The sequence below is a fragment of the Equus asinus genome, chromosome X, assembly GCF_041296235.1.
Source record: "Equus asinus isolate D_3611 breed Donkey chromosome X, EquAss-T2T_v2, whole genome shotgun sequence".
Lineage (NCBI taxonomy): Eukaryota > Metazoa > Chordata > Mammalia > Perissodactyla > Equidae > Equus > Equus asinus.
Genome location: NC_091820.1, coordinates 18,912,276 through 19,182,272, shown reverse-complemented (window position 1 = coordinate 19,182,272; position 269,997 = coordinate 18,912,276). Strand labels below are relative to the sequence as shown.

At 39.5% G+C, this 269,997-nt stretch overlaps 5 protein-coding genes and 2 non-coding genes across 16 annotated transcripts; 3 read left to right on the top strand and 4 right to left on the bottom strand.

Annotated features, from left to right (window-relative positions):
- The first annotated feature begins 6,435 nt into the window (after nt 1-6,435).
- On the top strand, nt 6,436-6,538 carry LOC123282758 (U6 spliceosomal RNA). The gene has a single exon (XR_006522999.1). It is a non-coding gene; the product is annotated as a U6 spliceosomal RNA (small nuclear RNA).
- Nucleotides 6,539-39,554: 33,016 nt separating this feature from the next.
- Nucleotides 39,555-55,340, bottom strand: EIF2S3 (eukaryotic translation initiation factor 2 subunit gamma). Its single transcript, XM_014867882.3, has 12 exons — nt 54,930-55,340; nt 54,313-54,376; nt 53,245-53,372; nt 53,034-53,155; nt 51,016-51,110; nt 49,591-49,749; nt 48,145-48,279; nt 46,856-46,950; nt 46,292-46,436; nt 44,331-44,500; nt 43,790-43,962; nt 39,555-39,968 (listed from the first exon to the last, which is right to left on the bottom strand). Exons 1-12 carry the CDS (start codon nt 54,996-54,998, stop codon nt 39,905-39,907), a joined length of 1,419 nt encoding a protein of 472 aa, XP_014723368.1. The 5' UTR covers nt 54,999-55,340; the 3' UTR covers nt 39,555-39,904.
- Nucleotides 55,341-66,825: 11,485 nt separating this feature from the next.
- Nucleotides 66,826-100,587, top strand: KLHL15 (kelch like family member 15). 2 transcript variants are annotated; one of them, XM_014867870.3, is made up of 4 exons: nt 66,826-67,258; nt 67,435-67,493; nt 79,006-79,717; nt 95,285-100,587. In XM_014867870.3, the coding sequence occupies exons 3-4, from the start codon at nt 79,013-79,015 to the stop codon at nt 96,392-96,394; spliced, it is 1,815 nt and encodes a 604-aa protein (XP_014723356.1). In that variant the 5' UTR covers nt 66,826-67,258; nt 67,435-67,493; nt 79,006-79,012; the 3' UTR covers nt 96,395-100,587. The 2 variants fall into 2 exon arrangements, with proteins under 2 accessions (XP_014723356.1, XP_044619193.1); XM_044763258.2 differs by lacking the exon at nt 67,435-67,493 and having other exon boundaries at nt 67,122-67,258.
- CXHXorf58 (chromosome X CXorf58 homolog) lies at nt 96,271-159,906 on the bottom strand. 7 transcript variants are annotated; one of them, XM_070503059.1, is made up of 14 exons: nt 159,773-159,906; nt 157,249-157,384; nt 156,111-156,210; nt 154,232-154,344; nt 153,694-153,805; nt 148,281-148,412; nt 143,439-143,668; nt 140,366-140,528; nt 136,286-136,364; nt 113,072-116,795; nt 109,361-109,462; nt 109,146-109,280; nt 106,816-108,023; nt 96,271-96,408 (listed from the first exon to the last, which is right to left on the bottom strand). In XM_070503059.1, the coding sequence occupies exons 2-10, from the start codon at nt 157,362-157,364 to the stop codon at nt 116,770-116,772; spliced, it is 1,071 nt and encodes a 356-aa protein (XP_070359160.1). In that variant the 5' UTR covers nt 157,365-157,384; nt 159,773-159,906; the 3' UTR covers nt 96,271-96,408; nt 106,816-108,023; nt 109,146-109,280; nt 109,361-109,462; nt 113,072-116,769. The 7 variants fall into 7 exon arrangements, with proteins under 7 accessions (XP_070359160.1, XP_070359161.1, XP_070359162.1 ...); XM_070503061.1 differs by lacking the exons at nt 96,271-96,408; nt 106,816-108,023; nt 109,146-109,280; nt 109,361-109,462; nt 113,072-116,795 and adding exons at nt 135,559-135,590; nt 136,472-136,579; XM_070503060.1 differs by lacking the exons at nt 96,271-96,408; nt 106,816-108,023; nt 109,146-109,280; nt 109,361-109,462; nt 113,072-116,795 and adding an exon at nt 136,472-136,579 and having other exon boundaries at nt 135,453-136,364.
- On the top strand, nt 159,796-227,855 carry APOO (apolipoprotein O). 3 transcript variants are annotated; one of them, XM_014867889.3, is made up of 11 exons: nt 159,796-160,300; nt 183,083-183,190; nt 184,333-184,452; nt 187,263-187,317; nt 190,608-190,703; nt 196,453-196,544; nt 199,856-199,936; nt 211,803-211,868; nt 215,224-215,738; nt 216,439-216,581; nt 227,793-227,855. In XM_014867889.3, exons 1-8 carry the CDS (start codon nt 160,292-160,294, stop codon nt 211,836-211,838), a joined length of 597 nt encoding a protein of 198 aa, XP_014723375.1. In that variant the 5' UTR covers nt 159,796-160,291; the 3' UTR covers nt 211,839-211,868; nt 215,224-215,738; nt 216,439-216,581; nt 227,793-227,855. The 3 variants fall into 3 exon arrangements, with proteins under 3 accessions (XP_014723375.1, XP_070359165.1, XP_070359164.1); XM_070503064.1 differs by having other exon boundaries at nt 159,916-160,300; nt 217,239-227,855; XM_070503063.1 differs by having other exon boundaries at nt 159,916-160,300; nt 217,190-227,855.
- A 20,889-nt stretch (nt 227,856-248,744) lies between these two features.
- Nucleotides 248,745-252,195, bottom strand: SAT1 (spermidine/spermine N1-acetyltransferase 1). The gene is made up of 6 exons (XM_014867871.3): nt 251,521-252,195; nt 251,226-251,277; nt 251,056-251,139; nt 249,527-249,628; nt 249,396-249,436; nt 248,745-249,269 (listed from the first exon to the last, which is right to left on the bottom strand). The coding sequence occupies exons 1-6, from the start codon at nt 251,584-251,586 to the stop codon at nt 249,099-249,101; spliced, it is 516 nt and encodes a 171-aa protein (XP_014723357.1). The 5' UTR covers nt 251,587-252,195; the 3' UTR covers nt 248,745-249,098.
- A 15,645-nt stretch (nt 252,196-267,840) lies between these two features.
- LOC123282749 (U6 spliceosomal RNA) lies at nt 267,841-267,947 on the bottom strand. The gene has a single exon (XR_006522990.1). It is a non-coding gene; the product is annotated as a U6 spliceosomal RNA (small nuclear RNA).
- Nucleotides 267,948-269,997: the final 2,050 nt, after the last annotated feature.

The following is a 269,997-nucleotide window of genomic DNA, read 5'->3' as shown; positions in this document are numbered from 1 at the left end:
TTTCGCCACAGAAGGGCTCCAGTTGTTTTTGTGCCTGTGCTCGCCCTGGGATCCATCACAGTGGCCAAGAGGATGGAGTAAGATAATTGGCCAGGGGCCGCCGGTACTCTGATTAGAAGTCCCGCCAGAATTAAAAGGTTGGCGTGAGAAAAAGTAAACATACAAAAGGGAGCAAGGATGGTTTGGCCAACAAATGCAAAGGGTCCAGGACAGGGAGGTCTATGAGTTGCCCCACCTTACAGATGATGAGACAGCATGGATTAGAGAGGTCAAGGTCACACATCTAGTCGAGGTTGAAGAGCCAGGATATAAACCAAGGCAGTCAGAGCAGAGCTCTTCACCACTATGCTGTAAGGCCACAAAGTGACTTTGGTTTCAGACTTCTCTGCAGCATCCGCTTTCAGAAGAAAATGGAGCAACAGCTAGACTTTTTAGAGAAAAAGATTGTAACCAAAAATTCGTACACTCTGCCAAATTGTCTTTCATGATAATAGCGAACAAATATTAAACACAAAACTGTGTGACAGGCACATTTCCAAGTTGTAAGAGGACCTCTGCACTACTAGACTCGAGCTGGGGAGGAGGGGAGGATGGTGGCCCACTTCTCCCCGAGTGACACAGCTGCTCTACAGGAGGGTAACTGGGCAGGGATGGTAGTCCCTGGTCTTCTCATCTTGCTCCTCTGGATCTGGAACCTCTGCCCTCTGAGCAAGCTGGAGCAGGAGTGATCGGGGCCCAGTACTACAGCCTGTCGCACGTGTAGTAGAACTTCTGTCCTACTGTGGAGGCTGGGCAGGGGAAGGGAGCTCCAGTCCTCTGCCCTGCACCTGCCTGGACGCAGCTTCTGCAACACAGCGCTAGCGGTCATGAGAGATGCTGATGGCCTGCCCTTCCCGGAGTGAAACCATAGCCCTAGACTGGGAGCTAGGAGGAAAGGGAGCCGCATCTTCTTGGCTGTATCTTCCCAGAGTAGGGCTTCCGTCACACTGAGCTAGGCGGTGGGAAGCAGTTTGCGGCTCAAATGCCACAGACTCCCATTGTTCTTAATAAGGTTTGGTAGTAGATTTTCTTGAATAAATGTTTCTCTATTTGCTATATGTCCTTAGGGCAAATTCCAGAGACTTTAAATGGTTGGGTTTTTAAAATAATTTTCACCAGTTAAATGGTTGTTTCACTGGGGAGAGTGTCTACCACTCTCCTCGCCCCACCATTTTGGAAGTCCGCTACGTCCATCAGGTCTTTTTAAAGGTGAAAAATAAGTTTCTTTGGCAGATTATAAACTCATGATTCAAACATATTCCATGTGTTTCAACCCACTGCAATTATTTTTATTGATGTTCAAATTATCCCAACTGTGGCTAGTGGGAACTTCTTTAAATTGGCTCCTGAATCCCTTTAACATGACCCTAATGGTTGTTGACAGCTTTCTTGCTACTGAAATACTGTGTATATTACCTTTCCCCAGACCCATAGAATGCTTTTGAAAAACTTAAAGGTCACACTTACCAGTATCAAAAGGAATATACATGCCTTCCGAAGAAATGAAGAAGATAAAAGCAAACACTCAAAAGGGAAAAACAAACAAGTTAAAAAATCATAAAAGAGATAAAAAATGATAAGGAAACATTAACAATAGTATAGGAAAATATGACATGAATGATAAAACAAATGCATTAGTGATCATGATAAATGTAAATGGAATCTACTCCCCTATTAAAAATTAAGACTTATAAGTTAGATTAAGAATTCAATTTTAGGGGCTGGCCTGGTGGCACAGCAGTTAAGTTCACACGTTCCACTTCCGCAGCCTGGGGTTCACCAGTTCGGATCCCACATGCAGACGTGGCACCGCTTGGCAAGCCATGCTGTGGCAGGTGTCCCTCGTATAAAGTAGAGGAAGATGGGCATGGATGTTGGCTCAGGGCCAGTCTTCCTCAGCATAAAGAGGAGGATTCACAGTAGTTAGCTCAGGGCTAATCTTCCTCCAAAAAAAAAAAAGGAATTCAATTTTATGTTATTTAAACGAAGCACAAAATGAAACAAAAAGATTAATGGGAAGGAAGGGGAAATATATAAAACAAATGCAAGTGAAGAGAAATCAAAGATGAAAATACTTAAATTTTGTAGAATTTGACATTAAAAAAGTGACATTGAGATGTATAAAGCCAAATATGAAGGATAATCACTTAATAATATGATTAATAAGTCTTGCTTAATAATTTCCTGGAAAGAAACATATACACTAGACAATATACCTTTTTTTTCCCTAGTGCTCATGCAACATTTACAAAAATTAAAACATAGCTTCTCTGACGGTGGCACTTAAACGGGGTTCAATTGCTAAAGAAGACTCATAGGACCCAAAATGACGAAGCTTACAAATCTACAGTTTGTTACAGAGAAAGGACACACTAGAGCAAGAGCATGGAAGTCAGAATATGTATATCACAGCATTTGACTCACAGCAGGGGTCTGGAGAGGCCGGTGCAGGCTCCTATTGTCCTTTTCTTCTGGTCCTACTAGATGTTCTGCACTCTTCTTGTATCTTCTCTGCCCCAGCCCTAGAATCAGCCATTTCTTGAAGGAGCCCTGGTCCTGTTTATTGGAGAATGGTATTTAGAAACAAAGATCTGGATGCAAGCTGTGCTCATGACTTCAGGGATGTCACTGCTTCTAGGCCATCTCAGCAATCAGAGCCAGGAAATATATCTAAGTACACTACCCTATGTAAACATGCATCTCTATATCTCTGTATCTACCAGGTAGAGTATTTATGTACAGTTCTTTCTGTCATTATCTAGTTAAATCACTGTTTTTCTTTTTAACTCTATTGTCTAGTCAAAATACTGTTTCTTTTTTTATTGAGGTATATTGACATACAATGTTATGTTAATTTTAGGTGTACAACATAATGATTCAATACTTGTGTACACTGTGAAATGATCACCACAAGTCTACTTAACATCCATTGCCATACATAGTTACAGAATTTTTTTCTTGTGTTGAGAACTTATACGATCTACTCTCTTAGCAACTTTCAAATATATAATACAGTATTATTAATTACAGTCATCATGCTGTACATTACATCCTCATGACATTTATTCTATACTTTAAAACATTGTTTTTCAAAGTTACTCAGCAATTTTTTCTCCTATCCTCTTCAGTGAAGTTATATCATACGTTTTCTAATACAATTAGATTCTTTTGTCACAATCTGCAGTCTACACTGGGATCACTGACAATTGGGTTGATTTTTTAAAATTTTGCGTACAGTAAAGTCGTTCTTGGTGGTGTACCGCTCTATGGGTTTTGACAACTGTAGAGTCATGAATCCACCACCACCCTTTGCAGCCCATTATGTTACTCAACCCTTCCCTCTCCCCCATCCCTGGCAACCACTGATCTGCTTTCTGTCCTGTGGTAGACTGAATAATGACCCCAAAAGATATCCATGTCCTAATCCCCCCAAACTGGGGAATGTCACATCATATGGCAAAAGGGACTTTGCAGGTGTGATTAAGTCAAGGATCTCGTGATGGGGAGATTATCCTGGATTATGCAAGTAGGCCCTAAATGTAATCACAAGGGCCCTTAAAAGAGGGCAGCAAGAAAGTCAAAGGAGGTAGTAAGAGACATGAGGATGGAAGCAAGAGGCTGGAGTAATGTGAAAAAGGAGTCACAAAGCTGAGGAATACAGGTGACCTCCAGAAGCTAGAAAAGTCATGGAAACGAATGCTTCCCTAGAACCTCCAGAAGGAACCAGCTCTGCAACACCTTGACTTTAGCCCAGTGAAACTGATTTCAGACTTTCTGGCCTCCAGAACTATAAGAGAAGAAATTTGTATTGTTGTAAGTCACTAAGTTTGTGGTAATTTTTTATAGCAGCAATAGGAAACTAATACACATCTCTATAGTTTTGCCTTTTTCAAAGTGTCATGTGAATGGAATCATACTATACTATTGGGTCTTTGCAGTCTGGTTTCTTTCACTTGGCAAAATGCATTTAAGATTCTTCCATGTTTAGATTGGCCCCAGTGGCCTAGCGGTTAAGTTCAGTATGCTCCATTTGAGAGGACCAGGTTCAGTTCTCAGGCGCGGACCTACACCACTCTATTAGTGGCCATGCTGAGCTGGCAGCCCACATACTAAAAAATAGAGAAAGATTGGCATGGATGTTAGCTCAGGGCTGATCTTCCTCAGCAAAAAAAAAAAAAGAAAGAAAGAAAAAAAGAAAAATTCATCCATGTTTATGTTACGTATATTTTACCACAAAAAAAAGATTCATTCATGTTGTTGAGTCAATCAATAGATCTTTCCTTCTTACTGCTGACTAGTATTCCACTGTATGCATATACCAGTTTGTTTATCCGTTCACCTGTTGAAGGATATCTGGTTGTTTCCAGTTTTTGATGAATAAAGCTGCTGTAAACATTTGCATACAAGTTGTTGTGTGTACATATATTTTCAATTCACTTGTCTATTGAAGAAAACTCATAGGTATTCATAGTTTTTAGGACATGGAGATGTCAATTTAAATATCATTACCAGGGAAACACATTATTAAGTAACACAAACAACAAGAGTTACAAGCTTTTTAAGGCCAAGGTTACATTCACAAAACAAGCCATAAGTTCTGAGTTCCAGATATCTTACAAGATCCCTTTTGTTAGAAATAACATTTTCAAGGACGTTTTAAGAAACCAGAAAATCATCTTCTTATACTGTTGCTGGGATTTCTTACACCAGCCGTTAGGGGGGTCTGTGGTTTTCCAGACCACATGCTGAAATTCCATTATTTAGAACTAAGAGAAATAGAGACCTAAAAATATTAAAACTTACTACGGAAAGGAAAGGGGCAAAATAGAATTATAAACAATCGGAATATGAGCATGTAGTATTATCCATCTACTGTGTGAATAGAGAAAACATAATAAATGTTTGAATTTCTGCCTCATTATATTGGCAATCGATTCACCCCTAGTTCTTAGTACTGTTTGCTATGAAACTTTGTGAAAAGTTTCATGAAATCGTTAAAACTTACCTGTTTTTTCCAACAGATGTGCCGTGACACCTCTGCCAGTGGAATTTTGCCTGAACAAAGAAAAAAGTCATTCAAACAGAAAAGTGGAAAAATTTTTCCCTAAAGGACCAAAACTACAGAGGAATAATTCCAAATTGCACCCCTCAATGCACAATCAGGGACAAGTCACATAATAGCCAAAAGGCTCGTAAAACCAGCTGTAAAGTATATACCAAACATTTGTGGGGATGTGGGATTTTCTCCTACTTACAAGCTAATGAGTTAGCCTGCTACCATTTCCTGGATGTCAGCAGCACAGTAAGCAGCATGAGCATCATCAGCCTATTTGCATGGGTTCCCCAGTCCCCAAGACCCACAGGGGCCATGCGGAGGGTCCCAGGGGGACACACTGTATACACGATGCACATTTGACAGCTGGGGAACACTGGCCTTGGGGAATTCACATCTTTTATAGTAAGCCTGCTCTTTATCCCGGAAGGAGCTATCACCTCATCCCTCAAGGGAGCTCCCTGCAAATACAGCCCTGAGAATGGCCCAGGTAACTTCCTTGCATTCTTGGCACACGAAACAAGAACACGTAAGGACACTCTAGGCTGTGACAGACTGTATCTCCCAACAATATGATGCCCAGAGAGAAAATAGATCATCTCTCTTTCCACATGAAATGGACAATAAGATACACTGCCCAGAGTTTTGCCCCTAAGAATATATATTCCTTCACCACTGTCTTTTGGGGGCTAAAATGCAGCTATTATTCATTTTTAGCTGGTGCCAGCAAACTGTGCATAAACCAGGCCTGTGCTCTTTTTCTGTTAACCCATTATAAAGAACTCTCTGGGAAGCCATAAATGTGGGTTAAGGGAGAAGTAAATCAGTGGGAGCAAGTCCCATGGGAGTTTAAAACTCCTCTTCATGCAGTTGACTTGTGCGTTCTGACCAGCTGGGCTCGACTATGTATGTAACATTATCGTTTTCTAATGGAATACTGTCGTCATATCCAATTTTATGTTTCCATGGATCAGATAACATCTAGTTCTTGATGGTCATTTCAGGTAGCATAGCTCATTCTCCCTTCACCTTCCAGATCTCCTGCCCATGCTTTCTATTGAGTGAACCGACCCAGAAGCTGGAGGGCAAGGAAATCTGTTGATACAGTCCCTTCCCAGGGCGCAGAGGAGGTAGAGAGGGTGGAGTGAATCTGGAAGGGCAAATGGAAGATATCCAGCACAGCCCATAAATGGCATTGATGTCATCTGTGTGATTTTCTAAAACATTAAACCATTCTTGGTAAAGTTCCAAACAAAACAACACACACTCCTTTCAATTTACACAGTAGTTCTGTTCCTGGAAAATTCCAGGATATTAAAACCATGCAAAAATACCCTGAGTTATGCTCACTCCGGCAGCAATACACTAAAACTGGAATTATACAGAGAAGATAAGCATGGCCCCAGAAGAGTGACATACAAATTTGCAAAAGCATACTATATTTTTTAAAATAAATTTTAGAAAAGGAAAAAAGTACTTTGACTTTACGTGTGAAATGAGGTTAGGTTTAGGCTCAGATAATTACAAATAGGTTTTTCATACACATGAATGTCTAAGGGGACATTTGAAAATTGGGTAAGATGTAGGAAAATTCATCCTTGTAAGAAAGTCACATGCATTGAAGGACATATGACATTCTTGGCTCCTGCCCACTAACTGCCAGGAGATCCCTGCCAGGGGATTCCTGTCAATCACTGTAACAACCAAAATAGCCCCAGGTGTTTTCAAAGCAGACCCATGGTACTGCCCCAGTGAGACCCACATTCCTAGGTGAAACATTCAACCTTGCAGAATTTGAGTTTCATCGTTCATTCACCGAGTCTCTAGGGGCAGCACTGAATGGAAGAAAGGACCTCTCAATTTATGGGTCCTTGTTCCATCCAATATACAAAAGTCTCTGACCCACTTACCAAACACTTGCTGCCATTTCTGGCAACATATAATTGTGAATTGGAATTGTCCGATTTAGTAAAAATAAAATGTAAGAAAATAACTGGATGTGAAACTCAAGCTTCACAGGAAGCCAAATAAAAGTTCATAAATAACCACATTTCATGTCATTTGATATTAAACTACAATATTTTTCTACTTCTAACATATATTTTAAGTATATACATTTTAAGTAATATATACGTATCACATAAAACTACAAAGCATAGACAAAAGTAAAAAGTAAAAACATCCCATTCTGTGGTAGACAGAATAATGGCCCTCCTCAAAATCTCTGAAACCACCCCTCCCAACCTGATCCCTGAAGCCTTTTCCGTGGCGAAAGGGACTTTGCAGATGTGACTAAGTCAAGGATCTTGAGATGGGAAGATCATCCTGGATTGCCCATGTGGGCCCAATGTAATCACAGGGTCCTTATAGAAGGGAAGCAGGAGGGTGAGAAAGCAGAGAAGGCGACGTGACGATAGAAGCAGATGTTGGAGTGATGCAGCCAAGGAGTGCTCGCAGCCTCTAGAAGCTGGAAGAGACAAGGAATGGATTCTCCCCCGGAACCTCCAAAAGGAACAAGCTTTGCAGACACCTTGATTTTAGTCCCATAAGACTCGTTGCATACTTCTGACCTCCAAAACTGTAAGAGAATAAATTTGTGTTGTTTTAAGCCACTAAATCTGTGGTAATTTGTTACAGCAACAATAGGAAACTGTAAACATTTTCCCACGCAGAGATCCACCACTGTTAGCACCTTAGTACCTGTAGTTCCAGACCTTTCCCTGTGCTATAATGTGTGCGCGTACTTTTTGGATCACAGTGTGCAAGCTATTTTATAACCTGCTCTTTTAAGTCAAAAAACTCCATCTGTCCATTTCATCAAATACCTAGACTATGTTAAAAATGTCCCAAATGACACAAAAATGCCGTTAACAGTTGTTTGGTCCAAATCAGGATCTGTTCGAGGACCACATATAGCATCTGATTATTAGGTTCCTTTCGTTCTGATGTTGGCTATTGAAGAGATGGTCCTACAGTTGTTCTGAGGAATGTGCCACCTTCTGGGTTTGTTTAGTTACTACCTTTGGGGCTGTTTAATTTGTTCTTCTATTTGTTATTCCCTGTTCGTTATTTTTCCTGTAACATTTTTATTAAACATTTTTGGCTAGAATACTCTATAGGTGATGAGTATTCATGTTGAATTGCATCAAAAGACACATAATATATGGTTAATCCATTAATGATGTTAAGATTGATTTCTGGATTAAGGTGATGACTCCTAATCCCTCCATTGTACAGTTATATTTTTGCCCTGAAACTAGGAAGTGACCGTTGTTACTTTTGCATTTTAAAAATACCCAATGCCATTCATCCATTTTAACACCAATTGATAAACATTATGACGAGGATAATGGTCACGGTAATTTCAATAAAGTTTGTGAAGTGATGTTTTTCAAAATCTATCATCTCTTCTACATTTACTAATTGGCATCCATCTGTGAAGTAGAGCTTTCTCTCACCTATTGGGGATATTTGGTTACCTGAAATACAGATTCTACTGGAAAGGCAGGATAAAATGCTTAATTCTTTACTACTAATTACCAATTTTCATAGTAAGTAGTTGCTTTAATAGCTGCCTCAAATGGTGACAAAAATTTTCAGATTTTCTCTATTTTGAACATCATTGTTAAATCATGGATTTTTGTAGATTCCATCTGTTTCGATTCATTGCCCCATTAGTCTTTATGATGCCCTAAATGTCATGACTGTGGCCAGTGGAACATGACTCCATTGATCTTTGAGAACTTTGGTGATATCTAGCACAACAAAATATCCCTGACTCTTCTTGTACTTTTCCTGTCCCAGCCCTGCAATAAGCTATTTCTCCAGAAGGTTCAGCTTCCGGGACCGGCCTTGTGGCCAAGTGGTTGAGTTCACATGCTCCACTTGTGCAGCCCGAGGTTTCACTGGTTTGGGTCCTGGGCACGGACCTGGCATCACTCATCAAGCCATGCTGAGGCGGCGTCCTGCATAGCAGAACTAGAAGGACCTACAACTAGAATATACAACTATGTACTGGGGGGCTTTGGGGAGAAGAAGAAAAAAAATGGCTCAGCTTCCCTTTAATGGGGAGTGGTTTTCAGAGACTACAACCTGAGCATTAGGGGTGTTCATTATTACGGGAGTGACGTTGCTTTTAGGCCATTTCAATGGACAGAGCTAGAAAAATATACATATTGTGGCAGACAGACTCTAGGGTGGCCCCCATGATCCCTACCTCCTGATGTTCATGCTTCTTTGTGCTCCCCTCCTCCTGAAAGTGGGAGAAACCATGAATTGCTTCTAGTCGTAGTGCATGGCAAAGGTGACAGGATGTGCATGATTGCATATAGAAGATTATAGAATGTATGACTAATGCCAGTCTCGCAAGGAGACTATCTCCCTTACTGGCTTTAAAGAAGCCAGCTGCCATGCTATAAGCTGCCTACAGAGAGGGACACTTGGCAAGGAACTGAGGGCAGCCTCTGGCTGATGGCCAGCAAGAAATTGAGGCCCTCAGTCCAGCAGCCTGAACAGTTGCTGCCAACAACCACGTGAAAATGAAAAGCTGCCAACAACCACATAAGGTTGGAAGCAGATGCCACTGCAGCCCCGGCCAACACCTTGGTTGAAGCTTTCTTAGTCCCTGAAGCAGAGCATCTAGCTAAGCCATCCCAGGCTCCTGACCCACAGAAAGTGTGAAATCATAAATGCGGCTTGTGGTAAGCCTCTAAGTTTGTGGTAATATTGCTATATAGCAATAGATAATTAATACACTATTTAATCATGGATTTATTTGAATATTTTCAATTCAATTTCAATATTACAGTGTTTTTCTTAATTTCTTGGATTCTATCCTAATATTTTCAAAAATAATGGAACTACTAGTCCTATCCTCTGGAGGACCACACATCAAATTGTGAATAAAAAACTGAAAATAAGGGATCTCCTCTCCTTTCTTTTTTTAATTGAAGTATAATTGATAAACAAGATTATATTAGTTTCATGTGTACAACATGGTGAATTGACATTTGTATGCATTGTGAACTGATCACCACAATAAATCTAGTTATCTGTCACCATACAAAGTTAACACAGTATTATTGACCATATTCCCCATGCTGTACAACACATCCCCATGACTTATTTATTTTATAACTGGAAGTTTGTACCTCTTGATCCCCTTCACCTACTTCATTCCCCCGACCCCTCTCCCCTCTGGCAACCACCAATCTATTCTCTGTATCTATGAGTCTGGGTTTTGTTTTGTTTTGTTTTGTTTGTTTTGTTTTTTAGGTTCCACATATATGTAAAATCATGTGGTATTTGTCTTTCTCTGTCTGACTTATTTCACTTATTATAATTCCCTCAAGGTCCATACATATTATCGCATATGGCAAGATTTCATTCTTTTTTATGGCTGAGTAGTATTCCATTGGATATATACCACATTTTCTTTATCCGTTCATTTTTCAGTGGTCACTTAGGCTGTTTCGTTATCTTGGTTATTGTAAGTAATAGCGCAATGAATACAGGGGTGCATATATTGTTTTGAATTAGTGTTTTTGTTTTCTTCAGATATATACCCAGAAGCAGAATTGCTGGATCATATGGTAGTTCTATTTTTAATTTTTTGAGGACCCTCCATACTGTTTTCCATAGTGGCTGCACCAATTTACATTCCCACCAAGTGTTCCCCTTTCTCCACATCCTTGCCAACACCTGTTATCTCTTGTCTGTTTGATAATAGACATTCTGACAGGTATGAGGTGATATCTCATTGTGGTTTTGATTGGCATTTCCCTGATGATTAGTGATGAGCATCTTTTCATACACATGTTAGCCATCTGTATGTCTTCTTTGGCAAAATATCTGTTCAGATCCTCTGCCCATTTTTAAATCAGTTTGTTTGTTTTTTTGTTATTGAGTTGTGTGAATTCTTTATATATTTTGGATATTAACCCCTTGTCAGATATATGACTTGCAAATATCTTCTTCCATTCAGTAGCTTGCCTTTTCGTTTTGTTGATGGTTTCCTTCACTGTGCAGAAGCTTTTCAGTTTGGTGCACTCCCACTTGTTTATTTTTGCTTTGGTTGCCCTTGCCTTTGGAGTCAGATCCAAAAAACATCACCAAGACCAATGTCAAGGAGCTTACTACCTATGTTTTCTTCTAGGAGTTTTATGGTTTCAGGTCTTACATTCAAGTCGTTAATCCATTTTGAGCTAATTTTTGTGTATGGTGTAAGATAGTGGTCTAGTTTCATTCTTTTGCATGTGGCTGTCCAGCTTTCCAGACACCATTTATTGAAGAGACTGTCCTTTCCCCATTGTATATTCTTGCCTCCTATGTTATAGATTAATTGACCACATGTGCATGGGTTTATTTCTGGGCTCTTTGTTCTGTTCCATTGATCTGTGTGTCTGTTTTTGTGCCACCATACTGTTTTGATTACTATAGCTTTGTAATATAGTTTGAATTCAGGGAGCATGATACCTCAGGCTTTGTTCTTCTTTCTCAAGATTGCTTTGGTTATTCAGGGTCCTTCGTGGTTCCATGCAAATTTTAGAATTATTTATTCTAGTCCTGTGAAAAACGCCATTGGAATTTTGATAGAGATTGCATTGAATCTGTAGATTGCTTTGGGTAGTATGGATATCTTAATAATATTAATTCTTCCAGTCCATGATCTCCTCTCCTTTCTATTTTTCCATTCTTCCTCTCTTTGAAGGAGAACATATATTCATTCATATTTTTTTCTATACTTCTACATATATATAAATATATTTCTATATTTATATTTCTATGAAATCACTCCACAGTAATTTTAGCCCTAGGATTCCTTTAAATTGTTATTGCAAATTATAATATTTCCTGTTACTATTGTACTTCATGGTTTAAAACTTTTTTTTTTCTGCTGAGGAAGATTAGCCCTGAGCTAACATCTGTGCCAATCTTCCTCCACTTTATATGTGGGTCACCACCACAGCATGGCTGACGCGTGGTATAGGTCCACGCCCAGGACCTGAACTCTCGAACCCAGGCCGCCAAAGTAGAGTACACTAAACTTAACCACTACACCATGGGGTCAGCCCCAAAACTAATTTTTACATGTATAAGTTTCTCTAATAAATTTTGAAAGAGCATTCAATTAACAGAAATTTGATTTAGGCAAAATTGTCATACAAATTATTTGCTTCTCACTAACAATGTTTATTTCCCCAAATAAGGCACACCTATGCTTTTAAAATGTTTTTTTAAACAGCTAAATACGTAGTTTGATTCTCCATATTTTTAATAAACATATGCAATAGAAATTCAAAGTCCAAGCTCTGGACAACCACTTATGATGAACAAAGATGACCCTAACCTCAACCAACTACTTCTTTTTTTTTTTTACTATTTAGTAACACATATTTATTAACTTTTAAAATTATACAAGTACATTTATTTTTCTATTATTTCTGCTCAAAAATTAAATGGTGTCAAATGTGCACTTAAAATGATATTAATACTGATAAAAGAAAAAAATACTCAGATTCATTTTGAATACTTGTTTATTACTTTCAGGTTTAGCACAAGATGTTATAGAACAAATAATTCAGCCTGACAAAATAACATTTTCCAAAATTACTATTTCCAGTAACAATTTCTCTATTGAATGAGACTTGACAGTAAATATTGTGAAATATCTCACAACCGCCCTGCACATGGGTCAATAAATATTATAAATAATGTATTTTATAGGAAGCAGCAGCTAGCTTCATAGAAGCTTGAGGAACAATGGTCAAGTTCTCCTGACCAAAAATATCATACTCACTAAGAAAGAGATTAAGTTATTTAAGTGAAAGGCTTTTCTGGCACAGCTTCACATATTCCTTAAATCTCTGTTTACGTCATGAAACTGTTTTCTCTGGATTAATAATACATTGAAGAGGCTGACAGAACCTTGAGAAAAAAGGTCTGGGTTTTATTTCTCTCTCTGTCCCCAGGTCTAGTATAGAACCTGGCATATTAACTCAATTAATGTTAAATAAATAAATGAATAATTGGAGGAAGGAAGGAAGGAAAGGGTGCCAAGGATCTGATGAGATGGCCTTAAGTGGCTTTAAGTGACTTTGAAATATATTTAAATATCTTAAAAGGAATAAAGAAATATAAAGCAATGAAGGACTGAAGGAAGTTAGGCAAAACCTAAGTGAAAGCTGCAGATTGCCACGAATCAATGAAAGAAATAGTTAATAGGCTATAAACCCAGAAATGAGGATTATGTGGACTGCAGTTACAACCTCTACTTTGAAATTTTGGAATCCACGTCATTTTGTCTATAAAAAGGGGATTAGTCTAGCCTTAGAGATCATGAGAAACTGGAGATCCACAACCCACATTTCACAACCCAGTTAGTGTCTGGCCAAACAGCAATCTCAGTCAAGAGATAGCAATTGTCTCTGGGGTGCTATGGGCTCAACAGGGGCAATACTGCCCTCTAGGGAGAGTTTTGGAAGTTTGTGGGTACTTTTTTTGACACACTGAAGTGAAACTGCAAAACATTAATGATAAAGGGAATCTCAAACGCCACAAGAGAATAAAGGCATTACCACTAAGAAATGAAAATCAGATTACTAGCAGACTTTGTGTCAGCCAACAACTGATGACAAAAGACAATGGAATGATATTTTCAAAGGGAAGTTATTACCAACGTAGGATTTTATACCTAGGTAAATTACCATTGTAGAGTAAAGGCAAAATGGAGACATTTAGAGACAAACAAAGAAGTAGTTTACCACTCACAGATTCTCACAAAAAGAAATACTGTGGACATATACTGATTTCTGGTGCCAGCCAAGATGGAGTAAGCCCACTACAGTCTCTCTCTCCCACTTAGAACAACTAAAATCTCTGGGGAATAAAAGCAACTACTTGAGAACTCTGAAAAGTAAGCAAAAGCAGGTGGATTGAGAAGGGAAGTAAAACCTTGAAGAAGTGACTTCTACGGGGGTGAGTTACCCATATTTTTTATGTACTTTCTCTCCCGACATTGATCAGAGAAGTCTCCAGCAGAGCTGCTGTAGGCAGTACAAGGAGAAAAATGCTAAGGTCTTCCACACTTCTGGCCAGAGGACTGAGGAAATGTGCCCCTGAAAGCTGAAAAATGTGAAAGGAATCACAAAGAGGAGAGAGCTGGGGAAGGAAATTCTTTAATTCTGTGTATGAACCAACACAAATCCCAGGCTCATCTCTGAGCTGAGCATGCATGGGGCAGACCCAAAGCAACACAGTAAAGACTTTGAGAACTGAACTACAACATAAAACACCACTCAAACTAACCTCCGAGTGGAGCATATGTGGGATAAGACCAAGTATCACAGCAAAGGCTTTGAAAACTGAACTGCCATTGGGACCAGGGCACACAGAAGGTGATCTAGAACTTGTAGTCTGAACCTAGCCAGGTTGATTGCCTGCTTTAAAAAAATCTCATTCACCAGAGGATTTAACAGGACCCAGATTTTTAGAACATAAGATTCAAAATATCCAGTATACAATCAAAAATTACTTGACATACAAAGAATCAAGAAAATATGAGTAATTCCCAAGGGAAAAGATATTCAACAGATGCCAAATCCAAGATGACTCAGATGTTGAAATTAACAGACAAAGACTTTAAAGCTGTTATAATTATGCTCTGTGAGATAAACACACCCTTTAAATAATCAAAAAGATAGTTCTCAGCAAAGTAAAAAGAAACCATAAAAAATAACCAAATGGATATTTTGGAGGATAAAAATACAATATATGAAATAAAAAATTCACTAGATGAGCTCAATAGAGGTAAATGTGTAATATACATAATATATATATTTATATATGATATATAAATATGTTTATATATGATATATATTAAATACATAATATATATAAAAAACGAGGATTATGTGGCCTGTGGGTACAACCCCTACTTTAAAATGCTGGAATCCATATCATTTTGTCTGTAGAAAGGGGGTTAGTCTAGCCTTTGAGACCATGAGAAACTGGGATCTACAGCCCAGATCTCACAACCCTGCCAGTTTCTGCCCAAAAAGGCACCTCAGTCAAGAGACAGCAATTGTCTCAAAAGTGCTATGGACTCAACAGGGACAATACTGCCCTCTAGGGAGCATTTTGGAAGTTTGTGGGTACATTTTTTTGACATATTGGAGTGAAACTGCAAAACATCAATTACAAAGAGAATCTTTTTATATCTATCTATCTATCTATGGAGAGATTAATTTTAAGGAACTGGCTAATGCAATTGTGGGGGCTGGCCAGTCCAAAATCTTCAGGACAGGCCAGCAGGCTAGAGATCCAGGGAAAAATTGATGTTGCAGGCTTGAGTCCAAAGGCAGTTTGGAGGCAGAATTCTTTCTTCCTCAGGGGAGGTCAGTCTTTCCTTTCTCTTCCGGCCTTCAACTGATTGGATGAGGCCCATCCACATTATAGAGGATAATCTGCTTTACTCAAAGTCTATTGATTTAAACGTTAATCACATCTAAAAAATCCCTTCACAGCACTATTTAGACCAGTGTTTGACCAAACACAGAGTGCCATAACGTAGCCAAGTTGACACACAAAATTAACCACCACAGATGACAGAGGAAAGAGTCAGTCAGTATAAAGGTAGATCAATAGAAATTATCTAGTCCAAAGAATGGAAAGAAAGAAGACTGAAGAAATTTGAGGGAACCTCGGGCCTGTGAAAAAATATCGAAAGGTCTATGATTTGTGTCACTGCAGTCCCAGGAGAGCAGGAAGAGATTAGCGCAGAAAAAATATCTGAAGAGATAATGGCTGATAATGGCTGAAATTCTCCTAAATTTGGAGAAAGATGAAAATATATAGACTCAAGATCAGCAAACCCACACCAAGATAAACACACCAACAAGAAAAATTTGTTGATTTTTCTCAATTACATATGAAGCATTTATAAAAAAAAATGACCAGATATAAGTGACAAATGGTCTCAACAAATTTCAAAGAATCAATATTAAACAGACCTCATTCTCTGATAGAAAAGAACAATAAAAAGATATTTGAAAAAAATGTTTAGTCAATTATATCTCAATAAAGCTGAAAAAAGATGTTTAGAATACTAAAGTGCTACTAAATAACTCATGAGTTTAAGAGTAAATCATGATTTGGCAAAGGATTCTTAGATATGGTACCAAAAGCACAAGCAACAACAACAAACAAACAAACAAATAAATTGGACTTCATCAACATGAAAAACTTTCGTGCTTCAAAAGACACCCTCAAGAAAATGCACAGAAAACCCATAGAATGAGAGAGCATATTTGCAAATAATAACTGGGATAAGAGATTCGTACCTAGAATACAGAGAGAACCCTTACAGCACAATAATAAAAAGACAACCCAATTTTAAAACTGAGCAAAGGATCCGAATAGACGTTTCTCCAAGGAAGATATACGAATGGCCAATAAGCACATGAAAAGATGTTTAACATCAGGGTATTAGCCATCAGGGTATGCAAATCAAAACGAAAATGTGGTATCACCTTCACACCCACTAGGATGGCTAGAATCAAAAAGTCATGATAAGCAACAGGAAGTCTCCTTCATCGCAGGCGGGAATGCAAAATGTACAGCTGCTTTGGAAGACAGTTCGGCAGCTTCTTACAAAATTGAACATTCTCTTATCATGTGATCCAGCAATCACTCTCCTTGCTACTCAGATGAACTGAAAACTTATGTCCACACAAAAATCTGCACATGAATGTTTATAGCAGCTTTATTCATAATTGCCAAAATGTGGAAACAATCAAGGTGTTTTTCAATAGATGAATGGGTACACAAACAGTGGGACATTCATACGATGGAATATTATTCAGTGATAAAAAGAAATGAGCCATCAAGCCAGGAAGACATGGAAGAACTTTAAATGCATATTGCTGAGTAAAAGAAGGCAAGCTGAGGGCCGGCCCTGTGGCCAAGTGGTTAAGTTCGCGTGCTCTGCTGCAGCGGCCCAGGGTTTCGCTGGTTCAGATCCTGGGCGTGGACATGGCACCGCTGGTCAAGCCACACTGAGGCGGCATCCCCCATGCCACAACTAAAAGGACCCACAACTAAAAATACACAAATGTATACCGGGGGGCTTTGGAGAGAAAAAGGAAAAATAAAATCTTTTTTTAAAAAAAACAAGGGAAGCTGAAAAGGCTACATACTGTATGATTCCAACTATATGACATTCTGGAAAAGGCAAAACTATGGAGACAGTAAAAAGATCCAGGGATTCAAGGGGAGGAAGGGAGGTATGAGTAGGTGGAGCAAGGGAATTTTTAGGGCAGTAAAACTATTCTGTATGATAGTGTAATGGTGAATATATGTAATTATACAATTGTCAAAATCCGTAGAATGAATAACACAAAGAGTGAATCCTAATGTAAACAATGGACTTTAGTTAAAAAAAATCTGCTGTTGGGGCTGGCCCAGTGGTGTAGTGGTTAAGTTCACATGCTCCCCTTTGGTGGCCCAGGGCTCGTGGGTTTGGATCCCAGGTGCAGACCTACACACTGCTCATCAAGCCATGCTGTGGTGGCATCCCACATACAAGGTAGAGAAAGACTGGCATGGATGTGAGCTCAGGGACCATCTTCCTCAAGCAAAAAAAGGAAGATTGGCAACAAATGTTAGCTCAGGGCCAATCTTCCTCACATACACACAAAAAAATCTGCTGTCAAATAAACAATTTAAAATAAAAAGAAGGTAGCCCAAAGGAAAAATGTCATAATAACAAGTGTTGGTGAGATGTGGAGAAATATGAATCCTCAGACGTTGCTGGTGGGAATGCAAAATGGTGCAGCCACTTTGGACACAGTCCGGCAGTTCTTCAAATGATTAAATAGAGTTACCATATGACCCAGTAATTCCACTCGTAGGTATATACTGGAGAGAAATGAAAACATGTGCACACAAAAACTTCTATACAAGGGGCCAGCCTGGTGGCACAGCGGTTAAGTGTGCACGTTCTGCTTCGGTGGCCCGGGTTTCGCCAGTTTGGATCCCGGGTGCAGACATGGCACCGCTTGGCAAGCCATGCTGTGGTAGGCATCCCACATAGAAAGTAGAGGAAGATGGGCATGGATGTTAGCTCAGGGCCAGTCTTCCTCAGCAAAAAGAGGAGGATTGGCAGTGGATGTTAGCTTGGGGCTAATCTTCCTCAAAAAAACAAACAAACAAGCAAACAAAACTTGTATACAAATGTTTAAAGCAGCATTATTCATAATAGCCAAAAGGTGGAAACCCAAATGTTCATCAATGGATGAACGGATAAACAAAATGTGGTATCTCCATACAATAGAATATTATTCAGCAATAAAGAAGAATGAAGTACAGATAGATGCTACAACACGGATGAACCTTGAAAACATTACGCTTAGTAAAGAGTCAGTCATATGGCATGATTCTAGTCATATGAAACACAGAACACAGAAATGTATAGAAACAGAAAGCAAATTAATTAGTGGTTGCTTAGGGCTGGAGGGGGGTGCTTGGGGGGAGGGGGATGATAGCTAGAGGGTACAAGGTTTCTTTTTGAGGTGATGAAAAGGTTGTAAAAATTTACTGTGGTGATGGTTGCACTTATCTATAAATATACTAAAAATCACTGAATTGTACACTTCATATGGGTGCATTGTATGGTATGTGAATTACATTTCAATAAAGCTGATTTTAAAAACGGAATGAAGTACTGATACATGCTACAACATGGATGAATCTCAGAAACATTATGCTAGCTGAGTCAAAGAAGCCAGACACAAATACCACGTTATATGATTCCATTCATATGAAAGTCTAGGACAGAAAAATCTATAGAAACAGAAAGTAGATTAGTGGTTATTAGGGCAGGAGAGCTGGAGAACAAGAAAATGGGGGGGTGATAGCTAAAGGGTATGGGGTCTCTTTTTGAAGTGATTCAAATGTTCTAAAATTTACTGTAGTAATGATTGCACATACCTATGAATACACTAAAAATCATCGAATTGTACTTTTTAAGTGGGTGAATTGTATAGTATGTGAATTACATCTCAATAAAGCTATTTTTAAAAAAGATTAAATCAAAAAATTACAAAATATTTATATCTGAATTGGAATGTAAGTACTACATACCAAATGTATGGAGTATAGCAAAATCAGTATTTTAAGGTAACTTTTTAATTCTTAAATGGACTAATTTTAAATAAAAGAGGAAAGCCCCAAAATGGCTGATTCCAAATGTGGAACAGAAACGTACAAGACAAACCTGGGACAACTCACAAGGATGCTACCAGGAGGGCACAGGAGCCACCTTGAAAGGGCCCCACTGGCCAAACAAAGGATAATTTGAGCATCAGAAATAATGACTGTGGGGCCCGGTGGTGCAACAGTTAAGTTCACACATTCCGCTTGAGCAGCCCAGGGTTCACCGGTTCGGATCCCGGGTGTGGACCTATGCACTGCTTGTCAAGCCATGCTGTGGCAGGCATCCCACATATAAAATAGAGGAAGATGGGCAGGTATGTTAGCTCAGGGCCAGTCTTCCTCAGCAAAAAGAGGAGGATTGGCAGCAGATGTTAGCTCAGGGCTAAACTTCCTCAAAAAAAAAAAAAAAGAAAGAAAGAATGACTGTAATTGACTGAAATACTTAAAATATATAATATACATGAAACCACAGATTTTAACACAGTAATTTTAACAAACCTCTCCATGCTAGAGCGCTATCTCATAATATTGCAAATTGATAAAGAAAAAGAATCGAGCATTTATCCTGGCGTTCTTGTCCCTAGGCAGGACTCCAAGATTACCAAATAATTAATGTAGGAAATTTCTTTTTCATAGAAGAATTCCAGCCAAAAAAATTAAGAAAGAATGAGAGGACTAGAAAATCAACATTTTGCCACCTCTAGTGAAGTTATAGCTTTAGGTTACAATTATCAGAACCTCTAGATGGGAGGTGAAAGGGGAATGTTATGCTGGAAGGATCACATTGAGAACACCTGAACCCCGCAGTCAATTTTAGCCCATTAAAACTGGGACAAGAAGAGGGCATCTATGACAAACACACAACTCACATCATACTTGACGCAGAAAGATTAAATGCTTTCTCCCTACAGGCCAAGGAGCGCCAAAGATTGCCAGCGAACCACCAGAAGCCAGGACAGAGTTCTGGACCAGATTCTCCCTTACAGCCTTCAGAAGGAACTATCCCGACTGACACCTTGATCTCAGACTTCTGGCCTCCAGAACTGCGAGAAAATAAATTTCTGTTAAGTCACCCATTTTGTGGTATTTTGTTATGTCAGCCCCAGGAAACTAATACAAGTACTGATACAGGCTAGCACACAGATGAACCTTGAAAACATTATGCTAAATGAGAGAAGCCAAGTGTAAAAGGCCATATATTATATGATTTCCTATATATTAAATGTCTAGAACAGGCAAATGCATAGAGACAGAAAGCAGAATCGCGGTTGCCAGGGGCTGGCATTGAGAATGACTGCTTGGGTATGTATGGGGCTTTAGGTTCTGGAATTAGATGGTGGTGATGGTTGCACAACTTTGTGAATATACTAAGAACTGCTGAATCATGCACTTTAAATGGGTGAGTTTAACAATATGTGAATTACACGTCAATAAAAAATAAAACAAAATAAACTATACCCTGAGCCTAAGGAACAAGATAGGCCCAGTGGCCGCCTCTGCGGAAGGGGCTTGATTTTCTTTTAAAGTTGCAAAAACAAAAATAGGAAAACCTGAAAATAAATGAGTTACATATTCAATTCAAGACCCTAGGGTGAAAAAAGTTAACTCAAAAGAAATAGAAAGACGAGTATAAAAAAATAAGAGCAGATGGGCTGGCCCAGTAGCATAGCAGTTAAGTTCGCATGCTCCGATTCGGCAGCCCAGGGTGCATGGGTTCGGGTCCCCAGCACAGACCTACACACCGCTCATCAAGCCATGCTGTGGCATTGTCCCACAAACAAAAGAGCAAAATTGGCAAGAGATGTTAGCTCAGGGCCAATCTTCCTCACCAAAAAAATTAATGAATAAAAGCAGAAATTAATGATAGAAAACAAAATAGCAATCAATAAAACCAAAATCTTGTTCTCTGACAAAACTACTAAAATAGAAAAAACTCCAGGAAGTCTGATCAGAAAGAGGAGAGAATGAGAAAATAAACAATATTAGGAACAGAAAAGGAAATATAACAAATAACGGTAGAGATTTTTAATAACATATGAGAATAGTATGAACAACTTTACTCCAGTACATCTGAAAACTAAGAAGACATGGAAAGATTTCAAGAAAAATATAAATTACCAAAATAGGGGGCCGGGCCAGTGGTGTAGCAGTTAAGTTCATGCGTTCTGCTTTGGTGGCCCAGGGTTCACTGGTTCGGATCCTGAGCGTGGACCTATGCATTGTTTGTCAAGCCATGCTGTGGCAGGCATCCCACATATAAAATAGAGGAAGATGGGCATGGATGTTAGCTCAGGGACAGTCTTCCTCAGCAAAAAGAGGAGGATTGGCAGCAGTTAGCTGAGGGCTAATCTTCCTCAAAAAGAAAAAAAAAATAGGAACTGATAATCAAATGTCTCTTATGATAAGAAATACCAAGTCCACATAGTTTTACTAAAAAGTTTTACCAAATCTCCAAAAGAAAATCCCCCCCCCAAAAAAAAAAAAGAAAATCTCCCTATGTGAAATAGTATATTTCAGAAAACCGAAGTGGAAAAGTTACTCAGCCCATTTTATGGGCTAATATAAACTTGATATCAAACCCATAAAACAGTAAAAATAAATTAACATTTTAGATCCTTCTCACTTATTAATATGCATGCAAATCTTCTAAATAAAATAATAAGCCAAATTTAAGCAGTGTATTAAAAAAGGTAACGTGGTACAACCAAGCAGAATTTTTTTTCCCAAAATATAAATTTAATTTTTTCAGGTGTACATCATTATATATTTCGTTTTCTGTGTAGATTGCATCATGTTCACCACCCAAAGACTAATCACAATCCATCATCACACACATGTGCCTAATCACCCCTTTCTCCCTCCTCCCTCCCCCCTTCCCCTCTGGTAACCACCAATCCAATCTCTGTCTCTATGTGTTTGTTGTTATTTTTATCTTCTACTTATGAGTGAGATCATATGGTATCTGACTTTCTCCCTCTGACTTATTTCACTTAGCATAATACCCTTGAGTTCCATCCATGTTGTCACAAATGGCTGGATTTCATCGTTTCTTATGGCTGAGTAGTATTCCAAAGTGTATATGGTACCACATCTTCTTTATCCATTCGTCCCTTGATGGGCACCTAGCTTGCTTCCAAGTCTTGGCTATTGTGAATAAGGCTGCGATGAACATAGGGGTGCATGTATCTTTATGCATTCGCGTTTTCGTGTTCTTTGGATAAATACCCAGCAGTGGGATAGCTGGATCATATGGTAGATCTATTCTTAATTTTTTGAGGAAACTACACACTGTTTTCCATAGTGGCCGCACCAGTTTGCACAGCCACCAGCAGTGTATGAGAGTTCCCTTCTCTCCACATCCTCTCCAACATTTGTTGTTTCCTGTCTTGTTAATTATAGCCATTCTGAAGGGAGTGAGGTGATATCTCATGGTAGTTTTGATTTTCTTTTCCCAGTTAGTGATGTTGAACATCTTTTCATGTACCTGTTGGCCATCTGTGTATCTTCTTTGGAGAAATGTCTCTTCAGATCTTTTGCACATTTTTTAATTGGGTTGTTAGTTTTTTTGCTGTTGAGACATATGAATCAAGCAGAACTTCTTGAGGACTGCATCAAGAAGAGGTCAGCATCAGAAAACCTAGTAATACAATATTTTATAGATTAAAGGAAAAATATAATCATCTCACAAGATACAGAAGAGACAACGAACATTTATTCATTATTTAAAACAAAACAAAATAAAAACCCCTAAGAGAATTAGAATTAAAAGGAAACTTCCGGGGCCGGCTCGGTGGCCGAGTGGTTAAATTCATGCGCTCCGCTGTGGCGGCCCAGGGTTCGGATCCTGGGCGCAGACATGGCACCACTTGTCAGGCCACGTTGAGGTGGCGTCCCACATCCCACAACTAGAAGGACCTGCAACTAAGATATACAACTATGTACGGGGGGTTTGGGAAGATAAAGCAGAAAAAAAAAAGAGGAAGAAGATTGGCAATAGTTGTTAGCTCAGGTGCCAATCTTTTAAAAAAAAAAAGAAAAAAAAGGGAAACTTCCTTCACCTGGAAAAAGAAGTCTATTTTTTTAAAAAACTATAGTAGAGGTGAGACTTCCAGGGAAGGTGGAAGGCAAATCCTTTCCAAGAAAAGTAACTATAAAGTTGAATACAATCAATAAAAACGACCATTTTCGTGTTCCAGAAATCGACCAAAGAGGAGAGAGGGAGCAAGGAAGGGAGAGAGAGAACACAAACTACCAATGTCAAGAATGAAACAGGAGGGCTGGCCCAGTGGCACAGCGGTTAAGTGCACACATTCCGCTTCTCAGTGGCCCGGGGTTCACTGGTTTGGATCCCGGGTGCGGACATGGCACCACTTGGTAAAAGCCATGCTGTGGTAGGTGTCCCACGTATAAAGTAGAGGAACACGGGCACGGATGTTAGCTCAGGGCCAGTCTTCCTCAGCAAAAAGAGGAGGATCGGCAGTAGTTAGCTCAGGGCTAATCTTCCTCAAAAAAAAAAAAAAATGAAACGGGATATTATTACAGACTCTGTAGACTTAGAAAGGATAATAAAGGAATACTGCGAACAACTCTACACACGAAAACTTGACAACTAAGACAAAATGTACCAATTCCTCGAAAAACAAAAACTACCACAACGCGGGGCTGGCCCCATGGCCGAGTGCTTAAGTTCGCGCGCTGCGCTGCAGGCGGCCCAGTGTTTCGTTGGTTCGAATCCTGGGCGCGGACATGGCACTGCTCATCAAACCACGCTGAGGCAGCGTCCCACATGCCGCAACTAGAAGGACCCACAACGAAGAATATACAACTATGTACTGGGGGGGCTTTGGGGAGAAAAAGGAAAAAAAATAAAATCTTTAAAAAAAAAAAAACTACCACAATGCACCCAAAATGAAATACATAATTTGAATAGTCTTATAATTCTTAAGGAAATTGAATTTTTAATCTTAAAAATCCCCAAAAAAAGAAATCTCCAGACCCAGATGGCTTCCACTGGAGAATTATACCAAACTTTTAAAGAATTAACATCAATTATATACAATCTCTTCCAGAAAATAGAAGAGGGAACACTTCCCAATTCATTTTATGAAGCTAGTATTTCCCTGACAAAAACCAGAGAGACAATACAAAAAATATGAAAACTACAGCCAATAGCCCTCATGAATATAGATGTAAAATCATTAACATAATTTAGCAAATAGAATTCAGCAATGTATAAAAACAATTATATGGGTTTTAGTATACAGAATATATAAAAAACATGTACAACTCAACAACAAAAACAAAAAATGAGCAAAGGACTTGAATAGACATTTCTCCAAAGAAGATATACCCATGGCTAACAGGCACATGAAAAGATGCTCAACATCATCAATCATTAGGGAAATGCAAATCAAAACCAGAATGAGATACCACTTCACACTCACTAGGATGGCCATAACAACAACAACAAAATGTAAAATAACAAGCATTGATGAGGATGCGAAGAAACTGGAACCCTCATCCATTCCTGGTGGGAATGTGAAAGGTGCAGCCACTTTGGAAAAGAGTTTGGCAGTTCCTCAAAAAGTTAAAACATTGAATTACCATATGACCCAGTAACTCCACTTCAGATATATACCCAAAAGAATTGAAAACAGGTGTTCAAACAAAAACTTGTACATGAATGTTCATAGCACCACTATTCACACTAGCCAAAAGATGGAAACAACCCAAATGTACATCAACAGATGAACGGATAAACAAAATATGGCGTATTACTCAGTCATAGGAAGGAATGAAGTACTGACACATGCTATGACATGGATGAACCTTGAAAACATTATGCTAAGTGAAAGAAACCAGACCCAAAAGGCCACATATTGTATAATTCCATTTATATGAAATATGCAGAGTTGGCAAATCCACAGAAACAAAAAGCAGATTAGTGGTTGCCAGGGGCTGGGGGGGAATGGGAATGGGGACTGATTGCTTAATGAGTATAAGGTTTCCTTCTGGGGTGATGAAAACGTTCTGGAATTAGATAGCAGTGATGGCTGCACAACATCGCAAATGCACTTAGTGAAAATTAACTGCACACTTTTAAATGGCTAAAATGATAAATTTTAAGCTATGTGTATTTTACCACAATAAATTTTTTTAAAGAATTATACACCATGACCAAGTGAGGTTTATTTCCTGGATACAAACCTAGTTTAATACTAAAAAATCACATCAACAAGCTAAAGAAGAAAAATTACATAATCATATCAATTGATGCAGAAAAATCTTTGACAAAATTCAATACCTTTTCCCCATGAAAATTCTCAGAAAACTAGGACTAGAAGGTAACTTGTTCAACTTGATAAAGAAAATCTACAAAAACACTTACAGCTAACATTGCACCTATTGGTGAAAGACTTGACTGCTTTCCCCCTAAGAAAGGACGTCTCCTCTCATCACCTCATTCAACATAGTAATGGAAGTCCTAGCCAGTGCAACAAGGCAAAAAAAGGAAATAAAAAGCATCTTGGGAAGAAAGAAATAAAACTGTCCCGATTTGCAGATGACATGAATGTCTATGTAAAAAATCGACAAAAGAACTCCTAGAACTAAGAAGTAAGTTCAGCAAGGTCGCAGGGTACAAGATAAACATATAAAATCCACTGTATTTCTATATATTAGCAATGAACAGACAGACATCAAAAATTTAAAATACAATACCATTTACATTCAGTCAAAAAAAGAAAAATACCTAGGTGTGAATCTAACAAAATATGTATAGGATACGTATGCTGAAAGCTACAAAACACTCATGAAGGAAATACAAGAAGATCTGAATAAATGGGGAGACATTCTGTGTTCATGGATTGGAAGACTCAACATAGAAAAGATGTCAATTCTCCCCAAATTCATACACAGGTTTAATGCAATTCCTATCAAAATCCCAACAATATTTTTTATATAGAGAGACAAGCTTATCCTAAAATTTACATGGAAATAAAAAAGAATTACAATAGCTAAATTATTTTGAAAAAGAAGCATAAAGTGGAAGGAATCAGTCTACCTGATTTCATGATGTATTGCATATCTAGCTACAGTAATTCAGATTGTGTAATATTTGCAGAGGGATAGACATAGATCAATGAACAGAATAGAGAACCCAGAAACAGACCCACAAAAATATGCTCAAATAATTTTTGACAAAGGTGCAAAAAATAATTCAGTGGAGCGTTTTCATCAAATGGTGCTGGATCAATTGAACATTCATAGGCGAAAAAATGAACCTCAACCTAAACCTCACACCTTATACAAAAAGTAACTCAAAATGGATTGTGGACTTAAATGTAAAACATAAAACTATAAACCTTTAGGGAAAAAACATAGAAGAAAATCTTCCGGACCTACGGTCAGGCAAAGTGTTCTTAGACTTAACACCAAAAGCACCATACAAGGAAAAAATGGCAAGTTGAATGTCACCAAAATGTAAAATTTTGCTCTGTGAAAGACCTTATTTAGAGGATGAAAAGTCAAATTACAGACTAGGAGAAAATATTTGGAAACCACGTCTCTGACAAAGGATTAGTATCTCAAAACTCAACTGTAAAAAACCAAATAATCCAATTACAAAATGAGGAAAACACATGAACAGACATCTTACCAAAGAGGATATACAGATGGCAAATAAGCCCATGAACAGATGTTCAAATATCATTAACCATTAGAGGTGCAAATTAAAACCACAATGAGATATCACTACACACGTACGTATCAGAATGGCTGAAATAAAAAACAGTGACCACATCAAATACTGGTTTGGGTATGGAAAAACTGGATGTATTGCTGGTGGGAATGTAAAATAGTACGGCCATTCTGGAAAACAGTTTGGCAGTTTTTTGAAAAACTAAACATGCAACTACTACATGATTCAGCAATTGCACTCCTAGACATTTATTCTGCAGAACTGAAAACTCAAGTTCACACACAGACTTACACATGAATGCTTATAGCAGCTTTAATTGTAATGGGCAATAACTGGAAACAACCAAGATGTCCTTCAATGGGTGAATGGTTAAGCAAACTATGGTACATCCATACCAAGGAATACTCTTCAGTAATAAAAAAGAATGAACTATTGAACTATTGATACATACAACTTGGATGAATCTCCAGAGAATTATGCTGAGTGAAAAAAGCCAATCCCAAAAGATGTGATTCCATTTATGTAACATTCTTGAAATGAGAAAATTATGGAAATGGAGAACATATTAGTGGTTGCCAGAGGTAAAGGACTAGGGTGGGGGGAGCAGGAGGAAAGCAGGTGTGGCTACATAAGGGCAGCATGAGGGATCCTTGGTGATGGAAAAATCCTGTATCTTTTTTTTTCCCCAAGTAATTTTATTTGGATCATAATGGTTTATAACATTGTGCAATTTGGGGTGTACATTATTGTTTATCAATTTCTGAATACACTTCATTGTGCTCACCCCCAGGAGTCTAATTTTTCTCCATCACCATACATATGTGCCCCTCTATCAATGTCAGCATCTTGGTTGTGACATGGTACTACAGTCTTGTAAGATGCTACCATTGGGGAACACTGCGTAAAGGGTACATGGGATCTCTCTGTATGACTTTTTAGAACAGCATGTGAATTCACAATTCTCATAGTAAAAAGTTTAATTTTAAAAAATAGTACAGGATACAGAGAAAATGGTGCTTAGAGGGAAATTTACAGCTTTAAATGCCTATATGAGAAAAGAAGATATCCAATAAATAACCTATGCTTCTACCTTAAGAAACTAGAGAAAGGAGAGCAAACTACACCCAAAGCAAGCATAAGAAATAATAAAGATCAGAAATGAAATCAATAAAACAGAAAACAGAAAAACAGAGAAAATCAAACAAACTAAAAGTTGGTTCTTTGAAAAGATCAATAATACTGACAAATCTTTAGCTGGACTGACCACACAAAAAAAAGAGAAGACACAAATTACCAAAATTAGGAATGAAAGCTATCACTACTCAGTCTACAGAAATTAAAAGGATTAAAATAAATTATATGAACAATTTCATGCCCATATTAGACAACTTAGGTGAAATGGGCAAATTCCTGAACAGACATAAATTATCAAAATTACCCAGTGAACAATAGAAAATCAGAATACACCTATAACAAGAAATTGAATTAGTAATTTTAAACCTTCCCCAAAAGAACAGCTCGGGCCAGGTGGCTTCATTGGTAAATTGGTGAATTCTATCAAACATTTTGTCTGTCACCCGTCAAACTGTGGCGGCTGTGTCTTGCTGTGATGCTGACAGCTATGCCACCAGTATTTCAAATACCAGTAGGGTCACCCATGGTGGACAGGCTTCAGCGGAGCTTCCAGACTAAGACAGACTAGGAGGAAGGACCTGGCCATCCACTTCCAAAAAGTTGGCCATGAAAACCCTATTAATAGCAGCAAAGCACTGTCTGATATAGAGCCAAAAGGTGAGAGGATAGCATGAAAAATCAGTCAGGGTTCTGCTCTGCTGTGCACAGGGTCACTAGGAGTTGGAATCGACTCAGCGGCACTAACACCAGAAATCAAATATTTAAAGAAGAAATATTACCAATCCTTCACAAACTCTTTCAGAAAATAGAGGACAGAACACTGCTCAAATAATCCTATGAGGCTAGCATTACCCCATACCAATACCAGACAAAGCCATCACAAGAAAACTAAAAATCAACATCCCTAATTAACATAAACACAAGAATCCTTAACAAGATATAAACCAATTGAAGTAAGCAACACATAAAAAGGATCATATGCTATGACCAAGACAGATTTATCCCAAGAATACAAGGTTGGTGTAATATCCAAAAATCAATTAATGTAGTATACTATGTTTAAAAAGAATAAATGACAAAAAAAAAACCGTTTATCTCAATAGATGCAGAAAAAAATTTTCACAAAATCCATCACCCACCCATGATAAAAACTCTCAACAAACAAGGAATCTAAGGGAACTTCCTCAACCTAAAAAACTCACCGCTAACATCATACTTAATGGTGATAGGCTGAATGCTTTCTCTCTTAAGATCAGGAACAAAACAAAGATGTCTGCTATTGCCTCTTCTATCAACATTGTTCTGGAGGTTCTATCCAGTGTAATTAAAAAAGAAGAAAAAAGTTAAAGACAACCAAATTGAAAAGGAAGATGTAAAACTGTCTTTATTTGCAGATGATATGATCCTATGTGTGGAAAATCCTAAGGAATTCCAAAAACAGACTAGAACCAATAAACGAGTTTATCAAGGCCACAGGATAAGATCAATATATGAAATTCAACTATATTTTTATATAGGAGCAACAATCTAAAAATGAAATTAAGAGAACAATTCTATTCATAATAGCACTAAAATAATTAAATAGGAATAAATTTAACAAAAGAAGTGCAAGACTTGTACACTAAAAACTAACAAAACGTTACTGAGAAATTAAAGGAAACCTAAAAGAATAGACATTCCATATTTATGAATTGGAAGAATCAATATTGTCAAGAGAGTAATTCCTTCCAAACTGGATCTATAAATTTTATATAATCCCTATCAAAATTTCAGCAGGCTTTTTGGAGAAATCGACAAGCTAAACCTAAAACTTATATGGAAATTCAAAGGACTTAGAATAGTCAAAATAATTTTGAAGGGGCTGGTCTGGTGGCGCAGCGGTTAAGTGCGCATGTTCTGCTTCGGCGGCCCGGGGTTTGCTGGTTCAGAGCCTGGGTGCGGACATGGCACCGCTTGGCAAGCCATACTGTGGTAGGCGTCCCACATAGAAAGTAGAGGAAGGTGGGCACGGATGTTAGCTCAGGGCTGGTCTTCCTCAGCAAAAAGAGGAGGATTGGCAGCAGTTAGCTCAGGGCTAATCTTCCTCAAAAAAAAAAAAATAATACTAATAATAATTTTGAAAAAAAGAATAAAGTTGGAGGATTTATATTACCTGACTTAGAAAAACTTACCGTGGGGCCCAGGCTGGTCCCGTGGCTGAGCAGTTAAGTTCGTGCATTCTGCTTCAGCAGCCCAGGGTTTCACCGGTTCGAATCCTGGGCGTGGACATGGCACCACTCATCAGGCCATGCTGAGGCGGCATCCCACATGCCACAACTAGAGGGATCCACAACTAAAAATACACAACTATGTACCAGGCGGCTTTGGGGAGAAAAAGGAAAAATAGAATCTTTAAAAAACAAAAACTTACTGTAAAGCCACAGTAATCAAGACAGTGTGGCATATAGATTAACAGAAAAGAATTCAAGAAATCAACTTTTATACCTTTGTCAATATTTTTGATAAAGGTGTCAAGACAATCCACTGGAGAAAGAATAGTCTTTTCAACACATGGCTTGCGACAATTGGATAACCATATAGAAAAAAATGAACTTAGACCTTTACCTCACACCATAAAAAAATGAACTCAAAATAGATCATAGACCTAAATGTAAGAGCTAAAATTATAAATCTGTCAGAAGAAAACATAGGAGAAAATCTTTGTGACCTTGGGGTAAGCAAAGAGTTCTTAGATACAAAACCAAAAGCATAATCCATAAAAGAAAAAACATAAATTGGACTTCATCAAAATTAAAAACTGCACTTCAAAAGATACCATTGAGAAAATGAAAAGACAAGCCACAAAATAGGAGAAAATATTTGCAAATCATATATCTGATGAGGGACTTGTATCGAGAATATATAAAGAACTCTTACAACTCAATAATAAAACAAAAAACCTAGTTTAAAAATGGGCAAAAGATTTAAATACACATTTCATCAAAGAAGTATGAATGGCTAATAAGCACAAGAAAAGATGCTCAACATCATTAGTCATTAGGAAAACGCAAATTAAATCCACAATGCAATACCACTACATATCAACTAAAGTTGTTATAATAAAAAAAGATAATACCACGTGTTGAAAAGGATGTGGAGAAACTGGAACTCTCATACATTGCTGATGGGAATAAAAAATGGTACAGCCACTTTGGAAAACAGTTTAGCAGTTTCTTAAAAAGTGGAATATAGACTTACTATATAACCTAACATTCCACTCCTTGGAATCTACTCAAGAGAAATGAAATGTATGTCTACACAGACTTGAACGCTAATGCTCACAGCCGCATTTTTCTTAATGGCCAAAAAGTAGAAACAATCCAAATGTCCATCAACAGGTGAATGGATAAACAAAATGTGGTATTATCTTTACAGTGGAATACTATTCAGCAATAAAAAGAAACAAACTATTGATACATGCTGCAACATGGATGACTCTCAAAAACATTCTATGCGGAAGAACCCAGATGCCAAAAGACTACATATTGTAGGAACATGAGGGAATTTCCTGGGGTGATGCAAATGTTCTATATCTTGTTTGGGCTGATGGGTATATGAGTGTATAAAACAATCAAAACTCATCAAACTGAACACTTGAGATGTGTGTATTTTATTGAATGTAGATTATACTTGAATAAATAAATAAATAAATAAATAAAGTCTTGTTTGATTTTGCTACAAAAGTCCCAAGCGGGAACTGCTTGGCGCTCAATGCTTATATTAGAAAGAAGAAAGGCTAAAAGAAAATTAACAAGTACTTAGTAAAAATTAGCACAAGCAATGTAAAGAAAATAGAAGAAAGGAAATAATAAAAGAAAAGAAATCAATGAAATAAAAAGTACAATAGAGATTCAACAAAGCCAAAAACTGGTTTTTTGAAAATGCTAACAAACTTTTTGAAAAAACAGGCCAGAGCCAGCCCGGTGGCGCAGCAGTTAAGCGTGCACGTTCCGATTCGGCAGCCCAGAGTTCGCCGGTTTGGATCCCGGGTGCGGACATGGCACCATTTGGCAAGCCATGCCGTGGTAGGCGTCCCACATATAAAGTAGAGGAAGATGGGCACGGATCTCAGGGCCAGTCTTCCTCAGCAAAAAGGAGGAGGATTGGCAGCAGATGTTAGCTCAGGGCTAATCTTCCTCAAAAAAAAACACAAAAAACAGGCCATGAGTCATAACAGTAGTTGAGAAACTTTGAGACAAATAAAAGATTGTTCAATTAGTGCTTTTGAGAATGTAAACCATTAAGAATGGCCTAATTGGGTTTTGTTGTATTTTTACAACCCTTTGGAGAAGGTTGAAGATGACTTAAAATCATAAGGTCCCTAAGACTTAAGAGAATTCGCAGGGGATAAAGTTCTTGTTTAAGTTTGAGCTATACGTATTCTCTATCTTGCCATCACTAAAATGCGTTCCTAGTTAGTTGAAGCTCCTGTGATATTCCTGACATACATAATATTTATAAAGGATTTACTGTTGACTCTTTTGGAGTATAATACTTAAGGTTATGGTTCCTGCTGTCTTTTTATTTTTATTTTATTTTTTGTTTGTTTTTTAATGATTTTATTTTCCCCTTTTCCTCCCCAAAGCCCCCGGGGACATAGTTGTATACTCTTCGTTGTGGGTCCTTCTAGTTGTGGCATGTGGGACGCTCGCTGCCTCAGCATGGTTTAATGAGCAGTGCCATGTCCGCGTCCAGGATTCGAACCAACGAAACCCTGGACTGCCTGCAGCGGAGCGCACAAACTTAAGCACTCGGCTACGGGGCCACTCCCTCCTGCTGTCTTTTTATATGTTTGTTGTAGGAAATATGTTACTCACTGTATGCTTGTAATAGGAAATTATATTTGATAGAAAGTATTTATTGTAGAATATAGATCGTAATGGATATACCAGCCCAACAGTGATAAACTTCAATGTATAATTTCACTACTATGTAAGTGGCATGAATTCACTTGCTGGTCTTGGCTTTTTCCCTCTAAACTTGTTTGAGAAAATAAACTTGGGATTCTAACAAATTCAATGCTAACGCCAACATGGAGCTTATTCCTTTGACACTTCTCTTCATTCTTTTTGCTGAGGTGAACAACCACCAAAACTGTATTATGAATTCTCAAAGCACTCCAAGTCAAAGAGATGATTTTCTCTCAGAGATTTTCATAAAGTACTTTTTTGGTGAGGAAGATTGGCCCTGAGCTAACATCTGTTGCCAATCTTCCTTTTTTTTTTTCTCCCCAAAGCCCAAGCACATAGTTGTATATCCTAGTTATAAGTCATTCTAGCTCTTCTATGTGGGATGCCACCACAGCATGGCTTGATGAGCAGCGTGTAGGTCTGTGCCCAGGATCCGAACCAGCAAACCTCGGACCACTGAAGCAGAGTGCACGAACTTAACCACTGGGTCATGGGGCTGGCCCCCATAAAACACTTTTGAGACCAAAATTTTAACCTTTAATTTTAACGAGGGCTGAATCAAAGGTGGCTTATAGTTTTATTTCATGAGAGAATAAGTGTACCACAAAATGTACTTTATCATTCCCTTTTGACTAACATTTAGGTGTCTTACAATTGCTATAATAAAGAACACTGGAATAAACATCCTTCTATGTAGATCTTTGTGAACAGGAGCAAATTTTTTTTATGATACATTCCCAGATATGGAATTCTGGATCAAAGGATGAGATATTTTAAATCTTGATATAATCAAACTGTCCTCTTTAAAGAATGTACCAGTTTATACTTCTCAGCAACAATATATCCTCACCAACACTGACTGCTATAAATCTTTTTAATTTTTGCCAATTTTAATAAGTGAAAACAAATCACATTGTTAGTTTGCATGTTCCTTATTACTAGATAGGCTGAGCACTTTACAAATGCGTATTGGATATTTCTATTTCTGCTATAAATAGCCTATACATATTTGCCAGATGGATTTTCCCTGTTGCCAAAAAGCTGAAGTCAGACATATTGTTCAATAATGGTGTTTTATCCTCCAGAATGCAGTGTGATTACTCTGATGGTAATAATATTTGTAAACATTCCCTTAAATGAAAGCATTAAGAGGAGTATTTGTCTAAGTTCTTCCTGAACAGTGATTATGATCCCTGAATATAAAAGCGAATGGCCCAGCACAAAACTCATGTTCTCTATCAAGACCCTACCTTATAAGAAAGTCAATGGCAGCAGCACAGCCCTTCCCTGTTGTGGAGTCTGAGGCACAAAGAAAACTCCATGGAGATGAGATGTCACATTTGCTCCTGCCTGTGGGATCACTCCACTACCACCAACTTCTATCTTTGCCCAAATCCAATCGGTGGCATTCAGTGTGCTCGTGAACCTGCACAAGTGGCTTCCTGCTAGTCTTTAGCCTACCCATTGTGATGCAACATATATTTTGTCCCAATTCTATTTTTTCACTTTACTGATTTTTACTAGGGATATTAATCTTTCACATGTCATGTAAGTCTTAAGTATTTTCTCTCAGTCAATCATCTTTTAAATCTGTACTATCTTTGGCCATAAGTTTTGAACTTTTATGTATCAGATCTGTCAACTTTTCCTTTATGCCTTTGGGTTTGTTTTGCCTTCCTCGTCTGAATTATTAAAATAACAAAATAATGTCCTTTGTTCATAATTTTGTCTCCATAAAATGAAATCTTAAATAAGATTTTAAATAAAAGATCTTTTATCCCCAAATAGCTAGCCATTTGTACTAAATAACAGTCTATCCTTTTCCTCACTGACATGAAATGCTGCCTCTAGCATGTACCATTAAAATTTCACATCTGGATGGAAAGTTGTTCCAATGATTGAGACACTTCTGCATCAATACCACACTTTTTTTTTTTTAAAGATTGGCACCTGAGCTAACAACTGTGGCCAATCTTTTTTTTTTTTTTTTCCCCTGCTTTATCTCCCCAAATCCCCCCTGGTACATAGTTGTATATCCTAGTTGCAGGTCCTTCTAGTGTGGCATATGGGACTCCAGCTCAATGTGGCCTGACGAGCAGTGCCATGTCTGCGCCCAGGATCTGAACCCTCGGCCGCCACAGCGGAGCACGCGAACTTAACCACTCGGCCACGGGGCCGGCCCCTCACACTTCTTATATATGTTCTAAAATGTGGCATGTCAAATTCCCATCATAATTCTTTCTCAGAAGTTTATTTACTATTCTTGTGAATTTACTTTTCCAAATCTTTAATATCAACTGGGAAAGTTCTTTAAAAAGTCTTATGGAAATTTTTATTCAGATTGCACTGAATTTACAGAAAAAAAGTGGCAGCTATTTGTACAGTTTTGAGTATTCCCATCCAAGAATATTGCCTATTTTCTCATTATTCGTATCTCCTTTTTTGTGCTTCAGTAAATATTAGTTTTATTCATATACATCTTGCATATTCCTGTTAAATTTATACCTGGACAGTTTATACCCATTGCATTTTCTGATTTGTGTATGGGGTAAACTAATTAATAAATTATTTAGTGAACTAATAATTTTTGCTTGCTTATCTTGAACTCTGTGACCTCACTGAACTCTCTTAGCAGTTCAAGTTTTTCAGTTTCTGGGTTGTATTTTCTAGGTAGACAATCTTTTTTTTTTTTTCCCCAATCTATTGGCCTTAGTACTTTTTTTTAAAGATTGGCACCTGAACTAACATCTGTTGCCAATCTTCTTCTTCCTTCCTCTCCTCCTCCCCCTCCTCCCTCTCCTTCTTCTTCTCCCCGTAAAGCCTCCCAGTACATAGTTATATATTCTATTTGTGAGTGCCTCTGGTTGTGGTATGTGGGACGCCGCCTCAGCATGGCCTGAGGAGCGGTGCCATGTCCGCGCCCAGGATCTGAACCAGCAAAACCCTGGGCCGCTGAAGCGGTGCACGCAAATCTAACCACTCAGCCATGGGGCCGGCCCCCTCGGTAGACAATCTTATACCTTGTAATATGTTCTCTCATTTCCATTCTCAGTGTTCCTGTCTCATTTGCTAAGCCCCAGAGAACAATGTTGTAGAATCGAAGTGGCAGCTGACATTCTTGATTTGTTCCAGACCTTAATGAGAGTATAGAGAAACCAAATAATAACATGAATTCCAGTCTAACGCCAACTGATGACTGCTTCCCACCCTCTGAATTTCACCTTGGTTATTTCATTAACCTCACAACCCCACGTTTTACCCAATTGAAACTTTTCACCCCACCTATGGCATTACGGAAGAATGTTACTGTGATCCAATGTTTCATCATTAAAAATGAATTGATAGTTCTGTTAAGTACATCATTAATAGTTTCCTTCTCCACATTACCTACATTTAAAAAAATTTGAATTGTAGCAAATACTTCTTCAAGGTATTCTTTTCTCCTTTCAATCCATAAAACATCCATGCACACATAAGAATGTATTATTCTCTTACTCTATCGCTGGACTTAATTTTCTAATAGTTGAGTACGGGTTTTATAACTATCTGAGAATGGTCTCTGGGAGTTTATTTTTTTTGTTTCTGCTAGTACTCTCTCCAGGTTTTGGCAGCAGGGATATAATAATTTTGAACTGAGTTAGGATGTCTCCTTTTTTGTCCCCTTTTCATCTCCTATATTCTAGAACAATTTAAGTAACAGGAATTACCTATTCCTTGAAATTTGGCAGAATGCATCTTGTGAGTTTGTGGAGCAGAGGTAACTTTTTAATAACCTCACTTTCTTGATTATCAATATTCTGAGTATCTGCTTCATTTTTGGTAATTTTTAAAATTTTTATGTGTTTCCAGAAGAGCATCTATTTCACTGGAAGCTTCACCATATTTTTTCTAGAAATGGGATTTCAGAAGTTTCATAAGTGTGCAGCTATTTGCACACTCTCATTAGGCGTTCTTATTCCTCCGCAAAAATCAAACACACAAACATCATCTTCGGAGGTTATATACAGAGTGAAATGAAGAGAACTTTCTAGGTCAGCCTGGAAATTATTTGGATGATGTCACAGACAGTCCTCATGCCTCCCCCCATTTCTGCGAGACTAAGTTTACAATTTATTATTGTGAAGTTGTACATAGCATTCTCTTACAAAGGGTAACTGGCTGTGTCGAAAACAGACTACAGGGACTGGCCTGGTGACGTAGTGGTTAAGTTCGTGTGCTCCGCTTCATGGTCCAGGGATCACAGGTTCAGATACCAGGTGTGGACCTAGCACTGCTCATCAAGCCAGGCTGTGGCAGCATCCCATATAAAGTGGAGGAAGACTGGCACGGATTTAGCTCAGAGACAATCTTCCTCACAAAAACAAACTGATATTAATAAAATATTTCTTTAAAAAAAAGAAAACAGACTATAGTGGAGCAAGTGTGGAAGCAGAGAGGAGTTACAGGGCTCTTCTACGTGAGACCCACTAGCGGCTTTGACTAGGACAGTAGCAGTGGAAGTGGTGAGAACTGGTCACATTCTGAAAATGTATTGACGGGAGAGCCAAGAGGATTTACATCTGCAATGTACTTTCATCAATAACATCAAATTATAGGCAGATTCTCAACCAGGTACATCTTTTGCTGAGAAACACTGCACTGACTTCAAGTTCTATGAAAATAAGGCCCATTGTTTTCATATGTGTATTCCCATTTACACTGAGCACAGTGCTTTGCCAATTTGTTGAAATTCATGAGGATACGTGAAACAGACGAGACTTCTTGTTTCAGTTCTGACATGAGATTAATACAATAAATTAGTCAACTTTTGCAAAGCTGTGGGTCTTATGTTATTCCAGAATTTCTGGTAGAAGGTGCTTGCATAACACATGGGGACATGTTAGATATAAAATTAATGTTTGGATTAGAACTTTGCTTTATTTAAAAGTGTTCCTCGAGGCCAGCCAAGTGGTGCAGTGGTTAAGTTCACACGTTCCGCTTCGGCAGCCCAGGGTTCACTGGTTCGGATCACAGGTGCAGACATGGCACTGCTTGGCAAGCCATGCTGTGGTAGGTGTCCCACGTAGAAAGTAGAGGAAGATGGGCACGGATGTTAGCTCAGGACCAGTCTTCCTCAGCAAAAAGAGGAGGACTGGCAGCAGATGTTAGCTCAGGGCTAATCTTCCTCAAAAAAAAAAAAAGTGTTCCTCATGTTATAACACAACCCTTCAAAGTCAATCAAGTAGGTAACATTAATATGCTTCCTCAAAACTTATAAATTTAGATAACAACTCATAGCCACAGCTTCTAAACTACTACAAGGCAGGGGTTTCAATGACCAAAAGAGCACAGCATGATGACTGCAGCATCAAGTCCCATATGAAATGCAAATTTAGGAAAAGCAAACGAGAGAATTAAATCAGACTACCAAAACTCAGTAAGATGCTGTGTTATTTGATACACCTACTTCTGTACTCTCTAAACTTGTTTCTCAACACTGGAGAATTTTAAAAAATATCAACGCCTGGGCTTTACCCCAAGCCAATTAAATCAGAATCTCTGTGGGACATCTTTCATTTTTTTTTTTTAAGCTTCTCCAGCAATTCTAATGTCAGCCAGAGTTGAGAAGCACTCTCTAACAAAATCTTATGAAACAAAGAGATTAAAAAAAAAAAAAAAGCACAGCACAGGAAAAGTACAGGAACATGGAGCGTAAGTTACAAATCAAAGGGCTCACCCTTTGCTTTCCAACATTTTTTTTTTGAGGAAGATTAGCCCTGAGCTAACATCTGCCGTCAATCCTCCTCTTTTTGATGAGAAGACTGGCCCTGAGCTCACATCCGTGCCCATCTTTCTCTACTTCATATGTGGGACGCCTACCACAAAATGGCTTGCCATGCGGTGTCATGTCCGCACTCGGGATCCGAACTGGCGAACCCCGGGCTGCCGAAGTGGAACATGCGTACTTAACAGCTGCACTACCAGGCCAACCCCTCTAACATCTTTTACTTCTTGAAAGGTCCAAAGATTACTAATACTAGAATCTATATCATAACCATATGAATTAAGCAGTTAAGAACAAACATAAAAATAAGGCCTGGAAAGATCTTTGTTCCTTATCTATCATCTGGTGTAACAGTTATTTTCCAATGGGGTAAGGCTGTTGGGTTTCAGGCGTAAACCAACGCAGAAACAATCACAAGGCATCATAGGCAGAGGGTAAGGAGAACTTCTGCCTCTAGTTTCCTGTGTTCCAGTCCAGGAAAAGTGGAAGGGCAGAGAAAGGGGTGTCCACAGGAATGAGCACTCATGCTCTAAAGGGTAATTTTCTTTGAACCTACTAATTTCTTTTTCACTCAAAATCACAAAGATAAAGCAACATAAAATATGGGGCAAAGGGAAGCTGGTCTTCAAGAATTTGTATCTTCAAGTATTTACTGGTACAACAATCCTTCAAGCCTGGAGTTACTCAAAGATAAATCATGAAAAATAAGAAGAAAGACTTTATTTCAAACAGGTTCAGTGGTATGTGTGCTACAGCAAAGGCTGGTTGTAGCAAACCATTTCATTTCAAACCTGCACTGATGTATAAATTAGACATTATTTGGGAATGATTAATCTCTGGTAAAATGTAGATTCAATCCACCATTATGCCAATTTTTACATTTACTGTAGAGGCTATTTTAGTACTAGAGGTTAAATTTTCATCACCAAAAAATGAGAATAACCTTACAGCTACTACTAAGGTAATGAGTTCCCCAGTAATGCTTTGAAAATATACCCCTAGGTTATTAAGAGAAATTCCGACTTCATCCTAATGTATTATTTAACTGGAATTCTTCAGTCATCATCTACTGTTGGCTTGATTGTCACTCCTCTTCTTATTTGACCCCAACCAATTAAACTGCAAAATGAAAATAAAAGAAATCGTGAGTTTTATATCCATTTCATTATCATTACTACACAATCTTATAAGACATAACTGGTTCTACTTGCCTATCTGCTAAATTTGAATTTGTTCCCAAAACCTGCTTCTCCATAAAGCAAGCTTACACTATCGTCTTAGATTCTTATACCCTGAGAGATGGGCTATAGCCAGAATGAATGATAGGAAAAGGAAACAAAAAGTTGCTACTATAAATATGCTTGTCTTCATTCTATCAAAATACAGCGACCCCTTAAGAACTGCCAAAGAGCCCTCCAGTCCGCCTAAGGAACCATGCCGACACACAAACCACCTCAGTCTGATTTTTTAAAAAAATGTCATTCTCTATACTTTTCTCCTTCAAAAATGCTTTTCTACCATTCACGGGACCCCAATAGATCATAATGGCTTTACCATGACCTCAGCTGGTAAAGGAAATTAAGAACAGCAGGACTGCATAGTCTATAAGCAGCTTACTCTCAACAGCAGAGGGACCTCCACTCCCTTTTCCAACGTCTGCTCTAATTGATGCCCAGGCTGGATTGCTACCTTAACTGTAGCTTCTAGAACAAAATTTACCTAAACATGGGTTAAAACCACAATTCTAAAGAATGTAAGGATCATTCAGATGCTCTCATTTCTTTTAACAATTTTAACATACTTGCTAATTTTTAAGGAAAGTCTAAAATTTCATTTGGATAGAATCTTCTCATAATTTTAGTGGGCAGACTCAAAAAGATCGTGTGTTTTAAAATCTGTTCTAATCAAGGAAATGTCCCATCCTAACTGAGAATAATACATTCCATGTTGAGAGTTTTTGAAAGTTTATTATTTAAGCCTACTTTAAAATAGCCAGCCCTGGTGGTCTAGTGGTTAAGATTCGGTGCTCTCACTGCCACAGCCTGGGTTTGTTTCCTGATCAGGGAACCACGCATCTGTCAGTTATCATACCGTGGCGGCTGCATGTTGCTGCGATGCTGAGCACTATGCCACTGGTATTGCAAATACCAGCAGCATCATCCATGGTGGACAGGTGTCAGCAGAGCTTCCCGATTAAGAAAGACTAGAAGGAAGGACCTGGCCACCCACTTCTGAAAAAACTGGCCAAGAAAACCCAATGAATAGCAGCAGAGCATTGGCTGATATAGCGCTGGAAGGTGAGAGGATGGTGCAAAAGACCAGGCAGGGTTCTGCTCTGCTGTACACAGGGTCACCAGGAGTTGGAATCAACTCGACAGCACTAACAACAATTTTAAAACACACTGGAAATTAGTATGTCTATAACAGCAAATAGTATAATCACACAAAAGAGTAAAATCAAGCTGGCATAAATTACCACAAAGCAGGATTATTTACTTAAAAGACAATAAAAAATTTAACTCTATCTAAATAATGCAGATCTTCTGAATAAGGATGAGAGACCATCACAGGGCACAGTATCAGGGAAACCTTAATAAGGTTGGTTAGGTAGTGAGGGAAAAAACCAGAGAGCCAAGGGTGATTTGAATAATTATGGGGACAATCAGGACACAGAATAGTCTACTTTAGAGGGCTTATATGAGACAAAGCAGGAGGAAATGTAAAAGGCACTGAAGCAGGCTTCCAGAAAGGTCCTGAATATCAGAAAGTAGTGAGAAGCTACTAGAAATTATTGAGCACATTAACAATGTTCTAGATAAAAATGTTTTAGGAAGATTAATTTTGACTGAGCTCTTAAGTAACAGAGAGGCAAACTAGGAATCTTTTGCAATAACTTCTGGGTGTGAAAGGATGGTGGTATGGGCTATGATAAGGTCACACAGAATAGAAAGAAAAGGGTCAATTCAGTAACTAACCAGGGAAAGAGCAAAGAGTCACGAGTCAAAGCTATGTGTACGTTTCCTAGCTCTATCCACTGAAAGGGGCTAGACGAATTAGTACCTTAGGAGTAATGGGCACACCCAGCACCCAGATCTTCATTTCTAAATACCATTTCCCTCTAAAAGGAACCAGGGCTCCTTGAAGAAATGGCCAATTCTAAACTGGAGCAGGGGAGGGACAAGACGACTCTGGAAGATCTTGTGTCAGAAAATAAGGAACTATTCAAAAAAAAATGATGGGGACATGTCAAAAGGACAGAGGAGCCTGCTTGCAGGGTCTCTACTGGATAAATCCTGGACAATTTGGGCATCGAAATAAGTAAGGACAGTAACGAATCATAACCTATTGAATAAAGTACTCCGTGAGTCCATATTATAACTAGATAAGTAAATAATGGGAAAGAAAGAATGTCAAATGATAAATGAGTGGTGGAGTTGGGGGGAGGGATCACCATTTTGCAATCACTATAGCCAAGCTCAATTCACATAAGAATCATCAGTGGATGCTAAATCCAGGGAGGGTGGGATTTGATGAGAAGCAGGGTATTTGCATAGTCTCAAAGAGTCTCCCACGGAATGCTTATTAGTTGCAAGGGTTAAAAAAAAGTAACCACGTAGTGAAGAAACTAGACAACACCTTGACTGCAGGATCAAAATTAACCTCAACAAGGAGCAGTCAAATATCATGTGCCTCTGGCTGTGATTCCCTGAGGAGACATCACCACCTGCAGCAGCATTTCAACCAAGACTACATAACCCAAATCTAATCTTAGGAAGCATCGGGTAAACCCAAATCGAGGAAGAGTCTATAAAGTAACTAGCTTGTATTCTTCAAAATTGTCAAGTAAGACAAAGAAAGGCTGTGGAAGTTCCAGATTAGAGATCAAAGAGACATGAAAACTAAATGCAATACATGATCCTAAACTGGAGGGACACAGAGGACATTATTGGGACAAGCGATAAAACTGGAAAATGGACTATGGATGTCAGTATTTTATCAATGTTAAACCTCTTTTGTTTTTTTGAGGAAGATTAGCCCTGAGCTAACATCCGTGCCCATCTTCCTCTACTTTCCATGCGAGACGCCTACCACAGCATGGCTTTTGCCAAGCGGTGCCATGTCCGTACCTGGGATCTGAACAGGCGAACCCCGGGCTGCCGAGAAGTGGAACGTGCGAACTTAACCGCTGCACCACCGGGCCAGCCCCAATGTCAAACTTCTTGAAGTGGTCATATAAACAACATCCTTGTTTTTAGAAAATATACACTCGAGGTCAGCCTGGTAGTGCAGTGGTTAAGTTTGCATGTTTCACTTTGGCGGCCCAGGGCTCCCCAGTTCGGATCCCAGGTGTGGACCTACACACCACTTGTCAAGCCACGCTGTGGCGGGCATCCCACATATAAAGTAGAGGAAGATGGGCAGGATGTTAGCTCAAGGCCAGTCTTCCTCAGCAAAAAGAGAAGGATTGGTGGCAGATGTTAGCTCAGGGCTAATCTTCCTCAAAAAAAAGAAAGAAAAAAATATATACACTGAAGTATTTATTAAGAGATCAAGGGGCATGATACATACAACCTACTCCTCAAATGGTTCAGAAAAAAGCTTATAGACACACAAATACATTGTGTATTTGGGAAAAGGAAATACAGGAGTTCTGTGTGCATTTCTTGTAATTTTTCTGTTAGGTTTGAGATTATTTCCAAATAAGTTTTAAAAAGCCAAAGGCAAAGGAAATATTGAACCCAAATTCATTAGTTTTTGCATAGGTTGTGTCTATCACAAATCAGGACTAGAAATACAGATTTCAAAGTCATCCAAATAAATAGCTGAGAGTTAAAGCCACAATAACTGTTGCAGTCAAGGAAAACTGCGTGTACACCCGCCAAGAACTTAAGGAAAAGATGTCTTTTTTATTAGACAGTGACAAAAGCTAATAAACTTACCGCCAATGTTTCTCAACTCTTCGGCTAAGGGCAATTTTTTCTCCTACTTCTGTGCACACAGGATTAGTCAAAACGATTTTGCCCAAATCGGCCTTGACTGCACTAACTCTTCCTCCTGTCGACAGGGATCCTATGTTTACCATGAGCACTTCATTCTTAGATAGCTTTTGCACCTAGGGAAATAAATTAGGGAAAAATAAACCCCAAAATCAAGAAAATGCCTTCCAAATATGACTGCTTATTTTCCTACATCCTTGCCAAAACAAGATGTCAGCAATTTTCCATCTCTGCCAATCTAATCTGAGACTTTAAAAAAAACCATATGGATAACAGGAATATCATGTCATTGTCATACGTGACATACTTCCCCGTTTTGTTTTACTTTAAACTGATTGCCATGTACAAGTTCTCAATTTTTACGAAATCAAATTTATTCACCTTCTCTTCTTAATCCCACATTAACTGTAAAAGAATGAACGTCTAAACTGGTCTTAACATCACTGTTACTTCTGTTGAAACACGAATTACAGAAAGCACCTACCTTTGCTGCTTTCTTGTCTCCCTCAGTGCGTACACCTAGAAGCCGTCTCAGCAGGAAATAGGAGATTTCCAACTCGGTGAAGATTTCAGGTAAAGCTCCAACTGCACCAAGTACCTGCCCCACCATTCTGTCAGCCCGGCACAAAGTGGGGTCAATTTTTGTTCCAACTCCTGATATAAAATAAGATATATATAGTCCAAGTTTTTATTTCCTATAAACTTGTTTACCCAAAAACTTGGTCAAACAAGTACCGCATATACCTATACAGTTTAATACACACTTAAATTTTCATACTCATGTAATAGCTCCACAGGTGTGACAAAATACCTGTTTCATCTGAAAAAACTGAACTGTAAACTCATGGGTTAGTTGGGCATCTGAGAACAAAAAGATTCTCTTGACTTAAATTCTACATAAAGGGCAAACTGAGATAACAGCCTGACTCAAAAATGAGTCTGCATATCCTCAATAAAAGTTGAAAAGACACAAAATTCACAATGAGTAGTTTGCAGAATATTTGCCTGGCATTTCTCCCCGGAAGGCTGATCAAAAAGATAGCTTAAAGACTTCATATATGATTCCTGGGATCCGTTTCAAACTATTTTAGCTATGTGTCTTTCAAGGGGGAGAGAGGAGAAGATATAAAAATGAAGCAAGATTGGTAAAGTATTGATATCTGTTGAAGCTGAGTGGTGGCTACATGAGGATTATCATTACACTATTCTCTCTCTGAAAAGTTCCGTAGTTAAATTAAAAAAAAAAAAACTTCCACATTTCCAGAGTTTCCTTGTTGAAAATAAAAAAAAGGTAAAATCATATACAGTAAACTCTTAATTACAGGCTACAATAGAGAGATGAATTACACAACCAAAAACCACAGAACCAAAAGACAAACACCTTTTTCACCAAATATTTCCTTCTTTAATCCAAAACACAATGCCTCTAATTCTCACTACTAAATCTTGCCTTTTTCTGGGTATCTGGTAATACGCTAAGTTGTAGGGACAAGAAAATTCATAAATTATCTCAGTAATTCCTACACAACAGAAGCTATCTTTTTATTCCCAGCTCAGTGTAAACATGAGCCTGACATGATTCAACTGACATTTGTGGGTAACTTTCCATTTGCAAAATATACATAAAAAACAACTACTTTCTAACCCCAAACTGTGTAGACACACGCGCACACACACACAAAAAGTACAGTTAGGTATTTGCAACGTTAGGTCATAAAACTTATTTTGTTATTGCTAAAAAGGAGCTATTCTATATACTAAACCAAAACGTATTCTTCCTTATGCTTAAAAATAATTTTTACAGGGGCCGGTCCCGTGGCCGAATGATTAAGCTCACATGCTCCGCTTCGGCAGCCCAGGGTTTCGCCAGTTCAGATCCTGGGCGCGGACATGGCACTGCTCGTCAGGCTACGTTGAGGTGGTGTCCCACATGCCACAACTAGAAGGACCCACAACTAAAATATACAACTATGTACAGGGGGGATTCGGGGAGAAAAAGTGCAAAAAAAAAAAAAGGTTGGCAACAATTGTTAGCTCAGGTGCCAATCTTTAAAAAAAAATTTTTTTATAAACACATGAAACCATTTTATGACCTAAAATCAACAGTTTAACCATACGCATGTTCCCCTACTCTGCTCAATTATTAAAATATCCAACTAAAAATCTAGGGGCCAGCTCCACGGCCAAGTGGTTAAGTTCATGCATTCCACTTCGGTGGCCCAGGGTTCGCCAGTTTGGATCCTGGGCACCGATCTGGCCATGCTGTGGCGGCATCCCACATAGAAGAACTAGAAGGACTTACAACTTGGATATACAACTATGTACTGGGGCTTTGGAGAGGGGAAAAAAAATCTACAATATATCTTTTTGGGTAATCCATTTCCCATGAAAAGTACCATGAACATACACAAATTAAAAGCACAGGGATGAGAGGAAAATCCTTACCAATAAGACCTCCTGGAGCAGCATACTGAAGATCATTATGTTCTGCGAAGAGGGATACAATTTTGGAAAAGATTGGTTTACACATGAGCTTTCCTTCGCTATCTTTGGAAACAATACCAGGTCTGACTTCTATTTCCTGGCCCACCTGTAAAAATATCAATTAGCAATTAGAATTACTGTGGGACAACACAATTTCCATTTACATACAAAAAGTCCTAAGAGGAAAACGATAAAACTGAAAAGGCAACCTTTTCTCTATTTCAAAGAGCACTATTAAAAAAAAAAAGATGTGGAAGACATCTTCAAAACCAGAACCATCCAACTGTTTCCAACTACCTACCACACAAGCCTATCATCATATAAAATGTGTTGCATACTCATAAAGAACCTATAGTTAGGGATCAGACACATTCAAAAGACATAACAGTAAACAAAGAAATCTCTATCAATTATAGACACCATGAAAAAATTTTATTTTTCAATTTGGAGTGTCCATACTGTTTTCCTGATTAAGACAAGGGAAAAACAAACAAAACAGAAACACAACAACAAAACCCAGTTTACCTTTAATACTCCTTTTAGAATACTGCCACCAGCTACACCCCCCTTAAGGTCATCAACTTCACAGCCAGGTTTGTTGACATCAAAGGATCTAATAACTAAAAGAAAACAAAACAAATTAAAGCCAATTCTGTTCATTTTAATGTTAAAAGAAATATCATTGTCTAAGTTAACTTTTCTAAAATAGTAGACACACAAGATTTACACCATAGGAGTGACTTTGCAACAAAATCTAGTATTATTACTCCAGCTAGGTTTACTGCAGCCTTACGATGGAAAAAAGTAGAAATAACTTAAAAGTTCATTGATAGGATTATGGTACATTCATATTATGGAGTAACATGCAGCTATTTAAAAATGATGTTAGAGCCATATGTAATGATCTGGAAGGATAACCCTCATACACTCTTAAGAAAAAAAATAAAACCAGTTACAAAAATAATATGAATGGTATGATCCCACTTCCACAAAGAAAAAGTAAAACAAGAAATATGTACATGTTTATACATGATGATATGAACAAAGAGAAAGGTGTGGGAATAATACACACCATCTGCTAACTTTGGTTACTTCACGGCTAAGGGGGTAAAAGTTGGAGACGGAGAGATTGTGGACTTTTTCTTCATATACCTCTATATTATATGACTTGTGAAATAAAAATTTAGTTTTCAAACTACAAAACAACTATAGGACTAGGTGACCCACACTTAGGTCCTGAGAGCAGTGACCCTTAACAATGGGTATGCATCACAATCACCCAAGAGAACACTTCCCACAACACACAGGAGGCCCCGGGGGGAAGACTCAGAGGGGCTCAAATGTCTGTTTTGAAAAGGCTCCTACATCTCTGTGTAGGAACCACAAGCTTAGATGATCAAATTATACCAATATTGGTACTATGAACTCAAATAAAAGTGAAAGGGACATGAAAATCTTCATTAATGGTACAATGAAATCATTTGTATGGAAGTTTTACCATCCTGTTCCTGAATAAAGCATTATAATTCCATGGAAAATACTGTATCACTCCATCTTGATCACACAATATACCATATACTGAGCACAAAAAGGTTACACGTTCCTTCTGTATTCAGGACTCTGTCCCTCATCCAGTAATGCAATCTAGCAGTCCATACAATCTCAGAATTAATCTATTTCAAAAAAATTTTTATGCAGATCGTAATTTATTACGATCTTTTCAGACAGAGGAAAAATTAATAAACACCCTTAAAGGGGAATCACCAATGTGGAAAAGATCAAATTAAGAGTTAAAGACAAATCCTATCACTTACCAATAAGTCGAGGTTCGGAAGTAAAGTCTCTTGGGGGTACTGGAATTTTCTTTACTATGTACTCACAGACAACTTCAATATTGTATTTCAACTGAGCAGAAATTGGAATAATAGGAGCGCCTTCTGCTACTGTACCTATACGACACATTCAGAAAGATCAAAATTCTTCAGTTTTATACAACTTGTTCTATACATACTACATAAAATAGTTAAGATTACTAAAATAGATGCCTAAACATACCTACACAAATGCCATGAACAGGGAGAAAGTGATAATTCTGTTTAGAAAGGTGGCAGTATTCTACAGATGTTTTTACTCTTGATAATGAATACTATTCCCATTAAGGAAAAAGATTCTAAAATATATTAATAGATATATTTAATACACTAAAATGATGAAACTGTTAAAAGGAATAAAACACTAACACTCCTGGGAATGAGCACTTTACTAGTTGAAAGATTTCTAATAACGTGCAATTAACCTCCCAATAAATGTCAAGATAAAATTACAGACTCTTTGTTAATCAAAAACTGCTGGCACATATAATATTTGCTCCTTATTAATTACATGTCAAACAGGCTGGTCAAAGAAATGGACCAAACATAATTAGATTTTAATCAAAATGACTTATTCTTTTTTGTTATGATAGAACTGGGTTCACAAGAAGTCAACCTTTCCAACAAGAAAACAAGGTTAAGAGAATCAGATGTCAACAATACGATGTGTCATGTCTTCCCAGAAATGAAAAACACAACGCTGCTAGAGAAAGGGATACTATGAAGATTAAATAAATCACTTTCAGTTCCAATTCTTTTTTTTAAAGATTGGCACCTGAGCTAACAACTGTTGCCAATCTTTTTTTGTCCCCTCTGCTTTTTCTCCCCCAATCCCCACAGTACATAGCTGTATACCTTAGCTGCGGGTCCTTCTAGTTGTGGCATGTGGGATGCTGCGTCAACATGGCCTGATGAGCAGTGCCATGTCCACGCCCAGGATCCGAACTGGCGAAACCACGGGCCGCCAAATGCGAAGCGCACGAACTTAACCACTCGGCCACGGGGGCAGCCCCTCAGTTCCAATTTTCAAAGTAGCTACTCAGTAAGAATAAACGGTGTAATGCTTAATTTTTTAAAAAATACGCTTTTGTTCATTTTACCATCACTGAGGAGGACTTTTTTAATGTGATTGATAGTTTCCAAAATACAAATTTAATTCTAACTTTCAGATGGCAAAAATGTACTTTAGTTTACCAAATTCAGAAACAGATTTCACTAGCTCTATCAGGTGGCTAATAAGTAGTAGGTAGAGAAAAATAAGGCTTAAGACCTATAAGTTTAGCCTGTTTTAGATAATCTATTATGTTAAAAGTTAATTTAACATCTGGTATCTGCATTAAATGCCTCTCAAAGTGACTCACAGATTTATTAGATACTATGGCTTCTTACCTTGTACAAATGCAAGGATCTGTTCATATTGTTCTTTAGCCTGGCTTTCTTTTACCAAATCAATTTTATTTTGTAGAATCAAAATATGCTTCAGTTTCATGATTTCTATAGCAGCCAGGTGTTCAGAAGTCTGAGGTTGAGGACAAGACTCATTACCAGCTGGATGATGAAGCATAAAAAGGACGCATGAGAATTAGCTAGAAATATTTGCCAGAATAGGCAAATCCATAGGAGACAGAGAGCAGATTAGTGGTTGCCAGGGGCTGGGGGGAAAGGAGAATATAGGGCGACTGCTTAATGGGCATGGGGTTTCCTTTTGGAGTGATGAAAATGTTCTGGAACTAGATAGTGGTGATGCTTACACAACACTGTGAATATATTTAATGTCACTGAATTGTACACTTTAAATGGCTAAAATGGTAATTTTATGTGTGTTTTACTACCAAAAAAAAAAAAATTAGCTGGCATCCAATAAAAGAAACATTTGAATGCCCTAGCCCTATTCGAGGTAAAAGTCGTGGATATCATGGGCAAGCATCCACGTTTTCCCCTGCTGCACCCTCAGTGCCTGCATTCACTGGAGCCTCCCATCCCTGCTCCTAAGCAACATGCTTGGAATCAACAAGTTTGCCATCTCAGAGTCTGCCCTCAGTTTTTGCTCAGGCATAAGGTACAGTCCCTGGCTCTATCCAGTCTTAGAGATGTTCTCATCCAGTCAAGCTCCTGAGAGGCAGAGTAATTAAGAGGGGAAGACACAATATAGTCTATGAATTTCAACTATGATCAGAGGCTACTCCCTAACAAAGGCAGGGAAGGACATAACTGTGAGGATAACCAACAGTGTATTATAAAGAAATAGGCATCTTTTGGGGGCACCCCAACGATCATCCTCTCCAAGTGGTAATATTCAGGTGACCTGTACTATATCCACTTGGCATCCTTTTAAAAACTATATCCCATAGCAACGAAATCTTCCAACAGCTCACATAAGGAAGGTAGCACAACCCTTGCCTTGAAACCCTCAATTCAGGTCTAGACTTCAGTACTTAATATGAATGAGATTTGCATCTCAACAAAACCATTATACATCAATGTTGCAGCAAACAACTCAGAGACAAAAAAAACCATCCATGTACTTTTACATGTAAATATATAATTAAAATAATAAAATCATTTCATGTGAACTAAGTGGGGAAAATGCACTACTGACTTTTTAAAATATATACTACAATAAGAATTCTCACAAGACGTCAGCCCTAGGTCTATCTGGTAGGCAGGGATGTCATCCTGCATGACATGTTAGTTCCCATTCATTTGACCCTTCGGTAACGGATATGGCCCTTAAAGGCCTTAGTTCTCCCTCTAAATGTTCCATCTTGGATTTGCTCCACATTGATTTGTCCAAACCAATTCAGATGTATTTACCTATCAACAGAAGAGCCGCATCCATTACTGCTGCACCGTTCAGCATAGTAGCCATCAAAATATCGTGGCCAGGACAGTCAACAAAGGAAACATGTCTAACAATTGAGAAATAACAATCAGTCCTAAGATCAATCTACACTTCAACATGCAAGTTATAGATTTCCTAAAATTAAATCACTTTAAATAGGGCCCACCCCCGTGGCCGAGTGGTTAAAGTTCTGCATGTTCTGCTTTGGCGGCCTGGGGTTCGTGGATTGGGGGCCTGGGGTTCGTGGATTGGGATCCTGGGCAGGGATCTGCTCCACTCTCCAGCCACGCTGTGGAGGTATCCCACATACAAAAAAATAGAGGAGGATTGGCACAGATGTTAGCTCAGGGCTAATCTTCCTCAAGCCAAAAAAAAAAAAGAGGAGGATTGGTAACAGAGGTTAGCTCAAGGCAACTCTTCCTCAGGAAAAAGAAAAATCACTTTAAATATAGAACATGAATATTACACATGAATATGGAAAAAGAATATGGAAATAATTCTTATCGTTGTAAAGTCAAGCAGTTACAGGATTTGGTGTTTCTAGACCTTGGAAATAAGATTACCTTCTGGCTGAGAGTAAAATCACTGCAGATCATTACAAAGCTATGAAATTAGCTATGTGTAGAAATAAGTAAAGAGAGAGACACTCCCAAACCCAATCAAAATGAATATGGTGTAGAATATAGTACAGAGCGTATGTTGGGACTATCACTGATTTGAAAGCTAAAACAGTGTTAACAGAATGACCATTGCATCTGAAAAAATAATTTGCCAAAAATTTCTCTAGCACCTTGAAAAGCTGAAATTGCCAATCTGAAGTAGAGATGGTACACTATTTAAACAGAAACACACTACTCATTCACAATCTTTATTTTTAAAAATTTTATGCTCACATCGTCATGATCTAAAACGGGTCAGCGAACTGGCCGACTGCCATACCGATTCATGTACATCACGTCTGCTTTCATAGCAAAAGAGCAGAGATAACCTATGGCCTGCAAAGCAGAAGATATTTACTATCTGGCCCTTTACAGAAAAAGTTTCCTGACCCTTGATCAGGGCCAGAACTGGAGTGAGGCAAGTGAAGTACCTGCCTCAGGTACAAAATTTAAGGGGATGCCAAAAACTTTGGTAATCAAAACAAATAATATTTATTTTTTTTGAAAAAATCAAAATTAATGCAAAAAAAGTCCATGATGAACAAAATATCAAAATTTTACATGAAAAAAGGATCAGTAACAATGTCATATCAAGCCAAAAACAAAACAAAAAAACACCGATAATGAAGCAAAAGAAAAAAAAATCAGTAATTTGAGCCTTTAAAAAAAAAAAAAAAGATACTCTGTTTATGACAATTTCTTTGCATTAATTTCAAAAAACATTACATTAAAATACTATTTATCTAGATTACTGAGCTCTTTTTTAGCATTCCCCTCCTCTTAAATTTTGGGCCTCACTCACCTCTCCCTAGTTCCAGCTCTGCCCCAGATCTAAAATTTCATTGTGGGGCATCTCCAAGCCCTGTAAACATCACTAGGTGGCTATCAGTATCCTCTGATAAAGAACCAGGATATATAATCATATTCAGAAAACAGATGGGTAACAAGCCCATGTATTTAAGAGAGGTAATTAAGAACGGCTTTGTTCCTCCCCTACCTAAGAAATAGAAATAAAAGAAATCTATTTAAAAATTTTAAAGAAATTTAGGAAGCCTGGCAAAAAGAATCCCTTAAATTCAATGAATTGTGTTTCCCTCCATTTCATTCTGCTTATGTGATACTTTTCCTGTGGAGAACTTGCATGTAAGTAACTTACGTTTAAAAACTTGACTTTTCAAAATTATTGTCATTATGGTCAATAAAAACACAAAATAATGGAAAAACAACAAAACCATTCAGCAATCAGGTTCACTATTTAATATCTCAAAAAACACAAATCCTAAGACAATAAAACAGGAAGTATAAAATGTTTTTAGCACAGAAGAGGTCACCTGACTAATCTGAAGTTCCCTTTGGTCCCTGGAATGTCTGTAGGAAACTCATCGGGTGTACTACTTCCACAGGATCTGTAACATTCTGGCCGAGGACAACTTGGGTCATCAAGTTTATAAATCTGAAAGTTCCAATGCAAAAAGACTTAGATTCCTTATCTGCATGTTCAACAATTAAAGTTAGTTTCTAGTTCCACAGTACACAGCTCACCTTAGCGTTAGCATATCCAAGTTTGATTGTAATGTTTCTTTCTAGTTCATTTTTGAACCTGACAGTGTGAACTCCAGAAATAGCTTTTACAACTGTGGATTTGCCATGAGCTACATGACCAATTGTACCTGTAGACAAAGTACAAAAAATTAATTCATGTGTATTCGATTACATCAAATATTTTTTCTAATAGTGTTAGACTAGAAAACCTAAAGCCGTAACTCACTGTAAATATCAATGTAAAACTAACAGTGACTTCAATTTTTCCTCCTACACATCCTTTTCTACTAAAAACTTATCCTGATACAGGACTAAAGAGAACTTTCTATGTAACTGACAACCTTGTTTAAAAACCATACTCACCAAAATAAAAGCTATTCATCTTATGTTTTTAATCAAAGACTACATTCATTTAAAATAAACACTCTATAAAAATTACATAAAATCTTATATATTAAGAAACTTTCCAGCATTTCCAGAGAGAAGTAAATAGTATGATGAGCTCTAACACAACAAAAAGGAATCCATGAAAACAAAACAACCCAGGCTTAATCACAGTAATGCTGCCAAGGGCAGTATAAATCTTCTAACTTTTTAAGAGCCTCATGGTAGAGCCTTACTTTTAACTAGGTTTTACTGTGCTATTTGTACAGTCTCCCAAAATTCACACTCAGTCAACATAACTTCTCCTCTAAAGTTCTAGATGCCAATTAAGGCAAAAAAAGATTCTTCTTAACAGCATATATAGCAAATAAAACTTTCATAAACTCTGCCCTTGCAATAATCCTGTGTGGCAAGTACAGCCGAATTTTCACCCCTTCCTTAAAGTGCTTATGCTATTAAACTTTTCATAAGTCTGTCTTATGTCTTTTCTTCTCTTCTAGTCTGTAGGCTAAGCATGGGAAACGTGCTTCCCCTAAAATCAAGCAGGTGCTTTGCTCACAAAGGCTCAACATCTATTTCTTGAACATCTGCATCCTCATATAATTCAGGTCATCACACAAAGAGAGGTTAAAATTACTCGTCGGAGATTAACCAAGTCAGGCCTCCAAGTTATTCTCAACTTACCTATATTAATTGTGGCTTGTCTGCTGATAACTTCGTGTGAAAGCGGCGTCAACTTGGTAACATCCTGTAATCAAACATATTATTTTTATTTTAAATCGCTATACATAACACAAATCACAACTTTCACTTTGACTATATTTGCCACCTACAGCTCGCCACCATGTGAACAGTTCTCGTCTACTTCTAAAGCGCTTTTCCTGTATAAGTCATCTTGTATTGTACCCTGATGATTGGGAGGCCCTACGAGTCCTTCACCGTCACACAAGACTACACCTCCGCTCACTGGGGATGTGGAGGCCCGAAGCCCCCCAACCTTGACAGCATTAGCACTGAGAACAGTAAAGACATTCCCCCTCCCAGACCTTCAGAAGTGAAAACCTTAACGACATTTAACATTATGACTTTCCAGGTGAATCCTTCGGGGTCTCGAGGTCTCACGATCTCACATCCCCATGCCCAGCCGAGGTGCAGGCGGCGGCATGAACGCTGCTTAGGGCGCCGGGGCTCCCTAACTATGCTCCCGACAGCCCGGCACTGCCTCGTCTCAATGCCTCCCGGGAAGCTGGGTCATCCCCACTCCTGAGCTCACTCCGCATCCTCCCAGAGCGAAACTTTACCAAGGTGGCGAGATCCTGACGAGAAAGATGCGGCTGCCCTAGAGTCACTCCAGCCTCGCCCCCAGCCATCTTGCACGGAGAGGAAGGAAGTCGCCCCGGCTGCTGCCTGACTGTACGCAGGCCCCCTTGTGCAGGGCGGGGACGCGGAGGCGGGCAGGCTAAGGCTCAGGCCTGGGAAAGGAGGGTGATCGGTGCAGCAGGGGCCTCACTCCTTGGACGTCTCTCCGCTTGGGTTTTGTGCTGTGCCTGCCGGCAGTCTGACTAAAAATCACGAGGCAAAGTTTCGGGATCCATTTGGTGCAGACCTGTTGGCTATTTATGCAGGCAACGCTGAGGGCAGCCCCATCAAAGGCCCCTTGCTCGGCGGATGATGCAACCGACGCGCGCGCTGGCAAGGGAGAAACCATTTCCGTTTCCCGCGGGGATGGCCGAGAGAGTTTCCGGGAACCTGGGAACCTTACGTGAGATGTGAGGACAGACAGTGGGAATGTGTTTCTTTACCGATACCCATAATTTAATAAAGCGAGGTCGGCTCGGGGTCCGGCCCGCCCGTGACGGGACTCCTTGCCGGGAGGAGGCCGCGCTTTGAGCTGGCCACGCTCACGGCGCGGTGCGTCACCTGATGGGCGGCGGGGAGGGCGCCGTCGAGCGGAGGTTTGGTGACGTGCTCAGCGACCCAGGCAGGGCTGGCAAAAGCAGAGTCCCGAACTTGTTCTCAGAGGTTGCTAGAGCCGGAGAGGTGGTCCGTGGTGGCGCTAAACTGCATTCAGAATGCAGTTAGCATAGGATGGAAGCTAGATGTCGTAAGAGAGCCCAAAGAGATTTTTTAAAAAGCCGAGCCAAGAAAACCCACTTGTTTAGTGTTTAATACTAGCTCGGTATTTTAAAATGTAAAGGTTTTTGAGACTTTAACCCTTTTTTCATCGTGTGTTAAAAAGAAGTCGAGTAATTTTTATTTCTCCCCATGCATTTCTATACTTTACAAATTTTCTATCATGAACAGGTATTCATTTCTAGCCAGAAAAAAATGTAAGCAGAGGTGAATACGAATTTAGGTTACCTGTGTTCATTGAATACTTAATATTAAAATGAAAACATGTTTTCTATCACATAAATTTAGGTACAATAGTTTAGTTAAAATAGGAAGGTATGTTTTCAATAAATGCATTCATTGGTTAAGTGATGGTAGAAACTGTACAATATATTGTATTTGGGTGCGGGCATTTAGTTCCTAAATTTAGGAACTTATAAATTTATAAGTTTATACATTTAGAATTCATCTTACATTCTAAATATTTATACCAGCTAATTCAGAAAACCCATTGAGTTGATAAAAATGTTGTGGAATTAGTGGTGATGGTTGCACTACTTTGTGAATATACTAAAGACCAATGAATTGTATAGTTTAAAAGGGTGAATCTTATGGTATGTGAATTATAGCTCAATCAAAAAATAAAATTCATTGATAATAAATAGAACACAATATACTTCATCGTCAGAAACTTTTATGGAAGTGGAAACATCACAGAAAATGTTCTTAATAATAGTAGTTAAATATTGGCACCGACTTAACAAGTATTAACTTTATTTAATCCTCACAACAATCTGATGAGGTATCCACTATTATTCCCATTTTACAAGTGAAGGAACTGAGTCCTAAAAAGATTAGATAACATGCCCACAATTCCACAGCTAAGTAGCAGAGCTGGAATTCATAGGCAATTACAAGTATACTCTTTTCTAAAAATCGGCTTTATGGAGGTAAAATTTGCACACCATAAAATTCACCTGTTTTAAGTTTACAGTTCAATGATGTTTAATAAATTTAGAGTGGTGCAACCATCACTACAATCCAGATTTTGAATATTTCCATCACCCCAAAGAGATCCCTTGTGTCCATTTGCAGTCAATCCACGTTTCCATCTTTGGACCCAGGCAACCACTAATGGTCTGTCTCTATAGATTTGCCTTTTCTGGATATTTTATATAAATGGAATCATACAATATGTGGTCTTTTGCATCTGGCTTTGCTCACTTAGCATCATGGTTTTGAGGTTCATCCATGTTGTAGCATTTATCAGTAGTAGTTCATTCCTTTTTATTGCTGAATGTAATTCTATTGTATGAACCTATCACATTTTGTTGATCCATTCACCAGTTGATGGGTATTTGGATTGTTTCCACTGTTTGGCTATTGCGAATAATACTGCTATGAACATTCGTGTACAACTTTTTGTTATTGTGAATAATGCTACTATGAACATTTATGTACATGTTTTTATAAAAATATGTTTCCATTTCTCTTGGTAAATACCTAGTTGTGCAATTGGTGTGTCCTATGGTAAATCTATATTTAACCTTTTGAGGAACAGCCAAACTTTTCCAAAATGGCTGCACCATTTTACATTCCCCCCAGCAATGTCTGAGGGCTCCAGTTTCTCCACATCCTCACCAGCACTTGATATTGTCTCTTCTTTTTATTATAGACACTTTAGTAGATGTTGTTTTAATTTGCATTTCTCTAATGGCTAGTGATGTTGAGCATCTTTTCATGTAGTATTTATTAGCCATTCATATCTCCTCTTTGGTAAAATAGTTGAACTTTTTGTTTTTTTTTTTGGTGAGGAAGACTGACCCTGAGCTAACATCTGTTGCCAATCTTCCCCTTTTTGCTTGAGGAAGATTGTCACTGAGCTAACATCTGTGACAATCTTCCTATATTTTATGTGGGATGCTGCCACAGCATGGCTTGACAAGTGATGCTAGGTCTGAGCCTAGGATCCAAACCTGCAAACCCTGGGCCGCCGAAGCAGAGCATGTGAACTTCACCACTATGCCACTGGACCAGCCCGTTTATCTTCTTATTGAGTTGCAAGAGTTCTTTATATATTCTGGATACAAGTCTTTATCAGATACATGATTTGCAAATGTTTTCTCCCAGTCTGTAGCCTATCTTTTCATTTTCTTTTTTTTTGAAATTAATAATACATTTTATTCAACCCAAGAAATCAAAAATATTAATATGTATACAATATAAATTATTATGAGATATTTTACATTCTTTTTAATTTTTGAAATCTATTGTATATTTTACACTTATGGCATATTTCAATTCAGAGTGGGTACATTTCAGGTGCCCAGTAGCCACATGTGACTAGTGGCTACCAGATGGGATAGTGCAGATCTAGAGATTTGATCTGACTTAGGTTTGAGTCTTTGTCAAGAATAGTTCATAGGTGGTGCTGTGAACTTTATATTGCATTACAATAGGAGAGAAATAATGTCTGGGACTTTTTTGTGTATGATGTCAAGATTGGTGCAAAGGTTCAGGTATTGTCAGCCTGATCATTCAGTCCCCCACTAGCTTTTCACCTAATGGTTTTAATTATCACTGATAATTGCCTGCATTCATATTTCATTAATGATTGAAAATGGTGATGGTGTAATTCTATCATTACTTCTGCATCTAATAGCTGAACTGTTCTATAAAGAAAAATCTTGCCTCATCAATCGTTTGGTTACTTTTCTATTAGAGTACTTTCTATCATAGTTATACTTTTTGTTGTTAATTTTTAACTTGATTGAATAGTAGTCAGAAAATGTGACTATATGGTACAGTTTTTGAAATCTGTTGAATCTTGCTTTATGGCCTACCGTATAGTCAGTTTTCAACAACATTTCACATGTGTTTGAACAGAATGTGTATTCTCCAGTGGTTTGGTGCATGTTCTAAATATCATAAAATAAAAGTTGTTAATTATATCATTCAAGTTTTTTTTTATTAAGATTATGATAGATTACAACCTTGTGAGATTTCAGTTGTACATTATTGTTAGTAATGTTGTGGGTACACCACTTCACCCTTTGTGTCTTTTCATTTTCTTAATGGTGTCTTTGAAGAGCAAAAGTTTTTAACTTTGATGAAGTCCAATTTTTTCTTCTTTTATGAATCATGCTTTTGGTGTCATATTTAAGAATACTTTGCCTAACCCAAGGTCACAAAGATTTACCCCTATGTTTTCTTCTTAAAGGTTTATAGTTTTAGCTCTTACATTTAGGTCTATGATCTATTTTGAGTTAATTTTTGTGTACACTGTGAGGTGTAAGGGTTTAACTCCATCTTTTTGTATGTGGATAGCCAATTGTCCCAGCATTATTTGTTGAAAAGACAATCCTTTCCCTATTGAATTGCCTTGGCACCTTTGTCAAAAATAAATTGACCATAAAAGGGTTTATTTCTGGATTCTCAGTTCTGTTCCATTGATCTATATGTCTAGCTTTGTGGCGGTACCACACTGTCTTGATTTTTGTAGTTTCAGTACAGTTTGAAATGGGAAAGTGTAAATCCTTTTACTATGTTCCTTTTCAAAATTGTTTTGGCTCTTCTAGAACCTTTGCATTTCCATATAAATTTTACAATCAGCTTGTCAATTTCTGCAAAAAATAAGCCAACTGGGTTTTAATAGGGATTGTTTTGAATCTGTAGATCAATATGAGGAGAATCACCATTTGACAACATTAAGACTTCCAATCCCAGAGGGTCATCCTGCCTCACCTATGCTTAGCATTCCAACGCCCCTCACCAAAACAGTGCCGCTCTTCTCCAGAGCCGCTGGACAGCATGAAGCTCAGCCAGCCTTTCAGCCTGGCCTGGGCCCCATTGTTCACATGTGCTTCCCCTGCTTCCACTTCAGCTACCCCCGCCCCATGCTGAGGCGGCCAGAGCTGACTTACCTAAAGTCCCTCTTTGCCTTGTATCCACAAAGACATTTTGTCCCGAGAGAGCTACGCGATCACTGTTTTTTTAAGAACTTAGTTTTAGAACCAATAAATAACCTCAGAGCCTAGATTCAATCCCGTCTCTATCCTTAACCACAGTCCCCAAACCCTAAAGCTCTGCTTCTGGCAACGGTAATTACCGGAGGCTTTTTTTTTTTTTTTCACTTCTTTCATTGAGCAAACACCATATAGCAGCTCTTCATGGCTCCCACCCACCTCAACTCTGGCGCTCACACTCAGGATGTGTGTGTGTTTTCGTGCACATCTACTGAAATGCAGTACTTATGAATATGTGGCTTGTATCTTGAGGCTTCTAAAGTATAGTGTTGCTTTTCATTGCTTCATAAAGAACATAAAAATTATTAACTTGGGGGGAATCTGTTCTTTTTAACATTTTCATTTACAAGGGGGCATTGTCTACATTGTGTTTCAAAGTAAATATATTCCATGAAAATGGTGACATTCATCTTTTATTGATAGTGGATGTTTAACAACTTACAGTACTTTCCTATCTGGCTTAGCATACCACGCTCTTTGTTTTGCTCTTATTATACTGGCTACTCCTTTTCTGTCTCCTTGACAGTACTCTATCTTCTCCCGAATGACTCCCTAATACTGGCGTGCCCAGTCCTTGCTGTACTTACACTCAGCCCCTTGGTAATCTCCTAAACACCTCAGAAATATGTGGCTTGCATGTCGAGGCTTCTGAAGCACAGTATTATTTTTCATTGGTTCATGAGGAGCACAAAAATGATTAACTTTTAAAAAATTTGCTCTTTTTGGGGCTGGCCCCGTGGCCGAGTGGTTAAGTTCGCGCGCTCCGCTGCAGGCGGCCCAGTGTTTCGTTGGTTCAAATCCTGGGCGCAGACGTGGCACTGCTCGTCAAACCACGCTGAGGCAGCATCCCACATGCCACAACTGGAAGGACCCACAACGAAGAATATACAACCATGTACGGGGGGGCTTTGGGGAGAAAAAGGAAATAAAATAAAATCTTTAAAAAAAAATTTGCTCTTTTTAACGTTTTCATTTTCAAGGGGGCATTGTTTACACTGTATTTCAAGGTAAATATATTCAGTAAAAATAGTGACATTCACTGCATCTTTTATTGATGGTGGATATTTAGCAATTTACAGTACCTGTCTCTCCACCTGGTAGCATACCACACTCTGGGCTCCTAGACCAGTGCCTATGTTCTCCTGGACGGCTCCCTGCCCTTGGCCACCCCAGGGCCAATCCCTGCACCTTCTCCTTTCTCCCCCACCTGCTTCAAACCTGCTCCTCTTGAAGTTGCCCCATCTCAGGAAATGACATTTCCATTCTTCCAGTCACTCAGGCCAGAAACTTTGGTGACATCCTTGACTGCTCTTTTTCTTTTATCCCTACATCCAGGAAATCCTGTGGGCTCTACTTTCAGGCTATTTGCAGAGTCTGGCCTCCATTCCATTGTCAGAATAGTCTCCTTACCCACCTCCCTACTTCCATGTTTGTCCACCTAAATTCTTTTTTTTTTTTTGTTTTTTTAAGCAGTACGAGCAGTCTCATACTGTGATTTTTTTTTTTAAAGATTTTTTTATTTTTTCCTCTTTCTCCCCTAAGCCCCGGTACATAGTTGTATATTCTTCGTTGTGGGTCCTTCTAGTTGTGGTATGTGGGACGCTGCCTCAGCGTGGTTTGATGAGCAGTGCCATGTCCGCGCCCAGGATTCGAACCAACGAAACACTGGGCCGCCTGCAGCGGAGCGCGCGAACTTAACCACTCGGCCACGGGGCCAGCCCCCTAAATTCTTTTTTTTAACAGCCCATTTTATTTTTTATTTTTTCTGTTATCTTTCCAGTGTTTTTTCTTTCAGTTTGAGATATATTTGACATACAAGCACTGTATAAATTTATGGTGTACAGCATAATGACTTGACATATATATTGTGAAATGATTACCACAATAAATTTAGTTAACATCATTCATCTCATACAGATACCAAAAAAAAAAAGAGAAAAAAAGAATAAGTGTTTTTTGGGGCCGGCCCCGTGGCTGAGTGGTTAAGTTCGCGAGCTCTGCTTCGACGGCCCAGGGTTTCCCCGGTTCGCATCCTGGGTGTGGATGTGGCACCGCTCATCAGGCCATGCTGAGGTGGCGTCCCACATGCCACAACTAGAAGGACCCACAACTAAAATATACAACTATGTACCAGGGGGCTTTGGGGAGAAAAAGGAAAAATAAAATCTTAAAAATAATTTTTTTTAATTAAAAAAAAAAGAATGTGTTTTTTTCCTTGTAATGAGAACTTTTAGGATTTACTCTCAGCAACTTTCAAATATACCATACAGCAGTGTTAACTACAGTCATTGTGTTGTACATTACATTATGCCTAAGTTCTATTTACACAGGAGCCTGAGTGTTAAACATATTGCTCCTCTTCTCAAAAGCTTCCAGAGGTTCCCAATTTCTCCAAGGCCAGAGACCTTACAATGGCCTAGTCTGTCATCTCCTTTCAAGTCATGGCTCAAATGACACTTCCTACCCTGATCATCTCGGTTAAAACTGGAAGATCCTTCCCCCTCGACACTCCTAATCTCTACCCTGCTCTATTATTTCCCATAGCACTCGTCACATTCTAACAGATCATATAATCTGCTTATTTATTTTGTTTATTACCTGACTTATGTAATCTAGAAGAGGGCAAGGATTTTGATATGTTTTGGTCACTGATAGATCCCCAGTGCTTAGAACAGGACTTGGCACATAGTGGGCACTCATATTTATGGCATGAATAAGTAAGTTAGTATAGTAGATTGCAAATGAACAATTTATGGAATTAAGTAGGAGTGCAAAAATGCAACAATGTGAAGATCATTTAATATGTTAATCCGTGTCATAACGTGGTAGAGTGGAAAGAACATGGGGTGAGAGGCAGCACAGCAGGGAAGAAGGCCTGACTGCCATGGCCTATCCTCACAGTCTTCCTGATTTTTGCTGCTTTTCCTTCTCCTCTTGTGTCCTACAGCACACCCCTACTAAATTATCAGCGCTTCTCTAAAGGTCTGGAAAGCACTGCCTGGAAAACACTGCCCTGTGGCTGTCCTTTATTCTCTTCTTTGTCCTTCTCCTTCCTCCCTTTGTACTGAACTTAGAGATCATTGCCTCTGAGAAGCCTTGCTTGAACCTCCCAGATTACATCCCCCTCTTTGTGCTCACTCACACAGCACCCCATGTTGTCTAAACCTGTCACAATGTGTTGGGGACTCTGAGACCAAACCTGAATGTTTCTGAACCCTTGTTGGCTGGCTGCAGGCGCAAAGCACTTATTCTAACAACTGCCAGCAGAGAATTGCTTGCTAGGGCTTTAAGGATGGAGGTGAAATATGAAGCAGCATTTGGTTCCAGGAAGAATCACATTGTTGAATCCTCTTGGTCATATAGATATGTCAAGTTATCAATTCATTTTCCTTGAGGTAGCTCCCCACATTGGTGAAATGACACAAATGTAATAACACGAATGTAAATACTTCAGACACACTCTGTTTCCTGGGGGGAGTGCCCTTTGAAAGGTTTTTTGTTTGTTTTTGCACCCACATCCCTTTTGGATGTTTAAGGATTTGGTATTCTCCTAGCTGGGCCAAGGGGATGTGTTTGGGGACTCATGAGATTCGGAAAGAGAGGGGATGGGAGAAGCAATTGATATGCTTAGGAAAGGGTTCCCACCAAATGACTACAGATCTGAACTAGAGATGGCCACAGCGGACATCCCTGTGTAGGGATCTCTAAAAGCCATGACCTGTTTAAAGAAATTGAAGTTTCCTTGTCATAGCTTTAGGTTTTTGCTTTGCTAGACAAGTGGAGGGAGAGTCAAGTTTGTGAGTCGGGAAGTACAGAGAGAGCTAGAGAAATGTGGAGAGGTGGTGACAGACCAGAAAGCCAGAGGTAATAGGAGAGAAGCTATGAGGAGCCATTCCAAGGGACAGGTGACCAGCAATAACCAAGATGCGTAAGCATTAGCTAGAATCCTCTAACATTCTTGAAGACACCAATTTCCTATTTGTCATGCCCCATAAAGGTTCAAGGTATTCTATTTGGCTTTTAAAACAATGAACTTGGAAGGCTGGAAAATTTGGGGACCCTCAGATTGCATTTTGAAGGCTCCATCTGTGATAGGGACTAGGAAATAATGCTTAGGACAACAGCCACCATCCTGTTAGAATGTGTCAGTGTACAGGTCTCGGTGTGGACCTACAGAAGTTGGTACTGATTTGAGGGATACTGGTGGACCCTGAGGGACTGAGATGGACTGGACCCCACAAGATGCCTTAAAAACGCTGAACAGCTATAGAGCAATTGGCAAAACAATTTTCAAGAGGAGAGAGAATGCATATACAGCTTTATCAGAGTTTGCTGAAGATTATATATATATATATATATATATATTATTTTTTCCTGAGGAAGATTTGCCCTGAGCTAATATCTGTGCCAATCTTCCTCTATTTTGTATGTGGGTCGCTGCCACGGCATGGCTGCTGGGAGCCGTGTAGGTCAACGCCTGAGAACCGAACCCGGGCCACTGAGGTTGGTGTGCCAACCTTAACCACTAGGCCACGGGCCGGCCCCAAGATAAAACTCTGATTCCCAGAGATTGCAGTGGGGACTAGTTGCATGAAAAGTGATTACCAAGATAATTACTGCAGACTCTGGATTTCTGAAAAGCCTCAACTTCTTTAAAAAAGGGGGGCGGGGAAGGGAGAAGAGAGTATATACAGTATCCCAAATCCTCAGAACCCTGGGTAGGAACTTCCTTCCAACTCCACTCCACTCCCAGTCCCAAGCCTCTAGCAGGTCTCTGGACATCTTGGACTGCTATATTGTGAATTTGAGGACTGTATTCTCAAATACTTAAGCTAGAGGGCTAGGAAAAGACAGCTTTCATTTGCTTTGTGGGGTTCTACCAGTATGAAAGGATGCTCTCAAGGTATTTAGGAGTTCCCATTACTTTCTAGGAATTGGTAGGAAAAGTAATTGAAGACAGGAATTACCTGGAGGAGTTAGTTTATTTAAATGATGTGGTTTTAGTTTGCTTGGTCTTGGAGAAGCACAATGCTTCTTACTGTACTAGACCCTTCTATAAGACTCCTTTTTTTAAAATGAGAGTGAAAGAGGCATCAGTGATTAAAGATAACTTCTTTTTCAAGGGTGGGGCTCTACATAGTAAATATATAGATTGGCGGAAAGACACAGCCTAGTTTCAGAAACAGTAAAGTTTCCCCAAAAAAGTACACTTTGGACAGAGTGAAATGTCACGAGACCATGGAATATCAGACAAGGGGGGTAAGCATCACACTGCTCATGACATCACTCATATAGGTATATGTCTGCTACATGGAACACAGACACATTTCAGTTCCTGCTTGAATCAGGAACAGAAGTCTCCCTCTGGACAGGTCAGTACTACATTATGCAATGTATAGCTCAAAGTGTATGTCGGCTAGCTAAAGCACAAAATACAAAATTTAGCGCTTTTAGATGTTCAGGAATAATGTATGAAAACTCAAATGTTTAAAGTTGAATGTATGCCATTTTTAAAGTTTATTTGATAGCTTATAGTTTTTTAAAGCTTGTTTTATAGTTTAAATCGGAAAAAGGAAGCTTATTTCCCTATTTCCAAAAGATTAAGGTGATTCTCTATTTTTTCCCACGAAGTTGTCTACGTCAGCAAAACAGCGCACCGTGTGCTATTTTGGCCTCTTGGGAAATATGACATGTTCAGGTTTGCTAGAAAGAGATAATGGTCGCTTTTAGCCACACAGCTCTGTAAGTTCACCGGGATATTGGTCTAGAGAGAAAATGGCGGCGGGGGGGGTGGGGGTAGGAGAAACTCCTCAGTTTAGGATCAGAAATGGGCAACGGATGACTTAATTTAAGGTTCGTTGTAGAACTACCGGCCTCCAACTGTGTATTTCTGTCATCTACACTTTTCCCACAGAGATTTCACAACAATAAATTTGCAACAGTCCTATATTGTACTTTTATATTCTTAAATCAAGAAAAGGCGATATTTAAAAAGCATTAGCTAGAATTCCATAGCCGATTTGTTAAAAACGAACAACCACTCAAAAGATCACTACCCTCTGAACGTTCGTTCCTGCCATTTATTTTGACGCAAATAGAACAGCGTTTCTAGATCCGGCATTTCTGTGCGATGCAGACATGCCGTTTTCTACGAATTTTCCCACTTCTGGTAACTGTCTCTGCGAAACGTATTGTGCAGTAAGCCAGGTAGAACTATGACGCAATAATCCCCTGCAAGTTGCCTTACAAAAATGATGTCATTTGGCGCAGATGTAGTCATTTTTGTAACGCAGGTAGATATGGCCAAGCTCCCTCCACGTCGGCCCCGATTCCCCCACCCCCACTGTGTGCAAGATGCAAAAAGACATTTTCCGGGCTTCCTAACCCTCAACGTGTCGAGGGTGGGCGCACCGCAGTGGCTCGAGCCCACCGCTCGTGCAGACGAAGAGGGACCGCCGCGAAGGGAACAGCACAGCCCAGCGTTCCCAGCCCCGACGGCGACGCCGCGGGGGCAGGCGCCTGGGGCCCGGGCTGCAGCCCCGGCGCCAGGCCGCCCCCGTGCCTCCGCGGGGCCCGCAGCGCCGCCCGCCAGATTGTGGGGCCCCGCGGGCGTGGGACAGCCCTGCCCCCACCCCGCTCCCACACCCGCTCCCGCTCCCGCGGCGCCGGAAGTGACGCGCGCTGGCTGAAAGATGGCGGCATTGGCGTTCGACCAGGGGGAAGGTAAACACCCTCCGGGCCGCGGCCCGCCCGCGGGCCCCCTCGAGGCGCCGGTGGGGGCCGAGAGCGCCTCCCAGGCCTGCTCGCCAGCTCTCGGCTCCCCACCCCTCGCCCTCCCTACCCGCGTGGCAGCCCTCTGCGTTGCAACGACGGCGCATGGAGCCCCCTACCGGCGGGCCCCGCCTCCCTGGGCGGGCCCCGGGCGGCTCCCGCGGCCCGCAGGGGGCGCGCGGCCCGGAGCGGCCCCTGGCTCGTGGCCCCGTACGCTCCGCCCCTTGCCCGCCCCTTTCCCGCCTTCCTCCACCCCCGGCGTGGGTGATCCTGAGGCTCGGCGCGCTTCGGGGCAGAAGCCCGGAGACGCCGTCGTCGACGCCGCCACTGCCGGCGCTTCTGCCGCTGCCCGCGGCCCCCCGGCCCCTTCCCCCGCCCGCGGCCCCGAGTCGGCCCTCCCGCCGAACCCCGCCGGGCGCCGCGAGGCCCCTGGCGTTGGCAAGGCCGGGCCCAGCCCCGACGCCGCGCCGCCTCGCGCCGAGCCCGACTGTCTCGACTCGCGACTCAGCGCTGTCTTCTTTCCCAGGACTGGTTCCGAGGGGGCCGCAGGCGCGCAGACTCGCCCCCCGCTGGCGCGGCCCGGCCCGGCCCGGGAGCGGCCCGTTGTAGACGTTCGAGGAGCCTGCGAGTGCCGTCCGGCGCCCGACCGCCCACCGCCCGGCCCGCCGGCCGCTTCTTCCTGATGCAGACTGCCGTCCACTAGAGCTGGACAGACCCCCGAGGTGCGTAGCCGCCCCTGGCCCTCCGGCCTGCGGGAGCCCGGGCGCCGTCTGCGGCCCCGCGCTCGGCACGGGTTCGGTAGCCCTTTCTGCGCAGCCCGAGTCCAGCATTTGGTAGACGTCGGCACCTAATTTGTCTTTGAGTTTACTTAAATTGTTTGAAATTTAATTTTTTCAAGGAGAGAGAAAAAAAAGGAAGAAGCGTAATTCAGCCATTTTTTGCAGCACACAGCTGCAGGTACCATGATTATTTTCTCTCTAACCCCTTCCTTCCCTTTAAAAATTCTATTTATGCCTGAAATAGAACTGTGCGAAATGCGAGGCTTAAAACGTGGGATCAGAAGGTCTGGGTTCGACTGGGTGACTCTGAGAAAATCGCTTACCGAGCCTCGGTTTCTTATCTATGAAATCGAGTCAGTAATAGCCACATCACAGGGTAGGGAGCACTATATGAGGTCATATATGTAGAAATAATCTATAGCTGTAAAGTGTTGTAAAAATGCAAGGCAATTTTTCAAGTAACCTTTGCCAGAGTGGTTAATGTTGTAGTGGCTAACTGTTGCTGTCTCTTTATTTCTATATTATAAGTATAAGCAATAAGTACCGAATAGCGCAGCGGGGCCGTGAATCGACTAGATATCTAATAGTCACGTTGCTTGGCCTTCTTCCTACGAAATGCTAACTGCTTATTTAAATAACGGTATTCTTTAATTCAAATTTAACGTTACTGTAGTGCTTTGCTTTTCGTTTTTCTAGGCCGCTTCTGCCCTTTTGCTTACTCGGAATATTTATTTAACACCTTACATTTGTTTGGTCTTTTATATTTTCTGAATTGGTATTTGCTTTTGTTAATCTGATTAAATTGTAATTTGGAAAATGCCTTTAAGATATATATCCTAATTTTAATGCCTGTTTTTCATATCTAGGGGACAGGATGCCTGAATATCTCTACTCATTTGAAAATTGCTTTTGAAGAGCTTTTAAATGCATTCAAATTTCTGTAATTCGTACTAGATCCAGAAATGTATAGGAAATGTCAACTTTGTGACACTTAATGTAACATTTCTATCATTTAATTCTCTTTTTTAATCATCACAACACTTAGTAGGTGCTTAGAACCAGTTTTTCAGTGGTAAAGGATGTTAATTTGCACTCTGTTGCTCATTAACTTGGGGGGATGATCGGATAGTAAATATTTGTGGTTTGAAAATTGGACTTATTTGTCAGAATTTATAATATGTATGTGTAACAGATCAGTATGGAATCATTCTTACTTGGCACATCAAAGATGTAGTATAGTTTGGCTTTAAAAAATGGTCCACAAAAAGTGAAAGAGAAGCATTTTTTTGAGTATATTGTTATTTTTAGCTAGCAAATGGTTTTCTGAGTTTTTTTCTTAGATGTTGTATTAAATTTATAATCCAATACCAGTTGTCTTCCACAGTATGCTTTTGTGTTTCGTAAAAAGGCAGAATAACATAAGGCGGGCAAGATTAAATTAGCAAAAGGAAGAGCCTACTTTAATGTGCTAGCTTTTATACATTGGGCTTATTGCTTATCCTGAAGAGAAAATTTTGGCAAATAACAGCTTTCTCAGCGATTTCAAGGTTTGACCTTCCCTCTGCCTTGATTTGGGTTTTCTGGGGCTAAAGCCTTGGGACTAGGGCTGGCTTGGCTTCTTGGGTGTTCAGAAGGGCCCAAAACTTGGTTTAATAATCTGCGCGTAAAACTGGCGTTGTATGATATAAAGGTGAACGGTAAAATTCATGCTAATAATTTACATTTTTAATTTTTCTTAGAATACATTAAACAGCAAATAAAAAAACACCATGACAAGTCGAGAGAGACCTCAGAAGAAAGGAGAAAACTTTATGTTTTAGTACCTCTAACGACACTTTTTTCCTGCTTTTCAGCAAGGGGCCCCGCATTTTTCATTTTGCTCTGGGCCCCCCAAATTAATGTAGCTGGCCTCTCTCATTGTAAATGTTTTGCGAGTGAATAACATTAACTTTGAGGAGAATGAATCTTTCGCCTCTGAGAGGTTGGACTAATTTATTAGCATATATTCCTCTGAATTGGAATGCTGGAGCTCGAGTGGGGTTTTTTATTGAAGAGAAATGAGAGTCATTGGTGAAGCATTGTAGGCTCTGGAGTCCACCACTTATTAAGAGTCATAGCCTCGGGCAAGTTCCCTAACCTCTGTGAGCTTTCAGTTTTCTCGTCTTTAAGTCAGGGATTGTTACAGAACATGGAGGGTCGTGAGGATTAGGTTCATCTATTCATCCAACAAATATTTATTAAGCAGTTGTTATGTGCCAAGTGCTGTTCTTTCTAGGTTCTGGGGATACAACAGTCAATGAATCAAAACAAAACCAGACAAGAAAGAGAAGCAAACAACAGCAAAAGTAAGCTAAATAAGGAAAGTAGCCTATATCTCCATTTAATATACTAGAGAGAAAAATAAAGCCAAAAAGGAGAGCAGGGATTTTCTGGTTGATGGGGTAGGTCAGGAGTTTTTGACTTTAGAGAGGAACGAGGAAGGCCTCACTGAGATGACACTGGAGTAGAGACCTGAAGGGAGCCGGATATGTGGACTCAGAAGGTGATCCGTGCAGAGGCCCTAAGGTGGGCAAGTGGCTGGTTTTCCAGAAACAGCGAAGAGGCCAGTGTATCTGGGGCAGCGTGAAGAAGGGGGAGAGTAATGGGAGATAATTATTATTCCCCTTTTAGGAATCACTGGAGAAGCTCTTATAGTTCATCTATCTATGGGTGTATGTCGTACTGCTGTTGGCCCAAACGTGGAAGGCCTTTTCAGAATTAGAAATTTTAACTTTGGAAATAAACTAACTAGAAAAGGCAAGATATTTTTCTCAGGTTTTCTGATTTTATTATAAGACCTTTAAAGCTCATCTGGCTGAATCATTGAAGCAAATAACAGATAGAAAATTTATTCTTTGTCTCTGAAAAGATCATTAAATTTAGTTAATGATTCTGCATCATTTAAAGATTTGCAGGAAATCTGTATCATAACATCAGGACCTTCCAAAAGATTTAGTTTAGCTGTATAATTCTTGCAGAGCACTAAAATGTTAACAGTACAGTATTGATGATTTCATGTTAGGATATAGGTTAGAAGATTTGGGGTTTTATGCCCCAATAGAGGCTTTTCCTAGAATTCTCACTGGATCCACTCTCTAAAGGCTAGGGAAGCTGTTTTCCATGACATCACTCTTGGACTACTTCTACTTGTAGTGAGGAATAAGCAGAGGAGCATTAAATTGAAATCTTCGGATGAAAAAATAGCATTGAAGCAGGAGTTTTTTTCTTATAAGGTTTCTTGTATTATAAGATGACTAAACGCTAAACATACCTGAAAAGTGAAGTAATTTGGATAATAGGTGCCAACCTGGAGGCTGGAGGCCCCAGAGCCTTCCTAAAAGCTTAGTTAAACAGTCATTTGCAATTTGGTACTGAGTTATAAAAACATTTTGATGGACAAGAAAGAATTTCCAGTATTAAACAAATTAAAGTTAAGTTATGCAGCCTTTCCTCCTGTATTAAACTGAGTTGTTTCTGAATTTGAGTAGTGTATCTGAGGGGAAAATGACGACTAATAGAGCTAATAAAGTTAGTCTGTTTTCAAATTTTTCTTTTCTTTTAGATTGAGAAGTTGGCCGCTTTGAAATTGTTGAATTTAAAATTTTTACTTTATAGGTTACAGAAATTGTGAGACATTTTATGACTCAGAAATTAATTCTATTTTTATCCGTAGTAAGCCTTGCATTTTCTTTTTAGTATGCAAGTATGGCATTTTCTGCATAGGCATTAACTTTGGTAGGCTAACAGTTTGAGGATGAAGGTAGTATGAAATAATTTAAATTTTTCATTGAAGATAAGTATATCAACCTCTGAGAATCTAGCTTTTATGCTGAATAACTTAGGATTTTGTATGAATTTTCAAGCAGCTGTGGGAGGAATGTGAAAGCATTAAATTATTGCTTATGGCGTAAACATGGAGGTTAGTTGATTTTGAAACATCTTCTATTTAATTGCCTAGAATTTTGCCTTCAAATCAGAATGGCAGCCTTCTAACTGAAAAGGAAGCATTTAATTTCTTTGCCTTTAATTTCCTGTCCAATTTTACCCCCACCAGACTTCTTTCTTTACTGGTCACTAGAGAGTTTGAACTGTTAGAAATTTCTGTGATATAAATAGCAGTAATAGTCTTCCAGGGCAGAGGTAGGAAGAGGTTGTTTTGTGTGTGTGTGTGTGTCGTCATTTATCTCTTGTTGTACTGTCAGTGGTACTCAAACCTTTTGGTCTCAGGACCTTGTTATACTGTTAAAAATTATTGAGGTCCCACAGAGCTTTTGTTTATGTAGGTTGTATCTGTTTATGTTTACCATAATAGAAATTAAAACTGGGAAATTTAAAAAATACTTGTATTCATTTTTAAAAACCCATTACATGTTAATCTAAATAATTTTTTTAATAAAAAATAACTGTTTTCTAAAATAATGAAAAACTTAGTGAGAGGAGTGGCATCGTTTTACATTTTTGCAAATCTCTTTACTGTCTAGCTTAATAAAAGACAATGGGCTTCTTATTGGTGTCTGCATTCAGTCTGTTAAGATATCACACATGTAGTCTCTGGAATACACTGAGAGAATGAAAATGAAAAAGACAAATAACTTTTTAAATTAGTATTATGAGAATAGTTTTGACCTGGCGAAGTCGTTTTAGGGAACTAGGACCCCAGTTGTTCCTGGACCACACTTTGAGAATCGCTAATCATTCTTATGCACAGAAATGTGACGCTTTCTTTTTTCTTTAGTCAGTGCCAAGTTTGTGAAATAAGACAAATTCTTCAGTTTTTCTTTCCTAGTAGTATAGGTATGCTTTGTCATTTAGTTTAAGTTGATTCCCCTTTTGAAAAAAATCTACCATTTGAAATTCTGTAAGCCAAGTGTAGAATACATACGTGTACAGGTTTATAAACCATGATTTCCCTTAATCTGACGGTCCTTATTGAGAAGTGAAGATACGAAATTTCTGTACACTGAACATTTTCTATGTCAGTAAATATGTTTCTCAAAGCCCTTTAGCAGATTTTTTCCCCCAGCAGTCATTGACTTATAGAGTTCTGACTTGAGTTTCGTTTAGTTTTACAATGATTAGTTCTTATAGTTATTTTTTTCTTAAATTTGCTATAGTTCTTTATTTGGGGAATTTGTATGCGTAAGATTTTATATATTTTCCTTTTTGTATTCTTCTTACACTTTCCTTTTTCTGGTTATTTTTTTATTTGCTTATATGTGTGTTTTTGTGATGTTTCTGTTTTATTTTACACCTCACATTTTTTTCTTTTCTTCATAGCTTCCAGGGTATGGATTGTGAACAAGTTGGTTTTGTTTCACGTGTTCATTTGTAAGTTTAGTTGTTTGATGCCTTAAACGCTTATGTTATAGATCTGTGCTGTCCAATGCAATGTAATGCAAGCCACGTATGTAATTTTAAATTTTCTCATAGCCAGTTTAATGAAAAAGTGAAAAAAGGGTGAGATTAATTTTAATTAGCCCAATATATCCAAAATATTATTTCAAGATGTTATCAGTATAAAAATTTGTATAATGAGATATTTTACTTTTTTTTTTTTTTGCCCTAAGCCTTCAAAATCTGGTGTTCATTTTACACACAGCACATCTCAATTTAGACTAGCCACATTTCAAGTGCTCAGTAGCCTCATGGCTAGTGGCTTCCATATTGAACAGCACAGACTTAGAAAGTAGCTACTCTAGTTAGGGCACAAAAGCTTAAGGAGCCCAGAAAAGCTAGAAAATTATGCTTGAGTGATGAGAAAAAATGAAAACGCCACTGCAAAATGAAGTCCAGTGTTTTGTCTACCAGTGTGTCTCCTGATCTCTTATAAACTTGCATTGTGATAAACTCTAGGGAGGTTTGGGGTCTGTAGAGGAGAGTTTAAGGGGTGTCAAGTTCCTGTGGTCTTGTGGGTGATATGGAGCATTAGGCAAGACTTGGACGCAGCAGTCCAGCATTGACTGACCTCTGGTGGTGGCCTTGCTCTAGGCTAGACATTTAGTTTATGTTAATTCTTTATTCACCACCCGAACTCAGTAATAAGGTAATGTGATTATTATTCCTAATATATGGATGGAAACTGAGGTCAGGAAGTTAACTAAATTTCTCCAGGTCACACAGGTGGTAAGTACTGGTAAGCGCTCTGATTTCAAAGATTTTCTCTTTCTAACCACACTATTTTGTATTTTTTGCACGTCAGATTCTAGTCTTAACTGTATTTCTAACTACTTGTATGACCTTGAAGAAAAATTTCACCTGTGGACCTTAGTGTCTTCATCTCTCAAGTTAGAGTTGGCCTGGATCCTGACAGACTTTACTGAGAAGGTGGGCTGGGGTTCCAGGTGCTGTTGCTAGGGAGAAGGGTTTCTCCAGAGTTACCTGGACTATTAAAGGGTCAGGTTTATTATGTTGGTTATATACCGTAGCACCAAGTGAAGGGGTACCATAATAAGTGCTAATGTTATGGTGTACTTAAGGGCCATATACTCTTCTAAGTCTTTATATGTATTAATTTATTTGATCCTCACAGCAACCTATGAGATAGGTTCTATTAATATTAATATCCCCTTTTTACAGAAAAGAACTTGAGAGCACAGAGAGGCCTAGGTAGCTCGCCCCAAGGTCACAGAGCTAATAAGAGATAAGACCAGGGTTCAAAGGTAGGCATCTGACTCCACACCTTCCATTTAGAGACTGTATCGTGTTGGTCAGTTAACCACTGAGTATTTTATCATTTCTACTTATATATGTGGTTCCCATAAAAATGTAAAATAACTGCTGCCGCTCTTAGGCAGTTAGTCTTATTGGTAGGTGCACCGAGCTTTTTCATGTGGAAAAGAAGTTACTGCATATGTCCCAGCTATCACAGATAAAGTTTTAGAAGTCAATCTAGATCAGATAAACTTTGCTAAGTCTTGCATTGCTAAGTCTTGAAAGATAGCTATAGCTTATTTACTTTGCATAGCTATATAAGTGCATTACACATGTGTAAAATCATCTAAAACGTAGGAGAATAAATGAGAATTTTATGACTAAAAATTTTTAGAGATCATCATGTTGAGTGCTCTCATTTTACAGATTCAGAGATAAGACCAAGGAAAGTTTGAGTAACTTACTCGAAGTATAGCTATTTCTGTTCTAAAACTGTGTATTAGTTTGGACCTTAGTTATACATGAGAAAAACCCACCTAAAGTAGTAAAAAGGGGGAATTTATTCTAAGAACGTAAGGATTTCTCTCAGAACCCAAGGGCAGGAGTAGAACTGGGCCTGGGAACTGGAAAAATGAAGGCGTTAGGGAGCACTCCCTGTTCTCTCATCTTGGCTTTATTCTTCTCTCTCAGTTAACTGGCTTTCTCTGATCCTCAGCCCACATGGCAGAAGTTGGTGCCCACAGCTGCTCTTTGACATGTTCCAGTTCCAGTCATACACAGTCAGTGCACGTCTCTCTCTTTTTCCCTTTCTTTCTCTCCTCTTTTCTTTTCTAAATTCTTGACAAAACAGTGTTCATCTTGATTCATATTTCCCAGCCCGGTCTGACCATATGTGACTGGGGACAGGATCACAGAGTGGAAGTCTGCCTGCTAGGAATCCCCTTTGGTGGGCTGGGTGCCCAGAGGAGAATGGGTGCTGTCCTTACATCTTTAGGGTCTTTTGACTCACAGCTTACCAATCTTCCTCCTCTCCTTTTTTTTCTTGCTTCTTTGCCCTGTGATGTTTCCACCATAGTAAGTATCTGGAACCTAGATGGCGTTTTTTTGAGAAAGCATAGTATCTCCTTTTAAAAATTTCCTTTAGGTGGAACCTTTTTCAGAAAGGTGAATATTAGCTGTTTGAGACCTTATCAGATAGTGGTAACTGTTGAATAGAGAGAAGAAGTGAAACATGTAGTATTTTAGGCACTGTCAAAATAACAGATTAATGCAACACAAAGCAGTCTACTCTCAAGTATTTGAATGCTGATGTCCAGCCTTCTATTATTAAATCTCCATTAAATGTGACCAGTACATCTTGATGAGTCAGAGTAATAGTTGGTGTCCATAGTGATCCTGAGAAACATAACGAAGTATCAAATTTTTCATCCAGTTTGTCGTGGTTTTTATTCTAATTATTTTGGAAATTGATAATTAGTGTGATGTTGATAGCCCTCCACTAACCAGAATATTTTATTATTCAGACTCCACACTGCGGGAGGTTCCTTTTGTTCATGGTATGCATTTATGTACATATGCCTTAAATCACTTGGAAAATTCTCAGCTCATTAATTTTATCTTTAAAAATAATTCAGGGGGGAAAAAAACCCGATAGCTTGCTTTAATGTTGAAGGTAAAAGTAGTTCTGCCAAGCATTGATTACAGTGTCTAAAATATTTTATATCTATTTTTCAAATTATAGATAGTCCTCTTGTGTTTTACCTTTCCAAAATGAAAGTATATAGCTTTTGGATTAATGGAGTACTAATAAAAAATTTGATATTAATTTCATCTTGTGCATACTTTGCTGTCTTAGGTAAGTGAACATATTATGTGGTATAATCAATAAAACTTAAAGGTAAGTTAGGGACAAATGGGAAGAAGGAGGCACCTAGAATGACTCTTGATAAGATGAGGAATACAAAAGAAAGAACTGATTGAGGGGAGGGTACAATTATGATTCTGTTTAGACATGATGATTTTGAGATCCCTGCGGGGCACCCAGAGAAAGTGTCTAGCAGGTGATTTGCTGTATACAGTACTAGTGTATGGGAAGAGATTCGGACAGAGAGTCAAGGTGTTGGTCCAGATAGGTGTTAGTGGAAATCATGGGTTTAGAAGAGATCATTTAGGGAGACACAGTGTTTAGATGAGAAAAATAAAAGTACAAGAACAGAATCCTGGAGAACACCAATGTTTAAAGGGTAGTTCAAGAAAAATGAGCACAGGAAGGAGATTGAAAAATAAGCAGTCCAAGAATAGGAAGAGAATCAGGAAAATAGTGTCATGAGGCTGAGAGAGAAATAAGCTGAGGGAGTAAGTCATACTGCAGAAGGATCCTGAGAAATAGGGACTGGGATGTACCTGTTGGATTTGGCAATTAGGGACTTTTTGAAGTTTTTTTTTTTTTTTTTTTTGGTGAGGAAGATTGGTCCTGAGCTAACATCTGTTGCCAATCTTCCTCTATTTTTTTTTATTTTGAGGAAGATTAGCCCTGAGCTAACATCTGCCACCAATCCTCCTCTTTTTGCTGAGGAAGACTGGCCCTTAGCTAATATCCGTGCCCATCTTTCTCTATTTTATATGTGGGACGCCAGCCACAGCATGGCTTGCCAAGGTCCACACCCGGGATCTGAACCGATGACCCCTGGGCTGCTGAGGTGGAACATGTGAACTTAACTGCTGCGCCACTGGGCCAGCCCGTAAAGATTTTTTTTAATGAACTTTTTTAAAACAGAAATACACTTTCATTGGAGATTAGAAAACACAGATTGACAAAAAGGAAAAAAAAACTAGAACTGCCTGATACTCTACCATCCCAAGATAACCATTTTTAACATTTTGGTATATCATCCTTTCAGAAGGTTTTTTTTTGAGATGTCCTCAGATTGGGATAACTACTGAATAAATGGGTTAATATGTCAAGAAGTTAAATAAAGGGTGTCATAGATAACATATTGATGAAATGAAGCAGTAATATCCAGTGTAGCTTACTCACAAGAGTCAAGTAGTGCCTTCAGCGTGTCCACGGAAGTTGCCTTTTCACTCTCAGCAACTGAGGGCTTGGCTGAAGCCAGGGTGCAGAGGGGATTCCTGAAAGGCACACACCTCCGTACCTAACATAAGGCCTGGCATGCAGAAATGCTCTTCGTTTTAGTAAATAAAGGAGAAGGCATTGGTACTAGAGTGGTGAGATTGGCAGTGTAGGCCTCCCTGAAGGAGGGAGAGAAGGTGACATCAGTGACTATGGTGCCAGTTGCTTCACTGGAGGGCTTGTGGTCCATCCAAACACCCAACAGGGAAAGGAAAGAGCTTGGGACATTGGGCCTGATAGCAGAAGGCCTGAGCTGGAAAAGGACAGAGGTGAGGAGAAGGTTAAGCCCAAGAGTGGGAAGTTGACAGTTGAGATTTCAGATGTGGACCAGTTCTGGATTGTGGCAAGGTCCAACAGGCTTGGGAATAAGGTGTTAAAATGGAGGAAGCGGGGAGGTTGTTGAGGTGGTCAGAGAACTTGGACAGTTTTTGGATGAGTGATCTTATGTGAACATTGAAGAGGTGGAGAAGATGGCTCTCAGCCAGGTGCCAAAGTCATCAGTGAATGTGGGAGAGCGATTGGTCAGGATGTGTGTATATGGTAAGTGCCAAGGAGCAATAGAAGATGGATTTTTATCTGAGCAAAAGGCCATGTTTTAGAAAAGGAACGGTAGAAAGCTAAGAGAAGGCTTAGAAGATACGTTCGTAAGCTATAGAAGAATATTCTGTTCTAAGAAGAATACAGAAGAGTATTTTTTCTTATTTAAATCAGACTGCAGAGAAAACTTTCTGTGATCAGCATGAGCCTGTAGGGGGTTTGTTTACACTGAAGCAAGGTTCCACAGGACGCATTGGGCAGGGTTGGGAGGGAATTTGGGGATGTGAGGATGGGTCATTGGGGAGGAAACTGGGAGCTGTGTGAGGATGAGAGTTAAGGAGAGGATAGAAGGCCTGGGGGGGTTGCGTGAAAAGGAGAGAATTACTTTGCTTCATAAACAGTCTAATAGACTGAATTCATTTATTCTGCTTTACTTAGATCTAATTATAATTCCACTATCTTGGCTTTATTTCTCTGCTATGCAAAAATGTGGTTTAATTTCCTTTAAAAATTACATATTTTAAACATATAAATAATACGTGATCATTGGTTTTTAAAATAAGGTTAATGAGGTAAGTAAAAAGTAAAAGCTAAACCTCAGAATTTCTTGAAACCCCACTACCCAGGGGCATCATTTGGTATATATTCATCCAGGCTTTTTCTCATCTAAACAGATACATATGTATTTAATTTTTGAAAATATACTGAGTATACTCCAGTTGCCTGCTTTTTTCACATAACAATACCTAATAAATATCCTTTGTCGGAGTAGGTAGATGGCTGCCATCATTTTTAGTTGTTATAGTAATCCATTATACGACTGCACCATATTTATTTAATCATCTATTGTTAGGCATTTGAATACTTTCCAATTTTTTATTATAAATAAGGCTAGGAAGAAAAACCTTGCGTGTACAACTTGGCACATTTATCTGATTATTTCCTTTGAGTAGGTTTCTAGGAGTTTTCAAGGTCAACAGTGTACTTCTTCATTTACTTTTTTGTCTCTCATAATTTAGTGTTTGAGAAATCCTTTTTGTGTTGATAATTTGGTGAACAGTGTAAAATTAAGGGGATAGGCATATATTGTTTGTAAGCTGACAATTTACCATTGTTTGATACATATTTAATAGATTTTTTCCCCAGGTGGGAAGGCCAAAAACGTTAACCTGCAAACTGTTAGGTTGTCTTCTCCCAAAAGGCTTGTACATTTCGGACTTAGGCAGTGGAATTGAGATAATTATAAAAATTGTTTAAGCTCTAAGTTAATAACGTCTTCAGAATGCATGGAAATGATTAACACAGTTTTCTTTGATTACTTCTTTTCCAGGTGATTCATGGCAGGGGACGTGGAAGGATTCTGTTCCTCCATCCATGATACCAGTGTCTCTGCTGGTTTCAGAGCACTGTATGAGGAGGGATTGCTTCTTGATGTCACTCTGGTTATTGAAGATCATCAGTTCCAGGCCCATAAAGCACTCTTGGCCACCCAGAGTGATTACTTCAGAATTATGTTTACTGCAGACATGAGGGAGCGAGATCAGGACAAAATTCATTTAAAAGGTCTAACTGCTACTGGTTTCAGCCACGTCCTTCAGTTTATGTACTATGGAACTATAGAACTGAGTATGAATACTGTTCATGAGATTCTTCAGGCTGCCATGTATGTTCAACTTATAGAAGTGGTGAAGTTCTGCTGCTCTTTTCTATTAGCAAAAATTTGCTTAGAGAACTGTGCAGAAATTATGAGACTCTTAGATGATTTCGGTGTAAACATCGAGGGAGTCAGGGAGAAGTTGGACGCCTTTCTGCTGGACAACTTTGTTCCGCTCATGTCCAGGCCTGACTTCTTGTCTTATCTGAGCTTCGAGAAGCTCATGTCTTATTTGGATAATGATCATCTGAGCAGGTTCCCAGAGATAGAGCTGTACGAGGCTGTGCAGTCTTGGCTGCGGCATGATAGAAGACGCTGGAGACATACCGATACCATCATTCAGAACATCAGGTTTTGTTTGATGACCCCATCCAGTGTTTTTGAGAAGGTTGGTGCATTTGAAAGCAATAGACAGGACTCATCATTTAGTTAAGGCAGTATGTCTTTATAGATCAGATTTCCAGGCTTGGTCAGGAGCAAAAAGAGAATGGATAGTTTATAAGAAGTCTGATTTGTCATAGCTTGTGCATTTAGGTTTTTTAAAACACGTTTTGTGGGTGAAAGATGAACCAGGTAGGTAGTAGAGTAGTTTCATTTTAAAAGTACTTTTAAAGTTGAAGCTTAAGTATTTAACTCAAGATATTACAAGTTTGCTTTAGCTTTTCTTTTCACAAAGTAATTAAATCTGAACTGGGTCAGGCTAGCTCTCTTTAAAAATTAACTTAAGTAATACATGCTGACATTAGAGTTGGGAGGAGTTTTGTAGTTCTGAATGGTATACATTAATACAGTTTCGTAGACCTCTAAAATGTAGTAAGGAAACATGAAATAGCTCTTGAAAACCAAATAGGCCCTAGTGGTGATTTTCTTCCCTACTCTTACCTAGTTCTGTTTTTCCCCCTGTTTTACTGTGAATACTAACTAAACTTAACCATGAAAACATCTGTTTATGTCTAAAACCGTCGTTTGGCACTATAAATCCTCCACGTACATTGATCAAACACCCCTGTGCACATTTTACCATGGAATACTTCTGCTATCTTAAAAATAGTCTTCCTCCAAATCAGCCTTGGCATTTTTGCATGTAAGCATTTTTCATTTTTGTATCAGAGTCTCACTTCTGATCCTTTCTTGCCCAAAGGAGAGAAAGCAGTTTCAGTAATTGCTGAACTTAATTGGTTTCTAATCACATGGTTACCTCTGGGGCTCTGTTTACCTCTTGCATTTTTTCTTCTCTCTGGAAAGCACACTTAAAACTCTGGTCGACACCCTTCATATTAAATAGTTCCTCAGCTTTAGTTACCAGACCTGGTGATAAAAATATAATATTTGCAAAGGAGGGTTGTTTACAACATTTGACAAATAAACAAATTTGCACCTTCGAATAACACTCAGCAGCCTGGCATGTTTTTTTCCCTCTGAAATGCTATAAAATGTCGTTAACTTACACTTTTAATAGAGAACTCAATTTTATGGGATTTTATCTTTATTCTCAGAATGTACTGATATGGCAGAAATAATTGAAACTAAAGAATACATTTCTCAATTATTTTTTTGTTCAGTGATAATCAGGCGCACATCAACTATGTAAATCATTTGTCTCTGATGTTTTGATTTTCTTTCTCACTATTGTTTTTGTTGCTCTCTTTCCCTAGGGAATCCTCTTTTGTCTTTATACATTACATGCAAATGCTTTCCCACTACTAAAACAAACAAAAAGCCTCCAACTTCACTCTAGATAGAAGTACTTGTGAAATAGAAAATAAAATTTCCCCTCTTGTGGGACAATATGGATAACTGATAGCAATAAATGATTGTGAAGTAGTGAGCTGCAAAGCCTTTTATGTTTCAGTCATCAGTTCAAGGTAGTCAATAGTGACAGAGGCTGAAAGTTAATACCATTGGGTCATTTTGTAAATCGTATAAAATGTCAGTTGGACCTTCTGATGGATTCTTTTTGCATATACAGCATAGGAGTGAGTTATTACCCATTGGCCAGGTATTGCGAATCTCATCAGAATAAAAATATTGTTAAAGCTTCCTTCTTGAGTTTATTTCTTAGGAAAGCTTAATAAGGCCCTGGCCACAGAGAAATCTTTCAGTTTTTTGTAGTATAATATAAATCAGTTTTATTTTAGTAGTACGGGTAAGATAAATGGGAGGCAGTCAGTGATTGTTGTTAGTGGTATGAGAGAGTTACTGTTTATCAGAGGGATCTGTGGCTTTCTAAATGTTGAGAAACACCATGTTAGGCAGATTTGAGACCTTATCTCTAGAAATAAAACTTCAGAAACCAAACTAAAATGGAAAATTTGGTTGAGAAATAAGAATTTGGACTATTTTACACCATACTATTTTGAGCTCCTTGAAAATAGGGCCCATCTTTTTTTCCTGTACTCAGCACATTGAAGATCTCCAGCAAGGCCAGTTTAATGTCTATTATATATGCATGGCGCCAGAAAGGGCACAGAAAGAAAGACATGTTACATCTGTGCTGGTCCTTTTTTAGTACAAGAATCTACATGGGGAAAAGTGTAGGCAGTTTTGATTTGTGGTTTTGTCCTATTTGCTGAAATTTAGAAAAATGGAGTATTGATACACCCTTTTTATTTTTAGCTTTAATTTTAAAAAACTATTAGGAGACTTTCTAAACATACAAAAAAGCTGAAAGAATAGTAGAATGATCACCCATAAACATATCTTGTAGGTTAATAGTTATTATCATTTTGTCACATTGGCTTTAGCTAGCTAGACAGGTAGAGGGTCTCTATGCCTTTATGTAAAATTTTTGGGTTTTGCTAAACCATTTTAAAGAAAGTTGTAGACATTAACTTCATCCCTATCTACTTCAGCAAGCATCTCATCTCCCAAGAGTGAGGATATTCTCCTGCATAACCATAATACCATTGTTGAAATTAACAGTCATTCCTTAATATCATGTAATGTCTACTCCATTTTCTGATTTTTTTAGTTGTCCCCAAAATGTCTTTTTTCAGCTGTTTCTTAGGATTGAATCAAGGTTCGTACAGCACATTCTGTTATTATGTCTCTTTTAATCTGGAATTGTCTCTCCTTTTTCCCGTCTATGACGAGGATGTTCAAATAAACACAGTAAACAGAACAAGCACACAAAAAGTTGAAAGAATAGTGTAATGAAGCCCTGTATAGATATCACTTAGATTCAAGAACTGTTAACATTTTACCATATTTGCTTTATATAGATTTTTTTTCCCTTTGCTGAATGTTTCCAAATAAGTTGCAAACATGGTGAACACCTCATCCCTAAATACTGACCATGCCTCTCCTAAAAATAAGGACTTTCTCCTACCCAAGTCCAATGCCATTCCACTTGGGAAAATTAACAGTAAGACCCTAATAGCATCTAATAGCTAGGCCATGTTAAAATTTTCCAAGTTGTCCCCAAAATGCCCTAGAATCCAATCGTGGTTCATGTATTGCTTTTGCTTATCGTATCTGTCTATTCTGTCTTAATCTAAATCAGTCCCTTACCCCCCTTTTTTTTTTGAGAATGATCAGATCACTGATTGTGTGTCCCACATTCTGGATTTATCAGATTATTTCCTCGTGTTGGTGTTAACTTTGTTTCTTTATTCCTTATATGTCCTGTTAACATATCTACTGGTTAGCATCATGTGTTTTCAGGAACAGTTACAAGAAAATATTATTGTATTGCCAGAGAAAGTCTTAGAAAACCACTTAGCAACTCTGATCAAGCTTAGAATTTACCATTCTTTTTTGTATTAGGAGACTTAGTCCAATGCTATGACTAAAATCATCAACTTTATTCACACTATTCTGTTAGGTTTCTTTTAGATTCATAAAATTTCCCTTTTTTTGAAAAAAAATTTAGAGCCCTTTTATTCAATTTATTGGGGTTAAAATCAGTTAAAGTGTCAAAATTAAAAGATTATTCATTCTTAAAAAAAAGTTAGTGTCTATGACTCTAGAACTGCGCTGTTCAATATGGTTGCTGCTTGTGGCTATTGAATACTTGAAATGTGACAAGTCTGAATTGAGATTTCAAAGATGACAAAAAGAGTGTAAATTTCCTCACTAATTTTTATATTGATTACGTGTTGAAAGGATATTTTGGATATATTGGGTTAAATAAAAATATTGTTAAAATCAATTTCACCTTTTTACTTTTTTAAATGTGGCTACTAGAAAGTGTAAAATTACATCTTTGGCTTGCATTTGTGGCTCAAATTATATTTTTGTTGCACAGCGCTGCTCTAGAAGTTCAAGGAGTGAGTTGTTCATTAGAAACTCTCTGAATATGCATACAATAAACAGCTTTTCTCACATATTTAACCCCTCTCCTGGATTCCCAGTCTTTAGAAGTGTTCTGTATGGTTTAGCGTTAAATGAACTTAGCTACCTAACTTCTCTGTGGAGTGGCTGATGAAGATAACCTGAGTATAGCATCTCTTTGCCAGGGTCCTCTCCCTGGCCTCAGGAAAATAAAAAGCAATTGAACAAAGCTTGGTTAAGGAACCCATGGAGATTTCCTTTGGTAGCAATGATCAGATCTGAGTGGTGGCTTCATAGTGAGGGAAGGGGGTGTTCTGCCTCTCTCCAATGAGCAGCCCCCCACTGATTCCAGGGACCTGAGTCATGCCCTCTAGCTGTGCTGAAGTCTTTGGGTTTATTCTTCTGCAGTATCTTTTCCCCTAGTCCTCTACTGAATTTTGTCCCGGCTGAAAACAGACTGTCTTAACCTTTGTGCTGAATACTCTGTGGGACCATCACCAAAGAGACCAAGACTTCCAAATTTCCTCACCCAGTTCTCTACTTACAGGAGAGGCAGTGATGCTACTTATCTCAACGTGTTATAGATGCCAGGCCATGCACTGAGTGCGCTACACATAGGTAGAGTCTACTGGCTATTTCCATTTTATAGATTAGAAAACAGGCTCAGAAAGGTTAGGAATCTTATCCCAGAACAGGTGGCGTTGCCCACACTGGAACCTGGGTCTGCTTGCTTCCAGTCCAAGGGCTTCCTATTACAGCTGCTAGAGTAGGGAGAGGATCCTGAGGTGCAGGAAGCATGCGGTTAACCCAGCTTGGGTCGTTCAGAAGTTGTTACAGAGGTGTGAAAATTCTGACGTGTTTGCATACACGAAACAGCCTAAGAAATTTAATGGCACTGCAAAAAGTATAAGATGTGGGAAAACTAAGATATGAAGGCACAGTTCTGGAGTTTTCACTATATAATCAAAGAAAGCTGAAAATGAATTTAAGGATCTTGTCCTTTTGACATAGTTGTTTAAGAGTTCTTATAATTCATTTTATCTGTAGTGGATTCCCAGTTTTAAAACTAGACTTTAATATCAGTATTTATGCAAATGTCTGTGGTGTGTATCTTTACTAGCTCTAATGGTCTTTGCATCTGTTAACAGAGACAAAGCCTGACGTTTGTCATTCTGAATTTCAGTGATGTGAAGGTTTAAGTAGTTTAAACTTTGCTCTCTTTGGTCTTTTGGTTTTTAAAAAACAGTTACTGCTTTATTGAAAACATTTTATGAAGTAAATGTATATTTGGCAAAATGCATATTATACTTGACTTTTTTGTACGGAAAAGATCTTTTTAGCAAAATTGTTAAATTATTCATTAAAATACCCATATGTTGATTCTTTAGTACAGTGACATTTTAATATTTTTGAACCCAGGGCATCTTCAGTATCATAAATATGCATAAGGTAAGATTCAGCATACCAATGATCCTTAACTTAGAAATTGTATTAATCATAAAATCTTTCAGTTTTTCAAAAGGAAAGAAAATCTATTTTAAATCCTGTAAAGATAAAACACATTTGTTCAGCTTGCTTTTAGGATTTTACAGTTGATTTTTCATTGGCTATTTATTAAGGAAGCAGATTATATAGATGTATTCTGCTTTATTCCAAATATTTTGTTTTATACACTAGCTCATGATATTTAGACTCCCTAATGTGCTTTTTTTCCCCAATCTGTTAAATGTAATTCACCATATCCCCCCAAAACTAGATTTATATAATTGTTAAAGAGCAAAGCTAATGTAACCAGAAAAGAATGTTAGTTCTCTTTCACTGAGAATATATTTGGATTTAAATCATATCTGCATTTTATAAAAGTTTATTATAAGAATACAACTTTGAGATAGTTTTGATAGTCTGCTGAAAAAAGATAACTTCATTACTAGTGAAAATTAATCCTAGGATCAGAGTAAAAATTAATGCTTCAGAAAAGCTTTTCTAACACTTTTTTTTTAAATGTCTTTTATTTAAGGAGCAGAATTTATGGCTTCAAAAGCTGCATTTTAAACTGGGGATAAGGTGTCTTGGACTCACCTTGAAAGGGATAGAATTCAAGGATTACAAATGAAGTCATCCAAGGTATACTTGGATACCTGGCTGAGAACATATTAGCGCTCAGAACTGGCCTTCACAAAACACTGAATATCTTCCAAGTATTTTCTCTGTTAGCATAGTTGGTTTACATAGCATTAACCATGGACTGTGACACATAAGCAAATTTATTCTTCTTAATATAATGTCATGCTTGGGTGATGTGGTACTCTGGTTACTTGAGGTACAACCCACTTGGTAACGAAATTTCCTGGGCAAGGACGCATCTCCGTAGAGCGTAGGTGCTGTAAACCCTCCAAAGTTCCTTCGCTTGGGCGCTGTGACGTGTTTTGACTAATCTAGCACTTGACTAATGCAAAATTTCTGTCCAGCAACCAAACCATTAACTGTAGTGTTACCACAGTTTAGCCAGAAAGTTTATTTGTAATGACTTCAGCTACAGCCAGACATATCTAGAGGAAAAAACAGAAATTTCCCTCTAATCCTCACAGTTTTAGAAGTACATGAGAAACATAAGCAGTGTTGTATTTGACAATAAAAATATTTTTTTAAAGACAGCAACCAGGATTTCAAATGTGAAATTTGATTAGAATTTCTAATAAGCTTGAGTTGGTTTTGAAAAAGTTTAAAATCCCCTTTATGTATTGAACAGTGCTTATGCAGCTATGAACTTGAAATTGCTTAAATTAACAATCAGCTCACTTGCCCCTTGGAGTGAAGCACAGAGACTAGCAGGTTCTCCCTTGGAAACTAGGTCAATGGGTTAAGCGTGCTTTCTTACTTAATGTCTTTTTCTGCATTAGTCTCCTTTTTGCTGACCCCGCCTCCCCAGCCCGGTGGACTTGGATGATTGTAATTAACACATGCGCAGTTCTTTAAACATCACTCAAGGTGTTTTTCTCCTCAAGTCTTCTGCCTTGTATGTATAAATGGAGAGTACTCTTACTTTCTACCTTTGATTTGCGTTCACTCGGGGCTTACTCGTTCCTGGAGAGTGCTGGTAATCTAGGGTGTCCACTGCTGTTAGAGCCCCTGGGGAAGAGATTTTGGTAGGTGTATCAAGCAGGCAGAAACCTATTGAAACCAGGAGTTTAAAAATCAGTCTTGCTGATTTTTCTTTTAAATAAAAGGGAGATGAAAACAAAGGCATAGAATTGGAAATTAACTGTGGAGTAAAAGGAAAGGCAGACATGAAATGGGGACAGCAATATCAAAGGAGAAAACCTTTTTAATAAATTGGGGGAAAAAAGAGAAGGAGCGAAACCAAACAATAAGCAGAAATCAAAAAGGATCAGAGAAGTCAGAAAATGACTAGAGAAAAGGTTAGCAGGAACGGAACAAGGGGAGATATTGAGATTTTAGGCTTTAAAGTTTTAATTCCCGAATTTAATGTTTACCCAGAAAATGTTACATGTATCATAGGTAAGCCTTGCTCATTCAGAGGTTAGTTTTAGGATTAAACCTTTTATTTGACTTTCCTTCTGCTCTACCATATTTATAAATAAAATAAATAGTTGAGAGTACTTTCGTAAATAGGAAAAAAATCCTAAATTGTGAATTCTAAAACTTAGTTGTACTATCTAAATTTTAATATCAGATAATAAGATGAGCATAACTCTTTTTTAAAATTACATTATTTTCTACCTTTTAGGCTTGCACACATATTTAATTTCTTGTGGTGCTCTATTACTATTGGAAGGAAATTAGACTTTCTAAGCACATTTTGGAATTAAGTATTTTTCACTCTGGAAAAGTTGAAGAGATATAGGACTAACCAAATTGTGCTGAAGCTCTCATTAGAATATTGTCCTAAGGGGTCCTCTCCCTCACCCCCATTTACCCTGATCACTTAACTTCTGAAATTCTGTTCAATACTTTAGACTCTTGCCTGCTTGGAGAAGAGAGATGGGTGAATCCTTGTTAAAATTTGTCTTTACCATTTGGTATTTGACTGCAATTATAGTATTACTGAGAGGATTTGTGCTTAGCAGGAACTGATTTTTTATAGCCTTATCCCTGGTCATTAACTTAGTTTTTCAGGGCAGAGGGATTAATTAAAGGCATTTTGCACCTAGCTTTTTTGTGACGATTTTGTTTCACATAAATCAATATAAGCTTCAGTTCTGAGCATGATTTTATAAATAGGCTTCTCATACCAGTGTAGATGCTTTTGCAATACAACATATGAAGACTGCTCCACGTTTTACTGAATATCAAAATTATATCAAATGTAGCTGTGGTTCCCAGAGATATAATTTTGTTTTAGCACTAAAGCCCCATGATAGTAACTACTTTGTTTCTGGATATTTCTTTTGAGAAGATTGGGTCATGGAGAAGGGATGATAAAACTGACAGCTGGGACTCAGACTCCTTCCACATGACACCTTATACTCATCATTCTGAAAATTAGGTTAGCATTTTGGATATAGGAAGGGCCAGAGAGATGTCTGTTCATGCAACTAACTCATTTTACAAGGGGAAAATGTCTAAATTGAAGGGTTGCCTGTGGTCACACAGTGACTTGGGGACGGTGTCAAGCTTAAGACCTAGGATCTTGAGTTTAGGGATTATAACAGCCCCAGTGCTCCCCACCCCCTGATAGATAAAGCAATAAAAGGCATTTTGTTTCTTTGGTTTAGTATATTGGACATTTAAAAAATCATTTGAAAGGTGAAACAGCTGATAATATCTTAAATTGGCTGAAAGCCTAAAATAATTTTAGACTGTAGCCAGTTTTAGTAGACTTAAAATTGCAGATTTTTAATCAAATAAGGGTAGCAAGCTCTATGGAAATGTCTGTTTTAATTATATTGCCAGTTCTATTTTAATTCTCTCAAAATTAAGAGTGGTATATACAAATTACCTTTAAAAGTTAGAAATTTAATAAATGCATTATGTAGTAACATTTTGACAGTAAAGGGAGAAACATGGAATTTTTGCCCAGTGATAATGGCTCACTATTTCTTTGACTTAATATATATTTACAGGGACCACATTCAAAATTAATAATTTCTCACATTTTCTCCTTTAACTACATGCACATGTGCACACACAATTAAACTAAAAGAAGATTAGAGGAGATAGCTAATTTAAAATTTGCAGATCACTGTTTTGAAGAGGTAGTATATACTTTCATTTTGTATTCAGAATAAGACAAAATGCTTTTCATAGTATAATTTTTTTCAGTATCAAAACAAGAAAAGGGATAATGAATATATTCTTTCCAAGTTTTAAAACAAGAATGCTTTTTTATGAAAGGATAAGGAAAGTAGTTCAGAACATGAAAGACATGTCATTCTTTCCATATCTTTTGAGAGCACCTGATACATAAACTGTTACATGAGGAGTGGATGATGGAAGAAATGCTTTCCCTATGAAAAGATGAGCCACACATTTCTTTTTGGATAGCTCCCTTCATTAATGCATTTTAAATGATTTCATTCACATAGAAGGTTTCAGCCCTATGCTTTTTGTTTTAAAGCAGAGTATATCTTTAATTATTTTGTCCGGGATTGTCAGAGAGGCTTTAATTCCCCATTTCTATAATGAAAGAAGAAACTAGTTATGCTGATTGGTATTGTGTGGTTTTAGAGGAAGATTACAACAGTTAAGTAGCTCTGGGACAAGGGCAAGGTAGATCTAGGACTAGCCTTGGCAGAGAGAAGTAGAAGCTAAATTTCTTCAGTTAGAAGATCTTTTATGGCATAGCCAACTGTCTTAAAAAGGCACAACTTCCATTTTGGGGGGCTTAGAGGTAGAATAAATTGGACAAAGAGATGTCGCTTTGATTTGGACTTTAACATAGAGTTGAAGTGACTCTTGTAAACTCTGGAACCCAGGTTTCAAAGGAGCACAATAGAATGAATGGAGAAGAGAACAAGGGGACCAGAAGATTGGGTGTAATACAAAAGACAGGAAAATGACTCTAAGAAGCAGTAACGCTGGCCCAGCTTGATGGGATCTGCAAGAGCCTGGGGTTGGCAGGTGGAGGGCTGTTACAGGCTGTTCTGCCTTGCCCTGGTGTGACGCTGGAATCCCTCTCCAGCCCTCCTGATGGTTGGTCATACCTGGACTACCTCCAATGGCAGGATGCTCACTGACTCCAGAGAGAGTCCCTGACTTTGGGAAAATAAGTACCCATACTCTTTTTACTGTAGTCCCTTGTAAAAAAGCCAAATACAGACTTCTATAGAACCTAAAAAGGGCAAGTTTCCAAAAAGCTCACTGGTAACCATGTGTTGTATGCATATATTTTGTCCTGCATATACTGTTGACTGTGTAAAACAGTCCATTTTTATTTCTTGAGAATATTATATATACTGTTCTGCAGTTTTTGTTACTTGACATTTTGAATGTCTGTGTTAGTGCATATGGATTAGCCTCATTCTTTTTAATGACTGCATATGGTATATACCAGAGTTTATTCAACCAATGTCGTATTGATAGATAATTTGAGTTGTTCCCAGTTTTTGTGCTCTTACAAATAATAATGCAGTGAACATCCATTATCTTGACAGGTTATAATTTTTTCCTTATATTGGCCTAAAAGCTTCCTCCTAACCTCTACTTATTGGTCCTGAAAACAGTTGCCGTCTTTCTCCTGAGTCTTCTCTTGGATTGAAATATCCCTCATCTGTTTGACCACTCTTCCTATGATTGGATCCCTTTGCTGTCTCCCCGACATGGTCCACTTTGTCCATGTCTAAAGTGTAGTGATGAAACTGAACACTGTCTTGGTTATGGTTTCACCCAAATGGAGAGGGTGGCATTGTCTATTCTTTTAATTCAGTCCACAATTTTCTTAGCTCTTCAGGCTGTCATATCACATTGTTAGTTCATATTGAGGATGGAATCAGTTAAAGCTTTACATTGGGAGTTCCTGGATCTCCAGAGCATCTGATAAAAGCTGTGGATTTCCCACCTCTTCACCCTACCTCTAAAATGCATTAACACAGTCATTGCTGCAATTTCAGCTGGTTCACGGGTCCTCAGTGTTTCTCTTTTCTTTATGATTAGACTTTGTTGATTACTTTGAGGAAATCATATATATGTTCTCTCATTCTCTATCAGTGCTGTTACATCGTCAAAAATGAAACCAGAAACGGTCAGTCTTGGCATTATTTGATGAGTCCATGCTTCCTTCTAGTGTGTAGCACTTTCTTATTTGCAAGTGCTGTTTTTTGACAATCCAGGATCAGCCTCAAGCTAACCAGTCTGTAGTTCAGAAATCTGTCTGGCTTCTAATCCTCTCCCATTCTTCACGATTCCATACAGGTTACAGAAAGCAATTAAGCAGCCTTATCTGTGAAGCCTCTCAGGATCCCAGGATGTGATTTGTGGGATCGAATGACTTGAACTTGGTGAAAATATCTAGCTGGTTTTTCTTTTTTTCTCAGCCATCTTGGATTTAAGTTTCTTCTTAGTCATTGTATTTGATCTTCAGATTGGAAAGGATAAAACATTCTTGGCCGAGAATGGAAATAAACAGGAGTAAGGCTGTTTCTCTTTGTCTTTGTTACTATTACATTAACCACCCCATCCAGGGGAGGCTTCACTTTTTCCTCTACTTTTTACTTTAACCTCTAAAATTTATTCAATATCTAGCACTTTGTAAAGTCACAGTTCATCCTGAGGCTTTAGCCTTGTTCAGAATATTCTTACAGCTCCATTTCACTCTTTATAATACTTCTTTTATGTGCCTGTTTTTTACCATCTGTTATAAATGGTTTTTTAACATCTGAATTCCAGAAAACTCTCTGTGCAGCACATCAGATTTTTTAGATACTTTTCCCTTTTTTCCCCTCCTCAGTGTGTTTTCCAATTATGCAGTCAGCATTATGCCTTTGAGAGCCTCCAAGCCTTCTCGAGCTTCTTTACACAGTTTCTGATCTTGGAATTGATCCTAATTTTCCTTTGAAAAACTTGAAATCTGCCTATCCAATATGTGCAGCCTTCCCCTTCCTTTCTTTCTTGATCTCCAAACAACACGGCTGCTTTCTCTAAAGCTTCCTCCTCCTTGCATGTTCCCACTCATGTTTTACTGGTGAAGATTAGTCCAAAGTAACAGTTTCTCTCATTTCTCCTCTACTTTCTGAAAGACAATTTTTATACAGACCGAAAGCACATCATCAGATGCATTGACTTAAGCTGAGTGACGCTTCCACAGATGTCCCCTGGTCAGTAATAATAGCTAACAGCTATATTTTGTACACTGCCACATGACAGGCACCATATAAGTCCTTTTCAGGTGGCTCCTCTTGCTTGTCTCCTCCCTTCGGGTTAGGAGGTGTAGGTGCTGTTGTTATCTCAACAATACAGATGAGGAAACAGGCTTAAGGATGTTGAGTTATTTGCCCAAGATTGCACAGCTTGTGAGTACTAAAGTTGGATGTTTCCTAAATCAGATTCTTAATCACCGTACTGGGCTGCTTGACATGGTGCTTAATTACTATGCTGGACAAGATTCTAGTACTTCAAAACCTGTGTAGCTCTCAGACCACTGGCTGTGCACAGTAGGCACTTAAATATTTAATTTGAGGTTTATGTTTCTTGTTGATTTCCAGAGTATTGCCTTTTAGCTCTTACAAATCAATAAGAAAAAGATGAGAAAAATGGGTGAGGCACACTATTAGGCAATTCATAGAAGAAATGAATGGAAAATGAAAAGATGCTCATTTTTACTAATCAAATATGTTTTTGATGGTTTTAGGAGACCCATTTTTTTAAATGGCAAGGCTCTTTCTGTTTATGAATAATGATACATGAAAAACAAAGAAAGCAAAAATATTTGAAATTCCAGAGATAATCACTATTAACACAACAAACATACACAAATTTTTTTTTTAAAGGTTGGCACCTGAGCTGACATCCATTGCCAATCTTTTTTTTTCTTTTCTTCTTCTCCTCCCCAAAGCCCCCCAGTACATAGTTGTATATTCTAGTTGTAGGTCCTTCTAGTTATGCTATGTGGGATGCCGCCTCAGCGTGGCTTGATGAGCGGTGCTAGGTCCGTGCCCACGATCCAAACCAGTGAAACCCTGGGCCCCCGAAGCGCAGCGCATGAACTTAACCACTTGGCCACGGGGCCGGCCCCCACAAAATCTTATTTAATTGAGATATCAGAGTACTGTTGGTTTTTAAAAACTGAATACATTGTGAACATCACTCCATGTTAATAAATACTCAATGATATGATCCTTAATGGCTGTATAGTATTCAATTGTTTCTCATAAGAGATTGAAGCTCAGTTTGTTTCCTTTGTTCTTTTTTTTTTTTTGAGGAAGATTAGCCCTGAGTTAACATCTGCCGCCAATCCTCCTCTTTTTGCTGAGGAAGACTGGCCCTGAGCTAACATCTGTGCCCATCTTCCTCTACTTTCTATGTGGGACACCTACCACAGCATGGCTTGCCAAGTGGTGCCATGTCCGCACCCGGGATCCAAACTGGCGAACCCCAGGCTGCTGAAGTGGAATGTGTGAACTTAACTGCTGCGCCACTGGGCCAGCCCCTCCTTTGTTCTTTAACTTTTTATATGTGAAGTAAAAGTGGTAAAGGATAAGACCTCAGATCTTATATATTTTTTGTTGTATTATTATTCTCTTTATTGAAATTACTTATTTACCATTATTCATTTTTACTATGGTTTCTTCCACAGTTACTATTTTGCTAGGAAGAACTGCATTGGATGCCCAGTCACTGTGATTCATATGATTGATTCTTTGTATTAAGGATAATTATACTATCTTTTCTTTGAGAGGGGTCATTAGGCTAATTCGTTGAACATGTTAAGTGTTTTAATAAATGAGTATGTCATTTAAAGAGTTTTCTAAAGAGTAATGGAAGCTGTGTTGTAACATACTGGAAATTGATTGAGCTTTGGAGCAAGACTGTCCTGGTTCAAGGTTCAGATCCCAGCTCTACTAGATTTAGTTATGTAAACAAGTTGGGCAAGTCACTTAACATTCTAAGCCTCAGGTTTCTCATCAGGGAAACAGGGATGGTTATTGCTCTCTCACCGGAGGAATAATTTAACATGAGATGTTACACGTAAAGCACACAATGTAGTAATGTCAACTTTCTCTCTTTTATGCAGTTGGACAAGGAATTCTCAACCTTTTTTGTGCTGTTTACCCCTTTGCTAGTCTGGCAAAACGCATGGAAGGACGCTTTCTCAGAATAATGGTTTTAAATGCATAAAAAAAAACACTTGGGATTACAAAGGAAACCAATTATATTGAAATACAGTTATCAGAATACTTCCAGAAAACAAATTTATGGTGCTTTCTGTTTCAGATAGTTTTTTTGGACTAAGATGGGGAGTGAATGAGAAAGATAGGAAGGAGGGAAGAAAGAAGAGGAGAGAAAGGAAAGAAAGCTCATTGATATATATACCTGGTTTTGACTCCCTCCTAAGCTGTCACCCCAGATTTACAACGAGCTCCTAGACATTTCCACCTCAGCATCCTACCAGCAATTCAGATTCATCACCAGTGATGTTGGATGCCTTTCCTAAGCAAGCTTCCCTGGTTCCCTCATTAACACCACTCTCCCTGTTACCTCAAGTCTAGATCCTCAGATCACATTGGAGTTCTCACTTTTTCACCCTCTCCCTACTTCAAGTCAGTCATGCTCCTCTGTCGATTTTATCTCTACAGTATCTAATTCTACTATCCAAATGTAAGACCCTCTTTTCTCATCCTTGTCATTACAGTACAGGCTTTTTCTGCTTGGTCTCCAACTTCCTACCTCTTCACAAAGTATCCCTTGAGTGTTTCAGGCCAGTTTGATATCTTCTGTATCTCAAGTTCTACAGCATTCACAGATGTGCTGTACAGCTTCGGACCTAATTGTCAGCTGCCTCATTTACTTATTGGTAAACGCGTATTTGCTTTCATGTCCCCAGATATAATCTAAGTTCTTTGACGAAATGGACCACATCTTATACTTTTCTTTTCTCCCCAAGGCACTTAGCACAATTCTTAGAGGTGCTTCCGAACATCTCAGTAATCATCATAATTAAGTAGTTCCAGCTCCAAAAACAAAAAGGAAAAAAATTGACCTTTTCTTGTCAACTGAAGTTGATGATATCAGACCAAGTCTTTATGTCAAAAACCTACTGATAATTTTGTGGACATCTAAATTTTTACTAACTCACTAACTTAATTCCCCAAACTATTCAGTCATGGTTATTCTTACAGCGTTCCTTGTGGTTAAGAAAACCATGGCCACGGTTTCCTCTACTGTCAAACCTGCATTCGTCCTCATAGCCACCACTTGTAGCCCAGGGCCTGATTTATAATAGGTGATTAATACATTTGTTAGAGGAATTTAGCTTGTGCCTGGAAAATAACTTGTTTACTTTAAAAAGCCTGGGAATGTGCATAGATTATTACAAATACAAATTACGAAAACAAATATAATAAAAGCTTTGTAAAAAAAATAAATAGGAAGTATGTGATCTTAACAGGAAGAGCAGTTTTAGCAAAGTAAGCCTAAAATCATACGCGAGTCATCTTAGTGGGCTTTGGTACTTTGTTTGCCATTGATGTTCTTTCTTTTGGTTAAATCCTTTTACTTGTATTCTTAGGTTAAGACATCAGAATTTTATAGATACTCCCGACAGCTGCGCTATGAAGTTGAACAAGCATTGAATTACTTTCAGAACATTCACCAGCAGCCTTTGTTGGACACGAAATCAAGCCGCATCCGCTCTGCCAAACCCCAAACTACAGTATTCCGAGGAATGATTGGACATAGCATGGTTAACAGTAAAATACTTCTCTTAAAGAAACCAAGAGTCTGGTGGGAACTGGAGGGCCCACAAGTACCTCTGCGCCCGGACTGCCTTGCTATTGTCAATAACTTTGTGTTCTTGTTGGGCGGGGAAGAACTGGGCCCTGATGGTGAATTCCATGCTTCTTCCAAAGTGTTCAGGTATGACCCGAGACAAAACTCTTGGCTCCGGATGGCAGACATGTCCGTCCCACGTTCAGAATTTGCAGTTGGTGTTATTGGGAAGTTTATTTACGCTGTAGCAGGCAGAACCAGAGATGAGACTTTCTATTCAACAGAGAGATATGACATCACCAATGATAAATGGGAATTTGTGGATCCTTACCCAGTTAACAAATACGGACATGAGGGCACAGTGCTCAATAACAAGTTGTTTATCACCGGTGGAATCACCTCATCTTCCACCTCCAAACAAGTATGCGTGTTTGACCCCAGTAAAGAAGGGACCATAGAACAACGGACCAGGAGAACTCAAGTAGTTACCAACTGTTGGGAGAATAAGAGCAAAATGAATTACGCAAGATGCTTTCACAAGATGATTTCTTACAACGGCAAGCTTTATGTCTTCGGTGGTGTCTGTGTGATCTTGAGGGCCTCTTTTGAATCTCAGGGATGCCCTTCCACAGAAGTGTACAACCCAGAGACTGACCAGTGGACCATCTTGGCATCCATGCCAATTGGTAGAAGTGGCCATGGTGTGACTGTGCTGGACAAACAAATAATGGTTCTGGGAGGCCTTTGCTACAACGGTCATTACAGCGATTCCATTCTCACTTTTGATCCGGAAGAAAACAAGTGGAAGGAAGATGAGTACCCGAGGATGCCCTGCAAGCTGGATGGTTTACAAGTATGCAACCTGCATTTTCCGGAATATATACTGGATGAGGTCAGACGTTGCAACTAATGACATCTTTCTCCCTTAAAAAAAGCCAAACAAAAAATTTGTTTGTGACAAAGTAATTAATTAAAAAACATAAAGAAAAACCTCACCAGTTTTACTATCAAAGCCATTGGTCTAATATCGTAAAGATTTTTTCATTCTGTGCTAGCATCCTTGTTTTTCTTTTTAGTGGCCTCAAACTCATGCAATAAGTTAATTCTAAGCACTAGCTCTTGAAACTACTTCCAGAAGCAGTTTAATAGAATGATCCACTTATCTGGGAAGTTGATTTTATGCTTTAAACATTTCTTTCAGATGTCAGCATAGGAGTCATGCATCTTCTAAGAGAAGACCTGATAAGTGTCACTGGATGTAATTTCAGTTCCTATCTCTATCTGAAATCTTTTTGAACATTTATTTCAGTGTACTTCAGTCTGTTAGACCTTTTGGTTTTATTCTTTAAGTTTAAAACTCTTGACTTTTTTGCATGGCTTTTTGCTGAAAATGCAAAAATATAAATTTTCTACAAAATTAACTTTTTTATATTCAAAACACTATTTCTAAGCTGCCTTCTCTTATCTGCATTGTGTTAGTGAAAGCATATCCATACTTGCATACATCTTATGAATATATAAGGCACATCCTCTTTTATGTGTGATTAGGATTCTATATTTTTAAGCTAGTGCACTTGCACACACGGTTTGCCATACTTGTTGAATTTTAGATGTAATGTCTTTTCATGTATTAACATTTTTAGAAAGTTAAAATAACTGGAGTCCTCATTTGGTATCAAAGTAGCCTGTCTTCAGTCCATACTGATTCAGTAATATTTGAACTCCTTTTATTCCTGAAACATGTATGGATTTATGAAAACTAACATTTTATATTTTATTTTCAAAAGTAAACGTTAGTGTTCCTTATCAATGTATGTCTTCTTTTTGAAACTGTTTCCTTTGCAGTCTGTTTAATGTTGCCCTGTTTTTAGTGAGGATCGGAGTGGTCTATGCCAAGCCCTGGCCCTGCAGCGTGCAAGCACTTTTACAGAGAATTTAGGTAATACCAGACTCCTAAATAAAGGCCCTTAAAAGTAAGTGCAACTCCCATTCTTTACATTCAATAAGGCTGCTGCGTCTCTTGTTGAATGGAAAGTAGCAACTTGTGGAAAATTCAAGCTCAGTTTTGACTTAGAGGTAAGGAATAGAATTATAATCTTACCGGTCATATCTACTCGTTTAGTTAGTACAAAATACGTGGCGGCACTGGGGATATAAGCCCTCAGCTTTTGTTTTATTTACTGAAAGCTACTAGCATGAAGGATACTAACTTCAAAGTTCAGAATGGATCAAGAAAAGCTGTTTAAAAGCATTTATAGTAAGTGTTTTAGGATTAGCCGCACCTGTCAACTCTTTAAACTCGAAGGAAAAACAGATAGTTGACAAAATTAAGCAAGAATAACCAGGGAGTGGATCATTCAAATTGATGCCATTTTCTCCTGAGTAGAGTCTATATCTGATAAAGACTAGATCTATACTGGCAAAACTTGCCAGGTCTTAGGATATTGGTGCAATATTGCAATGCCTTCTATATGGCTGTTGTATAAATTTTCTAGTTTCACTTTTTTTTTTTTTTTTGCTGCTGCCACCACTGAACATAAAATGGAAGAGTGAAGTCATGGAAATGTGAAGACTTTTGCTTTGGTTTTTTTACAATTAAATTAGATAACTATGAAAAAAAGCCTGATTTTAAAACTCCAAAACTGGAGGCATTTGAGTTTAAGAAACAGTCAGGCACACAAGTAGTTTTTGAAAAAGAAAAACATTGGCATTGGTTTTAGAAATCAAGTTAGTAATATTCTTTTGTATATGAGACTTAAATTTTTATTAAATGGTCCTGTCATTTACTTTCAGTTTCTAAAAATGAAATTCAGTGTCTTTGTTTCCCATGGTAATATGGGTAAAAATCTTTTTTTACATTTTAAAAATAATTTTTAATCATTTTACTTTTGAAAACTAGAAATTAGATTAGCTGTTTAATTTTTTTCTAATATATTAGTTTGTTTAGTGTTTTGTATGTGTGCTGTCTTGCTTTAAAGAAAATAACAATAACGTCTTCATTATTTTCCTTGTTGTCTTTTGCTGGAAAAGACCGAGACAGGGTACCCCATCAGGCTTTTACACTCCAGTGGTGGTTCTCTTTAATTGCTTAGGTATGACTTCATAGCCCTAATTGCGGTAAGATCTGGGCAAAAAAAATGAGTATTCTTGGTCCTCCATTCTAAAGACACAAGGCCAAGGTCAAAGTTCATGTTTTGGAAAATTTGTGAAATCTTGAACTAACTCTGGGTTCAGCTTCACACGTAAGTCATGTCTGACCTGATGTTAGCTGTAATCAGTTTTGAGCTTTAAGAATAGTTGCTGTTGCTTGGGTTCTGAATGTATGAGGAAACTTTTCTGTTTATATGTAGTGCTAACTTAGGTAAAGTCCATGATTAACTTACATTCCCTTTTAAAATTATGGTTTAATTGCTGAAAGAGATTTATTTTTGTTATACTAAACTATGGAAAATTTTTTCATAGAATTTTTTTCAAGTTTATTTTTTGCGTGCTTCATTTGGAACCATTTTTGTTTATATACATTGTATGTGCTCAAAATAGTAGTTTTTTTAAAAATTCAGTAAGAGATTTGAAACTATACAGTGTAACTGTTGTGATCTTTGTGTGTTAATTTTCACTTTACATTTTGAATGCCAGACTTTACAAAAATAGCTGATCTTCATTAATTGCATCTTAGAAACATTTGTTCTCTTCTGTGTCTTTGACCTTCTAAGTTTTGATGTTAATTTGCTTAAAGAAAATCCTTGCACTACAACCTTTTCATAAAATTCAAGATTCTCACATTGAAAGTTTTGTATTGGAAGAAATACTACTGGTTTTCAAAAAGCAAAGCTTAATTAATCAAATTCTTAGCTTTTCTTGAGACAGCTTTCTGTGTCCTCATTGCTCTGCTCTGTGTGTTACTATCATTTGTGAAATATTGACTGAGCCCTTCACTTATCTTTTCTAAAGCAGCACCTTTGGACACCTCATTCTGGGAAGCCTGCTCGAGTCATAGTAAAGGACACACACATTTGTGTGGGGAGAAGTGGTAAAAATGGAGAGTTTTGTCTTAATTACATGAAACTAAGCTTTAAAATATTTTATAACAAATTATTTGAGCTGCATAATCTAAACATGTCAAACGTTCAGTGGGACTATTTTTATATATGTATATGTGGTTGTAGGTCATAACATTTCAGTTTATAATATAAATCGTTATTTCAGTTTATAAGCTATCTCAGAAAAGACTAGCTCTTTTGAGAATACATAATTTAAAGTTTTAGACTGAAGTAAAACACAACATAGATAATAGTGTAAATTAGGTATAATTGAGGGCTATATGGCAGTAAAACTGCTAGTGCCATTTTCCTTGTTTGCCTATTATACAATTTTGGGGTTTTTTTGGGGGTTTTTTTTGTACTCTGACCATTTTTAGGGATCATACGTTTGTTCAGTTGGAGTAGAGTTGGTTTGGGAATAAATATCTTCTAAAAAGAGATTTATCTTAAAAATGAAAATCCTGAAAAATTAGTTTATTGAGAGTTTATAAAGTCAAATATTCAATAGACATAGACTGGAATAGGTAAACTCATGGAAGTCATATCCTTTCAGTATACAGTATAACTTCAATATTACACGAGTAACAGTGAGAGAATGCCATCAGCTTTGTTCCCCCTTAATATTCTTAGATTTTCTTTGTACATCTTTGGGAACAACTACATTAAAAATCTTATTAATCAGTATATCAGTAAGGATTAGGTGTTTGCTTTCTGAAGGAATGTTCCAGTGAGGTGATCGGAGAGGTTATTTTCTACCTAACTTGTATATGCCCTATACCTCTTGGGCATACTTTGTCTATAGAAAAATATTTTGACCTTTAGGTACATTTTGGGCCAGTAGTCAAATAATCCTAGGGCCGATTTAAAAATCTTAGAATAATTTAAGGTTTGCCTTTTATACCTGTTTTGAAAGCCTTTACATTTTTGTCAGGTAATTTTTCCCAAGCCGTGAATATAATCTATTCAAACATGTTTATGCTATCCATTCTGTTTTTAAATTGAAAAAAAATGTTAAAAGTGTTTATGAAGAAAAGTTTAAATAAAATATTTTTAATCTTTAAAATATATTTCTTTATCTCTTATTATTTACTATCTTTATATAATCCATCACTTTCAAAGCCACTCATGACTTGATTAGCAGTATACATTTTGTTTTCCTGCACCATGCCAAGAAAGTGCCACAAAAATGTGATTTCTACCAATGCTTTCAGCCACAAATTCAAATGAGAGCATTAGAGTGAAATTATTTACACTTACATGCAATGGAAATTTTATAATGAAGCCAAGTAATTAAAGTTCCACTAACACAGAGTTTTGCAGAATGGAAATAGAGAATTGTGAAAATCATTTACAAGCCTCAAGCCTTAGTTTGGTGACTTTTAGATTTCCTTCCACATTTTGATTCACTGTTCTTAAATGCATTGCTGAAACTAGGAAATAGGCAGAAATGAACCTGCTACATCCCAAGCACTTGGATATACATGGGCACGTGTGTGCTGCCTTGAAAATGGACTCCAGAGAAACCTCAGCAGGACTCCCTAGGTCCTGGCCTCAAGCCACCTTTCCAGCCTCCTCCTCTCTGTCACTTCCTACACTCCATTCTGTCGTGATCTTTGTGTGTTAATTTCCAGCCTCAAATTACTTGCCTTTCCCCTTCCCTGCTTGCAAAATCCACTTATTCTGCAAAACCCAACTCAAATGCTCTCTCCTCCCCTCCTGAAACCTGTGTTCTCTCTTCCATTGAATTAATTGCCTCTTTTACACTCAACATATTTATAGCTCTTATTTCATCTGATTTTGCATAAAAGTGGGGTATAATTCTCCACAATTAGATCGTAGTCTCCTTAAATGAAAGCACCTTCTTTTATTCCTCTTTGCACCCTCATATCTAGCAGGCTACTTTTTGTACACCATAGGCACTGAGCTAAATGTTAATCGCAGCTCATGACAAATTCCATGAGTTACAGACAGATGCTGTAGGCATTCGGAAGAGGGAGATAGTACAGTTCCCCAGGGGTTTTGTCTCTGCTTGCTGCTCAGGCTACACGCTCCCTGCCCAATCTCATCCACACCTATGGCTTCACATACAACTTTTATTCAGATACCTGTCAAATCAGTATTTCTCAAGTCCAGAGTTCCAACTATCTCCTGAACATCTCTCACATGCTATTGGAATTTCAAACTGAACAAGTGCAAACCTGAATACATTATCTCCTCCCAAAAAACCTGCCCCTTGTCCTGTATTCCTGGTATTACTGTGTCGCGCTACTATTGCCTGGGATTGTTCGAGTCAGAAAACTGGGAGTTGTCTACCAATGCCCCTCTCTCCCTTCACCCCAGCATCGTAGTTCATCCAGTCCTATCAGTTCAAGCTCGCGACTGCCCTCTCCTCTCCATCCATACTGCCCTCATTCAGGCCTTCAGCATTCTTGCTGGCCTTCTGGAGCTTTCTTTCTGATCTACCTCCACAATCCATTTTCTACACTGGTGCCAGAGGGAGCTTTCAAAACGTAAATCTGATCCTGAGGTTCAGCAGCCTTTAATAAGCTCCCTTCACCCTGAGAATAAGATGCAAATTCCCTAGCGTGCCACACAAGGCCCTTGGTGTTTTGCACCCCTTAAACCCATTTGGCCTCTTTTATACCCCATATTCTAGCTATGCGAGCTCCTTGGAGTCCCCTGAGTACACATTTTCTCCAGCCTCTCTGCCTTTGCACATTCTCTTCCCCTCTTCCTTTCCTGGCTAAGCCTTTTCTTGGCCTTCAAGAACCAGCTGTGCATCATGGCCTCTGTCAAGTCGTCTTTAACCCCTCGGGCCAGGTTAACCGTGCCCTTGGTCTTACCATAGCACCTTGTGGATACCTAGACCCCCCCGCCCCGACATTTGATTATAACTATCTTCTCTATCCCACCCTTAACTGTACTCTTTGAGAGCAGATACTGTGTCTTTATCTTTACTTTCTAAAGAGTCTCACTTAAGGTCTGGCACATGGTAAGTCCTTCTTAATAAAAATAGAACCCAGAAACTTGGAAGGTCACCAATGAAATGCTCCTGGTGAGGAGGGGAAGCTGTATCAGCTCGATTGTCTGCCAAAATTGACCTCCTGAGGAATTTCCCTCCATTCATTTCCACTGTCACCGCTCCCTGTCTAGAAGACTGATGCATGCAGCTGTCACAGTTGTCAACAGCTACTTCTTCCTTAACATCTCAGTGTTTCTGATCCAGGCTAAAAACTTCAAGTAAAGCACACCAAAGGGTGTTTTGCAGATCATTAATCCCATGAAATGCTCTGTGGGGGAAAAAATGGTCGGTGTCACAGTAATCTTGAGAAACACTACATATAATTTCTCTTTCTTAGAGAATCTCAACAAACAGCATATTAAAGGCTCTGAGAAGTCCTGATGTTAACTCATTTTGATTTTGTTTAGTTCATGGTAAACTAAACATTTAGCCATGGAGCTCTTTTTTTCAGGGCATATATATGATCCATGAGTGCTCTTGAAAAAGCTGGGCTAAGGAATAATTGAAGGAAGACAAGTGCAGAGGACCACAAATTCAGGTACTCTGGTCTACAGAACAGGACTTCCTCCTGCAGGGCCAGTTAGTTTCCAGGCTGAAGTCGACATTTTGCCAAGGTGACATTACCTTGGGGATTTTATATCCCAAGGAGGGTCCCACTTTCTCCCCGCCCGGGAGTAGGATGAATTTGTATAATTAATTTGTACAACTTGTATGATTTAAGGAGCAGGACTTCCAGAATGGCCAAGGAAGGAACTCAGCAAATCCTCTCTCTAAAAAGCAATGAAAAAACTGAACAAAGTTACCAAAAAAATGTAAAGACTCTGGAAATTGACCAAGGCATACCAAAGTGAGAAGCATTTATTCAAGGAAATGTACTGAACTTCAATAAAAACAGTGGGAGTCTGTGCTATTTGAGCCTGGGGTTGCTTCCATCCTAACTTCTTCCCCCAGCTCTGTGGTGCAGAAGTCCTCCCAGGACCACCAGAGGCGCTTGTCTTTATTTGGAGCGGAGTGTGGAGAATCCCATATGTCATTGTGGCCAACACTGCAGCTAGCCTGAGGTCTCAATAGTGATTGGGTTTAGCAATAGTCTGGCAGGCAGACCCGCCAGGAATTTTTTTTTTTTTTTTTTAAGGAAGATTAGCCCTGAGCTAACATCTGCCACCAATCCTCTTTTTGCTGAGGAAGACTGGCCCTGAGCTAACATCCGTGTCCATCTTCCTCTACTTTATATGTGGGACGCCTACCACAGCATGGCTTGCCAAGTGGTGCCATGTCCACACCCGGGATCCTAACCAGTGAATCCTGGGTTGCTGAAGTGGAACGTGCGCACTTAACCGCTGCACCACCCGGCTGGCCCCGCCAGCCAGGAATTTAACAGGAGATCTTGGGAATGAGACAGCCTAGAATCCCTGGTGGTCCAGAAAACTGTGCTCATCGACAAGGCTGTGTGCTCCTAAGGGGAGACCTAAGTAAGAGGGCCCTAGCAAGCTACTTGTCCCTGGCTGGATGTGAGGCCTTGCAAACACAGAAAATAAAAGCTGGAATAGACTTGGAAACTTCTCAAACCTTGAATGCATTCCCCAGGCCACACACAGATTCATCAGCAAAAGGTGGAAGCCTTACTGGCTCAAGGTGTTTTAAGTGTAACTTCTGGCCAATCACTGGCTGACCACTAAGCTATGCTGACTCGGGTGATCCCTAGGGATCAAAGCTTAAAAATAAAAAGAACTTTCAAAAACCCAAACTGAGCAGAGCCATCAGTGGCTGTACACTGGGGTGGGGAGGGGCGACAAGGTGGGGAAGAGACTCCACAGGATTCGTCCAGGCAAATCACTAAACACATACAAACCAAAGAACAGCAAAAATGACCACAGATTCAGAGTTGCTACAATACATGATCTAGAATGTCAAGTTTCCAACAAAAAAAATTATGAGACATGGAAAGAAACAGGAAAGTATGACCTATACCCAGGAAAGTAAGGACTCAATAGAAAACTCTTGATCAGAGTGTTACGGAGATGAGTATAATTACAGTTTTGTATCCTGTATTTCACATAAAATTTTAGTAGAAACAATTTCACTAGTCATTAAAATTTCTTTGAAAATACTATTTTTAGGATTGCTTGGTGTTCCATAATATGGCTATACCATAATTTTTCTAACTATGCCCCTATTATGAGACATAGCTACATTTTTAAAGTTCTTTGATTTATATATATATAGTATCCACACTTCTATTTCCTTAATGTAGTTTTCTAAAGATGGAATAAAAAAATGAACTATTTAAAGTCCCTGACAGGGGCCAGCCCCGTGGCTGAGTGGTTAAGTTTGTGCGCTTTGCTTTGGCAGCCCAGGGTTTCGCTGATTCAGATCCTGGGCGCAGACCTAGTACTGCTGGCTCACTCAAGCCACGCTGAGGTGGCGTCCCACATATTAGAGCTAGAAGGACCTACGACTAGAATATACAACTATGCACTGAGGGGCTTTGGGGAGAAGAAGAAAAAAATAATAATAAAATAAAGTCCCTGACAAATATTGCTAGATTAAGCTCCAGGAAAGTTGTACAATATTATACCCACATCAGCAGTGAATATGAGTTTATTACCACACGTTATACTTAAAAAAGAAATAAAGAGGGGCCGGCCCTGTGGCACAGCGGTTAAGTTCGCACGTTCCGCTTCTCGGTGGCCCAGGGTTTGCCGGTTTGGATCCCAGGTGCAGACATGGCACCACTTGGCAAAAGCCATGCTGTGGTAGGTGTCCCACATATAAAGTAGGCGAAGATGGGCATGGATGTTAGCTCAGGGCCAGTCTTCCTCAGCAAAAAGAGGAGGATTGGCAGCTCAGGGCTAATCTTCCTTAAAAAAATTAGCTCAGGGCTAATCTTCCTTAAAAAAAAAAAGGAAATCATTAGCAATCTAATAAGTAAAAATTGTACTTTAATTTCTATTTCTTTGATTATAGTGAGCGTTGAGTAATTTTTCACATCTATTTACCATGTATGTTCTGTGAATTCCTGTTCATGTCATTTATGCATATTTCAATGGTATTTTGGTGTTTCATAATGGATTTGGAAGGATTCCTCATCAACTATGCGTTGTCACACTTGAGTATACTATTCCAAACAATGACTAAGTATCTTTAATTACTGGGGCCATTTAAAAAAATCATATAATCAATTATTTCCTTAAATGTGGAAAGCAAATAAAACAGAATTTAGAGAAAACAAAAGGGATGGGAGTTATACTGACTGAGCGAAATGATTAAGAATCAAACATATTTGAGAGATAGGAGAACTGATAAAGATATTGAGAAAAGTATGGTATACATTACAGATTCAAAAGAAAGCACATTCAAAAGTTAGCAAACAGCATTCCCCTTAGATCTGGAGTATGAGAAATTTCTTTGTAGGGCTCCATCTTCTGTAATGGAAATACACATTCAAACTTTTATTGAATTTCTGCTATGTGTGCCAGTGGGAGTGAAGTTAGGTGGGAGTGAAAAAGAAAAACAAGATCCACTCTGCTCTCAATCTAATGAGGAAACATAAACAATTAAAAATCACTTAAGGCAAGAAAAGGTGCTAAATAGAGGAAAAAGCAGGATGCTGTGGGGGCTCAGAAAGTTACAATTACTGTTGATGAGAATCAGGAAAAGGTTCATGGAGGAATTGGCATTTCTACTTGGTCATCAAGATTAAGTAGGCTTTCTCTCAGTGGAGAATATAGAAAAAGGTTTTCAATAAAGGATGTGCAAAAAAGCACAGGAGGTCACACAAGACAGGAGGTTGTGACCCAGGCATACACCCAGACCCAATCTATCGGCCTTCCGTTCAAGCGGACTGTTGTACTGATAGATGTAAGCAACATAAGACAGCACCTGTAAAAATTGGTTATGAATGAAAAAATGGCTGAAGACCCATTTTAACTCATTAAAAAAAAATTTTCAACTAAGAATTTAAAAAAACACTGACCATGGAAAATTTAGACTCTGTAAAAATAATCAACACAATAAAACCGACAATGGCAAAAACTTTATACAGTTACATTTGTAGTCTTAGGTTGGGCTCCCTAGAAGCTGACTCCCGAGGAGAATGAGAGTACAAGTAATTTATTCGAGTATGCATCAGTAGGGGGAGGGGAAGGAAGACAGGGATGGGGATGAGCCCGTAAAGGGTCCATCATCAAGCAGTTTTCCACTGAGGGCAACTGGGTTCAATGCCCTACCCACTCCCCAGAGAACTGGGAAAGAACATGTAGAACATACCTCAGTCATCCCCCAGAGGGTGAGGAAGCCGCGGTGTTCCTCCTCCAACTGCTGTCTCTCACGAGCTCAGGCTTCTTCCCAGGCACAGTGACTCCCCAGCACTTCTGGCCAGGGCGTCAGCTGATGGAGAGCTCTCAAGCAGGGAGTTGCAGGGGTCACCATTCTTGTGTACTGAAGGGTGAGTGCCAAGGGGGTTTGGGTGGGCCACCACTACTGTCTGCTCCATTTGTTACTGACTCAAAACTACCAGAAGAATCACATCTTCCTGATAAAATTTAGGACCACAAAATTTGCAACGCGGGAAACTGGCAGACATAATTGTCATAAAAGTAAACTCACTTGTAAGAGGTTAAAACTAAAAAAATTTTATTCGGACAAATTTTAAAACAAATCTTCACGGTGACATTTTGTGAATAAGAATTTTCCAGATTAGGGCCGGCCCAGTGGTGTAGCAGCTAAGTTCGCACGCTCTGCTTCGGCGGCCCGGGGTTCGCAAGATCGGATCCCAGACGCAGACCTAGCACCGCTCATCAAGTCATGGTGTAGCCGGCGTCCCACATATAAAGCAGTGGAAGATGGTCACAGATGTGAGCTCAGGGCCAGGCTTCCTCAGCAAAAAGAGGAGGATTGGTGGCAGAAGTTAGCTCAGGGCTAATCTTCCTCAAAAAAATTTTAAAAATTTTCCAGATTAAAATAATTTCAGTAAAATGAAAGCAAATAAAAAAATACTGGAAACATTTTACCTGCATTATATAGAAAATTGATATCAAGGAATTAAATTGATTTGAGTTTGCTGAGGAAAATATGTTCTTCATAAAATTTCATCAATGTTGGCATGATTCTGATTAGAATGTTTGTACTCACAAACATGGAGTCACAGTGTCCTCAGGCTCAAAACAAAAGGAGGGATCGAAACATCCTGTTCTTGAATTGCTAGAGGCCAAAAAATGAAGAGGATTTGTGCCAGGGGAAATTGCATGGGTAAATGCAGAGTGGAAAAGCATATGGAATGCTTTGGGAATGATGAATTCCTCACTGACAGAGCTATGGGAGCAGATGTTAAGCAAAAAAAAAAAAAAAAAAAAATCATATTCATGAATATTCTGTGGATCTGCAGATTTCTTTGTTGAAAGAGGATAAGAGAAAAATTGGATCTTACAGCTCTCCAGTGAAACTCCTCACAACTTTTCACTAAAATATCCCATGACCTTACAGGAAAAGAATAAAAACCCATTAAAATGAGAGACTGACAGATAACATAAAAGTGTGAGCAGTCTTGAAAATAATTTTAAGGCAAATGGAGTTAGACTGAGAAAAATAGATCCATACCTCACTTTATGGAACACTCAGTCTTCCCTTCATGAAAAGGAGCAAGTGGAGAAAGATTTGCTTTTAAAGGTACATTGTTCTTGCTCTGCCAACTGAGACTGGGGCCTTTCCTAGCCAGAGGACCGGGCATTCACCTCTCTGGATTCCAAGGAGCTATACTGTGAGGCAGGCAGTTTTCTTCCTGAGTTTTGCCCCTTGCCTTGAACCCCTTCGTCCCCACACCCCAACTCCTCAGTCTACCCACTGTCTGTTTACATTTTTACATTGAGACAGAACCACCCCAGTAACCAACTACCCCAGTAATCAAAAGGCAGACTGGCGTGGTATAAAGCACGTCCTCCCCCATTACTCACTCACTGTAAGTGACCACAGACACAGGAAGAACTGTTTCACTTACTGCCATTGGCTCCCAGTGCCACAGAAGGAGATGACGAGAGGAGGGCGATTAACCACCAAAGCACAAAGAGGTGCAATAATGGAAAGCCTGTGAGAAGCTGAAACATGGACTGGAAGCCGTGCCCATCAGCTCTCCCACTTTCCAGCTGCAGACTTATCAAGGGGGTTGAAACCACTACCCAAACGAAGTTGGGACTAAAGACAACCCACAGTTCTGTTGACACACTAAATATGAAAAGGTCTTCCCTTATCTGTGTCTGATTTTTTTTTTTTTTTTTTTTTGAGGAAGATCAGCCCTGAGCTAACTACTGCCAATCCTCCTCTTTTTGCTGAGGAAGCCTGGCCCTGAGCTAACATCCGTGCCCATCTTCCTCTACTTTCTATGTGGGACGCCTACCACAGCATGGCTTGCCAAGCGGTGCCATGTCCGCACCCAGGATCCGGGCTGGTGAACCCTGGGCCGCCGAAGTGGAACGTGAGAACTTAACCACTGCGCTGCCGGGCCGGCCCCATATGTTGTCGTTCTTAGTGCTGTCAATTTGGACTCCTAGCCACCCTGTGTAGCAGAGTGAACCCTGCCTGGTCTTTCTGCACCATCCTCTCACCTTCCGGCGTTCCTTCAGACAATGCTCCTGTGAAAGATGACTTGAGCGGAGCCATAGTAAAATAGAGCTGGAGCAGCCATTTCAGAGGAATTGCCTTGCACATCTTGTTTTCTTTATCTTCCCAACTGGACCAAACTGCCAACATTCCAAGAAGTCAGTAAGGACAAGAATATCCTGTTTGTAAGGACTGATAAAACTGGACATTGGGGGCCCACCTGGTGGCGCAGCGGTTAAGTGCACACGTTCCGCTTCTCGGTGGCCCAGGGTATGCCGGTTCGGATCCCAGGTGTGGACATGGTACCGCTTGGCACGTCATGCTGTGGCAGGCCTCCCACATAGAAAGTAGAGGAAGATGGGCACGGATGTTAGCTCAGGGCCAGTCTTCCTCAGTAAAAAGAGGAGGATTGGCAGTAGTTAGCTCAGGGCTAATCTTCCTCAAAAAAAAAAAACCAAACAACTGGACTTTGCTGATGACCAAATTGCTAACCAATCAATGAAGTACAAATCTAGCCTTACCTTATCTAGCACCAATGAACTCTTCTTTAATATAACTCACTTCATCCTCACTTTTTCCCATAAAAACCCTAAGCCCCTCTCCTATAATTGGAACACGTTTTGGGTTTCTACCTGAATCTGTGTCTCCCAAATTGCAATTCTAATCGCCCAAATAAATATCTGCTATTTTAACCGTAGTGATTTTCCTTGGTTGGCTATTCATAGGGTTTTCATGGTCAATTTTTTCAGAAGTGGGTGGCCAAGTCCTTCTTCATAATCTCTCAGCCTGGAAGCTCCATTGAAACTTGTCCACCATGGGTGGCCCTGCTGGTATTTGAAATACTGGTTGCATAGCTTTCAGCATCACAGCAACACACAGCCACAACAATATGATAGCCGACAGATGGGTGGTGTGGTTCCCTGACCAGGAAATGAACTCTGGGCTACGGTGGTGGGAGCGCCCAATCTTAACCACTAGACCACCAGAGCTGACTATTTGCATATGAATTAAGAGAAAAAACAAATTGGGGTCTACAAAGACTATGGGATAAAAGAAATAGTTGAAAGACTCAGAGCAGGGAAATGCTTCTGGAAAATTATTTGCTTTCAGAGCCAGAAGAAAAAGTCAAACTATTTGGCATCTTCAAAAGATTGCAAATAATCATAACCTCTGTGCATGAGAAGCAAAAGGTCATAGATAGATGAAGAGCAAAAGTTGAGAAGATAGTTGACTCAGAGAAAGGCTGTAAGAAAATTCCAAAGGCAGCAGAATTAGAATCATATGCAATCAGTAAAGAATAGGATGGTGTAGAAAATTTATGCACTGCTGTGAAAGACATCCTTGAGATGCTTTCCCAGAATGCAGATGAAAGTGACAAGGAGATTCACTTCTTCACCACATGCTTCATGAACACCTATGCACCAGTCACTGTGGTAGGTGCTGGATCTAAAGGCCTTCGAATTCTCTATCCTCAGAGTGTAAGAGGCAGCCATTGTACCCTTAAACGCAAATTAACTTATAATCACAAATTGTGATGGTTGCCGTAACTGAAAACTGGCACTATAAAGATGGCCCAGGAGAAGCCAGTTCTGATTGGCTGGTTAGGGGAGAGTCTCTCTAAAGAAGGAATATATAGCTGGAGATACAAATGATGAGTAAGAGAAAACCGAAAAATAGAGAGCGGGCAGGGGTGTGTAGCCCTGCAGCATAAGAGCACGTGGGGCAGCAGAGAGACTGAAAGAGGACGGAGGTGAGGAAGGTGGGGAATGCGGCGCCAGATGTGATGGAAGAGGTATTAGAGCGAGACACACAAGGCCACCTAAGACTGGGGGAGGAGTCTGGATTTTATTCTAAGGGACATGGGAATTCACTGAAGGGTTCTAAGTAGGTGGCTGATGTGATTTATGTTTTAAAGAGTTGTCTGGTCCCTGAAGCGGGTAAGAACAGAACTGGGAAGCTCACTGAGGGGGCCAGGGCAGTGTGAAGGGTGATGATGATTTGGACAATGGTGGTGGCTGACACTGCAGACAGAGAAGTGAATGGAGTTAGGACATGCTCTAGAGGTAACAACTGGCAGAACTTGGTGGTGGATTGGGTATAGGAGGAAGTGGAGAGGGGACAGCCCCAAACAATTCCTGGGTCCATCCTGAGTGCAGGGCATATGCTGACGCGTTAATTACAGTGGGAAAGATGGGTAGCGGAGAGCTTCGGGGAGGGAACAGTGGGGGTGCAGGTTCAGCGCATTAGCTCTCAGATGCTCGTGAGCTGTTCAAGGGTGATGAGGGCAAAACAGTCACTGGATATGTGAATCTGGAGGGAGCTCAGAAGAGAGGTCCGAGGCCGGAGCTGGAGCCATGCAGCGGGCAGTCATCCGCTATCACAGATAGCACTTTTGTTTTATGAACCTTTTCCTGATAGAAATGTTCAAAGATAAATAAAAGTAGACAAAATAGTATACTGAACTTCTATGTACCCATCATAGTACAAATAGTATTTTGCCATGAGAATAGTAAGTCTCCGAAGGAGAAAGAGAAAGATCCCAACTCCCACTGAGTTTCCTCATCCACAAAATGGGAATATTCGAACCCACCTCACGGAGTTACGGTGAGAATAATATGAGATCAACCATATCAATGGTGTGCAATAACCAATGTTAGCCATTAATATTTCGTTATTGTTGGGTGGGTAATATTGATCCAATATTGGAGAAAGAAAATATACCAAGGTTAGTGAGTAGAAACAAACTGAGTTAAGTTTCCAAACTCGGGAGAAAGCATTCAAACCATTGAGCTCTTATGAGGAGAAGAACAAAACAGAAGCTGCTGACACAACTGTGGCAACTTTTCTAATTCTCGCAAAGGCGAGGCAAGGGGACGACACAGCAAGAGAGATTAAGTACACTTAAGGTTTCACTAAAGTGTGAATGTGGATGTAAGACTCCTGGGTGCCCTGGCAATGGAGCCCCCACCTTATGGTCATACCATTATACTAAGGGGAAAATGCACACGAAAATGAAGTGGGTAGTAAAGAGAGTCAGAGCGTTACATGATCTGGTCTGGTGAGGATCTGGGGAGCTTTTGCTGTAAAGAATGACTTCGCGGGCACATTTTTAAAATGGATTATGAATAAAAAGGTTAAACTGAGCCTGCGCTCTGGAACGGAGCTTCTCAAATGTTAATGTGCACACAACCCCCACCCGCCCCCCCACCCTGGGATGTTGTGAAAAAGTTCCTTCGGGTGCGGTGGGTCCAGGATGGGGCCTGAGACTCTGCATTTCCAACAGGCTCCCAGGCGAGGCCGACGCCCTGTTCTGAGCAGCAGGGGTTCCTGGGATCCTGCAGAGCTGTTGCTCTCCCCGCGGGCTTTGCGACAAGTCTGTGACCGAGAAGTCGCAGTAGAGCGCGTACCTGCCAGCGCTGCTGCCAGAAACACAATGGGACGGGGAAAGGGCAGAAACCCATTGCCTCAGAAACCTTCCCACATAAAGGGGCTGGGCTTGTGGCAGCCAGTGGCTTAGAGTCCTGCTCTGGGCCTTATGTGGCCCAGGAGTGTTGGGAGAAGAACCGGACTCAACCGCTCTTGGGATTAATGCCACCACCCACGTCCATGCCCCAAGGAACTCAACATTCAGAAGTGGAGGAGAGAGAAAATGACCAGAGAGATGACAGATAGGGAGAACGGAGAATGACTCCAGCACACAGGTACTTGCTGTTCCTAGCCAAGAGATGCAATAATGAAAGATATTTCAGAAAAAGATTTTCCTAAGCTTCAGAAGATCTCTATCTGCAGACGGAAAGAACTTACCCCATTTCAGGGAAAATTCACGACCTACACACAGACACATTTGGCAACCATTTTTAACGACAAGGGGAAAAAAACCCTGCAATCAGTAAGACAGGAGAAAAGAAAGCATCCCGTGTTGAGGGCTGACCTGGTGTTCGGCACGCTACTTGGTGTTTGACGTGAATTCTCTCCTTTAGACCTCACGGCATTCCAATCAAGTGGGGGTGCTGGCCTTTCCGTTGACCGGATTCGGGAACTCAAGCGATTCTGTCGGGATGCCTTTGCTCTCCAGCTGCCTCAGCTCTTTCATTCCCCGTGGTAGCAGACCGGCTTCCTCCAGACGCAGCACAGGCAGCTCAGGGCTCACGTTATCCTAGCTCAGTAACCCCGGAAGAAAGAGAGAGTCTCTCTTCTGGTTTCGCCACAGAAGGGCTCCAGTTGTTTTTGTGCCTGTGCTCGCCCTGGGATCCATCACAGTGGCCAAGAGGATGGAGTAAGATAATTGGCCAGGGGCCGCCGGTACTCTGATTAGAAGTCCCGCCAGAATTAAAAGGTTGGCGTGAGAAAAAGTAAACATACAAAAGGGAGCAAGGATGGTTTGGCCAACAAATGCAAAGGGTCCAGGACAGGGAGGTCTATGAGTTGCCCCACCTTACAGATGATGAGACAGCATGGATTAGAGAGGTCAAGGTCACACATCTAGTCGAGGTTGAAGAGCCAGGATATAAACCAAGGCAGTCAGAGCAGAGCTCTTCACCACTATGCTGTAAGGCCACAAAGTGACTTTGGTTTCAGACTTCTCTGCAGCATCCGCTTTCAGAAGAAAATGGAGCAACAGCTAGACTTTTTAGAGAAAAAGATTGTAACCAAAAATTCGTACACTCTGCCAAATTGTCTTTCATGATAATAGCGAACAAATATTAAACACAAAACTGTGTGACATTTCTAAGTGCTTTATACATATTGACTCATGCACTCCATGAACAACCCTGTAAGACAGGAATTCTTCTTATCTTCATTTTACAGATGAGAAAACTGAGGCCCAGAGAAGTTAGGTAACTTACAGAAGAGCCAGGATGGTGCCTAGACAATCCCATCTTCTGAGTCCATGCTGTGAACTGCTCTTCCAGAATGCCAGAGTTCAAAAGCATATCATCAATGCCTACTTCTTGAAAAAAATCTAACAAAAATATATGCCATAACAAGAGATCAAAAACAAAACCAGAGTTCAAAAATGAGAAAATTATATGAAAACGACAAAGTTAGTTTTTAGAAGTCTAAATGATTACTCTGTATCTAAATCTAAGATTTTATTTAAAAAGAGAAGGGAGAGGAAAGTAAAAATGAACTCAATTTTGCTCAATCAGGAGGAACTAAAAGATTACCATTTCATTAAAAAATTTCTGATAATTTAAGAAATGTAGGCCACAGAATGTTTTTTTATTGTTGTTCTGCTTGAATATTTTATTTAGCAATCTTCCAAATACAGCTCGTGCCATAAACTCCTCTCAAGGAAAACAATAAGGTTTTTTTTTTATAATACAAACTCACAGATTCAAACTTATTTGATGTGTTTTAATCCACTATAATTATCTTTACTGATGTTTAAATTATCCCAACTCTAGCTAGTGGGAACTTTAAGTTGGCTCCTGAGTCCTTTCGGTATGACCTTGTAGTCTCTGATAGCTTTATTGCTATCAAAACACCTTGGATGTGTCCTTCCCCAGATCCAAAGAGTGCTTCAAGGTCATACATACTAGTTCTAAAAGAAACATTAAAAGATAGCATAGAAAAAGATGAAACATAATAAACTAAATGTATTGGTTATAATGATAAATATAAACGGAATCTGCTCCCATATTTAAGATTTTATTTTTCCTTTTTCTCCCAAAGTCCCCTGGTAGATAGTTGTGTATTTTTTAGTTGTTGGTCCTTCTAGTTGTGGCTGCTCCCATATTTAAAAACAAAATTTCCCAGACTGTATTTTTAAAAATCAATTCTATGTTATTTAAAAGAATTACACAATGGCACAAAAAGATCAATGTAAGAAAATGGGAAAAATACGCAAAACAGACACAAATTAAGGGAAACCAAAGATCAAAATAGTTAAATTAGTAGAATTTGAGAGGAAAAAAATGAATGAAATGGCATTGAAATGTATAAAACCAGGGGCCGGCCCGGTGGCGCAGCGGTTAAGTTCGCACGTTCCGCTTCTCGGCGGCCCGGGGTTTGCTGGTTCGGATCTCGGGTGCGGACATGGCACTGCTTGGCAGCCATGCTGTGGTAGGCGTCCCACGTATAAACTAGAGGAAGATGGGCACGGATGTTAGCTCAGAGCCAGGCTTCCTCAGCAAAAAGAGGAGGACTGGCAGTAGTTAGCTGAGGGCTAATCTTCCTCCAAAAAAAAAACCCAAAAAACAAAACAAAACAAAATGTATAAAACCAAAATATGAAGGATAGAGACTCACTTAATAATACAATTAATAAGTCTTATTCAATAGCTTTCTGGAAAGAAGCATGTATACTAGACACACCTTTTTTCCTAGTGCCCACAGAACACTTAGAAAAATTGAAAATATAGATGCACCGACAGTGACACTTAAACCGGGTTCAATTGCTGAAGAACACAGGACCCAAAATGACAAAGCTTACAAATCTACAGTTTATTACAGAGAAAGGACACACTAGAGCAAGAGCATGGAAGAATATACATCACAGCATATGACTCACAGCAGGGGTCTGGAGAGGCCAGGTGCAGGCTCCTATTGTCCTCTTTCTGTAAGGGCCAGGCCAGATGTCTTATGGATCCGGAACCACTGATGTGTGCACAGAACACTTCAGAACCAGTGAGACCAAAACGAAGTCTTTGCTGAGGTTGTTTATATTTTGCTAGTCACCTAGGCATAGCCCTGCTGCAGAACCAGCAGAACCCTGGGGCGGGGGCGGGGGAGTATCACACCAAGACCAGGTGCAACTCTTCAATCTCATTGTTATTAATAAACAATGCTGACAAGCTAGGTCAAACTGCCCTGAAACTCTTTGGACTCATGGTTACATAGACACACTATACATCAACATTTCATGCTTTGACCCTTTGACCAGAAGTCGGTGTCAAGCAAGAGCTTTAATTTAACCAAACAGCTCAGGTTAATTGCAGACCTGCTGTGACTAACCTTTACAGCACAGCTGCAAAACATGAAGTACATCTCAGTGATTTCCAAAACGCTGAAACCATACAAACCCTATTTCTGGATCACAATTCAAAAAATGAATAATTATGATGAATACAAAGTAATCAGAAATGCAAATTAAAACAAGGTACTTTTTTTAGAATATAAGGCTGATGAAAATTAATTAGAATGTTAATATCAGTAAGGATCTAGGGAAGCTAGGCCTCTTCATTCACTGCTCCTGGAGACATAAATTTGTAGAACCTTTCTCAGGTACATCTGGGTAATCTGTATTAAAATATTTAAAAAGGCACATTCTCTCAGTCCAGAAATTACATATTTGGCATTTCATCCTGAGGAAATAATTGAGGATATGAGCAAGCAAGGTTGTTTATTGCAGCGCAGTGGATAATAGCAAAATGTTGGAAACAATCAAAACATCCAGGAATATGGGGACTGTTTCAGTAATGTATATCCATATCCAACAAAAGACCCCAAATTGCTAAAGCAATCCTGAGAAAAAAGAACAAAGCTGGAGGCATCACAATCCCTGATTTGAAAACATACTACAAAGCTACAGTAATCAAAACAGCATGATACTGGTACAAAAACAGGTGCATAGATCAATGGAACAGAATTGAAAGCCCAGAAATAAAACCACACATCTATGGACAGCTTATCTTCGACAAAGGAGCTGAGGGCCTACAATGGAGAAAAGAAAGTCTTTTCAACAAATGGTGCTGGGAAAACTGGAAAGCCACATGTAAAAGAATGAAAATTGACCATTCTTTTTCACCATTCACCAAAATAAACTCAAAATGGTCAAAGACCTAAAGGTGAGACCTGAAACCATACGCTTCTAGAAGAAAATGTAGGCAGTACACTCTTTGACATCAGTATTAAAAGGATCTTTTCGGACACCATGTCTTCTCAGACAAGGGAAACAATAGAAAGAATAAACAAATGGGACTTCATCAGACTAAAGAGCTTCTTCAAGGCAAAGGAAAACAGGATTGAAACAAAAAACAACCCACTAACTGGGAAAAAATATTTGCAAGTCATACATCTGACAAAGGCTTAATATCCATAATATATAAAGAACTCATACAACTCAACAACAAAAAATCAAACAACCCAATCAAAAAACGGGCAGGAGACATGAACAGACATTTTTCCAAAGAAGATATACAGATGGCCAATAGACACATGAAAAGATGTTCATCATCGCTGATCATCAGGGAAATGTAAATCAAAACTACACTAAGATATCACCTTACACCCATTAGAATGACAGAAATAACTAAAACAAATAGTAACAAATGTTGGAGAGGTTGTGGAGAAAAAGGAACCCTCATACAATGCTGGTGGGAATGCAAACTGGTGCAGCCACTATGGAAAACAGTATGGAGATTCCTCAAAAAATTAAAAATAGAACTACCATACGATCCAGCTATCCCACTACTGGGTATCTATCCAAAGAGCTTGAAGTCAGCAATTGCAAAAGTCCCATGCACCCCAATGTTCGTTGCAGCATTATTTACAATAGCCAAGACGTGGAAGCAACCTAAGTGCCCATCAACAGATGACTGGATAAAGAAGATGTGGTATATATACATAATGGAATACTACTCAGCCGTAAAAAAGAACAAAATCATCCTATTTGCAACAACATGGATGGACCTTGAGGGAATTATGTTAAGTGAAATAAGCCAGATAGAGAAGGACAATCTCTGTATAACTCCACTCATATGAGGAATTTAAAAATGCAGACAAAGAGAACAGATTAGTGCCTACCAGGGGAAAGGTGGGGTGGGGGGCGGGCACAAAGGGTGAAAGGGTGCACTTACAACATGACTGACAAACAATAATTTACAACTGAAATTTCACAAGATTGTAACCTATCAACTCAATAAAAATTAAATTAAAAAAATAATAATTTTGTAGAGGTCTCTTTGTGGCAGGCTCTATTAGTTGCATGTCTAAAATTCTTTCCCCTCTTCTTCAATAGTAACAGAACCTGGATACAATTCAGGGCAGCAACATTCACTGCTCCAGGCACAAAATCGTGACAATCCTGTTCCCACTTTCCCAGCTTCCCTTGCACCTAGGAGTGGCCACATGACCCAGTTCCAGTCAATGAAATGTAAGAAGTCTACTGGGGGTTTGAGAAAGTTTTTTGCTTTGCTAATAAAAGAGAAAAATGTTCTTTTTTTTTTTTTGAGGAAGCCTGGCCCTGAGCTAACTGCTGCCAATCCTCCTCTTTTTGTTGAGGAAGACTGGCCCTGAGCTAACATCTGTGCCCATCTTCCTCTACTTTCTATGTGGGATGCCTACCACAACATGGCTTGCCAAGCAGTGCCATGTCCGCACCCTGGATCCGAACTGGCAAATCCCGGGCCACCAAAGCGGAACGTGTGCACTTAACTGCTACACCATCGGGCCAACCCTGAGAAAAATGTTGTTGATGCCATCATCTACCTCAGACCTTACATTAAGTGAGAAAAATTAACTATTTGTTAAGCAAGAGTTGGTTGGATTTTCTGTTATTTGGAGCCCAAAGTGTCCCTAACTGTGGGTGGATACTGTGATGTGCTTCCCCAGATCCCCTCAGGACTCCCAGATACTGAGAGGGCTACAGGTTCACAGTCTTCATCTGCCAGCTATCTCCAGGAAGTGCACTCAGTTGAAGTTAGCTGCCTTGCTCAATGTCACATCCACTTCTCAGGAGGCAACCCATATGAAACTCCACAGGAGTATAAAGGTGCAGCCTTCTTTCTTTAATTTGAGACAACTCTGCAGGGCCCTCCCAGATCCAGAACTGGAGCCCTTGTGACTACTGCACCATTGCCTAACTTCTCTTTCTGCCTAATCCTACTTTATCCCCTTCCCCGATGGTGTTGATCTTAAGAGTACTCCCTAATAAACTTCCTGCACTGAAATCTCTACCTCAGAGTCTATTTCCTGGGGAACCCCACCGACAGCACCACTGACACATGTATTCACATAAAAAGATGTCCAAAATATATTGCTAAATGACACAACAAGTTATAAAGCAGTATGCATGGTGTTCTCTTATTATACAGATTATATATCTGCATAGAAAAAATTTCTGTGAAGGAAAACACTAACATTTTAATAGCAGGACTTGTGTTTCCAACAATATGCTGGACTAGATGTTTAGAGCAACTCCTTCTAATTCAGAAGACATTAAACGCCAAAAGAAGAAGTCTTAATATGTAGAGTAGTGGTGGGAAAGTAAGGGAATTCTGGGGGCAGGGGTTAGCAAAAATGATAGGAAAGCAAAAATCCACAAGGGCTAGAGATAATATTTACTCTGGTGGTATCTGCTAATTCCTGATGGCCTAGAGGCAGGTTTTAATGAACCATTGCTGTAGGGGACAGGAGACAAATCCTAGAGCCCAAGCAGTGTGAGAGGTCAGGATGGAGAGCCTTACATAGAGGCAGGAGAGCCAAAGGGCAACAGTCTCAAGAAGTTTAACTGGAAAAAGCCCATCCTGCAGATGGAACTGAGGGAAGTAAATTCCATGGGAACAGCCAAGCACAAGCAAATGCACATGGGTGTGGGCCACACCTAAACCTGAATCTCTGTGGCCCAAAATAAACCCTATGCCAAAAATAGAGATCAAAGTGGTCCTTGGTAGTGCCCATAGGAAACTATTAGAAGAAAATAAAAAATTTTCTTTGGAGGAATACATTTACAAAGAATTGAAAGAATTATCATAAAGTTACAAATTCAGAATAATAAATAAATCACTAAATCCATGAGGGTGAGCATAAACATCAAACTTCAGAATCAGGCACACATACAAAAAACTACTGTATAGTGGGATATTCAGAAACCGAATATAAAATAATGATGCTTATTGTGTCTAAAGAATTAAAGATAAGGTTGATAGAATAAAGGACACAGAGACCATCAAAACTGACTAGGGTAGATTTGAAAGAAAATCAAATAGGTGTTTATACAATAAAAAAGTAATAATTTTAAAAAGAGATTCAAAGGATGTTATAAACAGCAGATAGAACTAAAGAGAAAATTAGAGAATTAGAAGATAGATCTAGGGGCTGGCCCAGTGGCGCAGCAGTTAAGTTTGCACATTCTGCTTCAGTGGCCTGGGGTTTGCTGGTTCAGATCCCAGGTGTGGACCTCCGCACCACTTGTCAAACCATGCTGTGGCAGGTGTCCCACATATAAAGTAGAGGAAGATGGGCATGGATGTTAGCTCAGGGCCAGTCTTCCTCAACAAAAAGAGGATTGGCAGCAGATGTTAGCTCAGGGCTAATCTTCCTCAAAAAAAAAGTGGGAAGACGATAGATCTAAATAATTTACCAATATAAGACAAAAAGAATGACAGAAAATATTAGAGGTTAAGAGAAATAGAGAATGAAGAAAGTTCAATATATGTTCCAAGTGGCATTGCAGAAGGAGAGAAGAAAAATAATAGAGGAAAATATACAAAGAGATAAGGTTTCAGAAATGATGAAAGACATCGATCTTCAGATGCAGAAACCAAGCAGGATAATTAAAATAAATCCACACGTAAACACATAGTAATAAAACTGCAGAATACCAAAGACAAGCAGACTTTCCAATAATGGTAGTCAGAAGAGAATGAAATAGTATCTTTGAAATGGCAAGAAAAATAACTGTCACCCTAGAATTTTATACCTAGCAAATAAACTTTTATGAATGAGGATGAAATAAAGATATTTTCAGACATAAACAAATATCATTAAAATAACTTTTAAAGAAAATATCGAAGAAGGATAAAAATGATTCTAAGAGGAACATCTGGGACATAAGAAGGAATAGTAAGCAATATTCAACATTGTACTGGAAGTCCTAGCCAGTGAAAAAAGGCAAGAAAAAGAAATAAAGGGTATACATATTGGAAAAGAAGAAATAAAACTGTTTCTATTGACAATCTGTCCATGTAGAAAAACTCAAAAAGTCTACCAAAAAACTACTAGAACCAACAAGTGGGTTTATTAAGGTCCTAGGACATGAGGTCAGTATACAAAAACCTATTCCATTTCTGTATACTAGCAATAAACAATTGGAAACTGAAAATTTAAAATAGTACTATTTACAAGAGCACCAGAAACATGAAATCCTTAGGTATGATTCTTAAAAAATATGTGCAAGATCTGTACGCTGAACATTACAAAACTTCAATGAAAGAAATCAAAGAAGACCTACATACATAAGGATATACTGTCTTCATAAATTGGAAGACTCATTGTTGAGATGTCTGTGGTAGGTAGCCATTAAGATGGCCCCCAATGATCCCTGCCTTTGGGTATTCACGCCCTCGCATAACCCCTCCTCTTGAGTGTGGGCTACACCTAGTCATGCGCTTCTAATGAATAGAATATGGCAAAAATCACTTGCTTCCTAGATTAGATTGCAAAGAGTCTGGCTTTTGTCTTGAGCACTCTCTCACTCTCTTGCTCTGAGGAAAGCTAGCTGTCATGTTGTGAGCTGCTCTATAGAGAGGCCCACAGGTCAAGGAACAGAGGGAGGTTTCCAGCCAACAGCCCACAAGGAACTGAATCTTGCCTCATGAGTGAGTTTAGAAGCAGAACCTCCCCAAGTTGAGCCTTCAACTCAGCCCTGGCTGATAACTTGATTGCAACCTTGTAAAAGGCCTTGAGGCAGAGGCAACCAGCTAAGATGCACCCAGATTACCGACGCACAGAATCTGTGAGACAATAACTATTTGATGTTGTAGACTGTTTAATTTTTAGATAATTTTTTGTGCAGTAATAGATAATAAAATGTTAATTCTCCCCAAATTGATTGATTCCATGCAATCCCAAAGAAAATCCCAGAAAGACTTTTTGTAGAAACTGTCAAGCTGACTCTAAAATTTATATGGTAAAGCAAAGGAAATAGAATAGACAAAACAGTTTTGAAAAAAAAGAACAAAGCTGGAGGATTCACAGTGCCTGATTTCAAGATGTGATATAAAGCTAGAGTAATCAAGACAGTGTGGTATTGGCAAAAAGACCCATAGATCCATGGAATAGAACAGAGAGTCCAGAAATAAACCCCACATATATGGTGAATTGATTTTTGACAAAGGTGCAAAGGCAATTTTTAGAAAGATGATCTTTTCAACAAATGCTGCTGGAACCACTCACATGCAAAACAAACAACCAACCTACCTCACTGTATACCTTACGCCATGTATACAAACGAGCTAAGCATAGGTCGTAGACCTAGATGTAAAACTTCAAACTTTTAGAAGAAAATCTTTGTGACTGGCTTAGACAAAGATTTCTTATCTCTGACACTAAAAGGACAATCCACAAGAAATTGATAAGTTGGACTTCACCCAAATTCTGCTCTTTGAAAAACACTGTTAAGAAAAGGAAAAAGACAAACCATAGTCTGAGAAAAATATTTGCAAAACACATATCTGATAAAGGAATTGTAAGCAGAATACATAATGAACTCTTAAACTCAGTAATAAGAACACAAACAACCCAAATAAAAAATGGTCAAAATATTTGAACAGACACTTCACTAAAGAAGATATATGGATGACAAAAAGCACATGAAAAGCTGCTCGACATCATTAGTCATTAGGGAAATGCAGATTAAAATCATAATAAAATACCACTCCACTCCCTCTAGAATGGGTAAGATTAAAAGGACTGATAATACCAACTTCAAAGCAAGGATGTGGGGTAAGTAGAACTCTCATGTGTTGCTAGTGGGAATACAAAATGTTATGGGCACTTTGGAAAACAGTTTAGTAGTTTCTTATAAAGTTGAACATACATTTAGAAAGTTAAACATACATAGGCTGAATAATGGCCTCCCAAACATGCCCACATCCGAATCCTTGGAATTTGTGAAAGTTACTTTATATGGTAAAAGGAATAAATTGCAGACATGATTAAGTTAAGGATATTGGGATGAGATTATCCTGGATTAATTGGGTAGGCCTGATGTTATCACGATGCTCCCTATGAGACACAAGGAGTCAGAGTAAGAGGAGAAGGTGATGTGATGATGGAAGCAGAGATTAGAGTGATGAGCTTTGAAGATGGAAGAAGGGGGCTTCATCCATCCTCCTGTATTCTACTTGAAGAAGGAATACAAGTGGCCACTAGAAGCTGAAAAAGGCAAGGAAAAGGATTCTCCCCTCAGAGCCTCCAGGAGGAATCAGCCCTACTGACACTTGATTTTAGCCACTGAAGACTCATTGTGGACTTCTGACCTCCACAACTGTAAGAGAATGAATTTGTGCTGTTTTAAACCAATAAGTTTGTGGTAATTTGTTACAGCAGCAATAGGAAACGAATACAACTGGCCCTACCACTCAGCATTCTCACTCCTAGATATCTACCCAAGAGAAATGAAGACATATGTTTATATAAAACCCTGCACGCAAATGTGTACAGTAACTTTATCAATAATTGTTAAAAACTGGATACAACCCAGATGTCCTTCAACTAGTGAGTGGATAAACAAACTGTGGTATGTCAATAAAACAGAATAATATTCAGCACGATAAAGCAACGAACTACTGATGCACGCAACAACATGGAAGGACCTCAAATGCATTATGTACGTGAAAGAAGCTAGGCTCAAAAAGCTACACACTGTGTGATTCCATTTATATGATATTTGGAAAAAAGCAAAACTATAAAGACAGAATAGAGATCAGGGGTTTCCAGAGGTAGGGAGTAAAGATTGTACACAAATATTCATAGCAGCATTATTCACAACAGCCAAAATGTGAAAACTATCCAAATGTCCATCAACTGATGAATGTATAAATAAAATGTGGTATATTCATACAATGCAATATTATTCAGCAATAAAAGAAATGAAGTATTATTCTGACATATGCTACAACACAGATGAACCTTGAGGACACTATGCTAAGTGAAATAAGCCAGTCACAAAAAGACAAACACTGTATGATTCCACTTATATGAAATGCTTTGAGTAGTCAAAATCTTAGAGACAGAAAATAGAATGGTGGTTGCCAGGGGTTAAAGGGAGGGGAGGAATGCAGAGTTATTGTTTAATGGGTGTAGAGTTTCAGTTTTACAAGATTAAAAGAATTCTGGAGATGAATGTGGTAATGGTGGCACATTATGAATGCTATCTAATATCACTGAACTGTACTGAACCATCAAAATGGTTCAGATGGTAAATTTATTTTATGTGTATTTTACCATAATAAAAAAAATTGGGGAAAAAAAGGAATGAAGTACTGATACATGCTACAACATGATGAACCTTGAAAACATTATGCTAAGTGAAAGAAAGACACAAAATGCCACATATTGCATGACTCCATTTATATGAAATACACAGAATAGGCAAATCTATAAAGACATAAAGTAGACAGGTGGTTGCCTAGGGCTGGAGATGGGGATGGTGGTATGGGGTAAATGGAGAGTGACTGCCAATGGGTATGAGATTTCCTTTTGGAGTACAAAAATGTTCTAGAATTAATTGCAGTGATGGTTGCACAGCTCTGTGAATATACTAATAACCATCAAATTGTACACTTTAAATGGGTGAATTGTATGGTATGTGAATTATATCTCAATTAAGCTGCTTTTTAAAAAGACATCCAGATTGGTAAAAGGGAGTAAAATTGTCTGGCACATGATCATCTATGTAGAAAATCTGATGGAATCTACAAAAAAGCTACTAGAACTAATAAGTGAGTTTAGCAAGATAGTAGGATACAAAAAAAATATACAAACATCAATTTTATTTCTACTATTCATAATAAACAGTTGGAAATTGAAATTTTGAAAAACAACTTTATAATAGCATAAAAATATGAAATACTTGGGGATAAACCTGCAAAAAGACATGAAAGATCTGTATACTGAAAACTACAAAATATTGCAAAAGAAATTAAATAAGACCTAAATAAGTGGAGAGATATCCCTAGTTCATAGGTTGGAAGACTCAGTATTAAAATATAAATTCTCTCCCACATTGATCTACAGATTCAGTGCAATCCCAAAGTCCAAGCAGGCTTTTTTGAAAAAATGACAAATAGATCAATGGAACAGAATAGAGAGTTCAGAAATAAATCCATAAATATATGGACAACTTATTTTTTACAAGGGTGCAAAGGCAATGCAGTGGAGAAAGAATAGCCTTTTCAACAAATGGTACTGGAAAAATTGGATAGCCACATGCAAAGAAAAGAACTCACACCATATACCAAAATTAATTCAAAATGGATCATATACCTAAATGTAAAACCTAGAAGTGTAAAACTTCCAGAAGAAAACAAAGGAGAAAATCTTTGTGACCTTGGGTTAGGTGAGATTTCTTAGATAGGATAACAAAAGCATAATCCGTTAAAAAACAAAGTGATAAATTAGATTCTATCAAAATTAAGAACTACTATTCAAAAGAAACTTCTGCTAGAATGAACAGACAAGCCACAGACTGGGAGAAAATCTCCGCAAAGAATAAGTCTGATAAGGAACTTGTATACAGAGTATATAAGAACTCTCAATATCCAACAATAAAAAAACAAATAACCCAATGGGCAAAAGATCTGACCAGACACTTCACCAAAGAAGATATATGAAGGGCAAATAAGCACATGAAAAGATATTAAATATCATTAGTCCTTAAGGAAATGCATATTAAACCATAGTGAGATACCAATTCATTCCTATCAGAATGGCTAAAATCAAAAAGACTGATGATATAAAGAGAAATGAAAGCCTACGTCCACACAAAGACCATACATAAATGTTCAAAGTAGTTTTATTTGTAATAGCCCAAAACTGGATACAACTCAAATGTCCATCAACAGGTGAACTACCCAACATGGATATACAAATCGTGGTCTATCCAAACAATGGAATACTACTCAGAGGAACTACTGATACATGCAACAATATGGACAAATCTCAAAATAATTATGTTGAGTAAAAGAAGTCAGACGAAATAAGAACACATGCTATTTGATTCCATTTATATAGAACTCTAGAAAATGCAAACTAATTTATACTGACAGAAAGTAGATCAGTGGTTGCTTGGAGATGGGGGCTAGGAAAGACAGAAGGGAGGGACTAAAGTGGCACAAGGAAACTTACAGGGATGATGGAGGATATATTCACTATTTTGATTGTGGTGATGGTTTTATGGGTGTATACATATGTCAAAACTTATCACATTGTCCTTTCAATATATGCAATTTACTGTATATCAACTATACCTCAACAAAGCAATTGAAATTTTTAAAATTAAAATCTATGTATTGTGTATTGAGAATATTTTTCCCCGACTCAATTTTCTATGTGAAAATTATAACCATAGTCATGCTTGACTAGGCACCCACCACTTACTGGTTACCAGAAGCAGATAAACAGGAATTAAAAGGCTAAGTTATTTTTCTCCTTAGAAAATTTTCCATCTTTTTACTTGCAGAATTAAACTTCTTCAGTCAATGCACTTCAACATTTGGCTAAAATGTGAAATGTTTTAGTAAAGTCAGGAAGGAAATGAAAGATAAGAAAACAAAATTTAAATTAAAAAATTCTATCATACTGCCTCGTCCATTATCATTGTTGATCTCTCGTCACAATCTGACCAAAATATTATTATTTTTCTAAAGATTGGCACCTGAGCTAACAACTGTTGCCAATCTTTTTTTTTTTTTTGCTTTTTCTCCCCAAATCTCCCCAGTACATATTTGTATATTTTAGTTGTGGATCCTTCTAGTTGTGGCATGTCGGATGCCACCTCAACACGGCCTGATGAATGGAGCCGTGTCCGCGCCCAGGGTCTGAACCTGCGAAACCCTGGGCCTCTGAAGCTGAGCACGCGAACTTAACCACTCGGCCACAGGGCTGGCCCACCCCCCCCAAATGTTATTAAGTATTATTAATTTAACTAGCATGGAGCTTCAAGTCTGGAACCAAATGATAGAAAAAATGGAGTTCTGCCAGAAAAGGAATGCGACTCTGTAATTCAGCCCCTGTTCCAGCTATCCTTCATGTGCAAAGGTAAACATTTTTAGACATTTAAGGAGTCATGTCCCTTTCCGAAAAGATAACTGGATGCAATAATCATGGCATATGAAAAATTAATCAGAATGAGGCAAGCTCCAAATATGAGAAACACTAGGTGAGGCTTAATTTTTTTTTTTTTGCTTATGGATGTCCAATTATTCAAGCACCATTTGTTGAAAAGATTATTCTTCCTCCATTGAACTGCTTTTGCATGTGTGTCAAACATCAATTTGAGGGCCAGCCCTGGTGGCCTAGTGGTTAAGTTCAACACGCTCCGCTTTGGTGGCCCAGGTTTGGTTCCTGGGTGCAGATCTACACCACCCGTCTGTCAGTGGCCACGCTGTGGCAGCAGCTCACATACAAAAAGAGGAAGATTGGCAACAGATGTTAGCTCAAGGTGAATCTTCCTCAGGAAAAATAAAAAAAAAAACAATTTTGCGTATTTGTTTTGGTCTATTTCTGGGTTCTATTCTATTCTATTGATCTATGTGTCTATTCTTCCACCAATATCACACTGTCTTTATTACTGTAGCTATAAAGTATATCAACATCAGGTAGAGTGATTATTCCCACTTTATTCTCTTTTTCAAAATTGTTTTAGCTATTCTAGTTCCTTTGCCTTTCCTTATAACTTTTGGAATAAGCTTGTCTATATATACAAGAAAAAAACCTTGCTGGAATTTTGATAGGAATTGTGTTAAACTCGTATATGAATTCGGAGAGAATTGCTATCTTTACTGTCTGCCAATTCATGAACATAATATGTCTATTTATTTAAATCTTTCATTTCTTTCATCAACATTTAAAATTTTCAGTATACAGATCCTTTACAGGTTTTTTTAGATTCCTACCTAGGTTTTTATTTTGGTAGTGATTTTGAATGGCATTGTTTTTAATTTGATTTCCACATGTTTATTGCTAGTGTATAGGAATAGGTTGATTTTTGTGTGTTTATTTTGTACTCTGAAACCTTGCTGAACTCATTAGTTCTACAAGCTTTTTTATAGATTCCTTGGGATTTTCTATGTAGACAATCACACCATCTGCAAATAGGGATAGTTTTCATTCTTTCTTTCTGATCTGAATGCATCTTATTTCCTTTTCTTGCTTTATTACACTGGCTAGGACTCCTAGTACTATGTTGAATAGGAGTGGTGAGGTGGACGTCTTTGCCTTGTTCTTGATCTTAGGGGGAAAGCATTCAATCTTCTACCATTAAGCATGATGTTAGCTATACAGTTTTTTTTAGATGCTCTTTATCAAGTTGAGAGTTCTCCTATATTCCTAATTTGCTCAGAGTGTTTATTATAAATTAGTGTTTAATTTTGTTAAATGCTTTTTCTGCATCAATTATACTATCAAGTGATTATTCTACTTTAGCATGTTTATAGGATGGATTACACTGATTGATTTTTGAATATGGAACCTTACATCCTGGAATAAACTCCACTTGGTCATGGTGTATACTTCTTTTTATATATTACTAGATTCAATTTGCTAAATTTTTTTGGCGGATTTCTGTGTTCATGAGTGATATTGTTCTGTAGTTTTCCTTTTTTGTACTGCTTGTGTCTGATTTTGGTATTATATTGTCCTCAAAATGAGTTTGGAAGTATTCCCTTCTCTTCAATATTCTGGAATAGTTTATGCAGAATCAGTGCTAAAACTCATATAATTTTAAAGCTGCAAGACACTTCTGAAATCACCAAGTACTGACCAGACCTTGATTTGACTAGAGAGACACCAGAGACCCCATTTTTTCTCTCCAGGTAGCCAGATTCAATAGAAGATTTCTATACCTTTGAGGATTAGCAAAGGAATTAAAATGATTATTGGTTTTTTTTTGCTAGGAAAGATTCGCTCTGAGCTAACATCTGCTGCCAATCTTCCTCTCTCTTTTTTTCCCTCCCCAAAGCCCCAGTACATAGTTGTATACTCTAGTTGTAAGTCCCTCTAGTTCTTCTATGTGAGCCGCTGCCACAGCATGGCTACTGACAGACGAGTGGTGTGGTTCCATGCCTGGGAAATGAACCTGGGCTGCCAAAGTGGAGCACGCCAAACTTTAACCACTAGGCCATCAGGGCTGGCTCTAAAATGACTATTCTTGACACAGAGTAAAAAGAAGATAGCATGCTCAGAAGGAGCTGAAAAGTCATTTCATAACAAAGTTGATATTTGCTCTCTTCATTGCACTATAAAACCAGGAAATGACAAATAAATTCAAATGTTGAGGAAAGAATGAACCAAAGCAGTAAGGGCTGGTGAGTCTTAGGTTGGTTTTCCCCAGAATCTGACTCTGAGGCAAGGATTCGAGTGCAAGTAGTTTATTTAGAAGGTACAAAAAGAAACAAACAAAAACCTCAGTAGGAGAATGAGGAAGTTACTAAGGAAGTAAGACAAGGAAGGCAAGGCAGCCAACAGAGTATGTTATTAAGTCTGTTACCACTGTGGGTGACTGGAACCTAACTGTGCTGGGGAAACTCTGAGAACCAGTATAAAATACACACACACCTCAGTTATTCTACCAAAGACAGAAGGAGCTGGAATATTTAACCACCAACTTCTTTCAGGCATTGAGTGAGCACCACTCCTCAAGGGCATTAATTCCCTGGCACTTCTCGCCTGCTGCTTAAAAACCAGTGGCAGTGGGCTCCAGTGGCAGAATACCCTAAACAAACAAAGTCACTCTGCTTACCAAAAAACAAAACCAAAAGCAACAGTTTTACCTGTTGGTCCCAATATTTATTCCTTTTCCAGGTTTTGCATTTGTCCTTTAACCCACTCGTTTTTTTGTGTGTGCGGTTCTTTGTCTCTCTATACTGACAATTTACAAAATCACATTTTCCCAGGTTTAAATTTAAAAAGTTGTTTCCCATTAGTACATTGCAGTGTCTTCCTAACGATGCCATTAAATATGAATACAGAATTTTATGAATAAAAAAAATGTGGTGAGGGCTAGTAGGTTGGAAGTAGGGTTGCATGCACTGAAGTGGTAAAGGTGAGGGTATTTGGGCAGCGCGTCCACAGCACCTGCCACAGCTGGGGAGGGAATCACATTTTGGAGACAGAGAGAGAAATTACTTTCCAGAGAAAGATTTGTATGATTTTAGAAGGAAAATATGAATATCATGATTTAATTTATTCCAAAATTACTCAAACTATATTCCTGAGGGCGACACTAAAATTCTTGTCAAAAATAATATTCCTTTGATGCTGTGCCTTCAGAAATAATCTGTGAAGGCAAAAAGGGACTGGCAATGCACAGTCTTTGCATAGAGCATTTTTATTCACTTTAAATTAATGCAAACCTGAATATTATCATCTGATCCTATTTTCTTTAGCATGTTAAAGGAATTACATTAAATTATTTGTGCTAAATGAGAAAGTACTCTGAATGAGAAAAAAAGTAATGGATCGTATGCTGAGAATAACCTATGGATTAATATTTAAAGTTTCTCAAGAGATGATGTCATAATAAAACTCCCTAGGACAGATAGTATAATGGCATTAGTCACAGATTTCCGGAAATGCTGATCCAACATCTTTTAACACTGGAGGCTTTTTATTTATAGAAACCCATAATAATTATTGATCCAAAATAAGCTCAGGTTGTGTTTGATTCTTTCTTAATATTCCATGATGGAATGGTATAATTTTTGGTAATTATCTTTTTAGTCTAGTCCATAACCATCATATCTTGATGTTTTCACTTTTATAAGTTTCTCATATCTCTGCAAATGTTGAAGAATTTTGGAGAATATAATTTGACAGGTTAATTTTAATGCCAAAGATTGTCATAATTTAATATTACCAGGGAGAAATGAATATTCACTTTTCCAAAAATACAGAAGGAAATGACTTACTCTTGGAGAACTTTAAAAAATGATACACATGAATATTTTAAAGTTAATGTCATTTCTATGAATCATAGCTGAATATAATACTGTAAATTTATAGAGTAGGGTTGAAAATTTTTGGTTTTTGGGCAATCTTTATTTTTTCATATCTTTCTGGTCCACAAATCTGAGCATCTCACCTACTTCCAAGCAAAGATTTAATAGTAGAGGTGAAGTAAGTTCTCATTACTAAAACTTCATTAATTTTATAAACATAATATATATAACATAAAACATTCACTAGTACTATGAAAATAAGTCACAAAAGTATTTTCTTTTCTTTTCTTTTTCTTTTTTTTGAGGAAGATCAGCCCTGAGCTAACATCTGACAATCCTCCTCTTTTTGCTGAGACTAGCCCTGAGCTAAAATCCATGCCCATCTTCCTCTACTTTATTTATTTATTTTTGAGGAAGATTAGCCCTGAGCTAACTGCTGCCAATCCTCCTCTTTTTGCTGAGGAAGCCTGGCCCTGAGCTAACATCGTGCCCATCTTCGTCTACTTTCTATGGGACGCCTACCACAGCATGGTGTGCCAAGCGGTGCCATGTCCACACCCAGGATCCGACCGGCAAACCCCGGGCCGCTGAGAAGCGGAATGTGCGAACTTAACCGCTGCGCCACCGGCCGGCCCGTTCCTCTACTTTATATGTGGGACGCCTACCACAGCATAGCTTGATGAGTGGTGCCATGTCCACACCCGGGATCTGAACTGCCCAACCCCAGGCCGCCAAAGCAGACATGCGCACTTAACTGCTGCACCACTGGGCTGGCCTCGCGACGAAAGTATTTTAAATTAAACCACATTTAAAATAATTTAGCCAAGTACTGTCCATGAATAGGAAGCCTTGACGTTTGATTTTAAGCAAATCAACATTTTTTCAAGTTGTCAATATTATTCTAGAAATAATTAGCATTAGTTAGGGAAACTATTCTTGATTCATCATAGGAAAAAGTTACAGAGAGCATCAAGTTATAGAATCTTATTATTCGGTGTCCTTTTTTTAACTTAAGTTTCTGATTATTTAGAAATACGTAATGAAATTTCCTCCTCCTCTTTTTAAGAATCTTTTATTGCTGAGTTCCTACAAACTGTTTCTATGAAATTTGCAGTGACTGTCAGTGGTGCTTGGTAAATGCACCATTGTTAAAACTGGCTTTGAAAAACAGGTTTCTGTACAAGTGGTTATGCAGTGAATAATTTCTCCAGGAAGGCATTGCTGCAGTATTTCTATGCTATTATCAGGAGTCCCCTTGTCAGTTAATATATATTTCACACATAAGGCCTAACACTTTTGGAGATGCCTTCTGAGTTGGCAACCAAGCTAATGCTATAGAGTGAACTATAACAAACTGTCCCTCAAGAAGGTTCTGTCAGTTGCCTGAAATTAATGAAAGTCCTTAAAAATTACTTCGTATTTTTATAGCATCCCATTTAGGCATGTAATAAATGTTCAATATAAATTTGCTGAATTAGTACTTTTGTTGTTGTTAATAATAAAAAATGAGTCTCTAGATCCACCTAGCAATTTATGGGAAATACAGAGGGCAGAAGAATGTGTTAAGCTACCCCATAGGAATTCAATCAGCAAAATCCATATCCTGGAAGATGCTACAGATCAACGATCCAGTTTTGCCAACCAATTGTAAGGGGAATAAAAAGAGGTGAATGGGGAACCTACAGACTAAAAAGAGGTAAAAGCCATATAAAAGTAATAGGTGAAATTAAACCATAGTGTTTATGGATACATGTTCACGTGATGAAACTATAAAGTAATGAAGTGATTATCGTAAAAGTCAGAAAGTATGGTTATCCTTAGGAGAAGGGGAGCAGGTGGAGGGCTTCTGGAGTGGTCAGCCATGGTTCTTTTTCTGACATGGATGGTAGTTACAAAGGTGTCTTGCCTTATAATAATTCATTAAACTGTATATGTTGTGTTTTTGTTTTTGTTTTGCTGAGGAAGATTCGCCCTGAGCTAACATCTGTGCCAATCTTCCTCTATTTTGCATGTAGGTTGCCACCACAGCATGGCTGATGAGTGGTGTAGTTCCATGCTCGGGATCTGAACCCACGAACCTGGGCCACTGAAACAGAGCACACTGAACCCAACCATTCCACTACAGGACCGGCCCATTGTATATTTGTTTTATATGGTTTTCTATAGATGTGTTATACTTAAAAATAAAAAGTTTAAGACATAAACAACAAGAAATGCATATATTTTCAAGTTACGAATTTGATATCATGACCGAGTTGAGAAGTGTCCAGTAGCACACCATAATATAGCATCTCTACAGACAGATACAATAGATATAAATAACATCAATATTATAGATAATAGTAAAATGTAGTAAAATAATTAGGAAGTGATGAATTTTGAGTAACTAACTGTGCTTTTAATATAATAGTTTACTTAATCGTAAATTTATACAATTTAATTTCTAACAATGTCTGTATTTAACAACTGGCTCACAAAATTCCTGGAAATTTAACAACCAGCTTGAGCAAGCTAAGTATGAGCTGCTCCAGCACACTCCTATCTGCATCCCAACAATTCTCCTGCTTTCTTATATTTTTTAAAAATTTAGTTTTTAAAATCAAACACATACTTGCATAGTTTTAAAAGTCAAATAGTTCTACAATGATTGCTTTTTTTTTTGAGGAAGGTTAGCCCTGAGCTAACTACTGCCAATCCTCCTCTTTTTTTTTTTGCCGAGGAAGACTGGCCCTGAGCTAACATCCATGCCCATCTTCCTCTACTTTATACGTGGGACGCCTACCACAGCATGGCTTTTTGCCAAGTGGTACCATGTCCGCACCCAGGATCCGAACTGGCGAACCCCAGGCCACCGAGAAGCGGAATATGCGAACTTAACCACTGCGCCATGGGGCTGGCCCCTACAATGATCGTTATAAAGTCCACTAGACTCCTGTTCCTCTTTCCCCCAGTTTTTGATCCTTAGAGGCAACTGTTTCAATTCTTTGAACTGATTCTGTCTTTACATGGCTGTCTTTTTATAAAGACACCAGTCCTATTGGATTAGGGGCCCACCCTACACTAGTATGATCTCATCTTAACTAATTACATCTGTAACAACTCTATTTCCAAATAAAGTCACTTTCTGAAGTACTGGGGGTTAGGACTTCAACCTATCTTTTCCGGAGGACAGGACGAGACACAATTCAACCCACAACAGTGGGAAGGGATTTGGTGTTCTAATTGCTTCTTAAACAGATTTTAAGTGAATTCCTTCCCCTTCGCCTCTCACTTCCAAACATAACCTGTTTGCTGTTGCCAATTCTTCAGTCTTCCGGGGGTCCCACTGTGTAAGCTGGTTTGCTTCTTAGCTTTCCGCAAGGCCAGTTTAAGATAGTGTTTTCTCAGATCTGGTACATCAACTACCACTCATAAGTTTTCCAACTGACAAAATTTTGCTACTGTTTTCCCTGATCTCTCTTTATCATTGAAGGTTCATGCCTTAAAAAAAAATCTCTTTACTGTTATTTTAGAAGGGCTTGATGGGGGCAGAGATTAAGACAGATATTCAAGTCAGCATTTTTAGCCAGAAGGTCTTCTACATGTATCTTCATTATCTCCTCTTCCATTGGTGCCTTCTTTCTTAATTCTGTCGCATCTCAAACCACAACAAAACCTTTAAGGGAAAGAATTTCTCTAATCTCTATACAGTCATGCCTTGCTTAACAACGGGGATATGTTCTGAGAAATGTGTTGTTAGGCGATTTCATCGCTGTGTGAACATCATAGAGTGCACTTACACAAACCTAGATGGTATAACCTACTACACACCTAGGGTATATGACACTGATCTTATGGGACCACTGTCATTTATGCAGTCTGTCTTTGACTGAAACATTATTATGTGGTGCATGACTGTACATCTGAATAGTGGAGGGATAGAAAGAGATGGGGTAGGGAGAGAGAGAAACAGATTTGGCTGATTCATACTCTATGATACCACTCTGCCTCCATGAAGTGGACAAGCAAATGTCAGTACAGTACTCACCACTCAAAAGGAGAATGGCCAGAAAGCAATGTGATAATGCATATGAATAGCTATAAAAATGTTTAAAATCTCTGGTGCAGTAAGTAGTACCACTCACTCTGAAGATGTAAGGATATAATTCAACAGAATGAAGTGACAATGTGGACTTTCATTTATGAGAAAATGGTAGACTAATTATTCTGAAAAACCATCCCACTGCAAAAACCATAGAAACCCTAGATAAAATACAAAAAAACCCATCTTTTAAAAGGTAGAGTTGAGTTTGTAAGAAGTAAAATCCTCAGGGGTGAAAATAAAGAAGGAGCTACAAACCAGCCTGGGAAATGGCTGATGACCACGAGCACATTCATGACTCCCAGGAACCTAAAGTCTTGGGTTTTAATGATCTCATATGTGTGGAGACAGGATCTTGGGCTCAGGGAAGGTAGGGAATTGGAACTGAGACCTCTGCATAAAGCCAGACTCTCAAAGGACAGTAAGGTGAAACGAAATGGAGATAGAAGAGAGACAATGTGGGAAGGTCAATCATCTTCAGTATACCTGAAGAGCACAAAATACAAAGAGAAAATCTTAAAAGCTTCCAGAGAGAAAAGAGAGAAGCTAAAAGGAACAACAACTAGACTAGCAGCAACGGTGGGACAATGACTTCAGATTGCTGAGAGAAAACCACTGGCAAGGCAGAATTTAACACCTACTTAAAGTTTGTATTTAAGAATATGGGTGAAATGAGGACATTTTCAGAAAACCAAAAACTGAAAGAGTTATCACCAAAAGATGCTCATTAAAGGAGCTTTTAGGAGTATACATCAGGATAAAGAAAAACGATCCCAGAAGGAAAGTCTGAGATTCATAAAACAACAATAATGTCTAATTTGGAGGTTAAAAACAAGATGGTGCTAAAATATTGGATAACAATAATTTTTAAGACAAGAGGATGGTGATTAGCATTTTAAGGCCCTTGGATAGTTTGAGAGGGGGATGGAGATATTGATTTAGACTTTAAGTACACATGCTAAAATTTAAGAGTAATCACTAAGAATAGAAATAGAGTGTATAACTTGCAAAACAATAGAGGGGGACATGTGGAATCAAAAGAACAATCTAAAAGAAAACAGGAAAGGGGGGGAAAGACATAGAAAAAGCAGGACAGACAGCACAAAATAAAATGGTAAAGATAATTCCATATATCAACAATTAATTAAAATCACAACAAAGTATAAATGGTCTAAACTCACCAGTCAAAAGAAAGATATCCTCAGATTGGATTAAAACAAAACTAAACATTCCAGATATTTGCTGTGTCCTAGAGAAAACCTAAAACACAAAGACATGGTATATCAGAATAATTAATGTTAGCTGCTGTAACAAACAACCCCTATGACTGTTGGGGCTTAACACAACAAACTTTATTTCTTGCTCACATCACAGTTCATCAGGTCGGGCTGCTGCTCTGGCTGTTGCTCCTTCAATCAATGACAAAAGAATCCGGGATCCTTCAATCCTAGTTCTACCATCTTGGAGTTGTTTGCCTTGAGCCATGTGAACAGGGGAGAGAGCACATCAAAGACCATGTATGACATTTTAGGGGCCAAACCTAGAAGTGGCATACATCACTTCTGCCCACATTCCTCTGGTGGTCTCAACATAACCGCAAAAAGAGTAGGGAAATGTAGGACTGAGCATTTACCCAGTCTCTGACACATAAAAAGGTTGAAAAGAAGAAAAGATGGGAAAGGATATGCCAGGCAGACACTAACCAGAAAAAAGTTAGAGTGGCTCTGTTCCTACTGGACCAAATAGCCTTCAAGGCAAAAATGCACTATTAGGAATAAATATAGTAATGACATAATGATAACAAATTCAATTCACCAGGAAGAGACACTAATTCTGAAGTTATATATGTACCCAATGATATCTTCAAATAACATACAGCAAAAACTGACAGAATTATGAAGAGAAACTAACAAGTCCACCACCATAGTAGGATATAACATATACCTTTCTCAGTAATTGATGTCACATGACCAAAAATTAGTAGAATACAGAAAATACGAACAATACAATTAACAAGCTTGATCAAAAGGACATGTATAGAATCTTGAATCCAACTACAGAGAATGCACATTTTTCTTAAGAGTACAAGAAACATACATGAAAACTGACCACATATTTGGCTATACAAAGCCAGTCTCAACAAGTTTCCCAGAATCAGCACCACACAAATCATGTTCTCTGATTGCAGGCCAATCAGGTTAAAAAATAAATGACAGAAAGATAACCAAAAGAAAGAAGACCGTGTATGAAGATGTCCACTCTAGTGTTAATTACTTACAATAGTGAAAAATTAGAATCACTGAAATATCCAATGATACGGGTATGGTTAAGTAAATTATGCCTCATTAACCCACTGGGCTATCATGTGGCCATTAAAAATTATTTTTTTAAATGGACTGTGTTTAAGATATAACATTAAAGTGAAAATTTTAAATCTATATGTCACTTATGATTAAAGCCATGTGAAAATATGTGTGCATTTAGACAGATTATAAAGATAGAAGCAAATGAAAAGTTGTTATATTATAATGATGAGATTATGTGTAATTCTACTTTTTTTTTTAAGGAAGATTAGCCCTGAGCTAACATCTGCTGCCAACCCTCCTCTTTTTGCTGAGGAAGACCGGCCATGAGCTAACATCTGTGCCCATCTTCCTCTACTTTCTATGTGGGATGCCTACCACAGCATGGCTTGCCAAGCGGTGCCATGTCTGCACCTGGGATCCGAACCGGTGAACCCTGGGCCACCAAAGTGGAACATGCAAACTTAACCACTGTGCCACCGGGCCAGCCCCAATTCTACTTTTAAAAGGATTTTCTGTGATGTGGTTACATTGTTTAATATAAATTAAAAGAATCAATAGAAGACATGATCTCTGCCTGGCAGCTGATGCTAGTTATGCTTTAATATCCATTATCTCTTTCTTTTATAACAGAGGTTTACTTGGGTACCTAACTGCCCAAAACAAGAGCATATTTCCCAGCCTCCCTTGTAGCTAGGCATTACGATGGGATTAAGTCATAGCTAATGAAATATGAGACGTGGGTGCCCTTAAACATAAAGAGTCTGTCCTTCCTTTGTCCTTTTCCTTCATCTTGTTACCTGAAATCTTCCTTACCTTTATTATTGCACATATATGGATGAACTGAATCTGATATGCATTTGATTGGATGAAGGACTGCTTTCCAATTTAATGGATGAGAATATGCGTGATTCATGAGGACAAATATGTGTTTTCTATTCAACCAGTGTCCAGTACAAGCTCTGAAAACAAGGAGACTATCCAGCCTGTTTTTGGATATCAAGTGAGGATATATTAATATTGAAGAGTACACATTTATGTTAAACATATTCTAGTGGGAATCATACACATTTACTCCAATATTCTTTATCACTTAAAAGAGTCTTTTAGCAGAGGATGAGATCCATTTATAGGCCGCCTTGCCTGAGTTAAATGAGCAATCAATCTCCACATTTTAAACGTTATACAAAATAAAAAATCATATTTTTAAAGTTCAATAATAATGTACTTTGTTAAATTATCACAGCCTCTGGGAAGGTTTGATATACTCTAATAGCCTGGATCACAAAAATATCAATAATTTCCACCATATCAGGAATGGGAATTTATCAATTCAAAAGGAAATTGATAAATATTACTCAAAACAGTCTTTATACTTGACAAATATCCAAAGTGCAACATTAAAGCAGATGCAACATTCTGCCCAGGTGCTCACAATGCTTAATAATGATTAGCTATGCTATGTCATGCCTACTGTAGCAGCAAATTCATTATTGTTTCTATTATAATTCAGAATAGGTCAATCACAAGCTGTCCTGTAAGAACAACATGCTACTAAAAACAAGACACTGGAGGCTGACTCAAGAGCAGCCTTTTATTCTGTGAATTCTAATATTTATGCTAAGCACAGCCTGTTCAGATATTTTTAAAATGAAGGAAAATCAAAACTGAATAAACGTTCCAGGGACTAATTTACTCATCATTTCTTGAAGAAAACTGTATATGGTTAGTTCGAGGGCAACTAGTTGAAATAATTTATTCAGACTAAAATTCTGTCAGTAAAAATATTTGTACCTACAGTAACACATAAAGGGCTTAAAAATCTGTCACACATTTAGTTAAGAGAGCATACTGAGGGCTTGTTTATATTTTGTTTTCCTTTAATACTCATACTCATCATTTATAGACAGACAAGCAGAGTGTTAAATAAGTTGGTTTCCTGTCAATTAGCTGTGCATTAATATGATAGAGAATTATTAATACACAAGTCTTGACACCAGGCAAATAATTCCTTTTCTTCTTTTTCCAATTTGTCATCTGATATGACTTCATTAATTTTCACAATGTCAAAAGATGGGGTAGAGAAGATGATCGTCTTTTGTTGCTTTGTACCTGGTGTGTCCATTTGCAGTTCCTAGGTAGAATTATAAATAAAAGTGGAAAGTGCTTTATATTTGCTTTTTATTACTTTATGTTTTTACATTTGACTGTTTATACTTAGCTTCATCTCAAAAAAATTTATAGCAGATCTTTTAAAAATTACAAAGTAATACATGTTCATTGTAAACATTCCTACAATGTAAGAGTATACTGAGGCAGACTTTACACAGCATACAGCTTTTAATAAGCTTAGATAGAAATGACTTCCAGGGGCCGGCCCCGTGGCCGAGTGGTTGAATTCATGCACTCCACTTCGGCAGCCCAGGGTTTCGCCGGTTGGGATCCAGGGCGCGGACATGGCACCACTCATCAGGCCGTGTTGCAGCAGTGTCCTACATGCAACAACTAGAAGGACCCACAACTAAAAACATATAAAAGTATATACTAGTGGGATTTGGGGAGAAAAAGCAGAAAAAAAAAAGATTGGCAACAGTTGTTAGCTCAGGTGCCAATATTTGGGGGGGGGGGGAAGAAATGACTTCCATTTTGAGAAAAGCACCATTAGAGATGTGCTGAATCAACAGTGTCAACATACAGACAACAGGGTTTTTTGCCAATTCATGCTAACGCGGAGCCAAAACAGCTGGTATTTATCAGAATAGCTACTCACATTGCTTAAGAATTTTTTAAATATGTGTTACCAAAAGGAATGTAGTTTTATACTATTCAATGTATATACCAAAGGTGTTTCAGCCTTGATTGAACTATTGTAGATTAGGAAAATTCCACTTACAGAAGTAGAATTCCTTACAGTTTGAATATTGGCCAAAATGATGAATTCAGTACAAGTTAACTTACAGTCCCCGTAGAAGCACTTTTTTCTTTAGCCATCTTAGAAGCTTTTCTCATTTTTTCAACTTTCATTTTAGCTTGCTTGGATCGACGACCTAGATGTCTAATTTGACTTTGCTGTTGGTAGGGCCGATACAAAGGTTGAATACTTGAGAAGGATGAAGGGCACCTAGAAAATATTTGTATTATAGACAGAAAAACTGCACAAAGTAAAATTTGAATGTAAAGAAAGTTCCAAATTTTACTAAAGCATCCTCTATCAATCAAAGACCTCAGTACTTGGAGCAATATTACACGTAAGTTTTTAGGCCAAAGTTATCATTTCTGCTTGGGTTACATAGCAGAGTTCTTTACTGCCACTTAAGAAGGTGTAGAGATGATGACATTAATGGCAATGATGATAAAAATGATAAGATGTGGCATCAATTTAAAATCAGTTTTCTTGGAAAATACTGTGTAGTAGCCATTTGAATCGTTTTTTTTTTAATTAATTAATTTATTTATTTTGAGGAAGATTAGCCCTGAGCTAACTGCTGCCAATCCTCCTCTTTTTGTTGAGGAAGACTGGCCCTGAGCTAACATCTGTACCCATCTTCCTCTACTTTCTATGTGGGACGCCTACCACAGCATGGCTTGCCAAGCGGTGCCATGTCTGCACCAGGATCCGAACCGGCAAACCCCGGGCCGTCGAAGCAGAACGTGCGAACTTAACCGCTGGGCCACTAGGCCGGCCCCAGAATCTTTTCTTTTTTAAGGTGTGCTTTTTGGTGAGGAAGATTGGCCCTGAGCTAACATCTGTTGCCAATCTTCCTCTTTTTTTGTCACCCCAAAGCCCCAGTACATGGTTGTATATCCTAATTATAAGTCCTTCTCGTTCTTCTATGTGCCATGCTGCCACAGCATGGCTTGATGAGCAGTGTGTAGGTCTGTGCCCAGGATCTGAACTGGTGAACCCTGAGCTGCCAAAGTGGAGTGCACAAACGTAACCACTTGGCCATGGGGCCGGCCCCCTGAATCTTTTTTTGTGTGTGTGAGGAAGACTGGCCCTGAGCTAACATCCATTGCTAATCCTCCTCTTTCTGCTTAAGGAAGATTGTCGCTGAGCTAACATCTGTGCTATCTTCCTCTATTTTGTGTGGGATGCTGCCACAGCACGGCTTGACAAGCAGTGCTAGATCTCCACCCAGGATCCAAACTTGCGAACCCCAGGCCACTGAAGTGGAGCATGAGAACTTAACTACTATGCCACTGGGCCAGCCCCAAATCTTTTTTTTAATACCATATACTAACCCAAAGAAGTATTAAATTTCATAATGGCTGAAAAAAACAAGCTGTTTTTATCCATGTTGGGATCACAACTGCCAGCATTGCCCTCACTCAGCCTGAGAGTGTTCTTGTGAAAACAAGAGCCCATGTGTGGGGAAGGTCTCAAGAATTAATATCTCCCCTCCTAAGCAACACTTAACCAATGACTGATGGGTGTTGATGTATAAATATCCCAACTCCCTTGCCCCTGCGGGATAACTTGAGCTGCATGTTCTACACTGGCTCAGACATTTCCAGGAGGAAATAAGCTCCAGTTACCCACAGTAGTAACCTGTTCATTAACACACACTGTTATGGCTGCCTACCTTTCCCTGTTTCACTTCTCCATCCCCTTTCATTAGTGGTTCCAGGAATCACCTCCCAAACAAACTACTCGTACTCAAATCCTTGCCTCAGGGTTTGCTTCTGGGAGATCCCAAACTAAGCTGAATTCAAAGAAGCCTTTAAAAAAGTACTTTTCCCTCTTCAATAGATTTAGAATTTGGCTACTTATTTGGCTTTTAAGTGACTCATTCTTGGATAAATAGTAGCATGAGTCCAAATAGCAGGGAGCCTAGGGTTATACATGATGGCAGAGAAAATTACATCATTCGTTTGACCTTGGTGGTAACAGTTTAAGTTCTATATTCAGTGCTTATACGGATGAGTTAGAGAAAATCTTTTTCATGATGACAGACTGCACCCTACACCAGGCCATCTGTCTGGCAAATGTATAGCCTCGATCATAAAATAAATGGACTAAATTATGTCAGTGGGTCAGCACCACTCATCTTTACTCTCAAAAAATACCCAGTATGTTTGCTTGACGGTGGATCATCAGTGTCTTCCTCAGGTACTAAAGGAGTATTTTTCATTTCAAAATATGACCATGTGAAAAGTGACTACCGATAGGTCCTCTTCAGTCTTATTATCTTTTTTTCTTGAGAAAAAAAAGCTTAATTTGTAAATAAGATAGGCTAGGTGAGACTTGATAATAGAAAGAAAAAAGGAAAATAATTGAAGCAGTCACATTCTGTCCATGTTGTTTCAGATCATAATACAGTCTATTTTGCTACAACATGTGTTTCTATAATGTGAATTGGCTCACATGCTGTTGGTAAAGAAGGGAATAATGTCACTGTAATTTACACGCAATTTATCCTCGGCAAGGGAAGCCAGAATAGCAAGAGTAGAATTATAACCTTCAGCAAGAAAAAGTCCTCAGCTCTGTGCGGCATGGGCAACAGGAACCCTTTTGGTTGTACTTATGAAAACAAAAATTAGCACCTGCACCCAGGGCTCTCTCTCCAGAGAGGCACCCCGTCCAACAATCCACCCATACTGTCCTCCACCTTACTCCTCGCCTTAGGTGGTTCTTGGTTCTTGTCAGGTCGTATTGCCTCTCATGTCCACTTAAAAGGCAACCACACTGGCCCAGGGCTCCACTTCCATCTGCACTGTCTCGGTGCCCACTATTTGCTCTAATTAAAGAGTTGCTAGCATTTCCACTCTATTGTTGCACATTTTTTACATTTGTTGTGGTGGCCTCCAGCCATCCTGAGCTGCCTGTCTGGTGATACAAGTTATCTCCCCAGGTACCAACTGTCCTTTCTGTTAGTGCTCTGTTTACAAAGTTGCCTAAGTTTTGAGTAATCTGCCCCAACCCTATTTTCCCCATATGCCCTATTATTATCTTTAGTGAGCTATTTGGCAGAATGTGAATATTTTCAGAAATGCCTCTAGTATTGTAACCCTGGTGAAAGATCACTTTTACCTAATTTCAGAAACAATCTGTAGCTGGTGCTGACGCATCTCTTCTGTTTGTGGTCTCTCTAACAGATGCTTCATTTCTTTTCGTAGACGGTTTGAGATTATTCCAGACTCTGCATAATCAACTATGTCATATATTATCATTGTCTTGGGAATGTTTTTGAGGTTTAATCTCCGCCAGTAGTTATTTCTGCCACCAAAAGATGCAGGGGTCTCATCCAGAAGACTGGAATACTATATGGAAAACATAATTAAGAATGACTGATTGTGGGTGCTCTAGAATGTTTTGAGACACATTTCCCAAGGTTCTACTTAAATGTCACTTCATTCAAAAAGTACTCCTTGATCCCATCTCTGAACTTTATCAGCATCTCTCTTCTATGACTCTTATTACTGACTACTCAGTGTTTAAGCTATCTGGAAGGCAAGATCCTTGTCACACAGTATCATGCACATAGTACCACAATCACTAAATATTTATTTAATGCACAAACATTTTAACGGCAAATATAACTCAGATAAATTAAACTCAGGATAAGCCTAAAAATCGAAAATAGTTATGTGATCTGCATACCTGCTAGTGCTTGCTCATGACATGCTTGGGCTGAGAGGACATTTGCACAAACCTTTTTAGAAATAATGAGTTCATCTCCGGTACTAAATGGTGAATTCCACTATTTTCATTTGGAGTATTTGTAGAAATCCCACTTTTCTTTTTTTTTTTTCTGCTTTATCTCCCCAAATCCCCCCCCGCTTCTCGGCGGCCCAGAGTTTCACCAGTTCAAATCCTGGGTGTGGACATGGCACTGCTCATCAAGCCATGCTGAGGTGGCATCCCACATGCCACAACTAGAAGGACCCACAACTAAAAATACACAACTATGTACCAGGGGGCTTTGAGAGAAAAAGGGAAAATAAAATCTTCCCCCAAAAAATCAAATTAGGAATTTAAAAATGAAATATATAATCAATTCAACCTTATAAATGTTCATTTATGATAGGAATATGGCAGGAGGAGCTACGATACTAGGAAATGGAATAGCAGCTAGGCATTTAGGGTATACCACACTCACACCCACACCCACACCCACCTCCACACCTTCACCCACACATACAGGCAGTCCTCCCTTTGTATCATTTAGGCATGCAGAAATTTCCATTAACACCATTTAATCAAATAAGCCAGTCCTCCAACAACACATTTCAAATTTCAGCTACCACAGTATACCTCAATAATTGCATAGGTACAAACTCTGCTGCCAGCTCTTCAGTCCATGGACCACTACATAAATAACAGATGTGCATGGTGATTAGTGACAAATCTTGTCACTTCTTTCAAAGTGTGTTGGTGATTGGTCACTGTGGATCTCTATTCACATACAGACAGCAGAGTACGTAGTTATGTTGCCTATTTGTCTCCCAGTGATAAACCCACGTGGCATTTTACAAAAATGGATAATCAAGAGAGGGAATAGGCCAACAAAGAAACAAAAAGTAGTAATTCTGGAAGTGAAATTCAAATAGAATCTAAATGGAGTTTTAGAAGAAATAAGGTGACCGTGGGGATGTTGACACTGCCATCATTCAAGAGATTGCAGATAGGCAGTTAGAGGAACTTGGTGAAGGCGAACTTATCAACAGAAATGAGGAAAGTGGCTGTGATGAAAAGGATGAAGCTGTCCCAGGGGAAGTGACGCTGGCAAAAAAAAAAACCCACTTCACATTAAAGGAACTCTGAGATATTTCACAACATTTAAAATGCAAAAGATCAAATGTTGGTGGATGATCCAAAGTTAGAAAGGAGTATGACAATTTGCCAAGGCATAGAGAAGATGCTCAGTCCATATTATAAGTTATATGAGAAGAAGGCAAGTACTATTTAAACTATTCTTGATGAACTGGCTTTTTTAACAGCTTTATTGAGATTCACATTCCATACAATTCACCCATATAAAGTGTACAATCCAATGGTTTTTAGTATATTCACAGTTGATAAATTTTTTACAAAAAAATAAAATACTTCAATTCTCAATGTTTCTAATATTTTAAATTATAGTGTACTAAATAAATGTTTTGCTTTTTTCCATTTTCCTATATATTTATAACAGGCAATAAAGAGAGTTTTTAAAGTTTTGATAAGATTTTTTTGGAAGATTAGCCCTGAGCTAACTGCTGCCAATCCTCCTCTTTTTGCCGAGGAAGACTGGCCCTGAGCTAACATCTGTACCCATCTTCCTCTACTTTCTATGTGGGACACCTACCACAGCACGGCTTGTCAAGCGGTGCTGTGTCCACACCTGGGATCCGAACCAGCGAACCCTGGGCTGCTGAAGCGGAACGTGCGAACTTAACCACTGTGCCACTGGGCCGGGCCCTTGACAAGATTTTTTAAAGGTCATGGAACAATCACAATTTTCTCCATTGATTATTAAGGTTGCTTTGCATGATTTCAGTTTGCATGGTCATTTTTATGACCCTGCACTACTGTGCAAAGTAAGGACTGCCTGTATATTTTATTTCCCAAGAGTGGAGTAGTAAAATGGATAAACATCTCAGAACTTTCAATGATCTGCTCTGCACTTATAGCTATGTGACCTTGGGCAAGTTTTAAAAAATCTCATTAAACTCCATTTTTCTCATTTTTTAAAACAGTCACATAATTTACAAACTTGAAGATTAAAAGAAGATAATATGCATACAAAAGAGCTAAAAACAGTGCTGTGTCCACAAAGGGCTCAATAAATGTCAGCAATCTTCATCTCTCTCTCTCTTCTAAAATGTCTATCTGGGGACTTCTTTCTATAACACCAATCCTTGGCATAGTCACAATCTGCAAGTATGCGACCCATGTCCTCAGCAAAGATAGCTGGCATCCCCAAGCTCTACTTATTTCCTAGATCAATTTCCTAATCTTCTAAGTTAAGGTTAAAAGAAAGAAAACACAATTGGGAGTCTCTAAGGCACTGCATTAATTTCATGTTTCACATTCAAGCAACTGAAGGAGCAGTTAAGGCCATACATTATTATTATGAGCTAGAATTTTGGGATCCCTTGTTTCTTTAGAACTTGTAAAATGGGGGTAAAAATAGTACCTACCTCTTAAGGCTGTTATGAAAATAAAAGGAGTTGGTATTACATCAGCATTTGCTATTATTATTATTCAGGTATCTATTTTAAGTTCCTTGATTTAGCACTGCTGTCTCACCAGGTATGCAAACCAGAAACCAAGAAGCCATGTTGGACACCTTCCTTTAGCCTACCTCCCTGTCATCAAGGCCCACTGCTTTTATTCTCTAATTATCTCTTGCATCTCCAGCCTCACAGCCCTAAATCAAGATACCAGCATCTCTCCTAAAATACTGCAGGAACCTCCAAACTGGGAGAAGGCTCTTACTGTCCTCTAATTCATTCTCTACATTGCAGCCAGATGTATCTTTTTTAGATTGGATCACCTCTTTTCTTGAAACACTGCACCAGCTTTTCGTTGCACACAGAATCAAGAAAAAAAAAAAGATACTTTACTATGGTTGAAAGCCCTGAATGATGACCTCTTACCAGCCTTGCAGCCTGACTGCATACCACACCCTCTGTGCTCTCTCTTCTCTAGCCCCACAGATCTGCTTTCAGGCTCTGCAGCTCCTCCTGCCACAGAGCCTTTGCCTGGGGTGCACCACCTGCTCAGCCCCAGACTCAGGCTGTGACACATTGTTGATTGCCTGCCCATCAACCATTTCCCACTTCTCCCTTGCTCATGGAGCCCAGATTTTTTTTGTTAGGTATGAAACAGCAATATGCTCCAGGAAGGAGGGCCCCAGCACATGAACCATAATTGTTCTAAGTCAATCATGGGAAATGATCTCATTTCCCTTTACCAGTGATTGGTTTAGGGGTGCATGTGATTCAGGTCTGACCAATGGGATCTAAGGGGAAGTCTGTTGGGGCTTCTGGGAAAGATTTTTCTTCTTGAAATAAAGAGAGAAAGATGCTAGGAGTCCCCTTATTCCTGCCTTTGAAAGTAGTTGAGAATGTGATAGTCATCTTGTTACCATGTAAAGGAAGCCAAGAGAACTGTATGTAGAGATGTCCTTCTTCTGATGTCCTTGAGCTGCTGCATTAGCTAACCCAGGACCCATCTATCCGGGGACTTCTTACATGGGACAATAAATGTCATTTATTGTTTAAGCCTCTTGTGGTTGGGAATATTCTGTTACTTATAGCAGAAAGTATCCAACCAAAAACAGAACCCTTCCTTATTAAATCAAATTCCCGTCATGCATTCTCCTAGCACCATGCATTTAGTTTTGATTTTTTGTTGAGATAAAATTCACATAATATAAAATTCACCATTTTAACCATTTTAAAGTGTACAATTCAGTGGTTCTTAGTAAATTCATACTATATATTACCACTATCTAATACCAAAACATTTCTATCACCCCAAAAAGAAACCTCACATTCCTTAGCTATCACTTTCCAGACACAAAAAGCCACATATTATATGATTCCATTAATATGAAATATGTAGAATAGGCAAATTTAGAGAGACAGAAAGCAGATTAGTGGTTGAAAGTGGGTGAAGTGATGAAGGAAGGGGGAATGACTGCTTAATGGATGTGAGGTTTCCTTTTAAAGGTGACAAAAAGGTTCTGGAACTAGATGGTGGTGATGTTTGCATAGCACTGTGAATGTACTTAATACCACTGAATTGTACACTTTAAAATGGTAAATTGTATATTGTATTGTACATAATAAAAAATATATGATTCTTTCTTCTTGGAGGATAAGGTCAGAAGGCTTTTGTTGTTGTTGTTTGTTTATTTTCAGCATCTAAATCTAAGTTCCTTACTTGCATGTAATCTTTCAGAGTAACAACATCTATTTCATCAGTTACTTTGAACTTCTGGAAAAGATGTTCATCTTCCATAATTTGATGATAAAATTTCTTTTTCCCCATTATTTTGCAAGCATCAACCACTGCCTATAAAGAGAACAGAAAATAGACTTTTAAAATAGTTGTAGAATAGCAATAATTATCAGCACACCCTTTATATATTTTTTCTGAAAAATATATCAAATATTGTTCCTTCTAGTGGCTTGCTATTCAATAAAAAGACTATATTTACAAAGAGAAAATTATATATGGATGTTTAAAACACTTAAAATTTGTTTTTCATAACCATATCTACATAGTTTTAAAATGTAGCTAGAGGAATAGCTGGGTCTACAATCCTCAGAGGACTATAGTTTTTTAAAAAATCTGTTTTTCCCCCTTAAAAAACATTCTTTTCCCTTAAAAAACAAAACAAACCTACAACGTCATTGGTGCTGTCAATGCAGAGAAAACTTAGCTGGTTATTAAATAGGTTGCCCTAGGAACTGCAATGAAAGGCATTCCTGGGGCCAGCTCTCTTTTATGTGTTAGTTAATACATCATCCCAAATGGAAACATGTATGTTTCAGATTGCTTTGACCTCCCTCTCCTTCAGACTTCATTCCAAGGAGCCAAAGAGTAGCAAACAAAGGGGTTTTTCTCTCTCCCAAATGTCAACATTTTGTACTCAAGGACAGCACTTGAGAGGGCAGAGATAGAAGAATCACAGAAAATAAGGAGGCTCAAATCCTGTCTGGCCCTATTTGCACCATACCCTTCCACATATACCTATCCTTGTACTAAGAGCTATACATAGACTGTGAGTAGAGACTTAAGTACTCCCCACCCTCCTTCCCACCCCCCATAAGTATGTGCTGACTCTTCTAACACGTATTTATATTACATATCTGTGCTTCTGGCCACAAAGGGTATGCTTATATGAAGGGAGACTGGCATAGATGAAAATTCAAATATCTTTGGATTTCTCTTTTGCTTTGTATCTCAGAATGTGATATCTGTGAAAGTCTGGGAACTCTGTGTTATAATGCTGATATAAGGCCATAGAGATAAAGTGGTTGAGATAGGATCGAAACTCGGAATCTCTGTTCTTTTTACTTAACACACAATATAACAGCGAGCCTTAATGTATTCTCTATTCCAATTCTCACTTTTGTTATCCACAATATTCTTTTTATTTATTTATTTTTCACTCAAAGCTTAGAACACAGACACATACGGAAAATGAAAGAAAATATTTAGATGGCTGTAGTTTTATTTCTAATGCACTAAATGGACGGGACAGAAACAGTTTACTAAAAATGTGAGGGAAACTTCCCTTAGGCAGATCATTTTTGTTTTACGTTTCATTTATTTTTCTATACACTATGCATCTAAAGAAAAGGCAGTATTGGCATGTATCTCCATTATGCTGTCTTGTAATTAATTTCCTGTGGGTTCTAATTAACCATCCCCACAGCGACACCAAAGGTAAAAGCAAATAGTTGTACACTGAACAGGTCTGAAACCATGGAACTTCTGCTTTGAGAATTTCTTTAGATATAACTATATTTTACTTTAGCTCAAGTTACTTAGAAAAGGTATTTCTGGTCAGTTCCTCTCCTACTCTACTCCACTAAGCACCACCAACAATCTCTCCAAGCCCCAGTTTCCTTATTTGTACAGCGCCTCAGCTGTGTGGCTCAGCTGTGTCAGGCCCCGCCCAGTCTCCCAGCCAAGAAAACCTCACGCCTGGCAGCACACAGCAGGCTTGCTGTCCACTTGTGACAGGGGTTTGAAAAAAGTTTGCCCTCCAATGTCCAAGATGTTCTTTCTCAGACATCTGCCGTGTATGGTCAGATTCAGGAAAGTTCTTCTGGATAGGAATGGGAAGAACAGGATGGGAAAGAACAGCCCAGCCCCAGGAGGAAGGGAAGGGCAAAAACCAGGCAAGGATTCCAGGAGAGCAGCCAATCAGACTAGAATTCAAGAGGCAGGTTCCATTCTTAGTGGGTGACTCAAAGGTTAAGAGGGAGGCATCTCTAAATTTGACACTTCCCCTGATACCCAGCATCACTGTGGCCCAGAAGACCCCACAGCCCTGCAGCTACTTGCTGGTCTGCATCCATACTTGGGCTTGTCAAGTTACTCTAATATCTCAAGTCACTTCCGTGCTCAGCCGGAAATTCTCACTCACAAAGGTAGTAATAACTGGTATCTCTGCATGGAACAGTTTCTTAGTTTGGAACAGTACAATTATACACGGGCTCAGAATTAACAAAACCACCATAACTGCTGGTGTGGTTTCAACTTCGAAATGTGCACAGTATGGCAGAAACATGGAGAAGTGTTTAAGTCTCAGTTCTGTCCCTGACAAGCCTCTCCAAGTTCCAGCTTCCTCATAGACAGAGGAAGAATAACATGTATCTCACCCGAGTTATCAGGGGGCTGTACAAGAGAATGCATTAGCGGGCTTCCTGACTCAGGAGTGGTTAAGAGCATGGGCTCTGGAGGCAGGCTCACCAGGTCTTGATGTCAGTTCCTTCACTTTCTAGTTGTGAGACCTTAGGCAAATTACTTAGTCTTTTTAAAATGAAGATAATAACAGAATTTACATTCTAGAGTTTATGAGAATTAAATGATAATGCACATAAAATGTTTAACGTTGTACTTGATAGTGCTCAGTAAGGGCCCCTATTACTAATAATAATGTTTTTCCTTTTTACATAAATGCCCAAACCTCGAAAAGAACAGAGATCTCCAATTTAAAATAACAGTTGCTGGAAGTTAATGTTTAAGAATTGCCAGTTACCCAGAGCTATTCCAGGCCATGGTGCGGGGGGGCACCTTTAGGACAGTCCTTGTCAAATTATATTGTATGTAGGATTGCCTGGGGATCCTGTTAAAATACAGATGCTGATTCCGTGGGTCTGGGATGGGGCCTGAGAGTCTGCATTTCTCAAAGCTCCAGGCAATGCCAGTGCTGCAAGTCTGCAGACCATACTTTGAGTAGCAAGGCTTTAGAATATTCTAAATATAGTTGGTGAACTAACTATAGTGACAACCCTCTGTAAATAAGCATTGCTCTGAAAATAGATCATCGAAGTAGGTAACTGAAACAGTATCTCTTTTTTGTACACATGGCTATCCAATTGTTCTAGCACCATTTGAACTGCCTTGGCACCTTTGATAGAAATCAATTGATCATCTACGTGTGGGTCTATTTCTGAATTCTCTAATCTATCTCCTTGATCTGCATGTCTATCTTTATGCCATCACTATACTGTTCGGATTACTGTAGTTTTTTAAGTCTTAAAGTCAGATAATGTAAATCTTCTAACTTTGTTCTTCTTCTCCAAAGTTGTTTAGGCTATTCTGCATTCTTTCACGTGTTTTTGCTTTTTGTTTTTTTGTGAATATATGAGGGATGCCATTGGAAAATGATAAGGAAATGAAACTAGAAATGGAAATAAGAATGAGGGGAAAGGTGGAACAACAACAACAAAATCTGTGAAACTCCCCTCCTTCATAAGTGAACTCAGATTAAACATCTGCATGGACTAAAACTGACTTCTTTCTTTCATATTAAGAAATAAGTAAACTTAGAAAAGTTGGATCAGTTTGCTAAAGACACAATTTCTACATTCAAAGAGCAAAGGAGTTGGGTAAACTTATAGTGAGAAAGATTCCACTTCTACAGGTTTTCTATCAACCACGAATCCAAGTGTTACCAGAGTTCGTTTTGAAGCTGAACTAAAGGGAAAAAAGAACCCTAAACTGCTCTCTCCAAGCTGGGTACATTCTGATCATTTCAAACCCCTTATAATGTTTAGTGAAAAAACTCAAGCTGAATAGTATGATCACATTTTTATAATAAGAACAAAAAAATTTAAAAATATATTTGTGTGTGTATTTTCATGGGGAAAAAATGAAAGATATACAGCAAACCATTCATGGTTATCACCCCATGAGAGTGAAAGTTACAGCACAGAGAAGAAAGGCATAAAGGCATATTTTCACTTTTAAAAAAATTTCCGTGCTATTTCCTTTTTTCTCAATAGTTACTTTGCAATTTAAGTAAAAATTTAAGTTGTTATACAGCATTCTAATGAGTTTTAATATACACACAGTGCGTTCCAGTCACAGCCTCTAAGGTTCTCATTTGCGCCAGCTTGGGGACTGCAGGGGCCTCCAGGAGTGAACCCGGGAGAATTTCAGTTCCTGGAAAAGCCCCATTACATAAGCTCAGAAAAGCAACAATTGATGATACTTTATAGGGACAACTACAAGCCTGTTCTGTAGATAAATGTGGCATGAATTTATCCCTTGAATGTAGGATAAATATCTACTTTTGCATTTGAAGTCATTCTGTATAAATGAACAAATAATGTTTCTGAAACACTATATTCCATATGACAACACACAGTTCGTTTGATACATTTCTGAAACGGAGTTAAATTCTCTCTGATATTGCCTGAGAACACAGAGAAAAGCCATCTTTTTTCCTTTTCTAATATTCTTCAGAGAATAAACGCTGCACATGCTGGATCTGATCGGAAACTGCCAGTCTGTGTGGTCTTCTATCCTGAATACATGCCATTACTTTTGATTTTAGATGGGCCATACTTTTCATGTAAAATACTTCCAGAAGGCTACAGGAAAATCATCTTTGATGTATGGTTTATAAAAAGCTAAATATGAGAATGTGCACTTTTTTTTACTCAATTATAGTCATTTGTATAAGGGTCAAAAGAGTAAAATCTATGCTGTAGATCCTTGCTAATAAAAGTGTGGTCCATGAACCAGCAGCAGCGGCAGCCGGGAGCTGGTCAGAAATGCAGAATCTCAGGCCCCACCCCAGATCTACTGAATCAGAAACGCATTTTCACAAGATCCTCATGTGATTCCTATGCTGTAGACACAATTATGGTAAATATTCATGATATTTAAAAGTATGAGAACTCATGTAAAAAAGGATAAATATTTTAAAAGTTCATTTCCAATAATCCAGCGCTCTTTTTCTAAATATGCTACCAGAATCAAAGAAAGAATGATAAAATGCCATTAAAATAAATAAAATTGTATCAAATGTTCTGCATAATTTAAAAGCCCTGACCAATCAGCCACTTTAGTCCATTATTAACAAATCAAAATTTTAATACAAAGAAAACTGATGGGTATTTTCTAGGGTCTTATACAAGTAACTCATTCCAAATATTTTTTAGCTAATACATGGAGACACTTTAAAACATGGTGCTTAAAAATAGTACTAGCCACCTTCTGGGCTGTTTAATGGTGAAATAACTTAGTCTGTATACTTTGAATGCAATTCAGATACTACATAGATGTTAAGAAGCTAAATTAACAAAAAATGTACATCATGAAATATCACCTCACTTGACGGCTTTAATAAATTTTTTCCACTGAAATACTTGTAACCATGGCCTTCAGTTTGAAGAAAAACTTTAAACACAATGAAAGGTGGAAAGGTTTCACCACTAAATCTGAAATAAAGACCAAAAATTAGTCATTTGGCATCAGATTTGGGACTCAGTTACTTCTTCCCCTTGTACTTAAGGTGGTTCACATAGTTTCTTGCACTCAGGGTAAAGGCTATGCCAGAGCATAGAATGAACTGGTAATGAAACGGATTACACAGGATGAAAGAGGCACATTGTGGTGTGTGTGCTCACAACTATTCTCAAGCATATGTCAGACCAGACACATCATGGAAGAAGAGAGCCACTCTCAAGTAAATTTTGGCCCAAGAGTCATGCCTCAGTTTCTTCACATAATAAACGTAAATAAGAACAATACATTTACTTTGTAATTATATCCTGAGAAGATATGAGGACTTAAGAAAATAAATTTCTAAGATTTCTTCATATTAACTAAGTACTGCTTGAAATAAATCAGCATAGAAACATTACCTGAATCTAACTTTACACTTCATGCTAGGATCTTTAACAAGCTCAGCCTCTAAGGGGCTCACTTTCTTCAGTATTTCATATGACACAAAATGCTCCTGAAACAGACGATGATACTATAAATGGAAAGTGGTACCCTGCCCAGACACAATTTACTGAAAATAACAGAGATGGCATGGTAAAGTGAAAAGTACACCAGACCTAGAGTTCTGAAGACCTGGGTTCTAGTCTTGGCTCCTCCACTTATCATCTGTGCAGCCTTGAGTCAGTTACTTCACCCTTTTAGCCTCCAAATTTGAGGATGTGCCCCTCCTTGAGATCCCAGGCACTGTTCTTTCCCTATGATAACACTTTTCACAATGTATTGTAATTAACTATAAACTCATCTGTGTCTCTTATTTGACTATAAGCTACATGAAGGTAGGTGCAAGTCTTTCTTCTTTACCACTGTATTCCTAGCATCTAGTACAGTGCCTGGAACACAGTAGGTGCTTAACAAGTGTTTGATGTTGAATGAATCATGTAAAATGAGGATGATAATATTACTAGCTTTTAAGCACCTTTTACATAACACATACTACGTTAGGTGCCTTATAAACATAACCTCATTTAATCCTTACGACTCAGCAATGTTACCCAAATATTATCATTCCCATTTTACTGAGCAGGCTGAGGCTCTGGGAGTGTTTGACACTTATCCAAAGGCATACAGGTAGTAAATGGGGAAGCGAGGATTCAAACTTAAATCTGTTTGACTCTAAAGCCCCTACTCCCCACCCCCATAGGATGACCCTGCCCAATCTTTATGCCTATGACAATCAAATAAAAATATATGCCAAAGGGCTTTCGAAATGACACAGCATTATTAATGTAAGGTAGTAACCTGAAGTGTTAGGATAACACATGAAAAAAAGAATCAATTTCCTTTTTTCTGTTACTAAAAGAGTCTAAAATTATGACAAAACCAGTATTATGATAATTAAATACAAATTCCATAAGTGAAGACAATGGATCCGAAATGTCATGAGTTTACCTGGGTGGGATTTCTCTGAGGTACTCAGCTTTACCGACATCAGAAATGGGTCTGCTGGTCAGATGGTGAAGAAGTGTACACATTGCTCGAACTTTGTGATTTTTTTCAGACCTGCTAAAACTCCCTTAATATGATTATTGCTAATTATAGACTACTGTAATCATGGGTGATTTTACTAGGAGAATATTTGGTACTATATGAAGGAAGGCTTAATACTCTGCCAAGGTTGCCAGAGTTGTTTTTTTGGAGAGTGGGGCCATATGCATCTTTTTTGTGTGTTTTTTTTACTCAGATAGGACCACATTATTCATACCATTCTGCACTTGCCTTTTTCACTAACGAATTATCTTAGCTATCTTTCTACTGCAGAATCCCATGCAGGGCTGCAAGGTTTAACACTATGAAAGCACTAACACTTATTTAACCAGCATCCTATCAATAGGCATTATGTAGTTTACTCTCTTTGTTGTTACAAACAATACTGCAATGAAATTGTACATATATTGTAGAATGGATTTCTAGAAGTGAAATTGCTGGGTAGAAGGTAAGGGTACTTTTAATTCAGAGATTTTTATTGTTGGAAGATCACTCTCTCACATCTTCAAATAAGAAATCAAATTTTTAAAAATATCATATTGGTTTCAGAAAAAGAAATTAGTCACCCATGTTAAGCATAAATCCAGAAATATTCATTTAAGGCTAACCAAAGAAGCAATCCCAGAACCCCATGCAATATTATTAGATTCAAATAGGAGAGATAAAAAGGTTATATATTCCATTTCTACTTAACAGACCTTTTAGCTTAACAAGTAATTGAATGTCAGAGAAAACAAAAAGGAAAATACATACCGCTGCACATATTGTGTGCTTTAGGAGTTGAAATATTGTTTTGTCCATGTGAGATAACCAAGCTCTCTGTATCTTTTGAGCTGAAATATTTTTTTTAATTCTGAGAGGAAAAAAAAGAGGCTGAGATTTATGAAATATTTTTTGTTTTCCTAAAATCTTGGGGAACTCTGAATATGCTTCCTCTTCCTGCACCTCCCCATCCCCCACCCTAAGACTGACCTAATGAGGAACATTTGGATGTGGTAATTGGAACTGGTCATTTGCAGAATCTAGTCAGAATGAGGATATGAAATACTTGATAATATTTCCCTTGAGATCAAAAAACAGTCCTGGCTGAAACTTTATCATCAAAAGGCATATATATTATAAGTAAAAAGTGTGAGGCGACAAACTTGTTTTCTAAAAACATCCATGACCTAAAATGATTCCATTATGGTTAGTTCTTAAAAACACTGTCCAACTAGTTCAAGTGCTATGAAAATAGAATGTGGAATAGTCAAAGTTACAGTAGGTCCAATTCTCTTCTAGGAGCAGATGACCACGTCCTAGAAAAAGAAACTCCTTTCTCTGATCTTTGCTTGAACCAGGTTTATCCCAGTCGCGTTAGAGAATTATTCAACTTTAAATCATGTCCCAGCACTGGCAGACTGTAGGGCTCTCCCTCTCTGAGATCACCCCACCTGGTCACTACCCCTCACAGGGCTATATGCAAAGAGAGGTAGGTACTCCTGTATAATGTCACCGTTCGTTGGTTGGTAAAATGCAGACTACAAGATGTTTGAGTAGAAAAGGTCTGAAGTATGGAAGCAAATCTTGGAATCCTAGTTGATGCCATTTATTAGCTGTTTAACCTTCTGCAAATCACTTACCTTCTTCCAGTTGCTGCTTCCTCATTTATAAAATGTAATAATAAGATTGCTTCACCAGGTTGTGCCAGGATCAAAGGGATGTGTGTTAACATGCTTTGTAAATTATGAAATACTATAATTATAATAATTATTATTCAATTCAAAAGTAATTTTAAAACACAAAAACCTCTAATTTACAGAACAAGAAGTGTTTGATGTTTGCTAGGTAGATACCGTTGGGAAGCTGTCAGGTTGTGGAAAATGATACAAGACGATAGATGGCTACTTACTGTTGTGTTGTCTTTGTCTTTATAACATTTGGCATATGTACTTTGCGGCCTTTTCCGGAACGTGGATTACCTGATTTTGAAACACCAGTAACTGACATCTTTGAGGAACGATTCATTTTCCGTACAATGAAGTACTCTGAAAGTACATAAATTAAGCATTTGAGGTCATAACCTGTATTATTACACCGGACGAGACTCAAGTGCCATTTGATTGTTGCGTTAATTCCAGAATCCCTTAAAAAGGAAGGCATTGTGGATCTCTTAATGTTGCTTACAGTTTACATTCTCCACATTGCAGCCGAAATTAACTTTTTAGAGCAATAATCCAACCTTATCACTCCCCAACTTAAAATCTTTCAAGGACACCTCATTTCCTCCAAAAAGAGGTCCAGACTCCTTAGAATGGCATTCAAGTCTTTTCACAATCTAGCTCCATTCTCTCTTTCAAATCTCAAAATACCAACTTTCATCAGCATTCCTCTCCATGCTCTGTGAGAACAAGAACTTCTTGCCAAAATCATTCAATGTTTTACAACTCTGTGCCGTTGATCATGCCATTTCCTCAACCTGGAATGACTTCTCTACCACTAGCAAAAATCAATTCATCCTTCAAGACCCCAGTTATCTGATGCCTCATCTCTGAAGTTTTCCACCTTCTCTTTTTTACAGACCTGCTCACTCCTGTCTCCAAGGTCCCATAATACTGTATACATTTTTCTTTTACAGTACTTGTCCTATTGTATCATATTTGTTTTCTTGGCTGTCACTGCAACAAGCTTGCTGAGGACAGGAGACATCTTGCTAAGTATGGAATCCCCAATGCCTAGCAGAGTGGAGGGTTTTTACATGCTTGCCTAAAAACTTTCCATTTGGTTTTATCATGGAATAGCTGTGAGACTTTGGGTAAGCCCCTTAACCTCTCAGTAGCTCAATAACCTCCTTGGCAAAGTGAGAGGGTATGTCCTTAATCTGATTCTACCTCTGACTTTCAATCCTTTGACACGTTACTCCAATTTGGATGCGGCTCCCAAATTCTTAGTCTCTGCTTAGTCTCCTCTACTAAACCAGAGGCTCCTTATCTTTTCTTTTGGTGCCATGGACCCCTACAGACAGACTCTTTCTAAGAACTATACTTTTTTAAATACTTAACACAAAATACATAGGATTACGAAGGACTCCAATTATATTGAAATCATTGTCAAAATATTTTCACAAACAAAATCACAGAAACGTGTCTTCTTTATGCACTAAGTAAAACGAGAGCTCTAATAACTACGGTACTTGTGAAGTGGTAGTGAGCAGAAAGGAAATTTCAAGAAATCTGCCATAACTGTAATGTGACAGGGAAATATCCGTGCTTTCTATGGATGACAAAGTCGCAGGTACTGCTGATACTACTGTGGTTTCTGCCTACACTACAGTTGAAAGAAATGCTAAAGTTCAGTTAGAGGTTAATGAAAATAAAGCTGCAATTTTTTCCCCCATCCAAGCTCACACACCCCTTGAATTAAGAACTCCTGCCTTAATTTATCACTATACTTCACACTTTTATATACATATGACATTCCATTACCAATGCAGAGCCTTCAGAGTCTACTCGATATTTCTCCTTAGGGATGGGGATGGCTTGGAATATACAATTCTCATGAGAAAAAGAAAAGCAGCCCTTAACACCTGGGAGCTGGCCTGGCACTCACAGCTGGGCTTTGGCGTTACCCAGCTTCCTAACAACACCCAATCCAGAGCAAAGCCCCCTTTCCTTGAATGCGCCCCCAAATCACCCAACAAAAGCCCAAATCCTATAATAAATCTTTGTAACACCCTCTTACTGAGATGCCCCACTGTTTCCCAAGGTGTGAGTTCTCCTCGCAGCAATGAGAAATAAACACAACTTGTTCAACTATAGATGTGTTCCTAGTGGTCCTTGGCTGGAGGTCAGTGACACACCATCACACAAACCCCCGAAATCTTCCGATGCCTGCCTGGATGGGTTTACACTTTTTATGGGGTTAGGACGTGAAACAGAGAATGAAATATGAAACACTCCCACTATGAGAGACTATCATCATTGTTTAGGCAAGATCGCAGGCTTTAAAGGCAAACTAGCTGGGTTTGGATCCTGGCTTCCCACTTTCCTTCTGTGTGGCCTTGTAAATTACTTCTCTGTGTCTCAGTTTCCTCTTCTATTAGATTGGGAATAATAATCGTACCCACCTACTCGGGTTGTCGGAAAGATTAGATGAATATGTTTAAGGAGCTTAGATAAGAGCTGGGCACATAGTAAACGCTGGGTTAGTGCTCGCTATTCTTGTTCACAAGCTAATTATTGTCATTATTACTTATTTCTACTAGTATTAAGGGACAAACATTTAATTCTCAGTGAGGGGCATACGCCTAATTATTTTAAAGAGAAAAAAGTCAGGGCCTTCCGAGGCTAAAGGACGTGACAAACTAGTTTAAATTTAAAACCTTAGAAACGTCCAGCCGACAGAAAAGAAAAAAAAAAATATATATATATGAAAACCTTTTGTGAGGTAAATCCAGGCCCCGAGGTCAGCGGCTTCCGGTAGCGAGGCTTTCGAGGCCGCCCGAGGCCCACCGAGCGCCCCCGCCCGGCGGCGCCAGCGCACAGAATTCCCAGCCCAACGCCGCCCGGCGCCCAATCGCCGCGTCGAAAGCCGATTCCCAGCGCTGCGCAGCGTCCGGCGCCTCCCTCCTCGCGCCCCCGCGTGCCGCCCACACGGAGCTGCTGCTTTCCCGCCGCCTAGCAACCGCCGGCGCAGGGGCGGAGCCTCCTGTAGGGCGGGGCTTGCGTTTTCTCGCCAGGGGCTTGGCGCTGTGCCGCTCAGCGACGCCGCTTCTAGCCCAGGCTTCCGAACTAAGCTTTCGCAGGATCGAATTGGCTGTACGACCAGCCGTCACCGGCACCGCGGGCCGCCTGCGGTGGAGGAATCAGGGCCCTACCCGGCCGCCGTATCCGCCTCTCTGTAGTGGGCGGGGCCGGGGCAGGGGTGACCCAGCCGGAACCGCCGCTGCCAGCAGCATGTTCAAGGTGAGAGCGTGGAACCGGGTCACCGCTGTCACCGCCCCCTCTCGGCCTCCCGGAGCCCTCCTAGAGCCCTCGTGGGCCTCTCTGGGGGTCAGGCCCGGTTCACCCCGAGGCTTTTCACGCCTTCGAGCCGGCTGCGTCCCAGTCCCACTGTTCATTCACTTGTCCGCTGGGAGCAAGCAGCTGCCGGGCGGAGGCGTGAAGCCCCGGGATGGGTGGGGGAGCTCTTTGGATCGTGCTCTTGTGAATAAAACACTTTGAAAAGTTAAAGTACCCCCCAAAGTCTCCACCCTGCCCCCGCCCCCCACCCCGGCTGGTGCCCTCTTGGGTTCGTGGGTAGGGTGAGGCCGCAGGGTTCGGCTTTCGTTGCCTGGCAGGGTCAGGTTTCAGAACCTGGCGTGTGAATGGGGGAGGGTCAGCTTTGGAGAAGCTGCTGCAGGATGTGGGGGAGGCTGGCCTGGGAATGGCTGGGTGAGGGGGGAAGCTGAAGCTTTGCCCCCCCACCAGTGAGCATTATTTAGTATGGACAAGTCGACCCTGTTTACTTTTATGAACTCATGTCCTTTGAAAGAAATCGGCTCTTACAGTGAAGACTTTGTACGAAAATCTGTGTTTAAACACGAAGCCATTATTCTACTACTTAAAAAAAATTTTCTATTATGAAAAACAAATCACAAGCTACCAGAAATTAGTCTACAAAATTGAGTCTTCAAGAAGCATAGCACCCATAAAATAATGCTAATGGAATTTCAAAATTGGTCTACTCATTTAAAAGTTTTATTGAGCTCCTGCAATGTGCTTTGGGCACATTAATACAGTCTGTAAAATCAGAACATGGATTGTCTTCCAATCTTGGCGTCGCCACTTTTTAGCTGTGTGACCTTGGGCAAGTCACTTAACTTCTCTGTGCCTGTTTTTCTATAGATGATATTGGGGGACTAGCATCTTTCTTTTAGGGTTGTTATAAGGAATAAATAAGTTAGTATGTGTAAAGCACTTGGAAGAGGCCCTGGCACATAGAAGTGCCGTCTAAGTATTTTATTTTGTTTCCAGGCAGCTCACAGTTTAGTCAGGATGACAGATCCCATAAGCAACTTGCATTCATTTGATAAATTTGTGTTGAACACCTGAGCTCAGCTCGGTTTTAGGGTTGAAACAACAACGGATATGCTATGATCAGCTTACATGGGTATCAACAATGTATGGTGTTAGTAAAAAAGAGAGCAGGCTCTCCTCTGCCTAACTAGGGGTTCTTAACCTGTGGTTCTCAGTCCCTCAGAGCGTCTAGATAGAATTCAGGGGGTTCCTGAGCTCTGATGGAGAAAAAAAACTTTGTTTTCAGTCTGCAACTGAAATTTAGCATTTCCTTCAGTTATAAATGTAAGTAACTATTTCAGTTATCTTGCTGGATAATGAACCATTGCAACTCAGTGCTTTAAAACAACATTGATTTATTATTTCTCACCATCTATGAGTTGGCTGGGCAGTTCTGTTGGCATCCCCCCAGGGCTGCATTTAACTGGTGGCTAGACTACAAGGTGGCGTAACTCCCATGTCTGGGAGCTTGGTGCCCCTCATTGTGCCTAACTTGGGTTTCCTCGCATGGTTACTGGGTTCCAAGAGGACCAGTCCCAATGCCTACTTATCTGCTTGCATCACATTTGCTGATGTCAAAACAAATCACATAGCCAAGCCCAGAGTCAGTATGGTGGGGGACTACATAAAAGCATGGATATGAGGAGGTGTGGTTCGTTGGGAGTGATTAATTTAATAAGCTACTACAGCAGCAAACTACAATAGTATTAGCAGTACCTGTCATCAGTAGAAGTCAGAGCACCAATGCATGTCACGGACATTTTCATATCACATTATGCTTGTTGCAGATCTCAGAATACCATTTATGCTCATCACTACTTCAAAATTACAGTAGTTCTAAGACACGGTTAGATCTTTTTATTTAATGAGCTAATAAGCACATATTACTGTATCAGACTTCGAGTTTTAAAAATATTTTTACAACTGTTGTAATGTAATTGGTATTTTATGCAATTAGAAGTATTATTTTGAGAAGGGGTCCACAGGGCTCACCAGGCCACCAAAGAGGTCTATGGCACAAAAAAGGCAAGGAACTCTTGGGGACTTAGTGGAGGCTTCACAGAGGAGACATTTAAATTTAGTTCTGAAAGACAAGTCACAGTTCCTCAGGTGGTTGAGCTGGGAGACATTAGCAATGGTACTCCGTTGGAGGAAGGGCCAGTAGCTCAGTTCTCCTGTGTCAAGGGGAGATCCAGTGAACTGGAGTTATTCAAACTTGTAGTTTGAGTAGAAAAGATCACAACAAACCTTGGTGGACAACAAAATGTAAGGAATAGGCAGGGGTAAGAGGGAAGGCCAGAGATGTTTGAGAAGTAAATTTTGCTAAGTAGAAGTAGGAGCATAAAAGAGTGATGTTTAGAAAATCAAGAGAGGGAAACTGCATGGAGGACAGGCTATGTTAAGATGCTTTCAGCTGGGAAAACCCAATTGCTTGAATAGTAAGGAAAGTTATCTCACAAAGTCCAGAGGAATGTTGGACTCCAGTGGGGCAACAATGGAGCTGGTCTCTTTTCTTGGCTTTCCATAGTAAGATTGTTTCCCTTATGGTTGCAAGATGACTGTCAGTAACATGCAGTTTCCCATTCACTAGAGCAAGAGAGAGGACAAAACTCCCAGGCTTGGATTATGTTCTTCCTTCAGTCTGATTGGACCAACTTAGGTCAGATGTCTGCCCCTGATCCAGTAGCCTGTGCCAGGGGAATACCGTGCTCTGATTGGCTTAGACTAAACAGGATCAGCTGGGGATGGGGTCACTTTATCTTAATCACATGGGAGAGAAGTGAATTCATGAACATAATGGGGGAATGGAGACTGGATGTGCAACCAACAATGTCCGTTACAGAAAGATGAATTACATGAGTTTGGAGATGTGTTTGTTTATTTGGGCAATTTAGACAGCTTTCATGGTCTTTATACATGTGGGTTTACTGATGGAAGTGAGAGCTAAATTAATATGGGTTGGTGACTGCGAGATGAGTAAATGAACACAACGGTGGGATTGATAAGCTTAACTGTCAAGGGAAGAGAGAGAATATGGTAACTAGAGGGACATGTTGGGTCAAGATTCTAGAGTTGTTTTGTGGTTGTTCCAGTATTCAAGATTTGGCAATGTTTGTGACCGGGGGGGAGCTTTTATAAGAGAGAATATCTCAGCTTTAAAAAGTAGGAGAGAGATTTCCTTCCTCTTGTGAGATGGAAGCAAAAGAAGGGTGGGAGTGTTTGTAGACCAGTGGTTCTCAACTGGATGGTACCACCCGCTTGTGGTGCGTTTTGGAAAGTGGGTTGTTCTTCACATTTTTAATTTAGTTTTGTTGAACATTTATATACTGAAGTATAGTTCTTATTGTAAATCTTTCCTTTTTGTTTTCCACTGTGTTAGCGTCAAATCAGTGTACTTGTCTCTCTTTTGGACTTATGTGTGTAGGTGGGTGATGAATTTTATTTCAAGATAGCAAAGAGTTACTTAGAAAAATATTTGTCCTAAAATGGCAGTGTTAGGTCTAGTAACTGAGAATCAGTGCTTCTCCAACTTAAATGTGCGTGTGATTCTTGTTAAAATGCAGATTCTGATTCAGTAAGTCTGAGATGGAGCCTCAGATTCTCCATTTTTTTAACATTCTCCTGGGTGATAGAGATGCTGCTAGTCCTCCATCATACTTCGAATAGCAAGAACTGGGGCAAATTGGTAGATGAATGGTTTCTTGTGTTTTCGAGATGAGTGATTTTATGACATGGTGAGGTTGGAAGAAGCGCTGACCAAGGAACCAAAAAGATAAGTGAGAGGCTTTGAGGGCTCTGCTGAGAGCAGCGACGGGAGGTCTATCATGGTCGCAGCCTGGGAGTGGGGAAGAGCAGATGGTAGGATTGATCTGGGTTTGAGATTTGTCAGCTTGGGTCAGCTAGGACTGGAGGGCAAAGTTGTTGATAGTATAGTTGGTGGTGGAAAAAGTACAGTGTGTGTGACCAGTTATGTGCATATACAGTTAAAATATTTATCCTGTAACCATTGTTTAAATTTAGCTGGCTATCTTCACGTCACTAGGGGGCACTGGTGGATTAAAAAACACATTCGAAAAGCTGCCCAGTATTTGCATTCTATTGTAGGAAGCAGCTTTTCCCAGTGCTGCCACAGGAAGCTTGAATATTGAATATATACACCCAGTCCCCAGATTCCTGTTACTAGATTTCATCCATTACACAAATGTTTAGCACAGTTCAGCTATGGACCTGGGCACTGTGCTGTACCCTGGTAGGTACAAATGAAAAGCCCCAGTTCTTACCTAGGAGAGAGTTCCTAAATTTGGCCGCACATCAGAATTATTCAAGAAACTATTTCCAGGGCCCTGCCCATGGTTCTGATTTAGTTTTTAAGTGAGGTACAGGAACCTGTAGTTTTGAAAAAGCCCCCCAGGTGACTATGAAACTTCTGTTTCAGGAGCTCACAATGCAGTTAGCGGCACAGACATACAGTCCGTTCCGATGCAGTGGGATAAGCACTTTGATGTAAAAGGATTGGGGAAATATAGAGCAGTGGGTCGCAACCTTAACTGCACATTAGAATCACCTGGGGAGCTTTTGTAAGTCTCAATGCCCAGGCTGCACCCAGACCAGTGCCGTCAGAATCTCTAGGGTTGGAATCCAGGCATCTAGCCTGTCCGGTAGATAGCCGACCTTGAGAGGAATTCCTGGAGGAATGGGCACCAGCAGGGGTCATCAGGAGACTTTGTAGAGGAGAACATGCTTGCGCTGCCCTGTGAAGGTGGGCAGACAAGGTTGAAAGGACCTTCCCAGGAGAGGAGAAAAGTAAGTGTAAGGACACAGAAGTAAGAGAGTTTAGCACAATGTTAAATACAACGTTAAGACCTTGGGCTTCACCGTATTACTGTGGGCAAGATATGCACTAAAGTCCTCTGTAGCTGTGTCGTTATCTGTAAAAGGAGGATAAGACTAGCACCAACCTCAAATTGTTGTGTGCGTTAAGTTACTCAGGCTCAAAGCTTAGCACAGTGTTTGGTACAAGGTAAATGTTTGATAAATGTGAGCTGTTAGCAACTTTTAGTTGGCGTCCTGTAGGAGGCTGCTGTGGTAGTGTTATAGTGGTGCACAGTCTGGGGGCTTTCCAAAAGTATTTCTACATTCCAAACTTGAGAACTGATTGCATTTGGCAGAGGACGGAGAAGGAGCCTTGAAGCATGCTGCCCAGGCTTTTGGCTTTGAAAATTGAGTAGCTCTTAGAACTATTTGTTGAGATGGAAAAGTGAAGGAAGGCCAAGTTTAGTTTGGGGGGAAGTGATAATTTGATTTTGAACAAGTTGGGCTTGTTGAAAGATCTGTGGACATTAAGAGGTGGTAATCAGTTGACATGAAAGCCAAGAACATGGAGTTTTCATGAGAGAGTTGTGGGCTGGATTTGGGGAAATCATCAGACGCCTCGAGGGAGAGAAGGTGGCCTAGTGAAAGCTGGTCTGCGTCAGTTCCTTCCTGAAGAGTGGAGATATGACCTGTACTCACCGCTCAGAGGAGCCTGAGGTGACCACATCCTTGGCTATAAGGCATTATTACTACCTCACGTAGTTTTGTGAGTGTTTGGTCTTGATGTAATGCCTTCATTGCCTTTCTTGCTTTCTGAAATTCATTTTCTTACCATGAATAGTATGTTACTAGGACAAACTGAGGGGAGAATTAAAATGCTAAATGGGAAAAGAAAATCATCTGTAAATTGGAAAAGAAATACTGTAACTTTATTTTACTTGAATATTATTTTAAATGCCACATATTTTGAAAGATAAGAAAAGTTTTTTTCCCCTTACAATTTAAGCATTTGCAAGAGAATTCTGCTTGAGGAATTATAGTGAATACATTTTTGCTCGCGTAAATACATATTTAGGTGCAGAATTAATTGGATTTTTTTCCTTTCTTACCCTTCAAAGAGGTTGGGTGGTAGATCACAAAGAAGAAGAAAAAACTGCCCTGCACTGCTGGACGCAGTCAGAAAGCACAAGCTTGGGTTCTCGTTGTAGTGTTTCTGGTGTCTGGCTGAGTGATCTTAATGAGGTTTCCTAATCTCTTGCAGTCCCTTCCTCACCGTACTGTGGCGACACCTAATATGCCCCTCCATATCGCACGGAATTGTTAGGAGGTTCAAATGTGATAAATGTCAAAAGCGCCCTATCAGAGTCAGGTATTTTCAGTCCCTTCTGTCCACCAATCTGTCCACTGAAGTGATCTCGAGTTGCAGGTTAGCACTGTGGACTTAGGACTGTAAAAAGTAGATCAAACTTGGAGAAATTCACTTCTCATTTGGAACTGAATTCTGCTCAGGACCGTGTAACGCTCTTCCATCTACTTCTAACTGCAAATGACCTCTCCTGTGCAGCTAACACTGCAAGAAGAGAGGGAAGAAGTAGATGAATTACATCTTAAAAGAACGAGGAGCAGAGCCAGCCCTGATGGCCTAATGGTTAAAGTTCGGTGCTCTCGCTGCTTTGGCAGCCCAGGTTCAGTCCCCGGTCTCAGAACCACACCACTCCTCTGCCAGTTGCCATGCTGTGGTGGCAGCTCACATAGAAGAACTAGAAGGACTTAAAACTAGAATATACAACTATGCACTGGGGCTTTGGGGAGAAAAAAAAAGAGGAAGATGGGCAACAGATGTTAGCTCAGGGCAAATCTTTCCCAGCAAAAAAAAACAATCAGAATGGGGAACAGAGACAAAATGGAAGAGAAAAGTAGATAATGCATTAGACATTTATGATAAATGAGTTTATTATCCCGTGGGGCCTGTGCATATTTGTAGAATTTTATGATATAAAGGTTTAATTTATAATCAATATGTGTATGTGCCCCACACCCATGTTCTTTCCAGGCTAGACAGGAATTTCTTAGAGACTAAGTAATGAACTTTGATATTCGTTTGTATGGTACATTTAAAATTACTGGAAGTAATTAGATGCATGAGAAATTGCTATAGCAAAGATACCTATCTGTTTCAAAAACTTGAGAGTTGGCTTATTTATAATATGACAAGAAAGTTCCAAAAGATTTTTAAAATAAAGGAATTAAAAGTTTGTATCAGTTGATTTTCCCCAATAATGCTTAAGTGGAATTTTGCAGTTAGTTCATACAACATGAAACTTCATGTAGATATTTTCAGGGAAAAAAGTCTCAGTCTAAAGATATATTTTCGAATTTGCCAGTTATTTAGTTTTTACTTTTGCTCAGTTTTCCCTCATTTTTGCATGGCCTCATGCCAGTTTTATTAGAAAACTTCTACAGTGCCACTTCCTTAATGTAATGGGTTTTTAAACTTGTGTTTATTTTATACTAAAAGTTGTAGAAGCAAGAATTGAGAATGAGGATTGTAAAGTTTTCAATATGCTGAGAACCTACAACTTTGAAGATTAAGCTGCATTTTCCTAATAGCTTTATACATGGTAGATAGTACAGTCATATTTTGAATGAATATTGTTCTAAAGGCACTTTAAATACAGTCACCCTTTATCGTCCTACTTCTTTCTGACTCTTTGAAGTAATGCAGCGTGTTTTATTCAAAGCCCACACTGGCTTCAACTTAAGGACGTCTTTGTGTGGTTGGTTTCTTTTTTCAGATATGTCTAGTCATTCCTGTGAACGTTCTTTTCAAATAGGATGTATGAAAATAATACAGACTCATTTTTCTTTTTTCCCTCCTCCCACAAACGTCAGTCCTTGTGAAATAGCCTGGTTTTTTTTGTACGTGCTGAAATGAATCTCCCCTCCCATTAGAGGTGCTGATTCACGTGCCCTCTTATGACATGGGTTACACTGATGAATGACTGACTAAGCACAAAGTGATACGAGGACTCCAATAAGTTTCCGAAGTCATCTGTTGATGACTTATTTCACTTGGCAAATATTGACTCTGAACCTGTTTGTGGAGTCACATCGTTGGGGATCACTGTTAAAAGTGGCTGTGTATCGGCCAAATAGTGACTTTTCTTGTTTTTGTTTCTTAGTTTCACAGAGATTTTTGGTATGAATCCAGATTATCATCAGCTGAATTGAGCTTTGCACATGATTTTTTTTTCGAAAGAGTTTTGTGGTTTTCTTTTCCTTAAAGAAGAAAAAGGATGTGAATAGCTGAGGTGAGGCTGAAGGCAGCTGTCAGCAGTGAGCTCATCTTTCTCTCTGCACACACGGGTCTATTAGGAAACGGAACTGGCTCTAGATAGAGGTTACTTTGACAGAATAGTTCTTTCTCTTAGAAAGTGTAGATTTTTTTTGGTGGCTTGAAAATAGCGAAGCATCTGAAAATCTAGGCTTGAGGTAAATGCTCCCCTGTGATTTTTTTTCCTACTTACATTCCCTTAACTCAGAAAAGAGTGAATGGCTCTTAGGATGCTGTTCCAAGAGAGAAAAATATGTATAGATTTTGCAGTTTCAGGCAAGCAGTGGTAAATTTCTGTTTGAATGAGGAAGTTAAAAAGAAATTTGAAATATGGTAAATTATATGTCATTTGTGTTCCAAGTCTGTGAAACCGGTACAGCCCAACCAGATGACTCAAAAACCTGCCTGGAGGGACAATTATCTCACTTGTTGGCTCTGAGGTTTCCTTCCTGTTTATCAGGCAACTTTATTAATTTTTTGTATGAATTTAACAAAATCCAGTAACTGTTTTTCAAGAGTAGGAAATGAGACAGTTGCAGATGAAACATATTTTCTGTGCTTTGCTCACCTAATTTTGTGCTGAATTGTGCCCTCCAAAGATAAAATAGAACTTGGTTTTCTGTGAGAAAAATATAATGTTATCTTCAAAACAGCCTCATTTTTAGATCACAGTCAGTTTATAGTGGATGAGAAAGAGCTAGGAGAGATCAATTACTTCAGTAATTGAATTACAGAATTACAGAACTGAAAGTTTCTCATAAAATAGTTCTGTTTGTCGTAGTTGGAAGACAGTTTTTCTTGTTGGTTAAAATCTGAACTCTTAAAATATTGACTTCATAATCTCTTCACTATGAAACAGATTGAAATGATTGTGGTTTCTATTGTTGTTGTTAAAGTGTAAGTGCTCCTAAATTTATACATCCAAATGAGTTCCTGGAAAACAGTCGTTTTGAGAGGGTAGATTTAATTATCCTCTCAAATTTCTTCCAAACCCGCTGTCACTGATCAATATATTTATTCGAAAAATATTGTCACTGATCAAAACGTTTTTTTCCCCTCTTCATTTGGGGTTATCTTCATACTTTGTGGCAAATTGTTTAGAATATACTCAGGAGCCAGCCATTTTCGTTCTTTGTATATTACAGAACAAATCCGTATTCATGGTAAAATCTGTAGGAAATACAGATAATACTAAAGAATCACCCTTAATCCCACCACCTGTGAATAACCACTGTTAACATCTTTTCGGACTCGTTTCTGGGCATACTTGTATATACCCTCAGTTTGACATTTTCAAAAAACTCACAAATCTCTCCCCCCCCCTTTTTTAAAGAAATACTGTTTTCTAATCTGCTTTTCTCACTTTTATTTCAAATGTATTGAGACCGATTTTCTTTCTTTTTTTAAAATTTAATTTAATTAATTACTTAATTATTTTGAGGACTATTAGCCCTGAGCTAACATCTGTACCCATCTTCCTCTACTTTATATGTGGGACACCTACCACAGCGTGGCGTGTCAAGCGGTGCCATGTCTTCACCCGGGATCTGAACCAGCAAACCCCGGGCCGCTGAAGCGGAACATGCGCACTTAACTGCTGCACCACCAGGCTGGCCCAAGAGACTGATTTTCTTATAGGTTTACAATTTGATCTGAAGGCATTTACAAATGGAAGCCATATGATTATATATTGAAAGTAAATTTCCTTTATTAATTTATTATATAGGGGCTGGCCCCGTGGCCGAGTGGTTAAGTTCACATGTTCCACTGCGGCGGCCCAGGGTTTCACTGGTTCGGATCCTGGGCGCGGATATGGCACTGCTTGTCAGGCCACATTGAGGCAGCGTCCCACATGCCACAACCAGGAGGACCTGCAACTAAGATATACAACTATGTGCGGGGGGGGGCGGGGCGCGGATTTGGGGAGATAAAGCAGAAAAAAAAAAGATTGGCAACAGTTGTTAGCTCAGGTGCCAATCTTTTTTTTTTTTTATTCTCATGATCCTGCTATAAAAGCCATCACCCCATGGCTGGTTTGGTTGTTTGTTTGTTTGTTTGTTTATTAAGATTATGCTAGTTTACAACCTTGTGAAATTTCAGTTGTATGTTATTGTTAGTCATGTTGTAGGTGTACCACTTCACCCTTTGTGCCCTCCCCCCACCCCCCCTTCCCCCTGGTAACCACCAATCAGTTCTCTTTGTCTATATGTTAACTTCCACCTGTGAGTGGAGTCATACAGAGTTCGTCTTTCTCTATCTGGCTTATTTCACTTAACATAATACCCTCAAGGTCCATCCATGTTGTTGTGAATGGGACGATTTTATCCTTTTTTATGGCTGAATAGTATTCTATTGTATGTATGTATATACCATATCTTCTTTATCCAATCATCAGTTGATGGGCACTTAGGTTACTTCCACGTCTTGGCTATTGTAAATAATGCTGCGATGAACATAGGGGTGCATGGGACTTTTGGAATTGCTGATTTCAAGTTCTTTGGATAGATACCCAGTAGTGGGATGGCTGGGTCATAAGGTATTTCTATTTTTAATTTTTTGAGAAATCTCCATACTGTTTTCCACAGTGGCCGCACCAGTTTGCATTCCCACCAACAGTGTGTGAGGGTTCCTTTTTCTCCACAACCTCTCCAACATTTGTCACTTTTTGTTTTGGATAGTTTTACCATTCTGACAGGTGTAAGGTGATATCTTAGTGTAGTTTTGATTTGCATTTCCCTGATGATTAGTGATGATGGGCATCTTTTCATGTGTCTATTGGCCATCTGTATATCTTCTTTGGAGAAATGTTTGTTCATGTCCCCTGCCCATTTTTTGATCGGGTTGTTTGATTTTTTGTTGTTGAGCTGTGTGAGTTCTTTATATATTATGGAGATTAACCCTTTGTCAGATAAATAACTTGTAAATATCTTTTCCCAATTAGTGGGTTGTTTTTTTGTTTCAATCCTGTTTTCCCTTGCCTTGAAGAAGCTCTTTAGTCTGATGAAGTCCCATTTTTTTATTATATAAATAGTTGCAATAAATTCTGACTGAGTGTATGATCTATCAACATTACTACTTTGAAGAGAAAATACTTTTTTTGTGGAGGCATTGATTTTTTTTTTACCATCTTAACCATTTTTTTGTAGTTCCATATTTTTTTATTGTGGTAGAAAAACTCAAAATTTACCATCCAAACCATTTTTAAATGTACAGTTCAGTAGAGTTAAATATATTCACATTGATGTGGAAAAGGTCTCTAGAACTTTTTCATCTTGCAAAACTGAAACTCTATACTCATTAAATAACAACTCCCCTTTTCCCCTCCCCGTAGCCTCTGGTAACCACCATTCTACTTTCTGTTTCTATGAATTTGACTACTTTAGATACCTCATATAAATGAAATCATACAGTATTTGTCTTTTGTGATTGGCTTATTTCACTTAGCATAATGTCCTGAGGTTCTAATATTACATTGTATGTATATACCACATTTTGTTTATCCATTCATCTGTCCATGGACACTTAGGTTGCTTCCAGCTTTTAGCTATTGTGAATAATGCTGCTGTGAACATGGGTGTGCAGATATATCCTCAAGACCCTGCTTTCAATTCTTTTGGATATATACCCAGAAGTGGAATTGCTGGATCATATGGTAGTTCTAGTTTAATTTTGTGAGGAACCTCCATACTGTTTTCCTTAGTGGTTATACCATTTTACAATCCCACCAACAGTGCATGAGGGTTCCAGTTTCTTTATATCCTTGCCAACACTTGTTATTTTCTGGGGTTTTTTTTTCTGTGAGGAAGACTGGCCCTGAGCTAACGTCTGTGCCAATCTTCCTCTATTTTGTATGTGGGGTGCTGCCACAGCTTGGCTTGATGAGTGGTGTGTAGGTCTGTGCCTGGGCTCTGAACCCACGAACCCTGGGCAACTGAAATGGAGTGTGCGAACTTGACCACTATGCCACCAGGCAAGCCCCTTATTTTCTGTTTTTTTTGATAGTGGCCATCCTAAGGGATGTGAAATGAGAAAATACCTATTTAAAAAAATTGTATAGATAATACTGAAATACCTTTTCCTTGTAAAAAGTCAAAACAGTACAGTTAAAGTAATTATCAGGTTCCCATTGTCTGCTTCCCTCTACCCCTTTCTCAGAGAAATCCTGTGTTACCAGTTTGGTATGTGGCCCTCCAGATGAGAAAGGATTGCTGTATAAAATAGAGGTACTGTACTCAATACTCATTACGGGGGAGGGCATATTCTTTTTTTTTTTTTTTTTTAAAGATTGGCACCTGAGCTAACAACTGTGGCCAATCTTTTTTTTTTTTTCTTCTTTATCTCCCCAAATTCCCCCTGGTACATAGTTGTATATCTTAGTTGCAGGTCCTTCTAGTTGTGGCATATGGGATGCCGCCTCAACGTGGCCTGACGAGTGGTGCCATGTCCGCGCCCAGGATCTGAACCCTGGGCTGCCTCAGCGGAGCGTGCGAACTTAACCACTCGGCCACAGGGCCAGCTCTGGGTATGTTCTTTTGATGTTTCAAGAATATGGACTCATTTAGTTTCTCTTTATTTTTAATTCAATTTATGACACTTTATGAGGGACAGCAATGTAGCCTGATGTGGGCAAAATTGTTGATTTTTTTCATCATTTTGTTTTACCCTAAATTCTTTCACTTAGTATATTTTTTGTTTTATGTTAGTTTCTTAGAACAAGAATAACCTCAAAAGCATTGTCAGTTTTCATAGACCTTTTTAAAAAAATCCATTTCAGATTTTTACCTTTTATACAACTGAAAAAAATCAGATTAAAAGCATTTTGTTGTTAAAATTTGTTTTAAAAATGTTTTCAGATGGAAATTATTCCAGAAAAGATTGGTTGAAGACCAAAGAACCAGTGTAACATTTGGGGGAAAAAATACATCATTGTGCTTCATTTCCTGTATAGGGGAATATCTAATTTTAAATGACATTTACTTTTAAAATGTCTCCAAATGCATTTATTTTCCATAGTGATAGATATAAAATGATATTATGCAATAACTTTGGAAACAGCTGTACATTTTAATGTATAGATTATATGACAGCTAAGTTATGTAATAGCTAAAATGCAATAATTAAAGCATTAGATTTATTTATACAGGTTTTTTTTGAGGAAGATTAGCCCTGAGCTAACATCTGTGCCCATCTTCTGCTATTTTATATGTGGGACACCTGCCACAGCATGGCTTGATAAGCGGTCTGAGCCCAGGATCCAAACTGGTGAACCCCAGGCCACTGGAGCTGAGTGTGCAAAATTAACCACTTCACTGCCAGGCCGGCCCCCTATTTATGCAGTTTTTGATACTAAGTTATTTTGAGTAGATTATCATCGAAACCCCATCTGACACTAAAAGGGAACTTCTTGATTGAGAAAGTTTTTGATATTATTAAAGTAGCTGCCATGGTTTATAGCTGCCTGTATTTGCTCTGTATTGAGATCCTATCTACTCATGGGTGTAGCTGAAGAGATTGTACTGTGTCAGAGATCATCCTCATGTTCCAAACCTTTGGTTTCTTTTGTTACTGCTCTTTACAGAGGCTGTCCCTAGTGACACTGAGTCTTAACACCAATCTGTTAGGTGACTGCTAGAAAAAAAAGCATAAACTTTCTGGTTAATTCTGCCTTCTCTCTGCAGTTTCCCAGAATTTTCCAGTTACCACATTCTTCCTTTTTCTGTGGTACTCCTGTCCCTTGTCTGTTGGCATACTTATCACAGGTAGTGTAATTGTTCATCCACCTTATTAGATTATGGAGGCAGCGACCACATCTTATTGTCTTTGAAGTCTATTTTCATTGTTTCATTAAAGAGTTGCTTTGATGTTGTCCTTTGACTGGGTGGCTTATAGGGCCATTAATTGAGGTAGGGAAACTCAGGAAAACAGATTTTTGGAGAAAGATAATTCATTAACAGGTAGCAATTGAAAAACCTGATGGAGATGTCCATGGAGAATTAGATCTATAAGCCCTGAGGCTTAAGAAGGCCAGGGTGGGGAATACTGATTGGGGAATCAATAATATAGGATGGGAGTTAAAGACTTAGACTTAAATGAAATTGCTCTGGAGTGAGAAGAGGAGAGGGTTAAGGACTTCTCTGACTCGTCAACCTTGAAGAGAGGGGTAGAACAAAAGAGGCCCAGAAGGAGAGTGAAAGAGCACCCTCCAAAGCTCGTAGAATGGAGCTGGCCTGGAATCTTGGAAACCAAAGGAAGAGACAGTGGAGTGGTCACCAGTTTCAGGGTGCAACCAAGATACCAGGTGTCCATTGAAGTTTAGTAACTGGGAGGCCATTGGTGGCCTTGGGAAGAACGGTTTTAGGAACCTTAAGTAGTGAAGGGAGGAGAGACTAAAGTAGAGAAAGCAGAGTCTATCTTTGTAACTTTGTGTTGAAATATACATACTGAAAAGTGCATGGATCGTAAGTGAATTTTTGTAAACTGAGCATACTAGGGTATTTAGTGCTCTAGAAGCCCTCATGGCCTTTCTAGTCACTCCCCAGCTTGCTAAGGGTGTCCACTATTCTGCCTGCTAACCATAGTCTATTTTAAAATAATTTTGTCAGTAGAGGGAGATAGAAAGGACAGGGTGGTAGTTAGAAATGGAATTAGGGGTCGAGGGTATTGGTTGTATTTTGTTTAAGATTTATTTGAATGTAAATAAATCCTGTAACTTCTCTCGTGGGTGGCCAGTCACTGTTTCTTTTTATGTTTAGGACAATTTTCATTTCATTCTTTCAAATGTTTTTAAAAGTAAGTACTGTGAAATGAGTTGACAACAGTGACTCCATTTTGTACCCTGGACTCCATCTTGTTAAAACTATGAAACTATGCTGACCTTGCTGACTTGCCAAAAGGGAGTTATTTGCTGAGAAAGGACTTTCTGAAGGACTGTGCAAGAGTATACTTTTTCTGGTAACAACAAGATGTCCTTGAGTAAGGTAATGAACTCTAACATAAATTGACCCTTCCTAACAAACAACTGAGGTGAATGTTCTGGGTTCTCCTTGTTGCTAAGAAAAACTCCTAATTTTTGCTCATCAGGGGTCACTTTTCTGACTGCTGCCAGAACCTGTGTTCCCAAAATTGCAATTCTAAGACCCCAAATAAACGCTCCCCTTTTGTTTTGCAGTTGCCTCCTTTCTCTAAGTAGACAGTACGTTTGAGTGTTTATACAAACTTAAGTTGAATAACTGTTCCCCAAGCATCTGCTTGTGGAATAGTGGTTTTCTAAAGTCGGCTGATTGTGGGAATAGATTCTTGGGCCCCTGTTAACGTTTACTAAGTTAAACGTTGGTGAAGGCGTTGGAATCTATACTGCTAAAAAACTCCCCAGGTAACTCTGAAACCTCCTGTGTACACAGGCCTGAAAAGCAAGGCTTACATTTTATCCAAAAGAAAACTGGTGTATATTTTAAATGGAAGGTCTAATAAGATAATAGGTTTGTAATTGTGGGAGATAAAGGGTCACGCTCTTAAAAATGGGAGAGACTGTGTACTGGATTCTCCCTAGAGTTGAAAAAGAAAGCAAGTTGCCAGGGTTTTGAGTCCCACCATTCACCAGTGTCCTTGACTAATTGTAAGGGTGGCTTATTTAGCTTGAGGTTATTTGTCTTTAGAGCAGTTTTACTAGGACACAGTCAGAAAGTGGTCCTGGAGCTACAGAGTTCTGGACAGTGTACTTTTATTTGCAGAACAGGGACAGTTTAGCCTCCTGGGTACCCATTTATAGTCTGAGTGTTTGTGACCTCACCAGATTCATATCTTGGTTAACTGGATGCAAGAATCTGTCCTTACTGCTGCAGCTGAGGGCTAAACTCAATCTTATGCCTGAGTCTTTTAAAAAAAATTAATTTTTCAAGTTGTGACCTGAGTCTTTTTTGAGTAAACTCATAAGCTTCCTGGGAACTCTGTAAGGGCAGGGACCATGTCTGCTTAAGCGCTGTGTCCTGTTTAGCACTGTGCCTGACACGGAGTAGGTATGCAATAAATACTTGTTTTTGAAATAAAATTCTATTTGACCTTTTCTAATTGTTATATCGTGTGTAATCCTGCTTACCTAGCCAGATTTGTTTTGCTCTCATCAGTCCTTGGTGAGCTTCAGTGGAGAGCATTAGAAGTGAAAGTCTTGAAGACAGTGGTGGCCTACCCCTTTACAACACTTCTTGTTAGGGCTCCATCCAACCAAACGCCACTCCTGATGCTCAGTTTCCATTGATGATTAAGCCCCCTGTGGACTGTGTAAAACAAAAGTTGAAAGACAGAGAGAGTCCAAAGGTCCAAGGTGGAGAATATACCTTGATAGGGAGAGTATAAGCTATCTTGCTGGGGAATAAAATCAGACAGAAAGAAAGAAGGATTAGCCACATGAGCCAGAGAACTCAATGACACTCTCCCTGAGGTTTGCAAAGCTAAGAGTCACCAACTCACCTTTGAGCCAGATTTTAGTTTTCCCTATGACTATGGGTCTCTTAAAACTATTTTCAAAACCCTCTTAGAGCTATTTTCTTTTTTCTAATACTTTTTAAAAATAATTTCTAGAAACATGCTACTTCATAGTACAATCTTTTATTTTTTCCTGCTTTTTCTCCCCAAATTCCCCCAGTACATAGTTGTATATATTTTTTCTAGTTGTGAGTCTTTCTAGTTGTGGCGTGTGGGATGCCACCTCAGCATGGCCTGATGAGTGGTGCCATGTCCACGCCCAGGATCCGAACCAGTGAAACCCTGGGCCACCGAAGCGGAATGCACTCACTTAACCTCTCGGCCACGGGGCCGGCCTCAGAGCTATTTTGAAAACCTCAGACAAGCCAACACATTGGGGTCCTTACTTTGAGACCTTCAGCTAGCTGAATTCCAGGAAAGGCATCTAGTAACTGGAGGGTCCTCTCCAGAGGATAGGCTGCATCTAAAGCAACAGAGCCTTTGGATCTAGTTAGTCAGTAGCCGTAGCTTAGCACTCATTGAGGATGCAGCTCTTAAAGCAGTGAGCTTGACTTTGATCTAGCAAGCCAAACTCATGTCTAACCTGTTCTTGGAAGGTACATATGTACCTACTTTCTGAGCCAAGCCATCTGCCCTGGGTGGGAAGTGAGCCTGGCAAACAAGGATTCTCAAGGACTATCACTTGGGACAGCGAATGTTCAGGTCATGGGTATGTGCAGTCTAGAGGTTGTAGCCCCTCATCAGAAAAGGTCCAGGGGAGATCTCACTTCCCAGGAGGTATTTTTAGTCTGGTTGTACCATAATGGGTCAGTATCCCTTTTGGAGAGAGAATGCCTTTGTGTTTGTGTGTCACAGGCGACCCAACAGGAGTGCCCATGGGAGAAAAGCTGATAAAGCCAGAGCTTTAGAGATTATGTCAGACCCTGGAAGTTGGTTAATTCTTTCTTCGAGGCATCTAACTTGCATTTTAGTGTTCATTTTCTTCCTTGCAGAGACAAAAGATTCAGGAAGGTTCTTCTTCGCCCCTTCTTTTACCCTCACACTTACCTGGGGTGATCTCTGCCCATTTTAACAGCCTTTCCCTTCTTAAATTCTGATATTGAGTGGGTTGGCCTGAATACTCAGTATGAACCCTAACAAATTACGATAGCCACTCAGCAGAGGCCCAGCATCCAGAATCCCCATTTGTGGTAACATCTGGTCTGGCCAAAGTGGAATGGGGTAGTCCCTCACCAAGAGGAGCCCTCCCTTTTTAATTGAGGTATAATTGACATATGACATTGTATTAGTTTCAGGTGTACAACATAATGATTTGATATTTGTATATATTGTAAAATGACCACAATAAGTCTAGTTAATATCCATCACCATACCTAGTTACAAAATTTTTTTCTTGTGGTGAGAGCTTTTAAGATTTATTCTCTTAGCAACTTTCAAATATGCGATACAGTATTATTAATTATAGTCACCATGCTGCACACTACATCCCTATGACTTATTTCTTTTATAACTGGAAATTTGTACCTTTTAACCCTCTTCACCCATTTCACCCACCCCCAGCCTCTGGCAACAGCCAGCCTGTTCTCTGTATCTATGAGCTTGGGTTTTTTTTTTTTTTTTTAAGATTCCACATATAAGTGAGATCATACGGTATTTGTCTTTCTCTGTCTGACTTATTTTACTTAGCATAATGCCAAGAGGAGCCCCCTTTGATGCCAGAAAGGAAGGTGACCCACCCAAGGTGTTGGGCAGTGCATCAGCATCAGGCTTGTCTGCCTGTGAATCCTTTTTACTAGCCTGCTCCTGAAGGTTTCCATTGCACAGGTCAATACCACCTAGTTCCTGACCATGGTCAGGTGTGTGACTGACTCCTTCCTAGGAATGACCTTTGGTCTGTAGTTCCCACCCATATTTTGGCATGAACTTGGCACAGTTTAGGTGTGCATGAATTTCTTTTTGAGATATAGTTTACATACAGTGAGATGTACAAGTTTTAGGTTGCACAGATCTTAAAACAATTTGAGTTTTGACAAATGTACATACCTTCTGTAGCCCACACACCTCAATCAAGGTACAGATCATTTCTATCACCCAAGAAAGTTCCCTTGTGCCCCTTCTCAGTAAGTCCACCCCCCCCCCCACACATACACATTTCACCCCTAGGCCTCAACTGTTCTGATTTCTATCACTGTGTATTAGGTTTGAGGTCATGGATTTTTTTTTAAAGGTGTGTTTTTAGTGAGGAAGATTGATCCTGAGCTAACATCTGTTGCCAATCTTCCTCTTATTTTTCTCCCCAAAGCCCCAGTACATAGCTGTATATCCTAGTTGTAAGTCATTCTAGTTATTCTGTGTGGGATGCCTCCACAGCATGGCTTGATGAGTGGTGTGTAGGTCCATGCCCAGGATCCGAACCGGCGAACCCTGGGCTGCTGAAGCAGAGCACTCAAACTTAACCACTCGGCCTCAGAGCCGGCCCTGAGGCCATGGATTTTAAAACATACAGATTTTATTAAAGTTTTGATGTGAGAGATGTCAGAAAATAATATTTATTCGAGTAAATCAGTGCTTCTCAATGGGGGGGAAATGCCCCCTGGGAGACTTTTGGCAGTGTCTAGAGACATTTTTAACTCATAACTGGGAGGGGGTGCTACTGGCTTCTAGTGGGTAGAGGCCAGGGATGCTGCTAAGCCTCCTGCAGTGCACAGGACGCCTCCCATCAAAGACTGACCCAGCCCAAATGTCAATAATGTGGAGGTTGAGAAACCCTAAAGTAAATCACATGCTCTCTACAGAGAGAATTGTGGCCATGGCGGGTGTTAATCTCTGGCTCTTCCAAGTCTCCTGGGTGGAGGTTTGTTTTTTTTTGTTTAGTTTGTTGAGAGCCTGCAGGAAGCTGAAAGGGGAACTGCAGGAGCAGGCTTTCTTGGGTGCTGCCACCCTTGTGGTCACAGTTCTTGCTGTGGAATGGGAGTGAGGGTGGGCTTTGGGGGAAACTAACAGAAGAGGAAGAAGAAAACAACTTGGGCAATAAAGGGGCAGACTGAGCCTAATATGAAAACTGGAAAAACAGCTAAGAGGGAAAAATAAAGTAGAAATTGATAATCAAGAATCCAATAAAATGGTAATTTAAAAAGTAAACGAGTTGAGATGGAAAATAAAAGATGAAAGTGAGTGAGAATGATCAAGAACATAAAAGTAGAAATCTGAATTAAAGTGATAGAAGGCCATAAGATGAAAAATGAAATATGTGAAACGCAGATAGGATTAAGGATTGAAAGCAGGAATCAAGAATTTAAAAGGTCAACATAAGGCAATACATCAAACAAGGATGAAAATAGGGGACAATATGAAGCCCACAGAGCCTTGAGGCTCCAGTGCTGGATGGAGGCATGAGGAAGAGGTGGGGCATCAGCTGTTGCCAATGAGGAAGGGCGTCCGGTGGGCCAGCTGGGTCAGTGAAAAGTTCCCAGTTCAAGCTGTGTTGTCTGTAGGTCATGGACGGACAGAAAGCACTGAGTTCACACCTCCAGATACCAGCAGCCCAATAGGCCCTTTCCTGGGGTGCAGGGAGGGGACTTCCTCCTGGGAACTGCCGGAATTCTTGGGTGACACAAGCCTCAGATTGCCTGGCCTCCTTCAAAGAGCTATGGGGGAGAACTATGGATTTATTAATTTAAACAGTGAATTTTAAAAAAGTCCTTTTATGTAGGTTGTAGTAGTTTTCTGGGAGGGGCTGTTGATCTCTAGGTTGTATCAGAGTGCTGCTGATGCTGCCTAATAATTATGGTGGGCACAAACCACATTAACTGATGTCAGCGGTAGCTGGCTTTTACCTTGGAAGCAAAAGAAATTTTAGTAATGTTGCCTTGAAATTAAGCCCTTCCAGGATGAACACTTAGTACTTCAGGGTGTATTAATTATTTTTAAACTAAAGTAATAACCACGCTTTTTAAAAATAGCTTCTAGCTCTTTGTTTGCTCCTGAAATATGAGAATTTCCTTTTTGTGTGTGACTCCAGGCATCCATTCCAACAGACATTTTTGTTAAGTTTTATCTAGCATTATATGTTTTGTGAATAGTACAGAATAGCCTAGTGTTTCACATTACAGGCATTGCAAATCTCAGTAATATGATTTCCGTGATGCTAAATCATCCTAAGTAGTTAGAGCAAGTCAACCACTCATTTATTTTTCCCCTCTCTTCCGTCCATTCATGCAGGTAGTAAACACTTATTGAGCATTTCTTATATGCTAGGCATAGTCACAGGCACTAGGAAGGAATACAGAGTAAGACACAGCCCCATCCTGAGAGGGCTTCTAGTCTGTTAGGGAGAACTTGTTAGACATAAATGGATAAATAAGAAAAAAAAGAAAAGCAATGAATCTCCCTGCTCTTAGGCAGTTGTACAGAAAGACAAAGCAAGTATAGGGCATTCTAGGCAGAAGAATCAGCATTTATGAACCCCTGAAGCTGGGAAACAGCATGGGAGAAATATGTGGAGTTCCAGCTTTGTGGGAGAAGGCAGAGTGACAGAGAGATGGGGTTAGAGAAGGTGATTGGGATCGGATCTTAATGGACCTTGTTTGGCCCATGTAAAAATCCTAGGTAATGAATACCAAAAGATCTCAAACAAGGATAGAAGATAATCAGGTTTGCAGTTTAGAAAGATCATTCTTTTGTAGTATGGTTGAGTCATCAGAGGGCCAAGTGGGCAGTTAGAATGCTGTTAAAATGGGGCTGGCCCCGTGGCTGAGTGGTTAAGTTGGCATGCTCCACTTTGGTGGCCTGGAGTTTGTCGATTCAGATCCTGGGCATGGACCTATACACTGCTCATGAAGCCATGCTGTGGTGGCATCCCACATAGAAGAACTAGAATGACCTACAACTAGTGGGTCCAGCTATATACTGGGGCTTTGGGGAGAGGAAAAACAAAGAATGCTGCTAAAACAATCCAGGGAAGATATGAGGGCCCAAGAGAAGATTATACAGGAGGGGATAAGGAGGAGAAAGTGAACTGAGATCATTTCATAGACTGAATTAGAAGGACTTAGTGAGCAATAGCATGGGGGGTAGTGGTGAAGATGACCTCAGAGTTTCTGATCGGGTTGTCTGTTGGGTGGTGGCACTGTTCCTGAGAGAGGAAGCATGGGAAGAGGGGCAGGTCTGGGGGAGAGATGCTAGATGGTGAAGTGCTGTGTAAATGTAGGGGATTATTATTGCAAAAAAGCTTTCTGACTTGATTCCACAGCACACATTCACCCATCAGGCCTAGTGTGGACTTGGAGGCACAGACAAAATCCTCATGAGTTTGTTTTGGACATTCTTGGTCTGGGGAGCTTGTGTCCCATCTAAGTGGAAATGTCCAGAAGTAACAAGATAAGTGAGTCGGGAGCTCAGGAGAGAACTCTGGGCTGGAGCTACATATCTGAGAGTCACTGGCTTTGTGTTGAAGCCATGGGCATGAGTGACCCAGTCAAGGAGAACAAGGCTCAGAAAGAGACTGAGTTTGGGATCTGAGATCAGGGGAGACCAGCTCTGGATGGGAATGGAAAGGGAGAGCTTCTGAGGGTTTGATTATTAGAATAACAGAAATAATTTTTACTCTGTTCGGTGAATCACTAGGTGAGATCATTAAAAACTCCTTCCCTTGTTGGGTGGGTGGGTGGGTGGGTGGGTGTGTGTGTGTGTGTGAGAAAGAGAGAGAGAAAAAGACTGAGACTATTTGATAATTTTAAATTCATTCCATAGCATTTTCTCTCATTTCTAAAAGCACGTGTATATGTGTGTCTGTGTCTGTTATCTTTTATTTTACGTGAAAGGCTAAGTAGGAAAACTTAGGAACTACTGTCTTTTGGAAATTAAGATAAAGATGACCTGAAATTGTAAGTCTGTGAGAACATGTTTTTTAGGTTCTGACTTCCATGAAACTTCAGGAGTACATTTATTTCTCATAAAGCACAATCAGCTTTTCAGGGCAAGAGTGGCTGAGGTTATAAACGTGCTCACGTTATGCACATTCAGTTTGTAGCTTTGGGTTTAAGATTGCTTCTGTGTTTCAGGTAATTCAGCGGTCCCTGGGGCCGGCCAGCCTGGGTCTGCTCACCTTCAAAGTCTACGCCTCACCGAAAAAGGACTCACCTCACAAAACTTCGGTGAAGGTTAATGAGGTAACATGCTGTTCATGTTGTGATATATTTTGAACTTCTGATTTAGTTACTAGAGGAAGTATACAGATCGTATATTGGAAAGATATGGCAGTTTAGAAGATATTTAAAGGGAAATATATTTCCTTATGGTTTGTTTTTCTTTGTGGGAAGCTACTAGACAATGGCTTTTTCAACGTATAAACTTTAATTAATGGTCCTTAGCTAAGGGCATAATTAAGGAATGTTGTCTAGATTTTCAGTGAGGAATCTGCTATGGCCCAGTAGATTGTAAGCACAACTTGCTTCTGAGTGATCTGCCTGATTCTAGGCTGCTTAGCAAGCCAAGAAAATATTCATATTTTTCCTTGTTTCAGAAGTTAAAGACCTGAGCTCATTCGGCTTCTTGGCTAGATTAGAGTCTCATAAGTAGATGCTTAATAAATAAAACAAGAAATCTCTCCATTGTTAACAGTCTTTTTTGTCTGTACTCCCCACTGATTATTTTGGATATTTGGTTTCTTTTGACTTTGAGTAAAGTGTGACATAAAGATCTACCTTCAGTAATGAGTGGGGTTACTTGAATGGTGTTTGCATAAAGCTAATTAGCTTATCTCTTGCCCTTTACTCTCTTCTTCTCAGGCCTGGGAACAGTGGCATTTTTGAGCATGAAGAAGGAGCCAGTAGTGGCTGTGAAAACTTTCTTCTCTGGGTGGGGAACAAACTTGCTATCTTGCTTTGATTAGCACCAGACTGATCATTTGAACTAAGTAAAATGCTCTTCAATTACTCTCAAATATTTCTTTCACCCCAACTCCCACCCACTCTTTACAGTAATAGGATCCTTTTTCCAAAGTCAATCCAAGGTGGAATACCAAATACCAGTATATAAAATGGAGAGAAGGTGCTGCTTTGTCTGCTACCAGTAGGGGAGGAGGATCAGACACTTTAGCCCCGCCTTCTTGGCCTTGTTCTTATTGATTCAGGAAATAAGTAAGGTGCAAAGATCCTCTGAAGCAAGGTTCAGGGTGCACGTAACCCTTAGAGTCACTGCAGTTCATGAATTATTAGAAATATGATGCTTACAAATTTAATAATTGATTAGGTTATCTCATTACTGTATACACTTTTCAATTTCTTTTTGTTTTGTTGTTTAATGTATGCAGCTTTCACTCTACTCTGTTCCTGAAGGTCAATCTAAATATGTGGAGGAGCCAAGGACCCAACTTGAAGAAAGCATCTCACATCTCCGACATTATTGCAAGCCATATACAAGTTGGTGTCAGGTACAGCTGTTCTGAAAATGGAGTGAACACATTTCTTTTTAGAGTCAATAGTGAAAAGTCTATATTGGCTGCATGTTTTTATTTATTTATTTTTATTTATTTATTTTTTTTGAGGAAGACTAGCCCTGAGCTAACATCTGCCAATCCTCCTCTTTTTGCTGAGGAAGACTGGCCTTGAGCTAACATCTGTGCCCATCTTCCTCTACTTTATATGTGTGATGCCTACCACGGCATGGCGTGCCAAGCGGTGCCATGTCTGCACCTGGGATCCAGACTGGCAAACACTGGGCCGCCGAAGTGGAACGTGTGCACCTAACTGCTGCGCCACTGGGCTGGCCCCTGGCTGCATCTTCTTAGAAAAGGGCACGATAAAGGACCCCAACTTAAGAGTGCCCCACTTACAAGTGTTCATCAGTGCCATCTCTGAGGGGGAGCAGCGAGCCCTAGCTTCCTGGTGGCAGCTGTTGTCAAAGCTGCGGAGAAAATGTCCCTCCCACTGGGCAGCGTGTGGCACATTGACTGGAGAGCGGAGGGCTGGTGGTATCTATCTTGTTGGTCACAGCTATGAAAATATTATCTTCTACGAGAGGAGGATATGGGGCTGGAACTGTAGTAGAAGAAAAAGGATACAATGTAAACATTTATATCAAAATTGCGAAGTTTTTCTCCTCCCAGAGAATCTACAAATCAATATTACTTTAAACGGGAATGGTTACAGAGCATTTTGAATGCTATTAACAGGAGGGTAGATAACTAAAAAAGGGTGAAATTGCATATTTGAGTACTGAACTGTTTGCCCCAAAGATTAAAGAACTACATATACAGATTGGCTTCTGCCACTGCTCAGGTTTTAGATCAGGCGTTTGTCATTATGTTTGTGAAAACATTTCTGCGATTTTTAACATCTGAAACTGAAGTTTACAATCTGCTTTCATTTACATACATCTGTTTGCTGTGCCTGATCTTGATTTTGTACAAATTAGTAAAAAGTATGTAGGTATGTGTGACATGGTCTAGGTTTACTTTGCTTGAGACTTACAAACTCAATTTTCATCCAGAACTTGTTTTAAAATTTTTCCACTGTCTGTGGCAGTGCTGAACTTTTGTTCATCATTTAGAAAGAATACAGGAAACATAGACTGTATCAACAGTATAAATTGTCATTACACTTAAATATCATAGTCATATTATTGAGTTATGAAGTAACTAAAGAGTTTATATATAATGTGTTGTAAAATGCTTAGACAGTATTCTCTTGTTCTAGAAGATTTTCAAACCATCTGCTGATGGTGAAGGTAAGGGCAGCAAATTTGTGCAAATATTTTTGTGTCACGTAGGCATGACTACTGTTAGTTCTCGCTTTTTTTTTTGCCTGGGAAGATTTGCCTTGAGCTAACATCTGTTGCCAATCTTCCTCTTTTTTTTTCCCCCTCCCCAAAGCCCCAGTACATAGTTGTATATTCTAGTTGTAAGTTCTTCTAGTTCTCCTATGTGAGCTGCTGCCACAGCGGGGCTACTGACAGATGAGTGGGGTGGTTCCATGCCTGGGAACTGAACCTGGGCCGCCAAAGCACAACGCGCCAAACTTTAACCATTAGGCCATCAGGGCTGGCTCGCTCTCTCTTTTTTTTTTAATCATAAAAGTGCTTTATCTCTTTACCTTTCAACCTAAGGTTGCTCTTTATTTTTAACTTTTTTGTTTGTACATGATACTCAGTGCAGCAAAATACCTCTCTAGATAATAAAATAGTTATCAACATGTTTATTTGCACTACTTCTAAATAAAAAAGCTTTTTCGTGATTATGATGGTTTTATTTTCCTATAGAATGATTTCTGATTGCTGGCTCCTTTTTCAGGCCAACAGTTTCTAGCCCCTTTCTTCAAGAACTGATTTAATTTTTCTTCATAGTAAAAAGATTGTGCTAGCAAAAGAAGTGAGCAGTCACTCTAGACATTGATCTGTAGTTTTTGTTTTTTTTTATGAGCAGAAAAAACCAATAATGGATTTTAATGAAGTGATACTCAGTTTTTTTATGTTTTTTATGTCCTCCCCCAAATTCAGCATTTATTATTTAAGGCCATTTAACAGTATTAGGATAAGTTGTTCTGATTTGAACTGAATTAAATAAAACAAATCCTTTTCCAAGTGGCAACTGGTTCTGATACCTTCTGATTCCCACATATCTCCTTTCCCATCTTCACCACAGACTTCTTAAAGGTGGGTACCTTCTAGTTGGCCCCTTGTTTTCTTTAGGATCATCTGATATTCATGTACAAAACCTTTTATTGTTGTTGTTGTTGTTAAGAGAACGTTAACACTTCATCTGCTTCAGGATTGGGTAAGGGTCTCTCCAAACTTGAATATAGACTCCTTTGTCCCCTTAAAGCTAGTCATTCCTGCTTCAAATGGGCAGTTTTCAGATCCTGGCAAATCAGGAAGTAGAGTTAATATGAAGGGTAGATTTAATCTCACAGGAAAGGGATGGCCACTTTAATTATCAAGGGGATTGATTTTTGTCCATTCTCTTCAATTTTAATGGAAGAATGAAAAGGCTGGGTTGTTGAAACCATTCTACTTGAAATCTTTGCTTCCTGTGGCAATAATGAGCCATTCTGCTGAGCAATTTGTGGTGAAGGGGAAATTACAAAAGAAAAAAGAACACAAAACCCCCCAGACAGACAGTATATCCCTTTGTTCAAAAAGTGTTAATAACATGATAATTATTCAGTAACGACAGATAATTACTCACAAATATATATTTTTACTTATCAGCAAATCTTACTTATTATTTTTCTTTCACCTTTTTAGGAAACGTATTCCCAAACTAAGCCCAAGATGCAAAGTTTGGTTCAATGGGGGTTAGGTAAGTTGATTTTTAATTAGGCATAATCAGTTTCTTCATTAACATTGGACTCTTCAACTGGAATTCCATGGATGGGCTCCAGGGGATATGTGAATTCTTAAAATTATATGCAGAATTTTAGAGCTATGTGGATTTTTCTGGAAAGAAAATTTATTGTTTTCATCAGATTTTGGAGGACTAGTGTCCCCAAACACTCAGGTAAGTCTCTTCAAGATCGTTAGGTTTGTTGGCCTGGCAAGTGTAGATACACTGTGGATTTTTTTTCTTTAAATCTATTTCCCAGTGCACTGTCCATCTGTAACTCGCACTAACCCACACTAGCTCATTGGTAGGTGTTCAGAATCAGGATAGCTCATTTGCACAGCTATTAATACATGTTATAGAAGTTTAGAGGCAGGAAGGAACTGGGCTGATATGACTACGAAAGCCCTCATTGCATAATTAGTAGTGTTCTTAGTTTTTTGTGTTTTTTTTGAGGAAGATTAGCCCTGAGCTAACTGCTGCCAATCCTCCTCTTTTTGCTGAGGAAGACTGGCCCTGAGCTAACATCCGTGACCGTCTTCCTCTGCTTTCTATGTGGGACGCCTACCACAGCATGGCTTTTGCCAAGCAGTGCCATGTCTACACCTGGGATGCGAACCGGCAAACCCTGGGCCGCCGAGAAGCAGAACGTGCGAACTTAACTGCTGCGCCACTGGGCCAGCCTCTTACATTTTTTTTCATTTGGTTTTTATTGTCCTGGGTGTGTTTTTTCACATCCACTTATCACATGCACTCATAAACTGGGTTCACAGTCTCTACTCTGACTAATCTCAGTGAGGAACTGGTAAATTAATAGACAGTGATCATATTTCATTCCCCTTATTGGCCATCTGGGCAAATCACACTCTTAGTTTTACAAGTGTTTGTTTCAACGATGGAGTAAAATAAACGTGAATACAATTTATTTCTTTTCGAAAATCATCATAGTATGTTGATGTGCTAATACCCTTGAGAGTACGAGATAAATAAATAAATTTTTCATTTGAAGACAGACATATTAATAACCTACCAGTTCGTTAAATTATTCATGTATGTTAATAAGTAATATCTTAATTTTATTAATTTAATAAACACATTTAGTGCTTATTATGTGCCAGGTACTAGTCTAAGTGCTTTAGAAATATTAATTTATGTATTCCTCATAACAACTCTGACAGGTACTTTATTGCCTTCATTTTTTACCTGAGGAAACTAAAGAACTCCTCATCTTTTATCTGTACATGTGTGACTGAGGAGGTCTCTTCATTGTCACCTATCATGTCCCATTGATTCATAGCAGTAGGCCTTATTTACAATATAAGGCTTTTTTCTTCTCTTGGACTTGTGGTTACTGCGAACACTCTTAAGAAGAAACGTTCCCTTATGAATTGTGGTGTTGTCTGCCAACACAGTCAGTCCCATTTCCCATTGATCACAGCCAAGACACATTAGCAGAAGCTGGGCTTCGGCTTCAGGCAATCTTATAGCATAATTTCTTTCCCATTTCTTTGTGAATTACCCACTTCAGCTCAGCTCACCAAGGCCATTTGAGTGTCCTTCTATCAACTGCTCTGTGTGCGTTTCTAGAATTGAGAACACTGTGCTGTAGGCAAAAATAAAGGGAAGTAGAAAATTGCCTCAATGACTCAGGCAAGAAGATGGAAAGTAAAAACTAGGTTAAAGGCAAAATAAGTAAAAGACCAGACAGGAATTAGTGCTAACAGCACAAGCCCTATAATAGTATTTAAAATGATTGCCACATTTGTCAAATAACCCAGGAAAAAGAAAACTGGCATGTGTCTGGTGTTATCTGGGAGAGAGAATTATTCAGTATTTTAATTAGTTCAGTTCAGCGTACATTTGTTAAGTCACCAATGTGGCAGGCATTGACAGTCGAGGCTGATTAAGACAGCGGTCATGACCACTGAAGTGCATATAATAAATTACTCATACTAGCACAAATACAGAGACAGTCACAGACCACTATCAAAAGTATATCGGAAGGAGCCTAGTTTAATAGGGACTGGGGAGATGGGAGCAGTTGGGGAAGGAATTCTGAAATGAATCTTGAAGGAACAGAGTTAGCCACACCAAAATGTGGGAGTGGGACTTGGGTGGCATTCCACACAGAGAGGGCAGCATGATCAAGGCTGGGAGGGGTGACTCAGTGTTGCATGTGCCAGGAACTGGAAGCAGATAGGGAGTGCTGAAGATAGGCTTGAGAGAGAGGCATGAAGGCTTTTTAAGTCATGATCTAGCTGAAATCCATTTGTTAATTTGTTCAGTATCCATCAACTCCTAGCAATGTTTTTAATAAATTATCTGTTGAATGAGCATCCACTGTTACCACTGAGGGAAAATAACATAGAAGTCTAAGCATTCCACCATACAAGGAGTGTATGTTCTCCTTGAGGAGACATAAAATACACCTCTGAATAATTAAACACAGGGTGCTATAGGATTAGGTGCCAAATGATGGTACAGAGAATGAATATGATGGTACTTTAGAGGAGGAAGAGAAGTGTGGGCTGGTGAGCATAGGAAAGGCTTATTTGAGGAGGTAAGACTTCAACTGGCTCTTATTTGATGGGATTGGCTCCGTGGAGAGGAGGCATTGTGTCAATTAGGTCGTAAGGCGTATTCAGGCATGGCAGCTGGCTCACGTGTTGCATTTGTTTTGGTTTATCTTATCACTATCAACAATGATTATTTCCCATATATACTTGCACTACGAGTTTCCTTTATTAGCCAAAATTATTCTGTTCTTGAGTTCGAATAATGAGTTCAGATGGCAAAGGAGACTATTTTCCCTGAGTTTAATGTGTCTGGTTCCTGAATTTCACAGAGCAAGCAGCAAAGCTTCAGATAGCAACAGATCTGTCCAAAAGTTTATGCAAATCGATTCTATTTCTGTGTTTGGATAACAAATTTGGATAGAAAGAGATCCCTGTATTTGTATTTCTCCCCTTGCAAATAGTTGATTTAGACCTGTTGTCTTCAGGAATATGAAAGTAAGCTAACATTATTGTCAGTAGGTTGTCAGACCAAAAGTGTTTGAAAATTGGATACTTGCTATGTGAATAGTAAATCATGTTTATACATCACATAAAAAGAACGTGTTGAAAAGAAGTGTATTAGCAGAAAGCAAAAAATACATTATTTGAAAAGCATTTGATACTATATATACACGAGTTATATGTAAGATTTGTTTTGTTTTGTTTTTCAATGAGCAATTTATGGAATTGTTTCCCGATCTGATTCTATTGTAGACAGCTATGAATATCTCCAAAATGCACCTCCTGGATTTTTTCCAAGACTTGGTGTTATTGGTTTTGCTGGCATTGTTGGACTCCTTTTGGCTAGAGGTAGGTGAAATTTTGTGGGTTTTTTTTCTTAAACAGCTCATAAGGGAGAGAGAAGATACATATTTGGTTCTTTTTTTTCATTTATGTTTTCCAAATAATGACTTGGTTCCTGAATATGCCCTTCTTAGTATATAATTGATATGCTTGTTTTCTCCAGTATATTTGATTTTAAGCATATATAGAAATTTTAAAAAAATAAAATGAAAGAAATTGTATACTCTTTTTGTTTGTTTGTTTGTTTTGGTGAGGAAGATTGGCCCTGAGCTAACATCTGGGCCAATCTTCCTCTATTTTGTGTGAGATGCTGCCGCAGCGTGACTTGATGAGTGGCGCTAGGTCCACGCCTGGGATCCGAACCTGCGGACCCCAGGCTGCCGAAGCAGAGTGCGCAAACTTAACCACTACACCACCAGGCCTGCCCCGAAATTGTATACTCTTGGTTAAAAAAAGAAATTAGTGGCCAGCCCCAGTGACCTAGTGTTTAAGTTTGGTGTGCTCTGCTTCAGTGGCTCGGGTTCGGTTCCTGGGCGTGGACCTACACCACTTGTCTGTCAGTGGCCATGCTGTCATGGCAGCTCACATACAAAAAGAGAAAGATTGGCAACAGATATTAGCTCAGGGTGAATCTTCTTTAGCAAAAACAAAAACAATAAAATAATCCTTCATAGGCACATTTACTTGATCAAATTACTGTCGCTCTTTGGTGCAGAGTGAACTTTTGTTAACCAAAGTCTATCACACCTGAGAAACTGTTTCTTAATGTTTTACTATTAAGATCAGGCTATTAATCACAGTAAATAGAAGAGTGATTTCATAAAGATTTTATTAATTTCTTGATGTGTCATAGCTTCAGTCAGTGATGATATCAAAACTTTTAAAACACTTAAAAGCTAACAAATGTCAACTTAAAAATATTGCTACATTACACTACTGGATTACAAAACATTTATAGGAAATAAAGGATGATAAAATATATCACTATAATGAGATTAATTTTTTATGAACTACTTGAAGTTTCACTGATTGTAAAATAAATGTTTGTTATAAAATTCAGACTTTACAAAAATTCCTAAAATAGAAAGTTTATGAACCCTGTAATGAGACCCCCATAAAAGATAACTATAGAAACTAATTTGGTCCCATTCCTCCAATTTAAAAAATGTTTTCTATGTGTGCCTTAACCATTATTTTAGAATCTGGCAAAATGCTGCACTGGTGCCAGTCCCCCAGCCTGTGGAATGAACTCCTGTCCTAGTTCCTGTGCCCTCCTCCCATCTTGTACAGAATAATGAAAATTAAATTTAGAGTTCATTTTTACCAATCAACTTGCGAAATAGTTGAACCAACTTTTCCACCCTTGTTTCTGCAAAGCTGTCCAGAAAAGCATTCCTGTCTTATTTAGATAGTTTGGAATTTATGAAGATCCCACGGCCAGGGGGTTGGAATCTTGGCTACTGTTAGGGAGCTGGGAATGTAGAATCGAGTGAGATGAGCTCCCCCCTCCCCCGGCCTCCATGGTTGCAGCACATGAGGGAGTCTTGCAGCCCTACAGAAAACTCCCTGCGTGTGCCTGTGTATGTTCCTACACTGTCGAGTGTTTATCCCCCGGACATTCACTGGGGTGACCATCCTGAGGAGGTTTGGGGACTGTGCTCTCCTGAGCAGAAGAGCAGCATGAGGACACCCACTGCTGCGGGTCCTATTCCTTTCTTTTTGTTTGCTTGTTTATTTGTTCCTCTCTCTTTTTCCTTTTCCTGGGAGGACTTGGTAGTATTAATTTGAAAGCTTAATTCTGTTTCAAAAAAGTACACGTGCTCAACGACAGGTCTTTTCCCATAGGTAATGGGGTAGAAGGGCCTGAGGTGAACAGCGTCGCAGGGGTCACTAAGCAAGATGAGTGGGATGGTAGCTAGGTTTATGAGTGGCTGGAATGGGTCGCAGGCCCCTCCAGATAGGTGGTCCTCTATGCTGGCAGCAGCAGGATGGGCTCAGAAGGTCCCTTCTGGTAGGGTTTCTTTTTTTTTCTTTCTTTTCAGTCTAACGTTTTTAATTTTATTTTTTTAATAAAAATTGTATATATTTAAAGTGTACAACATGATGTTTTGATATACATGTACATAGTGAAATGGTTACTACAGTCAAGCTAATTAACCTATCTTCTCATATAGTAACCTTTTTGGGTGTGTGATGAGAGTACCTGAAGTCTACTCCCTTAGTAAATTTCCAGTATTCAGTACAATGTCATTAACTATAGTCACCATGCTATCCATTAGATCTCTAGACTTATTCATCCTACGTAACTGCAGGTTTGCACCCTTTGACCAACATTTCTCCATCTCCCCCAGCCCTGGTAATCACCATTCTACTTTCTGCTTCTAGGTGTTTGACTTTTTTAGATTCCACGTGTCAGTGAGATTGTGCAGTTTTTTTTTCTTTCTGTGTTTGACTTATTTCACTTAGCAAAATGTCTTCCAGATTCATCCATGTTGTTGCAATGGAAGGGTCTCCTTTTTTAGGGCCGGATAATATTCCATTGTATAGAGAGAGCACAATTTCTTTATCCTTTCATCCATTGACAGACACTTAGATTGTTTCTGTGTTTTGTGATTAATTTGTGCTATTGTGATTAATGCTGCAATGAACGTGGGAGTGCAGATAGCTCTTTGAGATACTGATTTCACTTCCTTTGGGTGTATACCCAAAAGAGGGATTGCTGAATCATATGGTAGGGTTTCTTGAGTGTATCTGCTAAGGTAGGCTGCCTCAGTTGATGAGGATGGCCATGACTTTGGTGGTGACAGGAGACGCCTCTCTGGGAAGAGAAATGAATAGATATTCAGAGGAAGTGGGCCCAGCCTGGCCACTCCAGAGTGGCGGGGGGTTGTTGCCCACTATTATTGCCTTCTGGTGGCTCCCCCACCACTGGCAGCCAGTGTTTCTCTCTGGCAGTGCTGATAACTTACAGCCGACACCACTGGCTTCTTCGGAGGTGTGGGCATGAAAATGGGGACAGAGACAGGGGGTTGTGTTTCCTTCCTGAAGTTCTGGGGCCCCCAGCTCATTGTGTGAACCACTGGGACCTGGAGGCCCAAGAGCTGCTGTTTATCAGCTTTCCCTAGAGGAGTGAAAAATGCCTGGCTGGCAGTTCTGCTGCTCTTCACCTGGTCCTCATGTGTGTCAGCTGCCCCGTTGCTTAGAGCTTCAGGTGTGCAGGTGGGATCCCAGGAGTGTAACAGGGTTTTCTCTTCTAGAGTGGTTATATCCTTTCAGTCAAGGCAATAAGACAGGGAGAGAAACCCTAATTTATTAATAGTCTAGGTTGGTAACATTTGTATTCTCTTCTGTAACCCCGGTTCCATCTTTGGGGATTTATCTGTTTAAAGTTTAAAACCATAAACGGCACTTAGATTATTCTGACTGTGTAAGTATTAGTAACGTACATTGCACTAGCATCTATACACATCCCATGTCAAAAACCCTGTGCCTCTCTCAGGGGAGACTATTTCTCGTGTCAAGTCCACGTGCATTCTCATGTTTTACCCTCTTCCAATTCTCTTAACCTCATTCTCAGGTTTCTCCCAGTTCTGCATCCTGCTCTCTTTTCTGTTGATGCCCCTTTTTCCGGGGCTCCACATCCTCTCTCAGTCTGAACTGAGCCTCAGCACTGCTGTTGTCTTGGGATGTGGTTCCATGCTCTCTTGGGTTTGACCCCCTTTTCCTGGGTTCCATGTAGTCTTCTCCTAGGTTTGCTCTGCCTTGTTGTTGAACTACATGCTTAAGTCACTTTCAAAAAAAGTCTGTGTTGGAGGTAAACTTTCCAAGTCCTTGCAAATCAGAAAATTGCTTTCTGCCTTCATACCAAGTGATAGTTTGGTTGGGTGTAGAATTTGTTTCCATCAAAACTTTGAAGGTCATGTCTTCTAGCATCTGGCGTTAAAGATATGAGAGTCAATAGCCAGGCTGAATGCTTGTTCCTTCTGAAGTGATTCATTTTTTTGTCCCTAGAAGCTTTGAGGATTGTCTCTTAATCTTAATCTCTAACTACATATGGATGCTTTCATTCCTTGGTTGGGCATTTTGGTGGCTTGTAGCCTCCAGCTGGAGGAAGATAATCTATCTTGTGTTTCTTTGAAAATTTACTCATACTTTTTCCTTCCTGAACTCATATTAATTAATGATTGAGTCATTTAAGATGACCCTATATGTCTCTTATATTTTCTTGATTATTTTATTGAATTCTTGAATTTTTTTACTTTGGTCGTTTCCAAGAACTCTTTCTTTTGTTCTCTGAACATTCCTTCTTCATGGAACTCTTTTTTTCTTTTAATCTAGTAGCATCTTGAATTGATTCAATGATACTTAATAACAGGTTTAGTTGTCTTTTTAAGTTCTTCTGTTTCCTATGGGGTCATTTTTTACTTCTTGCTTGTCTTGATCTTTCTCTTTTATGTTTCAGGCTTTCTTTAAACGACTAGTGATCCTTGGCTGTCCAATCATGTTTAAGAACAAAGCGATTGAAATACTAATAAGAAATTTTTGTGCCCAGACTGGGCTTGCTGGCAGGCAACTTCTACCTCAGGGTGAGCTGGACAGGAACTGACGTTATATGGGAGGTGCCTACACCCAGTGCCTACGTGAGGAAGGCTGTATTCTTGAGCACTGACCTGTGCGCGCTCACACGCAAGCTCTGTTGATTCTCAGCAAGAAATCCCTGGCATTTCTTTGGAGATACCCGGCCCCCCTTTTTAAAATTTGGCCGGGAGAGACTGCTTGGCCACAGGCAGTTGTCCCCGGAGATGGCTTGGAGGAAGGAGAGGATCACCTAGTCCATGCACAGGACTTGCATTTGTCCCTGTCCTTATCCCTGGTGGCCTAATCCTCCTCCACAGTCCCTGCCATCTCTGGGTTGCTGGGGACATTCTGCTCCCTGCTCTGCTGCAGCCCCTCCCCAGGATTTAAAGGTTGTGTGTCCTCTTGCTTCCAGCCACTCTCCATTTTCTGAAAATTGGTTGACATTCTTACCTGCTAGTATCTCCTCTACACATTTTCTCTTCATTGTGGGTTTATTTTCTGTATTTTATTCTTTTACTGTTATTTTTATGGAGTATTAGAAAGGAGAAGAGAAGAATACTTGTGTTCAGTATTTAAATAGGAAGCAAGTTTACTAAACATAACCTTAAAAACATAAACCTTAGAAACCAAAATAATGTGTGGTAATGTGTGGTTTTATTTTCAAAACAATCTTTTTTTCAGCTCCCTTAGAAATGGTGGTTCTCTTGAAAGCATTTTGCTAAGGAAAGAAGCCAATCACAAAGGACCACATATTATATAATTCCATTTATATGAAGTGTCCTGAGTAGGCAAATCCAGAGAGATAGAAAGCAGATTAGTGGTGGGTTTCCTAGGGCTGGGGATAATGGGGGAATTGAGGGGCAACTGCTAATGGATGTGGGGTTTCTTTTTGGGGTGATGAAAATGTTCTAAAATTGATTGTGGTGATGGTTGCACACCTCTATGAATATACTAAAAGCCATTGAATTGTACACTTTAAATGGATGAGTTGTGTGAATTATATCTCACTAAAGCTATGAAAATATGGTGGTCCTTTTTGGTGCATATGATATTATTAAGCCCATTCTCTGTCGATGTAGGAGCAAAGAAGTCTTACTCAGTGTTAGATGTACAAGGGAAATTGTGATGGTGAAGATAATGAATCATCTGATGGTGTCCACAACCTTTTATTTAATAGGTTCAAAAATAAAGAAGCTGGTGTACCCACCTGGTTTCATGGGATTAGCTGCCTCTCTTTATTATCCACAACAAGCCATTGTATTTGTCCAGGTAAGTTAGACCCAATAAACTAGAATGTCCCTTGTTCTTGCTTATGTATGTATGAGTTTACTGCTTAATTTTTTCTTGCAGTTTTTATAACACCAGACTAAAATTTGTTTGCGTGTATAGATGAACTACAACAAACGTAAGTATTTTTCTCCACTATGGACCTCAGTTCTGGCCCTCCTTCCAATCATGTCAGTATTCAGAGAATTCATGCTCATTTGAATATTAGTCAAAGAAAATTTAAAATGCCTTTTTTTGCATGTTTACGTGGAAGTCTAGAGACTCAAATTCCAAAGCTGATAGTTGTGGATCATTCTCAGTTTGGGCGGATCTGGTCACAGTCTCTCCTCCTTGGAGTTGCAGGCATAGGTTGTGCTGTGGCCCTCACGCCTTCTCCCTGGTCCTGGCACCAGCCTTGCTTTCCCTGCTGGGAACTTTGAGAAGTGCAGTCACCTCTCTTGGGAGCACCCTTCTCGGGGCTCTCAGTTGGCTGCTGCTTTCTTACTCCTCAGGCCTCAGCTTGATGGCATCCTGGCAAGTAGGAGAACATAGTTGCAGGCAACACGGGTAAAGCTAAGGTATTAGTCTCCTTGAGCTGCTGTATAACAAAGTACCACAGACTGTGTACATGGACTGTTTCTATTACACAACAGAAATTTATTCTTCACAGTTCTGGAGGCTGGAAGTCCAAGATGAAGGTGTCAGGTTTGGTTTCTCCTGAGGCCTCTCTCATTGGCTTGCAGATGGCCACCTTCTCGCTCTGTCCTCACATGGCCTTTTCACTGTGCAAGCACATCCTCATGACACCAGTCGTTTTGGATTAGAGCCCCACCCTTATGAACTCATTTAATCTTAATTACCTCTTTAAAGGCCCTGTCTCCAAATACAGTCACATTGTGGGTTAGGGCTTCAGCATATGAATTTGGGGGGCGGGACACAATTCAATCCCTAACATCTGGATCAGCAGCTCTCAAAGTGTGGTCCCTGGACCAGCAGCCTCAGGATCACCTGGGATCTTGTTAGAAATGCAAATTCTCAGGCCCTAACACAAGACCTACTGACTCAGACACTCTGAGGATTAAGGGCCAGCAGTCTGTGTTTTACCAAGCCCTCCAGGGGATTTTAGTGCTCATGATGTTTGAGAACCGCTGATGGAGACTAGATTCCCTCGGGGCAGTGGTGTCTGGACTTAGTGGGACAGTAGACATAGAGTCCCTTTAAAACTGGCCAGACTCTTGTTTTTGAGGTCCTGGAAAGCTTTTGAAGACAGGGACCTAGTTGCCAGAACTGCCGTATCACATAGAGACTCAGTTCTAGAAGGAGCAGTAATGCTATCACCAGAATTGGGCTCTGTGGGCTCTGAGCCAGACTGAGTGACACTGAGCTCCCTTGAGTCCTTGTGACAGGATTGAGTCTAGATTCCTGGATTGTGCTGCATTGGTAGGTGGGAGTCCGGTGGCTCCAGCCATGGGAAATTAATGGATTTGGTGGCAAATGCCAGTAAGATCTTCCTAGCATGGGCTTGACATTGTTTATAGCAGTCCTGGAGGCAGACAGCTAATGTTCCTCTGCCTGCTTCAGCCCCAGCTCAGGAATAGTGAATCACGTCTGCCTGCCCTAAGATGCTAAAAATAAACATCATCTCAGTCTGTTATGGTTTAAATAGTAAATGGATAGGGTGGGGAGGGTGGGCTTGGCTGCTAATTGAGAAGCATATGTGGCCACCCCCTGAGTAGAGGTCTTTTTTATCTTATATGTCGCAGCATGTGTTGCAAAAGATCTTTTGTTTTCACAACCAAGATAATAGGATGCAAACCTGAGTTGTATTCTAATTTATTTTTAAAGTCAGTAGGAAGGAGTTTGTCTCTTATTTTGTACCTAGAGTAACCCAGAGCAAAAAACTAACTTTATTTTCACTAAATATAAAACATTAGTGATCTGTTTGGGATGATGAAAAAGTTCTGGAAATGGATAGTGGTCATGATTGCAGAAGATTGTGAATGTACTTACTGCCACCTAAAAATGGTTAAAATGGTAATTTTTCCACAGTAAAACAAAGAAAACATTAGTGATTGAAAGAGATTTTCTGATATTGTTTGTGTCGTTTAGTTCCTATTTCACAGTTTCAATTTTTTTTTTAATGAATACCCTGACCTTGGACAAGCCGTTTAATCACTTACGTTCTGGTTTTTGTTCAGTAGTGTTTGGATAACAGCACTGTAAGAAAACCCTTAAAGTGATGGTGAATGTTATTTTCCTCTCAGAAATTTAAAACACTGAGAATAGTGCCATATACATGGTAAATGGTTGATATGTCTCCTGATGGGTCCAAGGAATCATATCATATTTTAAGAGCAGTTGGAACAACTGGAAGAATATAACTTGTAAGAAACCAACATGTTGCAATGACCACTGGATTTACTAGCACTGTGACCTTAGATAAGTCACTTGGCTTCTGAATATTCCTTTATATTGGGTTGTTATATAAAATACAGGTAATTCATGTGAAAGTGCTTTATAAACTAAAATGCTCTACATAGTAAATTATTAAAAAATTAAAAAGAATAATAACTGCCTTCAGAAATTTGAAGTACTGTCATGTGGAAGAGTAATCAACATTCTTTGTTGTAAGTAGAACCAGTAAATGCAAATTACTGGAAGCATTCTTTAAAGAAAGCTCAATACTTTAAAAAAATGTTTCCAACAATTAAAGCCAGCTAGCTAAAAGTGGACGAGTGTAGTTTAAGTTAGTGAGCTCCCTGACCCCAAAATATTCTCTCACCCTGGGGCCTCCCTCTCGGGATGTTGTAGGAAGGACTTTGGATCAGGAGACAAAATCGCTGTAGAAACTCGAAGACTTTATGTTTTGGGGGACCTGGGAAAACTGAGAGCATCTTCATTGGTTCACCTATTTTTTACCTAAGACCCTAAAATGAATGACTGGTTTTCAGCTTGGCTGTTATGTGCTAGATGGAAGCCTTCTTTCTGTGTCTGATTTTCAGGAATTTCCCATATCAGCAATGATCTCCTACATTTTTTTCCCCTGAAATTGTGAAAGTTTGAAATATGCACCTGTAATTTATGGCAAATTATTTTAAACAATAACTATACACAACCAAACTGTTTTTTCTTATTCTATCATTCTTACTATCTTTTTATTTGCTCATGTTGCACAGTTTTAATGTGTGTGTCCCAAGATGTCTGTAGTTGTCATATGCTTTAATACAGTTCTTTTGGAAACAAGAAAAAGGAAAATTCTCTTCCTTACCAGTCATGTATGGAATAGCAATGGATCTTTTATATTTTGTTTCAAGGTCAGTGGGGAGAAATTATATGACTGGGGTTTACGAGGATACATAGTCGTAGAAGATTTGTGGAAGGAGAACTTTCAAAAGGTAAGAAAGATCTTTTTCATTATCTTCCTTTTGGTTTAAATATGTAGTTTCTCTAGGGTTTTGTAAAATTCTTGATAAAACTGTTGCTTGATCTTGCTTTTTCTGTTTTTTGTTTCACCTTTAGCTCACATTCTCTAGTGGCCTTTGTTGGAGGAGCAATAGAACTTCTGTGCATTTGGTTGTTATCAGCAGAGCTGAATAAGTGGTGACCGTAAAATGCCTTCCACCGCAGTCTTAGACCATAATTTCCACAGTATTATATTTATAATTTGCTCAAAGGGTACCATATTATCTGAAAGTTTTCTCAAAACTGGCTTCAAAGGGAACATACTATGCTCCCAGGCAAAAGACAAATAACCAAGATTCCTTCTCTTGCTAGTTCACTTATCATAAGCTCCAATCTTTCCTTTAGCAGTACTGTACCTGTTCATCCCCTAGCCTTCTTGGCCTAGTTAAAGACGTGAGCCATGGCATGTTAGGGAGCAGCCACCAGCTACAGGCCACGTGCTGATTAGTGGATGAGCAACAGAGGGAGGAGGTTGTGTAATTGTAAGGTGGTATCATCTTTCATCTCCTCTCACAGCCACACAGCTGACCAGATGCTGCCCATGTTTGCTGGAACATTCTCTCTTTCCTCTGATAAGGAGGAATAAGTACAGAACAGGACATCAGGCCTCCAAGCACTCAGAGGCACAGCTCTCTGAGGAAGAATTAGCGTTCTTATAGTAACACCTTCTACGTCATAGATTGAAGGAAGTTCATTTTGACTCCTGTCATCTCAAATCGGAATACTCTTTTAAAAAATATAAATAACTATTTCAAAATTAAAGTCCAGAATTTTGAACTAGAATTTGGAAGCAGCAGTGTAGAATAAATTATAAGCCCTCTTCATTATTTACATAAATAATCTCTCAGTGAAATCTTTAATTTTTTACTGGTGGTTTCTAAAGGAATTAATTTCTCTCGAGCCTATTTAAACTAGCTCTTGAGTGGGAAATTCTATATTAATATCAAGTGCCCTTTGGCAGTCCCTTTTAAAGAATAAACATTCATAGTTTTATTTTCATTTCTCTGACATTTTCTTTGGAAGCTTTCTTTCCTGTTTAAAAAATTCCTTAAGTCCACACTGAATTTTATATGGGAAAGGAAATAGAATGTCAGGAAAACTATACACAACTCTAGAAAGAAATGTGGAATGTGAAACTCAGCCTCAGCTGAGTGCTCACTGTGGTGTCAGTGCAGACCAATGCACATGAAAGCCGGGGGCGGGGGGCGTCCCCTGGGAGCCCCTGAGTGCTCATGGTGGTGTCAGGCAGACGCCTGCACACCAAGCCAGTGGGGAGGTCGCCCGGAGCCTCTCACTCAGAAATAGCTTTCTCTGCTGTGAGAGTTCAGCTCAGTGCAGAAGCAACGGGACTGTGGTTGGAATGCAAGTTAAACAGGCCAGCATTTTATGGTAATTTGAAAACATTAGATATTAAAGCTACTCAAATTTATATGTGAGTCTTTGGGGAGTGAAGTAGTAAAGATGTCTAATTAGCTCATGGTTGGTCTGTATTTCTTTCTCTGGTCTTCTATGCCCTTGCCCTCTTCACAGTCATCGAGAACTTAGTGTTCTTTCATTTGTTTACTCTCAAAGCATAATTTTCCTGACAGCTGTCTGTTCTCAATAGAGGGTAATAAAATCGACGTTGACTACTTAAACATTTAGCACAAACTTTAAATGAAAAATAGCAGAAGGCTCTATTAATTCAGGATCTGATATGCTTAGATTTCAGGAATTATTTGATAGTGAAATGCCATTGTTTTTTATGGATTCTCCTACCCCCTTCTTGTTGGATTTTTTGGGTTTCAGCATTTTTTTTTTGCTTTTGTTTTGTTAATGAGAACAAAGACTTAAGCTGCCCTGGAACAGAAATCTTTTTGGGCCCAGGAGCTGTCTCTTTAAAGGGAATTGGGGGACACTTCATGAAGGAGATTTTTGTTTGTTTCTTAGCTTGTTTGGAAGTTGATTTTCAAGTCAGGCTTCAATTACCAGTCTCAGTTAGGTGCAATCTAATTCATAAATTGTTTGTACTATAATGATGTAACAGATGTACATGGTTTTGGTTGGTTGTAAATAGTCAGAAATTTGTGGACATTGTGTTTACAACTGGGCCCTGAATTTTTTTTTTAAAAAGATTTTATTTTACCTTTTTCTCTCCAAAGCCCCCTGGTACATAGTTGTATATTTTTAGCTGTGGGTCCCTCTAGTTGTGGCATGTGGGATGCCGCCTCAGCATGGCCTGATGAGCGGTGCCATGTCTGCACCCAGGATCCGAACCGGCGAAACCCTGGGCCGCCGAAGCGGAGCGCACAAACTTAACCACTCAGCAATGGGGCCAGCCCCTGGGCCCTGAAATTTTAAGTGGTGTGAATGATGGCTCAGTTCTCAATCATGTTATTTCCCATGGAGCTATATTACTCTCAAAGACCCTAAATAAGCCTGTGGCATTTTTCTGCTCTGCCACATCCCTTTTCCCTTTTAGGAATTAATTCTAAATGTTTGCACTGAGCCTTCTACCAGTAAAATTTGGATGAGGTAGTCTTTCAGTTCTGTCATTGTCATTGGTCAGTTAAGAGGAATTTATGTGCTTCAGCTAAAATAAACTCTGTTGGGGCTGGCCCGGTGGTGCGGCGGTTAAGTGCACACGTTCCACTTCGGCGCCCTGGGGTTCACCAGTTCAGATCCTGGGTGCGGACATGGCACCACTTGGCAAGCCATGCTGTGGTAGGTGTCCCACATATAAAGTAGAGGGAGATGGGCATGGATGTTAGCTCAGGGCCAGTCTTCCTCAGCAAAAAAGAGGAGGATTGGCAGCAGATGTTAGCTTAGGGCTGGTCTTCCTCAAAAAAAAAAATGAACTCTGTCAGAACTGTGAAGCAAAGATGGATGTGTCCAGAAATATTGTCATCATAGTGTGGTCTAGCGTTTGGGTTTTTTTTTGAGATAAAAGAACATATTTTATACACACACACAATTTAAAATCCAACAATATAATGACCACATATATACCAATCAACCATCCACCTTTAAAAATAGGAAATTACCGGGGCTGGCCCCGTGGCCGAATGGTTAAGTTCGCGTGCTCCGCTGCAGGCGGCCCAGTGTTTCGTTGGTTCGAATCCTGGGTGTGGACATGGCACTGCTCATCAAACCACGCTGAGGCAGCGTCCCACGTACCACAAGTAGAAGGACCCACAATGAAATATACAACTATGCACCAGGGGGCTTTGGGGAGAAAAAGGAAAAATAAAAAATCTTAAAAAAAAAAATAGGAAATTACCAATACCTTCCGAGGTCTCCGTAAGCCCCTTTGTCTTGAGACCCAAAGGGAATCACTATCCAGAATTTTGTGTTTTCATTCCCTTGTTTTTCTTTTAGTTTAACCACATATGAATATATTCTAGACCATTGTAGTTGAGCTTGCCTGTTTTTTGCCTTTATAATATAAATATATCAATATGTATAAATAAATATATAGAGTTTATCTATATGGAGTCTTACTATATGTATTATTTTGTAACTTGTTTTGTTCCCTTAACATTGTATTTATGGGGTATGTATGGCTGCAGTTTATTCATTTTCATTACCATAGAATATTTCTTTGTGGGAAAATACTCATGTTGATGGTGGGTTGGGTGGTTTTCAGTATATTGTTGTTACTGTATATTAGTGATATATATATATGGTTGTTATGGTAGATTAGCTCACACCCAGCTGTGAGCATTTTTGTACATGTGTCATGGTTTATTAAGAGTTTTTCTAGTCTGAGATTCCTGGTTCATAGGGTCTGCATATCACTTTTACTAGATGATGCCAGTTAGTTTTCCAGAGTGGTTGTTTCCATTTTTTTGCCAGTCTGTTGGCTTTAAAACAGTTTTTCATTGTGTGTGGGGGTGTGTGTGTGTATGTGTATGTGGTTTTATGTTATTCCCCAATTTTCATTTTGAAAAAATTTCAAAACTACAGAACAGCTGCAGGAATAGTAGAATGAATATACCCTTCACTTAGATTCACCAATTAACATTTTGCTGCGTTTGCCTTGTTCATCTTTTTACACATGCGCAGGTGCTCACACACACGTGTATTTTATTTTTCTGAACCATTTGAGAATTAGTTGTAGGTGTTATTGGGCTTTCTACCCATATCTAATTCAGCATATATTTCCAAAGAACATGGACATGTGCTGATATAATCACAGTACCGTTATACTCAAGAAAGTTAACATTTTATTATTTACATAAACATTACCTAGTATACAGTTCATATTCAGATTTCCCCGGTTGCCCCAATAATGTGCTTTCCTTCAACTTTTTTAATTAATTAATTTTTTTATAGGTGAGTGAAGTATTATAAGGGAATCACCCTTGTAACCATCATCTAGGGCTAAAAAATAGAACTTTGCGAGCCGCTCCAGAAGCCCCTCCATGTAGCCCACCCCAATCACAGTCCTCTCTCTCCATCCAAAACTACTGACTTTTTTTTTTGAGGAAGATTAGCCCTGAGCTAACTGCTGCCAATCTTTCTCCTTTCGCTGAGAAAGAATGGCCCTGAGCTAACATCCGTGCCCATCTTCCTCTACTTTATATGTGGGACGCCTACCACGGCATGGCTTGACAAGTGGTGCCATGTCCACACCCAGGATCGGAACCAGCGAACCCCAGGCTGCCAAAGCGGAACATGTGCACTTAACCGCTGCACCACCGGGCCGGCCCCTTTTGACCATTTTTTTATTGGGTTGGTTTTTCTGTTGTTGAGATATATGAGTTCTTTGTATATTTTGGATATTAACCCCTTATCTGATATATGGTTGGCAAATATCTTCTCCCAATTGTTAGGTTGTCTTTTCTTTTTGTTGATGGTTTCCTTTGCTGTGCAGAAGCTTTTTAGTTTGATGTAGTCCCATTTGCTCATTTTTTCTTTTGTTTCCTTTGCCCGGTCAGACATGGTACTTGAAAATATGCTGCTAAGACCGATGTCAAAGAGCGTACTGCCTGTGTTTTCTTCTAGAAGTTTCATGGTTTCAGGTCTTACATTCAAGTCTTTAGTCCATTTTGAGTTGATTTTTGTGCATGGTGTAAGGGAATGGTCTACTTTCATTCTTTTGCATGTGGCTGTCCAGTTTTCCCAACACCATTTATTGAAGAGACTCTCCTTTCTCCACTGTATGCTCTTGGCTCTCTTGTCAAATATTAGCTGTCCATAAATGTGTGGGTTTATTTCTGGGCTCTCGATTCTGTTCCATCTCTGTGTGTGTCTGTTTTTGTGCCAGTACCATGCTGTTTTGGTTACTGTGGCTTTGCAGTATATTTTGAAATCAGGGAGTGTGATACCTCCAGCTTTGTTCTTTTTTCTCAGGAATCCTTTGGCTATTCGGGGTCTTTTGTTGTTCCATATAAATTTTAGGATTCTGTGTTCTATTTCTGTGAAAAATGTTGTTGGACCCTTGATAGGGATTGCATCGAATCTATAGATTGCTTTAGGAAGTATGGACATTTTAACGATGTTAATTCTTCCAATCCAAGAGCATGGCATACTTTTCCATTTCTTTGTGTCATCTTTGATTTCTTTCAGCAATGTTTTGTAGTTTTCGATGTACAGATCTTTTACCTCTTTGGTTAAATTTACTCCTAGATATTTTATTCTTTTTGTTGTAATTGTAAATGGGATTGTATTCTTGATTTCTCTTTCTGCTGCTTCGTTGTTAGTGTATAGAAATGCAACCGATTTTTGTATGTTGATTTTGTATCCCACAACTTGACTGTATTCCTTTATTATTTCCAAAAGTTTTTTAGTGGATTCTTTAGGGTTTTCTATATATAAAATCATGTCATCTGCAAAGAGTAACAGTTTCACTTCTTCTTTTCCAATGTGGATCCCTTTTATTTCTTTTTCTTGCCTGATTGCTCTGGCTAGGACTTCCAATACTATGTTAAATAAGAGTGGTGACAGTGGGCATCCTTGTCTGGTTCCTGTTCTTAGAGGGATAGCTTCCAGTTTTTCTCCATTGAGAATGATATTTGCTGTGGGTTTGTCATATATGGCCTTTATTATGTTGAGGTATTTTCCTTCTATACCCATGTTATTTAGAATTTTTATCATAAATGGATGCTGTATCTTATCAGATGCTTTCTCTGCATCTATTGAGATGATCCTGTGATTTTTATTCTTCATTTTGTTAATGTGGTGTATCACGTTGATAGATTTGTGGATGTTGAACCATCCCTGCATCCCTGGAATGAAACCCACTCGATCATGATGTATGATCTTTCTAATGTATTGTTGTATTCAATTTGCTAGTATTTTGTTGAGGATTTTTGCATTGATGTTCATCAGTGATATTGGCCTGTAATTTTCTTTTTTGTGTGTTGTCCTTGTCTGGTTTTGGTATCAGGATAATGTTGGCTTCGTAGAATGAGTTAGGAAGCCTCCCCTCCTCTTTAATTTTTTGGAGCAGGTTGAGAAGTATAGGTATTAAGTCTTCTTTGACTGTTTGGTAGAATTCACCAGGGAAGCCATCTGGTCCTGGACTTTTGTTTTTTGGGAGGTTTTTGATTACTGTTTCGATCTCCTTACTGGTGATTGGTCTATTAAAATTCTCTACTTCTTGATTCAGTTTTGGAAGGTTCTATGATTTAAGAATTTATCCATTTCTTCTAGATTATCCAATTTGTTGGCGTATAGCTTTTCATACTCTTCTTATTATCTTTTGTATTTCTGAGGTGTCCATTGTAATTTCTCCTCTTTCATTTCTGATTTTATTTATTTGAGCCTTCTCTCTTTTTTTCTTTGTGAGTCTAGCTAAAGGTTTGTCAATTTTGTTTATCTTTTCAAAGAGCCAGCTGTTGGTTTCATTAATTTTTTCTGTTGTTTTTTTAGTCTCTATTTTGTTTATTTCTGCTCTGATTTTTATTATTTCCTTCCTTCTGCTGATTTTGGGCTTTGTTTGTTCTTCTTTTTCCAGTTCCTTTAGATGCGCTGTTAGATTGTTTATTTAGGATATTTCTTCTTTGTTGAGGTAGGTCAGAAGTTCTTAATGTAGTAGATTTATCGATCTTCTCCATATGGCTTTCATTCTTTGATTCTAGGCGCTTAATAAAAGCATGAAACTATGTATTGATTATCCATTGCTAATCTGAAACCCTTTCAGAATAGTCCCAGCCCAAGGTCTGAGTATCACAGATGGAGATCAGTGTGGGTGTCAGGCCCCAGAGTCACAGATGGCTCTTTTGGAGTTGTCCTGTAATTAGCCAAACACAGCAGTGTGTCTCAGTAAATGTCATGTATAGTTTTTACTAGGTTTTTAAAAAATGTAACAAGTTACTATCAAAGAGTTGTAGAATGACTGCTAAAGGCCAACAATAACTAAAAAGAGAAATCTTAATAATACTTTAAAGGGCAGGAAAATGCATAAAGAAATATAACCCTGTTACTAACATGAAAACTGAGCAGAACTTCTGAAGCTGAGCTTTTAATAGTTATGTTCAGGCCCTTGCTGGCTCAGCAGGAAAATGAAAGGGAAGCAGCAGCCGCCACCCTGAGTAAATATGCCCTGCTTTCTCTTCCCCATTCTAAATTCCTCAGCTTTCTAAACACACTCAGGTTTAGCCATAAGCTATTTGATTTAAAAATGATCATCTTTGAAATAAGCCAGTCACAGAAGGAGAAACACTGCATGATTCTACTTATATGAAGTATCTAAAATAATCAAACTCACCAAAGCAGAGAGTAGAATGGTGGTTGCCGGGGGCAATGGGGAGTTGTTACTCAATGAGTATAAAGTGTCAGTTATATAAGATGAATAAGTTCTAGAGATCTGCTGTGCAACATCGTCCCTGTAGTCAACAATACTGTATCATGCACTTAAAAGTTGGTCAGGAGGGTAGACCTCGTGTTAAGTGTTCTTACCACAATAAAATAAAAATAAGAACAATGTGGTATTTTCCATAAAGCTAAATTTGTTCTGAATTTGTGCCCTTTCTAGTTTTCGCTGTTTAAAATTCTAAGAAATAAAGCTACTATGCAGTGATTTTTTTTTAAGCATCATTACTTAGCAAAATAAAAAGTTAGAAATCCTGAAAAAAAAAAACCCCAAAACAAAGGATCATCTCCTTTTTCGAAAGGCATACGCTTGTTGTATCAGAAAAGGTGAACCAGGCAGGATGCAGTGTGGCCTGGGGGCCAAGAGAGTGGACTCCACAGTGGGCGGACCAGACTCTCCCCCACCTCATTATAAGCCTTGAAACCTTGGGAAATTGCTCTGGGAAATGGGGATAGTACCTCATGGGGCTGTCTTGAGGATTAAATGAGTTTATACGTGTGAGAAACACATAAAATGGACAGACTCTAGCACATGATAGCCGTGAGAGATGTCATGTGACACTGTGCATTTTCGTTTCTGCCTGAGAAGATAACATTTTCTGGTGGAAAATGGAGCCATTGGTCTTATAACCATTAGTTAAGAGTCTTCCTATCAGTGTTTTAGTTTCCTATTGCTGCTGTAAGAAATGGCCATAAATTTACTGGCTGAAAGTAATGCACAGTTATTATCTTAGACTCCATAGGTCAGAAGTCTGCTGCTAAATCAAGGTATCAGCAGGGCAGCATTCCTTTCTGGAGGCTCCACGGGAGAATTGGTTCCCTGCTCATTCAGGTTGCTGACAGAATTCAGTTCCTTACAGTTGTAGGCCCAATGCCTGTTTTGCTGGCTGTTAGCTGAGGGCTGTTCCCAGCTTCTAGAGGTTGCAGCATTCCTTCACTCACATGCTTCTTCCTCCATCTTCTAAGCCAGCCACGGCAGGTCAAGTCCTTTTCACATCCCATTTCTGTGACCCTGTCTTCTGCCTGCCTCGTAGACTAGAGGAACCCGTGTGATTTGATTGGGCTCACCCAGATAATCCAAAATAATCTCCCTATTGTAAGATCTGCTGAATAACAACCTTAATTCCAATGTCAGCTTAGTTCGCGTTTGCCCTATAAGGTAACACAGTCACAGGTTCCAAGATTAGGATGCAGACATTTTTGGGAGCCATTATTCTGCCTACCACATCCAGTGAATGGGTGTTTCATTGGGGTCTTTAACAGGTCATTTATCCTTACCTTTTATTTCCTCATCAACAAAGTTAAGTGGCCTACCACATAGGATAGGTCAGTAATGTTTATTAAGCACTTGCTGTGAGCTTGGCCCTGGGTGCTAAACTCTGCTCATGAAGAGTCTTTTAGACAGGTTCTACTATTAGCCCTGTTTTACAAATGAGGAAACTGCATTTTGAAGAAGTTAAGTAATCAATAAAAATAATTCCACTGGTAAGGGGCTCAGACATTTCAGTGGCTGCTATACCTCACAGGTTTGGCTGGAAATCCCCTTCACATGACAGTGTATTATAATTAGAAATAAATGTTTTGATTAAAACAACTGTTTCAATTTTGCCAATAGAAATTGTCATTCATGTTCATGGACATGGTAAGAAAATACATTTTCTACTATAGCCTAGCCAAGTTGACACGTAAAAGCAACCATTGTATTCCTCTTTAGCTTATTCCTCTAGCTCTGTGCAGTCCAATATGGCAGCCACTAGCTATGGAGTACTTGAAATGTAGTTAGTCTGAATTGAGGTGTACTCTAAGTATAAGTTCATGCCAAATTTAGAAGACATGATACAAATAGGTAGAATGTAAACGATCTTATTATTTTTATATTGATTGATTTTTGTATTAATTATATGTTGAAATAATATTATCTTAGATATGTTGAGTTAAATAAAACTTATTAATTACTAAAAAAACCTAACAAAAAGCAGTATTAAAATCACATTATAAGGAGAATGGTTGAGTTATAAAATATTTTAAATAAAACTGTCTGAAAATGCAAAAAAATTAATTTCTGTCTTGTGCTAAATCACAAACTGCCTTTCGAAGAATGTTGTTTTTTCTGAGATCATGGTGGTCTCTGCCAAGAGAGATCTGATATGTCATAGGGTGGATGGGCTCAATATTTCTTTAGTGAGATATTTGACTGTCATGTTTTGTTATACTATGAGTGATATGTAACCAAACAACAATTTCCTAGCAACAGAGTTGTTTTCCTCAACCACAAGAATGTTTTTATATGCTCATTTTCTTAATGTCCAAAAGATAAAAAATAGATTTAACTAGGTAGAGAACCACATGGTCTTTATGACAGACCTGGTTCTTAGACATGGTTATTTCACTTACCTTCATAAGCCTCTTTTTATCTCTTCTTGTTCTTCATTAATTACATACCCAAACTTTTTTTTTTTACGCTCATCAGATCTCTCGGTTCTACCCCATTCCATTTGTTTATTCAACAAGTGTTTGAATACTGTATGCTAGAAGATCCTAGGGATGTTGTGCCCTCCTGAAGCTTATATATCAGTGAAGGTTTCAAACATGAATGAAAGAATTATGCAAATCAGGAAGTGCATGGATGCTATGAATGTGAATAAAATGTTCTCATCGAAATCGAAGGGCAGGGTACCTGGGAAAGCCTTCATCTAAAGGATGAATAGCATTTAGCCAGGCAAAAATTGGGATTGACCGCTCTAGGTCAAGGGATACATTTTGCAAAGGTCTCTTCCCAGGAAAGAACTTGGCAAGTTGGAAGAGCAATAGCAGGAAGGCCTCTGGAGCTGTGTGTGTGTGTGAAAGTGGCTCTGGAAGAAGAGAGTAAGGCACATAGGCGCTGATCCCTGTAGGGCTCTGTTCAGAGCAACAAGTAGACCTGGGTGTTGTATAATGATCCACAGTAATACATATGGCCTTGTTCCCCAGAACATCATCAAGTGGATGTGATCTATAGATAGGGTGACCATATAATTTATCATCCAAACCAGGATACTCTTTGAGAGTGAAAGGAGGCACTATTATTTATGTTGTGAAAATGGGTATAAACTAGTATAACTTGGGCAAGTCAGGATGTATGATCAGCATGCTTAGAGACCAGTTCTCAACCACTCTGGTAAGCCTGAAGTTGCCTAGAAAGCATGCTCTGAAATTACAGAGTTAATCACGTGTTCTGCTTTCTCACTCTCCCCTCCTTCACCCATGGATAACTCTGAGAGAAGGCCACCAGGAGAGCCCTCACCAAGTCTAGACCACAGAATCACAGCCCCACTGCCCACTCAACTGCAGCCTGGTGTTTTTCAGATTGCCATCTCATGAGAACTCAGATCCTTGACATACATCAGGTCTTACTAATGTGTTTTCAGAATTAAAGTCTTAAAAAGATATAGGAAAGAAAGTAAGACCTTAAACATTTAACACATGAACTTTTCCCACTAGAAACTTTCCTACATCACTTCTCATGGATGACATGACCTAATTATATGTTCCCAGATGGCAGCCAGGCAGAATGAGTGTGGTTCCATTATAACCTCTTTCAGAGTAAACATGTTTTGTGATTTGGCCCCTATGGTGGATGGTACACAGAGCGGAGCACCTACGGGAAGGTGTAAGTTTTCTTCTTTAACAATGACAGTGGCATAAAGTAATAATGAATATTTTCACTATTGATTTGATTTTTTATGGGATCAACTGTTTGGCCAAATCCGTGTAGTGAAGATCAATGGGGCCTTATTTCCTGCTCTTCTCTGTGCCTAAATCACTGTACAGCAGAGCCCTCAGGGAGCCCTAGTAATTCCTTCAGTTTACTGAGAAATGGGTCATTTTGCATTATAATAATATTTAATGTTTGTATTCAGCCACATACTAAAGACGAGGACTTTGAGCTGTTCCACTGTTTCTTTAGAAGTTTCACTATTTCTTTTCAAACTATATTAATATTCTTACTTTTTGTTTTACAAGCCAGGAAACGTGAAGAATTCACCCGGAAATAAGTAGAATACTTCATGCTCTGCCCGTTTTAATCAGGTAAAGAACCAGAAAACTCTGTGGTTATTTTTTTTTTAGCCTTGTTAGCACCAGCTGAAATGACTTGTCTTTAATTAATTAAATTAATTATAGCAGTTTCAACTCTGTGTGGATGATATGTCTTTCCATCTTTAATTTCTGGGCTTAAAGGCCATGACTTATTCAGTTGTGTTTGTTCCTGAGAAGTACCTGGGTTTTTTACATAACCTAGAACTCGACACTTGGTATTTGTCTACAAAACTATTTCAAACAGTTGAAAAATGCCATTATTCCTTAGGTTTATTTTTTTTTCAAACAACACGATAGTAAGCACACTTATATTCGTCTAATTGTCATTCTATAAACATTTTTGAATGCATGACTGTTGTAGAGAAGCTCAAGAGTATATAGAGATATTATCATAAGTGACACAGAGAATTCATAGATGTAATTATTCGTTCTTTAAAGATTGAATAACCTGAGGCTAGAAAAAGTTAGGATGATGGATGAAGTCAGGAAATCAGTGTGATTTCTTCTGGTCTTAAATTCAATTCAGCATTTATTTTCATTCATGTGTTCAATATTTACTCATTGAGTACCTGCTAAGTACAAAACACCATTGTATTAATATTAGTTTATGTAGATATTAAAAATTGTATAATAGCACTTGTGATTTCCTTGTAATTATATTGAATTTGGAAATAATCTAAATATTCAATTACAGGAAAATAGCTTAATTATGGTATAGCCATAAAGAGGAATGTTTTATTATGTTTCAGTAATATTTAATTGCTTGGAAACATGTACACAGTTATTGTTAAGTGGAAAAACAAAGGGTAGTATGATAGATTTTTAGAGGGAATAAAGACCAGGAAATACAACAAAAAATTTAAGTGTATATCTTGGGATAGTAGGATTTAGGATGGTTTTTATATTTTTTCTTATATATAACTTTCTATATTTTAAATTTTTCTGCAATAAATATGAATTTTCTTTTATAATAAAAATTTTTTTGAAAATTAGTGTTACATTTATTGTGAATCATGGCTGCTATTTAAAATTCCTGAAAGCTGTGGATTTGAGGTTTTTCTTTCTCAAGCTGTCTCCATATTTTTAGAGACCCAGAAAGTCTTAGAATTTGAGAGGGGTCATCTGGCCCAACCCCCAGCCTCAAGCATAAATCCCCTGTAGCCCTGTGTGTTCCCACTTTTCACTCCACTAATAGGAAATTCACCCCACAGGGCAGCCATCTTTGGGGAGTTCTCCTTTTTAGGAAGCTGTTTCTTATACTAAGCAAAAATATGTTTCCTTAGAACTCCTATGTTATGGTCCGAATCCTGCCTTAAGGGTCACAGAAAACAAATCCAGATCCTCTTTCACATTACAGCCCTTCATGTGGAAACTCCAAGTCAGTAGTTCTCAAATTTTATTGTACAAAAAAATTACCTGGGGAGCTTGTTAAAAGGCAGAGGCTTAGGCCCTACCCAGAATCAGCATCTCTGGAGAGTGGAGCCAGATGTGCACTGGAAGTATTATTAGAAGAGGGACAAGAGGATGAGCAGCCAGGAAGCCACACGTGTTTTCCAGAGACTTTACATTGAATATGGTTATATTCCTCTACAGGGACAATGAGACATGGAATAAAGGGAAACTATATAAATACGCATTTGATTTTTCAAAAATATTCTGGGCCAGAGTTCAGCTTACTGTATATACAACTTTGATTTCATCCTTTCTTTCTTTTAGATCTTTATTGGAGATGTAGTTTTTTATTACAAAACTGATGTATATTTGTTGTAAAGAAATTTTTTTAGATGAATATTTTTAAAGCTTGTTTTGTCCTCTGTTACTTCCCCAGAGGTAATTTCTGTTAATAGTTTGGTATATCATTCCAAACTTTTTCTCTATATGTAAATGTGGGTGGTGTTGTGGGGGGGTACACTCCCCCACACACATATGTGTCTGTACATGCTTTTGGTTTTCTGACAGAATGAGATCATATTCCTTGTATTGTTTTGCAAGTACACTGAAAGCTCCATGAGGGTACATCTCGTGATTTTATTATCACACCTAAAGAAATTAACACTAATTCCTTCATATCATCTTATATCCAGACAGTATGCAGATTTCCCTGATTGTCTCATTAATAACTTTTTACAGTTGGTTTGTTTGAATCAGGATCTAAACAAGATCTGCCCGTTGTGTTTGACTGATAACGTCTCTTAAGTCCCATTTAAACTGTAATACTTCCTTCTCCCTCATTTTTCCCTTGCCGTTTATTTGTTGAAAAACCGGGCTTATTTGTCCTTTAGAATTTCCCGTGTTCTGGCTGTGGCTGAGTCCCACGTTTAGTGTCGTTCTGTTTGTCTCTTGGTTCCTCTCTTCTCTGCTTTTCCCATAAACTGATAGTTGCATCTGACGTCTTAGTTAGATTTAGGTTCCGTTTTTTGGTAAGAATACTTCATAGAGAGTGCTAGGTTTACCTGTGTTGAATGAATGAGTGAACTTGCTTTTTTTCACTTAATATATTGTGTACATCTGTCCCTGTCAGTACTTATACATCTGTCTCATTCCTCCTCTAGTTGCTTAATAATTTCCTAGCATAGACTACCATGATCTGTTGAATCTTTATTAATATAGGTTGTTTCCAGTTTATAGTTTTTAACGATGCAGTAAATCTATTGACTTCTTAGAGAAGTCCATAACTGATTAATAAACTGAGATAGAAAAGGTGAGCTAGTGGTTTATATGTTTAATTTAAGAATTTTTGGTTTTATATTAAAAAAATCAAGCAAGTAGTCACTGGCCTTTAAAATATTTATCAACCTCTAATTGCTAAGTAGATTCATTAAATATTAGGTAAAAAACAATCTGGAGAAGAGTCGGTTTGTCTTTGGTGTGTCTTTGATGTGTCTTTGGATTGACGTGTGTTTCATTCCAGAAAAGAATAATGGGATGATGTGAGGAAAGGTATGCGTCAGACTGACAATGGTATAATCACGTTCTCCTCCAGCAGATGGATGGAAACGTGGTTGTTTGGTTTTCAGAAGGGGAAAGATGTGGTGTGTGCTGTGCCATTTAGGCATTTATTTTTTGTGTGTTCATCCATCCGTTTAATTATGCTCAGATACACAGCCAGTTGAGAATCTGAATGTAGTATTGATGAAACACAGAACTTCTGGTTTTCAGTTTACCCATCTATAAAATGGGAATAAATACAGTTTTCTCTGGCTGATTATGATCCTCATGGTCATATAATGGTAATGTAAATATTTGATGTGGTTCCTCTATTTAAACCTAAAGACTTCAAAATGCCAAAATGTAGAGTTGTTTTGATTTTTTTCTGGCACAGTTTACTTATTTTTTTTTCTTTTAGTTATAGGTAAACATTGGAAACTCCATACAGTAAACCAGTATTTCTACAGAAAAATGGCAGAGAGTCAGTGCTGAATGTAGTAAATCAGCTTTCTTCTCCGGGAAGAACTATACTAGGCCTCTTTGTTATCTTGGGCGATGCCATACTACAAATGGACTAATCTGAAATCCTTTCACCTAGAGATCATGTACAAGCCTTAGAACTCCTCGTTCTCATGTTGCTATTTATGTACATAATTAAAATTCCAAGTTAAAAAAAAAGTTGTCATGCTTTTTTCCTGATATTATTGAGTGATGGTTTAAGTGTAGCTAGTGCTCATGTGTGGGTATGTGTGGTATGTGTCTCTGGGTGTATATGTGTGTGTGTGTGGTGTAAAGAAAACCATTATAACTCTTCTTAGGGCAGTATCAGCTGGCAGTCTGCAGAGTCCAAGACCCACAGCAGAGTCGAGTCAAAAAGAATGGCTCTGGAGCTGAGAGATGCTCCTTCAGTAGCCAGCACAAGGAGCAAAACTTGTAAGTAATAGTTTGCCTGACCATGGTTAGAAGACATAGAAAAGAAACAGTGACCATGACCCCTTGTTGTATGCCGTTGTCTCCCAGCTTGTACAGATCATCCGGTTCTTGAATGCCGCTGGGAGGTGCATAATGAAGTAGTCTCTGTCCTCTGCCAGTGGAGGAGTGGCATGCGGTTGTGTGTGTTGGTTCTCTGTATATAGGCCTTATGTTCACCTTTGTGGCTCCTGAATGCATAGCTCATTGAACTCCGTATTCCCAGTGCTGGTGGAACCAGCAGGAGCCTGTTTTGACTTGTCTGCCAGCCAGGAAGGATGGCAGGGGAACAGTATGTGAAAGAGAATTGAGAATTTCCAAATTTCAATCAGATTTGGAAATTAAAAGTTGTCTTTGTATTCTTGGAGTGTCAATTTAGTTCCTAATTGTTGACCTTCGAGAATTGATGGCAGTTGGTAAGAAAGCAGTACACACATGGAACATGCACATGGTAAATACACTTGGTAGAGCCAAAATGGTAGGAATGGTGCCAGCATTGTTACCACATAAATGAGCTGAAGCAAATTTATCCCTAGTGACCCAGAAGTCTTTTATTTCCTTTTGTGCTGAAATACTTTTGTGTTACTGTACCAATCATCCAAATATATTAAAGCTGTGCCAAAATTATAATAATCTCCTTATAAATATTCTATTATTATTTCAGGCTTTTCCCATTGGCTTGGCTTCCTGTATCACCTCCAGAAAGTAGAGATTCCACAAGTTTCCTGATTCTTGAGCTTGCTTGATCTAGAGAAGATGAAGAAATGGCCCACACCACAGCATGCTCTGGAGATCATTAATCAAAAGGTATTTGAGTGCCTCCTAACTGTAAGGTATTCTCATTTTTAACCCTTTAGTCAGTTTTGAAATGTTGCCTTAAAACCTCTTAACACCTCCGACGGGGAGGTGAGTGTCACAGAGCCAGCTCCTAGTAGTATCTAGCTCATATTTAGGACAGCAGGGGAATCACCTCCTAACCAGGGTAACTCAGTTGCCCTTTGTACAGTCATGCATGGCTTAACGACAGGGATATGTTCTGAGAAATGCGTCCTTAGGTGATTTCGTAGTTGTGCAAACATAGAGTGCACTTACACAAACCTAGATGGTATAGTCCACTACACACTGAGGCTGTATCGTAGTAATCTTATGGGACCACCGTCGTATATGCAGTCCGTTGGTGAATGAAATGTCATTATGTGGCACATGAGTATACTATGATCTTTTCATTTTGTATCCAGTGCTGCTTTCTTTTTATATTTAACACTTTTTGCATGCCTTCCATGAACTCTGAACTGTAGGGAATATAAAATGTGCATATTATAATATCTTGCATTTTTCTAGCTCTTCATGCTTTTGAAAGTGCTATTTTATATCTTTCCTTCCTTGGCTTATTCTCTTTTTTTTTCTTGAGGAAGATTAACCCCAAGCTAACTACTGCCAATCCTTCTCTTTTTGCTGAGGAAGACTGGCCCTGAGCTAACATCCATGCACATCTTCCTCTACTTGATACATGGGACACATACCACAGCATGGCTTTTGCCAAGCAGTGCTGTGTCCGTACCTGGGATCCGAACCGGCGAACCCCGGGCCGCCAAGAAGTGGAACGTGCAAACTTGACTGCTGCGCCACCGGGCCAGCCCACCTTGGCTTATTCTTGACATCAGTAGGTTTGTCCTCTGTTTTTCTCTGTCCTGAGGTAATACTGTACTTACTTTTACACTTTTTATTCTGTTTCTTATGACCATTTCTCCTTATAATAAAGCTGTGAATCTTAATCCAGTTTATCTGTACCTTAATTAGCATAGTTCTATTTGAATAACTGTAGGGACTTTGGAGGGAATGTTCTCTACCATTCAGAATGCTTTAAGCTCCTCAGAAGACACAAATGTGGTGTGGTCTGTTCTGTGGTAATGTGGTAGTTGGAGTTCTAAGAAAGGCTGCTTTGTCAAAAATCAAGATTTAAAAGCAGTTTTGCTTCAGTGGAAGAAAAAGGGACTAGGGGCACTAAAGAATGCCTTCATCGACCTTATCACCTGTGTCAATCCAAACAATAGTAGTAGACAGAAGAACTGGGCCTAGCTAAGGGACCGCCCACCTGGGCAGTGGAGTAGCAGGTACCTGGGCCACTGCGTTGGCAGCTTTTGTTCTAAGTGCAGTGCTGGCTCCCAGCCCGAGAGTGGCCCATGTCATGCAAAGCACTTCCCTGCTGCATCAATGACATTATACCCAAAGGACCTAATGAAAACTCAAAGTACAGGCAAAATACCTGTGTTCACATATACAGATGGAAAAATGTGACTTGCTTATGGTTAAACAGCAAAACAATGGCAGTTAAAATTAGGCCATGTAGTAAGTATTACTGACTTTTGTTAGTTTAAAGATAAAATTCGGAATCCTTGAATTTAGCAAAAAGACAGAGATTATGTTCTCCTCATTGTTCTGTCTTAATGAATGCAGTTTGCACTTATCCTTTGAGAAAGCCTTATTAGAAAAACACTTCTCTTTGTGACCAGCAGTTTTCATACTTATTAAATAAGCTCAGTGATTTACTCTGAGTGTAAAAGTTTTCACTTTTTAATTCAATGCACCCACGCAGTCTAATGCAAAAACCACTGTCAAAGGGACCAGCAGGATATTTATGGGACTAAACTCATCCGAGGCTTAATTTCAATTAAAGGTAAATATTTAAAATAATGGTTTTGTTTACCACCAGTTGAAAGAAGCTTGCTTGAGGTTTTGGTTTTCACCCAGTACACCTCCTGTCTGATGTTTTGTTTCCCTTCTGGTAGGTTCACATTTCGAGTCAATAATTAGCCAGCACATAGTTCTGCAGGTACCATTAGGTCAAACTCCAGACATGACCAAAGTTCAGGCTTATTTATGTTTATGAAATGACAACCAAAGAAATTTCTGGATGGAGAAAAAGTTCGTTTTCATAATTTCACAATTCTACATTTTGTTGAGTTAGCAGTGCTGGGTGAGTCACCTGTATTTCACATTTAGGGGTCTTTATCATCTTAATCAACTCTGGAGCTTTGTTGCTGGACTTTAGCTGTGACTCTGGAAGGCAGAAGAATAGCTAAGAAAGTGACTCTTCTCCCTGCCCACCTCCAACTCGTGAAGCAGACTTCAGGCTTTCAGTGTTCACACAGTCAGTCCATAAACTCTGTCCTCTCGGGCACACCTTGGAAGACTCTCCCTTCAGCATTGGCCTGTCTTGGGAGTGTAGAGGACAGGCGGACGGAAGAGTCAAAGACAAAGGTGGAGAAAAATACAGGATCCAAAGACTGTTCCCCTCACTCAAAAGTGAAGTCATAGTGAGTCCTTCAAATGCTTAGATGACACAATACTGGGATTTGGTAGTGACCCCAAATTTGAGTGTAGTTGAAGGAATGATTTTAAATGCCTTGTTCACTACAGGGAAAATATCAGCTTTTAAATATCAACCATCTAATTTATCTTCCATATCTCTTCTAAATTATGAGAAAATGGCCTTCAAGTAATGATTGTGTCTGAACAGATACATTACTTTCTCCTGAAACCCCAGGAAGACGGGAGGAAAGGGGTTTTTAAGTTGACATTAGCACACAAGGAAAGGATGGGGAGAGGGAGACAGTGGGACTCCTGTTTTTCGCAACAGAGTTAGTGGAAATGTTTGACTCTTGAAACCCTGTGCCCTATAACATTGACACAAATAAAAATAAACATTTAAAAATGAATTCTGAGAAAAGAAAGGAAGTTAATATTAAAAGTCCCATATTTACTTTGTAAACTTTGGTTCCATGTGTCCAATGGGGCCCTTCCTGTAATGAATGCAATATGATACATTTCGTCCCATTTTTTAAAGTTTTAGAAGGTTATGGTGTATCTATGGCATTTTGTGGGTCATCTCTGATGCATTTTCTGAATCCTTCATCAGGAATGCCACCCTCAGTTACAACATTGCTCAAGAGGGAGGCTGCGATCCATTGGGGGCATGTCCCCCAGGATTGGAAGTCATGTTGCTTCTGCGAAGAAAAATAGATACTACTTAGTGTATTGTTAGCTTTGCTAAGGCTCTTCAGAACCGGAAGTGGCCATAGCGCTCCCAGGGCCTTCCCTGCTTCATGTACCCTACTTACCTCCTGTTGGTGAGGGTGGAGAGGCAAATGTGTCTGCTTTCCACACCTCTTCTCTATCCTATTAAGCAAACATGGCATTGTTTTCTACTCTTCACTTTGTATTACTGGCTCTTTGTGGTCCTGCTGACCTAAAGACGCTTAACTTATTACTGAAAGACTTCTTTATGTAATTACTGTTTTCCTCTTGGGACACCTTCTGTTCTTGTTACTCATTTCCAGGCAGAATGTGAAATTTAGGGAAAAGCTTGCACCATTGTAAAACCTTTTTAACTTGTTTGCACACCTATTGAATTCACCATTACTTTTACATTTCTGAAGAACTGAGTGTCCAGATATGAAAACCTTTTCTCTCTGACCTCCTAGATCACTTTCTAGATTTCTTATGGCCTCAAGCATGTTGTACCCTTCTTAGTTCACACCTGATCTTTAGTAGACTGTAATCTCCCTGAAGCCAGGACAAGTATTTTCTTTCTTAGTATTCTCACAGTGCTGACCTAATGCACTGACATATACATTGTAAAGTGTGTGCTGAGTGAATTCTTTAAAGTTCAAAATTACGTTATCATTGGTTTCAATTGAGCCTTTGAGGGTACCCATAGGCATTAGATTTGTTCGATTGCCACCACCCTGAGAGCGTGTGTTCTCATGTTTCTGACTTCCAAATCTAAAAACAGAGGAGGATGAGCTAGTACTCTCTAAAGGCCTCCATCTCTATGACTTTTCCCCCTTAGATTTATTAAGCCCCCATTGAATGCATGGTCTAGATATTCTGTTATGGTGGGCAGGGAGGAAAAATACAGTTTACAATCAGATGTGAAAACAAAGCAAGTAAACAAAACAGAGTAATTACACGGTAGCCTCATCATAACATACAGATTAACTATCTGATAGATAGTGATTCTGTACATTGGTCTCATGCAAAGAAGCACCCAAGGATATTTGTCTAAAACATGAACATAATGTACCTTGGTAGTGGTTTTACATTTTTTGTGTACATTAACTTTTTTAGAGAAGGAAGGAGAGTAATCAGAGAAAACAAGCCTGGTAAAACAGGGGACGTTGGCTTTGGGTGAGTGATTTTACTTTTACTGTGTTGGGACCAAACTCATGCTCTCTCTGTTTGGTCACTGTTTTCCCCTTCGAACACCTTCTGTCCCCAGCAAATCCAGCAAGAGTTAGCCCAGGGTTGGGCTTTTGGGGCACACTCAATGTATTCCTCTTATTCCTTAATGTTATTGCATGTAGACAAGATTTAATGTCTTACTACTTTCAAGTATGAATAGGAATTTAAATGTCTGGCTAAGAGTAGTACAAGTTGAGATCCTGCAGGTCCTGCTTCAATGAATAGATATGTTTAATTTACAGTTAATATCTATTTGCATAGTAAGGTCCTTTAAAAATCTTTTAGGAGTTTGGCCAGCCCGGTGGCACAGCAGTTAAGTTCACACATTCCGCTTTGGCGGCCCGGGGTTTGCCCGTTCGGATCCTGGGTGCAGACATGGCACCGCTTGGCAAGCCATGCTGTGGTAGGCATCCCACATAGAAAGTAGAGGAAGATGTGCATGGATGTTAGCTCAGGGCCAGTCTTCCTCAGCAAAAAGAGGAGGATTTGCACCAGATGTTAGCTCAGGGCTAATCTTCCTCAAAAAAAAAAAAATCTTTTAGGAGCTTAAACATACCACCATATAATATTTACTGTTGTATATATATATCACTTATTTTTTATTCATAGATATGATAAATTTCAACTCACTGAAATGTTGACAAATTCAGAATATTACTAGACACCAAATTTGAGTGTTTCCTTATGTACACTTCAAATTTAGAGCATGAGTGAGTGCCATGGCCTCTGCGTAGAAGAGAATTAACATAGCAGGCCCAAGACTACTGTCTTTAGAAAGGCCTTCTTGCAAGGTTGGCCCTTAGGAAACTCAGCTTCTCAGAAGTTCCCCAAGCTGATAAAGACTGAGCACTAGACGCTGCTCTATCAAGTCACATAGATTGTTTGTGCAAATAATGTAGTTTATGGCGAACACCTGATTGCCTCCTGGGAATTGGGAATTTTGGTCGTTACTAGGCAGAAGCTGCCTGTGTGACCAGCCCCAAGGCAAAACCTTGGGTGCTGAGTCTCTAATGACCTTCCCTAGGCAGAAGCATTGCACACATGTGGCTGCATTTTTTCTGCTGGGGAAAGGAACATACTCCATGTGTCTCCTCCAGGCTGGGAGGGAGAAAGCCTATGAAGCCTATGCATGGGTTTTGCCAGAATCCGCCTGTCTTTTTTCCTTCCTGGTTTTATCACGTACCCTTTGCTGTGATAAACCTAAGCCATGAATACAACTATATGCTGAGTCCTGTAAGTCATTTTAGTGAATCGCCAAATGAATGGGCAATATTGGGGACCCCCTGAAACAGTATATTGAGATGGTAGTTGTTTTTATTATGCCATGCCACCTTCTCAGCTTTAGAGTAAAAACATAAATAAAAGGACTATTATATTTACATTAAATATTTCCAGGTCACAAGACATTAAAAAACAGTTTTTATTCATCTTCCTCAAGCAAAGAGAAAGTAGTTTTTGAAAGCCACAGAAAACTCTAAGCTCCCTTGTTTAGACCAAATTAGTGATTGGATTTTTTTTCTGATTCTCACAATAGAGTCTTTCTTCCTTCCCTCACGCTATGGAGGCAAGCTGTTTGGGCTGGTTCATAAGTAAATAGGTCATAAACTGCACTCCATTCAAAAGTGACGTACTTAGGAAAGCATTTATTTGTCCTACAGAGAGAGCACTGGCTCATTTCAAATATTGTTCTCAGCCTAGATCAGAATGCTAAAGAGCACACATTGCACATTTTGTTTCAAACACAATAGTTTAATTGTTTGTTTTTTGGTGGTGCTGTAAATATTTCCCTGGGAAAGCACTACCAAAGAGGTAAGACTTTTAGAAGACCTAAATGTAAGAGCTGAAACTAGAACTCTCAGAAGACAACATAGGACTAAATCTTGGTAAAGGAGTAAATCGTGACCTTGAGTTGGGCAATGGTTTCTTAGATAAAACACCAAAAGCACAAGTGACAGAATAAATAAATTGGACTACCTCAGAATTTAAAAACTTTTGTGCTATAAACGGTACTATCAAGAAAATTAAAAGACAATCCATTGAGTGCGGGAAATATTTGCAAGTCATGCATCTGATAAGAGATTGTATCCCGATATATAAAGAACTTCTACAACTCAACAATAAAAAGACAAATAATTAAAACTAGGCAAAGGATTTGAACAGACATTTTTCCAAAGAAGATATACAAACGGCCAATGAACACCTGAAAAGATGTTCAACATTATTAATCGTTAGGGCAATGCAAATGAAAACCACAATGAGATATGACTTCACATCTACTAGGATGGCTATAATAAAAAAGACAGACAATAACAAGTGTTATTCAGGATGTGGAGAAGACAGTCCAGCAGTTCCTCAAAATGTTAAGCATAAAGTTTTATGGGGGGCCGGCCCATGGCCAAGTGGTTAAGTTTGCACACTCTGCTTTGGCAGCCCAGGGTTTTGCAGGATGCCAGGGTTTTGCAGGTTTGGATCCTGCAAAACCCTGGGCTGCGTGGACCTAACACCGCTCATCAAGCCATGCTGAGGTGATGTCCCACATGCCACAACTAGAAAGACCCACAACTAAAAATATATACAACTGTACCAGGGGGCTTTGGGGAGAAAAAGGAAAAATAAAATCTTAAATAAATAAATAAATAAAGTTATCATATGACCCAGAAATTCCACTCCTAGGTATATACCCAAGAGAAATGAAAGCATGATCCACATAAAAACTGTACACAAATGATGTCCATAGCATCATTATTCATAACAGCCAAACAGTAGAAACAACTAAGGAGATAGATATTGAGAGGTTTGTTGTAAGGAATTGGCTTAGGTGATTTAGGGGTTAGCTAGACAAGTCCAGAATCCATGAGTCAGGCTGTCAGGAAGGGCAGGCTGGAACTCAGGCATGAGCTGAGGCCACAATCTGCAAGTGGAATTTCTTTTTCAGGAAAATGTCAGTTCTGCTGTTAGGCCTTTCACCTGATCGAATCAGGCCCACTTAGATTAAAGTCAGCTGATTGTGGACTTTAATCACATCTACAAAATACCTTTCACAGCAGCACCTAGATTAATGTTTGATTAAACACCTGGGGACTATAGTCTAGCCAAGTTGACACATAAAACTGACCATCATGGGGCAGGGCAGGAGTGACTGCTAATGGGTTTCTTTTTATGGTGTTGAAGATATTTTAAAATTGTTGTGATGGTTGCACAACTCTGTGAACATACGGAAAATTATTGTACACTTTAAATGGGTGAATTGTATGGTGTGTGAATTATATCTCAATAAAGATGTCTAAAAAAAGATTGTGTGTGTATCCGCACAGCCATGTTCATAGCAATACTATTGACAAGAGCCAGGAGGTGGAAGCAACCCAAATGTCCATCAACAGGTGAATGGATAAACAAAATGTGATATATCCGTACAATGGAATATTACCCAGGCTTAAAAAAGAAGGCAATCCAGAACAATTTTTTTTTAAAGGAAGAAAATTCTGCCACATGTTACAATGTGGGTGCACCTTGAGGACATTATGCCAAGTGAAGTAAGCCAGTCACAAAAGGACAAATACTGTGTGATTCCACTGATAGGAGGTATCTAAAGGAGTCAAATTCATAGAAACAGAAAGCATGGTGGTTTCCAGGAGCTGGGGGGAGGGGAAAATGAGGAGTTCTTGTTTAATGGGTGCGGTTTCAGATATGCAAAATGAAAAAGTTCTGGAGATCTGTTGCATAACTGTAAATATATTTAACACTACTGAACTGTACACTGAGAAATGGCTAAGATGGTAAATTTTATGTGTTTTTTATCACAATCAAAATAATGAAAAAGAAAGACGTGTCCTGCATTGCCTGAGCAGCACCCCTGCTATCTGAACTCTGGCCTGACCCCCTGTTCTGTCCCATATAGTGTTGTCTATTGTCTCTGAAATAGAATGAGGGAATTTCTCAAAATGTAATCAAAATGTCCTTAGGGAGTTTGAGTGATATTGGCTCAGTTGTTTCTCTTTGTGACTCTTTTAATTTCATTAATCTATTTCTCGGAAGCTGATGATATTTAGAGATGGTTAGTTTACAGGGTAAAAATTCGAGGTAGAGTTGTTTACATTTATTTTTTCCAATTAACAAAGACAACTGCTAAAAGCAGCTAAAAATCTGATCTTGAATGATAGGCATGTGGCTGCCTGGCCCTTCTCTGACTTTGGTGGACAGCAGGGGGTCCTCTTCAGGGAAGTGACACAGAGCCCAGACCTGTAGTACCCACCTGAGTGTGTGCCCTGCTGTATCCTGAGACTGTCTGGCCCCAGTGTCAGGTTGCGAATGGAAAAAAAGAGCAGACTATGGCTGAAGCATTGAAGCAAGAAGTACTCCCACTTCCTAGTTTACCCCTTTCCTCTCTAAGATCTGTTGCCAGTTGTCACAGTTGACAGGTTCACCCAGAGGGAGGGGCAGCTGGAACTGGTGATGCCAAGCTGGCTGGGGGCCTTGTTCCTTCTGCCAGGAGTGCCCTTGCCTTAGCCCAGTGGTTCTCACTCAGGTGATTCTGCTCCCCAGGAGACACTTGACAATGTCTGGAGATATTTTTGGTTGTTTCAAGTTGGGAAGATGGGCGCAACTGGCATCTTGTGGGCAGAGGCCGGGGATGCTGCTAAACATCCTCTAGTGCACAGGACAGCCTCACAACAAAGAATGATCTGGCCCCAAATGTCAGTAGTGCTGGAGGTGGTCCAACCCTGCCCTGGACCTTTGCAAGGCTAGCTCCTTGTCATCCAGGTCTTGACCTAAATTGATGTTTGGTTGGGTGGGTTCTGATCAGCCAGTGTAAGGCAGTTTTATTTTCCTTGTTGCATTATCACTATATTATATTTTGTTTGTCTATATTTTATCTACACCATCTTCTCCCCATCTTTCCCCCACATACAATACACTAATGACTGATATAAATTCCAAAAGTCTACAACGATTAGAGACCTTGTTTCTCCTCACTGCTGTATCCTTCTTGCATAGTGTTTGGGACTTAGTGAGATTCAATCAATATGTGTTTCATCAGTGAATGAAGAGGATTTAACTTGCTCTGGTAACTCGGCTTCCTCTCTGCACCACTAGTCCCCCTCCCCAGGGCATGCCAGCCCCTCTTTCTCTCTTAGTCCTGAAGCCCCTGGCCCCTTTCTGCCTCTCCCACTCCTCCTCCTACCATGGTGGAAACAGGAGGAGTGAAACTCCTGGGGAAAGCAGACCTGGAAGGCTCAGGGAAAGTCTCTGGAGCATTCACCATGAGAGGAGTGGGGGAGAGGAAGGACTCATGGGAAATAAAAAAGCTAAATGGGGAAGGGTGGCATGGGGGAGTCCTAGTGTGCCTGGCCATTCAACATTTTTGAGTGGGAAAGGAACTAACATTTATTGAGTGCCTTCTAGGTACAGGGCAAAATAATCTCATTTAATCCTTTTAATTAAAATTCTGATGTGAGGATACTCAAGTCCAGCACAATCAAATAACATATCTAAGGCCACACAATGGGAAGTGGCAGGGTTGAGATTTAAATCAAGGGTTGTGTGATTCCAAAGGCCAAGCTTGTTATTAAATCCTTTGGGGAGACCAGATAAGATGGGTCCTGCCCTCAAAAGAGCTTCTAATACGGTGGTAGGGGAGCAGTCATGCCCACAAATTGGCATATGAAAGTTGTACAGGTATGACCTCTTCACCAGCTTGGAGGTACAAGTGTCACTTCCATGTAATCAAATTAATTGCTCAGGCACCCACATACCCAAATTGTAGGCAATCAAGTACTGCTTGTTCTCGCCCTCTCTCACTCTCTCCTAGCCCCTCACCAAATTGTATTCCAGAACCTCAGGGGTTTACTAGGTCTGGATTGGTCAGTCCTAAATGAAAGACAGACGTGACCTGGTCACTACTGAAATTAGTCATTGCAAGGGCTGGAGCGATGGCTCAAGGCTACCACTCTTAATACTCCTATAGCTGATTTGCATTCATGGACTCAGCCATTGTCCCAAAGGGAGTCCCCACGCCAAGGTGGTTCCAGCCTCAGGCGTGTACTGCCAAATGGTCAAATACTGCCACAGCAATATTTCTGGTTCCACATGTTCTTGTAGTATCTGGCCATCCCTCTCACCAAAAGGTGGAGTCTAATTCTCCGCCCTTTGAATATGGGCCAACCTTAGTGACGTTCTCCTGTCAATTGGATGCGGCAGAAGTGGCGCTGTGTGACTTCTAAGGTTAGGTCATAAAATGCGATGTGGCTTACACCTGGTTGCCTCACTATGCTCACCCTCAGAACCCAGTCACCATGCTGTGAGGAAGCCCAGTTCACAGGAAGAGAGAACAGTGAGTATTCCACTGATAGTTCCAGCTAAGATCTTGGCCGACACCCAGCATCAACTGTCAGACATGTGACTGAGCCAGCCTCCAAGCCTTCCAGCTGAGGTGTCGTGGAACAGCGACAACCTGTCCCTTCTGTGCCGTGGTGGAGTTGAAGACTCAGAATCCAGGAGCATAAGCAATGGTTGCTTTTACACCTCAAAGTTTTGGATAATTTGTTTTGCAGCCATCACAACTGGAACGCCCACCCCTGCCTGTGAGAGTTTCAGCCCTGCCATTGAGGTCACTAGTCTAGTTACCTCTGACTTCGTTGTTTTTAAAGGCCAACTCAAAGGTCAACCTTTGTGTAATCATTCTGACACCTCCTAGCGGGAATACGTCTGTTTCACCTTTGTTTTGACAATAATCTTCGTGTTATTGTATTAAAGCTACTTGTGTTTGCTTCCCAGGTTGACAGTGAGCTGTCTTGGAGGATAGGCCCATGTTGGATTCTCTCTCTTCACTGGCACCTGGTACGTGGCAAGGCTAACAACTCCTTATGTACTCACTGCCTGAACCATAGACTCAAACTCAAACCCCTTGTGCAGTATCAGATCTCTTCAATAGCTTTGTTTATATATATATGTGCGAGGGCGTGTATGCATGTATTTTTTCTTTCAAAACTATTCCTATATCTATCCATACGATGGAACATTATTCAGCCTCAAAAAGGAATGAAGTTCTGACACGTTACAAAATGCATGAACCTTGAAGATATTATGCTAAGTGAAAGAAGCCAGTCACAAAAGGACAGATACTGTATGATTCCACTTACATGAAGCCCCTAGAGTAGGCACACCCATAGAGCCAGAAAGTAGAAGGGTGGTTGCCAGGGGCTGCAGGGAGGGGAGTGGGCAGTTAGTGTTTAATGGGGAGAGAGTTTCAGTTGGGGAAGATGAAAAGAGTTCTGGGGGTGCATGGTGGTGATGGTTAAAACATGAATATACTTAATGACAATGAACTGTACACTTAAAAATGGCTAAAATGGTAAATTTTATGTTATGTAAATTTTACCACATTAGAAAAAAAGATTTACATGGCCGGCCCCGTGGCCGAGTGGTTAAGTTCGTGCGCTCTGCTTCGATGGCCCAGGGTTTTGCCGGTTCGGATCCTGGGTGCGGACATGGCACAGCTCATCAAGCCACGCTGAGGCAGCGTCCCACATGCCACAGCTAGAAGGACCCACAACTAAAATATACAACTATGTACCGGGGGGCTTTGGGGAGAAAAAGGGAAAATAAAATCTTTAAAAAAAAAAAAGATTTCTATATCATGTTATTTTTGAATATCACCGAGAAGATAGGGGACCCATAGCAGAATCTCAGCCCTGGAAGAAGTGATAGAGATGCCTTCTGGACAGTTTCATGTCTTCTTTGGAAGACTCCTGTGAAAGAGCCCCGTGAGAGAAGTCACACCACACAATGTGAGCCACTTCCCTTTCCCATCATGTACCGCTCAGAGCCTCTGGGTTGAAATGCAGCCCACGATCCTCCCCACAGACTTCCCGCTCCTATGGCTTCCTGTGGCTTCGGCCCTACCAACACATTCCAACTTGGCAGAGCTCCTATGGCACACGTCTCACCCTCCATGTGGTCTTTGTGGTGACCCTGGACTTGGTAACACCAGTGCTGAAATGGAGTGCCCAAGGTGCTGACCCTTTGGCTCAAAGGAAAGGATGCTGAGCCTGGAGCTAGAAAGCCTGGGTTCCTGTCTCAGGTCTTTGCCTCCCCACCTGTGTGGCCTGGGCAAGTCGTGGATACAGCCATGTTCCGCTCTCACTCTCCCCCACCTATTACAAATGCTTTCTCAATTATACACTTGTAAAAGGTGTGCTCGCCTACCCCTCTCCCCAGTTGAAGACTATTAGTCATTCATTCTCTTATTGTGAATCAGTTCAATCAGAGTGCAAGGGGGTGTTGGACAATTTTACTGTAAGGAGAAGGCAGGCCTAGAAGAGGTCAGGAATGAGGGAGGCAGAGAGGCCAAGGGGGAGTCTTTGGTGAGCACCATGGCACTGCACTGGCTTCTAGGAGCAGAGGAGAGGAGTCAGGAGCTGGGGACTGCCAGTCAAGTTAAACTGCCTTTACAGTTGTACAGAAATATATCATGAAAACAATCTAAGCTGGGATTCCCTTGTGAGGTAGAGGACTCAGTCACTAGACTGAGTTTGACGTCTTGATGAGAGGAGTGTGAGAGGCGGAATAGAATCTGAGACCTCGCCCCTAGTTCTGTGTTTTCCAAGACCACAGCTGTATCACTTAGGATTGGGTTCAGAAATGAGTAACAGAGACCCTAAAACTAGTGCCTAGAAGTTTATTTATCACATAAAAGAAGTTTAGAAGTAAGCAGTCCAGGGCTGGTATGACAGCTCCATGGTCATAAGGAACTCAGGCTCTCTCCAGCTTTCCACTCTGCCATCCCTAGGATATGGTTCTCATCCTTGTGGTCTGTGGTGGCTGCTTGAGCTCCAGCCATCACATCATAATTCCAAGCAGCAGAATGGAAGAAGAGAGGAAGCAGCACATGCCGCCTCCCTTCCTAGACTTCCAAGAACTTCCATCCATTACTTCAGCTTACTTGCTGACTATAACTTAACCTAGCTGTGATGGAGTCTGACAAATGGGAAGCAATATGCCAAGTGAAAAACTGGTATTTTATTTGAGAGGGAATTGGGGAGTAGATATTTGCTAGGCAGCTAGACCCCGCACCACAGCAGTGTAAAAGACAATAGCAGGCATGGTCACTAGGAAATCGAGCTCATTCAACCACCCATTCCCTTCGCATTTATTGAGCAGTCATAATGCAACAACCACTTTTACTTTAAAACTCTTAGCTCCTTTTGATGTGTTGTGTATCAAGATACTGAATTTGTTTGTCCTATTCATTCAACAAACCTTTACTGAATGCCAGTAAACAGTAAGCATAGCACGGGAGATGAAAAGATGAGTAAGACACAGCTTTTGAGCCTTCCCTCTCTCTACCGCTGCTGTTCCTGCTGCGGAGATCTGAGCCGTTATGCCGACTCCACACACTCTTGTTCTGAAAACAGCTGTGACCCCCTGCAGAAGGGGAAATCTCGGTCATACTTGCTGGGGAAGAGAGGAGGTCATGACATATTAGGCAACACTGAGAAAATATGGAATGCAGTGTGAATATCTATTGTTTCAAACTGAAGGGAGCTGTTTCCCTGAAAGGGAAAAAGTTACATTTAGTGCTAAGAATAGAGCAAGAGAAACATCGGCCCAGTGCCTTCAGCTGAGAAATGAATTTCATTAGAGTCACAGTTATTGTCTATTGTCCCCATTGGTTGTTCTGGACGGGCTGAGATCTGATTTCCACTTCAATTCTCACAGTCGGCATTATTACTTTCCTTTGTGTAACATTTGGGAAAAAAATTCAATATGAATCAGATTTTGTTTTTAGTTCCCACCAAAGAGAGACTTTTTTTTAATACAGTGAGAACAGGGTCAGACGTAGATCAAAATGCTCACGTCACAATGGAATATCTTTTCAGCGTACTGAGTCCGCTGCCTTTCATTGTTTCAGAGTCTGCAGTTGCAGACTGTTCCTGTCCTAATTTAGAACCGAGTGCACCTGCTGCCTGACCCCTTTGACTTCCTTGAACTCAGCCTTCCTCTTTTAGTTCTTTATTTATCTTTTTTTCTTGACATTTACAAACCTGAGATTTATTACTGAATGCTTCCCAGTGCAAGGAATACACAAAACTCTTAAAGCTTCAAAGGAATGCCAATTTCCCGATTCCCAGTCTGTCTTGTTCTTAGAGGTGAAGTTTGGATCTTCAGCCTTCCCAGAGATTCTATGAGCAATCAAAGTCTTCCAAAATTTTCTTCCTTTAATTTCTTAAGTTATTCTGTTTCTGATGTTTGAAACCAAGACTTTTTAAAAATGTGGTAAAAAATACATACCATAAAATTTACCGTCTTAACCATTTTTAAGTTGCAGTTCAAGTTCCCTAGTATTAAATATATTCAAATTGATGTGAAAACGATCTTTAGAACTTCTTCATCTTGCAAAAGTAACACTGTATACCATTAAACAACTCCCTATTTTCCCCTCCCCCAGACCCTGGTAACCACCTTTCTACTTTCTGTTTCTAGGAATTTGACTGCTTTAGATATCTCATATAAATGAAATCATACAGTATTTGTCTTTTATGACTGGCCTGTTTCAATTAGCATAATGTTCTCGAGGTTCATCTACGTTGTAGCATGTGACAGGATTTCCTTCCTTTTTAAGGCTGAATAATATTTCGTTTTATGTATATACCACATTTTGTTTATCCATTCATCCATCGATGGACATTTGGGTTGCTTCCACCTCTTGGCTGTTGTGAATAATGCTGCTGTAAACATGGGAGTGCAGATATCTCTTCGAGACTCTGCTTTCAATTCTTTTGGATAAATACCCAAAAGTGGGATTGCTGGATCATGTGGTAATTCTGTTTTTAACTTTTTGAGGAACCTCCATACTGTTTTCCTCTTTCAGTTTTAACTCAGAGAGATGTAAATCTTAATCTCTCTGCAGATTCAGAAGTGTACATCAAGGAAACACCAATGTTTTTGTCAGACACTGAGGAAAAAAGAGTGGAACAGAATTTATATAAAATTGAAATCATCAAAATGAAGTTATAGCAAAGTCACAGCGGTGAACCTTTCATTTTGAGACCAGACTCTTCAAAATTTATCTTCATTTTCTATCTGATTTTCACTTTATATAATATTTTTGGCCTCTTCTCCTTAAACTTCATTTTCCTTTACTGGAATGAGTTCTCAGAGGTAAAGACAAGTTAGAGATCACTTTTTTTCTCTCCTCGTTCTCTTTCATTGTTAGACAGGTGAAATAAAACTAGACAGAAACCAAAGCCCCTGCATGTGCAGCATAAACATTTTCATGGCTAAAGTTACATGTGCTTTGGGTCAGATGGTGCTAGCAGTAAGTTTGATGTCAAGCACTGCTGTGCTGCTCCTTTCCACCAAATTACTCTGATTGTTGTTAACACACACACACACACACACACATATACACACACAGTGTCCCACCTTTAGACGATCTAATTTGGAACATTTTTTTTGGCTGTTATACTCTGTTACTGTTTATTACAGTGAAAGGGTACAGATTAGAATCAACAAAGGAAAAAGTACATAGGACAGAGCCCAGTAGCAACTAGGCATGAGCTTCCAGTTGTGTTCTCCCAGTGGAACCGCACAGACAGCACTTAATTTTCCCAGCCACAATGTGTGATAACCTATACACAGTATTGCCAACCAGGGAGCTTACCCAAGCCTTGGTGTCCAGGGTTTTTATTGGGATCAGTTAGACACAGAGCGCCCACGGGACTGAACTTACTACTCAGTCTCCAGCGGCCCCACCCTCACCCCAGAGGTCAAAGATCACAACGTGGCCCCAAAGCCGCAGGCATACAGAAACAAATTGAACGTTTTTTTTTTGGTCCAGACTCTGAACCTAAGAGGTGGAGGTGAGCAAAACCTGCATGAAAGATGGTGGCCATGGAAGTTTTCCTTTATACCTTTTTCTCTCAAACATCTGAAAGAATGGGAAAATTAAAAGGTGTTCTGTGATGCCCAGATTTCTTGGAGTAGAAACTCTCTGAGGACGTATCCTGGAGTGGAGGGTGCTAAACTAAAGGGGATGGAATCAGGACTATGGATTCCACCCACCTCAGGAAATTCCCTTCCTTCTCTGAGCAACTACCTTGTTTTCTAAGCAATCCTGAAGACAGTGGTTCTTACCCTTAACCATACATTTGAATCTCCTGGAGAGATTAAAAAATTCCAATGTCCAGGCCACACTCAGACCAATGACATCCGAATCTGGGGTGGGCTGGGGGTAAGGCATCAGTATTTTGTCAACCTCCCTGAGGCTGGGAACCACTGTGCCGAAGAGAAAGAACAGATTGCTACTGCTGTCCCCCTAGTAGCATGATGTGTAAATTGACCATTTTTATTAACTTTCATTTCAAAGTTGAAGTACCACATAATCTGTGACATTTATGGTTTGATAAGTATAAGAGCAAGTCTCCCTCAAGGATTATTCTCTCTACAAGGAAGAACAAATGGATAAAATATAGGTACTGCAAATAGGGATGTCCCCAAATTAATTTCCATTAAAAATCATTTCTCCATCTTATTAATATTTGCCTTATGGATTATTTCTCACATTTATATGGAACTTTACACTTTTGAAAGAGCTGAAGGTCTTCTTTTACTTGGAGTGTCCACTTGTGTGTTCCCACACAATTTACTTCTTGTGGTTCTAGTGAGTATTGAATGCTTGTGACTCATTGGAATGTTTACCCTTTTAATTCTTTTCCACAGTCGGCCTCCTGGTCTCCTTCCACCTTTGATGTTAACTGGCTAATGCTGTGGTTCGTTTCCTGTTATTTGCAACTTTGGAATTAAATGCATAAATGAAGTCAAAGCAAATGAAAGGCCAAGGTCAGGTATCTTGTTAAGGGTCACAGCTGTGGTTCTGGAAGGTCCCAGTCGAACAACTGGCTTGTCCTCCCTCCTTCCATTCCCCTAATGGAGGCCTCTCCTGCGGAGGCAGAGTTATTAAGGTTGGCCAAAGTCTCTCTCAGAAAATGTGTTATCTGCATGAGTGGTTAGTTTTTTCTATGCTGAATCACATATTTTGTTGCTTGAGAAATGTATTTGACAAAACTCAAGCAGATAATTTGTCCCAGTTTATTCAACGTGTAAGGCCTTGTCCTTGAACATCCTTTACCCCTAAGATACCAGGAATAATAATATGGTGCAAGTTTGCTTGTTGGTTGACGGGAGGGGGTGAAGAGGAGGCGTTATGGGCAGTTCGTTTTCTTATGCAGAATTTGAGTCAGAGGTACTTGGGTTCATTGCAATTTATAACTCAGTTCAAAATTCCAAGAACATAAACTAGAACATCCACCTCACAAATTGGTTGTGCAGATTAAATGAAATAATGTAAGTTATGCACAGTAAGTGTTGTTTCTTAAGTGGCCACCTAGTGTGATCACGTATTAGAAAAACATTCTGGTTTTAGTATACTTTCTGTCACAACATAAGAATTGAATTTAACAAGTCTTACTGTTACTTTACTACATGCCAGGCTCTGCTGTACACAATGGGAGGCAGGAAAAAAAACATAACATGACTGGCTACCGAGCCGTTTGGGACCTAAGTATAAAGAAGAGCTAACCCCGTGGGATATATTCAATAATGTGAGGCAGTCTCTAAGCAGGGACTGTGGCTGGAGCAGAGCCTGATCCCCATGCTCAGTGCTTGGCGCTGATTTGCACAGGCCTTGACTGCATTTTGCAGCAGCTCCTCCCTCAAAGCAAGGAAGATGCCAGCCAACGACCCCGGGCTACAGCCTTCAGCTTGTGAACTATCTGGAAATAGTGGGAGCTGTGAAACCGGCGTACACCCAGCTCTGAGCCAACTCCAGGGTGGGGGAGGTTAGAGAGGGGCAGGGCACAGTGACCGATATTCTTACCAGGACATGAGGACCATGTAAGTGGAAGGGGAGTTCTGCAAACAAACAAAAGAAGGGAAACGGGGAGTGGGCTAGGCCAAGACCATGGGCACTACAGGCCACGATATTTAGAATTCTGATTTTTTGCTTTACAGACAGAAAACTAAAAATCTGGACTGTTTCATAAAAAATCCCTATATGGTTCCCAAACAACCCTTTATGTAGTCCCCCTGCACCGTCTACAGGATGCTACATTAAGGTCATCGTCGTACTGTCCCTATACAGATGCTTCAAAAAATGTTCGATATGTTGCTCGCCTCTCTTCCCTGCCACTCAGCACATTTTCTCCACGATTTCTCACAACCTCTTTTTCCTTGCTCTTTCCTACTTGCAAATCATGTGATTCTATTTTTAAATGCTTTCTCCTCCTCATCTTCCTTATCCTTTAGACTTTTCACCATGTCCTCTTTTGGACTTTTTCTAAAACAAAATGCTAATAATGAAAAACTTTCCTGAAAGTTGTTAGAATGTTGTATGCAATGTATACTGGGAGAACCGGGGCTGTTACCCCTGGAGCCACCCCAGACTTCACTCTGAGAGTCTAGGTGGGGCTGTGTAGATGGCAATGATGATGTGATTCTAACAACTTCACAAAAAGAAAGAAGTTAGGCATGAATCCAACAGCATCAGCCAGAACAGCTTCAAAAATAGATCTTTGGTATAAATACTCAAATGAAAAGCTAATTTTTTTTCAATCAGAACAAATAATCCCCTTCTAAACCTTTAGATAATCCTGAAAAAGTATTTGGTATACTATTCCTCAAATATGTGTAAATGTTTTATATTTTTCTTTGTTTATTTTCAGTACTCAAATAGTAAAGGCAAAGGTTTATATGAGTTCTGAAGATACTGTTTCCTTAACAGGAAATGAAAGTGCCAATGTTCCACAAAGCAGAAAAAGTACCTAATTTGATGAAGAAATCATGCTGATTCACTGGAAGAAAATGGTCTTCAGCGTAATCAACTAAACATTTGTGTGTAAGTGTTTTTAAAATTAAGTTGCATTAAAAAATCAAATTCCTTTGTAGACAAAGTCATGTAATGGTGTGATCCACAATTTAAAATGTATTCTAAGAATTTCTGACTTACGTGCTGGTTAGAAAACACAAAAGTCACAACCATTTAACATTTTGGGATAGAGTGATTGGAGTTGGAAGTGGAAAGAGAAGTCATTGGGACATTTTAAGAACAAAGCAATGCCAGGCCATAGATACTACTTTTTACTTTTTGAGAGTCTGCATTTTTTGGTGAACTATTTATATTTTTGCTTTAACCCAATTAGAATGTTGCATAACTTTAACACAGTGTCAAAGGTTTGTTTTGTTTTGTTTCAATAACTACTTTGTCAGCTGATTATTTAGTTCACCTCACAGTCTTCCAAATTACTTTTGAAATTATAGCTTGTAATTCTTGCAATATATCTTTATCACTTTGCTCCCCTTACACCCATGACTTTTTCTACGAGAGTTACTAGAAAGCAAAATACTAGAATTCCCAGCCTCCCTTACCGCTAAGGATTGCCATCTGACACATTCTGGTCAATGAAGTGTAGGTGGAAGTGTTTGGAGATGGCTTTCTTCAGAACTAAAAACAAGGCCAAGTTATATGAGGATAGCCTGTGTATTTTTCCCTCTACCTTCCCCCTTTCCCTGAGTAGCAAATGGACACATTGCTGGGAGGTGCCAGAAAGGACATTTAAACTCATTGCTGAGGAAGGTAGCAATTAATTAGGTGAAGGGGAATGGAGATCTTCAAAGAAGGATGGTACCATGGCACAAAAGTATATTTAATAAAGAATGATTGTAGGACTGGATATCTGACATGTCTATCTTGAAATCGTCAAAAGCCTTCTCAGTGGATGAGAAATTGGCTATTCCAGCCCCAGTGGCAGAATTAAGCCCACAATTGGGTGAATGGAAACAACAAAGAGACAGCTTTTGACTCCAAGCTAGCTGAACTTTTTCACAAATGGAACTTTCCACCAGTGCTTTGAGCGGCCGTGTAGGTAGTAATTTCCCCGTCAATGAATGTGTTCCAGCAGATGCTGACTGACGCCCACCCAGGAACAGTAGAAGCAGAGCTCTGCATTAATGCAGTCATGGTACTATTTCAATTTCATTCAAACATTTTTGCTCAAATATGCCCTAAAAGAATTTTGAACAACTGTGCACCCTCACACATTTTATTTTGCCTTTTAAAAATTTAATTTTAAAATTTTCCCTTGATTTCAAATTGATGTCTTATATTTATAAAATCAGAGGTTAAATAGCTGTAAAGACTATGATTTCTAGTGCACTGTACATTATGCACATACTTTAAATCTATTTTTATTGCTTCAGAACCTTGGCACAGCTCATTTAGCTTATTGAGTTAATGGAAAGTACCTACCCTATAACCTAATGGCAAACCCAGTCTTCACTGTTAAACCAATCAGCCAAATCAGACTAACTTTTAAAGAATTGTGCAAAATGTTAGCCTTCTCCCTGCTCACCAAACAGTGGTGGACCTAAAACTGACATGATTCTTGCCCTCATGGAGCTTGGGCCCTAACCGAGAGACAGATCTCAATCAAAGAATTTCACAAATGAACAGCAAATCACAATTGGGAAGAGTGCAATGAAAGAGATGTTAGTGGAATGTGTAATAGGAGATAGGTCAGTGGTCTGGGAGGGCTTCCCTGAGGAAGTGACGTTTAAGTCAACAGCTGAATGAAGGGGAATAGAAATCTTCAAAGAAAATCTGACTTCATTTTTCATTTTGAATAAACATGAAATATTATCTCATTTCTAATGCTTAAAGCAGTTTGTCACGTGAATAAAATAAGTCACCATTCCTATCCATATTTTTTCTTACCAAAGCTCTCTTTTTTTCTCTCTTGAGAGAGAAAATTGTCCCAAGTCTAGTCTGGGATAGAACTTTTATGTCTGATGTAATTTGCACTCTCATCTGGGAGGTAATCAACAACCCTGATCAAATGCTTGAGCAATCTCTCTGTGGAAAGTTATGGTTTCCCCACAGCTGGCTGACTGCTGACACTCTTTAACCAGCAGTTCCTTTATTGTACTGCTTACATCTCTACCAAGAGAGGATCTTTGAATTGGATTGTTCAGGAGCCTCTTTGTGGAGTTTGAAATAAAACCTTGGTTTGTGCTCCTAAGCAATCTGAGAAGCTGGTGAAGGGGAGCAGAATATGTCAACCCCAAGTATGCCTTTTTGGCAAAAGGATTATCTTGAGCTGGTTATTTTTAAGAAACAGCAGACACAGGAGAAGCTCTGAAAACACAGTCGGTTACCCTTTTGTAAGAGATATTTACATTTATGAGGCAAATCTCCATTTCTAAGGATGTATTCCCCCTTTGTACCAGGAAGAGGGAGATGACTAAATCTCTAGTAACTCTTACCAGTGAAGAAGGCAGGACTTAAATCTGCGTAACAACCTTACCCTTGTTTACTGTGCTTTTCCTGGTCACCTCCCATAACTGGCCTCCATCCTCCCCACATCTTCTTTTGTCTTTAGCTGGAAATGGTATTGAAGGTGATGGCTTGGGCCATTTCAGGGAGTTATTCAGTTTTCCTGGGTCTCTCCCATGTGTACAGGAGGTATACATGTTTTTAAACTTGTGTTTGTTTTTCTCCTGTTAATCTGTCATTTATTACAGGGGGGTCTCAGCCAGGAACCTAGAAAGGTAGAGGGAAAATTATTTCTCCTTCCCAACACTGGCTTAACTCTCGGAGCACTCTTTCCTCAGGAGCTATCATTCCTGAAGTATTCTTTGGTTTGGTGCGCAGAGATTTTTATACGTTGAGGCAGCACACTCTGCTAAGATTCAGGGTGGATAAGGGATACACCTGTTTTTAGTCAAGTGAGAGAGGGGCAATTATGAAAGGGGAGATGGACAAAGGGAACTGAGTCTGACTTCTTCACCTCAGAGGCATTGTCAGGCAGATTATTTCTAGAAACAGTAGATATGGAATTTGATGTTGAAACACCAAGTTTCTAAAACTCAGTCCCCTGGAAAGTTCTCATATACCTCAAGTGGCAAATGTTTCCCGGTTTGAAGGCCTTGAACTAGATGACTCATGTGTGCTTGGGGCAGAGGCTTATATAAATGACTGTACCGAGTGACCTATCAGTGATCACATCAGGATTATTCTAAGCAGTCAGGGACGGAGGCCTCTGGGGCAGCATCCTACGCCTTTTTGAGTTTCCTCAAAGCCCACTCTTCTCAGTAGCTCCTTTGAGGATGGAGTGATTATTATTCAGTGGTGGTTGTTGCAGAAAGATCATATGGTGCTTTAGTCTCTGAAATGCAGGCCTTGGTGAAGTGGACTAGAAAGAAAAACTATCCTGAATTTGTCCCTTAAGAGTTGGAGCATATGAAACCTAAAGTTTTGTTTTAAAAGCTAAGTCTCAAATAATTAGCATTTGAACCAAAAGATTTTGTATATTTCATTGGAAAAAAGGCATATTCTTAAAAAAAAAAACTTTTGGTTTTGTCTTATCACTTGCAAATATCAACTTTAAATTTTTGCTTCTTTTCTCAGTCCAAATCTCACACAGATATCATTCTTTCCTACAAGTCATTACAAAGAAATACCTAGAGTTTCGAACGTACACTTTGCTTTTTCCCACTGAGTTGTAGTTAGAATAATAAACTTCATGAAATTCAAACCTAGGACAATACACCAGGAAAAATACTAACACAATAACCTGGGTTGCAAAACTTGTTTAGCAAGTTTCAGCTGGAGGTTAATTAAAACCTGCTTGGAAACCTCTTAAAACACAGACTGGAATGTAAACCACACACTCCACCACCTAGATTCTTCCCTCCGGAGCTTCCTCCCCACCACTTCCCTGGATTTCGGTGGGAACATTGTCCCAGAGTTCTATCTGGTCTGATCTGGCCTGAGACCGTGGTGAGCTTGACCATGGCACAGCTCTTTCCCTCCCATCTCAGGGGAGGGGCAATAGGGACAGTGGGCCCTTAGCAGTTCCAACAAACAGAGTGCACACAGTGTTCATTAAGCATGTTAGCTCTTCTGGGAGGTGAGGTGGTGTTGGGGACTGAGATTTGTAAGAATTTCCCTTGGTGCTTCATGTTTGAAGTCTACATATTTTAAGATACAGAGGAATTAAGTGACGTTGTTCTGGACAAAACAAGAGAAGTCAAAGGCACAACAGGAAAAGGTAGAAATGCTGCCTGACATTTGACTTGCCTGTAAGAGAATATTTAACTGGCCAAACATTCTGGAACATTAGCTATATATTCTTTCAGAAGTTCCTCAGGGTGACCGCTATTATTTCTTTTGTCCAGGCTTGTTTAGAGTGATTGTCAGCCAACACCCCATTGGTGGATAAGCATCTTCGAGATGTGCAGGAAACAAGGCAGGGTATAATTATAACATAATGCTTTAAAAACATTGCATAAGACTGCCTCAGTACTATATGCCAGAGTACATAGTGACCGTGTTGCTGACAGGCATTTGGATGGCGTTTAGGGTTGGATCACGTCCTAGAATCAGGCTTGAAGCCAGAGAAACTGGAAAATGATTTTTGTTTTTCAACTCCTCAGAGGCCCGTGTGGAAAATTTAGAAGAGCAAATTTTTGTTTCTAGTAACAGAACTCATATATAATTCAAGAAAGAGAAAGTGAAGTGGGATGCTTCCTGAACCACTTACCTTGCCTTGAAGCTGGTCTTCTGTGGAGAAGTCAAACTTTCTTGCAGAGCTGGCTGCAAAGTGTTGAGGCAGGGAGCAGAGGATAGGAAGCCCACGTTCCCCCTGGTTCCTCCACACCTACTCGAAGCACAGGCAAGACCTTTTCCATGTGACGAACAAATAGTCTTAGCCCCAAAGCACCACCAGAATTAATGACTAAAAGCCACCATGTGTGGTTAAACTAGACAGTGAGTTGTGGTTTGTGAAGCGTATCTGGGGCCCGGCTGTCCACTTCACATCTCAACCCCATTGCCTTCTGGTTGAATAACACAGAATGAGTTGCTTCACCCGCTACACCCTACCTTCCTCATACACAAAAGGATGGCTTTAAGGATTAAATGACATAATCCATGGGTAACATGTGCGATGTAGAAAGTGCTCTATAATTATTAGCTTTCTTCTTTTTTTCCAATTAAATTGTGACTCTCAAAATGGGTACCTGTTACAAGAATGGCATTAGAGTTAATTCTATTAGTTTCCCCCTAAAACTGGGGCTGGTTTATTCCATTTATTTTATGAATGTTCAGTGCCATGCATGGAATGAGGCCCTGAGGATACAAAGATTATGGGACATGGTCCCTGCTCCCAGGGTGTTGACAGTCGAGGAGGTAAACATTTTTGTTCACTTCGTTATGACAAAAGCATAAATAAATAAGTAGATCCGAGGTCAAATAGTGTGGATCAACTGCTTAGAGAAGGGGCAGGTGTGTGGCAAAGAAAGCACATGTTGACAGCCCAGATCTGCACCCGCTGCAGTGAATCCAAGTTGCTCAGCCTCTCTAAGCCTCTGTTTCCTCATCTTTAAAATGGGCCTGATTCAGTGATGTGCTGAAGCTGGCTCCTACTGGTTTGGGAGAGCCTATTGTGAAATATTTAGGAATTTTGCAAGCCAGTTGTTAAAACTGTTGGTAGCTTGAAATCAGCCTTAGTGGAAGTATTTACAGTCAGCCCTCCATATCTGTGGGTTCGGCATCTGTTGATTCAACCAACCATGGACCAAAAGGCCTATGATGGTTGCATCTTGGCTAACATGTACAGACTTTTGTTTCTTGCCATTATTCCCTAAACAATACAGTCTAACAATTATTTACATTGTGTTAGTTATTATAGGTAACCTAGAGATGATTTAAAGTATAGAGGAGGATGTGTGTGGGTTATATGCAAATACTATGCCACTTTATTTAAGGGACTTGAGCATCTGTGGATTTTGATATCTGAGGGGGTCCTGAAACCAATCCCCCTCGGATACCAAGGGACTAGTGTACACCATGTTAATCAGCAAGTTCTACAAAATCAAGGCTCCCCTCATCCCCAGCTGGTTTACCAGCATACCGCTGGAATATGTGGGGGATGCAAAACTTTACCTCTACCCTCTACCCCCAATTTTATTATTAGTCCAGCCATGAGAACATAAGAAGGGTGTCTTTGGCTGGGCCTAAGCATTTAATTAACATAAAATAGATTAACAGGAGAAAAGAATACAAACTTATTTAATATAAGTTTTAAGTGACATGGAAGTCCTCACAAGAAGATGAAAACCCCAAGAAGTGGCAAAACCTAAATGCTTTTATACTAGGTTGAACAAAGAGAGGCAATTGTGGAAAAGTAACTAAAACATACAAGGAGGCTAAAAGAAGAGAAGGATTATTTTAACAAGCTGTATTTGTACAGAATTCTCTTGTTTTTGACTCCTTATGAAGAATGTTTTCTCCTGGTACAGGGAGGGCATCTTTTCACATGGGAGTTTTATCTCCTGTTTTCGGGAAAAAAAAGAGAGATTAGAATGCCCTGCTTGCATCTGCTGTCTTTCAGGTGCCTTTAGCTCAAAAGAATCCTTATGCCAAAGTGGCATATTTTGGGGTGGCATATTCTGCAACCCCTCAAATACCCTATGCTGTTGTTATGAAGAGCAATGAAATAACAAAATCACAGCATCTGGCACATACTAGATAGTCAACATAGGGTTACTATAAGTAGATCACATCGAATGTATTAATAATGTACGTCCTGTGTGTCCATATTCATAATTTCATTTAGTCCTCATAGCAACTCTGAGCTCGTTTGTTTGTTTGTTTATTTATTTTTGCAGGGAAAGATTTGCCCTGAGATAACATCTGTTGCCAATCTTCCTCTTTTTGTTTTTCTCCCCTCCCCAAAGCTCCAGGGCATGGTTGTATATCCCAGTTGTAAGTTGTTCTAGTTCTTCTATGTGAGCTGCCACCACAGCATGGCAATTGACAGATGGGTGGTGTGGTTCTTCAACCGGGAAACCAACCCACGCCACTGAAGCGGAGCGTGCTGAACTTTAATCACTAGGCCATCAGGGCTGGCTCTCAGGTAGTTTATTTTTGATCCCATAAATGAAGTTTATTTTTATTCCTGTAAGTGAAGAAGAGCCAGGATATAATTCAGTTTTCTTTGACTCCAAGTGGAGTGTTCTTTCCACCAGACCCAAACTGCCTCTGGACCATGTCTCTCTGCAAACAGGAATTGTTGTCATTGTGGATTTAGCCGTTTGAAGCCACTTTTGTTGCTATTGATTCACTGGATGAAAGAAGGCAATATAAGCAATGAGGTGGAAGCAGACAGCCCTGGCCCACAGCTGATGGAAGCCTCCCTGAGCTGAGTCGGAAGTGAATGCCACTGCTCTCAGCCCCCATTTAAAAGGCTCTCCCTGCTGTGCCCACAGCATTATCAAAACGGCGAGTTGTGAACATTTATTGCTCCCAATAAATGTTGCTTCTCTGGGAACCTCTGAAGCTCAGAATTATCTAGCCATTGATGTCAGGTCTGGGGTAGGAAACATACAATATGAGCCTGGGTCATCTTAAAAGTGAGGAAGCCAACAAAGGCTTTGGGGGTCATGTCCAAAGGACTCTAAAGCCAACTTGAAGAAGCTCTCACTGGGGAGTTAAGGCAATCCAAGCTTCAATAAGAAAAATAATGGCGGGGCCAGCCCCGTGGCCGAGTGGTTAAGTTTGCACACTCCAATTCAGCGGCCCCCATTGCCTTAAAAGGAAGCGCGTCCATGGACTAATGATGGGCTATCATAAAGAGCTCCCACGTGCCACAACTAGAAGGACCTACAACTAGAATATACAACTATGTACTGGGGGGCTTTGGGGAGAAAAAAGCAGGAAAAAAAAAGAAGATTGGCAACAGTTGTTAGCTCAGGTGCCAATCTTTAAAAAAAAAAAAAGAAAAAGAATGGCAGTGAATGAAGACACAGGAAATGTTTAAAGTCCATGAGTTAAAAATGATACTTGGGCGGGGGGCAATGCCTCATTAGAAGATGCTGGTGTTGGGGCTCAGGACAGGCTGCTTTAAAATATTCCACAATGGCATATTGATTATTTCAAATTAAAGGCACCTGAGCAGCAGCCAGTATAGGAGAGCATTCTGCCCCTCCTGTCTCTGTTCCCCCTGAAATCAGGAAATAAATCTCCCGTGTCAAAGGTGCTCTCCCTGAGTTCTTATCACCAGAGCCAGGAATTCAGGGCCGAGAAGCCTGTATAAACAACCTTGTTATTTTTACTAATTTACTACCTCGAGCTTAAACTCTGTTTAAATTCCTCACTAATTATGTACCTAAACCTAAGTTTCTTTGTCCTGTCATTTTCCCACAATTTTATTGTTTCTTTGTATAAAAAACTATATAAACTACATGCTTTATTCACTCAGAGAGCATTATTTCTCTGTGATCTCTTGTGTGCACATGTTAAATTAGTTTTTTTCCTGTTAATCTGGTCTTGTGTCAGTTTTATTATCAGTCCAGCCTTAAGAACACAAGAAGAATAGAAGGGGGGATTTCCCTCTCCCTCTGTCTGTAGAAGCTAATTCATTCTTTTGAAAACTAGTAAATAAAAGGAAAGAATCAAGCATTTATCCTGCCTTTCCTGGGTGAACTGTACTTCATGGTAATGAAATACAAGATGGGAGAAAGTTCTCTTTATAGAAGTACTTTTGCTAATAAATGAAGAAGGAATGATGGAAATAGAATATCACCATTTTGCAGCTCCTAATGAATCAGTGGACCTAGGTATTGATATTAACAGCTGCCAGCATCACAAAAAGAGACGACCAGGTATTATATGCTTCTTGATGGAAAAAAGAAACATCATCTATGAAATATTCTTACCTGAATCTGATCAAATTGGGGCCCGGTTGGAAAAGTCTTACCTCTGATGCCTTTGGCCTTCGTTTTTAACCAAACAGAAGCAGGCAGTATTGCGTTATGGTCATTGCAGTGTTTCTCAAACTTGAGTAACATGGACCCCTTTTAAAGGAAAGAATTCTTCCAGACCCTCACTGGTGATTGAAATTATTTTTATTTTTATTTTATTATTTACCATAGACATATAACTAGACGTGAACATTTTATGTCATAGCTCCTACACAGCTGTAAAACCAATATCCATTTACAAATCAAATATAAACAAAATGACCAAACTGATAAAATTCAAATGACCAACAGTGATTTAATGTGAGGGAAGATGTTTTGCTGAAATGAAGTTGCTGTTTGCAAAGGAACATGGTACTGATGACTGGGGTGGATGTTTTTGGTTTCAGCACTATATGCAGTCAGATGACATAATTCTCTCACTGTTTTTTCTCTAAAAACTCTCCTTCATGCTGTGTGATGTGACTTCACTTGGTCTTTGCTTGGCGAGAGCTCACTGGTAATAATACAGTGCCAAGGAGAGCAGTATAAGCACAAACTGAAATGGTTGTGCTCACAATTGTGACTAGGATTCAGTTACAAGATGGTTATCTAGACCAGTGGCTCTCAACTGTGGTTTCACTTTGGAATGTGTATTAAAATACAGTTAAATTAGGAGTCTCTCACGGTGGGGCATTAGTATTTCTTAAAAGCTTTTAGGCAGTTCTAATGTGCAGCCAATACTGAGAACTACTGATTTTGATGATCCAGAAAATGCTTATACTGATTATTCTTTAGCGTATAATCTAAAAGAAACACCACATTCAATCATTCTTATAGAGAATATGAGGTTCTCTGAGAATATGGCGGTGAACCCCAGGGGTTTGAGAAATTTGGATTTGGAGTTTGATTCCCAGGCCTAGTTGTATGGCCTTGGGTAACTTAACCCCTTAGAGGTTTAGTTTCTCTTTATAAAAAGAGATTAATAGTAGTACCTACTTCATAGGGTGTTTGTGAGAATTAGATGAGATAATAATGTGTACAAAGGGATAAATGTTAACGTCTGGTTCCTGGTGAGTACTTACTAAACGTTAGCTCTTAACCATTATGTTGATAACCATCTGGAAGCTACGAAAACATTTGCTGGGCAGATGCAAGCCACAAGAAAGAAGGAGGTGATGGGGGGAATAGGTTGCTGAGAGAACACTATGAGGAAGGGCATTTGGGGGCCTTTGATAGGTGGGGCATCAAAGGCAGTGATGATGGGGTGAGTTCAATAAGGGTGTCAGCCTGAGTTACGGCTAAGAGTTGACTGGCTTGAAGCCCAGACTGGCAGCACAAAGAAAAGGGGCGAGAATGAGGCACAGGGTCACCCAGAGGTAACAGTCCACAGGAAGAGATGATGATGCAAGAAAACAAAGATCTGGCCAGTAAAGAAAACAGACAGAATTCTAGGAGCAGACATGGCCACCTGCAGATGCTGAACCAAGGCCAAGCCTGCCGCAATCAGGGAGGAATCTGCTTTTCGTAGCAGGAGGTGGTGGCCAGTTTCCCAGGGCATGGCCAGCTCCAGCAGTTGCTGCTGAGCAGCCACTTGCCTCAAGGAGCAGTGAGAAGTGCCATCCATTCTAGGCCCTGCTGGGGAGCCAGTGGAGAGGAGCCTCACAGGATACGGTAGAGTGGGTATAAGGCATTAATAAACCATTAGGCTGTTTCTGAATTGTTGCTTCTGCGTTTCTGTGAAAAAGACTCTCTTTCCCTAGAAAGGCTACCTCTGAAATCTAAGCAGTTGATGTCCTTGGGCTCTGGTTCGGACAATGACAAACCATAGCTCTACTATCGACTCTGTAGTCAGATGGATAATGGATGGCATAAGCTTATGTGTGAACAAGCCCAGCTACTTCCTGTTTTAATAGTATCAGAAATTTTGATTTTGTAAGTCTTTTAAGGGACATAATAAACTTAGCAAATAACAGATATTAAAAAAACACACACAGAGAAAATCCCAAAATATCCTTATATAATGATTAGCAAGTCCTTCAGCCTGAAATACTATTCTTTGCAAATGATTATGTCAGGCATAATATTTTAGTAAAATAGCGATTTTAAAGTTATCTTTACAGAAGTGTTGCTTATATGAACTTCCCCCCCCTTTTCCAGGTTTATCATTGTTTTCCTTTCATATAATTTCCCTGGAACATGTTTTCTTCCTTGCCTGGTGAGTTCAAGTTTTACAGGTTTGTTTTATAGTTTAGTTTTTAAACGGATGTCTTTGTAATTGGGTTGAACCTCCAGGGGGCTGACGTTGTGGTGTTTCAGCTTCTAAATTTTAAACTTAAGGGACTTCTTTAACGTGGACACAAAAACTTCATAAAAGCTTTCATGGTGACTACACTGGGCCTTTAGGGCTAAGCTCTAAGGAGAATGAGAAAACAAAGAGTTATATTGTAACTTGCTTGGTTAATTTAATTTATTCACATATTTAACCACAGTCAGCACGTAGTTGTTTTCCTCAGAGGCCCACTTTCCAAAACACAATTTTCAAATGTCTTCTTTCCCTGCAAGCCTCTTTGCGTTGTTAACCCTTTTTATGTTTGCGAGCGTTTCTCTCCCGTACTGTAGTTACTTGCCATCCTAGCTGGACTCTGGTTGAGAATGGACCCTGTAAACCTGTTTTCATGGCATGCTTTCTGAGCCACCAATAAATCCCAAAGTTCTCCTGTATTAAATGCAATACAGGATCACACTTGTTTTACATGGCTGCCTTCTAGTTTAGGAAGCCATAACAGACACTGAAACAAAGATATGCAGGGCAAAAATCCCTTTTCAGCTAAGGAGCCCAGTATTTATTAACTGGAGAACACAGAAAGAAAATCCAGAGTATTATTTTTCAGGTATCTGATGACTTTTGGAAAATATTAATCCTGGAAATCAGTAAAGTGGTTCTTATCAACTAACATTTTTATTATTGTGGGAATTAATGGGTTTAGGAATTTAGGTCAATGTTAATGAGTAACACAAGTTCAGGAGCCAGCCCTCATGGCCTTGAGGTTAAAGTTTGGTGTGCTCTGCTTCGGCAGCCTGGGTTCAGATCCCAGGCGTGGAACCACACCACTTGTCTGTCAGTAGCCATGCTGTGGGGGCAGCTCACACAGAACTAGGACTTACCACTAGAATATACAACTATGTACTGGGGCTTTGGGGAGAAGAAGGAAAAAAACCAGATTGGCAACAGATGTTACCTCAGGATGAATCTTTCCCAGCAAAAAAAAAAAGGAGTTCACATATGTTTCTTCCTCATGCCTCTACTGAGTTTTATTTTCTATTCTGGAGGAAGCTTTTATTTACTGTCCAGCCCCCTGCCCCCAGGTTTAAGCACTCCTATTGTTTCCCAGAAGCCCATTGTGTTAACACAGTACCACAAACTCACCCTCCAAATGGGATGCTAATTTCCCTGATTGGTACCTGTGTCCAACTCAGCCTGTATTTTTATTTGCAAATTTCCTGTAAAAATGTGGGATTTTAGCAAAGTGATCCACTTTCCCTTCAGAATATTATTTTGTGTGGGATGAGGTTGTTACGGCCAAGATTTTTTTCCCCTGGTTTCCAATGTTTCAGAATCCCATCTCTGCTTCTTTTACTTGGGTGACAAATGGGCTTATTCATTGTGGGCTTCCATTTCTAAGCTCCTGAAAATTCAGTAAGATGAAGTGTACAGTGTCATCAATGTAAAGTCCTATTTTACATGTTGCTACATATATAACGCCTTGGAATTCAGCTGGCTTCTCATGACCAAAAGAAACTTTAAACTGGGTTAAAAACTGTTTTTAAACAACTTTGTAAAGTTGTTTCTTGGCCGTTTTTATTTTGCACTCAACAGCAAGAAAAATATCTAAGAAATAAAGCATTAGTAAAAATGCTGACACCAAGCAATTAAATCAAAGGGTAGTTTATTAAAAAAGAATCAAAACAGAAACTCTAAATACCAGTGTGTACATTGTACACATTTAAATGACTCACAAGAATGAAGTTTTTTCATATACATTAAGATCACACCACCTAGTTGTTTAGCAAAAAGATGTTCAAGGAGAAATCTGACGGCAAACTGCATCCAAGATTACCATCTCCAACGGACCGCATTTCAAACATGCAACAACGCCACTGGTAATAAAGCTTTGGAATGGGTGCTCATTCTATTGTTTCACTACAAACAGGATAGAAAGCAAGATAAGTTGAGAATTTATTCTAAAATAGAATGGAAGCTGTCATCGTCTACACCAGCACTCCTCACTCCTCTGCTGCCATTTTTAGCAAGTACTCCTTGTCGATCTTGAAGAGTCTCCATCCCTCTTCGCTGGACAGATCAGAAGCACCTCTTCTTTTGTAGAAGTTGATAGATGGTTCATTCCATTCTGCTACCAAGAAGTGCATGCTGCGGCAGCGACATTTCATTGCAACCTTTTATGGGAGAGGAAAACACAAACTCAGTGACCTTTCACCGGATTTCCAAGACCCAATTTTGATTCAGTCATTAAAATAATCCAGTAACCCTTACAAATTCAGAAACCAAAAATCAAGACGTACCTGGCTTAGGTTCTTCAGAATTTCTGATCCTATGCCAAAGCCTAAAAGAAAGAGAAGTACCATTTAAAAAGTCATTTTAAAGACTTCAAGCCCTAATTCTCTTTAGAGCTGCCTCCTGAACTCAATCATACCTCTATAATCACTCATCACGAAGAAGTCCTCAAGATACAACAGTTTGCCAATCCATGGGTCATAGGTAAAATAGTACATGGCAAAACCAACGATGCTGTGTCCTGTAATAAGAGTATCACATGAGATGTGGATGAAAAGCAATCCATGGAAGTTGTAGCTGCAAAATCAGAAGCCTATCACAGGTTTTAAAAAATATACATGCATGTATTATAAAAATAAGTAGCCACTGAACCGGACTGTCTCCTGACTTTTATGCTAGTGCAGTCCAGGCCACTGTTGGATGATCTCACTGTTCTCAGAACATGTATTTGCCAAAAGCACACATTAGAGCTAGCTGAAGCCAGGCTAAAATTGTGGACTGGCCACTCTGCAATCTGCTGGGTCTCAAACTCAGGAAGCGAGAATGCTGTTCATTACTTGCCAGAGCGAAACTGCTATGGTCTTAAACTAAACACACACATTATTCACATCCTATTGATATACTGGTATGTTGACTTGGGAATAAGTCAGGTTTACACGGCAGTTCAGAATAAGAAATATTTGTAGTTTAGAAACTCCACTTCCTTAAGGTCAGGACATCAGGCCAAAAAAAGCAACGTTTAATTTCAGAACTTGCCTTCCAATTCACACATTTTCAATTTGCTCTCCCCAGTTTTTAAGCCAGAAGAAGCAGAGGTACCCAGAAACAGGTGTTGTGTAACATCCACATCCCTCTAAAAAGCACCTCACCCCTTATGTTTTCTGCTCATTTCTTCTAGCTTGGGGAACAGACGTCAGAAAAAAACTTAAGCACCCACCCAAACAACTTCCCCTTTTAGTGCTGTCTTCTGACCAGTCAACAGGGACCAGCAAAAAAAAAAAAATTTACATCCTCTTATCGGGTGTCTATAATTCCAACTGGAGGCAAAGGTTTCAAATTAAACTTTCTAGCCATTTTATAGTCCTTTGCAAACACAGACAGGAAGCGAGTACAATGGAGTTTCTGATCTACCGTGTTTTAAGTGTGTGATAATAGGACCTTACCTCATTTATCATGATCATCTACTTTATTGTGTAAAGGATCTTTTAGTTACCTCCCCGCCCATCCATGTACACGGAAGGGCCATGTACATGGCGAAGCTAGAGACTGTAACCTGAAGATTGGGACAAATTAAAGAAAAAAATGTGATTTAACAATTACAAAAAAGGTTACGTTAGGGTCAAACAAGAACCATTTACGAAACTGAATTACAACAAATGACATTATACCTAACTCTTCCGGGTCTCCACAGCACTGTGATACTTACTTAAATGGCTCAAACTCTTCCGGGTCTCCACGGCACTGATACTTACACAGCTCTGTTAACCCGCCCTATTATTAAGTGCCGGACATCTATTTTTTTCCTCAGTAGTCTGAACACTGGTTGGCTATTATTTCTGGCCAACTTCTCAGTAACTTCGGCCTGTGTTGTAAGTGGCTCTACACAGCAGACACTACGATTTACACAACACTCGGTTTCTTTGGCTTCTGAAAGGGGAGGGCGGTTACCTTCCGGAGTCTGGTGTTCCTTGGGCACTTCTGCAACCAGGCAGTGGTAGAAGGGGTGCTCTCCGAAACCATCCTCTAGCAGATCTGCAAGGGGCAGCATAGATAGTGTTAGCCTCGGTAAAGGTGACAGGCACCAGACGCTCGTCCCTCGCCTCCCACTGTCGTGTTACCTTTTTCAGTTAACATTACTTGCTCTTCCATGTATTCATATTTAGCCAGTTCCTGGGGCGATGCGCATACGAGACAGGGAGAGAAAGAGGAAACTAAGTGAGGCCCCGGCCCGGCAGCTCCGCGGGAAAGGGCAGGGGGGGCAGCGGGCAGACGGGGCGCGATTTCTTCCCAGAGTCCGGCCCAGAGCGGCGCGGCCAGGCGGGGCTGGGGGAGAAGGGGGAACCTGCGCGAGACGCGGACTCTCCCGGAGACGGAGCCACCCCCCGCCCTGGGAGGAGCCCGGGCCTCGGCTACCTTGATCAGCCGCAAGATGTCACTGCAGTCGGCGGCGGTGGCCGGGCGGATCACGAATTTAGCCATTTTCGTCTTTTGCTTTTCTTCCCTTTGCGGACCAGGCCCCTGTACTTGAACAGCAGGAGGAGGTGGTTCCTCATTCGTCTCCCGGGAGCGTCCTCTTCTCAGTCAGGCTGGCACCATGACCCGGCGAACCTCGGTGAGCGACTGAAAAGCTTCAGCTCAAGCGACCAGAACTGCGCGCTCGAGCGACCGCCGGGCTCCTCTTTTTAGCGCGAAGAGGCCCCGCCCCCAGCTGTGATGCGGCGGCACCTCGTCCAATCAGGCCGCGACCGCCCCCCCTCTTCCGGGCGCCGCCCTCTCTTCCGGCCGTCGTGTGAACCCGGCCGCGCGGGTGGGGCCAGTGGGGCGTGCGGCAGGGTTCCCTAGCGGCGCCCTCTAGTGGCGCCTCTCGGAGCCTTACTGGAAGCTGGACCGCAGAACCTACGTGTCCTCCAGTAACCTTTGCGAAAGAGAGAGAGGAATTTCCCTGATGGCCCCCGACCAGTGACCTTGCTGTTTCTTTCTTGACCCGTCAGGGAAAGAAACTCAGGAGATCTGGCCTTGGGCGATGAGAAGAATTAGACGGCCTATTCTCAAACTGTGGTCCCGGGGATGCTGTGGGTCCCAAGATCCTTTCAAGGAGTCTGTCATTTGCCTTTATCACTCTCGCTGGAATTTTCCAGAGGTGACCTGTTGTGTGATGAAGTCATCACTCTGATGACTAAAGGAATACGTCCTTGTGTATTCTTATGTTTTACAAAATTTCCTAAGGTAGTTTATTTGGATTCCTCAATAAGTTTTCACCCTGTACAGTAGTCCCCACTTATCTGCGGGGGATAGTTCCAAGACACTCAGTGGATCCTGGAACTGGGGATAGTACTGAACCCTATATATACTATGTTTTTTCCTATATATACATACCTATGATAAAGTTTAATTTATAAATTAGGCACAGTAAGAGATTAACAACAATAACTTCTCTGGCGTATCTGAAGTGCCAGCATCACTGCTCTTGTGCTTTGGGGCTATTAAGTAAAATAAGGGCGACTTGAACACAAGCACTGTGATACTGGGACAGTCATCTGATAACTGATATGGTTGCTAAGTAACTAAGGGGTGGTACCGGCTAAGGTATACAGCGTGGATACGCTGAACAAAGGGATGATTCACATCCTGGGCGGGACAGAGTGGGAAGGCTCAAGATGTCATCACGTTCGCTACTCAGAACGGTGCACAATTTGAAACTTATGAATTGTGTATTTCTGGAATTTTCCATTTAATGTTTTCGGACTGTGGTTGACCGTGGGTAACTGAAACTGGAGAAAGTGAAACCGCAAATAAGGGGGGAATACTGTACTTGAGATCTTTAGAATTAACAGAATGTTTTCTTTCTTGCTTTTTCCCCTTCTTATTGTTTCTCAAATCTCTGACTTTCCTTGAGGAAACACTTTCCTTCTGCCTGGGTTACACTCTTCATAATTTTCTTTAATGAAGGTCTGCTTTTGTACAATGTTCTGTTTTGCTTGTCTAAATATGTCTGTAATTCATCTTAAAATTTTTGAAGAATTTATTTCACTGCTTACAGAATTTGAGATTGGAAGTGATTTTCTTTCAGCATATTGACAATATCTGACTATCTTCTGGCTTCCATTGCTGTTGAAAGTTGTTGTAATCCCTACTTGCTCCATCCTCTTTGCTTCTTTTTATTCCCTTTTTTTAACTTTCTATTTTGAAATAATTATAAATTTACAGAATGTGTGATGACATTATTGCTTCAGTGACTAAAGGAATGTGTGCTTATGTATTCTTATGTTTTCTGGAATTTTCAAAGGTAAGCATTTTGGATTCTTTGATAATTTTTAAATGTCGTGGGACCAAAATTTTTGTTAACAGTTGGCTTAGAGTAAAGCTATTCCTGGATTGTACCCACTGGAACAAGTTTTCAAGCCTCTTGCAGATAGAGTTTTCTTTTACAACCCACCTTTCCAGACAGACCTTCCTGAGGGTCCTGCCTGGGTTCTGGGATGAGTCACAGAGAACGAATAAAAGGGACCTGCAGCATTCTCTTTCTGTAGAATGAGAGATTGGACTATCACCAAATGACCTCCCCCACGACATTCAACAAGTGAGTCTCTGCCTTTGTTCGCAATATCCTGTAAGTAGAAAGAAAGCAAAAGTGAGTTCTCTCTTACCCTTCCCACCCTCTGGGGATGTCATGCATGGTGAGTCACTGTCAGCTGGGAGTTTAAGAAATGTCTTTCTCAAAGATCTTTAAAAATAGTATTGATTCTCATCTACCTAATTCAGGTGGTGTCTTTCCTGTCACCGTGACACATGGAAGACCATTCATAGGCCCTTCCCTCCTCTGCTTTGGTCTAAATTGTGGGAGGATGGAGGGGAGCTTGTTACAAATTTACTGATAACAGTAAATTAGACCTCCATGACTAATGATAGCTGCTTCGTTGAAGGAAAAACAAGACCGTTTTCAGTTTGGGTTGCTTAGTTTTTTAGAATAATGATTGTTTCATTAAAATGCATTATAATTTTTTTTATATTTATTCTGTTTTTTCAGTTTAAGTTTCATGCTCTTATGTTCAACTTTGCCATTATGACAAGAAGAGCCTATTCTGAAAAACAGATGGCTAACACAAGCTCCTTGTGATTGTAGTTGTGCACATGTAGAAGCTTTATATGTACATAAAAAAAAAGACTAGAAGGAAACCAACCTGTTGACAGGGATTATTTTTCTTTTTGTATTTCCACACTTCTCCAATTTTCTTAATCAGTAATTAAACTTGAAGAAAAGAAACTTGAATTTTCTTCGGGGCAGGGAATCAAGTTAGGCTTTTCCATTGTCATGAAGAGATGGGTGCAATGGATAACCAACATTACTGCCTCTTGATACTGGAATTTAGATTTAAAATTGCATGAAAAGGGATTAACTGCCTAGCATTTGGAAAACTTTTGTTTGGTTAATGCCTCAACAAATCAACAAATATTTATTGAGTCTCGTGCTAGGTGTTTAGCAGTTATAAAGGAGGACTAAGTTTTGAAACCAGCTCTCTGGGCGTATGGTTTACTTTTAGAGAGGTGTGTGTGGTTTACTAAACAGAGTTTAATCTTCGTGAGAAAGAGAATCCTATAACTGAGGAGGTCTGAGTAGGGGGAGAGGAGGAGGAAGGGAAACCACCAAGGCACATTGTGGCCAAGGCGCATCGTGAGTGTGGGTGCTTTATATTCATTGTCTCATCTGAGCCTCACAACTGTCTTGTGAAATAGGTAATGTTAGCTCCATCTTTGGAACTGAGAAAAACCTGAGGCTCAGAGGGGTTACAAAATTGCCAAAGCCAGGAAAACGGTAGAGCTAGGGAAGAAGGAATTCTGTTGATTTCAGTGCCAAAGTGAAGCTCTCCAACCTGCCCTATTAAAGTATTAGGAAAGGTGTCAATTCTTTTTTCTGTTTATGAAAGTAATGCATACTGATTAAGAAAATTGGAGAAGTGTGGAAATACAAAAAGAAAAATAATCCCTGTCAACAGGTTGGTTTCCTTCTAGTCTTTTTTTTTATGTACATATACATGCAGGGCTGATACTCAGTTGGTATATACAGTGTAGTGGATTAAAAATGGCCACAAATTCATTGCAGCTCCTCCCATCAAGAGGTAGAGTCTATTTCCCCATTCCTTGAATCTGGACTGGCTTTGTGACTTGCCTTGACCAATAGAATGCAGTAGAAGTGGTAGTGTACAACTTCTAAGCAATACCTTAAGAGATTTTTTTTTTTTTTTTTTGAGCAAGATTAGCCCTGAGCTAACATCTGCTGCCAATCCTCCTCTTTTGGCTGATGAAGACTGGCCCTGAGCTAACATCTGTGCCCATCTTCCTCTACTTTATATGTGGGATGCCTGCCACAGTATGGCTTAAGCTATACATAGATCCACACCGGGGATCCGAATTGGTGAACCCCGGGCGCTGAAGTGGAACATGCAAACTTAACCACTGTGCCACCAAGCAAGCCCCTCAAGAGATCTTTTTTTAAAGATTTTATTTTTCCTTTTTCTCCCCAAAGCCCCCCGGTACATAGTTGTGTATTTTAGTTGTGGGTCCTTCTAGTTGTGGCATGTGGCATGCCGCCTCAGCATGAGCTTGACAAGCGGTGCCACGTCCACTCCCAGGATCCGAACCGGTGAAACCCTGGTCTGCCGAAGCGGAGCGGGCGAACTTAACCACTTGGCCATGGGGCCAGCTCCCAGCCTTCAAGAGGTCTTAAAGCTTCTGCTCATGCCTTCTTGGATCGCTGCTGCTGCCACGTGAAGGTACTTGAGCTAGCCTCCTTGAGGATGAAAAACTTCTTGAAGAGAGAGGTCCAGCTGACAGCCAGCACCAACTGCCAGATGTGTAAGTGAGGCTGTGTTGCCATCCAATCTTAGTTGAGCTGTGAGATGATTGTAGCCACACAAGTGACTCTAGGAAAGACCAGCAGAAGAACCACCTAGCTGATTCCAGCCCATGTTATCAATCCACAGAATCACGAGCTAATAAAATGGTTGTTTTAAGCCACCAAATTTTGGGGTGGTTTGTTACACAGCAGAGGCTAACTAAAACCAGATGACCATTTTGGTTATTTACACCTAGCTTCCATTCTGATTGGTTGTAGTGTCCATTCTGACTGGTCTGTGCTTTGCTGTACCCATTTAAAAATATTTTTAAAATCACCTGTGTGTGTGTGTCTGTGTAGTAACAACAAATTGGTATCATATGTCTATAATTTGTATCCTGCGGAATAGTGTAGTGGCTTCTTAGCTGCTACAGCTTTGGAATTAGACACACCCCATCTTTGTGATTGTGTTAAGTTACTTAATCTTGTTAAGCCGTCATTTCTTCATCTGTAATAAGTAAATAATAATAATATCCTTCATATGGTTAGTTGTGAGGACTGAATGAAATAATACACGTAAAATGCTCAGCACAGCACCTGACATAGTTGTTAGCATTATTACTATTAACATTATAGTGTAGTTTCTGATGTCATTATGTATATTTACATTAAAAAATGCAACGGCTCCTTAGAGTTCCATCACATGCAATTTATTTTACCATTCTGTTGTTGAAGATTTAAGGTTTTTTTTTTCAATGATAAATAATTCTTCGATGAACATCTTTTGTTCCTTTTGGGCAAAACTTGTTCAAAACTTGGGCCACCCAAGTTTTGGCCCAGGTTTATGATTGTTTCCTTAGGCAGACTCCTGGAAGGGAAATTGCCAGGTAAGCAGAGATGTAATTTTGTTGATCTGGAGCCAGAGAAACACTCTAAATTCAGATTCTCATTACATGAAATTATAGATTTGGATGACTCTCCAGATACGCTCACTGTAGCTTGAATTATCTAAATTTTGATAACATCTGGTAAGATCTGTGTTCCACAGGTTGTAGTACTTGGAATGGACCAGAAGTTGGCTCTTTCTCAGAGGGTGATTTTCTTGCTACTTGTGGGTAACAACCTGTGAGAATGATCAATAGAAACAACCAACCCCAAGAAAACACTGTTTGGGGCCAAGATTTCTTTTCTTTTCTTTTGTGAGGAAGATTGGCCCTGAGCTAACATCTGTTGCCAATCTTCCTCTTTTTGTCTTGACCTCCTTGAACTAACATCTGTGCCAATCCTCCTCTATTTTATGTGGGATGACACCACAGTGTGGCTTGATGGGCAGTGCTAGGTCTGTGCCTGGGATGTGAACTTGCAAACCCCAGGTGGCTGAAGTGGAGCACGTGAACTTAACCATTATGCCACTGGGCCAGCCCCCTTCTTTTCTTTTCTCTTTTGAGAAATTATGCTTTAGGACATGGAAGCCTGTTTCATCTTTAGGGGTGGACCATCAAAAGTGTAAGACTTCTCTTTGTGAATGTAAGGTATTACGCTACTTTAGGCTGCAATTAAAAGAGGCTGGTCAGTAATAAATAAGGTATTAATCAGGACTCTCATTAGCAAGTGATGGTAACCAACTCTAGCTTAGGCAAAAGGGGAATCCACTGCTCACTGTAGGAAGCACAGGAATGACAGGAACCAGGACCTTATGGTACAGTCTGAAATACATATTGAGTGAGAGAAAACATCAAGGACAGCTATTTGTTTCCTAGAACAGCATCTTCTGCCATTTTTTTTTTTTTGGTCAGGAAGATTGGCCCTGAGCTAACATCTGTGCCAGCCAATCTTCCTCTATTTTATGTGGGAGGCAGCCACAGTGTGGCTTGATGAGCAGTGCTAGGTCCGTGCCTGGGATCTGAACCCGTGAACCCCGGGCCGCCAAAGTGGAGTGCACAAACTTAACCACTATGCCACCAGGCTGGCCACAGCATTTTCTGCTTTTGAAAAATTATTGTCCCCATACACCCAACTAGATGGTTCCCTTTGGTGGGGGGCTGCCAATCAGAGTATGCCACCCCCTTAGTCAATATTGTGACCCAAGTCCTGCCAGCCAGTCTTTTCTCATTGGCACCAAGAAAGGCCTTTCCTTTCTGTTGGCACATCTGGGAAGATGTGGAGGTTGAGATAATGACTTTGACCTGCCAGAGAAGACTGACCGCATTTGAGTTTCTGGCTCTGCATAGCCACGGCTGGGATTGCCTGCATCCTCCCAACTACCACTGTTGCCTACTTTTGACCATCTCATACCACCCCTCCCCAAAACCACCTCACTACACACACTTGTAAGGAGAAAGGGAGCCAAATGGTCAAAAAGCCTCCATTCTGCTCACCACAGAAAGAAGTGGAGATAAGAAGCTCCTTGGCCAGAGAGGGAGGTTGGGGTGGTAAATGCCGTTTGGGAACATACAGATATGGGTGTGATCATGCTTGATTTCCCATGGACGTGCCCAGCTCTGCTCATTTCTGACCCTTGCCATAAGGAATGCTTACAGCAAACCAAAGAATGAGAAGCTGTGTCGGTAGACTGGGGCAGAGGTGGTCCCCTGTTGTAAGGAGTCATCCCAAGCCGCCCCTATCTGTTTATGAGATGAATTGATTTGCCTTCCTAGCCTGAATCCATCCCAGGCTGTTACCATTGCACTCCATGGGGCTCTTACTGAGGATCATAAAATTCATGGCAGAGAGAGACCATGGAGACCCTTTGGTTAAAGTTTAAGAGAGAAGATCATGGGGGCCGGCCCAGTGGCGCAGTGGTTAAGTGCGCACATTCCGCTTCAGCAGCCTGGGGTTCCTCGGTTCGGATGCCGGGTGTGGACATGTCACAGCTTGGCAAGCCATGCTGCAGTAGACATCCCACATTAAAGTAAAGGAAGATGGGCACGGATGTTAGCTCAGGGCCAGTCTTCCTCAGCAAAAAGAGGAGGATTGGTGGCAGATGTTAGCTCAGGACTAATCTTCCTCAAAAAAAAAAGAGAGAGAAGATCATGTCTCTTTTTTTCCTTTGTGCGCTTTGTGAGGAGGCCAGCGCATTGGCAATTGTACTAAATCTGCAGAGTCTGCCCCCTGGAAACCACATGTAGAGGCTGAGTGACTTTTAGGCAGAGACATGGACATATTCCAGGGCTATGAATGTTTATGACTTAAGACTGGCCGTTGGCCTCCACCATGAACACTTTTTATTTCAAGGTTCTACAACAGCAAGGTAGTTACGTGAAAGCAAGTTGGGTTATACCATCCCTTTTGTATTAGTTAGCTATTGCCACATAAATTACCACAAACTTAGTGGCTTAAATTACATACATTTATTATCGTGGTTTCTGTAGGTCAGGAGTCTAGGCATGGCTTACCTGGGTCCTCTGCTCAGGTGTCGGCCAAGCTACATTCTCATGTGGGAGCATGGCCAAGTGAGAAGCCGCTTAAGCTCAAGTTGTTGGCGTTGGCAGAATTCATGTCGTTGACTGAGGGCCTTGGCTTCTTACTGGCTGTCGGTTGAGGCTGCTTGTGGTTTCTAGAAGCTGCCTGCAGTTCCTTGTCACATGGGCTTACCCAATACGGCCCTTTACTTCATCAAGCCAGCAGAGGAGAGTCTCTGGAGTAGTCTTCTAGCGAGATAGAGTCCTTTTTTTATTGTGAAAAAACCCCCACATAACATAAAATTTGCCATCTTAACCATTTTTAAGTGTACAGTACAGTAGTGTTAACTACAGATCTTCCTCGACTTACGATGGGGTTATATCCCAATAAACCCATCTTAAGTTGAAAATATTTTAAGTCGAAAATGCATTTGATCCACCTAACCTACCAGACATCATAGCTTAGCCCAGCCTGCCTTAAACATGCCCAGAACACTTGCATTAGCCTACAGTTGGGCAAAATCATCTAACACAAAGCCTGTTTTATAACAAAGTGTTGAATATCTCATGTAACTTATTGAATACTGTACCAAAAGTGAAAAACAGAATGTTCTTTGGGGTAGAGAATGGTTGTAAATGTATCAGTTGTTTACCCTGGAGATCGCAAGGTTGACTGGGAGCTGTGGCTGTGCGGGATCATGAGAGAGGATCGTACTGCATATTGCTAGCCTGGGAAAAGATCAAAATTCAGAATTTGAAGTACAATTTCTACTGAATGTATGGTTTCTTTTGCACCATCATAAAGTTGAAAAATTGTAAGTGGAACCAACGTAAGTTGGGGACTGTCTATATATGCATATTGTTGTGTAGCTTTTCCATCTTGCAAAACTGAAGCTCTGTACCTATTGAACAACTCCCCATTTCCCCCTCCCTCAGCCCCTGGTAACCACCATTCTATTTTCTGTCTCTATGAATTTGACTACTTTAGATACCTCGTATAAGTGGAATCATACAGTGTCTTTTTGTGACTGGTTTATTTCACTTAGCATAATGTCCTCAAGGTTTATCCATGTTGCAGCCTATGACAAAATTTCCATCTTTCTTAAGGCTGAATAATAGTCCATTGTATGTATATACCACATTTCTTTATCCATTCATCCATTGATGGACATTTAGGTCGCTTCTGCATTTTGGCTATTATGAGTAATGTTGCAATGAACCTACGTCTGCAAATATCTATTTAAAATCTTGTTGTCAGTTCTTTTGGATATATACCCAGAAGTGGGATTGCTGGATCATATAGTAGTTCTATTTTTAATTTTTTGAGGAATCTCTATACTGTTTTCCATAGTGGCTGCACCATCCTACATTCCCACTGTAGGTGATCAGAATTTGCCACCCCAAATGTGTCTCTTTGGCTTGATTATTTTTAAGAACAAAAGACTCTGAAAGAAACTTTGACTTTCCCCCTAACTGCCCAAAAGAATTTAGGATACAAGGCCTGTTCCAGGAAGGAGCTATCACCACTGATAACTATAGGATAATGCAAAATAGCTGTGATAGAAAGGCACCAACAAGCCAATTTTTATGAAAGTTCTGTCTCTCGGATCACATTGTCTCTAGGTAGCTCAGCAAGCACTTGTTTAACAAACATTTGCTTTTCCATCTCCGTGTGAATTGCCTTCCTCCCCTCTGAAGTCCCAAACCACTACCCACAACATCCTCCTTTGTCTTTAGCTGAAGATGGTATTTAAGGTGGCGGCTTTGGCCATTTTGGAGAGTTACTCAGTTTTCCTGGGTTTCTCCCATGTATACATGTTATTAAACTTTGTTTGATTTTCTCTTATTCTGTCTCATGTCAACCAGCCAGAAGGACCTAGAGGGTAGAGGAATAGGTCTTCCTCCCCTATACCACCAATAGTGTACAAGGGTTCCCTTTTCTCCATATCTGCACCAGCACTTGTTATTTTCTGTGTGTTTTTTTTATAATGATCATCCTAACAGGGATGAAGTGATACCTCATTGTGGTTTTGATTTGCACTTCTCTGATGATTAGTGATGTTGAGCATCTTTTCATATGCTTGTTGGCCATTCGTATATCTTCTTTGGAGAAATGTCTATTCAAATCCTTTGCCCATTTTAAAATCAGCTTATTTGTTTTTGTTGTTGTTGAGCTGTAGGAGTTCTTTTTATATTCTGGACATTAACTTCTTATCCGATATATGATTTGCAAATATTTTCTCCCATTCAGTAGGTTGCCTTTCACTTTGTTGATTGTTTCCTTTGATGTGCAGAGGTTTTTAAGTTTGATATAGTCCCATTTGTCTATTTTTTGCTTTTGTTGCCTGGCAAGAGTTTTACATAATGTAACATAATCATGGAAGTGGCACCCTATCACCTTCACCATATTCTATTGCTTAGAAGCAAGTCACAAGTCCTGCCCATACTCAAGTGGAGAGGATCACACAAAGGCACTGGGAGGAAGGATCATGGCAGCCGCCTTGGAGTCTGTCTGCATGTAAAGGGCAGTAGAAGCCTGCTTCTTATTCAACATTTAACAAACATTTATCAAGGTCTGTTTCCTGCCAAGCATTGCACTTGGAGAAGGGTGAAATAAATATTGCCTAGTCCCTGCCCTCCAAGGACTTACAGTTCAACATTACAGACCCTTATGGTTCTAGATATGGTTGGAAGGGATCCAGCTTCCTGGATAAAAAGGACAAGAACAATCTGAACTGAGGGGCAGATACACAGTTTGTCACCCATTCAGTGTGACCTACCTCCTCCAGGCAGCCCTCCCTCTCTCCCCTGCTGAAGTCATGTCCAAAGGGAAGACTACTGCCCACCACTCAGCCCAGGGATCAAGGCTCTAACTCCTCATAAATACTTAGGAAATCTCAAAAGTACAATCAGCCATCCTTAGGCCTCCTAAAGTATTAGCTCTTTGAATCTGGGTATGGCAGTTACTCAATAAGATCATAGGAAATAATTGCCTGTGAGTGCACACAGTATAAGCCACCCCCTGTTTTCCCTATGGCCCCTGGGTACGTGCAATAGATTTTAAAGCTCAGAATCCAGCTTACCGATCTTTGTACCATTCATAAACTGGAAATTAATTGTTAACAGTGAATCCAGGAAAACAGAGGATACTTCAAAGAAGGAAATACAAGAGCGTGAACTCCACCCAAACAGCCTCTGTTTGACCTGAGGAACAAGGAACCAACCTATGTTCTGGCTGTGGTGTGAGCAGATGTTGGGCATATTCTGCTGGAGGCAACAGAGGTTATTATCTGAGAACTCATTCTGGAGGTGGAGGGTATGGGAGTGAGTCATTCCTTTTGGGGGATGATGGAGGTAGGGGAAGGGTGCAAGATCAAAGGGGGACCCAGAACCATAGGATTGAGAGAACTGTAATACGTTTTAAAGTCTCCTTAAAAGATTAATTGCAGGAGGGTGCTACAGGAGAGGAAGAAACAAGATATGCAACTAGCATTTCTTAATGCCTACCATGAGTGGCATGCCTTGCTTGTCATTTTACAGATGATTTCATTTAGTCTTAATTACCATGTATTATTACTCAGTTTTTACGTATGTCCTGCTTTGTCATCTAAATTCTATTAAACTAAAAAGATATTTGTTGTTATATGGGAAAAAAAGGGTTAATTTTGCATTGCCATTACAGAGCTTCAGGGGAAGCTGAGAATGAAATCAGCCGTTTAAATAAAGCTGGCCTGGCTGAGTATAATCTGGAAGAATAAGGGATTGTTTTTTCCTTCAAAGCCCTCCAACCTCTATTGTTGAGATTTCTGTCATCATAGAAGCATAGAATATTAATGATTCTCTAGTCCAAATTCCTCATCTAATAGCTAAGAAAACTGAAATGCAGAGCGGGTAAAGTGCCTGTCCAAGGTCAGACAGTGAGAAAATGGCGGAGTCAAAAATAAAACTGAGGCCTCCTAACTCTTAGTCAAGAGATCTTTTACTATACCACTGTGAAATTATAGCCCTCATAGATCTGGCAAAAAATGGAAAATTTACAAACAGACATTTATCAAATACTGTGCTAAGGCTGGAGCTCAGGCAAAAAACTATAAACATTCAACACACTTGGTCCACTTCTCACAAATTGTTTTATAAGCACACACCTTGTTTAAATTACAGCAAAGAATGCTTGCTCTTAACAGTTCCGGTCTCCCCAGTTTATTCCTCTTCCTAAGCTTTCCTTCTCTTCTCTGCCTTGCACCCCTGACCTCATGCCAAGAATGAGACTGATAAGTAGGACTCTGCAATATGAATCAGGAATACCTACAGCCTTAGACAGGTAAACAATCAACGCCACTAGGAGATCCCCACCACCCTAAGAGGCTGCAGGAAGCTGCCCCCATCCAGACTCCTTCAAAGAAGGAGAATTCCAGAGGCCATAGCACTTTCTGCTTGTGGAGGATTCCTCTCTGAACATCTAGTCAGTGAATCTGGGGCATCACAATGCCATCATTCTTTCTGAGATGAGCACTGTCCCAATACTTTGAAAATGATCCACAGCTCTTCATTTATGTTCTTCCCTCATAGATAGAATACACACTCATTATCTGGCAGGAAGAGTGGGTTTTCCCATCCAAGCAAGTGACGTAGAGAATGCCAACCTATTGGTATGAAGCTAAGGGGTAGTATTCGGTAAGTACTTTTTGGAAGGTGAAGCTGAGTGTACTTGTGTGGCAGAAAAAACAGGGATTGTTGAGGCCAGGTAGACCTAGGTGCAAATCCCAGCGCTGCCAGATACCAGCTGTGTGATTTAGGACAAGGTTCTTGAATCTCAGTGTGCTTATCTGTAAAATGGAGTTAATAATTAGTTTCCTCCTCCTAGGGTTGTGAATATTAAATGCTGTTGTAAAACCCTTTGCAGAGTGCTTAGAATGTAGTAGGTACCCTCTAAATGTTTATTCCTTTCTGTCTACCTAGTAATATAAAGCTTATAACAATCTTTAGCTTAGGAAGAATAATTGTGAATGGTCCAATGAGGAGAGAGAAGGATTTGTCCCTAAGTCTATTTTTATCCCACCTTACACAGGATCATTCTCTTATTCATTGACCTTTGTCATGAGGCTTTGACCTTCCTCCTGAATAATAAATGTGCAATGATTCTGTTAACATTGGCCAACCAATGAGGGCTGCCCCACTGGTCATAGAATCAGGAATCCTTGCAGAGGCTGGGTAATCAGTATTGTAATCCCTATTGCACTCTGCCTGGAGCATTTTCTCTGCCTGATAGACATCATGTGGACAAGGTCCAATCCAGAACACACCACCTGGGATAAATTATTTACAACCCTGTCTCACCTTAGAAGTGCACCTCATCTGTTATCTGATTAACAGTCAACTATAAACCTGGAGATTTTTTTTTTAAAGAAGCAAGCTTAGTGAAAGTAGGAGAAAATGTTGAAAAGGCCATTATGCAGAACATATTAATCCACACAACTTTTTTCCCTTCTCCTTTTTATAGATATTTTACAGTTATACCAAATAGAGGGAAATTATGCAGTTATAGTGCTTAGAATCTGGGGAAGGACAGCAGACAGAACAATATCCCAAACTTTCTTTCAGTACTGAGTCTCTGAAGCCATGGTTAAAAACAAAAAGCTGTTAAAGAGCTGTGAATAGTGGTTAAGCACTCTTCACTGACCTTTGGCAATATATAGCAATGAAACACAATTGACAATTTTGTAATTCTCTTAACTCAACTTTCAGAATGTTCCAAATACATTGAAAACTGTAAACCAATATATCTAAGAATCCCAGGGAACCCCAAGGAGCAAAAACACAAAGAAAACTACACTGAGGCACTACAGAATCAAATTTCTGAAAACCAGTGATAAAGAGAAAATCTTAAAGATAAGATTGATCACTGGTTTCTCATCAAAAACAATGCAAATCAGAGAGTGGTGGGGCAACATCTTTAAAGTACTGAAAGAAAAACACTGTCAACCTAGAATTTTATATCCAGTGAAAATGTCCTTCAAAGATGAAGGCAAAATAAAGACATTTCAGAAAACCAAAGCTAAGAGAATTCATCACTAGTGAAATTGTACTACAAGAAATGCTAAAGGAAGTTCTTCAGGCTGAAGGAAGGCTGATACCAGATGGACACGTGAATTTATGCAAAGGAATGAAGAGTATCAGAAATGGTAAATATGTGGGTAAGTATAAAAGACGTTTTTCTTGTTTATAATGTCTTTAAAAGATAAATAACTGCTTAAATGAGAATAATAATAGTGTATTATGGGATTTATAACATTTGTAGAAGTAGAATATGAGCGTAATAGCATAAAGAATGGAGGAGATGGGATGGAAGTATATTGTTATAAGATTCTTACATTATATGTTAAATGCCATAACATTTAAAGGTAGACTGTGATAAATTAAAGATTCATATTGTAAAGCTTAGAGCAACCACTAAAAAAATTAAAAAGGTATAGCTAATATGTCAATAGAAGAGAGAAAATGGATTCATAAAAAATAATCCAAGAGAAGACAGGAAAAGAGGTAAAAAGGAAGAAAGAGCAGATGGGACAAACAGAAGTGTAGGACTACTGTTGTTTCTGATATCTTATACCTATCAGGTAAGAAGGAAGACCGTAAAACATCTTGTATTTACTTCTCAAAATTAGAATGAGATAAAGAATGAGTAAGTAGAGGCCGGCCCCATGGCCAAATGGTCAAGTTTGCACACTCTGCTTTGGCGGCCCAGGGTTTCACCAGTTCGGATCCTGGGCATGGACCTATCACTGCTTCTCAAGCCATGCTGAGGTGACATCCCACATAGCAGAACTAGAAGGACCCACAACTAGAATATACAACTATGTACTGAGGGGCTAGGGGAGAAGAAGAAGAAAAAAGATTGGCCAACAGATGATAGCTTAGGGCCAATCTTTGTTTGTTTGTTTTTGTTTTTTTTGAGGAAGATTAGCCCTGAGATAACATCTGCTACCAGTCCTCCTCTTTTTTCTGAGGAAGACTGGCCCTGAGCTAACATCCATGCCCATCTTCCTCTACTTTATATGTGGAACGCCTACCACAGCATGGCTTGCCAAGTGGTGCCATGTCTGCACCCGGGATCTGAACCAGCGACCCCTGGGCCACCAAAGCAGAACGTGCGCACTTAACCACTGTGCCACAGGGCCGGTCCAGGGCCAATCTTTAAAAAAAATGAATGAGTAACTAAACATGATATCCAGACTCCTACATAGAATTCAGTAGCTTTTGTTGATGATAACATCAGCTACATTCTGATTCATTCAGCATTGAACAGTAGCTTAAGCCATTAAAAACTTTAAAAAACTCAATTAGGGCAATTAACCATGTTATCAAGGACCTGGGCTTTTAAAACTCTTCCACTGTGTAGTCATCCTTAACTCATCCCATGAACATAACAGTGCTGTGATAGCTCCAAGCATCATGTCCTCACAATCAGCATCCCAAGCAGGGAAAAAAGGTCAGGAGCAAAAATCTTTGTCCTAACGAGGCTCTGTCTTTTTATCTGGGAAGCAACATCTTCCTTAGAATCCCCCAGAAGTCTTCCCTTTATGTCTTATCAGACAGTACTGGGTAATATGGCTACCCATGGCTGGCTGCAAGGGTGCCTGGGTCATTGAGTATCTGGAAAAGGAGAACAGAGGTGCTATGTTTGGCTAAGATGAATTGTGATTCTTTCTTTGAGGTTGGGCACGTTGCTGCCCAGAACAAAACTGAGATTCTGTTAGCAAGGAATTAGAAGGGAGTGGATATAGGGTAGGCATATAGGTGTCTACTAGGATCAGTTGTGGAAGCATAGAAAAAGAAGAATCTCAGAGGCCAAAATTGGCACAGCTCAATCTGGCACTGTACTGGAACAAGAATACCCTGATACAGGAACTCCAGTAGTTGAATCTTGAGATGGGTGTTTGCTATTGTGGAGATGGATACATCAGTCTCTCCTTATTCATTTATTTATTTAACAGACTTTTATTGTATCAGGTATTGTTGTAGTCTCTGGAATTGTAGCAGTGGAAAAATCAGACAAAATTCGTTGCCCCCATGGCGCTTACATTCTAGTGAATGCATCTTACCTGAATGCAACTGATTCCATGTTCACCAGTAAATTTTCTAATTGTAGTTGGGTTTCTCATGGCCCCCAAGCAGTCCCACATCTCATTATGAATTAAGAAATTGATATTCTTATTTCATATATCAGTCTCTTGGTTGATGTGAGTCCTCCTAGGGACACATTCACCTTTAGTGAAGTGACAAATCGTTTCTTTTTTAAATTATTATTTTATTGAGGTCACATTAGTTTATATCATCGTGTAAATTTCAGGGGTACATCATTATATTTCGACTTCTGTATAGAATGCATTGTGTTCACCATCAAAAATCTAGTTTCCCTCTGTCACCATACATGTATGCCCCTTTATCCCTTTTTCTCTCCTCCCACCCACTTCCACTCTGGTAACCATCAATCTGTTCTAAAATATGGAGCACTTCACACATTTGCATGTCATTCTTGTGCAGGGGCCATGCTAATCTTCTCTGTATTGTTCCAATTTTAGTATATCTGCTGCCAGAGTGAGCACACAAATCAATTTCTGACCTGCATATCTGAGGGTCAGTACCTGAACCAAGTTTAGTTCAACAAGGCATTTCAACCCTGTGAGCCATCATGGGAGACAGCCAGCCACACAGCTTTCTCTGGTTAATACCCAATAGTGCATGTTTCCCCTATTTGGAAGTGTTTAAACTTATTCATATGTATGAAAGGGATACAAGAAGGAAATATTAAATTATAAGCATTTAAATCTATCCCAAAAAAGGAGAACTGACCTTGAAACTGTGACTTGTGAAATGTATTCTGAACTAATTGGATTAAAATTCATCCTTAGAGGAGTCAAGGTTAAAAAAATTTTCCAATTCGTGAACAATTAGATTGTTTCTTTCCTCCCCACCCCCCGCCATTTCAAACAATACTGCTATGAAGATTCTTGTATGTCATTGAGTATAAGAGCAATAATTTATAGGGTATTTGCCTAGGACTGGAATGCTGGGTCGGAGGGTATATGCATGTTCAACTTTATGAAATAGAGCCAAATTGCTCTCCAAAGTGATTATGCCAATTCACAATTTCCACTAGCAGCGAATGAGAATTCTTGGTGCTTTCTGTCCTCACCAGCAGTTGGTATTTTCAGACTTTTTGGTTTTTGCTTGTCTGATGGGTAAGAAATGGTATCTTGTTGTGGTTTGAATCTGATTAATGTGATATTGATCTTTTCATATATTTAATGGCCATTTATTTTTTTCTTCTACTTGAATTGCCATTTCGTGACTTTTTGATTTTCCATTTTTGATTGGCTTCTTTATTTTTTTGTACTCATTTGTAGTAACTCTTTTATATAATTAATTAATTTTTTTTTTCTGAGAGAGATTTGCCCTGAGCTAACATCTGTGGCCAGTCCTCCTCTTTTTTTGCTTGAGGAAGATTAGCCCTGAGCTAACATCTGTGCCAATCTTCCTCTATTTTGTATTTGGGTTGCTGCCACAGCATGACTGACGAGTGGCATAGTTCCTGGGCTGCCGAAGTGGAATGCGCCGAACTTAACCACTACAGTACAGGGCTGACCCCTATAATTAATTATCCTAATTCCCCACCCCTCTTTTTTGTTATTTTTGTTGGAAACATATACTAAATCTGTGTCTAGGATATTTTTCTTTGTTAATAGTGTCTTTGATCATATGGAAATTTCTCAATTTAAAGTAGTCAAATTTATCAATCCATTTGGAATGAAGACTATGTTATTGGGTACGAGCACATTCAAAATTTTTATATTTTCATGGTGAATTTTTCCTATTCTCATGTTTGTGCTTCTGTATCTTTATAATAGTCTTTTATTTAAAGTCCATTTTTTATGAAATAAATACAGCTTTATTTTTGTAAGTATTTATCTGATATGTCTGTTCTCCTAATTTTGATTTTCAACCTTAGTGTATCATTGTCTTAGTGTCATACAAGGAACGGACCAGTAGGAGCAGTCTACTCTACCTGCAGAAATTAAGGGCCCTGTAGCCCCAGTACCAGCTTACATGCTTACCATTCTCATCTTGAATTTCATGCTTCCTTCAGTCCCCTCATCACTTACTGCTTCCATAGTGCACAGGACCAAGGGGTGGATAAGGATGATATGTATGTAAGGATCTAGCCAATAAATGAGACAGACTCAGACCACCTAAAAAGATCCAATGAAATAGTCATAAGTTCTGAATCTATTTTTGCCAAAACGCAAAAGAAAGAAGTAGAAATAGAGTTTCCTTGTTTACTGACTTGAGATAGAAAAGTGTCCTAGATTAGGAAAATTAGCATTAAGAGATAGGGTTCTGAAATGACAAATTTCAAAATTATTTTGTTTGCAATATGTTGGGGAGCCATTTGATGATAACCCATCAATTAAGCTAGAACCATGTGTCATTACTTTATAATTTACCAAAGTAAAAACAACTATAGAAAACATTTGTCCATGGGGCCGGCCCAATGGCACAGTGATTAAGTTTGCATGTTCTGCTTTGGTGGCCCAGGGTTCACTGGTTCGGATCCCGGGTGCGGACCTACACACCGCTTGGCAAGCCATGCTGTGG

What these genes read in the sequence shown, in the direction of transcription:
- SAT1 (XM_014867871.3), bottom strand. Translation starts at nt 251,586, where the DNA reads ATGGCTAAATTCGTGATCCGCCCGGCCACCGCCGCCGACTGCAGTGAC. An exon ending in ACATCTTGCGGCTGATCAAG is followed by an intron (nt 251,278 to 251,520) that starts GTAGCCGAGGCC and finishes GCATCGCCCCAG; the next exon opens with GAACTGGCTAAATATGAATA. An exon ending in TTCTGAAGAACCTAAGCCAG is followed by an intron (nt 249,270 to 249,395) that starts GTACGTCTTGAT and finishes CTCCCATAAAAG; the next exon opens with GTTGCAATGAAATGTCGCTG.
- APOO (XM_014867889.3), top strand. An exon ending in TTTGGTTCAATGGGGGTTAG is followed by an intron (nt 187,318 to 190,607) that starts GTAAGTTGATTT and finishes ATTCTATTGTAG; the next exon opens with ACAGCTATGAATATCTCCAA. An exon ending in GGAAGGAGAACTTTCAAAAG is followed by an intron (nt 199,937 to 211,802) that starts GTAAGAAAGATC and finishes TTGTTTTACAAG; the next exon opens with CCAGGAAACGTGAAGAATTC.
- EIF2S3 (XM_014867882.3), bottom strand. Translation starts at nt 54,998, where the DNA reads ATGGCTGGGGGCGAGGCTGGAGTGACTCTAGGGCAGCCGCATCTTTCT. An exon ending in TTGGATATGCTAACGCTAAG is followed by an intron (nt 53,156 to 53,244) that starts GTGAGCTGTGTA and finishes TGGAACTTTCAG; the next exon opens with ATTTATAAACTTGATGACCC. An exon ending in AGAGTTGAGAAACATTGGCG is followed by an intron (nt 39,969 to 43,789) that starts GTAAGTTTATTA and finishes TTCATTTTGCAG; the next exon opens with TTTAATTGGTTGGGGTCAAA.
- CXHXorf58 (XM_044763620.2), bottom strand. Translation starts at nt 157,364, where the DNA reads ATGAATCGTTCCTCAAAGATGTCAGTTACTGGTGTTTCAAAATCAGGT. An exon ending in AGCACACAATATGTGCAGCG is followed by an intron (nt 154,345 to 156,110) that starts GTATGTATTTTC and finishes TTCCATTTATAG; the next exon opens with TATCATCGTCTGTTTCAGGA. An exon ending in TATTAAAGCCGTCAAGTGAG is followed by an intron (nt 148,413 to 153,693) that starts GTGATATTTCAT and finishes TTCTCTTTATAG; the next exon opens with GCAGTGGTTGATGCTTGCAA.
- KLHL15 (XM_014867870.3), top strand. Translation starts at nt 79,013, where the DNA reads ATGGCAGGGGACGTGGAAGGATTCTGTTCCTCCATCCATGATACCAGT. An exon ending in CATCCAGTGTTTTTGAGAAG is followed by an intron (nt 79,718 to 95,284) that starts GTTGGTGCATTT and finishes TTGTATTCTTAG; the next exon opens with GTTAAGACATCAGAATTTTA.